At 36.2% G+C, this 288,358-nt stretch overlaps 1 long non-coding RNA gene across 1 annotated transcript; it reads right to left on the reverse strand.

Moving 5' to 3' along the window:
• Nucleotides 1-45,182: 45,182 nt before the first annotated feature.
• Nucleotides 45,183-223,298, reverse strand: LOC135968715 (uncharacterized). Its single transcript, XR_010583661.1, has 3 exons — nucleotides 223,214-223,298; nucleotides 56,944-57,058; nucleotides 45,183-45,353 (listed from the first exon to the last, which is right to left on the reverse strand). It is a non-coding gene; the product is annotated as an uncharacterized lncRNA (long non-coding RNA).
• Nucleotides 223,299-288,358: the final 65,060 nt, after the last annotated feature.

Consider the following 288,358-nt stretch of genomic DNA (forward strand, 5'->3'; position numbering starts at 1 on the left):
AGAGCATTTTTCAACAAATCAAATTACACTATTCCTCTACTTAGATTCTTTCTAAAACTTCTTGTTAGCTTCAAAATCAATCTGATACCTTATTACATTTTATTTTTTTCACTGAATGCCTCCTTATGTCTCTAGCCATACCTCTCATAGTTCTCCACATCTCACTCTTACCTCCTTTCAGCTCTAAAATTTGTATTCTGTCTGCTTTTAGACTTTACCCCATGCTGAACCTTCTGCCCAAGATACCTTTACTTTAGCTCATTCTACTCCAAGTATCAGCTTCAAAGGCATTTTCTTCAGGAAGCATTCCATGGTCCCCTATGTCTGGGTTAGGTGTCTTTTCTATGAGCTGTCAAAGTACACTTAACTACTGCGATGACATTTATTGATCATCCTCAATGACTAGACGCTCATCTATTTGATCCATTTAATTGTAAATTCCATAAGGACTGCATGAGACTTTTTATTAGCAGTCACATTCACAGTGCTTTAAATACAAAGAAGTCATTCAATGAGAATTTATGGAATGAGTGAATGAAATAATTAATGAATCAAGGAATTTGGGTAGCTAAACTTGAGTCTAATGCATTCCTCTTTAAAAGAATTGGAGATAAGGAGCGAGAGAAAACAGAACAGAGCATTCCTTCTCTGCCAGTACCATCAAAACATTTCTCTACTTTTTATCAGATGCCTGTTTATAAGAATATAAGCTTAACCATGAAGATAATTCCAACAGTTAATTTTGTTCCATGGATCAAAAAGACTTACAATTATCAAGGAGTTATTGATCATAAGCTTAAAGCAAGATTTTACAAAATACTCATCAGCAGTTGTCCTATATTTATGGGTTCACTAAAAGGAAATAGGCGTATGAGTTTGGGATAGGAACAATGTAGTCATAAAGATAAAACTGACATTTTTTCCGAGATTTTATTCATTTTTTCTCAACTACATAAAGTTTCCTAAAAATGACTATTGCTTTGTGAAGCAAACTTTTTATAATTTCTGGCAACATAGCATGATAACAGAATATCATCTTTCTTTTATGAGTATTATATTACAGGAGTTTAAACTGAATCTCATAATGAGTTATATATATATTGCTATACTGTATCTACTACTATTACTATAATATACATAAAAACATAAGATACGTTTCAAATTTATGTTTATATTACAAAATACTTTTACAATTATAAGAGAAATGCATTATACACCCTGGAGTGTTTGGCCTATCACATAATTGAAACCAAGAAACTTTATTCTGTCATAACCTATGTGACTTTGGACAGAATATTAGGTCTCTTGTACCCGGTGGTTTTGTTCATAGGTGAGGGAATTGAATCATACAACCTGTTAAGTTGCTTTATGTTGTATAATCCAAATGGTTTGAAATGAGAATTTACGTAAATTATTTGCTTCTCCATTATCATATATATTATTTGTTTCTGAAAAATATTCATCTCCTCGTCTATCTGCTGATTAATTTATTCATTCCTTTAACATTCACTATGTTGCTAGTATAGAGTTTTATAGATGTAGCATCATAACTAATACTACTATTATACTAGTAATACTAGCACTACTGCTACTATTCCTATTGCTACTACCAGTGCCAATAATGACCAACAATTATTGGGTAGGTACCGTGTAAGTACTGAGCTAAAATGATTTATATGTATTAACACATTTAGCAGGATTATTTTTTTGTCAACATCCAGTACTAGTGTTTCAATGAAGGTGTGAGTTTAGGCTGCCTAACAAGCCTTCCTTAGCTCTGTTATTAACAATTTTATTTTGGAGATCACAAAATATAAATTATATAACTTTTTGGAAGTTATAGTTTTGTTTGTTTGTTTTGTTTTTGAGAAGGAGTTTCGCTCTTGTTACCCAGGATGGAATGAAATGGTACGATCTCGGCTCACTGCAACCTCCACCTCCCGGGTTCAAGTGATTCTCCTGCCTCAGACTCCCAAGTAGTTGGGATTACAGGCGTGTGCCAACACACCCAGATAATTTTGTATTTTTTTAGTAGAGACGGGTTTTCACCATGTTGGTCAGGCTCATCTCGAACTTCTGACCTCAAGTGATCCACCCGCCTTGGTCTCCCAAAGTACTGGGATTACAGGCGTGAGCCACTGTGCCATGCTGAAAGTTATAGTATTATTCAATATTATTAAATGGCTGAGCTGAGATTTAAAACCAGCGTGGTACAGCTGTTAAGGTATTTTTAGTATCTGCTTTGATTTTATTATACATTTTTTTCTTTGACTAGGTTCAGATTTACAATATATGATCTTTACTGATACGTATATTTAAGAAATCTGACTGTGGGGTCCTTTGAGATCTAGGGTATGTTCTAGAATAGGAAGCATATTCCCAGAATATAAAGAGCATTCCCAAAACAAAATAAAAATTGATGCTTAGTATGTTCCTTAAGTCTAATGAAAAATAAATGAAGAACTAATAAAAAAAACAACAACAGTAAGGTCATCAAAAATATATTAGAAGCACGTCTTCTCCTAAGGTAGAAAAAAGTCAGTCATTGACAGACATTGGGGCATCATGGCAAATGGAGAAGAACCACTGATTGAAAGGCAAGTTGTACATCTTGGCTAAGCATGGAATGCATTTGGGAGAAAGGCCTGCATACCCAATGTAAAATAAAATAAAGTGTTTAAAGAAGAATACACAAGCCACGTTTGATAACAACAATTAATCATGCTTCTATAGTTTTAAACATTTTCTGGTATTCTTAGTTTTCATATGAAGTATGATTTAGCATTATTTGACAAGAGGAGATGTTAACTGAATAAGCCCTTGGTTTAGAGCACTAGGATGTGACTTGTATGCTGTATGCTTTTTGTCTTCCTTGCTACTCATTTTAATTATTCTATTAGTCATATCAAGAGTGTCCTCATAATTTTGTTTGCATTTACTTGTCATTTATGACATTGTTCCATGGGGGAAGCCCAATGCAAGTAAAACATTGTACACATATTTTAATCAATACATCTTCTTGATGCCTTGCATGCTCTTAATTAATAAAATCAACTTTTATTGGGATTTCAACAGTTCTAGTATTTGAAAAGCTAAATGGGGCATATGAGATCTGAGGGTATCATGTATAATTTTTAAGTATTATTTTTCTAGATACCTTATTAAAACTAAGCAGTATTTAATATCACTTAGAAAGTGATTTGCTTCTTTGAGAAATCTGAGTGACACATGCTTGGTTTATTACTTACAACATACTGGCATCATTAAAAATGTTATGTATTTGAGCAACCAAAAGTAAAATATAAAGGGAATGAAGTCAACTTTTTTTAAACCAAATAATAAGGAAATACTGTGGGATATTTGGGTTAGAAATAACTAACTAGCAAGACCAAAACCAAACCAATTTATTCTCAATTTTGCCTCTTTCTGGGTGGAAGAATTTGGACATAACTAACCTCTTAGTGCTTGAGGGATGTTTTTAAAAATGAAAAATGAGTATTCTTTATTATGTGTACATTATTTTATTCTAATTTCTTGATTATGATGTTTTAACACTTTATTTTTAAAATAACACATTTTTAGGCTTTCATAATTATACTTTGGCACAAACCTTCTGTAAATATAACAAAGATAATAAGCAACAAGATTTTGTAATGATTACACGATGAATTTGTATTTAGTATATTCAAAATAAAGCATTATGTGTGAAAGTGTTAAAAAGTGAAATAAAAGAAATGTGTTTGACTGAGTAGGAGTAATAATTCTTACATCCTCAATTGATCTGGACATCAAATGTATGCATTTATATAAATATGCATATGAAAAAAGTTTAAAATGCATAAAATACTCTGTAAATACAGGATATTTAAAAATTTTGTCTCATATCTGTCATAATGGAACAAAACATGGAATTCAAAATAAATAAATAAGACCCATTTATAATTTCATGTCATCACGTTCGGTAAAAGCTTCTCTCTCATTGAGCAGAATTCTTAATTGCACATTCTTTTTTTTTTTTTTTTTTTTTAGCAAATAAGTGGGAGCTAACGGGTTTTTAGATGAAACTATACATGCTGTTAGAGTATAATGAAATTGTACCTTTTTTTTTTTTTTTTTTTTTTGACAGAACTTTGCTCTTGTTACCCAGGCTGGAGTGCAACAGCATGATCTTGGCTCACTGCAACCTCTGCCTCCTGGCTTCAAGAAATTCTTCTGCCTCAGCCTCCTGAGTAGCTGGGATTACAGACACGCACCACCATGCTGGGCTAATTTTTGTATTTTTAGTAGGGATGGGGGTTTCACCATGTTGGCCAGGCTGTTCTCAAACTCCTGACCTCGTGATCTGCCCGCCTTGGTCTCTCAAAGTGCAGGAAAAGTACCTCATATATTGAATCAGTGTTGATCACTTAATTTCTTATTTTACACAAAATAAATGTGTTATTTCTTTCTTCCAAATCTGGATCATTTTCCTTATATCTTTTTGAAAAATATTTTTCATTTCATAAAGTAGCACTGCAAAAGATTATGATGCTGTATAAAATATACCTGAAAATTATAGAAAAAATATGAAAACTGGACTTGAATTTAAAACCTCTCATTGTTTTCTTCACTGGAGAAACATAAGGGGTGTACATTAAAATGGGTGGGAAATGTGGGTAAATACTTTTAAATAAATTTAAGGTGTTATCCTCATGCAATTTTAAAAATCCAATTCTTTGCAAAACTGAGTAAAAAAAAAATGATTCCTTCATCTCAAAAACAGATCTGTACTATTAAATCTTAAATCAATAGTAGGCTCTATTCTTTGCATCACCATACACGGGGGGGGTGTGTGTGTATGTGTGTGTGTGTGTGTGTGTGTGTGTGTGTGGTAGTGGTTGGGATGGGGGTGTGTGTTGTGGTTGGCTTCTAAAGGTTAGAATGCAAAAATCAAGTGATCCAATGCTTATAGAGAAAAGTTAATTTGTAAAAGTTCTTTGAAGTTTTTGCCCTGAAGACAATTTCTTTGTGTGTTAAATTTGCACTAATTCAGCAAGTGAAACATTGTTGGAGTCACTACGGTTCTCAAGGAGTTTATGGTTTTATAGGGGAAGTAAGAGGCGTATATTATGATCTTGAATTTCTGAAAATTCAGTTCTGCAATGTTATGTAAGCTCTTGGATATTCTGCTTAATATTTATGAATTTTAGATTCTTTCTCTGCAACATGCAATGAGAATAATATAAACATTCCTAATGGGGTTGCTGTGTCATGGTTTAACTGTAATTAGCAAAACAGATTCACGTGGTCTGGGATCCGCTACTCACATGCCTTTTTCTATCTTGAATGTCTTCGACAATTTAGGAGCCAAAAGCAGAGGAGGCATTTGAACCAAACATCATCATTTTTTTGTGAACAGATTTTAAATAAATTAATTTACAAATAGGAGTTTGGGCCTTAGACACACTAGTGAATGTGAGTGTTGAGACTTCAACAGGGCAGGAGCATTGTTTTCTCTGACATGAGCTTTATAGTTTTCTAAAAATTATTACTCAATTATAAAACTCAGACAAACTTTAAGGTAAACTGCTTTCTTCTGAGATCCCTGGGCATGGAAGTGATTAATTCTGCCACTGGCCAATGATAGGAATTCAATTTCTCATCACTTTAGCCTGTAAGATCTAGCAGTGATTTTATGAACACACAAACATATAGCACGCAAACACTTACATACATATATATTTATTATATTATATTTATATAATATTATATTACCGCTCTGCTTCAAATCTTCTCAATCAGAGGCATGCAAATTGCTGTGGGTAGACCCGCTCTGATCTGTGACCATCTTATTACTAGTCCACAATAAGAAAAATGTGAGTATGGAATGAATTTTATAAGAATTTCTCACTACTACTCTAGTTTTATTTTAATTTTATTGGGTTTTACAAGATTATCAGACTAACATTAAATTGGAAATTACAAAACAAAACAGAAAACCACTTATCATTTACCATGCATAGTTTCAGAAACACTGCTTTCACTTCTACCCAAAGGTCCAGCCTATCTTTTGCTCTCTCTCACTTTTTCTCTTCTAATCTCCTTCTTGTCCCCCAGCATGTTGTTAGCTGACCTCACTCTTTCTGTGTCTTGACCCTTCCAAGCCTATTTCAGCTCTTTGAGTCCTCTGTGTACTTTGTGTTGTGTGTGTGTGTGTGTGTGTTTCTGCCTGCCACGCTCTTCCTAGAGACTGCCATGTCTGGCCATCATTTGATTGTTGGTGACAATTCAGTCGAGAGTGCTTCCCACCTTCCCTCACCTTGAGCTCACTTTTAATCACATCATCAGAGTTTTTTTTTTTTTTTTTAATTTGTACTCATCAGACTATGAATCTTCTCTTTTAGTTATTTTTTTCCCTATTTATTTTCAAATTCTAAGATCTAGAGGAGAAGCTCCATGGTAGGAAGAATCTAGTATATTTTACTTGGTGTCTAATTTTAGAACCTAGAATAGTGTCTGTGAACATAATAGATACTCAACAAATAATGGATAGATGTTAAATATTGAATATCTATATAGTACTTAACAGTTAAAAAAAGTAATTGCACATACATTGAAGAGCTCCAAATTATTTAGTTTTATTTTAAATAAAATTTGTTTGATTGAATAAAAGATGAAGCAGAAATCATAATTACATGAAAAAAGACAGTGGGGTGGAGTCAACACAACCTGGATTGCCATTTATCGTTTGAGTTCCAACAAATCTGCTTGTTTATGTGAATTCCAAATCTTTCGTCTGTAAAAATGAGAGTTGTGTCCATATGTCTATCTTCTCAAGAGGATTCAAGGAAATCACATATCTCAAATTATCAAACACAGAGATTGGTACATAATATGCTTTCTTAGTTATTCTGTTAATCAGAGAGGATGATCCTTGGCATAACTAATAAATTAATACCCTACTTATTAAGAAACAAATTGTATAGCCAATGTTATTTATTTACAAAGTGAAACCTGTCTCCTTTTCAGCAATATCTATCTATCTATCTATCTATCTATCTATCTATCTATCTACATATGTATACACACACACAGATAGATACACATGTATCTATCTGTGTGTGTGTCTATATATATGTGTGTGTATATATATAATTTATACATATATAATATATAGAGATGTTAATAATAGTTTTCCGGAGACATACATATCTTCTAAAATCAGATTTTATTTTTATCACCAAACTCTAATTCTACCTGCTGAGAAAGCATTTCTCAACTTCAGGCAATTTTTACTTTGAAAAATTTTGCTCACTGTTAAGACCATAATAGTAAATCTAATTTTCCATCTAGTATTCTTAGGGATTTACTGACTGCTTAATTTGACAATTTGGAACCTATTCATAATTTTAATAAAAATACATGTTAGAACACATTTCTGAAGGACACAGTTATTTCATGACTTCCATTTTTATTGGCCAGAAACAACATTATTGTCAGCACTGAGAAAGGATCATAGACTTGCTTAATATTATACAAGAGAGAGAATGGAATGTACATGAAAGTTCTGCGTATCCACCCCGATACTTGTTTCACATTCCGAACTTTATGCATTTTCCAATCCATGTCTTTATTCATTTCAGTGATAATATAGTTTAAAACTAACTTAACAGCTATATTATCAAAATCTGCTTGTTTGAATTAAAATCAGAAAATTCGGAATGAATGTTTTATAGTAAAATATTTAAGCATTAGATAAATTTCAGAAATATTTCCCAGATGGGCAATTTTTATATGACTGTAATACATAAAAGTCTACAGAATTGATTCTCCTGACTCATATTTATTATATTAGATCACTGCAAAGGTAATTGCAGTTTTTGCCATTACTTTCAATGACAAAAACTGCAATTACCTTTGCAGTGACCTAATAAGAATCATCTTCATTTAAAAAATCAGTTATACATATTTTTTTCAGAAAAGCAATATATTTATTAATGTATACACTGAGCAAATATAAAATATTTTATATTTATTAGGGGAATACGGTTTAGCAAACTCTCTGCCTTACAAACAGATAATGATTAATCAGTTATGTAAATGTTTCCTGAGGGCCTATTGTTTTTATATGTAGACAAGATACAAGCTAATCTAACACAAGGCTGCTCTCTAAAGAGCACTCCTAGTTGCAGTAAGTGTCAATTGCATCAAAGTGGGGTTCATTATGGAAGCACATGAAACGGCACCTGACATGGTCATAGAAATTATTTTCATCCAGTAATGCTGACTCTTGGCACACAAATAGGATTTTGCCAAGCAAGAATAGCAGGAGGGGCTGGGCACAGTGATTCACACCTGTAATCCCAGCACTTTGGGAGGTCGAGGCGGGCAGATCACAAGGTCAGGAGATAGAGACCATCCTGGCCAACATGGTGAAACCCCGTCTCTACTAAAATACAAAAAATTAGCCAGGCATGGTGGTGCATGCCTGTAAACCCAGCTACTTGGGAGGCTGAAGCAGGGGAATCACTTGAACCTGGGAGGTGGAGGTTGCAGTGAGCCAAGAAGACACCACTGGACTCCAGCCTGGCAACAGAGTCAGACTGTGTCTCAAAAAGAAAAAAAAAGAAAAAGGATAGCAGGAGGGTGTGAGGGTGTTAGACATTGTACCAAAATGTGCAACCACAAACAGTTCAGGATTACTAGAAAATATTGCAAGGTAAGACTGGTCAGATGGAGTAGAAAGCAGGTGGACATGGAGTATTAGGGAAATTAGCTTTAAACTTTCTCATGAGATCAGTTTGGGAACGTAAGATAAGACTGTCCAAGCATGGATAAGAAAGTTCTGGAAAGGTCTCATATGCCTTGAGTAATAGTTTGGACTTTTATCCTGAAGGATTGAAGCAGGAACCCCGTATGGTTAATTTAGCATTTTGAACACTAATTCCAGCAGATTTATAATCCATGCATGCTATGTTTATTCTTTATTATGAAAGTAAAGCCTAGGAATTCTTCACTCTCTGTTATCTTCCCATATTTGACCTCTTTGATTGAAGGTAAAGATTGGTGTCACATAAAACCGGACATTTTCCTCTCTCATGGTCATCCCCGCTACTAGTCTCAACTTTACTATGAGTTTTTAACAACAGAAAAGAGATTGCATTCTTTTGAAGCCCTTCTTTGTCCCACCAAAAATCCCACTACTGCAGTACGGAATGCAGAGGGCATTCCCAACATTCAAAGGTGGCTCCATGGTGACATTTGCCCTTGTTGTACAACAGAAGGTGTCTCTTAGGATTATACTAAGTGGAAGGATACGGTAAAAGGAGGATATTGTGTCTATTACACTGTGCTGTCTCCCTTAAAAAATTACCCCTACTGGAGACTGTTTATATGTTCCCAAGAGCATATATATATATACACATATATGTGTATATACATATATACATATATATACATATATACATATATATACATATATGTGTGTGTATATCTATATCTTTGAAATATATATTTCAATGAAAGGTAAGAACTATTTGTCCTAACATAGCCAGATTGTACACAAATTCTGTAAGTTCCTCAAATCAGATCAAGCTCTGTAGATTCTTAAGAGTGATGTCTTCACATTTGTTTACTCCTAGTTTCAAAACTCTGAAATCTTTGAGATCGTAAAGCTACTAGAATCTCTGTTCTAATCAGAACACAAGTGAAGAATAACTATTGAAAAGTGGTTTCCATCGTTTTCCATTTCTGACCACTACCTTTGCCCTTAACTAATATATGTCCAGTCTCATTGGCATTTGAAATCCTATAGTCATTCCCTGTTCTCCAGCGTATAATTTTCCAAATCGTACTCTGAGAAATGCTAGCACATCAACAAATTGTGGTCCCAAATTAACTATATTTTGGAAGCACTGAAACAAAATATACCCTTCATAGTAAGTCACAAGTAAGATTGAACACCTTATATTTTCAAAATTGACATTTTTTACCATTTTACATAGAACTTTTCAAATTTATATGACAACAGAATCTTCCTCCTCCCACAATAGTTTACATATACTCTCTCTCTCCCTCACACACACACACACACACACACACACACACACAAACACCACCACCATCACCACCGCCACCACTAAGTGATATAATGGGAATCAATTTTTAGAAACACCCACCACTTTGGGAGGCTGAGGCAGGCGGATCACTTGAGCTCAGGAGTTTGAGACCAGCCTGGGCAACATGGCAAAACCCCGTCTCTACTAAAAATGCAAAAACTAGCCAGGCCTGGTGACAGGCACCTGTAATCCCAGCTGCTAGGGAGGCTGAGGCATGAGAATCACTTGAACCCGGGAGGCAGAGGTTGCAGTGACCCAGATCATGCCACCACACTCCATCCTGGGCAACAAAGCGACAGAGTGAGACTCCATCTCAAAAAAAAGAAAAAAGAAAAAGAAAAAAAAATTAGAACACTGACCTAGAAAATGCAATATTTGTAAATCTGTTAGTATGGCATTCAAAGACTTGCACAGTCTATTTTAATTGTTTTTCCCCTGAGACTTTAAAGTCTAACATAATATATTCTGCATTAGAACTTCTCTTGTTATTTAAATTATAGTTCAGCCTTCCACTCTCTCAGAGCCAGCCCCAAGCATCCCAATGCACAGTGACCTCTGCAGTCTTTAGAAATCTCATTGTTCTGTTATTTACTTGATGCTACACAAACACACCACTGCCTTCTTGCTCAGTGCTCAGGAAAAAAGATTAAGTAGAGCATGTGCTGATGCAGGAAGGTCATTTAAGAGGCTTTTGAAGGATAGCTATAGGCAATGTTGTGACTAAGTTTGACAATCTCAAAAAGCGTATGTGGTGGAGAGGCATATCCTTTCAATTACAGTTCAGAAATGACATGCTATGTACTATGATCTGAATGTTGGTGTTCCCCCAAAATTTATATGTTGGTACCTAATTCCCAATATGATACTATTAAGAGGTGGAGACATTAGAAAATGACTAAGTCATGAAGCATCCAGCCTCATGGATGGGTTTAGTGCTCTTAAAAATGATGTTGAAGGGAGCGTGCCCCTTTGACCTCTTCCAGCATGTGAGGAAACAGCAAGAATGTGCCATCCATGAGGAACAGGTGCTCACCAGACAGCAAATCTGCTGGAAACTTGATCTTGGACTTACAGAATTCACTGTAAGTGAATTTCTGATGTTTATAAATTACTCAGTATGAGGTTTTGTTGTTGTTGTTGTTTGTCCATTTGTTTGTTTTTATATAGCTGTCCAAATGTGCTAAAACAGAGCAAAAGAGAAAATGCATCTTAGACCTGGGTTGTAGTACTTGCCTTGCCACTTTCCACCTAAGTGATCACGGATGCCTTTCTTTTTGTGGATTCATCATGTTTACCATGAAATAACAAAGTCCTTCTCACATAATTCATTTGAAAGTCAAACAAAATACATGTGTGAATGGAAACATCTCAAGTTCTAAAAAAAGTGTATTATTTCAAACCAGAAAATTAACAACAACAATAATAATGATGTTGACTAGCATTTATTATGATTTATTATGTATGACTCAATGTACTACTCTAAAAGAATACGCAATACAATAGTTTATTAAATTCTACTAGTATTCATCCCTATTTCTTAAACAGAAATACTAAGTTTTAGAAGTTAATATATAACAAGTAAGAGATGGGATTAAGATGTCAATCTAATGTTATTAACTGGTAATCTTCATTGAATGTTTCTAGAGGTAGCCAAACTATTGTATACATTTGTGTATCCCCACCAAACTCAACACAGCACCAAACATGTCCTAGTTACCAAGCAACTAACAGATTTATTTATTTACAGACACGTAGTGCCTTAGTGTAAATCCTAGCCAACATAAGACACAACAATTGATATTATTTAGTCAGCTATTAGTTCTAATTAGCCAAAATCCAATACTAAATCCATTGTTTTCCATCACAGTTTATTAGTTTCTGGAGTAAAAAAGATCTGTTCTCATGGTACCCTTGAATTAGGGTCCATAATATATCTACTATCAACACATTTATTTGAATATATAAGGTACCAAAATTCATATACCTGTTTTATGTATTTAGTTTTAATGTTGAAATTGAAATTGGTTTTTTTTTTTTTTTCAGTCAGTATTTTGAAACTTGGAGGAACTTGTAAAATTACCTGTTTCTAGTTCAAATTAGATTTGGACTTCAGGGCAGAAAGAAAGGAAATTAGTTACCTAAATCTTAAGAAAATGTGAATGGCAGGGCTTGTACTCTGCCCTGTGTCTCAGCAATACTTGTGGGGAGAGTTTTGGTTTCTGGTCTTTGGAATGGCCTTTGGTGAAGATTTAAAAGTTTCAGTAAATTACTATTTCATGATGGATATAACTTCTAGCTCAGATGATATCATAAAAATTAACTGGAGGATGATTATGACTGAACTGGAGGATGATTAAGAATGAACTAGAATGTTGTTACTAGCATTTTGTACCATAATCTGTACAAGTTCTTTCTTAATTAGGGCTTTTTTGTTGTCATTGTTGTTATTGTTCTATTGTTGCTGCTATTGTTTTATCGAGCAATTAGGAAGCTGTTGAAACCTTGCCTGGCAGAAATTCTCCCTGCATTGGCCTTTCTTCAACTTAAATAGATACCAGTGTTTCAGGGAGAACTTACTGGAGTCAATACGAAAGGAAGCCGAGGCTGCAAGGAGATAAAAAATGGTTGAAGGGCACATAGAGTGAAAGAGATAAAGTGAACTCAGATTTTCCCCTGCCCATTCGCATCTGGTTTTTCCTTCTTTTTGCAAATGTTTGTAAAGAAGTGACTCTTTTCATTATATTATTATGATATAATATATTTAATTACTTTTATCTGTATAAAAGTACAATCCTAAGTACTTTTAGTTGTTATTTATTATGTTTATTATTTAATATTCACCACTAAACAGGGATGGAGAAATATTATAACCATTTTGTAAGTGATTTAGCTGAAGTTCAAAGAAGTTAAATATTTAAAACCTCCAGTCTCCCTGGATGCATCTTTGGCATGGATGGTGTATTTGGAGCCATCAAAGCCCAGAGAAGGACTCCCTGGAACTAGCACACCAGATGGAGGAAGTAATAGGGATTCAGAAGGTTTCTGTTGCTTAGCAAAAGACAAAAAGAGAGTGATTCAGCCAGAGATGACCATATTCAGAGTCAAGCACTAATTAAATAAGCCACCTACTAAATATCAGAGGCAGGAGGAACAGGAAGATCAGGTGCACAAGGAATGTTGCCCTACAGACCAGATGGAGTCAGTGGACTGGACAGCATGCCACTTAATTCTGTGGATGTCTTCATGAACCTTACTGATAAGAGGCATGGGATTCTTCTCTCACCCCAAAATCTTGAAAGTATTAGGTTGGTGCAAAAGTAATTGTGGTTTTGGCCACTAAATTGCAAAAACTGCAATTACTTTTGCACCAACCTAATAGTAAGACTAAGGTATAGTCCTCGTAGATCCTGAACAGTCATCCCTCAAAATCTAATTATTGCTTAACTATACCTCTTGTCTTGCTCTAGTGGTCACTGTTTGGAGGAACGTTTGGAGTGCTGCGTACGTTAAGAAGTCCATATTCCTAGCAGATAAGCTGTAGAAATTATACTTTATTTTTCTTTCAAAGTTGAACTCCGTGTTACATTGCATCCTCCTCCTTGGATACTTGTTCAGTAGCCAGTGTTGCTAGCCATTATACTATCACAGAGCACATTTTTCCAAAATAAATCACAGTCTATGGAAACTCATTATACATAATTATTACAATTTCAGAAACTCTGAGTTCTATTTTTTCTCTAATCTACCCATTTTAATTTTTAAAATAATATTGATATATTATTAATTATTGTGAACTATGGATAATCAAATATATATTATAATTACTAAACAATAATGGAATATACTTATTCACCAAGATACCTCTTGCAACCCCATATTTAAAGATGAGTTTATTTATTTATTAATTAAATATTTAAACCAAGTTTTTTAGTATTTCAACAGTAAAGGACCCATTATTAAGCCATAATATCTTAGACATTTAATTGATCATATCTGTACATATGTTGTATTCAGTTTCAGAAATTACATGAAAAATGTCTCCGTACAGTTCTAATTAACAGGATGTCTCTAAGAAGTTTTGAAATTATCCTTTTTATAGGTTAATGTTTTAGTCAATAAATGTGAAACAGGACTGATTGATCAGTAATTACCCATGAGCACTCACCTCAATCAGTGGTGGTGTGTTCTAGAAGGGGAAGACTCTTTGTCCAAAGACTGTTGCCCCTACATGCATTCCACTTTGCTTAACATTCCTTAGCTCTGTTTGCATTCTTTGATGCCCAAAACCAGATTCTGCCAGTCACTGCAACTTGTCTCCTGTCTAGTTACACATTGAATTAAATATCCATGCCCCTTATTTGGAAAACACTTTTTTCCTCATGTCCCTAAATCTGCATCCACCTAATAGGTAAGATTGAGGACAATGCATAAAATACATTGTCATTTTACAGAAATTACATACATTTGGTAAAAATTTTGAGAACCCATTCAGGGCCAAATAAAATAAAATAAAGTTTTGTCTTTATTTCTTAAATAAGGAATGGGAGTATAAACAGTGAAGTATTTAGACAGGGTCACAGACAGCCACTTTAAATGACAACTCACCTCATTTCCACTGAGGTTCACGAGGCCTGCCCAGGAGGCCAGAGTTCAGTCTGAATTCGTCTTGCTTCTAGCATAGACAATAGTGCATTTCCCCACATAGCTCCTTTAGCCACCACGCAGTGTTTCTCCTGGATCATACTGAAGAGACCATTGCCAGTTCTCATTCAGTCTACAAACATCACCTTTCACTAAGAATACTTTTGAGATCATTTGGAAGACTGAACAGGAGGATGTGCATGGAAACATAAGGTGATTGAAAATGAATCAAAAGCTGATGATTGCAAGGTATTCTTTATCATTGAAAAACAGAGATTTCTGATAAGTAATACCTTCTTCCAAATACTTTTTTACTTTAAAAAAATAGGTAAGTTGGATCACTTAATGGTACTTGAGGCAATCATAAATGTGATAAGCTTAATAAAGTGTCCTCTTCAGCTATTAATCAAACAATTTAAATTAAGTAATCTTCGGGTAACATTTCTTGAACACTTTCTGTCTTCTAGGCACTATTAAAGTACTTTAGATGTATTAATTCATATGATATTTCCCATATTTTCAAAAGGTAGATACTAGTTATATTCCCTTTTATAAAAAATAAAAATAAAACAAAGAAAATTTTACTGGAAGCAGCTCACTTTTGTCACTTGGATGGCCCTTCAGAAAAGTCCCAAACTGAGCCAGGAAGGTGGGTCTTGAACCCTAGCACTCAGATTGAGTTGCTTCCCATAAAAGTGAACTCTTAGGAATGAGTCACTTTATTCTGTTACAGGCAATTACAGGGGAAATCCTCGCCCATCAGCAGTCAGCAGACACTTTTAACTACTAGGAGAACTGGTGCCTTTCTCTTGGAGTTGGATTTCAGTCATGCACTAAAACATCCACTACCCAGTCCAATGGATAAACCCTAGATGTACGACGAAGCCATGGATATATGACTACATAAACTAATGAATTCTTTTTGGAATATATTTGTCTGATTTATCACCTGGAAAGAAGAGTTACTTAGTTCTCTTAGGTTAGAATCATGTTTAGCATATTCAGATTTTTGTCTTCCACTTGGAAAAGGAAGCACGGTCTGAATTATCATCAATAAATATTCACGCACTCCAAATAATGACTTTGCAACATGAGAGCCACTTAGTAAAACAGGAAGTAGTATGCATTTAGTGCAGATGATTGGCTGTCTGAGACAAATAGAAGAAAGTAGATTGTCTCAAAATATCACCACAAAGAGTAATAGCTCTAGAAATCATACTGAGGTTAGATTGCAACAAATCAGAACAATAGAGGAAGATGGAAATTACCACATCATCAGCTCTGTGCTAAGTCTTTTACATAGATTATCACACTTAGTCCTTAAAACTACCTACATATCAAAATGCCACAAGAAGATGAGAAAATAAAGGTTTAGAAAGGTAAAGTAAGTTGTCCAATGTGACACAGCTAAGTAATGAATCTTGTGGTTAAGCGCAGATATGTCTAGATCAAAATCCAGTTGTCTACAGAGGCCAACATTATGTATTTATGTAATAAGTATACACAATTAAAGGCTACACTCCTTTAATACATAAATGTATATGTCTCTAAATTTCCCAGGTTCATTATTAATCAGTCACAGTTGCAATATTGACATTAACACCCATTTTACAGTTTGCTATAAATGTTATATTCAGAATTTATTTTGTATTTGTTCTTTATAACTTGATGGAGAAACAAAGCAGACATGATAATCCTTAGTTTACAGATGAGAAAGTTTACACTTAAAAGAGGCATCTTTTTTCTTTCAATTCTCTGGCTGTGGCACCATTTCATCATCCATCTGACATGGTGAAATCCCACCCTCTTTTGTCAGCAGAGCTGATGCCATTCTGGATATTTTAGGCAGTTTGGGTCAGATTTTCACGGATTAAAGTGAGCAGTATATAGAGGAGGCACAGCATGCTGTGGCTTATTTGTTTTGTGATGCTTTCTCTCCAAAGTTCCACACAGAAAACTTTCAAAGAGGCTAAGTGATTTATCCAAAGCCACTCAGCTTGGACCTGACAGTCAACCAGAAAAGGAGGATGTCTGTTTCAAAATCATTTATCACGTTCTTGACACAATGGCTATAGCTCTTGATGTGCTGGAAAAGCAACTCTTTCTTATTTGTTCTGGGTTCTTACTTCTAAAATGCTTAACCTCTGCTGCTCCCACACTGATGACAAAAAGGTGGAGCCAAAGTCCGACGAGACCTAAGACAATTTTTTGTCCCAGATATTGACTATATTTGTCTCTCTATTCCTGGAATCTCACTGAGTGATACCAGACAGCATGTTTTTTCCTCTATGGAAATGTAGATCATTTCACTTGCCATGAGAGGAAAATTTTTAAAAAAGAAAAAAAAAAAACTTATGCTTGTTCTGTCTCTGCTGTATCTCTTGGATTATATGAAATTTTTTGAAGTCAGATGACCTTTGCTTTCATCACTTCCAATTGCATTGCACCCAACAATCTTTGTATTACTCATTTTTCTATGTCAAAGAATTTGTTTAATCTTCAACTTGTTCTGTTGGATAATTACTTTAGAGAAACTTTAACCTTGTATTAGTCAAGTAATTCACATGTTCTCTGGAATTCACTTTAATAACTCCATTATTCCTATTTTTGAAACAAAACTTTAAAGTCAGCTCTTTTTTTAAATTCCCCTTTCTCTTTCTCCATCAACAGTATATTTAGAGCTGCTTACTTATCTGTATAGGGATTGATTCAATGTAAGCCACTTATTTGTTTAATCATCTATTCATTTGAAATGTGTTGAGTACCTGCGTTAGGTATATATTATGAACAAGATATGGTAAAACGAAGAGATTAATTAATAATTTTTATTTCCCTCAAAAGGTTTATGTTCTAAATCAGTAAAAACAGAAGACAAATAATTTCAGCACTTTGTGGTAGGTCCAGTATGTGAAGATAGCAATTAGGGAAAATTTAATTGCGATAGTAGAATTCAAGGGAATATTCATATTACAGGGGACTCTTGAGATTGATTGTAAAGGAATGAGTAAGGAGGAGAACATAAGGGTAAGATGACCTGGAGACATGGCACTAAAGACTGGGAGAATGGTGATTTATAAGATTAAGAATAAAAGAACCCCCAATCTACATTAGTTTTCATTAGAATATTACAGACTGGGTAGCTTAAACAATAGAAATTTATTTTCTCATAATCTAGAGGCTAGAAGTCCAAAATCAAGGTGCCAGTAAGGTTTGTTTCTGCTGAAGTCTCTCTCATTGACTTGAAGATGCCACCTCCTCTTTGTGTGTGTGCGCGCGTGTGTGTGTGTTTGTGTATGTGCATGTGCATCCATGCTTTTTATAAGAATATCAGTATTGGATTAGGGCCCAACCCTTATAACCTCATTTAACCATAATTATCTCTTCCATGGTCTTATGCATCTAACTTTACAACTAGAGGAAATGTCTAGAAAAGGGAAGACATATGAGAATCTAACAACCAGGTGTATACATTGGTGGCATATGGAGAAGCCATCTGTACATTTTTCTTTAGCCTGGAGCAATAAAGCCATGTATCTTATGGGAAAATGCCATTCTCCTTACAAATCACAACTCTAATGTGCTAAAATTCCAGAAGTGGGATTTGGGACCTAAGCTTTCATACATTTGTCCTTCAATCCTTCCATCTATCCACCCATTTACTCATTTATTCCTTTAATATTCAGGAACAATTTAATTAATAGATTCTGTCAACAAGTAGATGATTGCATTTCCCTGATTTGGTCCCTACATGCATATACCTCCTTCACAATACATTGCTACGTCTTTTGACCATATTCTGACCACATATTCTAGCATGATGGCAAATGTGCTAGAAATAAGACATTTATCCAAACTTTAAATTTGCTTTTCTTTAGTATATTTTCTTCTAACTCATTTTTTATACATTTTACTTCATTCATTTTCTCTTTAGACACTTTTTCTAATTCCTAATACTCTAGAATGATCCACTGAAGTGAGCTGCAAAACTAATTTTTTGTTTTTTCTGACTATTGTTTGGTTTGTTGTACACAAGTCTCTAGGTAATCTCCATTTTTCTCTTATTAAATGTATGCATGGAGGGTGTCTTTGTTAAAGATGGGTTATTCCTCACCTGTTCAAATTAGGGAGCAAAACAGAGAGACAAACATTCATTGAATTTATCTGGACTTTTGTAGACACTAATCTACACAAAATACTAAACATTGTCACTGGAGAGAAATCTGAGGCTTTAAGAATTAACCTGTGTATGCGTCAGGAAGTTCATTTATGGTGAAGATGAGATTTATATCAGGCTTTTCTAAATATAGAGTCTTACTATAATATTTCTACAAGACCAATGCATGAGAGGGCTATTCACAGCTGAAGAAACCATTGGATATTTTCCTAAGATTGGAAGTCTCAGCTGGTTTCCTCTTCTTAGGCTTGACATTTATTAAGTTTATTTTTTCTCAGAGCCTTCCCTAGTGGCTTTTCTATCTCTCAACACACGGGGCCATTATGTCTCTGAATGACCTCCTCCTTCATTAAAGCAGTTGATACCTCCAAGCTTAACTGTGTCTGTGTAAGATATTAATATGCAGAGACTTTTCCCCTCTGCTGCTAACCTCCTCTTCACTCCAATTATCCAAGTGGTTGAGACCTACCATTGGAGTTGTTAGTTATATTAAATTGAGAAATAGTCACAGGTCATAAACCTCCTAAATAAATTGTGCTCAAATAAAATGTGCATAGAAATTAAAGTTCTAGATCACATTTGTTTCCAAGTTTTACTGTGTTCAAAGTGATTTTCTTTTGCACATGTAATGAATCCTTATTTGTTTAATGATAGTGATTAGGTTTCTTAAATTACCAGAAATCAAATCCATTTCCCTCAGCACTGGGCATACACATGAGAATTTTCAGTTGTATATTCTCCAGGCTCCTTTTTATAATGGCACTAAATACATATAAACAAGCATCTGTTCTGTAATTTAAATGTTGTCTTCATATGCACTGCATGTATATTAAATACGGAATGTGTTGTTTAACATATTAGTTATGTTCATAGATTAGTATCCTTATTTGTGAATAGCTAGCTTGTAAATACCACCAAGTAAATGTAGCAAAGTATATCTTTCTGACTCAAATAGGCACATCTTCCATTTGACGACACGTTTTATATTTATTATTCAAGATCATGTTTCAAAGTACTTAGAATTTACAGCTATAAGAGGTCACACCTCTCGTTGCTTTAGGTGATTTTCAACAAAATAACTACCTTTTCTTAAACTATCCAGAGATTCAAATATAATTTTGACACTTGCTGCCTTGAAATAATGGTGTTAATTAAAATTAAAATTGGAATAGAAATTTAAAATTAAAATGACAAAAAAGAAGACCTTGTAGTTCATAAATATATATGTAAAATAGAATCAAAGAAAGAGTAGTTGGAAAACAGTATGCTAAATTGACTTTTTAAATAAGATGTTGGCAAGTATAATGGAGACTTGTATATTCTATGTAGAATGAGGTGACTTTTAATCATACAATTTTCGGCGCAGTGACAACTGATGTTTAAGAAACTAGATGGAACATGAATTAAACTATTCAAAATAAGAAAAGTCAGTATATACACATTATAGGATATTTTTCATAATTTTGCTGCTTACAAATTCAAGTGGAATTGCAGAACAAAACCAATTTTACAAACGTGCCATTTGACCTAAGCCCCTTGAAAATAATAATATTAACCTTTACCACCAGGCTATAATAAAATGCTTTGCATTTAAAAAGTCTGTAAGTGTCTTTCCTATTCTTTTCCACTATGCGAATTTTTGCAGGTTTATATTAAACATCTATAGAACAGTATATCCTACATTGAAGAATAGCCTCAGGATGATGCTGTTTTATGAATAATTGATACGCCAATTCATTAATATCTAACCTTCAAATCACATGTGATTTTTTCCATATTCAGACATTCTGTTGTTAATTTATTTAGATAACTATTTTAAAGATTGTAGTAGTTGTCTATTGCTATGTAACAAATAACCACAATTTTAGTAGCTCAAAACACTACACATTTGTTGTCTCATAGTTCTTTAGGTATACTGTATCTCTAAGCATGGCACAGACATGTTCTTGGTTCAGTGCTTTGGAAAACTACAATCAAGCTGCCACTCACACCACAACTCACTTGAGTCTCTGGGTCCTACTCTAAACTCATTCAGATTGTTAGAAAAATTAAGTTCCTTGTGGTTGTAGTACTGAGGTCCCTATTTTCTTGCTAGCAATTAACAGGGACAAATCTCATTTTCCAACACTGCTCACAGTGCCTAGCCAGACAGCTTCCAACATCAGTTCACAACAAAGTCGTTTGCTTTCTGCCACACCAGCAGAAATACGACCGTTTAAAGTCTTTATCTAGGACTAGCTGAAAGTAATGCTCTGCTTTCAAAGGACTCACGTAATTAGGTCAACTTCACCCAGCATAATCTCCCTGTTTTGGGGGCAACTGATTTGAGACTTCCATTACATCAACAAAAATCCCTTCACAGGAGCACCTAGATTAGTGTTTGAATGCCTGGGATGAAGTGCTTATATCCCAGGTTCCTGGATCTTGAGTGACATCTCAGAATTCTCCCTCCCACAGAAGTTGTAAGTTAGGGCTTTTATGTAGCAAAGAGATTTTATAAGAGACATTTACTGCAAAATAACATGGCCTTGAAAGATCAAGGAAAGAAAAGTATGAGTTTAGATCACACTGCCTGGAGTTTACCTTTATGCTCCATCCCTCGAGAAAGGCTTTTTACCTTTATTTAAGAAAAGTAAAATTCTACATCTCTTATAGGTAGAATGCCTGTGTATCTTGATCTACCAAGGAAAATCCAGTTTACCTCTGTTTTTCTGGTGATATAACTAATAGTGCTGTTTACAGTACATTCTAAGATGTATTCTTGTTTGGACAATAAATTATATGGTCTACTTACATGGCTACTCTGAAGTTCTAATAAGAATATATATTATATATATTATATTTATTATATATTATATACATTATACATGTATTATATATAATACAAGTATTATATATGTGTGTGTGTATCTATATATAATCTTGCAGTATTTGGATCATAGAAGGCACTCAAGAGACATTAGTATAGACGCCCCCTTTTTTTTTTTTTTTTACCAGCCTGGATTTGTATCAATGCCATGGTGCAAAAGGTTTATGTACATATTGTCACATTCAATGACGAATACAAAAAATTAATAAAATAAGAAACTGAGATTAAAATTGCATAAACTACACTTAGGGATGTTAGAAAATTAGGTAATAAAAATTCAGAGCCAACAACTGCAAGTTAGTTTATTTTAAGAATATGAAATTTGAGTGAGTGTTTATATGGAGCAGTGTTAAATAAGGGTTCTTAGAAGAGAATCTAGAATAATTTTCAAAAGATGAATCACATTTATACAAGGTAAAAAGAAAGGAAAGATATTCATTTAAAAAAAAAAAAAAAAAAACTTAAATAGAACCCAATGGATGAACAGCAACTGAGTTAGAAGTTCCATGTGGATAGAGCACAAAATGATGACAGGATCCAGTGACAGACAGAGCCAACAAGGTGAAGTCTATTTCAAGCAGTAAAAGATTCTGACAGCTGGGCAAGGACTATATATGTTTTTAATAGGTGGCTGACACAATCACAGTCTGTCAAATGATTGTAAAGGTCAAGGATTGAAAGAGGAAACAAGGTCAGGAGAAACTTCCAATTATTTGAACAAAAATAATAGAGTCCTAAGTTAACACAGTAATGACATGAAAAACAAAGAGAAAAGAGAAGAAATATAAAGAATGGAAGTATATATACATGTGTGTTTATGTGCGTATATATAAGTGAATATACACACACAAAAAGAAAGCACATATATGTGTATATACAAGTGTAAATATATACACATATATATCCTTTCATTTCTTGTATATTTGTAAATATACATATGTGTGTGAATTTATATCTAGCTCAAAGTCATATATATTGAATATACAGATGTCAATCACTAAGGGATATATGAAGGGGCCTACTGAATAAAAATAGGAAAAGGCATCAAGGTTAAGTAGTGTAAATACTAAAAATAAGTTAGTATATTAACAACAACAAAAAAAACTCCACTCCAGTCAGACAGCCTTTAGTCAGGTATATGAATTATTATAGAAGCAAAGATTTTTTTTTTTTGAGATGGAGTCTTGCTCTGTTCCCAGGCTGGAGTGCAGTGGCACAATCTCGGCTCACTGCAACTTCCACCTCCTAGGTTCAAGCCATTCTCCTGCCTCAGCCTCCCGAGTAGCTGGGACTACAGGCATGCACCACCACACCCTGCTAATTTTTGTATTATTAGTAGGGACGGGGTGTCATCATATTGGGCAGGCTGGCCTGAAACTCCTGACCTCATAATCTGCCCTCCTGGGCCCCCCAAAGTGCTGGGATTACAGGCGTGAGCCACTGCGCCTGGCCGAAGCAAAGATATTTTTTTAAAAAGAGGAAAACAGAGCTAAACATAGCTTGTACTTTATAAAACTGAAGTGTTATTGTGATCAAGGTATAGTGAGAATCTGACCAGTTAGAGTTAAATGTTGTCTTCAAAGCAAGTATATGTTTTATCTGGGTGCTATATTTTTGTCAACAGGGCTGCTATTTTATGGTACAAGTATTATAATTAATTCCATCCTCAGAAAAGCTATGTGGAAATGTTTGGCAAGGAGGCAGGCTTCAAGGGTCCTTAAAAAGAAGGCTGTGACATCTTGAGCCTCCTTAAGATACATAAAAAATGTAAATATGTTATATATGATATATATTATGTATATAATATATAAACAGATCAGATGTTTAAATACATATACATATATGCATATATGTGTACATGTAATGTATATAGTATATACGTATGAGATATCTATATATTTGTAAAGATATATAGATATCCTTAGTGCCCCATCAATTCAACTAGCTCGCCATCGACATGAATGAAACTATTAGAAAATAGGAAAAATCAAAGACAAGATCCATATGGATGCTAACCTCAGTGTGTCATAACTTAGAAATATGTTGTTTGGAGTTTTTTTCTTACTATAGCCCTAGGTGTTTGGGCTTAGCCTTAATGGCAGGTGAATAAAGGGTAAACAATATGCAGATTCTCAGTCTGTGATAAGTATTCTATTTGACTTAACTATTTTTCACCCCATTACTTCCAGTGATCCAGGGAGAATACGGGTTTCTGTAGCATCCTTGACTGCCTTTCTATACTCCTAGGAAGTGTAATGGTCTCCCTCTGCATCTGGTAACTGATACCATTAATTAGACCTGACAAATTAATGATAGGCTATATTAACCACATTTGTCTAAGCATTTCACAGATATCTCCTGCTTCCAGTGAGAGTCATTTAGACTAAAATAAAATATTTCGAATCCTGAATTTCCCCATAAAGCCAGGTTCCCTAGTCCCAAAATTATATCTAATAGGATTTTTTTAAGTTATTGTGGTGATGGTTTACCAGTGTACACACATCAGATAATTATAATACTTATACCATAAAATAGCAACCCTGTTGACAAAAATATAGCAACCAGATGAAAAATATACTTGCTTTGAAGGCAACATTTAACTCTAACTGGTCAGGTCATATTTTTCAATGGGTCATGCTGAAATTCACTGCATAATTTTTATTCAAAAGTAGCAGAATTTACATTGACTAAAAAGTTTGAAACATCCTAAAATTTGGGATATTTCTAAGGATTAAAATTATCAGTATTTCCCTATTGCTAGCCAAATAAACATTGTTCTTCTCAGCCAGACAAAGAACTTCATGCTCTGCCTTTCCTAATGTGTATCTGTTTTCCTTCATATGAGCCATATTCTTATTAAGTTGAATTACTTGCTAATTCATGAATATGCCTTGAGGTGTAATATCCTTTTGAAACTGATTTTATTCAGATAAGCAAGATTTGGCTGTACCTGCTTAGTTCATCCTTACTTTATATTATGAGAGTACATGAGGCAAAGCAATGAATACATAACTCCATTCCTATGGTGTTCTGATAGGAGGTGGCAGTATGGGTAGAACAGCTGCAATTACTGGTCCTTCATTCATTCACTTAACAAACTACCTGTGAGGTACTATGCCAAGTCTTGTGTATCAAGGTCAACCAGCAAGAAATAAGGGAGAATAATCCAAGCATGCAGAGTCCCAGCTCTTTTGCTCAGGAATCACGTAGTGTGGAGAGTGGAAATTGAAAAGCTAGCGGGGATAGCATAGCCTCAGGCTTTGAGGAATCTTGCCTCTAGAAAAGATGAAGAGTTGGTATAGAATTGAATTATGATGAAGCATGACTATTTAGCAAAACCCATGTTACAATATAATATTTCTCCCCATTTTTACCCCAAGGCCAGAGCTAAATCAGCATGTCTTAGAATCTAGTCCTAGGTTCCTTAAGTGACTCCACAGCCAAACAGGAAATATCTCATGCATCAGTACATGGTCATCTTGTTTTACCTCTGCAAACATCTCAGACTGATAATTCTCCAGAAATAACAAAGCTGAGGAGTCTGGTGATGTTCCTCAACATTTAGCCACAGTAATCAAAATACGCCTCTAAATTTTTCACTTGTGTTGGGGGGAGTTGAAGTAAACAATAAAACAGAGGTATACATTGACCAGTAAGAGATTAGAAGCTATTCATTTCAATTATGCTCATGGACCAATAGCAAAGTTCTCAAAGAAGCTTCCATTCAAAAAATGTATTGTCTAAAAGGTAAATTAAAGCATGATTCAAAAACATACATGTTGGTTCATATGTATTCACTAAGAAAATTAATACGGATATATTGGAATTGTCATGATTATTAAATACTAACATAGGGAAGGGCATGGAAAACACTGTAAATAGCATAGTTCATAGACACCGGTCCACACAATTTGCCTGTAACTGTAATAATGTGTTTTCAACAGGCTGATAGCTTCCAAACTCAAGTGCCTGTCTATCTCTGCCTCTCTGTCCAAGGACGTTCTCCAATACTCCTGAGGGTCGCTAAATTGGAAGCAGTTCTTTATTTTTAGATATGATGAATTAACATCCACAGAGCAAGCCTCTGCCATTAAAGAATGAGAGTTGGAGTATAGATGGCCCAACTTCTGATCCTCTGATCCTGTAATTTGAGTATGCACTACACCATTTCTCAACAGCTCCTTACTATTTGAGTTTCATTTGCCCACAGAAATAAAACTAACACACCCTTTATTTATTTCCTTTCTTCCTTTCTTTCTCATTTTACCCACTCCCTCACTTGTAACTTCTGGGATCACCTCTCAATTGAAGTACCTGCCCTCAAGGCCTTAACTCAGTGTCATGTTTTTGGGAAAACTCAAACTAGCATAAGACTATTTTTTTTTCCTCTTGTCGCTTTATTACCACAATAATTTTATACCTATTCAAATATTTGTTATTTTGCTTTCTGTCTTACAGGCTTTTCTCTCCTACAAAAAAAGATAAACAGAAATATAAGAAAATGATTTTATTTCACATTCTAACTTTAACACCTATTACATCAGTAAATGGTTGTTGAGTGAATGAATGTCTGAATGGAAAAATGTGAAGATGTAAAACCATGAGTTGTTCTATGCATTATTGTGTACTGCTTTGATCAATGTGGCAATAATTCAGATAGCTATAGCAGATGGTAATTTCCATATTCTCTAAAGTTGTAAATCCCGACTCACCATAGTCCAGATTTCAAGGACCTGGGCCATTCTCTTTCCTGAAAAGGAAGCTAAAGTAGGTAATACTGATCCATTATAGTAGTAAAAACATTTGGCCACCCCAGCTATGTGCAAACAAGTGAGACATCATTTTAGACTAAGGATCTCAGGTGTATCTGGAAAAGTTTGGGAAAATTAGATAGATAAAGTTACTTTAGGTACTGATTTTTCTACTCTAGGAACTAACCTGCCAGTTGTAGGCACTTTTTTCCATATGAAATACTTGTTCAACAAGTTGAAACTGACAGTATACAAAATGTTTTACTGCCATGTGTCAAGTAGTTTGATGCATTTTATGCCTGAATAAATGCAAAATGAAATTTTAGCTGAAGGTGATGGTATAGCAAATGGCTTTTTATAAAGCAGGGAATAAGGTAAATGTCTCCCATGGAGAAACCCATGGTGACGAGGTATCTGATTCATGGTTTAATTGCCAGAATAAAATCAAATGTACATAAGTACAGGCATGCTAATGAATAAGAAACAGAATTGGCTTTTTCTCTGTCTATGGAATTGTCTAATGTTTTTTTGAGAGAAGCAAACAGCATTGTGGATCCAAATATTACTCCAAGGATTTATAAACTCTCTAACTTGCAGATTAACATTGAATGCTCTTTTGCAATGACACTCATTCTTCAGCAACATGATTTTTCCAAAAAGACATATGTTGAAATGGTTTGCTACAATTTTCTAATGAATTTCGTTAAATTGGGACATACTATAAAATACATCTGATGCCTGATCCATGTTTTAACAATCAGCTTGAATAATCATTGATTTCCTTTTTACCAAAATAACCTATTTTGCTATCCTCCCCTTTCCTTAGAAAGACGTTGATTACTATATTTTATTTGTATTGACAGTTAATACAAATATAACACATTATGTGAAATATCTTTATTTTGCATAAGAAGGTTACTTGTCTAGAATTAATCAGCATAACTTTTAGCTTAAAATCCTGGCCCACATTTAACGTTTTAGTTTGTCCATATGTTCTAGTTGTGAGAAAAATGCACAATCTTGAAATTTTAGCAACAAATCATAAGTTATTTTTGTAAAATTCTATAAATTAGAGAAATTTTTTTGGTTTATTGTTGCTTTAGAAGGGCAAATGTAAGTTACATTTTGGATGTATCATTCACTTACTCTATAAGGTAAATTCCACAAGTATTGATTCAACGTATCCTATGGAGGGTCCCTCAAATCTGATTATCGATATTCTTCTCCAAAGATACTTTCATGGGTTATGCAGGTTTAGGAGACTGACAGAGAAAAATGGAAGAGTATTGCCCTGTCTGTACACTCATATACCCACATTTAAGCTGGGATGTGGGAAATAAACAATAGCGAAGAGTTTACTTGGCTCTGAGACTATGACAGTGCGAACAGTATCATAGATGGGGAAGCAAAAAGTAATGCATAAGTTGAGGATGTGTGTTTTTACTCTTCAAGAACTTTATGTGTGTATGTATACTATGGTCAGGCAAAATACTAGACACCAAGGGATAATAATATGGTCCTTGTCCTCAAGATTCTTATAGTATTTATACCATAAGAAGGTGGTATGACATGACAAAAGAGAAATAAAACATAAATATGCATGAAAACGAAGATGATGGTAAATTGTATAAACATTTAACAATCTAATATTCTGAATGACTGGAATTTGGGGAGCTGCCAAGTGGGGGCCAGAGTATATACATAAGATACACATATATACTATTATTCTTTTGATACTATGTCATGAAACTAATACTTTGAGGTTGCAGTTAAGTTACATGAATGGAGGTTGAATCCATGGGGCCTGAGAAATTTCTAAAACAACTGAGCATGAAGAAAGAGAAAGGCCCTGGGCAGACAACTACAATGGTGGGAAGGAATGATTCTAGAAAATCAGGGAAGAATATTCCCAATTCTCTAAGAAGTATTTTTAAATGCACAGATTCTGATATTACTATTACCTTATTTAGGTAAACCAATTTTTTAAGTGAGCCATAAAAACCATCTAGAATGGGCAAACAAAAAATACTTGTCATGTCAGTAAGATTGATTTCATCTCATTTTAGTACTAGAATGTGAAATTAAGAGATTTTCTTTACTGCAAAACTCTCTGAAGCCAAAACAGGAAGAGAAGAAAACATGGAAAATGAAAGCATATATATGCTTCTTACAGATTCAGGGTTATAAACTGGAGAGCAATAGAGAAGGCCATCAAGAGCACAAATTATGTCCCTTGCATTTTGATGTCCAGTACGGTAAGCAAAAGACACAATAGCCAAAGAAGATTGCTTTCTGTTCCTTTGGTTTACAAACAATGAGATTGTAGAGAGAACATCCTCAGTTAAGTCATTGATTTTTTTTCTCCCTCACATATATTATATTTATTCTTACACCAGTAGTTTAATGTCAACAGCTATGGTTTTTCTTTTTTTTTTTTTTTTGGTATTTTTAACAGATTGAAAACAAAAATCTACCAAGCTACTGACATCACTCTTTGCGTTAGTGTCAGCCAGAGCAAAACAATGGACTGTATACTTTCAAATTTAGTGTTTGATAGTAGTACAGAGTAAAAAAGTAATAATCAGAGATTTAAGATATTAGAATATTTGCCAGTCGAGACTTGCAAAAAAGCAGACATTTAAAATGTGGTGCTGATTTTTTAAAATGAATTTTAAAATTAGCTTGCTTATTGCAGTATACCAAACATTCAGAAAATTTGAACAAATTAGTATACTGCTTGATGAATATCACAAAATGAACACAGCTGAGACTCACTATTCAGATCACGAAATAGGACATTACTAGTACCACAAAAGCCCTGTAATGCCTTCTGCAGTCACTAGGCTAAACCTCATCCCAAAATATTGACAACTAACTAGACTTCCAAATGTATATATTGATTTGCACCTACTTTAGTATTTCAATATCTTATTTGAGGAGTTTCACTTATAATGTTTCTAGCCCATCCTCGGGAACTAGGAAAATATTAAAGGCTAATATACCTCCTTGTGTTGCACTCATGTATCAAATGAAAAATAAAAGAAACATTTTATCTAAATAGTAATGAATTCAGACTAATTTTAAAGCACACTAGGTATAATACATGTTCAACATTTAATTCATGGGATGACAGAAAATATTTCTTACGCTAAGCGCCATCCTAAATACACACCTTTTTCTCTACTTGGCCTAAGGTATTAGTACTCATTTTTCAGGTGATTATAACGTGCAGCCATGTTCAAGAACTAGTGCTCCAAAAAGCAAGCAGGTACTTTGGTAATAGTCAAATGTCCCCTTCCTTAGAATGGCTTCAGCTTGTGTGTTCTTGTGAAGTAAATTTACTTATATTTACTTAAACAAATTAAGTAGTTAAAGGAACTGGCGAGCCTGCATTTCATCATGATTGACAGGTTGAAAAAGAACCATAGCTATGAGGTCGAATATCTACCATTTTAAGTGGAATCTGGCCTCGACTATCTCCTCTAAACCTTGCCTCTCTATTTCCTTCATTTTGTTTGCTTTGGTTTAGTTTGCTTTTCTTTTCTAGTATTCAATGTAGATGCTTAAGGTTACTGATTTGAGATATGTCTATTTTTTACTATAGGAGTTTAGAGTTACAAATTTCTGAGTACTTATTTTGCAGCACCTCATAAACTTTATGTTTTCTGTGTGTTCTTTCTCCATTTATCTTAAATAATTTTATAATTTTCTTACTAGTCCTTCTTTAACCAATTGGTTATTTATATTGTGTTTATTGTTTGTTTAATTTCTACCAATTTGTGAATTGCCCAAATTTTCTGTGGTTACTAATTTATATTTTCTTGAAAAACATTAAGTGTATACTTATACTTTTGCATGAGTGCTATATAGAAATATATTTGCTCCAGTTGCTTGTTATTGCTCTTAAAATCTATTTCCTTGCTTATTATCTGTCTAATCATTGAATGTATTATTGAAAGAAAAATGCTGAAGCCTCTATTATTAGAGAGGAATTGCCTATTGTTCCTTCTACTACATCAGTTTTTTGTTTTATGAATTTAGAATCTTTGCTGTTAGGTGCATACAGGTTTATAATTGTTAGATCTTCTTGATGGATTATTACTTTTATCATTATGAAATGTACTACTTTGTTTCCTGTAAAAAAATTTACCTTAAAGTTTATTTGTCTGACATTAGCATAGCTAACCTAATGCACCTTTGGTTACTGTCTATGTGGTATACTTATTTGCGTATTTTTACTTTAAATCAATTTGTTTCTTCGAATTTAAAGTGTCTGTAAAGGAATATAGTTATACTACCATGTTTTTAGATCTATTCTACCAACTCCATTTTTAGCTGGAAAATTTAATCCAGTTTCCTTTAAATTAATTAGTGATAAAGAAGCAATAACTGCTACCATTTTGCTCTTTGTTTTCTGTATATCTTATTTAGTTTTGTTGTCAATCCCTCCTTATTACCTTCTCCTGTGTAAAATCGGTATTTCTAAAATATTATTTAATTATTCTGTCTTTCTTTACAACCATTTTGAAATTTTCTCTTAGTGGACTTTCTAGGAATTATAATTAACATCTTAGTTGTTAGCAATCTTATTTGGATCAATACCAACTCAATTTCAATAGTGTACAATTCTACTGTGTAGATCCATTCATTCTCCCTGCCTCTTTTACTATTACTGTCACACAAATAACATATGTATATATTAAATAAAGATGTAGGAATTCCAATGGCATTTTCTTCACAAAAATAGAAAAAAATCCCAACATTCATAAGAAAACACAAAAGACCCTGAACAACCAATGTCATCTTGAACAAACGAACAAAAAAAGCTAAAGACATCATGCCTTCTGATATCAAAATGTATTAGAAAACTAAAGTAATGTGACCATCAATACAGACAAACAATTACTTATACAGTTGTCTTTTAAATCTGATATGATAAAATACAGTTACAACAAATGCATTCATGCTGGAGAGTGACACCAGCAAGATGGTGGAATATCAGCTTTCAGCTCTCATCCCCACACATAAACAACTATTTTAGTAATCAGCAATGAATAAGAATACTTTTATGGGAATCTTCTGGTCTAGTTGAGGTACCAGCACCCCTGTGGAACAAAAAATTTAGAAATGAAGTTTCACTTCATCTGCATTGCCCTGCCCCACCCATGTAGTTGACACAGCCAAGAAAGGAACTCAGCCCCTAATTTCTCTCATGAAGGAAAGTGGCAGAGAAGTAAGCACCTGCCTTTCCCAGCCTTGAAGGATGTTGTCAGGAGGCACACTTCTGTCTCACCCCATCCAGAACATTGAGGGGATTACAAAGTGGAATCATCTGAGGACAGCTAGAAGTAGGGAGAATAAAATGGAGCACACAAAAACCAATCTGTGATTCCAGATACCTAGCCATGGGTCCTGCTAACCTGCTTGCAGACTTTGCCAATATGCCAACCCATGAAACCTGCAGGATGATGAGCCTGAGGATTCCCTCAACAGCTGACACATTCTTCCAGCACCCCACAGGCTCTCTCTATGAACATTAAGCCCATTTCTTGATGTATAGCTCACATGAGTTCCATCTGAAAGCACCCATGTCTCACCAGCAGATGTGAATCTTAACAGGTGGCTCTATTCTCCTGGTGTGGGACAAAATGCATAATGTTGAGCACATCAAAGCAATTCTGTAGTGAAAATAACGGGAGGCTTTCGGCACCAGGGCTGGCTTTCCAAGATCAAGAGAATATACACAATTCTAAAACTTGTTCCCCTAAGAGGAAACAAGAGGAGTAGATCAAGCATAACCATAGTAAAGGATTGTGAAATCACCAGAATCTCAAACTGGACTTGTAGCAAAGCTTGTTTTACTTGAAAAAGACCTTCATGGCCAGGCATGGTGGCTCATACCTGTAATCTCAGCACTTTTGGATACTGAGGCAGGAGGATTGCTGGAGCTTATGAGTTTGAGACCAGCCGGGGCAATATGGTGAAATTCTGTCTCTACAAAGAATACAAAAACATAGTAGCTGGGTGTGCCGGTGCTGCTGGGAAGGCTGAGGTGGGAGGATCACTTTAGCCTGGGAGGTGGAGGCTGCAGTGAGTCATGATTGTGTCACTGTACTCCACCCTGGGTGACAGGAAGAGATCTGTCTCAAAAAAATAAAAAAAAGAGAAAAGAAAGAAAGAGAAGATCTTCACCATGATCACAGCTAGAAAAAAGACTGGAGAAGGTGACTGCTTCTTCAGATATAAATATGTCAATATAAGTCTTCAATAAACATAAAGAGTCAAGAGAATATGACACCACTAAACAAAGAACATAAAGTTCCAGTAGGTGACACCAAAGAAATGGTAGTCTGTAAATTCCTTGATAAAAATTTAAAATATTCATCTTAAAGAAGCTCAGTGAGCTAAAAGAGAAAACAGATTGTCAATTAAATTAAACCAGGAAAACAACACAAGGACAAATGAGAAGTTAAGAGATAACAACTATAGAAGAGAACCAAACATAAATTCTGGAGCTAAGGAATACAGAGTTTAAGCTGAAAGAATTAATAAAGAGCTTCAAAAAGCAGTCTCAATTACACAGAGAAAGGAATCTGTGAATTCAAATATAATTCATTTGAAATTACATATTTAGAGATACACAAAGAAAAAATAATATAAACGTATGAAGAAATCCCCCAATACTTATTGGATACCATCCCCCAAAACAATATATGAATTATGAAAATTCCAAAAAAAATATAATGAGAAAGAGGATGAGCTTATTTAAAAAAATAAGTGAAATTATTCAAATCTGGAGAGGAAAATAAATATTTAGACCCATAAAGGCCAAAGAAGTCTAAACAATTTGAGTATGGAGAGGTCTTCGCCAAGACACAATATATTCAATTTGTCAAAGTTATAGACAAAGCAAGAGAAAAGTGCTTGTCACACATAAAGGAACTATCATAAGGCTCCAGATGGATATCTCTGCAGAAAAACTTGTGGGCCATAAGAGATTGGAATTCAAGATGATATATTCAGAGTGAGTTATTCAAAGTGCTGAAAGAAAACACAAACAAATATTAAAAATCAAAAGAAATCTGCTGAGAATACTTAACCTAGAAAAGCTGTCCTCTAAAAGTGCAGGAGAGATAAAGTCTCTCCCAGAAAAGCAAAGGCAGACAAACTTCATCACCACTAGGCCTGCCTTAGAGAAAATGCTAACGGAAGTCCTTCAGGCTGAAATTAAAGGCTACTGATTAGTAACATAAAAACATATGAAAGTATAAAACTCACTGATAAAGTTAAACACATTATCAAATTCAGAAAACTCTAATGCTTCAATGTTGGTGCTGACTCATTTAATCTCTAGTATAATGGTTAATTTAATGCAATCCGTATCAAAATTTCAATGACATTTTTGGCCTAAATAGAAAAATAAATACTAAAATTCTTCTGGAACTACAAAATACCCTGTATAGCCAAAGTAATCTGGAGCAAAGAGAACAAGGCTGGGGACATCATGCTTTCTAATATCAAATTATTTTAGAAAGTTATAGTAATGAAAACAGTATGGTAATGGCATAAAACAGATAGATAGACCAATAAAATACCATATAGATCCCAGAAATAAACCCACATATATAAAGTCAAGTATATTTCAACAAGGGTGCCCAGAATACACAATAGAAAAAGGAAGATCTCTTTAATAACTGGCATTGGGAGAACTGAATATCCAAATGAAAAATAATAAAATTGGACACTTACATTACATAGTGCACAAAAATCAACACAAAGTGGATTAAAGATCTAAATGTAAGATCTAAAGTTGTAAAACTCCTAGAAGAAAACATTGAGAAAAAGTCTCCTTGTCCTTGGTCTTGGCAATACAGTGTTTTAAAATCAAAAGCACAGGCAACAAAAGCAAAAACTAACAAATGGGATTACATTAAACTAAAAAGCTTCTGTACAATAAAGGAAACAACCAACAAATTAAAAGGCAACCTATGGAATGGCAGGAAATATTTTCAAATTATATATCTGATAAGGGGTAACAACCACAATATACAAGAAACTCATACAGCTGAATATCAAACAAACAAACAAATCCAAATTATTCAAATAAAAACGGGCAAAGGACCTGAACAGACATTTTCCCAAAGAAGATACACTAATGTCCAACAGGTATATGAAAAGCTGCTCAACATCACTAATCATCAGGGAAATACAAGTCAAAGCCACAATGAATATCCACTCACACTTGTTAGGACGGCTATTATTTAAAAAATAATAAATTTAACAAGTGTTAGAAAGGATGTTGAGGGAAGGAAACGATTATACACTGATAGTGTAAATGTAAATTGATAGAGCCATTATGGAAAACTGTTTAAGGTCCCTCAAAAAATTCAAAATAGAACTTTCATGTGATGTAGGAATATGACTTCTGGGTGTATATCCAAGTAAATTGAAATCAATATATTGAAGAGACTTTGGAACTCCCTTATTTATTTAAACATTTTTTGCACTAGCCAGATATGTAAACAACCTAAGTCATACAATCCTAAATAAAAAAGATTTCCTTTTAAGACTAAATAATATTTCATATATAATTTATATAATGGAATTATTATATATAATGGAATATATATTATAATTATAATATATATAAATAGTATTTGATATCAAATATATTATATATAATATATTAATGTAAATTAAATATAATCCCATTATATATAATTATAATATAGGTTATAATATATAATTCAATTATATGTGTAATTCCAGTTATATAATTACAATTATATATGTAATTCCATGATATATCTATATCTATATATATCTATAGATATATAGATATAGATATATCTATATATCATGGAATATTATTTAGCCTTTAATAAAAAGGAAATTCTGCCATTGTGACAACATGGATGAACCTGGAAGGCATTGTTAACCGAAATGCTCCAGAGACAGAAAGACAAATACTATATGATATTACTCATATGTGGCAAGTAAAATAGTGAAACTCAGAGATGCAGAGAATAGAAGAGTGGTTGCCAGGAATGAGGGAAAGGGAAAAATTAGAAGTGACAGTTAAAAGACACATAGATTCTCTTATGCAAGATAAATAGCTTCTGGATACCTATTATAAAGTATAATGTCTATAGTTAACAATACTTCATTGTATACTTGAAATTTGCTAAGAGGGTATGTCTTATATAAACTGTGCCTACCAAAATAAAGACATACTTATAAAACCCCAATGATAATAATAAAGGAGGTGGGAAGAAATTTTGAGAGGAGACAGACACACCCTCTTTAGGTGTGGTGGTGGTTTCACAGAGGTATCCTTATCCCCAAACTCATCGAGAAGTATGTACTAAATAAGTTTAGCTATTTAAATGTCAGTCACACCCCAGTAAGGTGGTTTTTAAAATACATTTATATTTTCTGTCATATCTCCTGATGTCATTATTTCACTTAAGCCTGAAAGTTTCCCTTTAATATTTCTTACAGGGCAAGTGTACTAGCAACAATCTCAGTGTGTTGTTGATCTCTTTGAATTCATCTGACTTGAAGTTTATATTAAGTTTCATGAACGTACAGATTGTTTTCTTTCAAGTTCAGAAAGCTTTTTCCATTATTTCTACAAATATTAATTTTTTCCCATTCCCTATCTCTTCTCCTTCTAAAACTCCTATTATGCATATATTTTTTTGTCTGATGATGTCTTAGCTGAGCTCTTTGGTGTTAAGCTCTGTTCATTTTTCTTTCTTTTATTTTTCTGTGTTCATTTTTTTTTCCTGTTCTTCTGTTAAGTGGATAATCAACATATTTTTAGTTTACTAATTATTTCATCTGCCAGATCATATCTGCTATAGACCCCACTAGCAATTATTTTATTTCAGTTATTGTAATTTTGAACTCCACAATTTTTACTTGTTTTCAAATTTTATATCTCTTTGTTGATATTGACTGTTTCTAATATTTTACGTTTTATATTTAGACATGGTTATATTTAGTTCTTTAAACATATTTCAAATAACTTTTGAATACTTTTTATTAGCAATATTAATAAAATTTAAAATATTAACAACAATATTTTTACTTTGAATCTAGTATTTGGGCCTCCTGAGATGCAGTTTCTGTTGACTGCATTGTTTCTCTCTGTGAGTGGGACTTACTTACTTGTTTATTTGCGTATCTAATGACTTTTTCTTAAAAATTAGCTATTTAAAAATATGTAATGTGGCAACTTTGAAAATCATATTTTCCTCCCTTCCAAGCTTTTGGTTTGTTGTTATTTTATATTCCTGTTGGTATTGTTGTTTGCTTATTTAGTGAATTTCATGAATTAATTCTATAATGCCTGTATCCTTTGTTGTGTATATCCACTAAAGTTTCTGCTAAGTTAGCTTAGCAGTCAGCTAATAGTTGGACAGTAATGTCCTCAAAGGCCTTTGATCAAAAAGTCTTCCTGCATTTGCAAAAGGTTCTAGGTGTGTCTTGAGGCTTACTTTCAAGGCTCAGTCGGAAAATATAAAATTCTGTCTTATTCTTTACTTTCTACTTTCTCAAAGTAAACCAGAGCTGAGAGCCTTGGATATTCTCAGGTCTTTCTGTTTCATGCTAACACTCCTTGGTGTGCACACAACCCCATACCTGCATTTGAAACTTCATCCAAAGTCTGCTATGAACATTTCATTCCCAAGCTTTTTCTTTTAAGTATTTTGGTCAGCCTCTTTTTTTATTGCTGTTATCACTACCTCAGAAAGAGGTGGTGCAGAACCATTACCTCTTTTTGTATTCAACAGACTCTCCCCCAGGGTAATGACTGTTTGCCTTGACTGAGGACTAAGGTCAAATAACAACAAGAAATCCTCCCTGTGAGTGGGAATTCAGAATGATCAAATAATGACAATTCTCTGGGAGTGGAGCATTTGGGAAGCTTCAGTCCTGTTTTATCCCTGCCAATGTCTGCTATGCTGCTGGTGTTTATTGTGATCATGGGCCTACAAGTTTCCAAGGCTACAAAGGAGGTGATAGAGTGGGATGGAAATAAGACAGAATACTACAAAGCTCATTACCCCTACCAAGATTTAGCTGTTTTTTGTTTGTTTGTTTGTTTAATAAACACTGCTTGGATTGTCGCAAAAAAAAAAAAAAAAGTTAAAGAGTTCTAAAGAATTGATTTTGATCATTTTAATCTATGTTGTCTTTCCTTTGTGAAGTAACAGGTATTTGGAGATACCTACTCCATCATTCTCACTGACATGATTCTAATCTAGTATTTCTCTTTGGACTATGTATGGACAACTTTATAAAAAAGCAAATTGAGTTGCTAGATTTTTCTTAAAAAGTTTAATTATCACAAAATACATTCATACTAGGATAAATTTTAAAATAATTGATCATAGAGAAGTCAGTGAAACACTTTTATTTGGAAAAATGAGACAACTTAGTAAAGAATAACAAGATAAAAAAGGCAGTTTTAAGAGGATAACTGTATTTATATGATTGTCACTCTAAAATAGGTTTCTATTCAATTAATTGAATATAATTAATTGAATTATATATATATAATTGAATATAATTAATAGAATAGTCACATAGTCAAAAGTCAATAGTCACACAGTCAAAAGACAAAGCCCAAAATTAAGTAACTTCATTCACAACAGCCCAGGAAAAAAAAATATTTGATGGAACCCTTACATGTTGAGAAGAGGCCTTTTGTCTTTCCTCAAAATTTAACACACGCTCTCATTCACTCTCCATATTTCAGGGAGAAAATTAATATTATTAAAATTAAATACATACATATATATGAATACCTACAGTTACATATACACACCTAGGCTATATGATATAGTCTATCATTAGGCTATACATGTGTGCAGCATGTTACTTTACTAAATACTATAGGTAATTTTAACACAATTGTAAGTATTTGTATATCTGAACATATATAAATATAAAAAAGGTACAATAAAAATACTACATAAAAGATAAAAAGTGGCACACTTGTGTAGGGCACTTATGAATGAAGCTTGAAGGACTAGACGTGGCTCTGGGTGAGTCAGTGAGTGAGTGGTGAGTGAATATGAAGGTCATTCCTGTACTCTACCGTAGACCTCATAATTACTGCACACTTAGGCTACATCACATTCATTTTAAAAATATTTTCTTTCTTCAATAAGTTAACCTCATATTATTGCAAATTTTGTACTTTATAATTTCTTATTTTTTTAAGTTTCAAACTATTTTTATAATAACCTTTACACATAAAATACAAACACATTGGACAGCTGCACAAAATATTTTTTCTTTATGTTGTTATTCTGTAAGTTTTCTAATATTTTTAATTTTTAAATTTTATTTGTTAGCTTGTAAACTCTTGTTAAAAACTAAAAAAGAGTAACACAAACATTAGCCTAAGCCTACACAAGGTCAGGGTCCTCAGTATAACCGGCTTATCTCCACATCTTTCCAACAGGAAGGTTATCAGTGATAGAAACACACATGGAGCTCTTATTTCCTATGATAATAGTGCCTCCTTCTGAAATACATCCTGAAGGACATGCCTGAGGCTGTTTTCATTGTTAATGTTTATTTTTATAAGTAGAAGGAGGTCATTCTAAAATAACAATAAAAATCATACTGTAGGCCAGGTGCAGTGGCTCACGCCTGTAATCCCAACACTTTGGGAGGCCGAGGCAGGTGGATCACGAGGTCAGGAGATTGAGACCATCCTGGCTAACACGGAGAAACCCCGTCTCTACTAAAAATACAAAAAATTAGCCGGGTGTGGTGGCGGGCGCCTGTAGTCCCAGATACTCAGGAGGCTGAGGAAGGAGAATGGTGTGAACCTGGGAGGCGGAGCTTGCAGTGAGCCGCGATCACGCCACTGCACTCCAGCCTGGGAGAGAGAGCAAGACTCGGTCTCGAAATAAATAAATAAATAAATAAATAAAATCATACTATAGTAAATACATAAACCAGTTACAAAGTCATTTATTATCATGATCAAGTATTATGTACTATACATAGTTTTAAGTGTTAGACTTTTATATGACTGGCAACTGGCAGCGCGGTTAGTGTGCTTACATGAGCATCACCACAAACACGAGAGTAATGCATTGATTGTGCTATGCCATTACAACCACTCTGACGTCACTAAATGATAAGAATTTCTCAGCTCCGTTACAATCGTATGGGACCACCATTACATATAAAGTCGTTTGTTGACCAAAATATTCTTATGTGGGACATGACTATATAAACTTGATTCTCTCGATAACTTTTGTTGTGACTTTAGGAAAATTGTTTCTTTTATCTCCTCATGGTCTTTTTTTTCTCAATGTGTAAAATGGGAATAGTAATAGCTATACTGCCTTTCAAAAAATAAGAAAATGGTATATGTTTTTAAAAGATATTTGTTACAAGAAATTGTTTACATAGCTAATGAATGAAACAAGAAGTTAGTGAAGAGACATGAGACAACTCAGAATTTAGCAAACAAGGAGCCACTAACACTCCAAAGATGTGGAAGGAAAAGGAGGAAGGGTTTTCCTAGAGCTCAGAAGTAGATCTGTTTGAGAACGTCATAGAAGAGTTGGCTAGAGGAAATTCAGGCCTTATTTATATTTAATATCATCACAGAAAAATCTTTTCAAATAAAATATGGACCTCATTGAACCTAAACTAACCTGTTGTTTGATATCTCCTTAGGACAATAAAGTTTTCCAAACTTTGTGCCTGACCCATCACATCAGTGTGTTTGCTTCTGGGTATGGATGAGTGTTGTTATTCTTTGAGGAGTAAGATTCATTCAGATCTGAGAAATGGACTCAGTTGTCAAGCCATAGGTATTGTGGGATGAAAAACACAAAAGAGAGACAGAGGGAGAGAGAGAAACTGAGACTTTATTGTTTACTCCACTGTCTAGAAGCACTTGTGTCATAATGATAACTGTAGATGTGAACTTGAATTGTGCCTTTGCCACTGGGTTGACCTGTCTCATGAGTGAAATGAAGAACTTCTTTCAGCACCAAGTCTCTTACCTTTCAAATGTAGAGGCAATTATGCTTATTATATCTTGCCTGAGTGACAGGTTCTACTGTCTGTGAGGTTTCTTTTTTAAATGAAATTACATAGGATCATGCGTTTTAAGGCAAGAGCATAGCATTGTTAATAAATGATGCAAACTGCAACTAGTGAAAGCTTAAAAAGACCCTATATTCTGGTATGCCCACATTTGTAGTCCTTGACTTGTCTATCTCCTGAGCCCCAATTGTTATTAAGTTGTATGCAATTCTGAACTTGGCATCCTTCAAGACTCTGAGCTGCTGTACTCTGATATTTAAAATCTCCTCTCAATATCTTGGGAATTGTTTGGAACAATCTCAAGCAAAGTAGCAAACTGTAAGTAGTATGTAAAGGCTTTATCAAGATTTAAAGTTTTGTAAATAAAGTGGGTGTATAAGGAAGTACAGAACTTAGCATTCGGAGTAGCAATAGATAACAAATTATCTCAAAATCTATTGGCTAGAATGAACAAAAACTATTCTATCTCACGGATACTGTGTTAGAATAATTCAAGATAGACTTTGATTGGTAGTTCTGACTTTGCATCTTACATGTGATTATGTCAGATGGTGGCTGGAGCTAGAAGAGCAGGTGGGAGAGAGCTGGGCATCCATTTCTCTTAATGTAGTCTTAGAACCAATGTGGGTTTCCTTTTTTAATGTGGAATAATTTGAACTTCCTTGCAACATGATGAGCTCAGAACAGTCAGACAGCTTACATAACAGTTATGATCACTGAAGACAGACAGTACCTGAGAGAAAAATGAAAGCTGGATTGTGATTCTGACCTAAGGTACAATTGCTTGTATTACAGGTTCTTGATTGAAACAGCCTCAGAGACCGCATGGTTTCAAGGGGAAGGAGGTAAGAAGGATTCCATCTCTCACTAAGAGAAGTGCCAACATATTTGACTACTTCTTTTAAAATCACTACAAAAAGATTTGATTCTCTCCACTTTCATAAATCAATCCCTTTTCCCTTATCAGAAAAATTAACTTTAAAATGAGTTAATCAATCCAAAGTAAGTAACACAGAGACTAGTATATAATAAATTCTACAAAAAACCACAGCTACTAGTAACACTAACTTAATTAATAAATACAGATATTTTCTTTTCACTAAAAAGTCAAGGGCTTTTCAAGTGAAAAGGTATAAATAATTTTCTGATTAATATTATGTAATTATCTTTACCCACTTACTGGTGAATAGTGAGGGTTATTCCTAAGTTTTTTCAAGTGTCCATTAAGTTTTCTCATTTTTCTTTTAGTCTTTGCATAATGGACCAATAATTGACTGATTGAGAAAGAAATCCAGATACATTAGTACCTTAAATCCAATGTTTGAAATAAGAAAATGCCTAAAGGGATCTGAGAGATGAGAGAAAGAAAGAAAGAGAGAGAGAGAGAGAGAGAGAGAGAGAAAGTGAGCATGCAAATGGGTTTAAAGAAAGTCTGGCTTTTCTTTAATGTACTATGTCTGGCTTTAAGTCTTTCAATCATCTTTAGACAGTAATTAGTAGAGCAGATTCAAGTCTCTTCAAATGCCATTGGAGCTCAAGTCTATGGAAGAAAATGCAAATTGACAGCAGTAGAAATGTTCAACACTGTTAAAGTTCTACACTATAAATATTTCAATGAGGTCAAACAAGAGAGCAAAGACAGAATCCACAGACACGCCTGCTATGAAGCAACACGAAACACAACGCAAAATAAAATGAAAAACCAATGGAGAGGTTGGAGAGAAAATACTTGCAGACTGATTTTTTTTGTAGCCATGTTATTTTCCTTATACCACTATTAGATTTAGAGCTCCATAAAGACAGGTATCTTTTATAATAAAGATAAATAATTACATATATTAAAATTATGTATACATAAAAATAATATATATAATATACAAATAAATTATATGTGGAAATAATTTATTCATAAATTATAATGTATATTTTATCACATTTTAAATCAATTTAGCCATATTATAAATATAATAAATATATAAACATTTTATTTATAATAGTAATAGATACTATTATCTAAATAAATTTATTTAAATGAATAGTAAATACTGAATAGTAATTATAGATGAATAGAGGTATCCTAACTTAATTAAATAAAATTTACATATCATACAATTCGATCATTTAAGGAATACAATTCGGTGGGAGATTTTTTTAGTACATTTTCACAGTTGAGCAGACATTACTACATCCAATTTTAGAATATTTTTATTAATCTTAAAAGAAAACCTGTATACTTGGGCAGTCCCACTGCATAATTCCCTATATTTCCAGCCATCAGGAATCATTATTATACTTTCCATCTCCATAGACTGGTGTGGACATTTTACACAAAAGGTATTATACAATATGTGGTCTTTTGTGCTTCGCTTCTTAGCACAGTGTTTTCAAGGCACATCCATTTTGTAGCATATACTAGTATCTCAATTCTTTTGTTGCTGACTAATATTCCATCATTGGGATATGTCACATTTTATTCATCCATTCATCAATAGATTACCATTTAAATTATTTCTACTTTTTGGTTATTATAAATGATGTTGTTATAAATATTTATTATAAGTTTTAATGTTGACATATGTTTTTAATTCTTTAGCATAAATAGATAGGAGTGAAACTGCTGTGTCATATGGTAACTCTTTAGTGTTTGTGTTTTAAATCTAATAGGTTTCTCCAGTAGACAACATGAGCAGAATTTTATTTTTTTTTATCAAGGCTGACAATTTTTGTTTATTGAACGATTTATTCTATTAGCATTTAAGGTAATTATTGACATAGTTTATGTACTTACAGAGTTTATTAAATTATGCTTTTATTTACCATTTCTGTTTCTCTTCATCTATTCTTATATTTACTACCTGATGCCACATGCTTATAATTACACATCTTTGCTTCCACCCATCTTCTTTGTGCTGTTATTGTAAAATATATTTCTATGTAATGTATACCCCATATAATATTTTACAATTATTGTGTCCAACAAGAGATATTTAAATCAGTTAAGAAAAGAAAGAAGGGTAAATATTATGTGCATTACCTTTTACAGTTAAATAATTACCTTTACCAGTACTCTGGTGTTGTTTGGTTCATTTCCTAGTGTGAATTTAAATTACTGTCTTTTTTATTTGCTTTCATGCTGAAAAGCTTTAATTTTTTTTATAAGATAAGTCTGCTAGCAACACATTGCCTCAGTTTTTATTTACAATGAATTGCTCTTATTTCGTCTTGATTTCAAAATATGGTTTTGCTGGGTGTTGGCTGATGTTTTCCTTTTCTTTTAGCATTTTGAGTATGTCATGTAACTGTTTTTTACCTTTTATTTTGTCAGATGAGAAGTTGTTTCTTAATTTTATTGGAGTCCTTTTGTACATATGAATTGGTTTTCTTTTTCTAATTTCAAGAATTCTTCTTAGTTTTTGTGTTTTGTTATTTCTGCTATGATGTTTTTAGATGTAAATTTCTTTGTGTTTATCTTACTTAGAGTTCAATGGGGTTTTCAGATTTTCAGGTTTTTCCTAAAATTTGAAAAATTTTCAGACATTGTATCTTTGAGTATTTTTCTGCTCTTTTCTTTCTCTTCTGGTACTCTCATTGCACATATATTGGCACACTTAATGGTGTCCTAAATTTCTCTAAAGCCCTGATTATTATTCTTCAGTTTTTCCCCTTCATTGTCTTTTGGATTCCATAATCTGAATCAGTATGTCTCCACATTTCTGATTATTTATTCTTTCAATTCAGATATACTTTCAAGATCCTAGTATACTTTTTTATAGAAACTAACATAATTTTACATTACAGTACAGAAATGATGGTCTGCTATTTGTTGGCTAGAACCTCCATTATATGACTGTGGCATAGGTGTGAGAACAGAGCCCCTGATCTCTTGGGTTCACTCATCTGAAGCTTATTCTCTGCAACATGAAACTGAGGGGTGGGAATAGGAAACTCTGGTGACCTATTCCTCCTGCTGAGATGCTATAGTGCCTACTTGAGAGCTAAGAAGGAGGGAGCCTCATTTTTTTGCCCACATAACCTGGAGTTCCTATGTTACTATGGGGTAAAGATGAGTGAAGCAATGAGTCATGGGTCCCATTCCAATAACTCTTACTCTTCTCATTGGAATTTAGTAGGTTCTCTTGAATGAATGTTTCTTCATTTGCTGCAAGCCCCCAAGATAAATTTCATACACTCTATATGTACATTTTTAATAACTGTCAATAGTTATAGTTTTGCAGAGGACAAGATTCATGAAGATTATCCTACAACCATTCTAGAAGTTGTCTCAAAATAGTTATACTTTTGTGTTGTTCCTCACTTATGTATAGGTACACAAAACCTGGCACTTGTCAGATATTCACAGAATGCTTTTTGTAAAATAAAAGGGAAAAAAAGAAAAGAAAAAATAATAAGTGCACAAGGCTGAGGAATTCTAATGTATTGACAAGCATTAAATGCTAGTGAAGTTGACTGCCCCCACATAAATGCGCTCAACACTATAGAAATATAACTCAGGTTCTTTTATTTCTAATTTTGAAAACAGCATGTAAAGAATATGCTTGGTTTCAGTTCTAAACAGGATCTGTAGATCAGAACCTAAGTGTGCCAACGAAGTGGATTGGATCACGATGAAAACGAGATACCTCTGCCCTCCGCACCTTTTTCAACCAATAAGAATCTTTCAATATAGATTACTCTATGCCTTCTAGAGAAACTTGGTTCCTTGTCGATTCAAACTGGAAAAAAAAAATGCACAGAGGAGAATGAATACCTTCTCTGTTAACATGCTGAGGAAAACTTTACAACGAATCTTTACACAGTATTTCAATAAAAACAAAAATTTATTTTTATTTCTTTGATAAAAATGAATCTTCTGCCCTGTTAGGTGTCTGAATATTTCAAGTGTAATACTCACAAAAAATAAGAATTCCAGGCTGGGTGCGGTGGCTCACGCCTGCAATCCCAGCACTTTTGGGAGGCAGAGGCCGGCAGATCACCTGAGGTCAGAAGTTCAAGACCAGCCTGGCCAACATGGTGAAACCCTGTCCCTACTAAAAATACAAAATTAGCCAGGTGTGGTGGTGCACACCTGTAATCCCAAGTACTCGGGAGGCTGAGGCAGGAGAATCACTTCAACCTGGGAAGAGAAAGTTATAGTGAGCCAAGATCATGCCATTGCACTCTAGCCTGCCCAAAAAAGCGAAACTCCGTCTCAATCAATCAATCAATAAGATAATTCAGACTCTCATATAAGCTAATAAGTGAAGAATTCTAATAAGTGAAGCTAGTAAGTGAAGAAGTCGAAGTCAGGAATATCTGGAATCAATGCATTTCTTTTTCTTTTCCATAGTTACTGCATATCCTTTCAGTCATGGGAATAAAGTAAATCCACAGCATTTAAAATATATATTTAGTTCTTATCCTATGCTTCCGTTGCTAATCTATAAAAATTGGCTCTTTCAACCATGAGACTAAAACACCCTGGAACTTACTAAGCATTATTTAATAAACTCTTAGCTTTTTGCATTTCTTTTTGTTTTACTACGTATTTTTCACTTTTAGTTTATCTGAAATCTGGCATTTGGATAGCCAAAGAAAAGCATGATTTTCTTCCTTTTACATTGAAAAACAAACAATTGAAATGCATTTCTATTGTTGGTTCTGCTACAATAATGAAACAAAAGTGTTTTAAAAATAAAACAGTATAGCAGGAAATGGGCTTTTTACCAGATGTGCCTCACAAATTTCAGCTTTCCCATTCTTTAGTCAGAGGCCTTGGATAATTACTTTGTTGCAACATTATAATAATATCTTTATTATATTTTACAATAATTTAGCTTGGGATGTTTGTCTTTTCTGATACTTTATATGGGGAAACCTCTCTTCCTGAAAAAATTCTACATTGAAAGGGGGAAGTGGTCAGTATCACATGAAATATCTTTTTATATTAGAATTCTTTCTTGGTCACAACTGCAATCGTCATTTACATCAATCAGTTTATCGGGGACTGTGAAATTCTAGAATGTGGCAGTAATGCTTATCAAATAATCATCTCTCAAATAATAATCGATTGTCCGTGACCAGTTGAGTTTCTTACTCACTGTTAGTACAAAATAATGATGAGAGTTTCAAAGAAACCATAATCAAAACGATATCTCCAACATGTGAACTTGTGATTACTGTTTTTAAAAACGTTTTTATGGATTAGTAAATGAGGGAGAATTGTTTTTTCAAGACATGTTATAACACTCTTCCCTCAACTTTTCTTTAGTCCATTGAAATTCATTTCTAAATTCAAATAATGGTCATTTAATAGAATACCAAGACTATACCCTGACAGTCATCACAATTTGTATTTCTGAAGTCACAAAAGCAGACCTATACACTCTATAAATAACAAATACAATCTCTATTGAATGCATTTGTAAAATCACAGTCATAGTTTCTGTTGTTTATACTTTGTAAATCACTATATATTCCGTGTTACTCAATTATCTTGGTGCAAACAGAGCATGTCCAAAGGAAGGATATCAGGATGTGAGGAGATTTCGAAGCAAGCCCTGCAGGCAGTCATTGAAAGTACTTTTTCGGGCCCGGCGCGGTGGCTCAAGCCTGTAATCCCTGCACTTTGGGAGGCTGAGACGGGCGGATCACGAGGTCAGGAGATCGAGACCATCCTGGCTAACACGGTGAAACCCCGTCTCTACCAAAAAAAATACAAAAAACTAGCCGGGCGAGGTGGCGGCGTCTGTAGTCCCAGCTACTCGGGAGGCTGAGGCAGGAGAATGGCGGGAACCCGGGAGGCGGAGCTTGCAGTGAGCTGAGATCCGGCCACTGCACTCCAGCCTGGGCATACAGTGAGAGTCGTCTCAAAAAAAAAAAAAAAAGAAAAAGAAAGTACTTTTTCGTTTTGACTTTCCTAAGAAAAAGAAAACCCTTACTGAAGATCGTGATTTTCTTAAACCATCAGCAGTGTTTCATGGGAAAGAATAACATGCTATCTTTGTGACTCTAAAACAGAGTAAATGCCCTATGTATTCAGGAAAAGATACTGACACAATGGAAAGCAAACACTTGAAACAAACAGAAATGGAAAAAGACGTCTCAGTGGTTTGGGATGCCGCTTAAATACATGGGAATCTATGTATTCACAGACATTCAAGTGCCAGATTTCAGATAAACCTATCAGAACCTTTTAACCCTGAGGCCCTAGAATTAGCTAATTTATCCTTTGTCTTTCTGTTGTTGTTGTTTAATGTGATTTTCAGTGCATTGTTTTCTCCAGGCATCAATTTTGAGACCTAAGTATGTCCTCCAAATTTAGACTTAGATGAATCCATTTCAACTTTATATTGTCGTCCCTTCTTCCCCTAAAAATTTCATTTTTCTCTCTAGACTCTTTCCGGTTCGCCATAACATTTACCTTAAAGGATTCTCTTAAATAGGGTTCTCTTTCTTGTCTTTTTTTTTTTTTTTTTTTTTTTCTATCAGGAGCATTAAAACTTGTAAAACAGCACTGTTTTGCTCCCTGAAGCCTGGATTCAAAGTTTCTTAACATAACCTATCTACCTATTTTCAATGAAGTTTATACTCTCTATTATCAGACTATCTAAATTCTATGATTTGCCCTTTCCCACAGAGGAACCATTCAAAGACCCCCAGGGGATTCTGAAATAGTGGAGACCACTGAACCCAAGCACTGTGCTGTTGCGACAGTTGATCTGATAACCAAGAAGCCTCCTAAGTCTAATGTTCTGGGGGCCTCTACTGCGTGGATACAGTGGGCAAAGAGATGATTTGCATCCCAGGCAGGAAGGAGCAGGATGGCACAAGATTTCATCAGGCTACTTAGAAGGACGGGCAATTTAAACCTCAGGAATGGCTTATTTCTGGAATATTTCATTTAGTATTTTCAGACCATGGTTGACCACAGGTAACTAAAACTACAAGCAAAACCACGGATAAGGGCAGACTACTGTACTTCAGACATCACAGATATGTTTAAATATACAAAGAAGAAAGGATATCAAGCTTTATTTCACGTTCAGAATATCCACAGCCCTCTAATAAACAATTTATGACAATCGTGTTATTTAATTTGTATAACAACCATAACAATAGATATTCTTTTTTAGCAGAAGGTAATACCAGTGTTCAGCAGATTAAATAATTTTCCCATGTCACAGGTGTACTTTGACTCCTAATTGCATTCACGTTCCACAAGCATACCATATGATGTCAGCTCTGGTGGCCTGCAAGCTTGGTGTTGTAAAGAGCTGTGCACACATTCACTCACAGGTCTGGAAGTTGATTCTGGCTCTCCTTTTATGTCTCTTTAGAACTTAACTGGACCTGTCAACTGGGGCAGTAACGTCCTCTCCCGTGATCTGAGATTCCTTACAAAATGGTAGCCTATTTCCAAAGGCAAGAAGAAGAGAGGAAAGAGAGAATAAAAGGAAAAGGAGGGAGGCAGGGAGGGAGGTGGAGAGAGAGAGAGAAAGAGAGAGAGAGAGAGAGGGTGAGAGAGAGAGAGAGAGCGCACGCCATAAGAAACATATACTGGTTTTTTGTTGTTGTTGTTTTGTTATGTTTTGTTTCTTGAGACAGAGTCTTGCTCTGTCTCCCAGGCTGGAGTGCAGTGGTGCGATCCTGGCTCACTGCAAGCTCCGCCTCCCGGGTTCACGCCATTCTCCTGCCTCTGCCTCCCAAGTAGCTGAGACTACAGGGGCCCGCCACCACGCCCCGCTAATTTTTTGTATTTTCATTAGAGACGGGGTTTCACCGTGTTAGCCAGGATGGTCTCCATCTCCTGACCCTGTGATCCGCCCGCCTCGGCCTCCCAAAGGTATACTGTTTTAATAACCTAGCTATGAATCCTATACAAAGTCGTTTCTGTTACAATATATTGATTAAGGCAGTAACAAAAGAGAGGAGAAATAAATCTCCATTCTGTGATTAAGGCAGTAATGAAAGAGAGGAGAAATCAATCTCCATTCTGGCCGGATACCACAAGGGCATGTGGTAATGAAATATCATTCTGCATATTTTAGAAAACATATTCTTCTACATTACCTAACCAAGTGTACTTATAGTACAAAGCAGACTTTTTCTACTATTCTGAATAGTTTAATTGTTTTCCTTTTTCACTTGTTGATATGGACGTTAGAGTGTGAGCATGGATCAAAAGCGTTCCAGAGAGCAAATTGAGTCTCATTGGATCTCATTAAGTCCAATTGTTAGGTCTTTGACAGTTGCCTTAACAATTCTCACTGACCTTGGAATCAACCAGCAAAGTGCCACATTGATTTTCCAACTCTGGCTTTTAATATAACTGGATTTGCACCGAGTGCCCAAGAAAAACTAAAAATGCCGTTCACTCCTCTATAACACAATGTGATTGCATCACAGTAAAATATTTGATGCTTAATAACAACTGCAGCTACATTTCTGCCATTGTGTATTGCAGTACATACATAGAATGTGTTGTAATTCAGCATATCAACAACATGTTTCTCTCCAAGGGGTTAAATTATTATTTTATTGTTCCCCATTTTCTTTCTCCTTATTTTCTGTAACACCAATCCTGAAAATACTATGGTCCTATAATGCCTTTTGTTTTAACTGTAGGTGTTTTCAAAATAATCAATGTGTGATAATTAGAAGTATATGAAGTATCAGAACTGAAGTGATTAAGGAAAACTAAACAAGCAAACAAAGCCAAGGCTCACATTATGAAGTTTACGAAGCTATGGTTAACATTATCAAATAAAGCTACTCTTGGTTTGCAATCAATATAGCACATTTATAAACTAACATTTGGTCCTCAAAATGTTTGCTGTGTTTGGAATTCCTTCAAACATCCTATTTTTCTTCACTTTATGTATTCTAACACTGACCATCTTTCTTACTTTATCTCACAAGAGCTGCTAAAGGAGTCTAGACTTTTTGAAAAAGTGTGTTTTTGAGAATTTTCTTTCTCAAAACACAGAATAGATGAATAGATATACTTTGTTCTATTTCTTCTGCTAAGTACTGAAAACCTAGGGCATTATATATAAAACACACATCAAAACATTGTGAAGGAGAGAAGAAGAGAGGTGTGCTAGGGAACCCTGGGCCTAAGGAATGCCACAGTAGTGAATTCCTTGGGTTTCCTTTTCACCTTATTTATCCCAGACCCAGAGCTAAAGAAGCCATCATCCCAGAAATGCCGATGGCTACAGACAAAAATCCCCAATTAAAGTCTGTTATCTTTAGCTGAAAGGCCAGAAAAGAGAACTTCTAGCAAGAAAGAAACATTTTAGAAAATAATCTACTTTAGTCAAATACCACAACAAAACTGTGGCCCCACTCTCATTAACACTAGCACAGTTGGAGTGATAAATCTAGACTTCCACCTCGTTCACCAGGCTGGAATGATGTTTCCCAACACCTGCACCAGAGTAGCATCAGAGAAGTGAGCCAGAACTTTCATCTCTATCACATGGTAGCTTTCATCCTCACTTCCCACATGGTATTAGAAGACACATATGGGCAGCCCAGACTTCCAGCCCCCCCGCCCCATTCCAGCAGTAACAAGGCACCCCTCACCTCCCAGTTGGGGTGTTCTCAGAGGAAGCCTAGTAAAGGACTTTCACCACCTCCACGTAGTAATAAGGCCACAGGCACATCCCTAATGTGCCTAATGATGTTACATCTCATACAAAAAGCCAGAGACACCACAAATTGAATAGAAGACACAACCAAAAGATGTCAGCACTGAGATGACAGAATTATTAGAATGATCTTCCAAAGATTTTAAAGTGACATCATAAAAATGACTAAACCAATGATTAAGAAGACATTTGAACTTGATAAAGAGCATTTATGGAACTTGCAGCTTACATTTACTTAATAATAAAAGACTGAATGCATTCCTACTAAGGTTGAGAACAATGACAGATTATCTGTGTTCATCACTCTTTTACAACACAGTGCAATAAGGCTGGCAAAAAAATAAAAGACATGCAAATTATAAATAAAATGCCTTAGTATGCAGATAACATTAGTGTCTATATAGGCAATCCCAGGAAACCTATTAAGAAAATGTGTTCGATAAATAATAATGATTTCAATAAGTCTGCTTGACATAAGATAAACTTACACAAATCAAATGTATTCCTATTATTTAGCAATGAACACGTGGACACCAAAATTGAATAAGTAACAAAATAAAATACTTACATATAAATCTGAAAAACTCATGCAGGAGTAATATGCTGAAAACTACAAGATGATGATCAAAGAAATTAAAGATTTAAATAAATGAAGAAATTCAGGTTCATAGACTGGAAGATTCGACTTTGTAGTATATCAGTTATCCACAAATTGATATAAAAGTTTTATTCATTTGCTATCAAAATCTCAAGAATTTTTAGAAATATAGGCAAGATTATTCTAAAATACATAGGAAAAGGGAACTAATCTAGAATAGCTAAAACAATTTTGAAAAATAAGAGTAAAATGAGAGAGAAAAGGTCTACCTCATTCCAACACTTATTAAACTGCTATAGTAATCAAGACTCTGTGGTATTATTGGAGGAAAAGACATGTCGTTGAAGGGAACAGAATAGAGGGTCAAGAACTAACACCACACAAATATGTACGTATGATTTTTGGCAAAAATGTAAAAAACAATTAAATGCAGTAGAGATAACTTTTAAATCAATGGTGCTGGAGCAATTGAAACTCCATAGGCAATAATAAACCTCAATCTAAGTTTTACATCTTATATAAAAATTTTAAAAAATAGATTCTAGAGTTAATTTAAAAAACAATACAAAAAAATTATTCAAAAAAACCCAGAAGAAAATCTTTGCGATCAAGGGCTATGGAAGAGGTAAGGTTGGGGTTCATTGACTGGGTACCAAAACCACAATCCATATCATGAAAAATTGATAAATTCTACTTCAACAAAATCAGTACATTTTACTCTGTGAGGACTCTGGCAATAGGATGAAAAGACAAGCTACAGACTGGAAGAAAAATGTATAAACTATACCTCCATCAAAGAACTAGTCTCTAGGCTATCGAAATACCTCTCAAAACTCAACATTTTAAAAAATCCGGTTAGAAAATAGTCAAAGGATTTAAAGCACATTTCACCAAAGACGAATAATCACATAAAAAGAAGTTCTATATTATTACCCATAAGGGGAATGCAGATGAAAATCGCATGAGCCATAATCAAACATCTATTAAAATGGCGGTAAGATGAAGATAGATAGATAGATAGATAGACAGAAGATAGATAGATGATAGATAGAAGATAGATAGATGATAGAAGATAAAATGTTAGGTAGATAGATGATAGAAGAAAGATGATTGAGAGAAGATAGATAGATAGATAGATAGATAGATAGATAGATAGATAGATAGGCAAACAATAGACAGACAAACAGCAAATGCTGGTGGGGGTACACAGAAACTGATCCATTCATATTTTCCTATGGGAACTTAAAAGAACATGGAAACACTGGAAAATATATTTTTAAGATAATTTAAAATGCAACTACCACAAGACCAAACAATTGTACTCTTCACCCTTTACCCCAAATAAAGGAAAGCTTATGTTAACATGAAACTTTTGCATGGATGCTTATAGCACCTTTATTGGTAAGAGTCCCAAATTGGAAACAGCCCAGATATCCTTCAATGAATGAAAGCTGACATTAACTATTATACATCCATACCATTAAATGCTAGTCAGCAATTTTTTAAAGATCATACTATTGATATATGCAATAATCAAGATGGATCTCCAGAGTATTAGGCTTAGTGAAGAAGAGTTAATTCCAAAAGGCTATATACTGTATTATTTCATTCATGTAACATTGTGGCAATGACAAATTTACAGAGATGAAGAAGAGACCTAGTGGCTAGGGCTTAAAGAAGATACTGGGCAGGAGGGAAGGAGTTCAGTTTTAGAAAGGAAATATAGGGGATCTTTGCAGTGATGGAAATGCTCAGTATCCTGAGTGTACAAATAGCACTATATTGGTTGTGATATTATTGTATTACAGTTTTATAAGATTTTTATTGGGGGAAACTGTGTGAACCATATGTGAGATCTTTCTGTATTACTTCTTTAAAAAGCACACCAATCTACAACTACTTCAAAGTTAAAAGTGTAATTAAAAGTTACATTACATAATACTTTATTTACTGGGCAGGGCGCCAGTAAATGAGAGGCCAAGCCGGGCGGATCACGAGGTCAGGAAATAGAGACCATCCTGGCCAACATGGTGAAATCTGTCTCTACTGAAATACAAAAAAAAGTAGCCAGGTATGGTGGCACGTACCTGTAGTCCCAGCTACTCGGGAGGCTGAGGCTGGGGAACTGCTTGAACCCAGGAGGTGGAGGTTATAGTGAGCCGAGATTGCGCCACTGCACGCCAGCCTGGCGACAGAGCAAGTCTCCATCTCAAAAAATATATAAATAAATAAAATACTTTATTTAATATGCTTTACATGTCACCTCTAACATATCATACTGAAAGTGTCTTGAAGATAGGAAATATTATTTATTTTATTTAATTCATTTATGTATGTATTTATTTTAGAGACAGGTCTTGCTCCATCACCTAGGCTAGAGTGCAGTGGCACAATCCTAGCTCACGGCAGTCTAGAACTTCTAGTCTCAAGCAATCCTCCCACCTCAGCCTCTGAAGTCACTGGGACTACAGGCACACACCAGCATTTCTGGCTAATGTTTTTTTATTTTTAATTTTCTTGTAGAGACGGGTATTGCTATGTTTTTTGAGCTGTTTTTTAACTTGTAGGCTCAACCGATCTTCTCACCCCAGCCTCCCAAATCCCTGAGATTAGGAGAGTAAGGCACTCTGCCTGGCTGAGAAACATTATTTAGAGCTTTCAACTACTTTTTTCTGCACCTCCTTCTCTTGACAACGGCTAACGAATCTTAAAAACACCAGTTCCATTGTTTCCCATTTCAGCATATCTATACTTAAAACTTTTCCTTTGCTTTACACTGCTATTTAAAGATTAGCATAGACTTTGTGGCCCAGTACCAATCATGGCCTGTACACTTCTTCAGCAGTGTCTCATTCCTCATCGCCTCTCTTTTGGTGCTTCAGGCAAACTGAACAGTTCCTGATCATGTCCAGGTCCTTCCTACGTAGGGTTTCCTGGCTTGGATCCTATGAACACTGGTCTTTCTTTCTGGAATGCCCTTTGAAAGACTGCAGTCAGTAGAATACATTTAGTTACATACTATTTAAGGTTTTAAATTGTGGGCAGTGGGAACTTTGTTTGAAAATAAGTTTTGCTGGAAAGACAAGGAAGCTGTGAAGACAAAATTACCAGAAAGATAACATTTGAATCCAATCTTAAGGAGCTTGTCACATAGTAGGGCTCACCATAACGCTATACGATTAAGTGCTACCTAAGGATTTTGTTTGTTTGTTTTGTTTTTTGTTATTTTGAGGAGTCTCTCTGTGATGCCCAGGCTGGAGTGCAATGGTGCGATCTCGGCTTACAGCAAGCTCCACTTCCCGGGTTCATGACATTCTCCTGCCTCAGCCTCCCTAGTAGCTGGGATTACAGGTGCCCGCCACCATGCCCGGCTAATTTTTGTATTTTTAGTAGAGACGGGATTTCACCATATTGGCCAGACGGGTCTCGAACTCCTGACCTCAAGTGATCTGCCCGCTTCAGCCTCTCAAAGTGTTGGGATTACCGCTGTGAGTCACCGCGCCGGGCCCATAAGGATGTATTGGTTAATAACAAACGACGTACATGATGGTGGTCCCATAAGATTATACCACCATAATTTTACTGTACCTTTTCTATTTTTAGATATGTTTAGACACACAAATACTTACCATTGTGCTACAGTTGCCTACCGTATTCGATACAGTAACATACTTACAGATGTATAGCCTAGGAACAACAGATTATACCACATAGCCAAAGTGACCTAGGTTGTGTAAGTATACCTTGTGATATTCACACAAGAATGAAACTGTCTTAACGATGCATTTCTCCGAACGTAGCCCTATCATCAAATAGATAAAAATGAATGACAGATGTATTTCTCCTCTAGTGTGCTATAAAAGGGTAGCATTTTGGAAATTTTGTTCATGATTTTCTCAAATGTTAGAAACATATGAAAGTCTGTCATCTTCAGCAGTCCTTCAAAGAGATTAAAATGCCAGCAATACAGTTGCTTAAATTGGTAAGATTTTTAAAGGCACACATATTTAGTAGTGACTTCTTTCTAAACATGAAGCATAATTTTAACAATGAAGATCCTTAAGCCTATGAGGCATTAGCACTTCTTCCACCCTCCTCTTCTCTAATCAGTATGATATGTGCTCCATGAAAAGTGCCTTACCATTGCAGCACTTCTTTCCACATATTTTCTTACTTTAATGGCATCAGGAAAATCCCATAATCACTTCACCCCTGGGTCAGTTTGTCAGCTTTCACCAGAACATGGCTATGTGGTTTTGGAATTAAGGAGAGGCAGTAGAGGGAGCTCTGACAGCATCAATTCTAGGGCTGTAAATTTTTTCTCTTTCCGTGAGCCGCAATCTCACAGTCTCAATGAAGAACTAATGCCTTGTGAGATCCACTGTGATTTTCGAGAAGAATATTTGAGATAATGCACATAAGACCAAAAGCAGAAATTGTTTTAATATCTACATTGTGTCCCACTTTTATGGAGATCTTTAAAATCACTATTGATAAAAGACAATCATCTTAACCATATACCTCGGCGACATCCCCATCCCTTTTCCTATATCTTTTCTGTTATCTTAAATGTCAAGCATAGATTTCAAAATCAATACCTAAAAGTATTTGGTGCAACACTGTAAAATTTAATTTGTCTTTCTGATGGAAAAGGAGAACAAAATAACACTCCCCCTTCCCTATTCCTGGCCCCCACTTATTTGTCCTTCTGATCAATGGTGGTTTCGATTTCCTGGTCTTGAAGCCTAATTCTAATTTAACTCTACTGTGTTCCCCCAAGTCTACAGTTTACCATTCCGTTGACGTCCCACCTGCCTTATCTAATCACAGGCCAGTAGTTTGATGACAGAAAGAGCTAGTGACCTTCTCTGATATAGGTCCCTTAGAAAATTCTCTTCTGAGGTTAGTGCAAGTGACAAGACAAAATTCACAGCCATTGCTACTAATGACATCTAGCAGCAGCATTAAAAAAGGAAACCTCCTGGTACAACTCACAAAGGTCATCCAGCAAACACCAGTGCTAGCTTGCAGTGAACCCCAGAGTCGCTGCCCATTATAAACCCAATTACTCACGCCTGCTGTGTCTCGGGGCATCTGTAACTGCTCACCAGCAACCATCCTTGGGCTGTGGCCACCAATCATGCCATTGTCCTAAAGTCAGGAGACAGATTTCTTTCTGTGCATTGACCTAAAAGGCAAAAAAAAAAAAAAAATTAAAAAAAATACTGAACCTCACTTCTGCAATAAAACAAAACAGTTTTCGTTGCTCTGCCACATCTTGTCATTCAGACTTAGAATATCACACTGGCTGATGCTGAACCCTAGTTTTCTTAAATTTGTAAAACAAGGGTAATAATGCCCATAGCGAAAGGCTTTGTAAGCATCAGAGATGATGTATGCAGTGCATGACGCAATGATTGGCACAATGAGAGAGGTTTATTACGATTGTGCTATTATGTGTATTGTGATTTCTCATGTCTTTGTCTTACTGAATAATTTGGAAAAGTGTTAAGACATCCACTTAGTTGTTATTATGAATTGATGTGATTATTTTTACATGTGCTTTTGATGTGAGGTACTGAGTCCTAGTAAAAGGACTGTCATCACAAAATGTCTCCAGATGCAAACTGTCCATTTAAAATAAGTGGTCACCAATTATTCTCCATTCTTTACCTCAGCCAGCCAAGTACTGAAAACAGACTTGGTTAGAATTATAGAAGGAGTAGTAGAGTCAGTGGGAGAATAATGAGATCCATTTCAAACATTGATCTGGAAGAATCATGAGACTCATCCTGATAACTAAATTCAGAAGTCAGAAGCTACAGAAAGCTTTCATTTTACTTTAGGGTATAGATTTACAAAACCCTGGTTAGATTGCAAAACCATTTTAACTCATCTTTATATGATAATTTTATTGTTTGAAAATTGTCTCCGGCCGGGCGCGGTGGCTCAAGCCTGTAATCCCAGCACTTTGGGAGGCCGAGACGGGCGGATCACGAGGCCAGGAGATCGAGAGACGATCCCGGCTAACACGGTGAAACCCCGTCTCTACTAAAAAATACAAAAAAACTAGCCGGGCGAGGTGGCGGGCGCCTGTAGTCCCAGCTACTCGGGAGGCTGAGGCAGGAGAATGGCGGGAACCCGGGAGGCGGAGCTTGCAGTGAGCTGAGATCCGGCCACTGCACTCCAGCCTGGGTGACAGAGCGAGACTCCGTCTCAAAAAAAAAAAAAAAAAAAAAAAAAAAAAAAAAAAAAAAGAAAAGAAAATTGTCTCCTTGAGGTTATAGGCATTAACTATCTATAGAACATAAGTTAAATGTGGTATTTTCTTTAAGGGATTTTAAAAGTGGAAAACTTAGTGTTTGCTTTGAAACTCGTCTGCAACAAGTATAAACTTAGCATCTACTTCGTGTATTATGTTTGTCCTGGAATTATTACCATAGATAAGTTATAACCTCAGTTTTCAAAATGCTTATAATACAAAGGGAAGGCAGGCATTGAAACAAATTTTTGTTTAATAACACAATTATTATAGCAAGGTGTAATAGTCATGGTTAATAGTGATGACAAAAGGCTTCACAGATAATTAACATAGGCATACCTTAGATTGCAGGTTCAGTTCCAGATCACCACAATAAAGCATATATTATAGTAAAGCAAGTCACACAGATTTTTTTCTTTCTTGGTGTTTATAAATATCATAAGTCTATTAAATCTATATATAGTCTACTAAGTGTGCAATAGCAGTTTGTGTAAAACAGTGTACACACGTTAGTTAAAAAATACTTTATTTCTACAAAAGTTCTAACAATCACCTGAGCCTTTAGCATGTTGCATTTGTTTTGCTGGTAGAGGGTCTTGCCTCACTGTGGATGGCCACTGACTGATCAGGGTGGTCGTTGCTAAAGCTGGAGATGGTTGTGGCAATTTCTTGAAATAAGACAACAATAAAGTTTGCCACATCAGTTGATTCTTCCTTGTCACAAAAATTTTCCCTGTCGCATGTGATGCTGTTTGATAGCATTTTGCTCACTGTAGAACATCTTCCAAAACTAGTGTCAGTCCTCTCAAACTGTGCCACTGCTTTATCAACTAACACTATATAACCTTCTAAATCCTTTGCTTTCATTTCGACACTATTCACAGCAATTTCACCAGGAGCAGTTTCCATCTTAGACAATGTATCTGCTCATTCATGAGAAGCAACACCTCATCTATTAAAGTTTTACCATGAAATGGCACCAATTCAGTCATATCTTCAGGCTCCGTTTCTAATGCTAGCATTCTGTTTATTTCCAGTACATCTACAGTTACTTCTTCCAGCTGAAGACTTAAACTCCTCAAAGTGATGCATGAAGACTGGAATCACCTTCTTCCAAAGTTCTGTTAATGCTGATATTTTGATCTTCTTCCACGAATAATGAATATTCTTAATGGCATCTAGAATAATAAACTATTTCCAGAAAGTTTTCATTGTAGTTTGCTTAGATCCATCAAGAAAATTACTACCTATGGCAGCTATAGCTTTACAAAATGTATTTCTTAAATAATGAGACTTTAAAGTCAAAATTATTTCTGATAATTTTGCAGAATAGATTCTGTGTTATCAGACATAAAAACAAAATAAATATCCCTCTGCATCTCCATCAGAGCTCTTGGTGCATTATCAATTAGCAGTAATATTTTGAAAGGATTTTTTTTCTTTTTGAGCAGTAGATCTCAACAGTAGGACAAAATATTCAGGAAACCATGTGGCAAACAGATGTCCTGTCATCCAGGATTTGTTATTCCATTGATAGAGCACAGGCAGAGTGGAATTAGTATAATTCCTAGAGGCCTTAGGATTTTTGACATGGTAAATGCACATTGGCATTGACTTAAAATCGCCAGATGCATTAGCCCCTAACAAGAGAGTCAGTTAGTCATTTGAAGACAGGCATTGACCTCTCCTCTCTAGTTATAAAAGTCCTAGTTGGTATCTTTCTTTCAATAGAAGACTGTTTCATCAACATTGAAAATCTGCTATTTAGTGTAGCCACCTTAATCAATAATCTTAGCTAGATCTTCTGGATAACTTGTTGTTGCTTCTACATTAAGACTTGCTGCTTCACCCTGCACTTTTATGTTGTGTCGATAGCTTCTTTCTTTAAACCTCACGAATCAACCTCTGCTAGCTTCAAAATTTTCTTCTGCAACTTCCTGACCTCCTAGTCTTCATAGAATTGAAGACAACCAGGGCCTTGCTCTGGATTAGATTGTTTTGTTTTAAGGAATGCTTTGGCTGGTTTGATCTTTTATCCAGACCACTCAAACTTTCTCCATATCAGCAGCAAGGTTATTTTGCTTTCTTTCACTTGTACGTTCATTGGAGTAGCACTTTTAGTTTCCTTCAAGAGTTTTTCCTTTGCATTCACACCTTGGCCAACTGATTGGACCGGAAGGCCTAGTTTTTGTCCTGCATGGGTTTTTGAAATACCTTCCTTACTAAGCTTAATTGTTCCTAGCTTTTGATTAAGAATGAGATATGTGACTCTTCACTTTGAACACTTGGAGGACATTGTAGTGTCATTAATTGGCCTAATTTCATTACTGTTGTGTTTCAGGAAATAGGGAAGCCTCAGGTATGGGAGAGAAATGGAGGAACTGCCGATTGGTGGAGCAGTTAGAACATACACAACATTATTGATAAAGTTCACTTTTTTACATGAGCACAGTTTGTGATGCCCCCGCCAAATGATTACAATATTGACATCAAAAATCACTGATCACAGATCACCATAAACGTATAATGATAATGAAAAAGTTTGAAATACTAAAAGAAGTACAAGAATTGTACTCAAAGACACAAAGTGATGACAGGCTGTTGGAAAATTGGTGCTAATAGACTTGCTTGATGCAGAGCTGCCATAAACCTTCAATTTGTAAAGTAATGCAATATCTGTGAAACATGATAAAGTGAAAAACAATAAAATGAGGTATGCTTTTGTTTTGTAAGAAGGTTAAAAAGCGGATAGGATTTCACCAGCTTTACAATTTGGATGACAGATTGGGAGGTTTTAGATGTCTTATGTGGTGCAAAAAGAAAAAAAAGAAAAGAAGAAAAAGAAAAAAAATCTTTACGTTTTCTTTTCTTTTTCTTTTGGGAAACTACAAAGACTCTATATATCCAGGGTGGTAGTTAGGGAGGTAGCAAAGACGAGAACAGTAAGAGGCAGCTACCAGGACAGTCTGAGATTCTGACATCAGCAGAAAGGAAAAAAAAGAAAACCAAGTTACCAAGAAGGAACTGAGAAATAACCCATAGTGGGAAGTAGAATGGTCTATGGCTTTTTTTGTTCACTGTATTATTTCTTAACATCATAATCGTCTTATATATTCAGATCCATAGCGGTCTTTGACTTTTCCTAAAAAAGTTGATTTTGACAACATTTAAACAATGTTTTATAGTGACAACTCAGGGTCCTCTAGGAAAGACCATTATGTTATCTACATGAGCAGGTTTCTAAACAGGTAAATGAAAGGAATTCCTATCCTATGCCTCAGATAGTGCACTGCCTATGCTGGTAATTATATGCTATTCTCTCTTATTAGACTGAGACATTCAAGGGTAAGAGTACTATTTTATTTACTTTGAATGAACATCTTGGGGTGATCACTAAAATTGTTTTTAGTATCAATGCCTGCCTGGAGGCTGAGAATCCTGGAATAGGTGGCGATCTCTGAGACAAGGTGTTCATTTCAAAATGATAGGGGATATCATAGCTAAGGTTGCTACAGAAGGTAAGTCCAACATGGTACTCTAACAGGAGGGGTGGAAGGTATAGTCAGGGGAAATTTAGAATATCACACAATGGAAGACTCAGAAATATTTTCAAGAAGCACTACAAATCAGTTGTGGTAAACTAGGGCTCCAGCAAGTACCAGAAGGCTGAATCTATCAATCAATATCAGGTTAAGAACAATTATCATTGCTCCTAACAACAGTAACTACAATGTAAGGGGCCTGGGTTTAGACTTTGTAGCACATAATTCAAATCCTGGCTTTTTTATACTATGGTTTCATACCCGTGAACAGTTATTTAATATAACTAAGCTTTAGGTTCCTCAACTGTAAAAAAAAGAGAGACATATATTTATTCTTCAAAGTGATTGTAATGATTTGTTGGGATTATGTCTCACATAATATATGGATCTTATCCCTGCTCTTTCTTTCATGCTGAGATGGAGAACTACACATAGTTCCACATGTAGGTACCAGGACAGGTCTCTAGTAAGAGTTGAATTGAGCTTTAATACAGTGCATAGTTTGTGCTAGACATTTAATTAATATTTGATACAGCAAATGAAATGATATAATCACTTTTCATTTTTAGGAAGACTGATAATTTCATTAAAAACAAAAGCCATAGAAATAGATTACTACATTGCTCTCTTTTTATACAGAGGAAATAGGACAGAGATTAAGCATGTAGACAGAGCAAACGATTAGAGGCAAGGCTAAAAATTAAACTGTGGCACTAGATTTTTAATTGTTCTCTTTTTACATTTTTCCTTTAAGAGTTAGGTTAAGTTGAATAGATCATTCAAGAGGTCCTTAGGGTAATACTTATTCTCTGTTTGGCTCTAAATAATTGAATGACTGTTCTTTCAGATCTATGGTTTTCAAAATGTTTTATCCAATAAGCACACGACGTATCTCAGGGTAGTGTTTTGTTTGTGTGTGGTGTGTGCCTGTACACAAGAGTATTTTTTCCACATATATTCTCCATAGATGCAGATTTATTTGATTTGAAGTAGAATAAACACATGTGCATTTTCACATGGAACAAAGGGAATTGGGAGGCACTGTGTTTGTCTTCCTATTTGAGAAATACTATTTGCATTCATTCCTTGATTTATTTTTCAATAATTTATCCAGTAAAATTATTTTAAAGTAATAATATAATAAACATCTGAGTGCCACAGCCTGACTAAATAAAATGGTAAGATTTTGCCGATGGCTTCATGGTTATTAAAATGAGATTGTGATTTCCTTTGTAAATTCTCCCTGATTCTATTCCCATCTCCCTACTCAAATGCAATCACTCTCCTAATGTTTTTCTCTATTCCATTCCTACAAATGTTTATTATACTATTATTATTTATTTATGCAGCTATAATCTATGTTTGCAATTGCTTTTCATGTTCTCAAACTTTATATAATGTTATACAGCATGAATCATTCAGCATTTTCTTTTTTAAGTAAATATTATAATTTGGGGATATTGGTGCACATATTTCCAGTTCATTCACTTCAATTCCAGCACAGGATTCAGGTCCATGAATATCTCATACTTTATTTATCTGTATCCAATTGATGTGTATTTAGTTCCAATTTTTGCCTTAAAAACAATGCTACAATTAAACCCTCTGGTATATGTTTTTGTAAATATATTCCTAGAAGTCATAGATTTTCTGGATGTCACTCTTTAAAATTACTTGGAAAAATAGTGAGAATTTTGGGCAATTTACCTAATTTAACCTGGCTCAATTTCCTTGCCTAAAAGATGAGGGTAGTAAGTCCTATAAGGTTTAATTAAAAACTAAATGGTCATCTTTTGTGAAACATTAGCAAATTATGATAACAAATGGTTTCTCCCATTTTTTCTTTCTCATCCTAAATTGTATCTATAGACAGAGAACTGAACACACAGGGCTGCCACTGAGGCATTCAGCATTTCATGCGTTTATCTAAGTCAGAGAAGTCACCCATATAAATGAGAAACATCTGCATTCTGTCTGAGTTTGTCTGAGTAACTTTTACATTGATATTCAAAATCATCATCTATGAATTTCTGATTTTGTGACCCACATGTGTGGGTGGTGTGTCTGGATTTCTCCGATTTTCAAAAAGAAAAAGAAAACAATGCTACTGAATCTTATTTCTTATTCTGTTCCATTTCTCCTCCTCTATTTTATATTCATTTGCTTGTCCTTGCTGAGGCTTCTCAGGCTTTTCAACCAAATGCAAACATTAAATGAAGGTTTTCCTGCAATTTCAAAGCAAAGCAATTACCCTAAAGGGAGAGAAGGCAATTGTTGATTGTCTACAAACATAGTGAGGCCCAGCATGCACATTTGGAAGGAGAAAGGGAGGTCTGAGCTAAGAATAAGAGTGCAGGACAGTGGTGCTGCCTGATACAAGTTGTTAGGACAGGGCAGAGAGAAAATCAAAGAATAAAGATGATGTTCTTAATATGTATGTAGATAGCTCTGTCATGAGAACCTTGTCTCCTTCACAAGACAGAGCACAAACTGCCTATGTTTGGGGATTTCAAGGTTGTAGAGAAGGCTGGTGTCACTCTTCATGTACCTGTGCCTCAGATAATCTTACGTTCTGACTGTTGATCCTTGATCCCCTCCCCATCATGACAGAGCCTACGTTTTAGCCACCAAACTAAAAATTATATGCATAATTTTATAGAATGTGCATTTTTAGAAAATGCATACAGCACAAATATAATGTTTCCCTTTGGCCCAGAAATTCTACCTCCCTAAATATAAATATATAATAATACTGTAAAGTCAGGAGAAATATTTATATGAAAAGATATTAATTTCCACATTCTTTAGACCTGAAAAAAAAGTGGAAATCATTAAATGCATGATAACTAGGCAATAAGTCACTTAAGTAGCATATATCCATGTTAGAGGATATTATAGTGACTTTAAATTGAACTTTATAACAAATTTTGAATTTGTGAACATGGGGAAAAGCTTCTCACATCAAGAAAAGGAAGCAAAATATAATAACAATGCAAGAGGATTTCAATTGAGTAAACACTCAAACTACAAATAAAGAAAGTACGTAGGCGAGGTGCAGTGGCTCACACCTGTAATCGCAGCAGTTTGGGAGGCCAAGGCAGAAAGATTGCTTGAGCCCAGGAGCCTGATACTAGCCTGAACAATACAGTGAGTCGTCATCTCTACGAAAAAACTTGGAAGATTAGTCAGGAGTGGTGATGTGCCCCTGCAGCTCCAGCTACTTAGGAGGCTGAGGTAGGAGGACCACTTCAACCCCAGGAAGCAGAGGTTATCATGAGTCCGTGATCGCACCATTGCACTCCAAAAGAAAGACCCTGTCTCAGAAAACAAAACGTACCTAATATAAATGAGGGATGAAAATAAAAGTAAAAATGTAAATATTGTCTGTTTTACTTTTAGTACTAAATGCATTTTTCTTCATATTTTTGTGTATTTTTATTCTATTGCCACAATAGGTATGTGCTGATTTCAGACAGAAAAAAAGTCTAAGTTACTGTGAAAAGAAAGTATTGCCATTATGTATGGATAGTTTCATTGTGAGATGAGATAACTTGGACAGTATCAAAAAAAAGAAAAAACAAATATTTTTCTTCACATGTTGTCTGGCCACAAAGCCAGTCAAATGATTGGAATTTGACAGCCTCATTTATAACGTGAGGCTGTGTAACCAGATCTGCCCCTGGGTCTACCCTCACTAGACTCATGATCTACAGAGGTCCTAAGGCAAAAACGCACAGGTAAGGGTGAGGATGTTTTACAGACATTCATTATTAAACGATGATCCACACTGTGCCAAAGCAGTCTTACTTTCTTTTATATGTAGGGTAAAAGGGCATGTTTTATTGCTTCTAAAATTTCTCCCTGGCCTCAAGATGTTGAACAGATGCGGAGCAGAGGCAGTCTCCCTTGAGTGGGCTTCTCCAGCAAGTGGCGTAGAAAACAAGTGAGCTTTCGACTGAAACTGGTAATTTGAAAGAATGTCGGATGTCTCGTAATCGGCTTCCTAAAATTTTAAGTAAAATAAGCATCACTCTTCTTACAGGGTTGCTTTGAAGAATAATGTGGATGACATCTGTGAAATACCTTTAAAGCATGGTTTGCAACGGAATCAAAATTTTGCCAACTAGTGGCAAGCATTCTGCTCTTTCTGTTTCCACTGGAGGAAAGAATTAAGCAGGATGCAATTCGAGAATACAAATGAGCTAAAATAGTAAACAAGGAATTAGGGTGAAAGGTGGTAAGTCATATTAAGAAAAAACAAGTAAGCAAAAACAACAATAATAAAAACAGTCACTTCCAATGTCAACCACGCCTGATTACTGAGGCAAAGCAATTTCTAGTTAGCAATCATAATTTGATATAACTTGCTGTCAAAAGATTAGAAAGACCCCATAATAACTAACATAGTTTCCCTTTTGTTATGAACCCAATGTCGACAGAAAGCTTCTTGAGTACTATGAGGCAGGCACAAAGATATTCGTTTCAGAATTGTTTTAGTAGTGAAACTCTGGAAACTAAATGCCTGTCAAAAGAGGAATAGAAAAAATATAACTACTATATTACTGTATTGACAGCTACATGGTGGGCAAAAGCCACGGGTTAGGCCTCTAGAGCAAGGGGTAGATGTGAAACTATATGTCATATATGAACAAAAATATTCAGTATCTCCAGAAATTATGTTTACCTTAGAAACAACACGCATGAAAGAATTCAAGGGCTGTAAGACCTTTGCACTGTCTGGGAATTTGAAAGGTAGTAATTAATAATAATATATAATACATAAGAGATATAGCTAACATCATTACCACCAATCATGACAATAACAGTAACAATAATGATAATAAAATAATATATAACTAACAATCTAAGGAGTGTAAGAAAATAAAAGTAACAGGTAAATCTAAAGAAGGGCAAAAAAGAGAAAATAAATAAAAACAAAAAATATGTGGAATAAATAAAAACATATAATTGAAGTACTTTGAACATAAATACTATAAATCCAATCTTTTCCGGTGGGCGTGGTGGCTCACACCTGTAATCCCCGCACTTTGGGAGGTCAAAGCAGGTGAATCACGAGGTCATGAGTTCGAGACCAGCCTGGCCAGCATGGTGAAACCCCATCTCTACTAAAAATACAAAAATTAGCTGGGCGTGGTGGCACATGCCTGTAATCCCAGCTACTCAGGAGACTGAGGCAGGATAATTGCTTGAGCCCGGGAGGCAGAGGTTGCAGGGAGCCGAGATTGTGCCACTGTACTCCAGCCTGGCCGACAGAGTGAGACTGTGTCTCAAAAATAATAATAATAATTTAAAAAATAATAATAATAAATAAATCCAAGCTTTTCCAATCTGTGGCCCACAGGCCATATGCGGCCCAAGATGGCTTTGAATGTGGCCCACGACAAATTAATAAATTTTCTTAAAACATTATGAGGTTTTTTTTTGTAATTTCTTTTAGCTCATCAGCTACTGTTAATGTTAGTGTATTTTATGTGTGGCCCAAGATAATAATTCTTCCAGTGCGGCCCAGGGAAGTCAAAAGATTGGACACTCCTGAATTACACCAAATACTTGTAATCTATCCAGTTAAAAGACAATGAATGACAGTCTAATAAATAATGACATACTGTTTATAAGAAACAAAATTTAAGTATAATAACAAAATGTTTTTATATTTAGATATGCAATGCAGAGACTAACATAAAACTACATTAATGTGCTAATATTAGAAAGGTTATCCTTTAAAGCAACACATATTGCAGGATGTACAGAGAGGCATTTCATGATGTTAAAAGAACAAATCTATCAGACAGATATAATAATCTAAAGCTTCATTTGCTCGTAGTTTAAAATATAGGAAAGAAACCTTTGCTAATTTTCCTAAAAGAAAAAATAGAAAACCTCATACTCTTAGAAAAATAAGTTAACATATCTCTATAAATATTTGATAAATTAAAAAGACAAAAAAAATTTAAGATCAAAGAATAGTAGCACAATAATTAATGCAGTTTACATAACTGACATATATATTTTGTATTTTATTTATTTATTTTTAGAGGTGGTGTCTTACCCTGTTACCCAGGCTGGAGTGCAGTGGCACATTCATGGCTCACTGTAGTCTTGAACACCTGGGCTTAAGTGATTCTCCCCGCTTGGCCTCCTGATAGCTACGACTACAGGTGCTAGCCACCGTTCCCAGCTACACCTGATATATATAGAACATTGCAAAGAATAACTGCAAACACATATTCTTTTCTACTGTATTTAGAAATACTATGAAAATTGGCTGTATGCTAGACCATAAGCTAAGGCTGAACAAATTTTAAAAGTCTAAAATTATGCATAGTTTAATATCCTAACACAATATAGTTAATTTAAAATCAGTGATAGAAATATACCTAGAAAATTTCCCAATATTGAAGATTAAGCAAGAAAATTCTGAAGGACGCACAGATCACCAAAAAAAAAAAAAAAAAAAGTCACCATAAAAATTAGAATGACTGCTAGATATGTTAAGAGGAATGAAATAACAAAAATTAGAGCAGGAACAAATGAAGTAGAGACTATGTATCTAAAAGGAAAACTGCAAAAACAAAATTGGATGGCTATTGGTTGTGAAAGAAAGAAAAGACAAAAATTACCAGCCTCAGGAATGGGAACATCAATAAAATCCTAAAGACATTTAAAAGCTATAAAAATGTTTAATGGATAATATGACACTTTATTTGAGAAATATCAATGCCAAACTAACACAAGAAGCAAAAAATGTCAAGAGACTATATTTAGTAACCTAATATAATATTTAAGTCAGACTTTTCCTACTAATAAAATTCCAGATCCAGATGGCATTACTTATGAGTTACTCAAATAGTTAAAATATAAATAGCACCAGTCTTAAACAAAATTATACAGTGTGTAGCATATATAGTGTTGATTCAAATACCAGAGCCATTGGAAAAATAAAAATTTCCAAGTCAATGTCTCATATGCACATAATTGGAAATATCTTGATAAAACATTAAAAATGAATTCCACATTATCTAAACAAGATGATATACAATAAGGCAGTTGGGATTGTTTCCATTTGAATTTCAGTCAATGCAATTTACCACATACCAAAAATGTGCTTAGTTCAAACCATTTTAAGAAGCATTTCATGAAATTCACCACCCATTTATAAATAAGCTCCATATGAACTGAAAATAAGAGGAAAATTAATCTGATAAAGAGATGCTACAAGCACCAAACACTTTACAGATAACATTGTACTTAATGGCAAATTATTGAAAACTTTCCCAGAGATTGGGAATTAGATAAAGGACTCCATTACTGCTACTTTTTAAATAAAAATTTTATCAGATAATCTAACCAATATAATAAAACAAGAAAAAAGAAAAAATATATGTATATGTCTATTTCTATCTATCTCTATTGACAGATAAAAATAGATAGAGATGGGAAAGACAGAAATTAAGGACTCCATTATATACACAATTAGGTATTGCATTTCCATGCACTAGCAACAAGCTATCAGAATATGAAATGGAAAAAGAAAGGGTAACATTTGCAATAGTATCAACATAACATCAAACACTCAAGGAAAATGTAATTTTTAAGATATGCAATGCCTTTACAAAGTGAAAGAGAGAGACAGAGAATAAAGAAGACTAAAATAAAGTAATAAATATATAATAGGCTACAATAATCTATTTTTAAAAGATGTAATTCTCAACAAGGATTTTTATGTTTTGTTATTTTTGTTTGTTGTGCCTTCACTAGTTGTTTTACATTTTATATGCAAATGAAATGAGTAACAACCAAGATCCTTATAAAGCACTTTGCTGGATAACTTAAACTATCAAATATCAAGACAATATAAAGACATACTCATTGAGGCAGTAGTGTAACATGGTCTAAAGTTAAACATAGAGCGTAGACACATCAGAAGCACACCCACATGTGAACAGTAAAAATGATTCACAACAAATGTATCACTTCAGGGCATTAGAAATATGTATGTCCTTTCAATAAATAGTAAACATGCACTTGCATATTTGTACTAGACAAAATGAATTTATTAAATGTATATTCCTACATGTCGTAAGCAAAATAAATACCAGATGGTTTATAGATCTAAAAGTGAAAAGTGGAGCAATAAGGATTCTAGAAGGCAACATACAGAATAATTAACTCACTACTTGGGATGGGCAGAAACTGCTAACACACATAGTGAATTTTATGGTGCTAACCATACAAGGAAAGTGAACTACATTAAAAATAAAAAGTTCAGCTTGTATCAAAAGATGCCATTAAGGAATGAAAATGGAAGCCACCAAGTAAGAAAAGACATTTGCAAAGTGTATATTTGGCAAAGGGCTCCTGTCTAGAATATATATACTCATACATATATGAAACTCTCACCAATAAAAAACATAATTGCAAAGCAGTCGGAAAAGGACAAAGAAAAAGAAGGAGGGAGAAGGGAGGGAAGACATTGGTAAGTTCTCGAGTGGCATTTTACAAAACTGTATAACTACATGTTCAACAAATATGTGAAAAGTTTCTGAATATCATTGATCTACAGAGAAATTGAAATTAGAAACACAATAAATTAATATGACTAAACCACTTGCATGACTAAAATTAATATCATTCTAAGCATGTGAGGAAATGGAGCAATTTCAGCTTTCATCTTGGAATAATGACTTTAGAAATGTGTTTGAGATTATATTTTAAAATCAGACGTATGAAATCTAGCAACACTACTGACATACAGAAGCTAGAGAAATACTTATTTAAGTACCACAAAGGCATACACAAAAATATTTATAGAACAATATTCATAATGGTCCTAAATTTAACAAAAACCAAGTGTTTATTAAGAATATAAAATAGATAAATAAATGGTGAGGTATACATATAATGTATAGAGCTATGAGAATGCACAATCTAATTTTATATGCAATTATAAATATAAATCTCATGAACATAAGGTTGTGTGAAAGAGACTAAACACAAAAGAGCAAACCCTGTATCATGTGATTCAGGCAGGCTCCTTGAGTTTTGCTATGTTCATGGTTTTGGTAACATGTGTTTCTGTTTTTTGTTTTTCCTTTTTGTAATAAATTAGCAAACTGTATATTACGGCTTCTGTATTTTATTTTATGTGATACTTCAAATAGTTTACCTAAAAAGTGAAACCACATGTAGTACAAAATATTTGGATCGAATTTAAGGAGATGCATAAACAAAGGTTTAAAATGTTTGGAAGAGTCACATACCATTTAGGTCAAGAGTTGCCTCCAGTGATAATTTGGCTAGAAAATACATTAAGACTTTTGATGCTTTAAGTTGCAGTAATATGAACAGTGTGCATGCAATAGTTTGGGGTTGATACGTTAGCTGGGAGACTAAAATCCTAAGAATATAATCAATACATCTTGAATCTGTGATGAAGGTAGTCTACTTAATATTTTTTCGCAATTTTTTCGTTTATACAATATTCCTAATGTTTCAAAATTTATGGAGCTATAATCAGCAAAAGGAGAAGTTATGAGTTTAGGATCCTATATGTTAGGCAGCACTGGGATCATTACTGTTGCTCTCAATGAAAATTTGTTTCAAAGGTAACCTTGAGTTTTTTTTCCAAAACTGACATGTGGCATTTTGAATCTCTTTGACAATAGCCAGTCATCAAAAAAATATAAGAATGGCTTTTTTTTTTTTTTTTTTTTTTTTTAGTAATAGCTAAGGACAGTAAATTGTTGTGAACTGGTACTTGGACCACTATGTAATATATTTTAGTTACTCATTAATACGTTAATTAAATAATGAGTAAGACAAAACTAAAACAAAATGAGAATGTATTTCTGATTGTGGCTCTAACCTGACTCTGAATTCCAAGACATTTAATAATTTCTTGAAACCCAAGATGAATTCCAGAAAGTATTTGTGTCTCTTTGATTGACTATTTAGGATAGATATGTATTGGTATCTTCAGCATATTGTCGTCAAAGTACACTGGTATATAGTTTGGATATAGTATATTGTATCTGAAATTTCACACGTTTTGACATTAAATAATGACTGAATTGTCATTTCTTCCTTTTCTAGATTTGTGATTTCATTTAAATTCCTTAAATACTCTGAATGATTCTATTAACAAATAATTTGCAGAATTTGTGTAGGTCCATAAACTAATCTGTAGGTATATAAGGTAGAGATGGGTTTAACTTCAATTGCTGAGTGCAGTTATAACCTCAGGTTACTGAAATTGACAAAGTAATATTTTAATCCCTTCAATCATCATCATGTGATGAAAGATCTGCACCAAAATCATTCAATGAAACTTATATTATTATATTCTTATTTATATTTGGATATCCTTACATATTTTCTTATAAGTTATTGTTAGGTTGGTGCAGAAGTAATTGAGGTTTTTGTCATTACTTTTAATGGCAAAAACCTCAATTACTTTTTCATCAACCTATCTTTCAATGTACTTTTCAATGGTACAAAAAATTGGTCAGGCTAGCAAAATGGAGGATTATTAACAGCAACAACAACAAAAAATTACAACAACGGAGCCAAACATACTCTGGTTTATTTTTAATCTAAACTGCTCATCTTACAAATGACAAAACTGAGGCCTAATGCCACCCAATGATCAGGTTGGCAGAAGATTCAATTTGATGATGTTGAAGAGAAGTTGAGCCTTTTTTTTCTGTATCATTAATGAATTATAATAGGTGTGTAGTGATATCTAACTGGTGTTTTAATTTCAAAATCTCTAAAGATGTATGATGTTGAGCATCTTCGCACATGTTTATCTGCTACCTGTATATCTTCTATAGCAAGGTGTTTGTTCATCTATTTTGCCCATCTTAAAATCAGATTATTTTCTTATTGCTTAGTTTCAAGGGTCCTTTGTACATACATTTTGGATAATAGTTCTTTATGAGATAGGTCTTTTGCAAATATTTTTTCCCAGACTGTGGCATGTTCCTTTTCTTTTGACAGTGTCATTTGAAGAACAAAAATATTGTTTACTTTTAAAAAAATGTAATAACATTCAATTTATCAATTCTTTTTTCCATGGATAGTGCCTTTGGTGATATATCTAAAAACAAAACATTGACAAACAAATTTCATCTGGATCTTCTCCTACGTTGTCTTCTAGGTGTTTCATTGTTTCACATTTTACATTTAGTTCTATGATACATTTTGGGTGCTTTACTTATATTTTGGTCTGAGTTTTTTCAAAGGATGAGGCTTGATGTCAAAAACCTCCACCACTCTGTAAAGTTATTAGGAATATTCACCAGTGATGATTAGGGAGGAAGTAATTTCTTTCATTGATTGAATATCCAAATGGAATCTGGCAACATACTGAATCATATGGGAGAAGACTCAGAAAATCTTAGAATACATCATCTGGAAAGGGAGCTGGCAAACTGTTCCTCTTTGATGGAAATGCATTTAATGCATCATTAACAGGTATTATAGAAGGCAGATACAAATGAAAGATACAAATACAAAGACTTGTCAAATAAATTTTGAAAAAATGTTAACTAATATGCAACATATGCCTTTACCTTCAGGATTTCTAAACCCTTTAATTTATTAATGATTCTTGTAATTTTTCAAATGGGCAATACATGATCCAGAGTTTTCCAAACTCACTTTACTGAACAAATACTGTTTTTTCTTAATAGATTAGTGTTTTGAGTAGAAAACAACTTTATTTAACAGACAAGGAAATAAGCTCAAGATAAAAGGTTCAGCATTAAGCCCAAAGTCATCCAGCTAATTATGGGAACATCAGAGTTGGCACAAACTGGATGAGTAAAAGTCAGTGTTAATTTTATGTCTATATCTTTCTCCTTTAAAAAACAGACTAATTAAATAAGTGATCACAGAGTATATATTGGGATGTACTAGGAATGGAGGAATGACATCATATTGCCCATACCTTGAAATTGAGCCCTAATGTCCTAATGGAAATAATTTCTATCATAATATAAGTGATTGTATTATGACTGACTGAGTGGCTGTTCTAATTTTGGGGAGTTTGTGTTTTCATGCATACATTGCTAACTCTAGCCTTTTATAATTGGTACAGCATCAAGACAGTGTTGCCTATTTGTTTGGGGTCTTTCTTGACTTGACCCAGTGATCTCACTTACAATAACTATATTTAGACTGCTCTATTTTCCTGCTGACTTTGTTTTCAGATACTATTTTGTGATTATCAATTCTGCAGTTATAGAAAAATGTATTTATTGTGAGTTTATTTTCTACCTTAAAAATGTCATTAATTAAATTATTCTCCAATCTCATTTGACTCCTTCCAGAGTCAAATAAATGCAAAGCGTAGGGACATATATTCTTCACAGGATCCAAAAAGAGTTGACCTGGTAGCCCTTAGTGAGAATTCTGAGCAAGGATTAGCATTGTGAGAGAGCTTGTCCATCCATCAGAACAAAAGCTAAACTGAATTCAGCTTGAGGTTAACACATGCATTTTCAAAGCAAAGCATTCATTCAAAGTATCTATGTAACAGTACAGGTATTGCAGTGTTTATTATTAAATGCCACACCACCGAAAGAAAACACCTTAATACTTTGATGTCCTAGAGATTGATAACTGAACTTTAGTAATATGGCTCTGTCTAATAATCTCTCCAGATATAAAACAATAAACTGGTTATATTTATACAGTCTATTTGTGCAGTGTCCATCTGCGAAGGCTTTCTATGTGTACCACAAAACAGAATAAAGACATTTTGAAAATCTGCAGAAAATTTTCTTAGTAAAACCTTAATTCATTAAGTGAGCAAAGTCTTAAAGCATTCGATAAAACAAATTTTGAGCTTTTATAGCAAAAACAAGCAAACAAATTAACGAAAACTCTTGAACATCCCACTGGGCATGCTCACATGAAGGTGGACAACAACTTCATTCAAAAGGATGATGCCATCCTGATTAATATTGAGAAAAAACCAAGAGCTCACAAAGGCAGGTAGGTAATTGGTATGAATTTCAGTTGTTTTACTTACGAGTCATTTGGCCATGGGCAATGTAAGTGACTCATATCATCTCAGTTTCCACATTTGGCAAATTGTCACAATGACAATTATATTGCCCTGTGTATTAAAAAGTGAGTAATATAACATAACTAATACAGTACTTAGGATTCAATAGATGTACAGGAAATGATTTCCTCTTTTCATTTCACAGGAAAAGTACTCATTTACAAAATGCACAAGTTATTGTGCAGTTCGATGCTAGAGAAAGGATGGAAAGCCACTTGCCCTTATCTCACTAATTTCCTGAAACAAGGCTATATTGTGCAATAAAATAAGATATTGTGAATCACTGAAGTAAAGGAAATTGAACTAGATCCAGTTTATATTGCAATTCAATAGTTACAACACTTGTGGTTCCTTAAATAGTTCTTCTAAATGGCACCTAGGTGATATGTAAAATACTTGGCTTTTTAAATATAATTTAAATTTTATTTGGCAGTTTGTAATACTATTAAGGCCTTTTTACTGCTGAAAAGCATAGAGTGAAAATCTGACTTACACAATAGAAATGAGCAAATGGTTTGAGTAGAAACTTCACAGAAGAAATTGAAATGGTCAAAAAAGAAAGATGTTTACTATATTTAGCCATCAGAAAAAAATGTAAATTAACATCACAATAAGATTTAGCTATTGTGTTGTTATATATACTATTGTACTGTAGTCAAAAGAATACAATTTTAAAAATTCACAACACCAATTATTGGGAAAGATGTGTGGAAAAACTAGACCATAAATGCATTGCTGGTGGAATGCAAAATGATACAACAAATATCTAGACCTTTATCCACCAGAGTATATTCTTATCCTGTAACCCAGAATTTCACTTTTAGGTATTTATACAAGATAAATTAAGCTTGAGCATAACACATGCATTTTAAAAGCAAAGCATTCATTTAAAGTATCTATCTAACAGTACAGGTAGTGCAGTGTTTCTTATTAAATGCCACACCATGAAAAGAAAACATCTTAATATTTTGATGTCCTAGAGATTGATAATTGAACTTCAGTAATATGTCTCTGTCTAATAATCTATCCAGGTATAAAACAATAAATAGACTGTGCACAGTGGCTCATGCCTGTAATCCCAGCAATTTGGGAGGTCAAGGTGGGCAGATCACAAGGCCAGGAGATCAAGACCATCCTGGCTAACACGTTAAACCCCATCTCTACTAAAAATACAAAAAAAAAAAAACTTAGCCAGGCATGGTGGCAGGCACCTGTAGTCCCAGCTACTCAGGAGGATGAGGCAAGAGAATGGTGTGAACCTGGGAGGTGGAGCTTGAAGTGAGCTGAGATCACACCACTGCACTCCAGCCTGGGTGACAGAGTGAGACTCCTTCTCAAAATAAATAAATAAATAAATAAAATAAAATAAAATAAAATAAAATAAAATAAATAAATAAATAAACTGGTTATATTTACACAGTTTATTTGTGCAGTGTCCATCTGCGAAGGGTTTCTGTGTGTACCACAAAACAGAATAAAGACATTTTGAAAATATGTAGAAAATTTCCTTAGCAAAACCTTATATTCATTAAGTGAAACCTTAAATTAATTCATTAATTAAGTGAAAACCTTATATTCAATAATTAATTGTTTATACAAGATAAATAATTACATGTGTCCTCACAAACTTTTTCTGAGTGTTCACAGCAGAATGGAAATCAACAGGCGAGTGACTATGTGAACTGTGGTAAATCTTAACAATAGAATGCTACTCAAAAAGAAAAAGTAACAAACAACTAAAAGGGAATGTATTAGTCCATTCTCATTAGGCTATGAAGAAATTCCTGAGACTGGATAATATAAAGAAAGAGAGGTTTAATGAACTCATAGTTCTACAGGGCTAGGGAGGCCTCACAATCGTGGCAGAAGGTGAAGGAGGAGCAAAGGCACATCTTACACAGCAGCAGGCAAGAGAGCATGTGCACGGGAACTCCCATTTATAAAACCATCAGATCTTGTGACACTTAATCACTATCATGAAAACAGCATGGAAAGATCCACTCCATGATTCAATTACCTCCCACTGAGTCCCTTCCATTACATGTGGGGATGAAGGGAGCTACAATTCAAGATGAGATTTGGGTGGGGACACAGCCAAACCATATCAGATAGTTAGTGGAGAAAGCTGTATAAGTAGAAAAGACTTTTTACTCTATGGTCAATAATATACCTTTATTCTTGACTCAGGGGAAATCCGTGGAATGTTTTAAGTCCAAAAGTGACATAAAACTTTGCAGGGACCTGGATGAAGCTGGAAATCATCATTCTCAGCAAACTAACACAGGAACAGAAAACCAAACACTTCATGTTCTCACTCATAAATGGGAGTTGCACAATGAGAACATATGGGCACAGGGAGGGGAACATCACACATTGAGGCCTGCTGTCATGTGGGGGGCAAGGGGAGGGATAGCATTAAGAGAAATACCTAATGTAGGTGAAGATTTGATGGATGTAGCAAACCACCATGGTACATACCTATGTAACAAACCTGCACATTCTGCATATGTATCCCAGAACTTGAAGTATAATAAAAAGTTAAAAAATGAAAAAAAAAAGTATTTTCTTTAAAACAAGTAATTTTACTCTGGGTCAAAAATGGATTATTGAAGATACACTTGGAGGTCAAAAAAGTGAAGAAACAGTAAAGAACTTATTGCAGCTATTTTACTCAGAGAAAATGCATGTCTTTGATGGTAACATGTAGTGACATGAACAGATCTTGAACATATAAACACATTTTCATATATATGTATATCTATATTGAGGTAGACAGACATAGTTATTGCTATAGGTATAAATGTAGATATATAGAGATAGGTATGTGATGTGGATGTGAATGTTTATATGAATACAAATACAGATTTGTAGAACTGACAAACTTTTCTGATTGATTGAATGTAGAAAAAGAGAAGGTAAAATGAGATATGACTAACAGATTTCTGTCTTGAGGATTTGAAGAATGTGGTCCAACTTAAAAATTGTGTAACACTTGGAAAACAAAAGAAAAATTAAGAATTTTGTCATCTTAGGACTACAGCAACACTAAGCAAACAAGAAGAATATAATCCCAAAGCCCAAAGCCATCTCGGAGCAGTAACAAGAAAAAACTGAATCTATTGCAGGCGTCTCAGGAGTGGTAACCCCAACAATTTTTGTAAAGATGACAATGGATGCATGTGTAATTTGGGTCGCACTTACTGAAGTGCTATAACAATTGATAATTGATAACAATTGATAACAATTGATCAATTAAATTAAGTATATAGATGAGCAGTGTAAAATTTTTCTTTTATGTGCTATCAAGTGTCAAATTGGCCTGATACATAGCAAAAACAAATCCCTTTAAGACATAGACTTCTAGAAATACCAGTGCAATAGGACATTACTTCTCTACTAATCTGTGTAAAAACAAAACATACATAGCTATATACCTAGAAGAATATTTGCTCTACCACAATATAAAAATAAATTTAGACTTGTACACTTTTCTCTAACTGGAGAAATTCTAGATATCCATACAAATTTCTGGAATATCTGCATAGTCACAAGGCCAAACTGAGCAACATTAAGGAATATTTTTCATGGTTTTCAGTATTTATGTAAAGATGGAAACATTTACTCTCTGGTTACTTGATGAAAATTTCAAACCTATTCGAGAGGTATTGGAATTAGGTGTTTATGAAATCCCTGGTATAATTTTCCATGAGTTCAGTAAGTTAGGAACATCTTCCTTACAATTGAGGTACATGAAGATCTGGATGAAGGAACATTAGCAGAGAAGACAACAGAAGACGTTATGAAACACGGGCTCTGAAATCTAGATCTGGACTTTACAGCCACGTAACAAGTGCAAGTTGTTTCACAATCTTCTCCCTTATTTTCATCATTTATAAAATGAAAATAGCAAGCTTACACTCTGTGGGGTATTATAAACATTAAATATATTCTCAGTCTGAAAATTGCTTTGGATGTGAAAACAATGAATGATATTAGTTTATCTATTTATTAATTTATTCAACAAACACAGGTCAGTACTACATGAAAGCCATATTCTATGATGATGATGGAGATACAAGGGTCCCTATCCATGAAGATATTGTATTCAAATAGGAAAAAGAGTCAATCACCAGCAATTAATTAATTAATTAACGCAGCAAAAATATGATGGAGAAAGAAAAAGGATTGTGAACTAAGGACTTTTAAAAGTGAACGGGATAATTTAGATAAGCTGGTCAAGATTGTCCTCTGCAAACAAAACCTGAGTAAAATGAAGGGCTGAGCCATGCAAAGGTCCAGGGTGAAGAGAAGAGCTAAAGCAAAGTCTTGAAATAGAAACCATGCCAGTGACCTCAAGGACAGGTAGCCCTTTAGATAGATGTGTGAAAAGAGATTGTAGGTGATCAGAAGGACAGCAAGGAGATGTTCCTTTGTAATTGCAGTCATTGAGAGTAGACATGATGAAGGAAGTGAATCAGAGTTGATCAACAGAGATTTGGACTTAGACAAATTGCAAGTCATTTAATATTAGGAAGACTAGAAAGCTAAAAATCACAAAGCAATATTCAGGGTTAAATTCAGTAGCATTTAAAAACTTCTGGGAATTAAAACACTTAATATCCATTAAATACTCTTATATAAAAACTAAATGCATAATTCTCCACAGTGCTCTTTAATTTAAAACAATGGTTAATTAGATAATGAATATATGTTAATTATAAAATAACTAAAAGAAATATAAGAAAAAACAATTACAAGTCTACCTCTCAAATACAACCACTATTGATAGAGATAGGTAGATCGGTGGATTGATAGATAATCTGTAGATACAAATATACCTTAACACGTTCAGACATTTTCTTTGAGCAAAACAGAAATAGGCCCTAACACTCACAGGCATTTGCTGTGAGCACAACATTTTATAAATGTTTAAAAGTGGAATACTAATATCCACCCCATCAGTACATTCATTCATATATCCTCACCATTCACATTTCTAATTTAATGTATATGTTAATTAACAACATGACAATTTTTATTGTTAGTATATCCAAAGACAGAATTTTTGAAGAATCCAGATAAGTTAACACTTCATAACTCTCATAGTCTTCTTTCTTTAACATATGTGGAAATCAATAAGTGCTTTAAAGGACATGATGACCTTAATGAAGACATTGAGTAAGTGAAAAATAGAGACAACTTTCACTGTATTAGAAGGTTTGAAAAAATTTTCTCAGAGCCATTTTTTTTCTTGCTACCATTGACTTGATCTGAGAAATTCATTGTAACATGAAAATTTAAAAAACCCTCCAGACCTTGAGGGAGGAATTTCATCAAATGCTTCTGTTCAAGTAATAGCACATACAAATAGAATACATGCATCTGTAAAATATTAAATATCAGTGCAATGTATAGTTATTCCAAAGTCATTCATTTTATATAAGATGTTAGGTCTTGATTCTCCTTCCAATTTAACTTTGCTACTCTGCTCCTGATAGAATTTTTTATTTTCAAATAGCAGCTATGTATGTGGATATAACAGCAGTGCAGATTTTAGCTTCACACTGCATGCATTACTTAAGCCAGGCTCACAATAAGTTAGAAAGAGAACAATATATATACAATCAATTTTTGGTGTTTTAGTTAACTATTCATTTTCTGTATTTGTTATGTGTATGTGTGACTATTCCTGATAAAGAATGAGAGACAAAACCACAAGTTTTGGAAAGCCTAATTAAGGCAAAGTAAACAGAGCAGGAAGAGCCTGGGTTAACCAAACCCAGTTATCTGCTGTACAGTAAGGAATGAACGCTTACTCACTGGAGAGTTTTGAGGACTGGTTTTAAATCCTAGTTTCATTTTGTGACATTTGACAACTTACTTATACTCAGAAAATGAAAGTTTATCTACCTGTAACATGAAAACATGAAAGAAGCAATTAGCTCAAAGACTTTGATACACACACACACACACACACACACACACACACACACACACACACACACGATAAACAGTGCCAATTTACTTAGAGTGACATATTAGAGAAATGAAAGCATGAACAAATTCAAACAGAGGCAAGGCATCCTGAAGGAGGTGAAAGGAGCTATGACCTTATGGATGATTAGGAGTCAGCTTACTCAATACAAAGGTTGATTGGAGGAGGAGGCATTCTAGGACAGAACAAAGGAATGAAGATACCAGAGTCTAATAATGCATTATGATATGCCATTAGTTTAATAGTTATGCAGAGAGCTCAGGGTTCTAGAGAGATTGCAGTTGTAAGGAGATGCTTTGCTTAGAGTAGTGCCTGGCCCAGAATGAACACAAAATTAGATATATTAGGTTAATTAGACACGGTTATGCAGCTATGTCCTGTAAATGCCAAAACTGGATGATAGGATGATCTTATTTACCTTGAAATTTGCTTGCCTTTAATAATCATCTTTGGCCAGATATTAGAGTCCCAACATTTAAAAATTAATGGGACAAAATCTTTACACCATGTTTCTATTATTAATATGCTTAGAGTTCTTGGCAAGGTGTCTTAATGTCTATAGATTCTAAGTGATGAGTAACTCTAACCTTACATCACTTCTTTTGGTCAGACATATATCCCCCACTCTCTGTGAATTTAAATTACTCTCTGTAGGACTACATAAAACAGTTATTCCCAAGTTAAATTAAATCCCTCCAACAATTTTTTATTCATTTTTCTTATCTTTATCAAGATTTCTTTTTCTCTCATCTTCTTTTTAACAGTAACAAAGGCAAGAGTTTGAATGGAGAAACAGGGTCCCTTAACAGTATTTCCACTAAAGTTTGCTTATTTACAGAGATATGTTTCTGGTGCTATGTATTTACCCTGAAGCCAAGTTACTATGTGTTTGTTTGTTTTTCACTGAAAAAAATTCCAAAGAATTAATGAGCATAAAAAAACAATAAAATATAATAACGTTTGAATAATAACGTTAGAAGTTCTCATTTCCTAAATTGTTTCTTTCACTACATGATGGTGAAATTTCTCAGTAATGAAATGAAGCATATAATCAATAAGCCAATATTGTTGATTTTAAAGCCTTTAAAGAAGGAACTAGAAAGAGTAACAGATTGGATACTCTTGCCATTTTTAGTGACTTGAATGCCAGTTACAATTTATTCCACAAATATGAATGTATCGATGAATGCATTTGTAAAATTTACAAAGATTTAGCATACTGAAAATTGAGATACTTTCAGTCATTCATTCACTGACTTATTAAATGTTTCACGAGCAGTAAAAGATGAAGCAAGTCAACTAGACTTTGACAAAAAAGACATTTTCCATTACATGTTTAGATGTTTTGTATTACATGCTCACACTTTTTACTTTCTTGTAGATATTAAGACAAGGATGATGGAAGAACAAGAAAATGAGCCGGTCATTATTTTGTTTCTCAATCAGCCCACTCTGAAGAAGGATGGAGAGTGAACTAAGGGAACTAGAAGTTAGGATGGAGAATGAAACTGATAAAATGAAGATAGCTTAACAGATTATTAGATTTGCCTGAGGTGAAACAATGGAGTCTTCAAATAGGTTAGTGACAGACTGGTCAGAATTGAGTGGCTGTGTTCAACCCACTTACATGGTAGAATTTACATAATTTAGAGCTGCAAAAAGATACAGAAAGGGAGAGCAACAAAAGTGGTATTGTCTGTCTCCTTCAAATGCCATATGATATTATTTACAGACCTATGGAACTGTATGGTTTCTTTATTCTATGAAACTATTAGAAAGGATTTAGTTGCAGAATGAAATATCTTGATTATTAATGAAGAATGACTTAAAAATATTTAAATCTTAGGCTCTGGAAGACAAATATTTCACTTGCTTATGTAAAAATGAGTAAGTTGGGTGGATCAGGAGGCAATACCACTAATACCACTACACCTTTGACAAACTTTCTTCTTTAAACTGCAACATAACTTCATTGCAATGCTGGTTTGTAAATGCAATCACACTTGAATGTAGTTTGAATTTTAAGGAGTGTGTCACCTCGCCTGGTGGTATCAATTCTTCATGGAATACAAGATGGGATTTTTTTTTTTTTTTTTTTTTTTTTTTTTTTTAATAGACGGAGTTTCACTCTTGTTGCCCAGGCTGGAGAGCAATGGCGTGATCTCGGCTCACTGCAACCTCTGCCTCCCAGGTTCAAGCGATTCTCCTGCCTCAGCCTCCCGAGTAGCTGGGATTACAGGCATGCACCACCACACCTGGCTAATTTTGTATTTTTAGTAGAGATGGGGTTTCTCCATGTTGAGGCTGGTCTCAAACCCCTGACCTCAGATGATCTGCCCGCTTCGGCCTCCCAAAGGGCTGGGATTACAGGAGTGAGCCACCGTACCTGGCCCAAGATGAGAATCTTGATGCAAATTTATAAAACCTGAAAACTTTTAAGAAAGGATGGAGAAACCAAAAGAGAATGAAAATCAGAATAGGCCATGACTCTGTCCATTTCAAATGTATGCTTAATTCCCATTCCTTATTCTTGTGTTGATGGTCTCAGATTGTCAAAGAACAAGAATCTACTAGGTGATGGATAGTGTACACACACAGAGACACAGACACACACACCTGCTCCTCAACTTACTATGGGGCTATGGCCTGATAAATTTATCGTAAGTTGAAAATATCTTAAGTTTAAGATGCATTTAACATCCAACCTACCAAACATCATAGCTTAACCTATCCTACCTTAAACGTGCTCGGAACACTCACGTTAACCTGCAGTTGGGCAAAATAATCTAAAGCAAGCTTATTTTATAATAAAGTGTAGAATATTTCATGTAATTTATTGAATACTGTATTGAAAGTGAAAAACAGATGGATCATGTGGGTACTAGAAATACAGTTTCTACTGAATGTGTATTGCTTTTGCACCATTAGAAATTAGAAAATTTATAAGTCATTATAAGTAAATTAGAAAAATTATGTCAAACCATAAGCTGAATTGTAAATTAGGGACTATGTGTATATGTGTGTGTGTATATGCATGAACTACTAAACACATAAATATTATAAAATATATATTTTTTATTTATACATGTGCATGCACATGCACACACACATACATTCATACACACAAACATATATATTCATCATCTTCAAAGGAATGAGTAAGCCAGTTCCATATCCCCAGTGCAATCAATACAGCCAAGCCCAAAGAATTATAGACTAACACAAGGGCAACTGTATTCTGTTTCATTTCTAAGTGTTATGTTCCTCTGCAAAGCAGCACAACCACAGGGCCACACCATTGTCACTCTTGGTAAATAACAAGTAGTCTCATAACTTGTCTCAGCAGCGTCATTTCACAGTTCATTTTAGTATTACTAACAGAACATCTAGAAGTATAAATTACTCAGTGTGTGGAAAACATTCCATTTTAGCTTCCCATCCATACCCCACCCTCTCCCCAAGGACCAAAATGGCCCTATACTTCCATTCCCAGTCCAAATGTTTATATACCAGAATCCCATAGGTAGGCTCTTTTTTAAAATTTTCTTTGCGACTATTCTCTTTCACCCTGGAGGAAATAATTTTTAACATGTCAATATCACAAAGGCTTAAGAGTCCGTCCTTTCAGCTGATTTTTTTATTTTACAAAACTTTTCTTTATAAGATCTTTATATCAAGGTGTAAAAACTTCAACAGAAACGAAACTTCTTCCAACAATTGTGAAACCCGGATAATAGTTTTGAGCCTTTGCTGAGTTAAATTTGATAGCTTTGAGAAAGTTTGATAGAAAAATTTGTTAAAAATCTATGTAGGCCTCATCTCACTGAAACTTTATATCTACTCTGTGAGGCAGATGTTATTGTTATTGACGTTTTATAAATAAGGGATCTGAGGCTTATAAAGATTAACATAATGTTGTACGTTCACATGACTAATGTCTAGATTGCAAACCAGGGCTGGGTAGCTTCACAGCTCAAAATAAACCAGATACAGACTCAAGTAATACTGAAACAAAGAGCTTTAGAGAGAGGCACTGGCAGTGCAGAAAGTACATTAAGAGACCGAGAACAAATTTCATGGTAAACACCAAGGCCAGTTCCTAAATATGTAATCAACTATAGCCCAACTTTGAGAAAATGAGTACAATGTAAATGCCTTTTACTAATTTTGCATGCAAAGGGTGTAAAATCTATATGGAGCTGTCATCTGAACTGAAATTTTATATAAGGGTCATGTCATATATTAGGGATGAAATTAGCAAGTGTTTGGATGCCCAAATGAATTTGATCATTTGCTATGTAATTTTCAATATCATCTCTATCTTCAATACCCTATTTTACACTCTTGTAATTTGGGAGAGGGGAAATCAAGTAGTTTGAAAAGTGCACAGAATTTGTAGTTTAAAAAAAACAAAAACAAGTGTATATGCTATTCAACTTACTATATGGGAGTTTAGTCAATTTACTTAAATTATGTGATCTTTGTGTTTTTGGTCTGTAAACTGAAGATGATACCCTGTCTCTATACTGGCATTGTCCAAAGTGAAACTGCCACTTTGAAAACCATCAGCTCTCATGAGAACTCCCTTACTCTCAGGAGAATAGCATAGGGAAAGTCATCCCCATGATCCAGTCACTTCCCACCAGGCCCATACCCCAACACATGGGGATTAAAATTTGAGATGAGATTTGGGTGGGGACACAGAGCCAAACCATATTATTCTGCCCCAGTTCCCTCCAAAATCTCATACGCTCTTCATATTTAAAAAGCAATTATGCTTTTCCAACAGACCCCCAAAGTCTTAACTCATTTCAGCATTAATTCAAAAGTCCAAGTCCAAAGTCCCATCTGAGATAAGGTAAGTCCCTTCCACCTATGAGCTTGTAAAATCAAAAGCAAGTTAGTTACTGCCAATACACAATGCAGGTAGAGGCACTGGGCAAATGTTCCCATTCCAAATAGAAGAAATTTGCAAAAACAAAGAGACCACAGGTCCCATGCAGTGCAAAATCCAGCCAGTAAGTTATTAAATCTTAAAGCTCCAAAATCTCCTTGACTCCATGTCTCTCATCTAGGGCACACTGATGCAAGGTCAGACTCCCACAGCCTTGGGCAGCTCTGGATTGGAGGGCACAGCCCCTGTGGCTGGCTTTGCATGCTATCACTGCAGCTTTTCCAGGTGCATGTTGCAAGCTGTAGATGGAACTACCTTTCTGGGATCTGGAGGACAGTGGCCCTCTTCTCATCTAACAGCTCCACTAGGCAGTGCCCCTGTGGGTACTCTGTGTATGGGGCTCCAACCCTACATTTCCCCTCTGCATTGCCCTAGTAGAGGTTCTCCATGAGGGCTCTGCCTTTGCAACAGACTTCTGCCCAGACATCCAGGCATTTCCAAAAATCCTCTGAAATCTAGGCAGAGGTTCTCAAAGCTCAACTCTTGTCTTCTGTGCACCCATATGCACAACACCATGTGAAAGCTGCAAACACTTGGGAATTACACCCTCTGAAGCAATGGCCTGAGCCATACTTTGTCCCCTCTTAGCCACAGCTGGAACTGGAGTGGCTGGGATGCAGGGTACTATGTCTCAAAGCTGCACAGAGCAGCAGGGTCCTGGGCCTGGTCCACAAAATCATTTATTCCTCCTTTAGGCCTCTGGGCATGTGATGGGAGGAGCTGCCATGAAGGTCTCTGGCATGCACTGAGGACATTTTCCCCACTGTGTTGGCTATTAACATTTAGCTCATCTTTACTTATGCAAATTCCTGCAGCCTGCTTGAATTCCTCCCCAGAAAATGGGTTTTTCTTTTCTACCACATGACCAGGCTGCCAATTTTCCAAACCTTTATGCTCTGCTTCCCTTGTAAACACAAGGTCCAATTTCAAACCATCTCTTTGTGAATGTATTTAACTAAACGCTTTCAGAATAAGCCAAATTATCTCTTAAATGCTTTGTTGCTTTGAAATTTCTTCTGCCAGATACCCTAAATCACCTCTCTTATGTTCAAAGTTCCACAGATCTCTAGGACAGGGCAAAATGCTGCCAGTCTCTTTGCTGAAGCACAACATGAGTGACCTTTACTCCAGTTCCCAATAAGTTCCTTATCTTCATCTGAGACAACCTCAGTCTGTACTTCATTGTCCATATCACTATCAGCATTTTGGTCAAAACCATTCAACAAGTCTTTGGGAAGTTCCAAACTTTCCCACATATTCCTGTCTTCTTTTGGGCCCTCCAAACTGTTCCAGCCTCTGCCAGTTATCCAGTTCCAAAGTCACTTTCACATTTTCAGGTTATCTTTATAGCAGTAACTCACTCTGTTGGTTCAAGTTCTCTGTATTAGCCTGTTTTCACACTGCTATAAAGATACTACTTGAGACTGGGTAACTTATAAACAAAGATGTTTAATTGACTCACAGTCCTGCATGGCTAAGGAGGCCTCAGGAAACTTACAATTAAGGTGGAAGGTGAAGGGGAAGCAAGGCACGTCTTACATGGTGGCAAGAAAGAGAGAGAGATTGAGCACAGCGGAAACTGTCACTTTTAAAACGATCAGATATGGTGAGAACTCCCTCAATATAATGAGAACAGTGTGGGGGAACTACTCCCACAATCCAATCGCTTCCCTTCAGGTAACTCCCCCAACACATGGGGATTACAATTCAAGATGAGATTTGGGTGGGGACACACAGCCAATCTATATCAATAAGCATGTATGTATGTGTGTGGTAAGTGAAGGTATAGTATATGGAGAGCACTTTTAAAGTCAGCAGTAATAATGGACTTGACCATTATATATAAACATCTACCTACCTGTTATGGTTTGGATCTTTGACCTCACCAAATCTCATGTTAAAATGTATTCCCCAGTGCTGGGGCCTGATGGGAGGATCATGAAGGTGTTGGATCACCACAGTGGATCTCTCATGAATTGCTAGGCACTATCTTCTTGGTAATGAGTAATTTCACACAAGGTCCGATTGTTTGAAAGTGTGGGGTACCTCTGACTCTCTCTCTTGCTCCTGCTTTTGCCATGTGACCTGCCTGCTTCCACTTCACCTTCTGCCATGAGTAAAAGCTCCTTGGGGCCTCTCCAGAAGTAAAGCAGATGGTGGTGGTGTGCTTCCTGTACAGCTTCCAGAACCATGAGCCAATTAATTCTCCTTTCATTATAAATTACAGTCTTTTGTATTTCTTTATGGCAACACTAGAACAACCTGACATACTACCCCAATCAATACTATTATTTTAAAATGTAAATAGAAGTATTCAGGATTAAATACTTGTTTTAAGAGTATTTAAAAGTAGAAAATACATATGTAGAATTTCTCAGATATTATATTCTAACCAACAGAGGTCAATCACTATTGTGATTAACTGGTAATTATATTGGCTCAGAGTTGAAAATAAAAATTTCTGGCTGGATTATGTATGTTCTAAGGAAAAGGCCATTTTGAATCAAATGTATTCCAGTGCCTATACTGGTTAAATATTGCATGAGTATCATTCAAAGATGCTGGTTCAGCAGGAAGCCTGGGCAGAAGAAATGACTTTCTTAGGTGGAATGATGAGGTCATTTAATCTGCTTCCAAATCCTTGACAGGGATTAATATCCTGTTAAGAAGGCAATAAATGCCTTCAAAATAAACACAAGGCGGTGGGGGGGGGGGTGGGGGGGGTGGTATTTTCCATCATTTCAACACAGAGGCTTTCTTTTAATTTCAACTGTCATGTGTCTTCTATACACTCATAGTTATTTACAGTTTAATCAAAACTAAATCATATTATAATGAGTAATAAGAAATATCATTTGTTGAGTACAAATTATATGTTAGGCACCATGCTGAGTACCTTGCATGCCTAATCATATTTTTAAATAGACTATGTTTTAGATAGTATCAATATCCTAATTTAAGAGTTGACTAGCCAAAGTTCACAATAGCATGTGGCACTGTTGAAATTTGAACACCTTTATTTCATTCTAGAGATCATACTCTTAAGTAGGTAGCCATTTTTCTTACCTGCTGTCTTAGTCTGTTTAGACTGCTGTAACAGAATACACAGACTGGGTGGCTTATAAACAATAGAAATATATTGACACATTACTGGAATTCCAAGAACAAGATATCAGGAGATTTGATACCTGGTGAGAGTTGGCTTTCTAGTGTTTTTGGTGTGTTCTGACTTGGTGGAAAGGACAAGGGAGCTCACTGGGACTTCTTTTATAAGAGCTAATTCTAAGGTCATTAGGATAATGACCTCATCATTTCTCAAAGGCCCTGCCTCCATATGATATCATTCCAGGATTAGGTTTCAACATATAAATGGTGGGGAGGAGCAAATAAATATTCAGTCTGTAAGCACCTGCTTTATTTTTTGTGACACCAGGACATAAATGAAAACAACTCCAGAACAGAACTGAAACTTTTGGTTTGTATCCTGATTTCACCATTTTTAAACCCTACGCATTTGGTTACTCGCATTTTCAACCTAAGTCTTTGCTTCTAGAATGGTTCTATGGGAGATGGAAACTCTTGTATCTAGAATGTGCATATTTTAACATACTGTTCTGTAAGTAATAACACATCCATATGTTGTTAGGGAGATTACTTAATTTCTCTAACAATATTTTCTTGTTTGTAAAATAGGTAGATACATCTGTCCTGCTGTTGTGATAACATTTTTAGGTGAAGGAAATAAAAGTAATTAACATAGCACCTGACACATCTCTAACCAATAAAACATTAGATTACTCCCCATTTCCTCAAAATAATAGAGAAAAGATAATCTAATATCTATTCATGCATAAATTGAGGATCCAATAAACCATGGTTTCTTAACCTGAGATTAATGTAATGTGCTTTCTAGCAAGTAATGGAGACAAAATCACAGAGCATGTGGCCAGAATCAAGGTGTTCCCACTACTACACAGACCTGTGCCCTACAAGTAATGGAAACACAGTTTATAAAGGAAGAAAAGCTATGAGCAAACTTGCGTAAGTTAAAGTTCAATATGTTAGCTAGTATTCAAGCCAGAGTTATCAGCTAAAGACTTATTTTCCTGGGACCCTAAAGCTGCCAAGTATAGCAGGAGTCATTTGGATGTCAAGCAAGGCAGAACACATGGGAGAAACATTTCTGATAAAGCTCAATATGGATTAATGTTCTTGAATGATGTGGAAGGAAGGGGTCATAACAATGAAATCTACAAAGAAATAATTCACTTAGTTAATAAAAGCACTACACAACGATCAAGTTCCTCTAATCCCTGTACCTCAATACCACACACACACACACACACACACCCCACACATGGGTGTGCACACATGAACGTCTGTTTGCCCAGTATTAGGGAGACAACTACCTAGCAAACAGATTCTCAGAATGCTCAGTAGAAAAAGCAATTGCTTAACAAGTTCAAATTTCACCTTGTTTACTAGTTATACATTTCAGATAATCTCTCCTGTTAAATTTCAGTTTTGTTTTATAACTGTGGAAATTTAGGTGAAATCTATGAAAAAAAGCTATTAAAGTCTGAACAATGCACCATAGAATACATTTTCCCTTCTAGATCACTAGATGCAGCTTTTTCATATCCAGCCAAAATGTTGTAACAGATGAATATGGTTAGAAGACCTAATATATGGCAGAGTTTTAAAACAAATGTCTTCTCAGAGAGTAAAGAGATGGAGGGGAAGCCGAGTTAACCTGTGACTAAGTAGAACTAAGCCATAAAGACACAGTAGATATAATTTACTTGTAGTTCCTGGCAGTAAGTTAGAGTCAGTGAGAAGCCATAGGTTAGTGGGTCAGGAAACAGGGATCAAGCCATTCACTTCTGGACTAGGTAAATGAGCTAAAGAAATATGATATAATTGAAAGGTGATATCATGGTATGTATTAGGTAAAGTGTGTACCATGGTTATATCTGTTCAGTCCTGAGAAAGCCACAACAGTCATTACTGCCAGAGAAGAAGGAGCCAGTGAAAATGGTGGTTTCTCACTGGCTAGAGAATAACTCCTCTATGTTTAGGGAAGTGCTCCTTGATGTCAACCACAAACTAGGTTAGATCTTTGTGTTATGCTGCACAGAGCCCTGGAGCTCTGCTTCAAAGCTCCCATCAACCTACTAATTAAATCAGTTACCATTCTATTCACAGATTAATTAAACACATATTAATTGAATGCCTACTCTATGTCAGGCACAATGCTAAGCAAGTTGCTCTATTAAAACTCAACCTCCTTAAGTTTTGGTATTTTAATTTTTTATTTAATTTAACTAATTAATGACAGGGTCTCATTCCATTGCTCCGGCTGGAGTGCAGTGGTGCAATCTCGGCTCACTGCCATCTCCATCTCCTAGGTTCAAGCGATTCCCATGCCTCAACCTCCCAAGTGAATGGAGCAACAGGCGCGTGCAACCACTCCCAGCTAATTTTTGTATTTTTGGTAGAGACAGAGTTTTGACATGCTGCCCAGGTTTGTCTCAAACTCCTGAGCTCAAGTGATCTGCCCACCTCAGCCTCCCAAAGTGTTGGCATTATGGGTGTGGGTCACTGTGCCAGGTCAAAGTTTTTGGATATAAGGGAACCTTTAGTCCACGAGTTCCCTAAGGCCAGAGACTATTAATTTTTCATGTATAAGCCAAGACCATGATCTAATATATGGCAAATAATCTTTATAGTATGATAGAATTTAACTAAATGATCCCCCAGGACTGCTCAAACTCTACTATTCCAAAATAATGAGAATAATGACAACAATGATGATGCCAATTTGATAATAATAATTAGCACTTTTTAATGTTCACTAAATGCCAGGCTCTCTGCTAATTACTTCACATGAATTAAGTCACACGATACTCAGGCAAGTGTATTAATCAGTCATTATTATTGCTCATATTTTATATGTAAGGAAAGTGAGTCCTAGTTTAGTGAATGTGGACAAAATTTTTAGAACAAGAAACTGTAGAACTAGGGATCAAACCCAGGATGACTGATTCTAAAACCATCATGTGATAGTATCTTCTTTCTGCAGAAACATTTGCCAATGATAGATTAGTATTTCTGTGGGTAACATCAGTAGTAAACTACAAATACATTCTTTCCAAATATGAACTTTAGACACAAAATAAATGTCTGTTAAATACAATTTGGGATTTTTCTTCTATCCATCACACTCAATGCAGTTAAAAATTCGGGTAACTTTTTTTACAGCCTCCCTTGCCATTTAACCTGCCTCTCCATTGCTTTGGCAAAAGCATCACCATGGCAACCCTTCTCTTCCAATTGTGTTTACACTAATGTTTTTCCATTTTAACCACTGACTTTGAGAGTACTCTCTAACTCTGGCTCTACCGTAAGTTAGGATAACACAGTTGTAAATGGCAAAAATGTACAACCAAAGAAGGCTTTGAGCAGAGTCCCTGAGCTAGAATCATTCACAGAGAAACAACAGTAGTAGTGGTAGGAATGGTAATAAAACAGCTACTCTTTGCTAAATTTATGTGATATACCAGGACATCTAGGAAGTCTCCTGTGTATGATACTTAATTCCTCCAAATAGTCATGTGCGAAAGATATTACAGATAGGAAACTGAGACACAGTGAGGTTATGTAATTTTCTCAAGGTCTAATACTTAGTAGCTGATAAATATGTCTGATCAAATTTGTCACACTCTATAGACTGCTCTTTTTCTTAAATCATAATGGCCTTTGCAGTGTGAGTTTTAGGGACACCTACATCTACCTTTAAACGGTTAATCTCTGGTGCGTAATTTCCATGTCAGTTGATTTAAATGGATTTTCTAGAAGCAGAGTCTAAGACTGGGATTCTTGTGAAAGTGATTTATTGAAGGAATGCTCCAGGAAAAGGTATTTATGGGATGTTCCAAATTCATTTTCTTCTTCTCTTCTCCTCTCTCTGACACACACACATACACAAACACACGCTCACACACATCATCACCATCACCATCATCATCTATACACAAACCTTTGCTTCAAATCTAAGTTGTAGGAGAGAAAAAATCTGAATCACTCAATTTAAATCAGGTATGCAATTCTGGTTCCATTAAATCTGGCCAAGAGGACAGGATCATATAGTAAACACACTGACACCAATATAGCACTTCAGATAAGGGTCAGTTTCCAATAAAGTGGAGTAAACATGCATCCCCTCAAAACTATCCTTCACAGTTAGCCTCAAATAAGTATGTGTAATACATAGCTGATTATAGCCACTGGCACAATAGATAAATAAACTCATTCATAGCTTTAATACAGGTTGTATTATTTAACCACCAGAGTATCCCTGGAGGTAGATATTTTCTTCAATTTGCAAATAAGTAAAGAGCTCAGAGAACCAAATAATGTGTCTGGGGTCACTGATTGGCAGCAACAATCAAATTTGCTTTTCACCACACCATGGATCCTCACATCCCAGCTGTCTTAACAGATCCACTATTTCCAGGGGAACTGTTGTAGGAGTATGAGAGTGCATGTTCCTTTTATGATTCTCTCCATCCTTCCTCCTTCATTAAAACAGGGTCAAGAAGGCAAGCTCAGGTCTCAGCAGGCTCCTTTTAAGGAACAGCACCAGTGTTCCCTGGAAACCATTCATCTTCCCTCCCTTACTGGAAGATCATCCACAGCCTGCCAGTCTCACTGCTAGACTGTTTAGATAAATATCTCACAGATAATCTTTTTTCTCCCTTCTTTTCTACTTGAAACTCCCCCCATCTTTCTTTCCTCTGCAGTTTCCAAGGACTTAATCTTAGATAAGGGCAAGAATTTTCAAACTAGAAAGAATTTCTGTGGGTTCATTTGAAGTATAAACAACTCTCAGAAATTCAATTTCACCACTGCATAAGGAATGCCTGTGATGGGCCAAGTACCAGAGGAAGATTTGAAGATGAAACAGAAGTAAGGTGGCTAAATGCTGAGAAACATCAAATACGTAGCTTTAAAAATCAAACTTTGTGATTCAGAAAAATATGGTTTGTTTTTTAAATAGCTAGGATTACTGAGGGCATTCTATGTTGCTCGTACAGTATTCTCTGCTTTATAAATGTTTTCTTATCCAATCTATTTAATGACCCTTAGGTTTGCATTATCATCACTGGCTTACTGATGAAATATGGAAACTCATGAAAATATGGCTAACAGCAATCCCATGTGAAATTCAAATATGTATTTTGTTTATTCTTTTTAATACAGGGTAGTTTCCCCTTATCTATGGCTTCATTTTTCACAGTTTTATTTACCTAATGCCAACCATGATCTGAAAATATTACATAAAATATTTTGAGAGTGAGAAAGATCATATTCACATAACTTTTATTGCAGTATATTGTTACAACTCTTCTATTTTATTATTATTGTTTTTAGTCTCTTAGTATGCATAATCTATAAATTAAACTTTATTATACATTTATAAATATAGTAAAAATAGAACAGTGTATATAGGATTCAGTACTATCTGTGGTTTCGGAAATCCACTGGGGGTCTTGGAATGTATCCCCCACAGATAAGGGGGGGCTATAGTACCCTCTTTTATCTATTCTACCATTCAGTGAAATATAAGATATAAGATATAAGGGTATAATAAAACACACTAAAATGCCCACAAGATAAAGAGATATAGAAAATATCACATCCGAATGTGAAATTATGAATTCTGTCTTATACTCTAGTCCTCGTAATGTGATTGTCAGAGGTTAGTATCCTCAGGCAAGATTTCAGTAGTAGTCACAGGTCACATGCTTTAATTTATTTGCAGTAGCTTATAATTCTGTACTATGGGGAAGTGGAAAACAGGTGTTCAGAATCAAATTGGAAATTACTGGTGGGGGGATGTGTAGATAATGAAGTTTCCGGAAACGAGTCAGATAGATATGGATGATTAGTGTCATTATACTCATAGAGAACAGGAAATGAGAAAGGGGAATAAAGAAAAGGAGGTAGGCAGCTCAAGACATCACAGAAGGTGATATAGAAGACCAAGCCTAAACTCTGAGTTTTACTCACTCTGCATCTTGCTTCTTACGTGGTTTTATCTAAGTTATTTACCACTTACAGCTTCAATTCTCTCAGCTGTAATTTTATTGTGAGTGATCACATGTAAACACAGTGCCTACCATTAGATAAGTGTTCAACACATATTATCTGAAGTTCATAGAATAGGTCTGCAAATTCAGCTCATCCCTTGTCTCTATGTCACTTAGATTTGAGTCCTGCCTGCCTCCACCTGTTGAAAGACATCCTTGGTGTCTTGTAGGTGCCAGCAGCCCTGAAGAATGGAAGAGACAGGGAGCCCCATCTCTAGGAGTAGGAAGTAAGACACATATATCTCATATTTTGCATTAATTTCCCATTTTAATCTCACTAAAATGTGCACAGAGATAAATCAATCCATTCACTCGGGGAATTGGATCATTTGCCTTGACTTCCTCTTTTCAATAGCACTGTTGTCTTCATGCCAGATATCTGTACCTCCCGAGGATAGGAATCCTCGTTTTTCTGCAAGGACTTTAAAGGGATGGACGCTGTTACAGAGCTGTAAAGCGTGCTGCAGAGTAAGTTAGATCTCATCCAAACGGCCACAGATGGACGTTGATGGATTTGGCAATTATATCATCCCAGCATCTAATATGTAAAAGGAACATATTTCTGTCTCTCTTAAAGACTTCATGGGATGCTGACCATGGCTCTGTCTCGCCTCTCTCCCCGCAGCAGTAAATTTCAATGGAATTAATAGCTGAGCTTCTTTGAGCTGGCTTTCTGATAGGACTATATTAAAGGACAGCAGTAAATTGTATATTATAACTTTCATGTTGATAGCCTCATCTTCCCACATATTCTCCAGAGGTGGCTGATGAAGAATCTCTAGTGTGATGATGGAACTGTGGTCGTCTTCTTAAGGAAACCACATTGCCTAAGGTCAGGACCCTCAACGATATCTACTTTTGTTCTTCTGGGTACTCTGCGTACTAATGGAAAATGTGGAATAAAAGAATGGATAATTAAATAAGATTTTAAGGGAACTTTAGAGAAGAAATCTAATGTTGAGATTCCTTATTAGAGGTAAAGGAGATATTTTCACTATTTCAATGAGTATTACAAGAGCTTGAACTCTGACTCAGATCATGAACACAGTGGTTAAAATGTTAAATGACTGTTCCTTTGTGTGGAGTGTGTCGCCTCACCATGGACGCACTGGTTATCCCTTGCTGAATCAGCTCTGACAAGCACTGATGAATGTCTTTGATCAATAAAACATTGGGAATCAAATTAAATATTACTGAATACATGTAGTGTCTTTGGTAGACAAGATCTTTCAATATATGCAGCCTTTTCATGGGTGGAAAATAGTAACAGTTAATAATAAAAGTTAAATTTTACTGGGCACCTGTCATGTGATAGGCACTGTTATGAGTGCTTTACAAGTAATATCTTTTTAATTCTTAAAACAAGCCTGTAAGATAGGTTCAGTTTTTATTTTCACTTTACAGATGAGAAAAATGTAGCACTTTGGCCTGGAATTTCCAAGGTCTGGCTCAAGATATTGTTGTCTTATCCACTATAATATGCTTTAAAACTATTATAATAATGAGATGTTCAGTAGTGTAATAGGCTGAATAATGGCCACTCAAATATCAGCCCCTACCCAGTCTTAAGAACCCGAAAAATGTTTTAAATGAGGAGAGATTGTCCATGATTATCTAGAAGGGCCCTAAATGCATTGACCATTGACCTTGTCAGAGGGAGGCAGAAGGACATCGTACACACCAAAGTGGAGAAAGTGATGTGAAGACAGAGGCAGAGATTGGACCCATGTGGCCAAAGGCAAGGAAATATTATCAGCTACCAGAAGCTAGAAAAGGCAAGGAATGGATTTTTTTTTCTCAGAGCCTCCAGAGGGAGAATGGCCCTGACTTAACCTGGTACCTTAATTTCATGCTAGTGAAGTAGTTGTTGATCTTCTGGGCTCTGGAAATGTGAAAGAATACATTCCTGTTGCTTTCATCTACAATGTTTGTAGAAATTTGCTAAGGCAGCCACAGAAAACTAACACAGGTTGTGAAAGTAAGCTAACAAAAAAATTTATCAAACACTTTATTATATTCATAGAGGAGAGACTATATTTAGACTACAGCCAGTTAGTGATAACTCCGGGGAGTAGAAACCCAGTTTGCTGACCCCTAGCCTGACCTTTTTGGATCATAGGAAGCACCTCCTATATTCCAACCAGAATCTCCTCTTGAGTAATCACATCAAAGACTCCTCTTCCTCCAAGGAGCTCTTTCTGATTTAAAGCAGCCTTAAACGTGGATGGCAGTGCTTCTTCCTTGCTACATCTCAGTTGAAATCCTGACAAAGTACCTTGTTTTGACATCCATGCTGCTTTGGAAAGAAAATGGAATTTCAACCAGCTAGAAAGCAGTGTTTCCACGTTGAAAGATGTGTAACATTACTTATCTTCCATGGCTTTTGTATTAAAAGGTGTAATATATGTAAAAGGCCATCTCTAAGTAGCACTTGCTTTTTTTTTTTAAATTTTATTCACTTCTTTATCAAATTATCATTCTTCTTTGGGGAGATAAAACAACTACATTTTCTGAAAGATTTTAACTTCTCATTTATACCACTGCTTGTATTTAAATGCATCAGAGGCCAAGCACAGTGGATCTTCCCTGTAACCCCAGCACTTAGGGAGTCCAAGGCAGGCAGACCACAAGGTCAGGAGTTCGAGATCAGCCTGGCCAATATGGTGAAACCCTGTCTCTACTAAAAATACAAAAATAAACTGGGCATGGTGGTGGGCTCCTGTAGTCCCAGCTACTCATGAGGTTGAGGCAAGAGAATCACTTGAACCCAGGAGGCAGAGGTTGCAGTGAGCCAAGATCACTCCACTGCACTCTAGCCTGGGCGACAGAGCAAGACTCTGTCTCAAAAAAAGAAAAAGGAAATAAAAGAAAAGCATTAGAGATCCGTGGAAAGGTAGCATGTTGCGCGCGCACGCGCGCACACACACACACACACACACACACACACACCACCCAGAGGGTTTCAAATGGAAAATTCTGTTTTGAATCATGGGATATGAAGCTTGCAGAACATCAGACAAGGGCTTGTACTCCTTGATCCTTTTCTCTCTCTAGACTAGAGATAATTGTTCTTGCCTTACCTCCTCCAGGAAGGCTTGGGAGTGGGGGAAGAGGTTGGTGCCACAAATTGCAGGGGATCTGGCACTTTTTAAAACTGGATAATTCTATGTGCATATGAAGGATTAGAATTAAGATGACTTAATCCATAGTTTTAAGGGCACACCTTGTTTGTGCTAATCCTCCATGTATTGAAGCAGGAAGCATGAACTCTTTAAGCCATTTAAGAAGCATTTATGGATACTATGTCGGGGCTGTAAAATAGAATGTTTCAGATCTTAGAGATAAATCCACATTTTATAGCATCACTTTCTCACCTCTGATTTCATTTATTTATTTGTTTAAATATGTGATCTCTTCTTCATGACTTCATTTAATCATGCCCTCTTTGGGGAAAACTTCCCCAGCTGTTCAAGGTAGAGTCTCTTTTTATCCATGTCCCATGCTTATCTCATTTCCCTGAAACAGCACTTATAACTGGCCTGTAACAGATCTTTTCAAGTCTGTCTCTTCTGCTAATTCCCTGAAATGCACAGGTTATTTAAGCCAGTCTGCACCATCCTACTCCAAACTATGCAACTAGAATGTTAAGGTATACATGATACACCCCCTTCAATGGTGACACCCACAGATATCTGCAGGAGTTTGAGACCAACCTGGGTAACATAGGAAGACCCCATCTCCACAAATAATAAAAAAATGATTAGCAGGGCGTGGTGGTGCACACCTGTGGTCCCAGCTACTTGGAAGGTTAACGTGGAAGATCTCTTGAGCCCAGGAGTCCCAGGCTGCTGTGGGCTATAATTGCACCACTGCTCTCCAACCCCGAGTGACAGAGTGAGACCCTTTCTCAAAAAATTAAAACAATTAAAGTTAAAAAAAAAATAAAAGGAAGTGACTTATGAAGGAAGTGAGGTAAGTCAGGTAAAGGAGGAGAGAGAAAGCAATCCTCAATTCTCCTTCTCTCATCTCTCTTTACCTTCAAAATTCTTAAAAGCATATTGAACATCTTGTAGTGTTTGAAGCTATTTCCTTCTAATATCCTCATTTCCCTCCACTTTCTTCTAGGCTATTTATCTTCACTTTGTAAAACCCTCTCTGTAATTAGTCAGATATGATAAGTAATAAAGCAACTATATCTCAGTAATTCTGGTTATAAAATCAAACAGATTTTATAGCAGGCCTATCAGAAAAACTGTATGGGTTATTGTTGAAAGCCGTTTAAAGTATGATCTTTGGGTTTATACCACACCCCATGCACACAAGTTGGTTTTATTCAAAGGACACAATTGGGTGTTTCCTGTAATAATTGGGATCATAATTTTCAGTGACTACCAAAGCTCTGTTCCTTGGTATTTAAACCCACGTTCTAACGAATTTGTGACATTATATTTCAGGCTCTCCTCTTATGACTGGAGGTGGAGTGTTTTAAGAGGCTTATTAAAGGTTTGAAAATACAAGTCATGTTAGCACTGAGTAACAAAGGTATTTAAAATAACTAAGGGTTGTCACCCACAGAGACTGAAACAGGTCGAAAGGTCCAGAATAACTACTGAGTTCATTTATATGCAAATACTTTCTCAGACGTGTGAGTCTTCAGCTCTGATATTTAGCAAGGCCAGCTGGAGGAGATTCTAGTGCAAGGGGCATTACCCATTACAATCTATCTAAAAGGATATTGCGTAAACTTCAAACTAAGGGTTACATAAACAATAGTAAAAGCAAACTCTCACAATTTTGTCTAGGGCTTTACAGCATATGGAGTCTTAGGTTCCCTCTCCCCTGATGAATTTGATTGAGTCCTTTCCCATCACACAGATACTGATTTCTACAGGGCAGTCATTCTCCACCTTTTCATAACCGCATTTTTCTCCACTCTCTGACTTCTTTCTTGCTCTCAGAAGCTAAGCTTGGTAATGGCAGCATTTCCTTCTCTCCTGACCCCAAGGCAAAGCTGATCAGTCAACCTCTGCTTCTATTCCTCTGAACAGCTCTTGGCCACTGCAAGTGTCCAATGTAGGAGACAATAATCAAAATGACAGTAATCATGACTACCTCACTCATTTATGGTGTCTTAGGTGTGGCTTTAGCTCAGCTTTACCGGATGGACTTGTTAGTACTATTTCCATTTCCTAGATCAGGAAATCAAACATCTGAACGGAAGACACATAATTTGTTATTGGCTTAACTTGGATCCAAAATCAATTTTGTCCGACTGCAAATACCACACTCTCATACACAGGCAGAAGTTATTCTCTGAACTTCTGCTTATCCAGCCACATCATTAAAATCAAAATTCTGACTTCTTCTGTTATTACCAGAAATAAATGGATGAACACGGCAAAGCAAATGAAACACATTAAGTGTTCAATAAATAAAATTTTCTCTTCTTATTTTATTTTTCTACTAGAATCCTTGGTAACAAGTAATATAAATTTGATCATCTGATACAGTGACAGGTACATGGTAAGTGCTTAAGAAACATTTCCTGGGAAAAGAAATGAATGAGAAAATGAATAGATAAAAAACCAAAAAAAAAAAAAAAATAGATGGATGGATGGTTTGAAGTTTCCTAAAAGTCTTTTTATTTTCCTTTGAGTTTTTCTAGACTTGGAATTCCTTCAGTTTTTCTGAAAGCAGATGAGAAATTTGGAGGGAAGGGGCTACTAGATAGCTTTCCTCTATGTGAGTAAGGCATTGTAAAAGCACTTCTTAATTTTTCTATTATTTATCTTTGCTCATGTTCATAATTGATGCTGTTTCCCTGACTCCCTCCAGTTGTAACGTATATACTTAAAAGTGGTAGAGAGGTTTAATTCCATCACTACAAATATAAATTTATTATTAGGTTAACAGAAAAATTATCTGCCATAAATTAGTCATCAGGTATATATTGAGTCACAACCCATGTATCAGATGTTTCTTATAAATAAAAAGGATGGCCAGGCGTGGTGGCTCATGCCTGTAATCCTAGCACTTTGGAAGACCCAGGCAGGCAGATCACTTGAGGACAGGCGTTTGAGACCAGTCTGACCAACATGGTGAAAACCCATCTCTACTAAACATACAAAAAGTAGCTGGGCATGGTGGCTCATGCCTGTAATCCCAGCTACTTGGGAGGCTGAGTCAGGAGAATCACTTGAACCTGGGAGGCAGAGGTTGCAGTGAGCCGAAATCATGACATTGCACTGCAGCCTGGGGGACAAGAGTAAATCACCATCTCAAAAAAATAAAAATAAAAATAAATGGGATGTAAATACCCAGTTGAAACTGAACTTTTAAAAGAATACATTTCCCAGCATTTCTCTCATTGTAAAATTAAAAACCTCGATGTATATCAACAGGTGATGAATGAATATGTCACTAATTACTATATATTGATAAAGAGAATGATTGAGATTCTATATATTCTAATATAAATGCACTGAAAGCATGTTGATAAATGCGGGGAAAAGGAAATAAAATAATACACAAGGCACAACTTCATTAAGTTAAAAAAAAGTAAATCCAGACACAGACAGCAATACATTTCATACATTTTCATATGCAAATATACATACATAATAGCTGTTAAAGGTGGCTACCCCTAGAGAGTAGAAGACTTGGAGGGTTTAGGTGAGACTCTCATATTTTTGCTGCATATTACGCAGTTTGTGATTAAACAAACAAAACAGGGTTAGACCTTACTTCAAGATTTTACATTTTATGGGAATGATATGGGCGTAAAGTCTTACCACAGGTGTACATTCTCGGTGGAAAAATCCCTGTGTTCACATATATAACATACTCCTCTTCTTCATAACTTTTGTGCTTGTGGAATTAAAACAACTATAACAACAAGTGAATTAATTTGGAGCATTACTTGAATAGCAAATCTAGGTCTTTACCTTGCTAATGAAAATATCAAAAACAATCAAGTCCCTGTTCCTTCATATTACATGTGTGAAAACTTAGGTCAAGATAAGGAAGGTTACCAGGGGAAATTACACAGCAAACTCCCAGAAGTCAATGAATATACAAGTTGAAAGCCACGTTTGGATTGATTATTTGGGTCTTATTTTTATTCTGAAATCAAAGAGAGTAAATAGAGTTTGATCTAAATAGAATTCGAAGGATTTAGTTATCTTAGTGGTGTCAGTGTGTATTTATTCCACAATACAAAGTAAGCAGAGGTGATATTTAACAATTAGAAAACACTAAGGTATAATCATGCTTTGCTCTCAGCATTAGGCTGCTGAATACCACTCCTCTCGCTTTCCTTTGATCTCAGCCTTGCGATTTGAAAGCCAGAGGAATGATAAATGGCCATGAAATACAGACAAAGATTCCTTTTGTTTGTCCCACAGAATAGGAAGATGGCCAAATTGATCAGTCATCAAGCTATAATGATCTGAAATAAATACCAGCCTCTTTGATGTGGCTTAGGAATGCCAGCATCACGGAAGAGACCATTCTTCCGACTTTCACATAATTGAATGCTTATGTCTGTTTGTGAATGAGCTTCCTTAATTGCTAACTGGTAATTTGGCATCCTGACATGAGTGTGCGTGAACCGTGATCCCTCACCCTGCACAAGGGAAAAAAGATTGATCTGAGAAGAATGAATGGAGAGAGAGTTCTCCAAATTAGAAATAATCGAAGCAGAGAGCAGGTGATGAGAAAAAGGCACAAACATTACTCCACCTGCCCTCAAAGAAATGACACTGATTCATCTGAATGAGACTGCAGCCAGGATCTCTGACAGGTACATATTTGTTTATAGAAAACCCCAAGAAAATACGAGATTCAGTGGGATATTTCCATTTATAAGAAGAGCAACACCTGCAAAGGCTTAACCATCCTGATCTTGGGGAAGTGTAATATATACATATACATATACACATACACATACACATACACACACACACAAACACACACACACATATATGTATACAAAGCTAGCGGAGCTGGTAACTGGAAGGTATCTGAATAGATCAACAAATATAAGAAAAATGTTAAAAATGCACCTACTGAAATAATATAGATGTTGGAGCTAGCAAATATTGTTTAGGCGACATACCATTTTTATTTACTTACTGTGCTACATGAGCAAATTTGCTAACTTTCTGACATTTATTTCCTTCCTCTCTCTCAAAAAGAGGACAATGGAATCACAATTATCTTTTTGTGATGACTAAAAGAGGTTATGAAAGTTGTATTGTCCAGTAAAAAGTACTGAGCATCCGGTAGGAACTATCTTTACTTTCTTTTGCTTAACTTGGAATTCAACAAAGGCAGTGGTGTCAACATTTTACCAGACTTTAGAAGACAATTGGTAATTTCCATTTATTCATAAACACTTTTTTGAGGAATTTCTCCTTCTTCAAAATACAGTAAACTTCATTCATCATTAATTTATTTCTTGTATTTTAGGTATTTAAAACCTCAGTATCATGATTATTGTAGACTATTTACAGTTTTTTATGTACTACACTCTCAGGTTCTTATCTCTGCTCCCATCCGCTTCTCACTATTAATGGAAAACTTTTCAAATTTGGATATCTTATGGATAATTCATGTGCAAACTGATAATACATTTCTTATACCACCACTAACATTTTCTTTCAGAACATCTCTTATTCGGTTACTACATTCATTTCTAATTTGGACAGCTCAAAAAAATGTACTAGACTTCATTATGTGCCAAGAACTGGGCAAGGCACAAAACTGGTACCTTTCCCACTTTCATGAAACTTATTACCTCGAAAACTATAAGTACAGACATATTGAAATTACTGTAAAAAATTATGTTATGATCTGTGGAATAGGATACCCAGAGGCCATTGGGTAGGGAGAACTCCTCCAGTGGAAATTAGGGGCAATTTCCTAGAAGAAAGAATGTGTGATATGTAATGTAATGTGTATATATGTACAATGTGTGTATCTATTTAATGTATATGTGTATGTTATATATATGCATGGCGTGCCTGTTGATGATGATGATAATGATGAGCTTATCCCACACAGAAGGAAAAGTTTGTGCAAAAATTCTATATCTAGAAGCAATATGGCATATTTAAGTGAGAAATAGATCAACGTGGTTGGAAAGCAAACTGCTGAAGAAATCATGGTAGGAGATGGCTTGGAGACATGATTCATACCAACCTCTCTTCTCTGAGACCCATTTTCCAGCTCAAACCAAGGTACAATTTTGTCAGGGATAACCAACCACTTTCTCTGTCCTATTCCCTAAGCCCCGTTACCAAGATCGTGAACTTATGATGATCTTTTGGGATCTTCCTGCTTTCCCTCACCCACAGCATCACCTGGTTATTCCCTCACACTCTTACCATATATGTAACTTTAGCTGGTCCTCTTCTCTTCAACACCCCACCTGTTTTCATATGTACAAACAGTAGAGTCATTATCCTTAAAACACAAAACAAAATCCTATCATGCAGTTGCCTCAGACAAAATTCTCCATTACTTTAAAGTTAAGATTGCTAATTCTACACAAGCACACAGACCCCTTCTATAATCCTCCCCACATTTTCCAGCAAAATAACTAAATGCATGTGGAGTAGATGAATGAATAAATTGTCTAAACTACATTTTCCCTCTCTTATTTTCCAATTACCCACTGGCAATGGTTCTCAAATCATCATGTGCTTCAGAATATCCCTGGAAAGTGTCTTAACATTCAGATGTGCAAGCCCTGTGTCTTCTCATGTTTATCCATAAAGTCAGGTTCAGGTCAAGAGTAGGAATATTTAATACAGAGATTCTCTGTTTATAAACTAAAATTTGAGAAGTAATGTCTTCTGTGGGTTAACAAACCCTCTCCCCTTTCTAATGACAATAGGACCTTTGGTTAACTTTCTCTACTCCTCCGGTGAGTTGGTCAAGGTAGATTCTCTCAGCCACATGGCTTATGGCAAAAACAACCCTTGAGTATTAAATTGTGTCTGAATTGGAGTTTCTATGTATAGATCACACAAAAATTTGATTTAGAGCTCCAACTTTGGAATTCCATAAGTAGAGGACTTTAGCCGTATCTAACCATAATGTCCTATGTGGAAGTTCTGGAAGCTATGCTCTGGAGTGATTAATAGATACTGGCTCATGTTGGAGATAAGGTTTCTAAATTAGACTGGATTACACACCTTCAAGGTATGAGTTCTCTTTCATTACCTGCACTTTCACCTGGTAGAGGTGAGGGAATCTGGCAAAAAAATAGTTCCCGTCTAGCTGTGTGAACAGTGGACTTCTACAAGGGCATACTGACTGGCTAGGATGCTGTGTGCTTCCTGGACTAAATCCTTCTGAGTAGCTGCAGCTAGGCATAGTCTTGTAACAGTCTTGTAAATCTTAGTATTTATTTGGAGCTCAGAAGAAGAGTCCCTGGTGGGTATTGTCTCTAACATTAATATGTATGCTTCCTCAAACCCTATAATTTCATGCCTTCATATCTTTGCTCTCACTATCTTCCTCTTGGATGTAGCACCCCATCCTGCTCTAACAGATAAACTACAACCTATCCTCCAAGGCTTGCCTTAAGTGCTTCTTTAACCTTTCAGTTCTTCCTCAAGGAACAATAAATTGTTTCCTTCTGTGTGCTTGCATGGCACCATGTCCACATTCTTTTTTTTTTTTTTTTTTTTTTTTTTTTTTTTTTTTTTGAGACAGGGTTGTTTCACTCTTGTTACCCAGGCTGGAGTGCAATGATGTGATCTTGGCTCACTGCAACCTCTGCCTCTGGGTTCAAGCAATTCTGCCACAGCCTCCCAAGTAGCTGGGATAACAGGCCTGTACTACAATGCACGGCTAATTTTGTACTTTTTTTTCAGTAGAGACGGCGTTTCAGGCTGGTTTCAAACTCATGACCTCAGGTGACCCACCTGTCTCGGCCTCCTAAAGTGCTGGGATTATAGGCATGAGCCAACGCACCCGGCCCACGTTCTTTTTTTAGTACTTACTATCTGTCATTACAGTTATCATTAAAGTGTCTATCTCTCTTCTTGAGGGCACTGTGTGACTTTGCATATTGAAGTTCCAGTGTCTTGCACAATTCCAGGAACAGAAGAAATGAACGGCTGTTTGTGAATCTCCACTAAATCACTGAGATGATACTGGATGTCTTGAGATCAAGTTCAAATTATACAACTTCTTCAAGATTTAGGCAATAGCTACTTCCTTAAGAGATTCTTTTTCTAAAACTCTTTACATGTCTCATTCCTGGGATTTAGCCTCCTTCTTTTAATGATTCATATTACTTTCAATTGTTGTGTGGTTGTATTATCATCATGACCGTAAATAAATTACCATGTGCCTAATTTTGTCCCCTCAGAATATACCACTCTTGAGAGAAGGAGCCGTATCTTAATCTTTACATTGTTTAAAATGCCAAAATTGAGAAGTGAATGCAAAGGACATGCAATAAAAAGTTTTTAAAAATACATGAAACTGCAGTTTCAGGATTTGATGATTTAGATTATGGTTAAGAATCTGTTTATTAAGTTGTTAAAATGGGTCTGATTTTGCTAACTTAAAAAAAAGAGAACACATTGTGCCTTGTTCCATAATCATTATTTCCATTCAAATAGCAGTTGCTAGTTCACAAACTACTTTTACATTCATTATGTTATCTGATCCAGATAATAGTATTTTATAAATATGGAGAAGGCATGAAATCAAGGAAAGAGCACTGATTTAGAACCAAAGAGAACTAACTGTTCAACTCTGTCTCCAGGACTTGGAGAAGCCACATAAATTATTTCATGAAGTTTAACATAAAAAATAAAGACACTGTAACCTGCTATGACTGACAAAATTTTAAATTTCTGTTATTACTTTATTTTATGAAGTAAGCAAAAAATAGCATATTTCAGCCTAGTTCAAACTGCAATTACTTGGAAAAAAAAGGAAAAGTAATAATCAGCTACTACTGATTCCAGCATATACTGAGCACAAAAATGTTTGAGTCCCTAGAGTTAAACAATGTCACTATTCTGAGCAGCATCAAGGAGTTTTAACAAATAAACATTAGAATTCTGCATCTATTATGCAATTTTTAGTAGTTCCTAAGTACATAAAACAACAATATCATTTTTCAAGGTAATAAACTTGGAAGAGATTGAATAATGAAGAATGAATAATGAAGAATGAAGTCATTCTTCTATTAAGAATTGGAGTTCACATTATAGCAAGACCCAGTTCTAGGTTTTGGAAGGAACTGTTACTTCTGATGATAGTTTCAGATGTAGCTTGACCGTTTTCTTTTTCCTTCCACTGAAAATGGAAGCTGAGTACTCTATCTAGTACTCACTTCACCTGCAAAACTGAATTTTCTTAGAACATTGCCATGCCATGTCTAAAGACAAATAATAAGTAACTAGGAGGCCTAGGTGGTGGATGTCAGCTCTAGCTTCTATGTCCAAATCACTACAAACAAATGCCCCTTCTATTTCAAATTCAGAGTCTAGTGTGAACAATATGTAATTAGAGAAAATACCTAATTTGATTGCCTTTTGTGGGTAGCAAATGAGCAAATATAATGCCTTATTTTTGCCCTATACCTGAAAAACCTCTAGTTCAGGAAGATAGGTAGAAAAGTAGGCAGGCAGGTAGATAGATATCTATCTATGAATAGATAGATAGATAGATAGATAGACAGACAGACATAAATAGATAGATAGATAGATAGACAGACAGACATAAAGAAAAGGCTGGAGATAGTACAATGATGATTATCAGAGGCTGGGAAGAGTAGTGGGGGTAGAGGTAGGGCAGAGAGTGAGGATGGTTTATTGGTACAAAAATCCAGTCAGAATGAAAAGATCTAGTGGTTGCTAGCACAACAGTGTGACTACAGTGAACAATAATTTACTGTACATTTTAAAATAACTAAAAGAGTATAACTGGATTGTTTGTATGACAAAGAGAGATTAAGCGTTTGAGGTACCAGATACCCCATTTACCCTGATGTGATTATTATGCATTATATGCTTGTATCAAAACCTTACATAACCCATAAATATATATATATATACACACACACCCCTACTATGTGCCCACAAAAATTAAAAGGAAAAAAGCTGGAGGTATTTAACTTCCTATCTGATGACTTCAAAGTTACTCATTGCCATGGTTTGAGTGTTCTCACCAAAACTCATGCTGGGACATGAATCTCAGTGCAGAGATGTTGGGAGGTGAAACCACTGAGAGGAAGGCCCTAATGGTAGACACTGGGCCATGGGGCCTCCACCCTTTTGGACAGAGTCCTGCAGTCCTCCCTGTAGTGAGTCAATCCTCTCTCTCCAGAGACTACATTAGTTTTGATGGAATGGATCAGTTCCCAAGAGAGCGGGTTGTTGTAAATCAAGGTCTCTCCTCCTATTTGGCTCCTTTGGCTTTGTCTGCTTTCCCTTTGATCTTCCAGCATGTTATGAGACAGCAATGAAATCCTCAGGAGAAGCCAGACAGATGCAGGTGCCATTCTTGTTGGACTTCTCAGTTCCAGAGAATCCTGAGCCAAGAAACCTCTTTTCTTTAGAAATTACCCAGTCTTAGATATTCTGTTTTAGCAACAGAAAATAGACTAAGGCACTCATGTAATAGTAGACCTGGCCAGGCGCGGTGGCCCACGCCTTTAATCCCAGCACTTTGGGAGGCCAAGATGTGGATCACGAGGTCAGGAGATTGAGACCATTATGGCCAACATGGTGAAACCTCGTCTCTACCAAAAGTACAAAAATTAGCTGGGCATGGTGGTGTGTGCCTGTAGTCCCAGCTACTCGGGAGGCTGAGGCAGGAGAATCAGTTGAACCCAGGAGGTAGAGGTTGCGGTGAGCCAAGATCGTGCCACAGCACTCCAGCCTGGGTGACAGAGCAAGACTCCATCTCAGGAAAAAAAAAAAAAAAAAATAGTAGCCCCTACACTGACTCACACACACATACACACCACACAGCCGCAGCTTGCCTGAGCGGTCTCACTTATTGCTGTGGCCATCCATATGCTTCCTTCTTTAATGGATATGCCATTTTTTTAAACTCTGTTTGTTTATCTATAAATTTGAATACATTCTATATCAGTGTGTTAATAATTTAACAAATATTATGGATCAGGTAGGAGGGAAATGATTTTAGCCTGTTTTTCCTCCCACTGTCTTGAAACAACTATGCTATTATATTTCCATAGTCAATACATGTACAATGATTTAATGCAAAAGGTAACAACCTGTATCGCTCTTTGCAGGTTTCTCTGAGGACTTGTTTATTTTTATTGTTTAGTTTACTATTTTTGTTTTAATTACACATTTCGCTTTGCCATCCCCCCAAAATATGGAAGGTAAACTCTCCTGGTAGCCCTCCAGCTGAGAAGAACACAATAGCTTTAATAAACATTGAACTAATCAATTAGAGTTTAGGGCTCTCATTTTAATTTATATAGCTAGTTGTTTCAGATCTGAGTGAATCTAAAGATTAAGGTTTGATTAAAGGCATTAAACAAGTGGGTAAGATGTTTCTCTAGCTCTTTAGTGTTTAAAAAAAAAAGCGTGCTCCACAAAATGATACAGAAGCTATGTTAATGAGTGCCTTGTCTGTTCCTTGCATTAATTAAAGCTATTCTCTTTTCCTTTCTAACTTCAAAGCACTTTGTATCAATGATAATTAATTGGAAAGACCATTGCAATTCTTCTTGACAGAGACCTGGAAAGGAGATTTTATTTTAGTTTTAACTCGTTAGGCATTCAAGCCAACAATTTACATGTCTCATTTTACCTTATTGCTTTGGAAAATTGTGTCCAGTTTCAGTGTCTTGTATGTATTTAGAGTGTAATAATCCATTAGCCATATTGTAAATATTTGAAATGAGTTTCAACGGAAAAAAATGAAAGAAAAAATAAAGTTGAAATGCTCTGAACTTACAAATATTGACGGTGAAACAACTCTCAATGTTGCTTAATTCATGAAAGATGTTGGATTATCTGTGATATTTCTTAAGATCAGAATCTCTTTTAAAATGTTGCTCTCTTGATCCCAGGAGCTTGAGGTCACAGTGAACTATGATTTTCAATCACCTTTCTTTCGATTTTTTAATTTGTCCTTTATAATTAAATTAGTTAATTGACCAATGTTATATTTATTCAAAATACCCCAGGTAAATCTCATGTATCCTAGCATTTGCTAGCCAGTGTTAGTATCTACTGTTTATTACCTACACCATAAAATCTAATCTATTTAACCTGCCAGTTAATCTTTTCCATGACGTGAGGTTTTTTTTTTTTTTTTTTAAGTTTTTACTTTTTCTTTTGTTAACTTTTTAACTAACACTTGTGGTATTTCTAAACACACTTTTAAATTCTACCCGGCATGAGCCTAGGATTACAATGATATGTAAGAAATATTTGCTGCACTGATCAACTCACCGTGGCCACCTCGTCCTGGGGTCCCAGCCAGCTTATTCTTAAAGATAGTAGCTAGCTCTCAGAGCATTAGCACCTCAGTCATATTTCCCTATCTGAGATGTCTCTAGGAATTTGAGGACAGGGCCTGAAATCAATCAGTTGTTCTAATAATAAACTATTCTGAGCCTCTTGTAAAAGCCATGTGATAATATGAATGTGTTTTTCATAGTAGAAAAAGTTAAAGACAGTCTTCATTCCATGACGGTAACAGTGTTGGCAGTTTTTCATTCTTTTACCTTTAAAAGAAGATTTATATAAAGTGTAACAATACCTGGAAAATCGTAATCTCACAATAAATGTTAAAAAGCATTGTTTTTATTAATGAGATCATTGTAATTATAGTTTTTGATAGTTTGGGTTATTATTACTCTTTCTGCCCCTGATCTTAGGTTGATGAATTCTACTTTCCCTCTCAAGTGATGTGTCCTTGACTGTATGACTGGCTTTGACCAATAGGAGGCTGGCAAAAGTGATGTATGCACAATTCATATACAGTATGTACTTGTGCATCTTAACTTGGCTTTGGCACTTTAGTTATTCACCATAAGAAAACTATGCCCCAGGTATCTGTTGCTTATAGATTCTGGGTCCCAAAACAAAAATTCATGGAACAGTTCTAAATCCAACCCAGAGCCCAGAGGCACGTTCAACCGGATCTGCATCCTGACACAAAGCCGCCCAGCTGAGACCATCACAGGCTCAGCAAAATCACAGTTGACCAGTACCCCCTTCACTAAGTGTGAGAATAAATGCTTATTATTGTAAGCCACTCAGTTTGGGGATTTTTTGTTATATCGGTTGGGTGGTAGCTTAAAGGTATAGCACTGGTGCCCATGGCATTCATAATAACAGTAATAGGTTGTCAAATGCTTACCAAAGCTTTTCTCATTTGATCTGCCTACAACTATAGATGTTGTATTATCCTTAGATACATAAAATTTAAGTAACATATTGAGACAAAAATATAGTGTTGTAAACTTAGCATTAGAACCCAGCCTTTCTGAATTTAGTACCCATGTTCTTAGTGACCATAACATACAGTCTCACTAGACGTCCAAAATATGCCTCCCCAAGAAAATAAGACTATGTGTTTTAAGGTCTTTGCAAGCATATCAGATATTGTTTCCCTGTAAGTATGAATCTGGCCTAATCTGACAGGAAACGTACAAAATAAAGCAGGAATTCCTAATCCCGGTTATTCCTGGGAATTGCCCAGTGGTGGCAGTGAGGAGATCATGAGGATGTTCAGGGTTCAGCATGGATATTCTCAAACAGAAACTTCAGGACTAGGGACTATGGATATTCACTTAGAATAAGTTCTTTAGACAACCTTGAAGGAGCCAGAACTTCATATCTCCAAGGGACTCTTAGGGTAGGAATAGTGATCTTTATTAAGTAAAAGTCTGTTTATACTTTATTTTCTAAATGCCAAGTGACTTGGATCTCCATTTTTACTTAGAAAGAATGTCATGTCCAGTATACTGAGCTCAATATGGACTCATTAAGGGAAACTTTGTGTTTCTCATCTTAACTGTTTAAGGAGTACAGCATCATGAAAAGTTCATGATATTAGAAGCCAAAAAATCTCTGGTTCCAATTCCATCTCTGTCCTCCTACCTGTGTGACTTTAGACATGCCACTTAAACTCTCAAAATTTAACTTTAATTATTTTAAAAAGTACAGTATGATTGTCCTTATCAAGTAGGGTTTTGGGGAAGGATTTATGAAGATAATATATTTTAGAACATCCTGTTTAATGGCACAATTTGGTCTGTGTTCAGTACACATCAGGAATGATGATCCTTTCTTACATAAATTAAGTTGTACAGAAGGCTCGTGGAAATAATAAAACAAAGACTGTAAAACTCTCAATTTTTAAAAATCCTGTGAGCATACGATGCTGGATGAGTGCTTTTCCTTAAAAAACACAATCCAGGAGTCAGAGCCTAAGTAAATACGGAAATAGGCCTCAGGATACTCTTCTCTTCACAGTTTGTCTTTGTTGTCAAAAAAGAAACCAGACTTCTGATTGGCTGTGGCCCCAGAGCCTTTGCACCAGAATCCCAAATTTACAAAATAAGAAGTTGTCTCCAGGTAGTGAAACTGATTTGGAATTCTTCTTTATTTTCTAAATTCATGAAAAGATATAATAATATAACACATCCATAGCCATTCGTTTACATACTATCTATGCATGCTTGCCTAGCCCTAATTTAGAGCAATATTAACTTATTGATACTTAAAAGAGTGTTAGATTTTTTTCAAAATAAGTTCTAAGTATATAGTGGGCATTAAACAACAGACAGTATAATTGTTTCTATACAAAATAATATTCTTTCCCAGGTTGACCTATCCCGCCATTTTCCAGATAGGCAAAGCAAATTATCAGCCCTATATTCCTATTGGAAAATGGAACTTAAGATGTTAAGTGATATGTCCAAGAAACTACAGGAAATATAGGCAAGAAATATATATATTTTTTAAAGTACTGATACAGTGCTCATTTTACTAAAACTTGCTGAAACTTTGGGAAATTGTGTCCTGTTAGAAATCAGCATGCATATCAAGGTATGAAACTTCAATATCTCATTTATTTTCTAAGTTATTACCATGCCTCTCAATTACAGGAAGAATATTCAATTTCATTAATCTCAAGAGAGGGGATCAACTCTTATTTTTTGTTTGTTTGTTTGTTTTGTAAACACTGGTTTCAGTGTGTCCAAAAAAGAGGTCTCTATATTGCTGTGTAGATCTATGGCTAAACAGATACCTCAGATGATGAATTGCTATATAGACAAAGTATCCAGAAACAAACTCTTTGAAGCAGGAGTGAGTGAGAAGCCAAATCTGGTTACTGAGAGGTGAAATTTATGATGAACATAGTGTCAGAAGGAAAATCACAAATCAGAGAACTGAGTGGTGAGTTGAGTTCAGAAGAGTTCAAGACCATGTCAAGGTCTCATAGTGAGCAAGTGGCAGAGTTTGGAGCTACTCGATTGACTGCTATGATCAGATGTGCTCAACAGTTTTGATGGTGGGTAGAGACTTGGATGGATGGGTGCATGCCTGCATGAAAGTGAGAATACATTTTAACTCACAATCTAGAAAACAATCAACATTATCCAACATAATGGATGGCATGGCAACACATGGGAAAAAAGATATGTGTGTCTTAAAAGTACTTTGCTTTTGTTAAAAACATTATTTGGAAAAATAAATAAATAACATATTGCAATAGGGTGGTGTAAATTCTTACGCTGGGTTTCCAAATGTCCTTCCCTTAACAAATAGGTCAATTTAAATAGATGATACAAACAAGGAAGAACTCTTTCCTTAGAAAATATGCACAGAATGTCTTCACCTTATCTAATTTGGTACAAGGGTAGGTCTGCATGAGGCAGGGACTTGGTTTTGGCTGTGGCCATAAGATGGTGAGAAGTACTGAACACTCAGGATCTATTTTTTACGCTGTTTCTGCTGAGTTCCTCCTGTCTTTCCAAAAATTACTCACTGCCACCAAGTCTCGGACCCAGGTTTCCTCACTAGTAAAATAAAAAGGCTCATTTGGTGACTTCTGAAATTATAAGCTTAGTCTATCTAGGTTCTGTTCTTGCCCAGAAAAAAGCCAAGGGCCACATGAATGAATCTTCTATAAAATTATTGTTGCTTTGAGATGCCCATGACTTCAGCTCTGGCTTCAGAATGTTTCTATTGCTTCATATAATCACATTCAAAATCATTTTAATTTTTTTTTTTTTTGCATGCCTACTGCTCTGTGTTCTTTATTTTTCTCTGCACCTAATTTGATGGCAAAGTAAGGCCAGGAATATAAAGAAATTCATCCTCTAGCCATCGCATTAATTGATGTCTGGGAGTAAGGTAATGCTAACTAATGAGACTGAATCAAGTGATTGGTAGAAAATGCTGATTTTCGAATACATTTTATCTAACCATTTGATCTGCCTTGAAAATTGGCATAATTACACAGTCTGAGCCTCTAAGATATGGTAATTCTTGATTCAGATTTTTCATTTCACAGGAGAGGGAATGAGAAGGCAAGGTTTGATGTGAGTGGCTTCTGTACCTATTGACTGTAACAGAGTATACTTTTCAAACACACATAAAAAAATGTAAATGATTAAATTACCTCAAGTGATTCTGCATAAGTAGACCCACCCTAACATCTACTACAAATGAAGCTTCTCTTTTCTTAAAAAAGAAAAGCCCTTCATAATCAAAGGACTATGAATATTCAGAACAAAAATGGGATTAGAAAATTTATGATGCTTATACAATGAGAAAGAAATGAGATAGTTAATTCATTGGGTCATATCCATTCCAGATTCCGTGGTTTGACACTTCTTCCTCACTACAGAGGATCATCATGAAGTAAAAGCAACTGTAGAATACATTTTCCTGAATAATGGCAAGAAAATTGCCAAAAAATGACTGGGAGTTAAAAATGAAAATAATGCGTGCGTGTGTGTGTTCACAAGTGTGAGCACACATTTTGCAATATACATGTAAGAATTAGCATTGATGAGAGGCAGAGTAAATGCTGTGAACCCTATTTCCATAGAGTAAATCAAGTTGTATGACCGTGAACCCCAAATATCTGAGACAGATCTCAGTCAATTTAGGAAGTTTATTTTGCCAAAGTTAAGGACGCGCCTGTGACACAGCCTTAGGAAGTCCTGAGTACATGTACCTGTGGTGATCAGGGTACAGCCTGCTTTTATCCATTTTAGGGAGACATGAGACATCAATCAATATATGTGAGATGTACAATGGTTCAGTCTGGTAAGGCAAAACAACTGGAAGTGGGGCCTTCCAGGTTAGAAGTAGGTAAGAGACAAAAGGTTGCATTATTTTGAGTCCTTGATCAGCCTTCCACTGAACGCACAATTTAGTCTGGCTCATTGAGTTTGCATTTTTACATAAAAAATAGGGCAGAGGGGCTGGGTGCAGTGGCTCATGCCTGTAATCCCGGCACTTTGGGAGGCCAAGGCGGGGGGATCACCTGAGGTCGGGAGTTCGAGACAAGCCTGACCAACATGGAGAAACCCCGTCTCTATAAAAATTACAAAAATTAGCGGGCTATGGTGGCACACGCCTGTCATCTCAGCTACTCAGGAGGCTGAGGCTGGAAATCGCTTGAACTCTGGAGGTGGAGGTTGCGGTAAGCCAAGATTGTGTCATTGCACTACAGCCTGAGAAACAAGCTTCAAAAAAAAGATATATAAAAATATATATAAAATATATATATATAAAATATATATTAAAAATATATAAAAAATATATATATGTATATTTGTTTCAGGTGAGCCTCAGAAGGATGACTTTGAGTTCTGTCTTTTATCCACAGGAATTTCCTTGTGGGCCAATTGTGAGGGAGGTAGTTTTGCCCTAAGCAGTTCCCAGCATGACTTTTCCCTTTAGTTTAGTGATTTGTGGGAAGCAGGGGGGATGGTTCAAAATTTATTTTCCTTTCTCAACTCTATAAATTCAGTGAAAACATGTCCTCTTTCTTTCAAAAATGAAAATCATTATTGTCTGCCTATATTCCAGCAACTGGATAGTGCCATAAAATGCTATGAAGTTGAATACGTCAAGCTCTCTATTCAGAGGAATAGAATGATCAGATAGAAGAGACACACCTGTAAAATATCAGTTCAACATACGGTAGAAGATATTGTGATTACGTTTGCCTCATCTGGAATGTTTTAATGTACCCTGACAGTCTACTTAAAGTCTAAGTTCACCGCTTCCCAATCTGCTTCCATTTCACTGTTTTCTAAGCTGCCTTTTGTTGTTCTGCCAGAGCAACTGTTTTTCTAGAATGTGAAAAGCTGATTACATCATCTTCCCAACACTACTTTTGGAAAAACAAATTTAGTTATGGGATTTTCTGGAACTGTGTACACATTGATGATAAATCACAAACAAATTGTAATTTTGGAGATAAATAACTTTTCCCCTTGCTTTTCAATATTAGAAAATAGTTTTGTGTGAGATGTTTGACACACTGATATATGAACCAAGCCATTGAGTTTTATCTTCACAAACACTACAATATTTATGCGATAACATGAAGAGGAGGAAAGCTGATTGCTCATGAACAAAAAGGCCATAAAATCATGAAAAATGACTATGGGAGAAAATACTATTTTTTAATATTTTCAGTTCCTACCCCAAAAAGGTGGGTACACACACACACACACACACACACACACACACACACATACATATATATACACACACACGCATATATTTGTAACCCTATTTTTAGAGCTCCAAAGCAAAAACTGTATTAGATTCTCCAAAATAAGGCAATCTTTATTCACTGTTACATCAACAGGTATTCATTGTAAGAACTATATAAAAATATAGTGTTCAAAACAGAATAGAGCTCAAGGAAAAAAAAAAAAAAGATGACATATTGAATGAGCCAAGATTTCAAACCGTGCCTAGAACACTCTAAACTCAGCTACATCCCAGCTGGTTTGTGAATTACATGCTAATAGGTCTTACCCATAGTAATAATATATATGTGTCTTCTATTTGATTTATCATTAATCACCTACATTTAAGTGGAAATGAGAACCCAAAATATCTCTCTTTATATGCCTCATGAATCTTTTTTCTCTTTATTTCAATGATGTTGCTATCTTTTCATCCTGCACTGATGGGCTGTTCTTGTATCTGCTGATGTTCAAGTCACTGCAAAATGCCTCGCCATTTTTGAAATGCATTCAATTCAAATCAAAATTAAAAAGTTCCTAAATATCCCAGCAATCACCAAGGAAGAGTCTTTGTGGCTACTTCACTGAGAGCATGTGGAAGAAAAGGGGCTTATTTTATGCCTGTCACAAAAACTGAAATGGAACAAGAAGGGGATAAAGACAAGGCCCTTATTTTTTCCTCACGTCTCACTTATTTATATGATATTAAGGATCCGGACATCAACTATGACCTGTCTTACTTCTGACTTACATGATGTCAGAGAAGAAACAGTTTGCAAACATTCTGTTACCTTATGCCCTTTCTCTGTATTTTCTGTACTAAATACGGACAATATGAATTCATGTTGAAAGGCATTCTTACCATGATTCTGACTATAAACTCTCACAGCACAAACATGCAGTCATTAGTTTATGTTAAGCCACACAAAAAATTTAAGGATAATAGAATTTCTCTGTGACAAAAGGGTAAGAATGAGAGGAAAAGGTAAATGGATTGTAATTATTTTTCATGGATCGAAGATTATCGGGGTCATATAAGATTCATCCTCTATTCTAGTAAAGGTTATTATAGATAAATTCAAACAGGGGTGTATTTCATTCAGAACATCCACAATGAAATGAAGATACTTTTTCACGTGAACAGCTTAGTTTAGGCTTAAAAGCTAATATTCGGAGAGGTTTTATAATTTGAAATGAATATCCAGGAACGTTATGGGATTCATTGCTGTAGTGGCATCTGTATTATATAGGCTCCCATCATTCTTAATCAAGTTACATTACATTTTTCATTCATCCCTTCTTTAAACGTATATTTATTGAGCATCTACTATGAGCCAGGATGTGGCAAATAGACTAGTATTTATTTATTGATTTAGTCTTCACTGAATCACTCAATCACCTTTTCAAATATGTTCAATAAGCTCTTGTCTCCCATGTGGCAGTCATTATAGTAGGTAACAGGACACACAAAATCTGTATAAAAAACTAGAAGTTCTATATTTGATAAATTTAGATATTTATGAAAAAGACTAAACCTGTTTCAATACAGTATAATATGTAATAAAATAGGAATATGTCTATGGTGGTGCAAAGAATTAACTGTTAGAAGAATCATAGAAAACTTCACAGAAGCGAAGGCACATGAGTTGGATGGTGATGAATAAATAGAAATGTGGGTGGGTGTGGTGGTTTAAAACTCTAATCCCAGCATTTAGCAAGGCTGAAGCGGGTGGATCACTTGAGGCCTGAAGTTTGAGACCTGCACGGCCAACGTGGCGCAGCCCTGTCTCTACTAAAAATGCAAAAATTAGCTGGACATGGTGGCACACTCCTGAAATGCCAGCTACTCGGGAGGCTAAGGCACAAGAATCACTTGAGCCTGGGAGGTGGAGATTTCAGTGAGCTGAGATCACACCACTGCACTCCAGACTTGAGAGAGTGAGACTCTGTCTAAAAAAAAAAAAAAAAAAAAAAAAAAAAGTATTGGTAAGTAAGAAAACTCATGTGTAAATGGTTTTGTGTGTTTGAAGATCTATGTGTGTTCCACGAAACTCAGATCAGTAGTTCTCAGTCAGGTGCAATTTTGTGCCCATGGGACATTTGGTAATGTCTGGATGCACTTTTAATTGTAATGACTTGTGGAACAATACTATAGGAATTTAGTGAGTAGAGCCCAGGGATGAGTCTGATCATCCTACAATGCACAAGACAGCTCTTTCACCCACCAACAAAAATGGTTCAGCTCAAAATGTCAGTAGTGATTTAAAGAAAGCTGGTAGAAGGTCAGTAGGAAAAGAAGTTAGAAATGAAGTCAGCAAACCCAAATATGGAGCTTTAACATTTTCTTATGTGTGATGGATGGGAAGTGATATAATTTTAGCAGAATAATTACATTTTTATATTTATTTCCACGATAACTCTCTAAGCTGAAATAAAGAAGATACATTTGTTTTCACTCACACTGAACGCTATATAACTATAATTATTCTATTAGTCATAATAATTTACATGCAATAGCATGTAGTGGAGATAAAAGTTTAAGAAAGCTCACTACCTCACTCCGTGCAACATATATGAAAAGATTTACATTTGAGGCAAGATGTAAAGAAATATATGTACCTAGAGCAGTTATTATATCGATTCTTTCAGCTTGAATTTCCCTGTGATTTTTTTTTCTCCTTATCTTTTAAAATATTTTAACTTTTGAAGACTCTGAGTCCTTGACAATTTGTTGGATGAGATCATCACTGATGGTAGTAGAATTTAAGAACATTTGCTCACATTATAAATTTCAAACTAGGTTTGATTAATTTTATTAAGGAAGTTCTACCACAATTAAATGCCAAGTATTTGGAGTGTAACATATTCAGGTAGACACTTACATTTTATGGAGACAAAAATATGTACATAGGCTTCTCCTGTCAATTTTTAATATTGTGCATTTAAAAAATTTCTTTTAGTATGAAATTTGGAAACCCTCCCGTATTCTTTTGTGTATTTAAGCAAAATAAGTATCTGTGACTCTTCTGGAAGATGCTTTACAGATGGACAGGGCTCTGTTTTTGCATTAAATAGAAGCAAATGCCATGCTTCACTGGTACAGCAACCAGCATTTATGCAAATCTGAAGAGTAGGCAGGTGCAAGAGCAAATTTCTTAATGCCATTTGCTCTGAAAATTATATAAAGCCTCTAAAGCTATGCTTTTTATAGTAGTCAAAGGATTTTTGTTTGGTATTTTTTAAAAATAACACCTGCTCCAGGCAGAAAAGTAAGTGCCCAGTCAGCAGGAAGTGGGTTGTTTTTTGTGGGGAAGGAGTCCCTACTCTTGTCTCTAAGAAATAATAAGACAATAAATGGAATATATTTTGAAAATGCTGGGGAGGGAGGTGGAGGTAAAAGGAGGAGAGTGAGATGGGAGAGATTTTGCTTTTTGCACTGACAGATGCAGGCAAATGGCAGCAATTCAGCTCAGCCAAGGAGATGGAAGAACTCCACGGGACACCATCTGGGGCCTGTTTCTTTGGCCTGTGAAGCCTGGCAGAGCCTTTCCCTGGTAGGCCTATATTTCCCTTTGTCTTTCCACCCTGGCCTAAAATAAGAAGGACTTTGTGTACAATTATCTGATTAACTCTCAAGAGCTAATGACTCTCATTTATTTGTTTTTTTTTCCTTGATGAATTTTCCTTCATCCTTTCAACACGCTGCCGTAGACTCAACAGTGAGTAATTAAGATCAGAGATTTGTTTATTCTGATTCCTCTCATCAAAGCTGGATTCTCCCTGACAATATATTTTGGTAACCTCCTTATTTTCAAAGAGAGGTAGATTGCGTTTTAATGTTTTAATGACATGATGTCTCAAAACATTTGTCTGCTCTTGGAGACACTAGTAGTTCACTCATATATTTTTTATTCCTGTAAGGAAGTCTTACCATGTGTTATCAAGAACTGGTGGGGCTGGAAATGAAGAAACTCATTTTTCATCCTAGCTGTGTCATTAACTCCTTTCAGCCACTCAGTCATGTAACCTTTTTAAAAAAAATTTTCTGAATATAATGGCATTATGGATATGAACGCCATCTTCCCATTCATCTCCAAGATTAGTCACCTGTTCTGAGTTTCTGTACTGATGTTCCATTCTCTTAAACATCCCCACGTACATCCCCCTGAAAATTATCATACAAAGAGTAAAAAGTTTTTTAGAAAGAGGCAGGTTTACTCTTACTTGGCAAAAGATAAACAAGACATAAGCACCAGCTTTACATCCAGCGCTGTGCTAGGTGTTAGAAACACGATATGAGTAGCATTTAGCCCCTCTCGTTAGAAAGTTGAAAATCTTCCTAAGATTTAAATGTAGAAATATATCATGATTGTAAAACAGTATATATTTATTTAGTATATCAGATAATGGAATAGACACTCTTATGAGTGGTTTTAAGTGACATTACTACCTATTAACTCTATGGTGTTAAGCACATACCTATTCTCCGTGGTCATTTTCTCTTCATTTTTCCCTTCCAAATACACCCAACACCTTGCTCGCAGTCTCAATGTATTTACTTCCTAAGTTTCTCCCCTTCAGAGTACATTTGAACTGTTTCCCTCAGCTAACAGCCCTACCACTTCTCAGTGTGGTTTACCTACAGGCTTTTCTTCCATATACTTTCTTTACTCTCATTCCTTTGGGGTTATGGGTAGCAACCACCCTGTTGTTACTATCCCCACAGCTCAGGAAGGGACATCCCTGGTATTTCCCATGCATTCTATCTACATTTAAAAACATTTTTTCATTGGCTAGGCACAGTGGCTCAGACCTGTAATCTCAGCACTTTGCGAGGCCTAGGCAGGAGAATAGCTTGAGCCTAGGAGTGCCAGACCAGCCTGGGCAATATAGTGAGACCCCGTCTCTACAGAACATTTTAAAAATTAGCAAAGCATGGTGGCACATGCCTGTAGTCCCTGTAGTCCTAGCTACTCAGAAGGCTTAGATGGGAGGATTGCTGAGCCCAGGAGGTGGAGGCTGCAGTGAGCTGAGATAGCACCATTGCACTTCGGCCTAGGCAACAGAGTAAGACACTGTCTTAATAATAAAAATAATCAAACATTTCCATTAATAAACCTTCCTAAAAGTATAATAAATGAATATATCATTAATTCCTGCTAATTAATGTATAATTTAAGTTGAGAGGGGTGCAAAGCTGTCCTTAAAATGAGATTATCAGAAAAGGTGGCATTTCATAGTCACCAACATACAGGAAATCAGAGAACCTCAAGGGAATAATTAACAATTTGATGTCTCAAGTCTATTTCCTAGGATAGCAGGTTCATAGTTGGAGGTTTACATATTAAGAGAATTCTCAGGATCAACACCCGTATAGGAGCGAAGGCAGTAGGGTTGGTCTCACACGGGGGAATTCAATTGTGATTGAACTGCAGCAAAAGACTCACAATAGCTTGGGGAACACTGGTGATGTGTCGGCCTTGAGTTGTCCTGCCTTCAGATGAGGAAGCGAAGCTTCATCATGAAAGGAACATCTTGGATGAAGCAGCTGTCTTGGAAAAATTCCTCAAAGAAGACCAACTGAGAGCCTTCTGCTATTTATACTTTCAGCTGCCACTGGAGAAAGAGTGTCTTGGTCCAAAAGGGATGATCTGAGTAGCACGAACAGCACAGGACTCACTACATTTGGTATGGAAGGACGTCAGGCTGTGTTTGGGGGAGTATTAGAGGAAAAAGGGGAAACGTGTTATGAAAAGTCTTGCTAACAGAGCTAATGACATTTAACAAGTTATCTGTGCTTTCTGAGACTCATTGTGATGTTTAACAAGTTATCTACACTTTCTGAGACTCATTTGATCATAAAAAGCAAGATCTGGTTTTATCTCTGAGATTTTTCAGGCTTTAACTTTCCTTGAGTGTACCCGGATCCTGTTCTCATGAATGTTAACAAGAAATTAATAATTAGGAAGCCAAATAGGTTTGCCATATCCCCTGGTCTTTTTAATTTATTTTCTTATTTATTTTTAGAGACAGGGACTGTCTGTCACCCGGGTTGGAGTGCAGTGGCAGGATCCTAGCTCACTGCAGCCTCAAACTCCTGGGCTCAAGTGGTCCTTTTGTCTCAGTGTCCCAAAGTGTTGAGATTACAGGCAAGAGCCACTATGCCAGCCCAATACTAGTCTTCTGGAATGAGCCCTCAATTAACCTCTTCAATCAGAGAAAGCAAAAAATGACTTTTATTGAATGCCTACCCTACCCCAGTCACCGTGCTACTTTCGAACCTGCATAAGTAGGTTGTATCTGCATTTTGGAGTTATTTATGTCTTATATACATTATAATTAAAGGTGTACACATTTTCCAATCTGCTGCTCTGTCAAGGCAAGACCATTGATATTATACAAGCACTAACATGGAGTGAGATTCATATTCTGCTCCTTAGGAGTTATGGGACCTCTGACTAATTCATTAAATTAATTCAACCTCAGTTTCTTCATTGGCAAAAATGGAGATTCATTTCCTTTTTTTTCTAAAATCTATAACATATATTAAATGCCCTGTAGAGTGTATGGAAGATAACAGGTACTCAATATTTTATATTATCTCTCTCTGCTCTTGTCACACGTTTTCTTCTTACAGTTCCTTTTATGCTTTCTTTCTTCCCCGGGTTTCTCTTTTCTTCCTAGAGTGCTCCTTGAAAACAGAGTATGTGCATAACATATCTTAATTTTGCAATGGTTAAATAATGCCTTATGTTTTAACAAGGGCTTTTCTAAGCCCAGTCTCTGGGCCACCAATATCAGAATCACCAGATTTCTTTATAAAATATAGAATCATAGTCTGTAGTTCAAAATATTGAATTCAGACTATCTGAGGTTATACTCATTCATTTTATCAACATTCTCAAGTGAGTCTTATACATGTAGAAATCTGGGAATTAGTGATTCAAGAAATTCAGGAAAAATGTTTGCTAAAAACACATATGCGTGATGTGATTGTTCCCAACATTCTTCTCTTAAGAAAATGAGGATGGCCAGAAAAAAAAAAAGAAAGAAAAAGAAATATAAACATGCTTCTTTTAATCTACTAACCATTTTGTATTAATCGTTTAAGGATAAAATAATGAGAGGGCACACTGAAGTTAGATTGGGTTAACTATGTTCTAGGAGATGTTAAATTAGGAAAGATGCCGGGTCCAATTAGAGTCCCTAGAGATTCATGCCTCAGTGAGATAATTAGAGAATTAAGGAGTTTTTATTCAAAATGTGGTTATTATAAAGAAATAAGAGATAAAAGTTCCTAAGATCTTTAGCATTATTCTAAATGAACAAGGTTCTTCTGCTATAGAAAGATTCAACATAAATAAGACTCATGAACTAGAAACTAAAGAATCACAGACATCCATATAATGTAAAAACTTTGGTAATAGACTTTTCCATCATCTCCCTTAACCATTTATCTGTTTTGAGGATCAAGGAAAAATTATGTTAAAGTTTCTGAGTAATATTCCTAATGTGTAATTTTTCTAAACTCTTAATCCATTTTGCTATCTTCTGCTTTTTCAGCTTTGAGTCCAGAGGAGTTCCAATGAGCATAGTACAATTGCTTTGATACTTCTGTTGATTTCACTCTAAATGTTGATGTGTTATACCTTAGCTTTAATCAAAAACTGTTTTGTTTCTTAATTCTTACCATGGGACAGGTCTGGTTCTACCATATCATCGTTTGTATATGATCTCTAGAAATATGATTCTGCTGCCCTTATCCTCATGAAAAATAATACACGGACTCTGTTGCTAGTATTCTGTGAAACTTTTAAAGCCTGGAAATCCCTAGGAACTGAAATTGAGACCAATCTCTGCTAAACATTGGAAATAAACTATAGATGCTTCTTAGCAAAATGTGTAAACACCAAAAGAATAATGAAAATCAAATGAATTTTTGTTGCCAGAATCAGGAATCCTCTCTTTTAGGAAATGAGCTAATGGCTAATACTTATCTCTACTTTTCCAATGGTTTTGGATCATTTACAACAGTTGAATACACTTATACATACATATGTTTTCATCCAAATGTGGAAGCATTTTCTCCCTAAACTTATGCCTAACCTGGCTTAATTTTTACTTAATTAGGTGCATTTTATCTATATGATGCCCTAACTTGACATTCTACTGATTCTTATTTGTATCTTCACCAGCATACAATTTATCTTTCCTCTTTGTCTTATATAATTTCTAAGATTTTCTCTATTTACCAGACTTAATTCTATAGAAATCAACCCAAATCATAGTTAATTACCTAGCATTCAGCCAGAATTGGCCCAGCTCTGTCAATAAGAAGTACTGTAATACCGTGGCTAAATAATCTTCCTATTCATCTGCCAGTGTGTGAATTATATAGCAAGATGAACAACAACAACAACAACAAAAAACTTCACCTTTCGACATCATCTATTTTTCTATGCTGAGTACAAAACATGTCTCTGGATTCTGTTATCCTCAAACCTCACAATGGATTACGCCAAAATCTAGGCAATAATTTCAGTGTATGGATCATTAAGGTAAAAGGCAAGATTTACCTTTGGCATTCGGGAGGACTCTTGAGTGATCCAGATAATGCGAGCAACAAAGTTAATATAATAGAAAGTCATTACAGCGTGTTTGCAGAATGTCATTCTTGATAATTACGTTTCCCACAGTATTAGTTTGAGTCAAGGTAGATGTAGAGGTTGTGTATAGTTTATAAAAGAGGTCACAATTGCATTGAAAAACAAAACAAAAGCACTAGAAACAAAGAAAACATAATAGCATCTTTTAAACACATTTTCCTGTTTTTATAAAAGCACTCTTTAAAAATAAGTTATTTTATAAACCAAATATATGCTACATCTAGAATTAGCTATTTAAAACATTGTCTGAAGAAAACAGCACAGCACATAGTTTACTAAAAAACAGAAATGTAAGCAAATGGTGATGCTTCCATTTGGGGCACTCTTGGGGGAGCAGGGGTGAAAATGGGGATGGTAATGGAGACAGGGTTGAGGGTAGGGGAGTGGATGAGAGTGGGTGTGGAGATGGAGACGGAGGTGGGGATGGGGGTGAGAATAGGGTTGGAGGAAACGATGGGGTGGAGATGGGAATAGGCTGAGGATGGGGTTGAGGTTAGGATTGTGGAGGTGAGGATGCAGACGGAAGTGAGGTTGGGGAGGGGATGGTGTGGGGATAGGAGTATATATATAATATGCATATATTATATATAATATATATAAATATACATATATATATTTATAATATATAAATATATGTGTGAATATTATATATATGTGTGTGTGTGTGTGTGTGTGTGTGTGTCCACCCCATCCCCATCTCCAACCTCACCTCCGTCTGCATCCCCACCTCCACAATCCTAGCCTCACTTGCTACTTGTCTCACTTGCTACTTGGGGACACATGTATACATATATATACACTTACAGAACCAAAGCTGTGGTATGGGTTTTTATTTGCAATAGACAATCAGACTCATAAAACAAAAATGAGCTTTCATCTTACACTATGTTAGCTTAGTTTTATGAAAGTATGCAGGGTAATAAATGCACCAAGTACAGCACCTTCATCATTGAGACACCTGACAGCTTCTAGAGTGAGCACATAGCCTCTTTCATCTCCTCACCTATATGGGCCATGCATGGCTTCTATAAATAAGACCCAAGGTGTCTGCAAGTCACTTTGATACAGAAAAGAAGCCACCTCAGGTTTCCACCAATCTTTCATAATATTTGAGTCATATAGGTTTAAAATCGTCCTGACCACACAGCTCTACAAAACCAAGTGTGTTACCAAGTAGCAAGTGAAGCACGACTATATTCTTCATTTATCTTAACCCTAGAGTTCCTAAGGAAATATGACTGTGACATAAGAAATACAAAGTTCAAGGTCCCTCCAAGCTAAATCTGCAGAAACTGGGTCTAAGAAATCTGCTAATAACAACCATATAATAACCATAAAATTTGGCAAATGCTAACATATAGGTATGTGAATTTGTATGGAATAAAAATAGATTATTTAATCCTAAGTGGGATATGCAGAAAAGGCTTTATACAGGAGATTACATTTGTGTTTATTGAGGAAATAAAGAAGAATTTTAGTGGCTGGAAATAAAGCTTGGAACAATTTATGCAGAAGAAAGAGTAGGTAGAAAACCAGACTTTTAGATATTTGAGGTGGAGTATTGAGACTTCAAGATGTTGGAAATATCTTGAGGACAGAATTCAAGGGATATGAAACTAGAAGGAAGGCCGAGCCCAATTGATTGGACTCTTTTGAATTAAAAATATTAACACTGCTTTCTGCAATTATTTTGCACATTCACAAATGCCTTGATTTATGTTTACATTATAAAAATATCAACATGAGTCACTATTAATCGTGAGGCTATTCATAATTATGGAAAACAAAAATCACCTAAAATAGCAAAGGAAGATTTATCCCCCTCCACTTGAAGAAATATTGTATGTTTATTAACAAAGAATGCATATGTTGGATGTGTGTCAGGAAAGGTTATACCCCATAGTATATTAGGCATTTCTGAAATAAGGGAAATTGGAAGAAATTAGACCAGGGAGAGCAGAAGTAGCAAATTTTCCCAACTAAGAATGGGAAGTTCCCTGAAACACTGTCATCATAAATAACACAAATATTTTGTGATTTATTGTTTGCCGATATAGGATGTCTCAGAATAAAGTTTGGGGTTTTATGTAAGCTAGATATATCTACTCCTCCCCCCAAAAATTTATTTAAGCATTTTATTGTACTCATAGCAATATATTAACATCAAGCCAAGTTTCTATGATTTCTCTGACAATACTGAAATAAAAATATGTCACAGGGACAAAAAGACTCTGAGTTAAATCCCAGGGAATTAAAGTGATTTTCTTCTGAAATCTCCTGCATTGTCACATTAGTACTTGTATGTCTTTGAAAATTTATATTGAACTGATATGACTTCCTATAAAATGATTTAATTTAATACCAAAATCAGTGATTTAATTAAGCATAATTTAGAAGAAATTAGGATGCTACTGGTTACATTCTTTTTAACCAAGATTTTATGACTATTTTGGTTTTTATTACAAAATCGTGTATAGTAATTTTGGGAGTGTTTACTTCATTCTTTAACACTCATTCTTTAACATTTCACAGCCACAACCAGTTTAGTTATATGCTTAGAGCAAATTTACTCCCTTGAGTACATTTTTAAAAATTCTGTATTTAGAAGCTGTAATTTTTATTTTTCTTCACTTTAGAAATCAAAGTGGCTATTAAAAAAAAAAGATGCTGACAAGGTTGCAGAGAAAATAGAACATTTATACACTGTTGGTAAGGGTGTAAATTAGTTCAACCATTGTGGAAAGCAGTATGGCGATTCCTCGAAGAGCTGAAAGCAGAACTACCATTCAACTCGGCAATCTCATTACTGGGTATATACTCAGAAGAATATATGTCATTCTACCATAAAGATACGTGCAGGTGAATGTTCACTGCAGCACTATTCACAAAATCAAAGTCATGGAATCAACCTAAATGCCCATCGATAACAGATTGGATAAAGAAAATGTGGTACATATACACCATGGAATACTATGCAGCCATAAAAAGAATGAAATCATGCCTTTTGTGGGAACACGAATGGAGCTAGAGACTATTATCCTTAGCAAACGACATGCTGGTACAGAAAACCAAATACTGCATGTTCTCACTTATAAGTGGTAACTAAATGGTAAGTCCTCATGAATACAAAGAGGTGAACAGCAGACACTGGGATCTACTTGAAGGTGAAGGTTGAGAGGAGGGAGAGGAGCAGAAAAGATAACTATTGGATATTAGGCTTAATACCTGGCTGATGAAATAATCCGTACAACAAACCCTGTGACACAGGTTCACCCAGGTAACAAATCTTGGTATGTACCCTCAAACCTAAAATAAATGTATTAAAAAAACACAATTATGTGTATTTTTCCAACAATGGATTCTATGCTCATTTATTAACAATTTGGAAGTTCAAAAAATTTAAAGAAGTAAATAATACCACCCACACCCTCCACCTTGGGTGAAATCACACCCACAGTTGTTATGGTTTCTTCTAGAAATTTTCACATTTTAAAATATACATCCTGATTATTATTAGTTACTTTATAAAACTCCCTTTAGTGCTTACATGATACTTAAAGGATTGGTTGTATTGTCATTTATATTATGATTTTCAATCTGGGAGGATTTGTATGCAAGTTACTCTTTTGAGCTGGGGGTGGTGAACACATTTGCGAATATAGCTGGTTTTGGTTTAATGTTTTCTCATTGTGTGTTTAAAAAAGGTTTATCATTTATTTCTTCAAGTTATCCGAAAGAAGAAAGTCTATTTTTGCCTCTTAGAGGTAATCGGTAGGAAAACAATGGAAAGAAATTGCATTTTTCACTACAAGTGAACCCTTGTTAGAGGCCTCTCAATTTCAAAATGATTCATTATCCATCCATTTGCTCATCTGAGATACTTAAACATAACTGAGTGTATAAGTTTACTTTGTGGATAAACTTGTAAAGATCTCACATTGAACGCAATAGCATGGATCATTTATTTTAATATCCCAATTGATAAGGGAGGAAAGTCATCCTGAAAAAAATATGGATAGAAATAGAATTTTGCAAATATAATCACATTTTTTAAGCCCTAAACTCTCTTAGATTAGTTGACGTTCCAACAGGTAGAGGAAGAACATGGAACATTCAAACTTGGTAATTTACAATAAGTTTAATAAAGTTATTTGTCTAGATTTGAGCAGGGTTTAGGGCAATAGCACAGGATGGTGAAGCATCCCAGCACTAGTAATTCTGGGAGGATATTATCACTAGCAGGACTGAGGAAGCAAGAAGAGACAGTGGTTACTGGAATATGGAGACGTGAGTTCGGTGAACAGGTGACCTGAAGTGAACTATGGCTTTCGTTAAGGCACAGGATGGCCAGCAATGTGCTCTCACAGATGGGTTTGTGAGACATATACACTCACAGTTGAGTGTCCCTCCACCCTCTAACCGCATTTTAGTGTCTCCCACTAGCTAAGCTTATGTGGCCAGCAGAGAACAAAGCAGGTGCCTACAGGGATCAGTTTTTCTGCTTCACAGCAGGGTAGAAAAGGGTTGAGAGGGGATCTGAATTTACAAGTGAAAGCACACTCACTCTTAAAATGATTCTAAGACAGTTATTTGGGGTGGGGTCAGATACTGCTTTGTGAACAAATAATCACTTTGTGTATTCTTACTTTGTAAGTAGGGATAGAACTCTCTATTATAAAGAAAAATGAAAACAAAAAAAAAAAGAAACTCATCGGGAAGTCCCTTGATCCCGCTTGAACCTCAGCTCTGGGGGTAATAGAGTGGCTAATAATTATAGCTTTTATAATATATTTTTATTTATTTATTTATTTAGTTGTTAGTCAGTTAGTTAGTTAGCTGTTAGTTGATTCTTGCTATTGCCAGACACGGGGTTAGGTGCCAAGCGTGCTCTCACCTGATCTCCACAGTTATTCTAAGGCTTAAGCAGCGTGCCCACAGATGCACAGCTAAGTAGAAGCAGAACCAAAACTTCAGCATAAGCAATTTCTAGTGCTAGCACAATTAACTACTGCGTTCTATGTAAAGTGGGTATCATTCCTCTATTAGGGAAGATACCCTCACTATGTTTTATTAGAGCCCTTTCCATTCCTCTTTATCCTCAAAAAAAGCAATGATCATATTTTGTTTTTGTTTCTGTTGTCGTTGTTTAACTGTCTATATTTACCCCATTTCAGCCGACTCTTCCTTCTGGGCCTTTGTTTCGGGTATTATTCTCTGGAGGAAAGATTCTGAGATGGAGATAACCAGGCAGGATATTTTAGTAGGGAGAATTCTTAGGATAAGCATCTGAGAAAGGGAGGTGTTGGCCAGATGGAAAGCTGGATGCCTGTTCAGATTTGCGGACCGAGCCTTTGGACTCCCATGGTGCCCAGGAAAGAGACACGACCCCTGAATGATGTCATTTTCTACATTTGAGACAATCCATAGAGGGGGTTGACAACTGACAGTTAAGGGTCATCTTGGAAGCACTCCCTCAGATGGAAAAATGAGCCTTTAATTACTGAAGGGCAATCTGTGCAGTGCATCACAGGATACTCCATGGTAATTATAAAACTCTTCTTTAATTCATAAGTGAAATAATATAAATTACGCACATGTATGCATATACATATGTACTCTACTGTATGCATAAATATATTGTTATAAATATCAAATGAGGTTACAGCATAGTCAAAGACAGTTACTACAATAACACCTTATAAAATATTGAAGGCACATACTTACATGTGAAAAATATATATGTGCATTTCTATGTAATCTGTGCTATTCCCAGATATAAGAGACTCATTGAAAAAGCTAATGAATTCCTCAACTGCAGAAATAAATGTTTATGCATTAAATTTATTTTAGATCCTTGAATTAGCACAACTGATTGCTGTCCATTATAGGCACAATTTCTGAATTCCTGCATCTAGATGATTAATGGTAGTGTAAATTGTCCATGTTTACCATTATTAAAGAAAAATAAATAAAGCTTCCGAGTGGCTCTGATTGTAAGTTCACAGTTGGACAAATTGTTTATTTTCATACATAGGCCTACAAACTATAATTCACGAATTTGACTTCTTCGTTCGCCTTAAACTGTTTCTTCTGTAGCCTAGGAAAATGATACAGAGAATTCAAGCTGCTCCTCGGGGGAGAGTTCTGAGAGGCAGAACCAGAGCAGAGTCGACATTTCAGAGAAAAAGAAAGAGAAAAACAGCTGTACTCTCTATATTTTATTCCATTTAATCTTCACAATACACCCTAATCACAAGGCACTTCCAAATAAAACATTCACATTAAAGATTTTAGATTAACTTGTCCAAGATCACATATGAAATATTTTTGCAGCGCCAGGATGAAACCTAGTTCTATTGACCCAAAGGGCGGGTTTTAATCCTGTTTCACCTACTAGGAAAAATTTTCAAAGATATACTTGCATTTGAGGTAGCGAACTGGAAGCACCTATAAGATGAGAGCCCTGGTGTAACACCAGACACTTCCTTTTCCCACTTTTCCTATCTTGACATGGATTTGTGACCATTCCTCTTTGGGAGAGAATTAATAGAGACGCGTGAAAAAAAGAACTGAACTCTTAAAAATGTTACAATCTTAAAACAAATGACTCATTAAGGTATCCAGACAAAAGTCAAATAAAGCTCCTGGGATTCTATTTAGGATTTGGATTAAGCTTCTTCAATTCTTGGAGAAGTTTGCACCTGTCCACAGATTCTACTTTTCCTCCTTTAATAATTCAGCTACTGACAGTTGGAGCTTTGCTTTTGCTTCATTACTCTGCTCTTGGGAAACAGTATTTCCTCAAATTTTTGGTGACATTTTTATTTCTCATGTTTAAAGGATCCCTCTCCATCTCTTCCAGGGGTCACACATTTCTACCGTCTCAGACAGATGGACTTTCTCATTCTTATCCAAGCTGGCAGCATTCAAATTCAGGTGCTTATTTTGTCCTTTGATTTACCACTGCTCATTTACATTTCTGTCCATTAGACAGAAGGGTCAGTGCCTTTCCTTTTGCTGCCTCCAAATTCCAACTCACTGAACTTGCATTAGTAGATATATTTTGGATTTTCCTAAAAATATAAGGGCTTTTAAATTATCAAGGAAAAGCTGACTAAATGAAAAGTTGAATATAAAATGTTAATTCTTTAAAGATTGCAATAAGATGAGATCATGGCGTGTTTTAAAAATGTATAAATATTTTCAGGTTCTGAAGACAATCTATATATGTATTGATGGTCTTTTTCTGTGTCTATGGGTCTAATTTTGAATATTAAGGCCCTGCTTGAATGTCAGTGTATCCAAGTAGCCTTCGATGTTTTTCTCTCAAATCACCAAGCATATTAATGTTTTTCACATTGAATTATATTTTATCAACTCAAATATTGTAACAGATTAATATTTTTTCTGAGTTAGAATATTTGAAACTAGCAAGCTCCAGAAGAGAAGAAATTAATTTGGAGAAAAAAGAAAAAAAAAAGATTTAGAACCAGGCCTCTGGTTATTAATGATTGTGAGACATTGATTTGGTTACTTAATCTCTCTAAGCCTCATTTTTCTCAACTCTAAAATGGTGCTAATACCAATGCCTATGTTTTAGCATTGTTGTGAGGACCAAATACATTTTTATATGTAAAATTCTTAACTCAAAATGTCAACCGTGCTAACTTTTTGAAAATGCTTTACTATTGATATGAAGAGTTTTGGAGCTCCAGATATGTGGGTCTCCAATGGCAAGACGGTTATCCACACTGAGTTTTAGAGATTTCACCTCAGAAATGAGAAAAAGAAGAAAATAAACAAACAAACAAAAGCAAAAGCAAGGTCTCTCCTTGGCTTTTGAGAAGGCAGGTTTTGTTTGTTTGGCTTTGTTTATGTCACCATGATCAGCATGCCTATTTTAACTGTGTCCTTACATGACCAGCATCCCCATTGCCTAGTGCAGTGTTGGATTATGTTTTCTTAGCAGATTTATTGATATATAATTTTAGAATGGTTTCATCAACCCAAAGTAGTTCCTGTACTTTTTATGGGAACAGTTCCCCGACCTACTCACACACAATCTCCCTCCCTCCTCATCCAGGTTCAGGCAGCCTTAAATCTACTTTCTCTATATATCAACTTCACTATTCTGAACATTTCATGTGAATAAAATCATATAATACGTGATTATGTAGCTTATTGTGATTGTCTCCTTTAACATAACATAGTTTTCAAGGTTCACCCATGCCATAACTTATGTAAGTACTTTGTTTCAGTTTATTGTTGAATGTTACATTATGTTGATATACCACATATTTATCCACTGATCAATTGCCAGATATTTGGGTTGTATGCACCTTTTGGCTATCATGAATAATGCAGCTACAAACATTTGTGTACAAGTTTTTGTTTGTATATATGCTTTCATTTATATTTATTAATTGTTTTGGAGACAGGTCTCACTGTGTCCCCAGGCTGGACTGCAGTGACACAATCACAGCTCACTGCAACCTCTACCTCCCAAGTTCAAGATCCTCCTACCTCAGCCTCCCTAGTAGCTGGGACTAAAAGCAAGCACCACCATGTCCAGCTAAGTTTTAATTTTTTATAGAGATGGGGTTTTGCCATGTTGCCCAGGTTAGTCTTGAACCCCTGAGCTCAAGCAATCCCCCCACCTCAGCCTCCCAAAGTGTTGGGATTACAGGCGTAAGTCACCACAACTGGCCTGCTTTCATTTTTATTTGATGTATACCCAGAAGTGGAATTTCTGGATCAAATAACTCTATGTTTAATTTTTTGAGTCACTGGAAGACTGTTTGGTGAAACAATTGTACCTTTTTGTATTCCAACCAACAATGTATGAGAGTTTTTATATTTTCGCATACTTACTCAAATAGCTTTTACAGTAACCAAAACAGCATGGTTCTGGTACAAGAACAGACACATAGACCAGTGGAACAGAATAGAGAACCATCCTTTGCTTCTGATGAGAATATAGCTGTCATTGAGGTTTCCTTGTAAGTAATGAGCCATTTTTATCTTTCTGCTTTCAAGATTTTCCCTTTCTATCTGGCTTTCAATAATTTTATTATGATGTGTCTGTGGTGAATTTTCTGTATTTCTCCTATGTGGAGTTTTTATATGTATAGTGGGCCATATGTGTGTCTTCTTTTGAGAAGTGTCAGTTCATGTACTTTGCCCACTTTTTAATGAAGTTGTTTGTTTCTTTCTTGTAAACGTGTGTAAGTTCCTTATATATGCTGGATATTAGGATTTTGTCAGATGCATAGGTTGAAAAAATTTTCTCCCATTCTGTAGGTTGTCTGTTTACTCTGTTGATAGTTTCTTTTGCTGTGCAGAAGCTCTTTAATGAGGTTCCATTTGTCAATTTTTGCTTTTGTTGCTATTGCTTTTGGTGCTTTCGTCATGAAATATTTGCCTGTGCCTATGTCCTGAATGGTATCACCTAGGTTTTTTTTTCTAGGATTTTTATAGTTTTGGGTTTTACATTTAAGTCTTTAATCCGTCTTGTGTTGATTTTTGTGTATGGTGTATGGAAGGGGTCCAGTTTCATTTTTCTGCATATGGCTAGCCAGTTCTCCCAAAAACTTTTACTAAATAAGAAATCTTTTCCCTATTGTTTGTTTTTGTCAGATTTATCAAATATAAGATGGTTGTAGGTGTGCAGTCTTTTTTCTGAGTTCTCTATTCTGTTCCATTTGTCTATGTGACTGTTCTTATACCAGTACCATGCTGTTTTGATTACTATAGTCCTGTAGTATAGGTTGAAGTCAGGTAGCATGATGTCTCTAGCTTTGTTCGTTTTGCTTAGATTTGTTTGGACTATTCTTCACAGAAATAGAAAAGCTATTTTAAAATCCATATGGTTCTTACTAGTTTCAAATTCTTACCACAATACACTTTTTCTTTTACTCACCTTATTTGTGCTGTTATCTTCAAATATACTACATTTTTATATGTTAAAAGCCCCCAAAATACAAATGTATGTTATTTTATACCATTACTTCTTAAGTCAGTCAGAAGAAAGTAAAACAAATATATATTAATAAGGCCTTTTATATATACATAATTATCTTTACCAGTGTTCTTTGTTTTCCATGTGGATTTGAATTATTCTCTGGGTCCTTTGCTTTTACCCTGAAGAACTTCCTTTACAATTTCTTACAAGATACAGCCAGAAAAATATATAAATTCTCTAACATATTTGTCTTCTAACAACAAATTCGCACTTCCATTTACATTTTGGAATGTCTATTTCAACATCATGCTTGAAAGATGATTTTATTGGGACATGGTTGGCAGTACTATTCTTTTGAAAATGTTGAATATCTTTACTGCCTTCTAGCATCCTTTGCTTCTGACGAGAACATAGCTGTCATTGAGATCTCCTTGCAAGTAATAAGCCATTTTTATCTTTCTGCTTTCAAGATTTTCCCTTTCTATCTGGCTTTCAATATTTTTATTATGATGTGTCTGTGGTGAATCTTCTGTATTTATCCTATGTGAAGTTTTTATTTGTATAGATGGGTTTTTATCGAATTCAGAAAATTCAGCCATTATTTCTGCAAACACAGTGTTCTGCTCCTTCATGTCTCTCCTTTCTGGCATTCCTGTTATGTATCTGTTGGTTCATTTAATGGTGTCCCATTTCTCTGAGGCTTTCTTCATTTACTTTGCATTACTTTACCCTGTTGTTTGGATTGCATAATATCTATTAATCTGTCTCCATGTTTGCTAATTCTTTCTTCTAGTTCAAACCTATTGCTGAACACCTCTAGTGAACTTTTCATATCAGTTATTGTGTTTTACACCCCCCATTTTTATTTGCTTCTACTTTTATAATTTCTATTACTTTATTGATATTCTCTATTTGATGAGATTACCAATATACTTCCTTTACTTCTTCAAATATGGTTTTCTTCAGTTCTTTGAACATTTTTATAACGGCTACTTTGAAGTTACTGTCTGTCTGACCCAGGGTTGCTCTCACAGGCAGTTTTTAATGCCTGTACTTTCTCTTGAGTACTAGCCAGGCTTCCTTTCTCCTTTGCCTGACTCCCAATTTTTGGTTGTAACCAGGATGTTTTCTATGATATATTGTAGCAACTTTGAATTCTACTTACACCAAGCCCTCCAAGACTTATGTTTACTTGCTTGCATATTTGTTTAGTGACTCCTTGGGTTACTGTAGTCATTTCTCTTTCTCCTAAGTACAACGTCTCTGATGTTGCTCCACAGAGGGTGGAGCCTTGAGCACAATTATAGTCACTCTCAGATGGCAGTGGCTTCATCTGCATTCTTTTTCTCTGTCTTCCCCTCATGATGTAGCAGATAAGCTCCACTAATTGCCTGCTGTTTGCTCTTTGTTTGCAACAATGTCTTGGGGAATGCATTCTATACAGGCTGGTCAAATTCAATTTGGACCCCTACAGGATACGTTTTGAGGTTAGTATTCAATATATGTTCTGATCTCAGGAGGCTATTTTTACCAGTCTATTTTCCTGGTTTTCTCTGATAGACTAGTTAGCCTGCAACAAGTTACTTTGCAAGTTCATCTCTAATGAAGGTACCAGTCTACTCTTATTTACTTTTCACCATAATCTCCATTGTTTTTGAAAGAACCACTGAGCTTCACTTCGCCACATTCTGATGCAAAGTCAGTTCTTTGGGTACGTTTCATAGCACAGTTTTTTGTAACCTGTCTCTCCATCTGGGCAAAATCCCTGAGCCACTACTTTGTAGTTGGAAACAGACACAATGGCCCACTTCTTTCAGCATGACACCTCTGAATTAGAAACAGGTTACATGATAGAGGGAAGTCAGTAGCCTCTAGTCTTTTCATCTTACCTCTTCCAGCATGGGACATTCCACCTTACTAATGATCTGGTTCAAGGATAACCAGAATTCCAGTATTCATAGTGAACCATGCACAAGTGGACTCTCCATCTTACGAGTGGAGGTTGTGTGAAAAAATAATGCATCTCCTTCCTGAGCACACTCATCTGAAACTCAGTATTTTTAAAGTATCTAATGATGTCCTACCATTTATTGGAAAAGACTACAGACCTACACAGGCAGTTAGAGTTAGTAAAAGTCCTGTGTTCTTGACTGCACTCATCTAGAATGGAGTTTCTGTCACATTGGGAGTTGGGAGAGGACAAGGAAGAAAAGATTGGTTCAAATGCTACGCACTCTTTTCTCCCTGTGCTTTAGTAGACACTCTTGAATAAATGTTTCTTCATTTGTTGTATAATCTTAGGCTCATTTCCAGAGACTTCAAGTGCTTCTTTCTGTATAATTTTTATGAGTTTCACGAATGAGTCGGTCTATAGAACATCTCATCACTCTTCTGGAATTATACTGCATTCTCTAGTATGTTTCTATATTTATTATTTTCTGGCTGTTATGTTGAGATTTTCCATTTTTTATATATTACAAGTGTTTTTTATTTCAGTTCTATTATAATAGCTGTGTTAAAGTTTATTTTGCATTAATGTAAACATCTGAGTCATCTCAGGGTCTGTTTTATTGACTTGTTTACTTTTAGTATGACTCATGTCTTCCTATTTAACCTTGGTTTATATTTTACTTCACTGTTACTTGCTGGACTCTGGGAGTAATAAATTGTGGGGAATACTAGAGGCCATCTTCCCTTAAAGGATGTTGAGTTGTATTCTGTTGGTAACTGACTGATACCTCCTGGTCAACCATTCAGTCTTAGTTCTACTTTTTATTAGTTCTCTTTATCTTTTGGCCTAGCTTCTAAAATGCCACTCTAACTGTAGTGTTTGATTCTTACCTGCTTGGTCTTTCATGAGTTTCAACGAAATGCCTAAGATGTTCAATAAGGTCTCTTAACCTTGACTGGACCAGAATTTCTATGTCTGGAGGCCTACATAAACTCTGATATTTCTATTCAGTTCTCAGCTCTTTATTAACATTTCTGCCAGGCCTCCATGTGACTCAGCCTATGCAAAAACAACACACCCCTTAGCCTAGGATCTATAATAAATGCTCAAATTCTATCCCCTCTCTTTTCAGTTCCCTATTCTCTGGTAACTTACTCAAACATCATAGCTACTTAAGCAGCTCAGAGCACTGATCTGTCTCTTCTGGTTCCACATGTTCTGTCCAGGCTTTATCTCCCCCATCTGAAGCACGTTACAGGCCCCCAGCAGAAAGCCAGGAAACTTGCTGGACTCACCTAATCTGCTTGCTCTAAAATTTTACAAGCACGTGCTACTTGTTGCTCGTTGTCTGAACATAGAGAATTTATATATTTTTCTGGCTGTATAGCTTCTTTCAGTATGAAGACAAGTCTTCTAACAGTTATACTCTTGTGTGGCTGGAAGCAGATGGCTATATGTGTTTTTCTTAAGCTGATGGAAGTAATTATTTTCACCCACAGACTTTCTGGTACGTGTTTATTCCTAGGACCCATGGAAATATTTGGTGAGCAAGTCTCCAGGAAAGACTGGGGATCATGCCAAGATGAGTTAGTAGGAATACAAAGTCATTGCTATTTTATTAAAATAAAGAAATGTATTTTTATTATGTACTCCAACCTTAAAAGTACATTGGGTTATAACAACATGGTGTATCTTGTACATGAGGTTTCCATTCACTGAGATATGAGCTACAAATTATAAAGCTAGTTTTGAGAAAAAGGTCTTAAATTCAAGTTTAGGGGATATAGAATTTATACTGCTTGTTGTATAACAAAACTCTATATGCCTGCTAGTTATAGAAATGCTTTAGTAAGCTATTATAGTTGCCTTAATTTCACCTTTTCTTTTGTTTTCTTTCCTTTTTTTTTTTTTGAGACGGAGTCTCACTCTGTTGCCAGGCATGATCTCGGCTCACTGCAACCTCTGCCTCCTGGGTTCAAGCGATTCTCGTGTCTCAGCCTCCCCAATAGCTGGGACTACAGGTGCCCGTCACCCCGCCTGGCTAATTTTTGTAATTTTAGTAGAGATGGGGTTTCACCATGTTGGCCAGGATGGTCTCAATCTCCTGACCTCATGATCCACCAGCCTCGGCCTCCCCAAGTGCTGGTATTACTGGCGTGAGCCACCGTGCCCAGCCTCAACTTTTATTTTCAATTCAGGAGGTAAATGTGCAGGTTTGTGACAATGGTATATTGCATGATGCGCAGGTTTTGGGTACAATTAAACATGTTGCCCAGTTAGTAAGCATAGTATCCCATGAGTAGTTTTTCAACCCTTGCCCACCTCCTTTCCTCCCTTCTTTTGTAGTTCCCAGTGTCTATTATTCCCATCTTTATCTCCATATATATCCAATGTATGTTCTCACTTATAAGTGAGAATACCCGGAGTTTCATTTACTGTATCTGCATTAAGTTTGCTTAGGATAATGGCCTCCAGCTGCATCCATGTTGCAGCAAAGAACATAGTTTCATTCTTTTTTTAAGCCATTGTAGTTAACCAAGAGGAAGTCAAAGACCAAAGCTTCATCAGGTACCAATGGCTTCAACCAGGCTGTAAAACCTATGATCACAATATCATTTCTAGCCCTCACTAAATTGCAGAATAAATGTACAGTTTTTAATGTATTCTGGTTAGATTTATCTAATAAGTTGGACAGAGATAATGCTGAGGAGTCAGGGCACAGTGATATTGTCATGGGATCCTTGGGGTGTCACTTCGCCAGCTGGAAACCTTTGTGGCTGGCAGTGCCTTCTGCCTGAGTATTGCTTGTGCCCACTGAGCTTGTTCCACCCACTTGGTCCAGCAGGCTGTGCTTGGCTCGTGCTACCAGCCCAGATCCCACACCTGCCAAGGGCTAGTCAGGTGCAGGCAGAGTGGCGAGGGTTGTGTGGGTGAGTGAGCGTGGGGTTCGGCCACGGCACACAGCCAGGTACACTGGCTGCTGTGGCGGCTGGGCAGCTCCAGGCACTAGCACAGGTGCCAGCTCCAGGGGAGGCTATGGCTGGACCACAGGTACTACATGCAGCTTCTGCTGGTGGTACCTGCATCTGGACGAGGGGAATGCGGTGGCACTCAGAAGCTTGGAGATGCCAGGAACTGCAGAGCCCTGAAGAGGGTTTCACAGCCCTGGCTCAGGAAGCCCCTGGGACTATGCTCCCTGAAAGGCCACAGCTCTTCTCTACTTCTCATCACCTGCAATGTTGGGGGTGGGCGGGGAGGCGAGGAGGAGAGTGCGTGTTTTAGCCCTGTTTGTGTTACAGCGTCTTCAGTCCCATCATTCTGCAGGTCCCTAGTTCAGGCAGGTCATTCTGTCAAGTGTCCAGCTGTGAGCAAAGAGGAGATGCACAGTGTGTAGCTCCTTTACTCAGCTAGTATTCCAGATGTCTGTGCGCGGTTGAGTTCGGAGTTTTATGGGCTTCAGCAGAGAGGAAGTGCGTGTTGATTGGTCCATGGGTGGCCATGGGCGGGCATGGAAAAAGCACCTATAAATTCTCACTCCAGGACATGGACTCCACCCCAACTGACAGCCCAGCCGCCAGGCTTCAGGCTGTCCCTGGCTTGAAGTTGGGGCCTCACCATGTACCCACCCCTTTCTGCCCAGGAGCCTGTCTGCCTCCTGCCACCATCAATCATGTTGTCCACAGCGTCCAAGCTGTTTGATCCAAGGGACGCCTGCAGGCCTGCGCCAAGCCACCCTCAGCCTCACCGTAGCCTCCCACCCATGCTTGTTGGCACCCGAAATCTGGAGGGTGCGGAGGCAGGAGGCTGCCATGTCAGCGCCTCCCCAAGCATGTGCACACCTGAGCGGGTTGCAACAGTGGGGTCTCAGCCTAAACTTTGCTCTGAAACAGAGCAGGCACTGGGAGCAGAGAGAGGTCAAGCAGAGGGAGCAGGCACTTCCAAGCTTGCTGGGGCAGGGGGCTTCCTGGGCCTCTGAGAGCGACTGGGCGCCTGCAGCTGTGCCCGGGAGGGTGGGTCTTCCACCCTGCCAACTCGGAAGGGAACGGGGCTCTCTCCTGTTCCAGGCTCTCACCGCCTCCATGGAGGGCACATACCTGGCGGTGCCTTCCCTGCAGCAGCTGGTGTCTTCACAGATGGCCACCACTGCCATTAATATTGAATAAGATGAGGTACTCCATAAACCAGGGTCTGATATTCTCATTGAGTTTCTATTTAACTGGGCAATTGTCAAATTATTCAGTGGGGAATTTTGAGTTGTGGCTCCGTACAAATTGGTGATGCCACTGAATTTGGAGTCTCCTGTAAAATGGACTCCAAGTTAAATAACCATGTTCAGTGTTTGCTTGAGGAACAATATAACTATAGATACCTATGATTTTTATCTCCTGAGGGCAGATGTTTTTGATGAGCAGGCACTAATGCTTCCTTCCTTACGTACTTCTAAAAATATAAATTAATGTCTTAACATTGTGGCTTCTGTAGCAGTCTCTTGTGTGTTAAAATAGCATGAATCAATTCACCAAGGCTAGAGACTTCTCACATTGTAAACCAGGGAAATTAAGTTTGTGAATCTGAAAAGCTGAAAAATCACCCCTGGGACTAAAGAAAATGTGAGAATAAGACTGAGAAGCCACAATTCCCTATCCGTCTTCCTACACACTTTCATAGCCTTTGTCATCTGAGGGAAAAAGGAAGGTTTCCACCACGCCAGTTAAAGGCTGTGAACGTGACCTAGATAATTCTTGGGGAATTTAAGTTGAAACACTTCTTTTAATGTCCTTTGAAAGGAAAAGCTAAACCTTCATTTCTCAGAATGAAATTATGGTCAAAACAAGTGTACCCAAAGGGCTAGAGAGAGATGAAAAAAGATTGTACCTCCAGGTAAGCTGCTTGAATCTATCTGGTCATTCTCTAAAATAGTCTCATCATATTCAAATCATTAGAACCACTGTGTGTGTGTGTGTGTGTGTGTGTGTGTGTGTGTGTGTGTGTGTGTAATGGTTTAAATAATAACCAAACATTATTCCCCACCATAGAAATACACAGCTTCTCCACAGGAATAAGAAAAACTTAATATTCAAGAAGTATCTATTTTAGGATTATAATACTATAAATAGTTTTCTCGCTAAAAATATGACTGTTTAAAATTTTTTAATTTTTTTTATTTTGAGACAGTGTCTCACTCTACTGCCCAGGCTAGAGTGCGGTGGCGTGATCTCGGCTCACTGCAGCCTCTGCTGCCCGGGTTCAAGCGATTCTCCTGCCTCAGCCTCCTGAGTAGCTGGGATTACACGCGTCCTCCACCAAGCCCAGCTAATTTTTGCAGTTTTTAGTAGAGACGGGGTTTCACCATCTTGGCCAGGCTAGTCTTGGACTCCTGACCTGGTGATCCAACCGCCTCAGCCTTCCAAAGTGCTGGTATTACAGGTGTGAGCCACTGTGCCTGGCCTCCATATGATATTTTATCCCATAGTAGAGTTCTGTTTTGCTACTTACCTAAAGACAATAAATCATGTAGTAAAATTTAATAGTTTTAGCTTCCTACTTTAATTAGAATAAAAATAGAGGAGGATAAGCAGGATGATTACTCGGCTTGATTTTGAGACATTTTATAGATACCCAATAAAATTTCATTGAATGATTATAACAATTGACCTTGAGACAATTTCAGCGGTATTAAATTTGAAGAAATTTGAGCTGTTCATTGTATGAAGATAAAGTCTTGGCCAGGCATGGTGGCTCACACCTGTAATCCCAGTACTTTGGGAGGCCGAGACAGGTGGATCGTTTGAGGTCAGGAGTTAAAGACCAGCCTGGCCAACATGGTGAAACGCCATCTCTACTAAAAATACAGAAACTAGCCAGGCATGGTGTCATGCACCTGTAATCCCAGCTGCTTGGGAGGCTGAGGCAGGAGGATCACTTGAATCCAGGAGGCCCAGGAGGCAGATGTTGCAGTGAGCTGAAATTACACCACTGCACTCCAGCCTGGATGACATAGTGAGACTTTGTCTCAAACAAAGTAAAAATAAAAATAAATAAATAAACAAATATAAAGTATCCATGTCACCATTACAAATACCTGAAATTTAACAGAATTTAACAGGAAAGAGACATTGGGGATTATTTATCCTGCTCCCAAGGAGAGTACATTTAAAAGGAGGAAGAACTTGGATCACTCTAAAAGAAAAAGAAGAAAGAGAAGGATGCAATAGTAAGAACTATCCCACAGTAGTTTAATTTGCTGGCTGTGACTAAGTAGTGTGGTTCATTGACTAAAGGAAATGAGAAAGATACCATTTCTTCTTTGGAGACTAACTGAACTGGGTGCCCTAAAAGATTTTCTCCAGCATCAGGTCTATACAAATTTAAATATCTCAAGATTTAAATTAATATGTCCATTTACCCAATAATTTATTTACATTTAATCTTGAATCCTTAGTTTCTTCAATCAATCACGTTAGTTACCACTGATCAAAGTAGTGGAAGATGCACATTTATCTTACATTTCATAGCTTCAAATATGATAGTTCAGACAAGAATTAGACAATGTACACCATGTGATAACAACTGTAACTGAGAAAGTACAGGATCTATGGAAGTAGAAAACAAGGGTATTTCAACACTATTACTTTTCACAACAGTACAGAATGTCCAGGCACCACTGTGGAAATGCCACAATCCTCAAGACACTTATGTCAAATACTCTGTGACCAAAGTAAATTTTGAATCATCTTTGTGTTTAGAGAGTGGTAAGTAGCATAACAGAGAGCCCTTTTACCATCGAATTATTTTCTCTAGTGAAAGTAGTATTGTCACTAGGTTACCCCAGTATAGTGAAATGCTTTCTTCATAAATACTGCCCATCATTATTTTAATAAATTCCTGTGAAATAAATTGATCATGAAAAGTTTTGGATTTAGTCAAGCAAATATTTTATGGGATTCAACTGACTTAATTTTTGAGATTTGTCCATCATGATATACCAATGACAAGCTCCGAAGAACTAATAATATTACCTTTAGAGTCTTCCTGTTGGATGAAGAAAGTCCATTAACCACTTGCAACTATTTTCCTGACCAAAAAAAAGCTGCCCAATAGAATAGTTATTTCCACATAGTGCAATGGTAAAAGAGACTTTTCCCCAATAGCAACTAGAAGTAGCAAAGTAGAATGACCATAAATCTCTTTGTTCTGTGTACATTTTTCTATACTTTTATTTTATTATTTATGGCTTCATTTTGAAAAAAGGAGCTGTAATACACATTTTTATAAAGTATAACCACATAAGGCTCTATTTACTGCTATACATACATGTTTTGGTGTGGCCTATTATTCGCCTTTTTAAAGAAAATCTCAATTTCCTTTTGGATGTCTATTCATCCTCTACTCTTAATTCATGGAATTTGTATGAGTTAGACCTCACCAGTGATAATAATGATGGTGGAAATTTATTGAAGTCATCCCTACATGGGGTGTGCTAGCAATTTCTGTAAGTCAGTCACACACACGTTATTTAAAAATATGAGTTATATATTACTATTCACCCTTCGTATACATAAACTGGAAGCCAAAAAGATTAAGTAGCTTGTTCAAGACAATATAGTTATAATAAACAAGGGAACTTGGGCTCAAATCAGGCAACAGAATCCTAGAGAAGAAACCACAATATGACCAATCAGAAATTTTCTTCTATTTCTTTTATTTATTTATTTATTTATTGAGACAGGTTCTCACTGTGTCACTGAGGCTTGAGTGCAGTGGCACGATCATGGCTTACTGCAGCCTCTATCTCTAGGCTCAAGCAATCCTCCTATCTCAGCTTTCTGTGTAGCTAGGCCAGAAACGTTCTTTTTCTTAAAGGTAAGGAATGAGCTGATGTCCAAATAAAACCAATGGGATCAATAAATGTTGGGCTTTCTGGAAAAAAGTCAAACATGTTCAAGTCACATGGGCTTGAACCTCTGACTATGTAAGGGTTTTTGCTTCCTTCTAGCAACTATGTGGCTGAAAAAGTGAAGACTATGGAAAGGAAGGCAACCCAAGGTTGGACCTTGCTTGAGACTTGTTGCTACCATTTGGACCACGAATCAAACTGTGCTTAAATCCCTGAATAACCCAACAATTGAAAGGTACATAAGCCAGTATGTTTATGCCCCATTTTTCTGTTTCTTGAAAGAGCATCTTAACCAACATGGTCACCATGTTCACAGATTTCAAAGTTAATTGAGGTGTCTTTAAGCAAAATCTTAGTCAGTGAAAACTTTCACTGTCAGCGAAAACAAACAGTTCCAAAATAATATCTTGACAGCATGATCACTTTCCTCTTTGAGAAAAGAAAAATATTGTGTGTGCCTGTGTTTATACACAAACACAATTTAGCCATGAATTCTACATATGTCTTATCATCTTAGTAAAAACAATTGTGTGTGTGTGTGTGTGTGTGTGTGTGTGTTTATATACAAACTTACATTTTCTCCTATGGCCCTTGTTTGTTTTGTATCATATTGTGGGGGAGAAGGGTCAGGTTCATGCTATTGTTTGTGCACACCAGCACTTTTCCCATGCAGTTTGGAAATACATATTTTCTGAATGATGTACAAAATTAATGAGGCCCATTAATATAAGTTGAAAGACTGATGCTTTTAGTCTTACCATGCACAAGTGTTACATAAAATGTAGTTCATAATAAGAATGTTTTTGCTTATCTATTCAACACTAGTGAAACAGGACCAGCGAAGTTGGAATATATCCTGGAGTTATTTGTTTATCCCGTCATAGAACATTTAATTTAAAGCTCTCTATAACTCAGAGAGAGACTTCTTTGTTTGCTCTGTTTGACTTCTGATATGTCTCTCCCTAATCTTGACAACAGTAATAAGATTGTGGGCAGATAAAAATAAAATACACGCCATTCATCATGCCACTGGCCAGGAACCACAGAAACAAAGAAGTATCAGTTATGGTCTGATTCCCCCATCACAGCCACTGTCTAATAAGAACACAAAACGTATTTGCAACAGTACAACAAACTCTATAATAGAGACATGAGCAAGGTATTACTAATCTTTGCATACACCATAATGCCTCCCTCTGGGCCTTGTGAAAAGGAGAAGCTCACTAAATGCCACTTGAATTCATATTTTAAAAATGCATTGGGTTGCTTTGCAATCCAGGTAATAACCCATTATAATGGTAGATCTTTCTCTATGTCTACAGATTTCATGTAAGATAAGATCTATCTTTCAACATCTATATTTATTTATGTTAGTTTTGTTTTAAATTTTTTAAGTTCCAGGATACATGTGCAGGACGTGCAGGTTTGTTGCATAGGTAAATGTGTGCCACGGTGGTTTGCGGCACCTATCAACCCATCACCTAGCTATTAAGCCCAACATGCATTAGCTCATTTTCCTAATTCTCTAAATTTATATATCTTAACTTAGAAAGTTTATTTTTTAACTTGAAAAAATTTTGCAAAGTAATTGCCTTTTTTGATTACCTTTGTATCTCAATCAAAAATCTATAATGGAATCATCCCAGCAACTGTTCACTATTTACTTTTCCTCTAGCAGGTAAACTATCTTATGTAAAGGGAGGTGATCTCATCATTCCATTGTACTTACATTTCTGTATTTTACAGCCTCCTTAGATGCGCTTCCTTAGAGCAAGCAACAGGAAATTCTACCTGGCTTAACTTTTCTTCTGTTGTGTCAAAGAAAGTCTGATTATTTAACAGACACGGAATGATAATTCAGATACGCTTTACTATGATTCAGGTTGTTCCCCTGCTGGTCTCACCCAGAGATAGCACAGGTCTTCAGATACAAGTACCTCTATCTCTACCATTCTAGCAATTCATGAGGGTATTAATTACGCACTGGTGACACAGTACAAGAGACCTTTGACCATAGTTCAGCATCAGATATCAGCGTCACACAGAGAGAATCATCACTTGTTTGAAACACACTAGATTAGATGTCAGTTGATCTGGATTCTAGTTTTAGTTCTAATAGTGACCACAGTAGTGACTACATGCCAGTTCCTATGTCTACTAAGCAAAATACATCAGGCCAGTGGCCAGAAAATCTGCTGTATGAATGCTCCATTCATTCATAGAAGAAAATAATACCTTCAAAGATCCTTTTCCCACAATATTTTAAAATTTGAATTCCCAATCTCTTCAGTTGAAAATTTCTGATATTTTCTGTCACATTGGTTGTGCACAGATTTGTTTCACATTTGAAATGACAGATATAAAATTACTCTAAGAACTATAAAATGCAGGCTTTGTTTTTCTAATTATAAATTGACAGCAAAAATAATTGTTTGAAAGTGAATGAAGATATTATCATTTCTTTATGTCTCTGAATTGTGCGACAGGCAAAGATTTTCAAGATAACACTACAAATCGTTACCTATACAACACTTACTGTATTATACCAAGTTACTGAGTTAAGTGGAGCTCTGCCTGACTCTGCTTGTTTGTGCAATCAGGCTTAGGCTGATGTCTGTAGGAATTTCCACCCATATGTTAGGGAATGGCCTGGAGTAAAACATGCTTAGGATCAGGGTTCTTTGCCAGATTGTGCTGTTGTAATGCTTTCTAGAACAGCTGGAATATGTTTTCCAGTAGTACACAATAGCACCTAAAGAGCTGTCTTACCATGATTTAGAGATTTTAAACTCATCCCCATGTTTAATTCATCATAAGACTCCGTTCTGACATTTTCATAAGCAATTATTTAAATGATGCTTATTTCTTAAAAGTTGTCCTTTTTCAAATACATTTTTTTGATGGATCTCTAACAAAACCAATGTTTGGAATATTTTTAGAGGAGGAAAAGATAGCAATGTGGAGAAAATAGACAGCAGGGAGAGCTGGCCCCATAATAAGACATCAGTAGCCTGTGAGAGAAAAAGTATACTAGGATTTGAAAATCAGATTTGAAATCCAAGTTCCTCTAAACGGTTGAGCGCCTATGTATGTTGAGATAGAAAGCAATCGAATTTGTGACTAATTTCAGCTTAAATTAACAGAGGTTTATTGGTCATAACAAAACTGTAACTTCCAAGGATGTGACCCCAAGCTAGGTCAGAGGTTGAATAAGATCATCCAGGACCCAAGTTATTTCCACCTCCATGTTCCATCATCCTAGAAGTAATAGCTTTATATTGTATGATTATCCCTTCACAGTTTCATGACACTTGCTGAAGTTGATTGTTGCATATCTTAATATATCTTTACTCCATAGTAGAAAGAAACAAGTATGGTAAAAGCACAACAGTTTATTCTAGAAATAGGTTATAGTTTTATATCAGATGACAATCGCTTTCTAGCTAACTAATTTCTTGTTAGCCAGAATTGGGTAAAATGCACTTCCTTAGATCAAGCCTGGTCAAAAGAATAAAATTTCTAAAAATAGTACAAATTAATACTTATTTGAGAGAAGACCAGAAATCTGTGTTTGAATAAGTTCTCCAAGTGATTCTGATGCCTGCAAAATTTGTAAAACGAACCACACAACCAGTTTAGGTACTATGTATCTGTCCTGGGTCGGCTCATTACTTACAATCTAAATAAACCAGAAATGCTGCAACAAGAAATAAATTGAATGTGTTAGTGTAGGGGGTGGCTACTGCAAAACCAATTCCAAAATACTCTTAGGAATGCATCTGAACTCTTTAAGATTTTGTTGTCTCTTATTTATTAGAGGATTAATTTTGCCTATATGTTTCTCACATTAAAAGAACACATTGAAATAGTACAATGGAAGAATACTTAATATTAACATTCAATGATGAAACAGGAAACAACAAACAAACAAGCAAAAGAAAAAACATGATTTTTTCCTAGAATGGGGTAGTGAAAATGACATAGAGGAATTGAGGTGAGAAAGTAAGAGTGGTAGCAAGGTGTTTAAAAGTGTACCGGAAATGTAATTTTTGTTGTTGTTGAATAACAGGTGCATCCTTCAGCTTGGACAATATTCAGAGTATGACCCTGCTCTATAATAAAATATCAGAATAAATATTGAGAATCAATATCAAGAGGAAGCAATTAAATTATATAGAGAAATTTTTTTTCTGAATAAATAGCTAGAGTGAGGCATTTTGCTAAATTAATTGAAGGAGCAAACATCCACAGAAATGAGTTGGTTGAATATTACAACAAAAGGGGACATTTATAAATTGCAGTGGAGACCAAAAATACATTTCATACTAAAGGAGGATACTAAAGGATTTTGAAATCATACTAAAGGATTTTGAAAATGACCAGTAAAGACATAGAGGTGTAGAATAAGGCACTCATGGGACACAAAAAGATGACAGAAGAAAACAGACAAAAGTATTGAGACCACATTAAACCATTTTCAGTCACACTGTCCAAAAATTCCCATTAGTTCTTTAGAGAGGAGGAATTAACACTTAATATCAAAATAAGTTAGATGATAGTAAATTTTAAGTTTTTACAATTATGCAATATAAAGGACATAGTGAATTCTATCCGATTCTCATTCTGAAGTTTAACAAGACATTCTCAGTTTGAGAATTTGTTATCCTTATACCTTAAAATCCTTACAGACAGCACAGTTCCTAATAGTGAGAATAGCATATGTGGATACTAAGCAAAAACCCAGTTGTCCCGAAGGGTTAATCAAAGATGAGCACAGTCCCTCTACCCCCAGAAGAATGTTGCTTCAACAATAATTATATCTGACTGGATTTGCCTTATGGACAGAAGTACTTAGTGAATTTTTCAAAGGTACATAAGAAATAAATCATTAATATTATTTTAAAATGCCATGAAATGCTAGCATAAAGAGAAAAGGAAATGTATTTGTGATCTTTCATGACTTGTGTAATGTAAAAAAATCCTCATGGATAAGGGTCTAATTATTTTAGTCGGTAAAGATGGCTTACACCTCATCAGCTTGATACCTAGCAGGAAAAGAAATCCTCAAATACTGTGATACTGGGTATATTCTGTGCCTGACTAGACTAATTTGTCACAGACAATCAATTTGGTCACTGAAGAGAAAGAGGGCAGGTCTAAGAATAACTCAAAATATATTTGTGCTTCAGAGCTTATACCTGTCAAATGGGATATTCTTTGTAGTCAACCCATTGTTGCTCTGACTTAAATTCTTTCCACTGTGGAACAAAAGTGCAGTAATTTTGAAAATGGCATTTTAAGTGAAGCTATTTATTTATACTTTATACTATATTATTATGGTTCAAAACCAAAGAGAATCATGTGGTATAAAATGAAGTGTATTTCTGTGAAAAATGCACTGAATACAATACAATTTTATGGATAGAGAGGTATGGAATTCTCAATTGTATAAATATTGCAATTCATGAAGAAAGTTACAGTAGAAAAGCATCAACCTTCATAGAATTTCAAGGTCAAAATTACAGTATTATCTTGGTCATTGTCTTACACTATGACCTAGGGGAAATTAATTCTCCATTGTTAAATGAGAGGATTGGACCCCAAAAAATCTTTCTATCTCAATTTCTCTAGATTTGCGTTTGTAAGTTTCAATTTTGGAAATACATGTGAAAGTATATGTTTGTGTTTTTAAAGTAAATGTATTTTCTTATGAAAAGTTTTTATAAAGAATGAAACAAGAAGTTCTTTAAAATATGTATCTATATTAATATCCTAGCAAGAAGCAAATGAAACACAGAAATTACAATATTTTGAGGAAGGCCTTAAGACACTATTTCAAAATACACAGCAATGTTTCAGTTAAACCACAAAGGACGGTGGATTATCTTAAGTTTTTAGCCACCCCTAGGTCCAAAGTGGTAACTAAATAGAAGGGATTACAGAGACTTGAAAAGCAAGTATCCTATATTAAGTGCAACCTTGAAAAGAGCCTTTATTTAATTGAGTCACAAACATTCAGTGGTGATTCTTCAGAGAGGAAATAAATACTCTGATCTCACTTTCTTCCTCTCTCTCCCAATATTCTGTCATGAAACCCCATTGGCTAGAGCCAATGTGAAGACAGAGGAATAAGGGGTTGCGCTGATAAACTTCATAGCTGTCAATCTCTGTTAGGGGTACATTGAGTGGAGAGGAAGCATAAATCAGATTGGAAAAGAGTGAGAACTGGATCTGGGGAAGCAAAAGGAAGATACGTTGTTTCATTGGTTTTGTTTGCTTTTAAATGAAATCATTGGACTGTATCCCAACAAATCACTAATATACCAAATTACTATCTGCTTTTCTGCAAATCATCTTTTTGTGTAGAACAACTATCAGATATTGTTTTACTTTTAGAAAGAGGGATTTATTTATTCTATGCATTATTCCAAATCCAAACTTATGAGTTCCAAATAATTAAAAATGGCAATGATTGCATCAATAGAAACTACTCCAGAGCCTTCCATAGACCTAATACCTACACCATGCTTCAACACGCACACACACATCATATGTACATATCACACACTTGAAATACACATGCACTGGAAACAATCACTTTAAATTATGTAACTTTAATGAGTACTCATTTTTATAGATTCTCTGTAGAGAAATCTACATAGCAGATTGCCTAAGAACATAGGTTCTGGATTCAGATTACCTGGATCCAATCTCAGCCCTGCTATTTATAACCTGTGTATTCTTGATCGAGTTACTCAACATCTCCAAACCTCAGTTACCTTGTGTATAAACTGAGCATTTTTGGCAATCCGAATTGCTTTTTAATGGAAAGTGTATGATATAAAATAATAGACGCAAGGAGCTTAGCATGGTTTAGTTCAAGGGCTGTTAGATCAGTTAGCAGTAATAGCAGCAGTGCTTTTCCTCCTCACTCTTCTACTTCTACTGCTAATAATGCTTCTGCTGTATGTGGAAAAAAGAGTCAAAAGTTTTGGGCATGGGTGTTTACTTCTATCATTCTAAGCACTTATTTAAAAAGTCAGGTGAGACCATTGATGTCATTCTATTTAATTTTAGTGAAATCTGTCATGCAGTTAAAATAGAGTAATATAGGAATTTCATGTGCTGGTCTCCAGCTGAAAATGTAGCAGCTAAAACATGGAAAACCCCTACTAAAACAATTTCCTTTGTTTTAGGAAAGGATACCTAAAAAGTGAAGAAACAGGGTCTTTATGGGCCACACTGTACTTTCATTTGTCTGCTTCCTGTAATTCCCAACTGTGATCTAAACATAATTAATTAGGTAAAGCTGGGGTGAACACCTCTTTCACCAAGGAGGGTTTTATCTTAGTTGCTTATCCTAGAATGATAGAGAAGACCCGGAATGTTTGTGAGGTACAAAAGTTGAAAATTCCTATTTAGAAATGAAGCCAAATATAAACACCTATGACAAATTATGTATCATGTAATATGAGGAGGACATTGACTATCTAATTAGGGAGCAGAGAGGGATTTGAAGCCTGGATTTCTCTCCCAGTTCAATGAACTGGCAGTTTATGTTTAAGTGGAAACTGAGGCCATATGGACTCGGTATACATTGGAAATATCAAAATATCTTATTGAAACAGATTTTGGCATGATAAACCTAATACAACTAGGGAAAGAACCATTTTTTCTTTCCCCACTTGCTCTGCAAAATCTATCAGGGAACGGAACTAACAATTGAGTGTCTCATATATATCAAGCACAATACTAATGACTTTACATATGAAATTTTACTTGCAAGAATTTAAATGAATAAGTGAGGGAGCTACCCTATAGATGATAATGTGTAAGTGGGAGAAAATAATGAACAGTAATCAATTCAACTGGAGACATTTTCTGGAATCTAATAGATTTACTAGTTTAAGATGGTAAACAAAACAGTAATCAGTAATGCCCTTGGGAGATAGCATAGAAACTTAACCAAATCGCATACATATGTCTCATCTTGCCTGAAGTTGAGACCGAAATGAAAAAACTTGAAAATAAGAAAGATCTAAACTCTTTTGCTTTTCCAAAAGGAGGACTCTTAGTAAGTTATTTAGATAAATCACATCTTCATTTATAATTTGAACATTGACGCTTTTATTAGAAGGTCATGGAATGTGAGTCAGACACACATGGACTCAAATCCAAGTTCTACTACTTATTAGTTCTACAAACAAGTTTGAATAAATTAAACTCCATGTCTCAGTTTTCTCTTCTATGGGTAGTGATAAAACTACCTCAGAAGATATTTGAGAAATTAGACTAATAACAAGAAAAAAATTAACCATATTTATCATTACATATTACTTACATTTCAGAATATTTCTAAATGAAATTATCACAAGAGGTAAAGTCAGTTTCTAGATTCACTAAGATAGAGAAGACCTATCATCTCTCTTAGTAGGTTTTCCTTTTTGCAACTCAAGAACTGTGGGAATAACATAATAAAGAACCATAGTCTCTGAAAGGTGGGAAAAAGCCTGACTGCCTAAGAAGCTTAAGACTTGAATTATACTTCAGTGAATCCCTTAAGGTTTTTTTTATTGCTTTGCATTAACCCCACACAGAAAGTTGCAGAAGACTCCAACCCCTTACCATTAATGGGCAAAACCAAAGGAAGCTCCAAATAAAATATTTTTGCTCCTAGCCATAGAAAAGAGGGTGACCTAACCAAAATAAGGCATTCTTTTTTGACAATACATGCTCAACTACAAGCCACAGACCAACAGGAAACGTACACTTTACTGTGCTTTCAGTGGGGCCAAGAACAGAGTTATCTTCGGCCCTTCCTCCCGCCACCTTGCAGAAAAAGGCAGCAATGCTTTTGTTTCCCAGGAGCCGAGCTTATACCCTCACTCCGAAGTAATGAGATGGTTCAAGTCATTGGATCCAGTTTTATTGGGAAGGTGTCTGTGGGGCTGAAGGTCAGCTGAAATTCCACACCACCTATCTGTATTAAGGCACTGTGAATCAATGCCTCACTTTTGCTAGTGTGACGTGGAATGGGCCCAATGCAAAGCGGAACATAAACAACTATTCAGAGTTTCCACTCAATCTGAACAGAAGATGTTAAAGGTCATTATAAAAGATCTCTATACAGTTTTAAAATATTATTATATAGAATCCCAAGCTTCATATTACAAAATTTAAAATGTTGAAGACACAATTGAAAATCACCCAGTATTCCAAAAACCATGATAATCACAACATGAATGAGAAAATACCACTAATAGACGCCAACACTGAGATAAATTAGGATGTTGGAGTTATCTGACAAAAATTTCAATGCAAATATCATAAAAAATGGCTCAATAAGCAATTATGAATTCTCAAACAAATGAAAGCAGAAATATCAACAAAGATTCAGAAGTTATAAAAAATTAACTGGAATTATAAAATGATAATGCAGTAACTAAAATAAAAATTTTTCTGGACAAGCTAAATAGTATACTAGAGGTAAAAAGGAATAGAAGTGAAATTGAAATAGCCATAGGATTTACCCATTCTGAACGACAGAGAGAAATAACTAATTTAAAAAATGCAAGCCAAATATCAGGGACTTGTAGGATAATAAAAAGAAACCCTACTTTTACATTATTTGAGTTAAAGAGGAAGGGAAAGAGAGTGAGGCTAAAAGAACGTCAAAAGAATGATCAAAATCTTCCCGAAGTTTTAAAAGGATGTACACCACAGATTCAAAGAACGTAATATACACCAAGTTAAAACCAAACATAATAATATACGGCAAGTTAAAACCGAAGAATTGATGCTTCTGACTCTAATAAAACTTCTGAAAACTAAGTACAGATAAAATCCCCTGAAAGCAGCAAGAGAGAGACATTACTTATAGATAAACACCAATTTGAACATGAGGTCAAGAGAAGGAAACCATTCTGGTCAAAATGGTGAAATCCCATCTCTACTAAAAATACAAAAATTAGCTGGGCCTGGTGGTGCGCCTGTAGTCCCAGCTACTAGGGAGGCTGAGGAATGAGAATTGCTTGAACCCGGAGCTGAGATCGTGCCATTGTACTCCAGCCTGGGTGACAGAGCCAGACTCCCATCTCAGAAAAATAAATAAATAAATAAATGAAACCATAAAGATCAGAAAGAGATGCCACAATATTTTTGTGTACTGTAAGAAATGAGCTGTTAACTGCAAATTCTATATTCAGTTGAAATATTCTTCAAAATGAAGGAGAAATAAAGATAGTGTCAATTGAAGGAAAACCAAAAATTTGTTATCAAACTTAACTTTAAAGAATGACTAAAGGGAGTTTTTCTAAACAAACAAAAAAGAAGCAATAAAGAATAAGTCTTAACAATTTCAGATAGAAAGGAACATCACAATGGGTTAAAGAAAAAGTGGATAAATAGAATATGCTATTTCTAATGAGATTTTTAAACCATCTTTGGTGATTTAAGCAAAAATAACCACACCATCTGTAGTGATGCTCAATGTATACAAAATAAATACTTAAGACAATTATCTCTGAAGTCTGGGGCCATATATAACCTAAATAAAAGTAATGTTTCTACACTGCATCTAAAGTGGTAAGGCATCAATATTAGTAGGCTATATTTAGTTGCATATGCACCATGTAATTCCTGGAGCAACCATTAAGAAAAGTACATAAAGTGATATATTCAAAACCAGTGTAAATAAATCAAGTTAAAATAATTTAAAAAGTTTAAATAACCCAAAGAAAGGCAATAAAAGACAAAAAGAGGAAAGAGAAACACAGGACACAACCCAAAAACAAATAAAGTGGCACAGTTAAGCTTCACTATATCAATGATTACCTTAAGTATCAATGGTCTGTATGCACTACAAACAAACAGAACAAAGACAAGAAAGGAGGATAAAGAAATAAAAGAATAATCCAGTGATGTATTGTTTACAAAAAATCCGCCAAATACAACTACATAGGTAGATTAAATTTAAAAATAATATGGAAAAGACCATGAAACAATATTTTAAAAAAACCAAGAAGATATTGGTATCAGCTAAAATAGACATAAGAGCAAAGAAAATTATTAGGGATAAAGAGAGACATTATATAATGATAAAAGTATCTATCAGGAGATGTAACAATCATAAATATTTACATACTGAATAAAAGAACTTCAAAGTATATATAGCAAAAGCTGACAGATCTGAAAAAGAAAATATATACAGCCATGTACAATTATGGTAGGGAATTTTAGCACTCCATATTAGTAGCTCTAGAAGTACTGAACAAAAAAAGCAAGCAAGTTTAAACAAGATCTAGAAAGCAAAATAAACCAGTAGTGTCCATTTGACATATATAGGACATGTCACAACAACAATGGCAGCTTTATTTATCTATCTATCTATCTATCTATCTATTTATTTATTTATTTTTAAGACAGTCTCACTCTGTCACCCAGGCTGGAGTGCAGTGGTGCCATCTTGGCTCACTGCAACCTCTGCCTCTCAGGTTCAAGTGATTCTTGTGCCTCAACCATCCAAGTAGCTGGGACTACAAGTGTGCACCACCACACCTGGATAAATTTTGTATTTTTAGTGGAGACGGGGATTCACCTCATTGGCCAGGCTTGTCTTGAACTCCGGACCTCAAATGATCTGCTCACCTTGGCCTCCCAAAGTGCTGGAATTTCAGGAGTGAGTCACTGCACCTGGTTTTAGGACTCATAGAATATTCTCAAAGATAATCATTTTCTGGGCCATTAAAAAACGAGTTTAGATGAGTTGAAATCATAATGAATTTGTTCTCTGACTTCAATGAAATCAAACTAGAAATCAATTATAACAAAAAATCATTAAAATATTTAAAACTAAATGATGCTCTTCTAAATAATAAGTCAAATAGGAAATATTAGAGAAAATAAAAGTCTAGAACTAAATGACAATAAAATACATCAACATTTTTGGAAAAATGATAAAGCAGTAGTAAAAGAAATGTACAGCACTGTGTGTACACATTAAAAGAGAAGTTTTTTAATCAGTAATCTAAATTTCTACTTCAAGAAGCTAGAAGAAGAAGAGTATAATAGTTGGAAACCAAGAAGAAGGAAATAATAAAGATAACAGAAATGAATGTAAGAATTAAAGAAAGAGGAAAGAAACATGAAAAGTGGCTCGACAGTCAGAGACAGATTTATTTTAGAGAAAATATACCTGAGAGGAGCTTCTGGCCAAGTTATGTCAGAGGCACACTCTTTTACAGACTAAGAGTTTTTAAGGCCGGGCGCGGTGGCTCAAGCCTGTAATCCCAGCACTTTGGGAGGCCGAGACGGGCGGATCACGAGGTCGGGAGATGGAGACCATCCTGGCTAACCCGGTGAAACCCTGTCTCTACTAAAAAATACAAAAAACTAGCCGGGCGAGGCGGCAGGCGCCTGTAGTCCCAGCTACTCGGGAGGCTGAGGCAGGAGAATGGCGTAAACCCGGGAGGCGGAGCTTGCAGTGAGCTGAGATCCGTCCACTGCACTCCAGCCTGGGCGACAGAGTGAGACTCCGTCTCAAAAAAAGAAAGAAAAAAAAAAAAAAAAAAAAAAAAAAAAAAAAAAAAAAAAAGAGTTTTTAAAGATTTAGGGTGGGAGAGTTTATCAGAGTCTTGGACTGCTTCTGTGTCTCTTTGTTGTGTTTATCTGGGAGGGAGAGTTGTGTCCGTTCCCATACATCTTCCTGCAGCTGCAGGCACACCCATCCCGCACCCCACAAGTCTGCTTTTATCATTTTTTTTTTTTTTTTTTTTTTTTTTTAGATGGAGTTGCACTCTTTTGCCCAGGCTGGATTGCAATGGCACAGTCTCAGCTCACTGCAATCTCCACCTCCCAGGTTCAAGCGATTCTCCTGCCTCAGCCTCCTGAGTAGCTGGGATTACAGGTGCCCACCACCATGCTCGGCTAATTTTTTGTATTTTTAGTAGATATGGGTTTCACCATGTTGGCCAGGCTGGTCTTGAACTCCTGACCTCAGGCAATCCACCTGCCTTGGCCTCCCAAAGTGCTGGGATTACGGGCATGAGCCACCACACCCAGCCTCGAGTCTGCTTTTAGCTTCCCTATCTTAGTGCACCTGAAGGGAAAGGAATGTGCTTATTAAGTCCTACTGTTTTACTGAGGCCCGTTGTATGATGGTGAAGTCTGGCAGGTACCTAAGAGACTTTCCCCTCATCTCCCTCTGTGCCAGAGCTGTCCCATCTATGTTTTAGTGTCTGCTCTTTCTGGCTGCTTGTTGTTAGAAGAGAAGTGATTTCCTTGAAATGCATGAGGCTAGAAACTTAAGCTGGAACTTAAAGTGGCAGTGTTTGTGCGAGATGATGGTGCTCCTGCTCTGTCAATTAATGGAACTGAAATAGTAAACAAAAATCTAGTCCTTTGGGAAAAATCCATTAAAACTGATAAACATTATACAAGTATACATAAATAAAAAGAAAGAAAATACAGATGACCAATAGCTGAATAAACCAAAGGATTGTACTACAGTCTCTGCAACATTAAAAGAAAAATAAGGGGATATTGTAAGAGCTTTACTCATAAATTTGACAACTAAAAATTAATGGACCGACTGTTTAGAAACTGCAAATTACCAAAACTCAACCAAGATAAAACAGACAACATATACAGTTTAATAACGACTACTTATATTTAATTTGTGAAATATTTATGTTTTTGATTGCAATATTTTATTTTTTAATTGAGGTGAAATTCATATAACTTAAAATTAATCATTTTTAATTTTTTAAAGTTTTATTTCAATAGTTTCAGGTGGTTTCTGGTTACATGGATAAGTGATTTAGTGGTGATTTCTGAGACTTTGGTGTCCCCATGACCAAGTAGTGTACAGTGTACCTAATATATAGTCTTTTACCCCTCATCCCCTCCCACTCATCCTCCCAAGTCCCCAAAGTCCATTGTATCATTCTTATGCCTTTGCATCCTCATGGCTTAGCTCCCACTTTTAAGTGAGAACATACAACGTGTGGTTCTCCATTCCTGAGTTACCTCACTTAGAATAATGGCCTCCAACTCCATCCAAGTTACTGCAAAGGCCATTTTTGTCTTCTGTTTTATGCATAAGTAGTTTTCCATGGTGCATATATACTACATTTTCTTTATACACTCATTGGTTGATGGGCATATAGTTTGGTTCCATATTTTTGCAATTGCGAGCTGTGCTGCTATAAACATGCATGATCGGGTGTCTTTGTCATATAATGGCTTATTTTCCTTTGGGTAGATACCCAGTAGTGGGATTGCTAGATGGAATGGTAGTTCTACTTTTAGTTCTTTAAGGAATCTCTATACTGTTTTCCACAGTAGTTGCACTAGTTTACATTTCCACCAGCAGTGTAAGAGTCCCCTTTTCATTGCATTTATTATTTTTTAATTTTTAAATTGTGGCCACTCTTGCAGGAGTAATGTGGTCTCTCTTTGTGGTTTTAATTGCATTATCACTAATTATCAGGTTGCATTTCCCTGATAATTAGTGAGGTTAAGCATTTCTTTGGTATGCTTGCTGATTGTTTGTATATCTTCTTTTGAGAATTGTTGATTTTTGTCCTTTGCCCACATTTTGACGGGATTTTTTTTTCCTTGCTGATTTGATTTCCTTGTAGATTCTGGATATTAGTCCTTTGTCGAATGCATAGTTTGTGAATATTTTCAATAGGCCCAAGTGTTTTCACTGGAAAATTTTATAAAAGTTTTAAAATAGAATTAGCATCAAATTTATACAATCTCTCCCAGAATATAGAAGAGAAGGAATCAATCCCCAAGTCATTTTATGAGAGCAATAATACCACTGTTTAAAGGAAACTACAGATTATTATGTATTACATATTTTAAAATTCTCAAAATGAGGAAAGCAAATTGAATTATACAGCTTGACTGTATGAGATATATTCTAGATATACAAGGCCGGTTCAACAATTGAAAATAAATCAAACTAATTCAATACATCAACAAGATAGAGGAGAAAAACATATATGAGATATTATTAAGTGCTGCAGAAAATGCATTTGGCAACATCCAGTACCTATTCAGCAAACTATAATAGAGAATAACTTCTTCACACTAACAAAGTGATTCTGCAAGGAAACTATAGCTATCAGCACTCATATTCCACATATAAAAACTATAGCCACCAAATAAGTTAAAAATAAACAAAAGGTATATATATTAGAAAGGAAGAAATAAAATGAGCCTATATGCAGATGGCATGATTGTCTGCGTACAAAATGCCAATAAATCTATAAGGCAATGAGCCCCTAAAATTAACAATGTAGTTCAGAAACCTCACTGGATATAAATAATTGTACAAAAAATTGTTGAATTTCCATACACTAACAATGAATATCTGATAATCCAAATTAAACATGCAAAATAACTTCTGATAATTTCAAATGAAATAAAATATATATGCATAACATTAACAAATATGCATGCCCAACATTACAAAATTTTGACGAAAGAAATAACAGAACACCTAAATAAATAGATATGCCATGTTCTAGGATTGGAAGATTCAACAAGTTAAAGACAATGAATTAAAAAAATGGTAAATCAGTTGCCATCGAAATTTTTGCTGCAAAAGCTCATGTTAAGAGTATCATTTAAAACTAAAAAAAGGAAAAAAGATAATATTAAGAGTATCAAAATATGAGCCACAGAAAGGAAAATATATTTGCAAACTACACATTCTTCTAAGGACTAGTATCTAAATATATCAATAACTCTTAAATGCAACGAAAAATAATTAGTAAGTGGACAAAAGACATGAATAGTCATTTTACCAACGAAGATAATACAGATGGTAAGTAAGTCCGTGAAAATATATTCAATATTATTAGGGAAATGCAAGCACAAAGGGTTGTCAATACATACCTATCTATCAAAATGGCAAAAAAAAAAAAAAAAAAAAAGTGAACATCAAATGCTGGCAAGGATGTGAAGAAATGATCACTCATACCTTTCTGTTGGCAATGTAAAATGGTACAGCCACTCTGAAAACAAGTAAGTTATTATTTCAAACACTAAACATTCAGTATCAATCTATCAACTGCACTGCACTCTTGGGTATTCATCCAAGCTTATGTTCACACAAAAATGTGTAAATAAATGTTCACAGCATTTTAGTAGCCAAAAATAGGAAACAACCAAAATGCCCCTCAAAAGGTGAATGGTTAAACAAACTGTGGTTACATACGCATCATGAAAAACTACTCAATAATAAACAGGAATGAACTAATGATGCACACAACACATTGATGTGGTCTAGAGAATTCTAGAGACTTATGATGAGGTTACATTCTGTGTGATTTCATTAATTTAACAAGTTTAATGACAAACTCATAGGAATGAAGTTGAGAGCATAGTGGTTGTTAGTGATGGAGGTGGGGACATAGAGGGATATGAGAATGTCTATAAAAGAGTAAAATAAGGAAGCCTAGTAAAGAAATTGCTTGTGGCCAGGCGCAGTGGCTCACGCCTGTAATCCCAGCACTTTGGGAGGCTGAGGTGGGCGGATCATGAGGTCATGAGATGGAGACCATCCTGGCTAACACGGTGAAACCCTGTCTCTACTAAAAATATACATGTAAAAAAAATTAGCCAGGCGTGGTGGCGGGCGCCTCTAGTCCCAGATACTCGGGAGGCTAAGGCAGGAGAATGGCGTGAACCCGGGAGGCGGAGCTTGCAGTGAGCCGAGATCGCGTCACTGCACTCCAGCCTGGGCCACAGAGCGAGACTCCATCTCAAAAAAAAAAAAAAAAAAAAAAAAAAGAAAAAAAAAAAAAAAAGGAAAGAAAGAAATTGCTTGTATTTTGACTGCATCAGTGTCACAACTTTTGTTTGTGAATATTGTACTATAGTTTTGCAAGACTATTTCTCTGTATCCAAGGGAAACTGGATAAAGTAAACAAAAGGTCTCTTTATAATGTTTCTAACTATTGCCTGTGAGTCTACAGTTATGCCAACATAGAATTAATTTAAAAAATGATTTTGGTCATGAGATGCACAAAACTTGGTCAATGCTCTATTTTTTCCTTTGTTTCATGTTTTATGCTAATAATAAGTTTTACATAGCTCTAAAGTTTGATGGACAAATAAGATGTAGACCCGTTGGCAAGAAAATAATTTTCTTTTCTTTTTTTGAGACGGAGTCTCGCTCTCCCGCCCAGGCCGGATCTCGGCTCACTGCAAGCTCCACCTCCCGGGTTCACGCCATTCTCCTGCCTCAGCCTCCTGAGTAGCTGGGACTACAGGCGCCCGCCACCGCGCCCGGCGAATTTTTTGTATTTTTAGTAGAGACGGGGTTTCACCCTGTTAGCCAGGATGGTCTGGATCTCCTGACCTCGTGATCTGTCCATCTCAGCCTCCCAAAGTGCTGGGATTACAGGCGAGAGCCGCCGCGCCTGGCCGAAGAATTTTAAATAGAAGTGTTGCCTCTGATAAAACTATTTTAAAATACCACTTACATTAACCTCTGAGCTACTGCTTATGGGAGTAACTCCTAACTTGACCAATTCCATGGACTCTCGCTTTTTCTTTACATTTTCCCTTGTGATTTTTTTATTTTCCATTGTGATTCTCCACATCTGCCATTATCCTTAAAGATGTAGCTCTTTCCTATCACATCACTTTATCTCATACCACTTTTTTTTCTCTCCCTACATACCCACAGCACTGGCCACTAATTTGTTACTTGAAGGCAAAACATTCCACTTGTTGCTACATTGGGATTATTTCCTTGCCCCAACCAATTTCTTCCCACTCTCTTACTTTGCACATTTGTGGCAAAAAGTTTGAGTTTACAGTTTGTGATCGATGTGTATGTTGTGTGTGATTATAACTGCTTAAAGCCTGTGTTCCCCGCTAGATCATAACCTCCCTGAAAGCAAGAGGGCACGGGTTCATATTTTATCCCGTATACACCACAGTTTACAAATGCTTGCCAGATATTGGGAAACGGGGGAAGTAAAAGAGAGAAAGAGAGAAAGAAAGAAAGAAAGAGAGAGAGAGAGAGAGAGAAAGAAAGAGAGAGAGAGAGAGAAAGAGAGAGAGAGAGAAAACATGAAAAACGAGAGAGAGAAGGAGGGGAAAAAAGAGGAGAAAGTAAAGAGAAAAAAGGAGAAAGAAGATGAGAATATAGAAAGAAAGTGGAGTAATTGTTTATTTGGCAATTTGACGGATAATTTTAGCACTACTTTTAACTACTTATTGTGACTTCCGGTGGGCTCCGAAAAAGCAAAAACTCATCTTGGTCCAGGCTGTAGTATTAGTAGACTTATTGAACACCTATGGTGTACTGTTTGGAGGATTTGTTAATACAAATGGAAATGTTGCTGCTTATATGAAATTTAACATCTAGTTGGAAGTAATCACATGGGAAGTTACAAAATAATGTTATTTGCCTGTTGATATGTAACACAGAATCTTAATCCTCATGATATCCTGAAAAAAGTACAATAAATGTTAACTTTAGATCATTGGCGCATACACAGAATTATACAAAGGAGAACAGTCACATATGATATTCCCACCCTCTAATTATTACTGTTATTATTTTGTTTTCTCTAAAAACATAAATATGTAGCAGTGTAGTTTTACAATTGACCATGGCATATTTCCAATCCCTTCTGGAGATACTACAAAAATATTGCAAGTCAAAATTGTTTTTTAATCACAGATATTTAATCCAGTTTTTCAAAAGGGGACAAATCTCCAAATCAAATAATGGTAGAATAGTACTCTTCATTAACAAATATGGCTGCAGAAGTCAGAAGTCCTTTTACCAGGTCCCATGGACACTTGGGTCTGTATAAAAATTGAGATTTTCATATCTGTAATTTTTTTTTTTTTTTTTTTTTTTTTGAGACGGAGTCTCGCTCTGTCGCCCGGGCTAGAGTGCAGTGGCTGGATCTCAGCTCACTGCAAGCTCCACCTCCCGGGTTCACGCCATTCTCCTGCCTCAGCCTCCCGAGTAGCTGGGACTACAGGCGCTGCCACCTCGCCCGGCTAGTTTTTGTATTTTTTAGTAGAGACGGGGTTTCACCGTGTTAGCCAGGATGGTCTCGATCTCTTGACCTCGTGATCCGCCCATCTCGGCCTCCCAAAGTGCTGGGATTACAGGCTTGAGCCACCGTGCCCGGCCCATATCTGTAATTTTTAAACAACATTTTAAATTTCTGTTAGATATTAAAAGGCCTTTGGAACTTTGTCAAATGTATCACTCACTGTATCTAGATATAGACCAATATTGACTGGCTGTGATAAACACTAGTTGGTAATAGTTCAAAAAATATAGCATCCATTTGTTGACTGCTATCTTAGTATGTTTTGTGTTGCCATAACAGAATAACTGAGGCGGGGTAACTTTAAAAGAACAGAAATTTATTTCCTCACAGTTCTGGAGGTCATGAAGTCAAAGATGAGGACGTCATGACCTCCAGAGACATCTGGTGAGGGCGTTGTTGGTGTGTCATCACGTGATGAAAGAGCAAAGAGAGAGGAGGGCTTACCTTTCCCTTTTATAACAGCATCAGTTCTACCCATGGGGGCAGAGGCCTCTTGCCTCATCACTTATTAAAGGCCTCCCTTTTTAAGATCATTGCAATGTCAATTAAATTTCAACATGAGTTTTAGAGGCGGTCAAACATTCAGACCATGGCAAGCGCTCTCAGTTGTCTTTGAGGAATAAAAAAGGAGTACGTCACCATTTCCAGGACTGTTTTGAAAAATGAGCATTTGTCTAAGACTAAGATAATCCTTCAGTTTTTATATAATCCAAAATGGTTCAGTCCCATTTTGATAGAATTTGATCTGATATTAAGCAACTGTAGTGCTTTCATTCTCAAATCTCAATGCTGCCTGAGGCTTTGAACACCGAACCAAGGCAGATCTCCTAAAGACGTGTGAGATGCCATATACCACCATTTTTACATAATCAACTCTGAAGATTGTAATAGTGTCCAACAGTTTAATTTGACACTCTTGAGTTATTTAGCAAAACGTTAAAGCAGGTCTGGAGATATATATATTTTTTCAATTAGGTTCTTTCAGGAGATTCAGGAAATGAAATTATAGCATAGATGTTACGTCCACATAGAGAAATGCACTGTGTCTGGGAAGTGACATTAAAGTCTATGGGTAGAGGTGGTAGTGGAAGTGGAGAATATGGGTAAGGATTATATTTACCCAGTTCTTACCTACGCTTCCTCATTTTTAATTCGCTCATATATTTATCCATTCATTCATTCATTCATCAGTGTCTTTTTTAGAGCTATCCAGATTTTCCAACACCACATTTACAACATTTTAAAGAAAAAAACAAAGAAACCAGAAAATTTCTGACATTTCTATAGTTATTACATTCTTCTTTCCTACTTTTCTAACTTCTTTGCACTCTTATTTTCCTTCATTTTGTGTTGGTTCCATCCATTCAAATATTTTTTTCCAAATTTTTCTAAAATCTTACTATGTTCTGAGTTCTGCAGAATGTGGTGGCAATGAAAGAATAAGACATGATCCCTGAGCTCAAGATGCTACTTTCCAGTGGATTTTCATGTGTATAGTGCACTACATTCTGTGATGTGCACTATAAGAGATTTCAATGTATGGTTTGCGAGTCCAGAGGTATTATAGAAAAATATTGAGGGCCACACATACCCACGTTCATATCATGTCTTTATAACAGGGGCAGGTTACTTCAAGTTTTAGCCTTTGCATCTCACAGGGCTGTTATGAACAAACAATAATAGCATATGTTGAGCTTATTAACAGATATGAACACTTCCCCTTTCATACAGGGACAACATAGTGATCAGAGATACTTCACTTGGCCTTCTGATCTTAATATTAATTGCAAATACCGTATTCAGAAGAGAATTGTTTGTATACTGAATATGTGCAGACTTTTCTTCTAGTCATTATTTTCTAAACAATACAAGGTGATAACTATTTACATTGCATTTACACTGTACTGAGTATTATAAGTAATCTATAAATGTTTAAAGTATACCGGAGGATGTGCACAGGTTATATGCAAATACTACCTCATTTTATATCAGAGACTTATGTATCCACAGATTTTGATATTCTGGAGCAGTCCTAGAACGAATCCCCATGGATACAGAGAGACAACTGTACTTTCTTGCTTGGTATTAAAAATACTACTAATTGGTATACTGGGAACAGGTTATATTTTAAGCTGGATCATGGCTACCTATGATTACTTATATTAAATCATTCAGCTAGACACTAAAGTTTCATCATCTTTATTACCTGTTATTTTTTTTCTTTGGGTGGATGGTAATCTGAAGAAGAAAATGAGGGAGGAGGAGGAGGAAGAGAAAGTAAAAGCAAACTTGGTGAGAAATATGAGTAATGGCTTTGAAACGCAAATGATGATTTTAAAGAGAGACCAGATGTTGTCAGAGTTGGTTTGATGGGAAGTTAATATGGATTTTGATGTAGTTACAATCTTCACAATGTTTAGGCTACGTTTATATATCTTTAGATTTGCTTCCTAAGCGAAGCATAAAAATTAGACTTTTTAAACTGTCCTGTCTCATTTGATTCAATCTTCCTAAAAGTCAGGCACAAGAAAGATGAACATTTATCAGTTTAGCGATTCTCAGGGAGATAATTATAGAAGAAATAACAATAAGTAACAATACCTGAACTAGGGAATTATAATGTTAACCAAGGAAAGCAGAAAACATATCTCAAATATCATAGAAGAGACACATTCAGTTTGATCTTTCTACTTCTTTGGGTCTCCTTAAACATTTATGCTCCTTCACGTTCTATATTTTCTGAGCCTCCATTCAAGGAGAAATTGGAGGCCACCCTGAATTTTGCTCCTTTGCATTTCTCTGATTTAGTTTTTCAAAGATGCATGAGTGTTTGTAATACTGTTTCCATTATCCTAAAATACACAATTTTCATTAAGACATGTCTAAGTGGTTGATTTCATCAACATTCCTTTGTTAGGAAAAATGCCAAGGTCAAGCAACCTTGAAGAAAAGAGAGAATTGCAGGATCCAGCATCTCAGAGTTGGGCACTAGGTCCTGAAGGGACAAGGACTCTGATTTTTAGTCTTTCTGCTTAGCTCTACCTGCTTTTACCATGAAATGAGCTTTTCACATACAGCCACTAAAAAAACGTCATAGATCTATACTCAAACACCCCAGTCGTAGAACTTGCATTGAAAAATGGAGCTTCCTTATTGAATTTCTCTAGATCAACTCCATAAGAAAACATTTCCTCTACTTGGTTTTCAGCCTGAGCAATGTCAGGACCCTTGAATTAACAATCGAAACCATGGGAAAGTGATCTATGTTTTGCCGGACCCTGTGTCACAGGACCTTCTCTTCACAAAGCTAGATAGGTTGCTGAGATCCTCAGCTCAGTTAAGACCACATTGCATGGGATGTAGTTTTCTGAAAGATGGTGTACTATACAAATGGAGTAAACATGTCTACTAATGTGTCTAGGATGCAGATTTGGGGGACTAATTTGTTTACTAATCTTTGGTCTTTTGATTCAAATGCCCGATTATTTTTAATGTAAGAGATACATTTCTTTTTTTTTTTTTTTTTTTTAGGTTTTTTGACTTCTCATTTTTTTGGATCGCTCCTTTTGAAATACAAATTATCAGTGAATTGATTTTCCTGGATACATTCTCCATGTATTTTCTCCTTCTTAACTTATCTTGTTAAATAGCCCCATCGCTTTCCACTTTGACTTAATAACCCATGGAGGATTAATTCTGAAATCCTTTTTTCAGAATCGTTTTTCTGATTCTCGCTCATACAACACTCTCTAAAACCTTTTTTAAACCTTTTTTTTTTTTTTTTTTTTTTTGGAGACAGTATCTCGCTCTGTTGCCCAGGCTGGAGTGCAGTGGTGTGATCTTGACTCACTGCAACCTCTGTCTCCCAGGTTCAAGAGATTTTCCTGCCTCAGCCTCCCAAGTAGCTGGGACTACAGGTGCCCGCTACCATGCCCAGCTAATTTTTTGTATTTTTTAGTAGAGATGGGGTTTCACCCTGTTAGCCAGGATGGTCTTGACCTTGTGACCTCATGATCCTCTCTCCCAGCTTCTCTCTCCCAAATCTTTTTAGTTCATCTTTTAAAATACTAATTTTTTTTATAGCCACTCTTCATATCTTGGTATGGTGGAATTAATTCTTCTTCTCTCTTTTATTTCTCATCTCCTTTAATCGCGGAAACAAAGTAGGAGATGACTAGCACAAATTAATAGAAAGTAACAAGTGCAGGTGGTCAAATAGGCCTGAATTTAATACTCGTAATTTGCTAGCTGGATAACCTATAGAAATGCACTTAATTCCTCCTTTATAAAGTGGGGGAAAATAATTCTTATACCTCACTTTTTTAGGAAATAAGATAAGCAAAACATTAGTTGTTGCTTCAGTAATATCTCTACCTAAAACCAATGAAAGTTGTTTCACTAAGATGATCTACTCAAAGAAAAGTGTGTTTGTTACTCATCCTAACACTTTGGTAGGTCTCAGTGCAAATAGCAAATTCATAACCTCTTTGCATGACTTATAATGGTCTGCTCAACAAAATATCAACACACTTTTATATTCAAGACACCACTACATTTCTATCAATTTTTGTGTACTTTATCCTTTATGTATTTTTTGTTAAAAGGACTTTGTGTTTGGCTGAAGTGTTCTTTGCTTTCCTTCCACCCAAATTTTGGCTCTTTCTTCAACCAGAACATATGACGCTTATTCCATGAAATGTTTTCTAAATTCTTAAATCAGCTGCAAGTGTTGGTGCTGGAACACTGAACACTAACCTCTTAGCCTGTCTAATAAGTTGAATCATAGTTATATATGTCCATGTGTATCTCTCCCTCAGGTGGTTAGGACATTCAAGGACATAATATATTTTATTTATTGTTACCAGGTTTTCTTTATATGATTCTCTAATTTAGATTATGTGGATTTTTAACAGGTGTGGGTTCCATAGAGATAGGAATTAAGTATGTTTGCATAACATCTTACTTGTATTGTCCCATCCAGTCTTCAAAATAGAGTCATTTCTCAAAAGTGTCTTGCATGGCTAAATAAGCAGTTGAAAAGACAAATTGGTAGGTGGAAGAATGAATGATTAGGCAAATGCTTTCTGGGTTAAAATAGTTTTTGGTGTATGTATTCATTCACTAAGTATTTGTTACACTTATAATACAAAGTAAAACTGTTTTTCTGTTCTGATATAAATACACCCTGAGTGATTTATCATTCTAATTGCCTTGGAAAATAAATTCTTTTAAAACAGTTATTTCAGAGATTTTTTTCAAACTTAGTGTTCTTCCACCAAATTATCTATCATTAATTTGTGTTACACATTATGGTACAGACATATACAGGTTGTCTCTTTTGTGTTGCTTTCTGGAACGGTAACCCGCTGCCAGTGCTTGGCCTGTGGCCCCTTGATACTCTTTGTAGCATGCTCAGAATGCTGGGGAAGCAAAGTCTGGGCTTCTTTCTGGGTCCTCAGGGAATCTTTTGAGGCTACATTGCCCTGAGCAGTTTTACCCAAGCATGACATGTATCTGATTTCCTGTGAGGATGATATACACAGAGAATCAATGAATCTTAGCAAAAAAGGGAAGATTACTTTTAGAATCTTTTTTTAAAAGTGATAGCTTTCTTTTATCAATTGATTAATATAAGTATGTATAACCACATTACATCTAGCACGCATTCACAGGGAAGACTAATCAGATCTGAATAGAAATATAATAAAACCTTTTTTAAAATTTCAGAGAATTATTCATAACCCTTTAAAAATAAGCCTATTGAAAAGAATATTAAAAGATCATTTATATTTGTGACTCTTGGGCATTGTTTTCGCCAATAAAGACTCTGAAGAGTGGAGCAGAATACTGTTGATGATTCGAAGTTGGATCCTCAATTTTATACCTCTGTCACTGTAATGACATAGGCACATATATATCCTGAGTTGGATCCACACCAGCCCTCAGGCATCTTTATAACAACGTGGTTGCCAAGTAGATGAGACCATGATCCATTAGTTATTCATTAAATCAAACAATGATTGTTAATGCCTAATATATGCTGAGTACTATCTTAGGTAATTGATGCACAGTAATTAGAAAAACAAAGATCACTCCTGACTTCATAGAACATAGTGTCTATGAAGAAAGAATGTCAATTCACAGGTCAACCAATAAGCATGCAATTAGATAGTAAGAAAGAAATGCTAGAGTGTTGATAAACAAAATACGAGTCTGATGAAGATTAATTAAAGAAAGCTACTGGGATAGGTTTACTTTGAAAGACCTGAGGAAAAAAAGCAATAAAAGAAAATCAATGGAAGACTTTTGGAACACGAAGGAGTTAGTTATGGGGTTGAAATTCCAAGATAAACAGAGGGTATTCCTAACCTTTCTAAAACAAACAAACAAACAAGATGATTACTTTGGAAATTCACAGGAACAATAGAGAATTAGAACATAATGAAGAAAGGGGAGAATGGCTCAAAGTTTATATGGACAGTTTCAAACACTTTTTAATCTGATAAGGGGTTTTAATATTATTTTATATTCAACAAACATTGAGATTTTTATTATTTGAAGTAATGTATTTAAAGTAATGACATGCTTTAATTTATATTTTAAATATAATTCTGACTTATTGTAAAAAATAACTATAAAAGAGCAACAATAAAAATAGAAATGACTTGTGGTATTAATTGTATGTGTCAACTTAACTGGGCTAAAAGATGCCCATATCGCTGGTAGAACATTATTACTGAGTGTGTCTATGCGGGTGTTGCTGGAAGATATTAGCATTTGAATCTACAGACTGGATAAAGGAGATCACCCTTACCAATGTGAGTGGGCATCCCCCAATCTATTGAAGGCCTTAACAGAACAAAAAGGCAAAGGAAGTACAAATTTGCTCTCTGTTTGAGCTGGGATATCCACCTTCTCCTACCCTCAAACACTGGCAGTCCTGGTTCTCAAGACTTCAGACTCAGACTAAATTTCCTGTTTCTCCAGCTGTCAGACAGATCATGGGAGTCCTTGGCCTCCATAATTATGTGAGCCTATTCCTATTTTATATGTGTGTCTGTGTGTGTGTGTGTGTTTTACTGATTCCGTACTTATTCTGTTTACTCTAAATAGCACACAATAATCATATAAATGGAAATAATTGGGTCTGTCCCTGGAGATTTCAAAGTGAGAGAAAAGAGCCCAAAGACATGAATCAGAAGCCAATACATCTGAATCATTTTGACTGAAATGTAGTTTAGATAGAGAAGGACACAGGGGTGAGAAATTAACAAGATATTGATAGCCTGAAGCTTATATTTTTTTCTGTGATGTTCCCTGTCTAAATTAGGCTGAAATCAAGACATGCTTCATTCTTATTTGGTCTAAGAAAATTTTCTGAATTTCAGCAATCCCAAAGGGATCTGGACTCTTTCAGTTATTTTTGAAAATTTAGAGAGCACAGTCCCTGGATAGAAGAAAATAAACCTAAAAATACATGGTTATGTAAGGAAATAATCCATTTATGTTCCCACATACATTATTTTACTTATATTGATGAATACAAGTAACTTATTGTATATATACCATCTCCACAATATCATACAAATCATTAGAAACTGCAGATTTATTAGTTAAAAGAACACAGTCTTTCATTCCTACCATATTTTTTGAAGGACAACCTGGGACTTGAATGACATTCAATCTTGATAAATTCTGCTGTCTGTTATCAGTATAAACATCTATATTTGGAGCTTATTAGGATAATATATATGAGTGTGATTAACTAGCTTTATCTTCCTGAATAAAAAAATTTAATTGTTTTTTCTTTAGTTCCTTCTTCTCCCCAAAGAAAGATTCATACTGACAATATTCAAACTTTTATTTAGCTTTAGTTTTCTATGAGAAACATTTGAGAACAGCAAACGGATGGTTCCTCTTCTCTGCTTTACAGCTTGGAAATAGTTTTACATGAAACATTCTCCTGATCCATATTATTGTTGAGAAAAATCCAGTAGGTAGGATGAGAACATACTCTATACTTTTCAAAGTTCTAAAGAATGCCAGATTCCTTATTCAGTTTAACAAGTGTTCCTTTACCTTCTACTGTGTGTCATGTGTGAGGTTGGTAGGGATCCAAAATACAGTGTCTGTCTTCAAGTTGTTCCTGGTCCAGTGTATTAGCTCATTTTCATGCTGCTAATAAAAACACACCCGAAACTGGGAACAAAAAAAGGTTTAATTGGACTTACAGTTCCACATGGCTGGGCAGGCCTCAGAATCATCGTGGGAGGTGAAAGGCACGTCTTACATGGTGGCGGCAAGAGAAAATGAGCAAGAAGCAAAAGCAGAAACCCCCGATAAACCCATCAGATCTTGTGAGACTTATTCACTGTCACAAGAATAGCACAGGAAAGACTGGCCCCGAGGATTCAGTTACCTTCCCCTGGGTCCCTCCCATAACAGGTGGGAATTCTGGAAGATACAATTCAAATTGAGATTTGGTGGGGACACAGCCAAACCATATAATCCAGTAAAAAATAATTAGTGAGCAAATGACAATGAAAATCTAGGGAGAAAAGATAAATGATTGAGCTATTAATAACATTATGGTCGTGTAAAATTGGAACATGGATTTTATTTTCAGTTTCCAAATAAATACAGTTCTTCTGGAATCTATCCCAGACTAATTGCTTTTTTAGCAATTTCCCAACATGTCTGACAGCTCCTATATAATTAAACAAAACACTAGTTCAAGAAATATCTTTAGCCACTAAATTTGAAAGTAGTTTCGAGATCCTTTTCAGTAAGCTGATCAATACAGATTACGTGCCACATCGTCCACTCTGAATTTATTCCTATAGTTCATCTTAGCTTTGAGTGTAGCCACGGTTAATTGCTAATCCATATTCATCGAATATCACAAATGAGGGCATAGTCAGGGGATACTTCATGTACCATCTCATCTACTGTGGAAAGTTATAGGCTTAAATTTTCATCATCTTTTACAGTTGCTCGATTTCTCTACACCTCTTTAAAAAATGAAAAAAAAAATCATTGCAGATCATCACAAATTTTGCATGGTGGAGCTTAGCAGGTAATGTCTTATTAGAAATGGACATAATTTAAATTGTCATCATATACCAATTGAATTGGTTTAGTTGGACTATATGAGTTAAACGTATCTTTTCAGTTCTGAATTTATTTATATTTTCAAAGGCTCCAACTCTACTAACATTGAAAATGTAATTATTTGGAATGTTTTATGAATTCTACTTGAAATTACCTCTAAAGTAATGTGAGGCATAGAGTTGTAAACTAATGCTTACTACTTAAACTCCTAGATATTTCCAAATCAGGTTTATTATTTCACCGAGTCCAAAGATTGTTGAAATCTCTATGGTAGATGGGTCACTAAAATGATATGAACCAGGAAACAGAAAATTCAATTCTGATTCAGAATAGGCTAATTTTGTGGAGTTTTCCAACTCTGAAATATATTGTACTAAAATTTTTTTAATTGTTTTGATTGTCCAGCATGATATGCCAGCAAAAATTGAACTATGTAATCAACATTTTGATTTTTTATAAGCAATTATATATATATATATAAATATTAGGAGGTAGCAATTTTTCACATTAAAAAGTTCACGAAATGTAATCCCTATCTAGCCTTCAAATTTTTATAATTTTATCTCATGTTAATGATTCACCTACAATTTCCAGAACTTTTCAACATTGACTTCATAAGTCCCTAATTAATAAAAATACCATGCCCATTTCTGCTTTCAACCATGTTTCCAATTTCTCTATTGGTTGACTTACTGTAGTAAAAGAGAATTTTAAAACAGAGTATTAGAAATAAGATGAAAGCTGCCTTTGTCTATTTTCTGCTGCTGTAACAGAGTAACACAGACTGGCTAATTCATAATTTTAAAAAAATGTATTTGACTCATGGTCCTGAAAGTTGACAAGTCTAAGAGCATATTGCTGGAATTTGAGGAGGGCCATCTCATGGCAAAAGGCAGAAGGGCAGGGTTAACCATGCAAGACAGAGAGCAAAACGGGGGCAAAATTTATCTTTTTATCTGAAGCCCAGTCTTGTAATAACTAACCCACTCCCAGGATAACAGCATCAATTTCACCATGAGGGCGTAGCCTTTATAACTGAATCATTTCTTAAAGGTTTCACTCTTAATACTGTCAAAATGGTAATTAAGTTTTCAACACATGAACTTTGGGAGATATTTGCAACTCATGACAAAAGTCATTCCCATGACCTTGTATAAGAAACATCAACTTATTAATCTTCTCTTATTGCCTCTATGAAATTACACTGGCTAAAATTTAAGAACATAAAAACAATAAGTATTGGTCTTTAGCTTTCAGAATTTTATATATATATTATTTCCTCTCAATGACAAATTCAAGCATAGTATTTTTGAAGTCATACAACAGGAAATACACCCTTTGCTTAAGAATGTAGCTTCGTGTTGCTTTGTGGACAAGATATAAACTTATTTTCATGACTTTCCAAATCTTATGGTTTTATAGATGAGAAGACTGAGCTTTAGAAAGACTAATTTTAATAACTACCACTATTAACATGTGACCATGTATCTGAACTTGAGTCTAACTATAATGCTAACATTCTTCATTGTTACAATCTGCAGAGTATATAGGGTTTATCTTATCAAGAAAGTCTGTCCATCTATGTTGTAGCAGAAAACGATGGAAAACAAAAAAAGGTTTAACTAAAGAGAATGTAATTAGAAATTACATAGAGAGTTGTAGGCAGAGTTATGGAAATCAAAAGGAGTCACCTAAGCCTCCCAAAGTGCTCCCAAAGGCCAAGGTGGGCTGAACACTTGAGGTCAGGAGTTCGAGACCAGGCTGGCCGACATGGCGAAACCCGTCTCTACTAAAAATACAAAAATTAGCCTGGTGTGGTGGCACACCTGTAATCCCAGCTACTCGAGAGGCTGAGACAGGAGAATCACTTGAATCCAGGGGGCAGAGGTTTCAGTGAGCCGAGATCACACCACTGTATTCCAGCCTGGGTGACAGAGCAAGACTCCAACTCAAAAATAAAATAAAATAAAAAAGGAGATTATGAATTGCACACAGACTAATAATAGCTAGAAGCAGTTTTCACATCTAAATTAGATGGGACAAGGGAAATGACTGAGTTACCTAGAGATTCTGTTGAAATAGAGCTTGGGAGAAAGGCTACCCAACTGTATCCATAGAAAAAAATAAGTCATTTCCGGAGCCACAGAAAAGCAGGAAATAATACCAAACTTAATATTATTCAATGCCTTTTTTTTTTTTTTTTTGGAATCTTGCTCTCTTGCCCAGGCTAGAGTGCAGTGGGCACGATCTCAGCCCACAACCTCTGCCTCCCAGGTTCCAGCAATTCTCCTGCCTCAGCCTCGTGAGTAGCTGGGACTACAGGCACACGCCACCATACCCGGTTAATTTTTGTATTTTTAGTAGAGACGGGGTTTCACCATGTTGGCCAGGCTGGTCTTGAACTCCCAACCTCAAGTGATCCACTCACCTTGGCCTCTCAAGGTGCTGGAATTATATTCAATGTCTCTTATTGGACAAACTCAACAAAAGTTAGAAAGCATGGGAGCCAAGGCGATGTCATCCTTAGAGATCACAGAACAGGACAGGTCAGAAAATGGAGGAAAATAAATAAGAAGAGAAAATAAAAAATAAGCATAAAGACTTTCTTGATACACCCCCATGGCATTAGGAGTCCCTCCTGGTTGCCTCCTTTGCATTCTGTTTGTTTTTCATATAAATTTTTATCATACTGTATAAAAGTTACTTTTTAAATTGTCTTAATCTACTCCTATCTCCCAGCATATGAAATCTCTAAGAAAATGGACTGTATCTCTTTTTTTCCCCCACGATTTCATTTCTAATGTCTAAGATAATACCTGGAGCACATTTTATACAATGTGTATACTAACCGAACAAATGAGAATGAATAAATGTAAACAACAAAGAACCATTTTAAACTTCCAAATGTTCAAACTTCTAAACTTATGTAAGTGAACCAAATTATTTATTCCTTTATGGCAAAAATACTGTTGTGGTTGTATTTGTTTGTGTGCTTGTCTGCATGTGTAGTGTCTGTGTGTAGGTGTACAGCTTACATACAGCAAGAAGCACAAATGTTAAGGATACAGCTTTTCTAACATTTATATGTGAATACACTCACATGTTTAATACATGGATTGATTTCCAGGGATACTACTCAAAATCTAGGCAAAAAGTTTTGTTCTGATCAGTATCAGTAGCTCATTAAACTGAAAAACCCAAAATTTCCATATGGGGGGAACTTAGAGTTGCCAATATGTGTTCTAGAGACCTTTCCTGCAGGCTCCATTTTGCATAGCAAGTTTTCTGTTTTCACTTGTATTATTTGTTTATCTTGGGTGATCTGGGGGTCAGTACCTATGAAATTAAAGGCAGAGGGCTAAAACACATGGTGTAAATCTGTGAGGGGCCATTCATATTGTAATTTACACTCGTGGTACCATCTTGATAGTATGCTGGGGTTCCAGTGATTAGCTTAAGCTCTCCCAAACCACTCTTTGGCCACTATCCCTAGCACTATGGTGTTCATCATGTTCAAAGGAACTGCTGACAATGATTCTGTGTGTTTATTAAACAACTAAATGAGCTCATAGTTTGGTGTTGATTAACAAACACACTGAATTTAGATAACTTGATACACAGCCCACTGACCTTGTTACTTGTATTCCATTTTGAAACCTACTCAGTAGTTACACCTATATTATAAGGCCAATGATTGGCTTGATCCCAGTTTTCTCATGTCAAAAAGAGAAAAATTTTTAAATAAAGCCATCTGGGGTGGGTTTGGTGACAATAAAATTTTAAAAAATGTGTAAAGCAAATAGCCCAATGTCTAAAACTTAATGTAACTACAATAAAACCATTTTCTCTTCCAGGTCATTTATAAATTCTATAAAAAGAATAAAATTAAGGGCACATCTTTATTTTTCTATGAAGTATAGATTTAATTTAATACCCCCGTTTCTTCTGGTTTGAGGCTAACTTCTAAGATACCATACTATATCCCAGTACTTTTTCTTACCCAAGTCATTGGTGTACCTGCATCAGTTTTCTAGTAGTTTTGGCATGGAACATTCTCAAAGACATTTATAATTAGATGAGTAATATTTGTTTCAGATTATTCCTTTATCCCCTTTCTTTAATGGAACTGTGAATGTTTGTGATCTGTTTATATAGTTATATGTATAACCTTTAAAAATTTCCCTTTGTCTACTTACATGTTGAAGAATTAATGAACTTAGTTCTTTGTGAAAAAGGAATAAAGCAAGCAGATGTGGGAGAAGTCCACTTTACAACTTCAGTGAACTGGTTGTGTTCTGATTAAAGAATAATGCTTAGAATTTCATATTGTCAACACAAGGGAAATTAACATGTCCATATTTGAATTTAGTGCATAATTTGGCATGCAGTATAAGACCATAAATATGCTAGTACATGCCTACATAACAATTTGTGGCATGAATCACATGTAATATTTACTCTGAGTTGGTTTTAAAGCACATTTGGAAACCAGAATTAACCAGATGACACTTTATTATGTATTGGGACTGATATAATGTAAAATTTAATTACATAATATTTCACACACAGCTGTGACAAAACATATATGAGCTTCCAAGATTCGCCAGCTAAACTGACGTAAAGATCTTTTGGGAAGATGATCAAAGTGGGTTACCTTCTCTGGATAAATGAGAGTCTGTTTATATGTCCTGAGGCTCTTTTCTTAAATACTCAAATACCATTTGTACCAAGTTCCTTTGAGAGAACAGATATGCTCTTGAGAATCTGTTACAACAAAGCAAAACAAACAATACAAAACAGAACGGTTCATCCGCAGCACCTTGAAAAGGATCACATGTAGTTGGTGAGCTCGCCCTACTTTAATCCCCTTTGTGTTTACAAAGCTTCTGATTTTTGGTATCTAATTGCTAGCAAACAGTAGATAATAAAATGCACTCATCAAACCAAACAGGATTTGAGTTCATTTTGTGGCTACATTGTCTCTGTCTAAAAAAATTTTATCTGAAATGTGCTCAATGAAAAACCATTTTACACCTAGAGAGAGAAATTTAATTAGAATAAAGTGAATGAGCTACCAATACCATCAATTCAGTAAGCATTTATTGTGTCTTACTATTTACCCAGCACTGTGCAAGGAGACGAAGAGATATGGGAGACTGATTTTTTAAAGGTTTGTGTTTCCAGAACGTTCCATTTGAGGTTATGTGGTAGTGTGGGAAACAGTCTCAAAGGTTGTAGAAGAGACCCTTTGATACCCCCTCCCATTCTTCTGTTTCAAGAGCATCCTAACATTAGTCCAAGCTGAGCAAGGGAGATGCAAGGAGTCACTCAAAACTAAATCTGCATTTAAAACTATACTTTTGGTCAGATGCCTGTAATCCAGCACTCTGGGAGGCTGAGGCAGGTGGATCACCTGAGGTCAGGAGATCGACACCAGCCTGGCCAACATGGCAAAACCTTGTCCCTACTAATAATACAAAAAAATTAGTCGGTTTGTAGTGGTGGGTGGCTCTAATCCCAGCTACTGGGGAAACTGAGGCAGGAGAATCACTTGAACCCGGGAGGCAGAGGTTGCAGTGAGTCGAGATCATGCCACTGCACTCCAGCCTGAGCTGTGACAGAATGAATCCCTGTCTGAAATAAATAAATACACAAATACATAAATAAATAAAACAATACTTTGATGAGGCCCCTTCCCACATACGCTGTGATCTGCTTTTACTCTGTGGCCCTCTCTAGCACTAGGGCTTCCTACTAGTTCTCAGATCTTCCTTCAGATGTGTTTCAAGGAGGGGAGTTGGTGAAGAATGGAACTGTGAAAGTCTGGATCTTCATCACAGTCACCTTAAAAGGAAGCTCTTTTTCTAGCTTCAGGTTATCTTAACCTGCAATTCAAATACGCAAAGCTGGCCAGGATATGTGGTAAATATGTCAGTAAGGTTGACCCTTAGAACAATTCTGGGGTGAAATAACACACGAAGAGTTCCTGATTCATTAAAGGCAGCTAAATTCTGACAGCAAATCTGTAGCCATACAATTGAGGGCAGCTATAACAGACCTCAGTGTCAGTTTCTCCATAAAGGAGCATTTTATATTCTTTTACCCTGAAATTACTCTTGCAATTACACAGCTGACTTTAATATGCTTTGACCAATTGTGATGACGTTGTCCATGCCTTTATTCTTCTATCTATATTGCCCCTTCTCCCTACAATAGGCATCATCTATAGCTCAACTCATAGTTTTGAATACCACCCAGCATCACTTTTTTAAGGAAATTCTTCTCTGTAATTCAGGTCTCTCACTAATTCCACTATGAAAACATTTACAATTATGCATTGGGATTGTCTATTTTGTCTGCCTCCACCACCAGGTTGTAAACTTCTTAAGAAAGAGCACAGCCTCTTCCTGTGTGTCTCCAGGTTCAAACTCCAGGTTCAAGCACCATGCCCAGTACAATCTAAGTGCTGAACTAAAGAAGAAAAATCAGCTAAGAAATCCCCTTTACCGAATTCGTCTCATAAATTTGTGATTTATAGAACTCCAAGCTCCCAAAGAAAGATAGAGATCATTGCATTCTCAACCATTCTGGTCACATGATATTCTTCAACCGTTCTCTATCTTTCATTGCTCCCAAAGAAAGATAGAGATCATTGCACTGCAAAGACAGAGATCATTGCATTCTCAACCATTCTGGTCACATGACAAATGACAGTTACATTTGAAAGTGGTACTTCTGGGATATACTTATATTTTGGGGAAAAATGCAAGATTATAAATTAATACAATAATCTTTAATCACCATATTCAAGAACAAACTAATAATATCATTCTGTTCACTATGGTCCTGGGTCAATTAATTTTCAGACTTTTGCAATTTCAGAAATCTTAACTGTAGATTCACCCATCAAAATCTACATCACAATGGCCAGGAATTGCCTGTTTAATTTTTTGTTATTCAGATTATAAACTCTATGTAGGCAAGTCTGTGTACCAGAAAATTCAGTGACTTAACGGGTACCCTACATGATTCCCTCTGGTGAGATTTTGACTTAAGAGGCACAAACACTCTTTATTATAAGTCATGACTTGAATTCAAATTTCATGTAAAATAATATGTGAAGCCATATGTAAACTTATACAGCACAAGACACCAGAAAGAGCTCTGTCATAGCAAGAAGAGATACCATGAAATCATATTTCTGTTACATTGAACTCCTGATGATGTCAGGTGAAAGGCTAGTGATTTGACCCTCATCCATATTGAAATTCTCACAGAACAAAAGTCTGGGTCTTTTTCCCAGAGTCTGGTATCCAATCCTAGTAAGTCTTCGTGTGCTGTGAAAGCAGTGAGCAACAGGAGCCCACATGCCCTTGATCATCATTGTTCCTATGAGATTATCTCAATAAATACTGCTCTAAGAAGCCTGTGCATGTGTGCATCTTAATCATTTGGCCTTCTTTGCTTGACACTAAGCAATATTTTCCCCATGTTCTAACCCACAACATAATTAATTTTTCATTCCTCCTAGAGCCTTTTGTGTTAATGCTGAAATTTATATTGGTTGTTCTCTCCAAAATCCATAATCAAAATTTGAGGTTGCAGAATATCCTGGGAAATCCATTTGCCATCCTCTTGTTACACAGTCCTCTTTTCTATATGTATATATGTCTATATGAATTCATTTTAACTTATCCCATAATTCAATAAATGTACATTTTCCACCAAGAGATGTTTATACAATTTTTTAGCCCTTTTATGCTCTGCTCTTTCACTTGATTGATAATTTGTTTTGATATAGAAGCCTAGGATTCAAGTATTTTTTAATGAGAATTCTGATGGCATTGTTGTGATATATTTTAATATCCAATATTACTGTTGACAAGTCTTATTCTATACGCATTTACATTATTTTGCACATGACCTTTTAATCTAATTAGAAGGCAATGAAGATCATTATCTCTGATGTTCTAAAACTTCATGGTTGTATACCACGGGGTGTGTGTGTGTGTCTGTGTGTGTGAGTGTGCATTACTCTGTTTCCTTTAGGCACTTTTTGACCCTTTCAACTTTCTTCTTCTATGTTTTTACTGTTATCTCTGTCTAAAACTTGAATTAAATTTTGAGACTTCCACTTAAACTTTTAACAAAATTTGCATTTTCTACTTTTCATATTTTAGTTTTGCTTTTGGTTTACTCTTAATACCTTCTCTTGATGTTATCTCTTCAGCATTCTAATGATTAAGGAATACATGCACACATACATGCACACACATACATTTATATGAAATGTTCTTCATTAAAAACTAATTTTATTTGCTCGTTGAATTGTATGAGTTCCTATTGGCTTGATTGGTCTCTCTCATGTTAGAGTATTTCCTCAAGTATTTAGTAGTTCTTGGGTGTCCATTCAATAAAGCAACAAAACATGCATAGAGGAAGTATTAATGACTAGTTATCCTCGGGTTACAGTCTATATATTGTAGCCCAGCATTTTATTTGGGATATGTATGCGGAGGTGTTTGTTTGGGTCATTCGGTCTCTCCAAAGGAGAATCCTCTCATCTCTTGCTTGAGTGTGAATAAACCACACTTCCTAAATGTTGTGCAATGGATAAAGAAGAAATAGTCTTCATTATACTATGCAAATCATTACTTTTTCACTTTTCTTTAACTGTCCCATCCCCTGTCCACCTTACCTCCACATTCTGACTAGTATGGCTGAGTCCAGGTATTTGATTAAATTTCTCTAAATAATAAACCTAAATAAACTGGTTTCTCTAAATAATAATAGAGTCACTGGAGGAGGAAGGAGTAATTTCTAAAGTGTATGAGGTAAAAGAGAAGCAGGAGAGATACAAAAGAATATTTGTAAATATCCTGTGTTCACATCTTCATCAATCCACCTTCTAATTCTGAACCCCCTACCACCCACCAGGGGTTCTGCCAGGGCAAATCGTCTAATTTCTGTCTTTTCCCCCAGAAGGCACTTATGATTTAACTTTCTCTCTTCTGTGACAGTTGCAAATCCTCCTCCTCCACCTGTATTCTAGTTACCAAATTTGTTGAAAAAATTAGTCTGCTCTTTTCTTCTCATCTGTCTGTCATTTAAATAAATAGCACCTTTCCTCCTCTTTTCCTGCAGCACAGTGAGGGGTTAAAGGGAGGAAAATTAAACTGCATGTGGTCAATACCTTGCATTGTATTTATTAGATTGGTGCAAAAGCTATCACGGATTTTGCCATTGAAAGTTACAATTAAAAAAAGCAAAGAACATCTAAACATTGAAAGAAACAACAAATTGATCTCAGTGTCAAATTCTTAAATTTGACAGGAAAATGTTAAAACATGTAGTAACATGAAGTCACACATGTTTTTGCTTATGCAAACAAAACTTAACAACATATAAAACATAGATGTGAAAATTTAAATGGCTGACACAGAAAACCAGACTGACTACTCTAGGTCCGGAAAACAGGTATAAAAATGAGGTAAGCTTTTTCAACTCTAAATTATCTTCAGTGCTTGAAAGAGGAGGAAAAGTAGACAAACACATCCCTGTGGAAGAAAACGGATGCTACACTTGGAAAAAATAATATGGCAATATTAATGAGAATCATTTTTATGCTACCTATTTTATTCTGATTCTGGCACTCTAGCTTATAAAGTGGCAGGGAGAGGCAAATATTGTAATAATAAATAAATCATATATAATTGGTGAAAGAAGGAAAATAGAAAGAAAAAAAGACAAATGACAGGAAGAAAAAAAATCTGGATAAAAACTAGTAACCAAGGCATTTTATTACATAAAAATAATATATGCATATGACAGGCTGTATGAAATTGGTAAAATGGCTTCATTTGTTCGTTGGCTGCATAAATGTCTTCTTTTGAGAAGTATCTCTTCATACCGTTCAACCACTTTTTGCTGGCGTTGTTTTTTTCTTGTAAATTTGTTTAAGTTCTTTGTAGATTCTGGATATTAGCCACTTCTCGGATGGATAGATTGCAAAAATTTTCTCCCATTTTATAGGTTTCCTGTTCACTATGATGATATTTTCTTTTGCTGTGCAGAAGCTCTCTAGTTTAATTAGATCCCATTTGTCAATTTTGACTTTTGTTGCCACTGCTTTTGGTGTCTTAGTCATGAAGTTTTTGCCCATGCCTATGTCCTGAATGGTATTGTCTAGGTTTTCTTCTAGGGTTTTTTATGGTTTTAGGTCTTACATTTAAGTCTTTGAGCAATCCCATTCATTACTGGGTATATACCCAAAGGATTATAAATCATTCTACTATAAAGACACATGCACACGTATGTTTACTGTGGCACTATTCACAATAGCAAAGACTTGGAACCAACCCAAATGTCCATCAGTGATAGACTGGATAAAGAAAATATGGCACATATATACCATGGAATACTATGCAGCCATAAAAATGGATGAGTTCTTGTCCTTTCAGGGACATGGATGAACCCGGGAAACATCATTCTCAGCAAACTATCACAAGAACAGAAAAGCAAACACCGCATGTTCTCACTCATAAGCGGGAGCTGAACAATGAGAGACACATGGACACAAGGAGGGGAGCATCACACACCGGGGCCTGTTGTGGGGTTGGGGGCTAGGGTAGGGAGAGCATTAAGAGAAATACCTAATGTAGATGATGGGTTGATGGGTGCAGCAAACCACCATGGCACGTGTATACCTATAAAACAAACCTGCATGTTCTGCACATGTATCCCAGAACATAAAATATCATGAAAATAATAATAATAATAATAGCTTCACGGCCAGGCACGGTGGCTGATGCCTGTAATCCCAGCACTTTGGGAGGCCGGGGTGGGTGGATCACCTGAAGTCAGGAGTTCGAGACCAGTCTGGCCAACATGGCAAAACCCTGTCTCCACTGAAAATACAAAAATTAGCTGGGCGTGGTGGCGGGCACCTGTAATCCCAGCTACTCGGGAGACTGAGGCAGGAGAATTGATTGAACCTGGGAGGCGGAGGTTGCAGTGAGCCGAGACCACACTATTGCACTCTAGCCTGGGAGACAAGAGCAAAACTGCATCTCAGTAATAATAATAATAATAATAATAATAATAATAATAATAATAATGGCTTCACATATAAAAAATACTATCTAGTAATGATAGTTTTGAATGTTGGACACAAAATTATGTATGCAATGTGACCATTGCTCACTTGGACAGGTTTGAGTCATAATCCTGAAAAACACAATCCCAGTGCCATTATTCCAAATGTTGAAATCCTAAAAGATCAAAATTCCTAAATTATAAATCCCTAAAGTCTCAAATTCTTAACACCTAAAATCGTGAAAATCTCAATTCCAGGATAGTGGCAACATGTTAGGTGGAACCGTTACCTTGTTATTGTCTTTATTTACAAATTAAGTATGGTCTCAGGAGATGTATGTGGGTGCCAAGTGGACAAGGGACGGGCTTGCAAACTTAATTTTAGGTGTCAGTTTGACCGGATTATGGAATACCTACAAACCTGGTAAACACTATTTTGGGTATGTCTGTGAAGGTGTTTCACGAGGAGATTAGTGTGTGAGTCTGAGTGGATTCGGTGGAATGCTCATGTCAGTGTATATCGAATCATAGAAGAATTTCAAAGACGAGGGCATTGTGGAAAATAATGTGAAAGAATTATTTGAGGATAACTACATCCTAAAAAATAAAAAGCAGCTATTCATTGTGATGCAAGACTTCAAAATATGCTAATAATCGTGAAAATGGCCAGCTCTTACGGACTATTTTCGTGCAATTGCCTAACACCTATTCCCACAATACACTTTTCCATATGTCAAATTATCTTGTTAGGTTTTAGTATTTTTTCACTATTTTAAATTGTAAGCTGTATTTTTTTTTTTTTTTTGCAATGTGCTATGGCTACATATTTCATCTCTATTTCCAACAGTGTAGGTATAAATTGTTTAAAGACTTTTAGAGAGTTCTAATTTGTCGTAGGCATTTTTTGCAAACTTAATTCCACAGAAGTATATTACCACAACATTGACTTTGTGGGTAAGCATTATGTATGTACATAAAAACATTGAAACTTCCTCAATAAATGAAGAGATGTCCTTTTTCCCATCTGCATTTATGAAACATAAAATTTCTACAGATCTTGGCTCCTTGAGTAACTGCATATGCAAAGGTGAGACATCACCATTTTTTACTGATCTATCAAAAGATTGATTGTTCCTCACAATATTTCAGATGCTGGGTATACACAATTACCAACTATAATGATATCTGTTCATACATTTCCCTTTGACCTATTTCTTTGTAAATATGTTTTATCTGCTTATAACTATTATACTATTACACTCATGCAACTGTCTTTAGTGTACCTGAGTGCGTATGCTTGCAGCAATATCTATGTTACTATCACCTGTATTATTGTGTGTTTTATGATTCTCAAATGAATCCCCTTTTAAAAATATAAATAATCATCTTTTAAATAATTTTTAAATTGTTTTATTCAAAATTATATTGGCAGATAATTGATCTTTTGAGATTGTGATTTTTTTGACCCTAGGAATTTTGATCTTTCAGAACTTCAACATTTGGGATTTGACATTTAGGATTGTGTCTTTTGTGGGTATAATCGGCTTCCACTTGGACTGGCCCTTGAATTCAGAAGACTCTTGAAACTTAGCAACCATTTGTTCATCTGTCTTTGGTACATTCCAGCAAGTTCTACTTCAGTATACTTCCTATGTGTTCAGAATAAGCCCAAAAAACCACAGTTGCTAACTGTATGCAGTTGAACAGAATAGCCAACCAACATTTTTCTCTTCTTCCTTTAAACAAAGCAACATTTTCATAGGGAGGAGCTGAGGCATTGAAAGATGAAATTGGCACCTTTGTTATAAGAGAGACAACTGGAAACTGACTGGTTGATTCTTTGTTTAATGCTAGCAGTGTTATGTCTTATAAGAGTCTGTTAGTTACAGAAAGTGATAGAGGGCTAACTTCGGTGAGGACGCACATTATAATCTCTCATGACATCAGCTGTCTTTTCTAGTAAAAGTCTAAAGGGCAACATAGTTGGAATCTTGTTTACCTTGTTTTCACTGATGAGTTTTACCTCTGACAGGGTGGATTACCTGGCAGAATGAAATAGGTTTTATTTATTTATTTATTTTTATTGCATTTTTGAGACAGGATCTCACTCCGTCACCCAAGCTGGAGTGCAGCGGTGCGATCATGGCTCACTGCAGCCTTAACCTCCCAGGCTCAAGGAATCCTCCCACCTCTGCCTCCAGAGAAGCTGGGACTACCGGTGTGCACCATGATGTCTGTCTAATGTTTGTATTTTTTATAGATACAGGGTCTTGCCATGTTGCCCAGGCTGGTCTCAAACTTCTGGGCTCAAGTGATCCACCTGCTTCAGCCTCCCAAAGTGCTGGGATTACAGGTGTGAGCCACCACACCAACCTATGTTTTTATTAATACATGAATTTACCCATGTAGCCCCACCATTGCAGAATGCAATGAAGATTTTTGTGTGCTTCTCTCATGAAACTTATTACATTGTCCTTTTTTTTTTTTTTTTTTTTTTTGAGACAAAGTCTCACTCTGTTGTGCAGGCTGGATTGCAGTGGCAAGATCTTGTCTCACTGCAACCTCTGCCTCCCGGGTTCAAGCGATTCTCCTGCCTCAGCCTCCCGAGTAGAGGATTACAGGCATGTGTCGCCAGACCTGACTAATTTTTGTATTTTTAGTAGAGATTAGTTTCAGCATGTTGGTCAGGCTGCTCTCAAACTCCTGACCTCAATTGATGCACCCACCTCAGCCTCCCAAAGTGCTGGAATTACAGCATGAGCCACAGACTCAGTTCAATTTTATTTTTAAAAATTATTCATTGTAATATCCATTATTCTACAAGTGTCATTCTATGTAAATAGCAAGTGCCAGATATGGCAGTTTGGCAAGTCATGTGAAACACAGAAAACAACACATATACTTTTATCTCTGCCACTGCAGAGAAAAGCTGATTCCACCCTTCAATTGTGGCATCTTAGTTGCCTGGCTGAGTGCCAGACAAAATAAGAGGTATTTTCTAAGTTTATTTGTAAATAAATTGATGAATTCATACGTGAACTCAGGTGTTGGTGCCTTGTATTTTGTTCCTATTTTTAAAATATATTAAATATTAAATATATCTCTTGCATTCTCTCATTTTTCTCTCTCCTTCCCCTCTCCTCTCTCCCTGTTATTGGAAGCTTGAGGCAAACCAATCTTGCCCATCAATAAACATTACGTGAATGAATGAATGAATGGTGGTTCATGATCAAGGTCTCCAGATCACATCCCTGATATTCTTCTTTTCTCACGTTCTTTTCTTAGCACATTTTCCCTAGTCAATCTCAGCAACTCCAATCATTTTAGCCATTATGCCTATGCAGAAAACGTCCAAATAAATGTCTTCAAATCAGAATCCTTCTGACCTTCCGATTCATGAGTAGCCCCGCCAACTTGTTATCTACCAATATTACCCATTGGCTCCACAAACTGATTTTTTAAAAAATATTTTTATAACCCATCTTTTTGTGCTCTCCATCCATCATACTCTGCTTTCAAGAAGCTCATATTCTAGTCAGGAGGAATACATATAAAATAAGTATAAAATACATTATGAAGATTGTTATGTAATGGCATTTCAGACAATGGTCATTTGGCATCTTGACTCTAGCAATTGTCTTTTGCTTCTTATCTTTGCTTTCTTTAATCCATCCTCTTTGTACTGATCTTCTACCATACTGATGGGTTTAATAGAGAGAGATAAATGCAGTGAGTTCCTAGGATGAATGTCCTGGAAAACGGTGGGGTGTTCTGCTTTCCTCCAGGAAAAGTTGACATATAATGCCAGATGATGATACGTAAAAATATGTCTGAAGTAGTGCCAACATTTACATCAGAATATATACATTGTTGCCATCCAAATTCCAAACAATAAGGTTGAGATGATAATAGTCGCTGATTTACAGTGACAAAAGTATTGGCCAAGGGGAAATAAGAAATAAACACGAAAGTCAACTGAATAAATAAAAAGTTGGCAATCAGCAGGTGGTTTAGAAAAATTCTGAACTTAAGTTGTCAAAAACACAATTGTAAATTTTATGCCCATTTTTATCTGTGCCTATTTGTTGAGAAATATTTATATAGAGGGTCAGTTACACAGCAAAGAAATATTTCCATTACATAACCATCTTCATAATGCATTTTATAGTTCTTTTTTATGTATTTCTCCTGACTGCAATATAAGCTTCTTGAAAATAGAGATGGCATTTTATTTATCACATTAATTCTAGTACTTAGTTTAAGACCTGAACCAAACTAAGTGGCCATGAATGTTAATTAATGAATGAAAAATTATCATCAGGCAGCAACAAGAAAGTCACTTAAATAACTGAATACTGGTGTAATTATAATAAAACTGCCCAGAACTTTCTGCTGAAATATTTTCCTGATCTTGGTAAATTAAAATGATGCCAGCTTTTTTCCTCCAATCTCTGTCTCCACATCTCTTTGCCAGGTGTCACATCAGCAGTATTCTAAGGAGAACTCAGAAAACCTTTAATGACTTTGGAGATATCTTCTCAAATAAGTGATATTGTGAGAAGAATGATTTCATGCTGAATTCCATTCACTTCTGAGAGGGGCTTATACCATTCCTTGCAACAGCAGGCACTCCAAAACAGCAGCCAAGAAGGAAAGCAACGGTTGGGAGATTCCCCTCCCTGCTGTTGATGAAAGAGTTTTTAGAATGAAGCTTATTGATCCTTGGTAAGTGAATGGTGCAATTGTGAAGTCTCCCTCCATGATATTAAAGCAAAACCCATTCTAAAGGAAGTCCTGCCTCACCCACTAAGCTGACTCTATTGAACAAATTGATGAGGCCTCCCCATCTTTTAGTGATATATTCCTGGAAAGGCTTTTTCCCAGGATGTGAGTCCATTTCGAGTGAATCACATAGTTACCTGGCTCTCAGGGAAGTAGATCCATTAGGCAATAATCTTAGAGGAGGGAAAATGCCACGCTCTTACTTGCCAAAATGAATTGCTTGCTAATATTTCTGCTCTGCAAGCACTTAAGGTAACTTCTGTTTCGTAAAGTTAGTTATTAAGAGTCAAAAAGTTGAATATTGTTAGTTAAATTTTCTAACAGCAATCAGCAATGTGATTCAGAATCATGTTCTTCCACATTTCAGAGAAGCATCACAAATCACCTGGTATCACGGCATTACTTGAGTTTCTGCCCAGGTATTCCTTTGTAAGGCCTCTGTTGGAGTCTTACCCCCAGCAAGAGCTGCTGTTGCTGAGAGTTCCACAGCTGATGTGTGATTTTAGACAAACTTTCTTAATTGCTGCAGATCCACACAGATTTTGTAGGCACAGTGATTAGTCTCAGTGATGAGAGTGACTAGAATGTTCGCACCTCCTGTGCAAGCTATATCTGGTTGAGATTTTTTTTTTTTTTTTTTTTTTTTTCTGGAGACGGAGTCTCGCTCTGTCGCCCAGGCTGGAGTGCAGTGGCCGGATCTCGGCTCACTGCAAGCTCCGTCTCCCGGGTTCACGCCATTCTCCTGCCTCAGCCTTCCCGAGTAGCCTGTACTGTATTTATTGAATGCCTAATACATAGCAGGAACAGAGCTGATGCATTTCCACATGGTTGCATTTAACTTTCACAATAATTTTGTGAAGTTTCTAATATTGTCTCCATTTTACAAGTGATGAAATTTAAGTACAGACAACTTAAGTGTTTCTTCCTAAAATCATAAACATGAAGTAGGAAAGAAAAGATTAGAAGTCAGATTTCCTGATTCTAACTTAGAGCTCTTTCCTATACTCTCAACATGTGACCTGTCATCATTCTACATTGACTTTAAAGGATTTAATACCTCATGCTCAGATGGTGCCTGGCAATTCCTGTTCATTGTCTCTATTTTCCAAGCATCTTATTATCTAATTTTATAAAAACCTGAAATATGTATATTTTTTGGAAACCTTATATTACAAACATTATGTTCTTCTATTATTTAAACCAAGGTTCAGCAAATTACCATATGCTTTTGTAAATAAAACTTTATTGAAACATAGTCACACATTTGTCTATGTACTGTCTAGACAAATTTTTTTTTTTTTTCTGTGATGGTAGAGCTGAGAAGCAGCAACGCAAACTTTATTGCCTGCAAAGTCTAAAACATTTATAATTTGGCCTTTTACAGACTCCTGCCATAGAGAATTTGGAGTTCTGACTTTGAACATGGCCCTTATATTAGTGTAAATCCATGTATGTGGACAATTTGCTTTACAAATTATCCACATAGATAATGCTAATGTAATTATACATTTTAAATTATTGTCTAAAATGTTTGCTCATTCTTGGTTTAATCCATGAGAAACCATTCACAGATATTATTTGCATTTGTGTGTGAACACGTTGGAAGGTTCACATACGCACTTTAAAATGTCAGACAAATCCTTTCTTGAAAAAGGCTGGGTTTGCATATGAATGTTGTATCTACATATATATGTTTCTGCCACCTCTCATACCCCATCTTTCATTCCAGCTATTGCTGCAATGACAAGTTTTCCAGAAAAACATTTAGAATAGCTTGTCTCAGCTGAGCCACATTTCTCTCTCTTGCTGTCTTAGGGTTTCTCTGATGCCACAGGATGGGAGGTCTGGAGATACCTATTCCTGTGCAATACTAAACTGGACAAGCAAGGGATTTACATCCCATGGTCAATCCTTAACTCATAGGATTAAACAACAACACAAAACAGTAGATAACGCCTTTTTTTTTTTTCCCCCAAGCCTTGCTCTGTTGTCCAGGCTGCAGTGCAGTGGCACAATCTCGACTCACTGCAAGCTCTGCCTCCCGGGTTCACGCCATTCTCCTGCCTCAGCCTCCGGAGTTGCTGAAACTACAGGCGCCCACCATAACGTCTGGCTAATTTTTTGTATTTTTAGTAGAGATGGGGTTTCACTGTGTTAGCCAGGATGGTCTCGATCTCCTGACCTCGTTATCCACCCGTCTCGGCCTCCCAAAGTGCTGGGATTACAGGCGTGAGCCACCATGTCCAGCTGATGGCGCCTCTTAATTTTGTCCCCTGCTCACACAACTCAGAGATGCATTCTACATGGATCCTTAGATATTCTTAGAGATGTAGAAGCTCAGATGCCTATAATGATGACTAGTTGTTAATACACCCTTAGACTGGCTCTTTGTTCTTCCCTCTTTACCGTGTCTAATTCCTCACTCCTAATCCCTAGGATCACTTCCTGAAATAAAATAACCATACTTATACAACCACTCGAACCCACACAATATAGAAATATTTGTGTATTATTATATTAGAGTTGGCAAATGAGATGTTTACTTCTAGCAATTTCCCCCTACCGTGACCACAGCATCCCTTATTGTGCATATATGTTCCCATGAACAAGGAGCCTCTGAATCTTTTTCAATACAGCATGTTTGAAAATTGCTATTAAATATCCAAAGTCACCACTGGAAATAAAAATCTCTGTCATACCCAGTAACTCCAATACTATGTAAGCCTAAATGTAATGCGTGTGTGGCGAGAGATAGGAGAGGTTAAGTGCTCACAGGCATACACATATACTGTGGCACGGGACAAAATTTATTTTTAATTACGTTTTATTATTGAATACATTCAAAATATTTTATATTACATATGACATATTTTGTTACAGTGCATGTAATATAATTATCTGAAAACTGGCTATGTATATCCATGCATACATATATATATATATGTATACATAATGGTTGAGTTGGCATTCAACATCAGAGAAACCATACAACAGAGAAATTCAAAATAGAACAAAAATACTAATACAAAGCAGTGATATAATTTTGATGAAGCCTATGAAATTAGATTTAATTATTAAAATTCATCTTGTTTAATATTCGTTAAGTTCTCATATTTTAAAATTGTGAATGTTTTTCTTCATTTTTTTGGGACAGAAACGGGTAATGTGAAACAATGCAGTATGGGGTTGCTGTTTTGTGGTACTATTCAATTAGCACAATGTCTTCTCTCAGGAAACAGCAAGATAGTATTTATCGGTCAGGTCCTAATATAACTGGCATCATCAGGCTTAATAGACAATATATTCTACTATAAGTTTAAAGAAGATACAGACGTGTTCTCCAAAATGACGTCTCTTATACTCACCTTCCATAAAATCTGATGTCATAATATTATCTCTTTACTCTGTGAAGGTATTTTCCTGTCTGCTGAAGGAATTATGTCTTCTACTGCCATAAAATCTGTCCTTGAGCCACAAAAGAGAGGCTTCTAGAGAAAATATAGTCCCTCAATACAAGTTGGAGTGATGAAGAGATTATAGGGCCTACAGTAAGACTCTCATATGTCTAAGTCTGGGATGTGTGTATGTGTGTGTGTGTGTGTCCTTCTTTGACCCTCTGTCTCATTCTCAGTAGATTTTTACTGCTCCTGCAATGAATTACCCAAAACGTAGTGGTTTAAAACATCACAAATTTATTACAGTATGGTTCTTTAGGCCAGAAGTCAGACGCAGGTTTCACTGGACTAAAATCAACATGTTGGCAGAGCTGCATTTATTACTGGAGGCACTGGGAGATATTTCTTTTTCTTGTCCATTCTATCTTCTAAAGCGCATCTACACTTACTGTTCCTGTCTCCCTTGCTCTTTGAGGTTGATAACTGCATTTTCCTTATCATTATTTTATAGGTATATTGCTCTCTGACCATGGCTGAGAATGGTTCCTTTTATGGACCTGTGTAATTAGAAATCTCACTCAAAATAATCTGCTCATCACATAGTCTATGTATTAGTCCATTCTTGCACTGCTATAAGGATACTCCTGAGACTGGATAATTTATAAAGGAAAGAGGTTTAATTGGCTCACAGTTCTATACGCTGTATAGGAAGCATGACTGGGAGAGCCTCAGGAAACTTACAATCATGGTAGAAGACAAAGGGGAAGCAGGCACGTCTTACATAGCCAGAATAAAAGGAAAAGAAGAGGCAGGAGGTGCCAGACACTTTTAAACAACCAGATCTCATGAGAACTCTATCATAAGAACAGCACTAAAGGGGGAAATCCGCCTCCAAGATCCAATAACCTCCTACAAGGCCCCATCTCCAACAATGGGGATTATAATTCAACATGAGATTTGTGTGGAGACACACAGATCCAAACCATATCAGTCTACAGCCTTAATCACATCTGCAAAATTACTTTTTCCATGTAAGATAACATATTCATAGGGCCTGTGGATTAGTGTGTGGACATCTTTGGGGAAAGGACTTGAGCCTACCTATCATACTCAATACAGAAACTAAAAATATCTGTCTCATTAAACTACATGGTTGATTTAATCAGATGATACAGGTGAAGGGCCTACCATACTTTAGCCTACACTGGGTGATTTATAGGTGTCAGTAATTTTCCAATTTTCCTCATTTCCTTTTAGGTACTTAAACACTATGAAGTTTTTATGAGTGAGACATATAAGAATATTGGCGCATGTTGAAAACCATGTGTTATATTCCTGGGTGATGATACTAACCCGGAACAGACACAGATTAAGAAGTGAGAAAAAAAGATTTCTTTAGTCAAATAGAAACATTCATGTGCACAAAGTTTGTAAATTCACTAAGGAAGGACAATGTAAAAATATATTGATACTTTATACCCACATCATTCTTATGATCTGTTTGTTAATAATCTATTTTCATATATTTCAAAACTAGATACAGCCATTCTTGGGAAGCAGTAATTTTTTTCTTATTTATTATAGTATTTCTGTACCAAATGTTGTAAGTCGGCATGTGTGTACTTGTGCAATACTTTTATCATAATTTCTACAGATATATTTATATAACATACAGCATTTTATATAATGGTTCTTATAATGTATAAATGTATGTTAAGCAAGGTAGTGCAATATAAAAATACACACATGTATATGTATGTATATACTCTGTGTTTGATTTATTCATATATACCTGTGTTTGAGTTCTCCATCTGTTCATAAATAATTCAGTGTGTTAGAAAAACATTTTGCATACATTAAATTCACAATATTTAGCTGTTATAACTGTGTTTATATACATATACATATATATCTATATGAGTTTATAGACATACACTTTCTTTTTCACCTTTTAAGTGTCATGGCTTTTGTTCTTGCCAAACTCCCCAAATCATGAGATATTATAACATGGTTGTGGTTTCAAGCTGTTAACTATTGGCATCATTTATGTCATAGTGATTGATAATGATATAAGGTTGAAGTCAAGAATGGTTTTGAATTTGTAAGCAGTCAGTCCATAGGAGATGATGGAGTGAAAGATAATATTTCAGGCCATTGGTTAAAGACAAGTGGAGATTAGAAGAAAAAGACCACACATTCTCAAAATGGAAAAAATTGAACCCTACGTTTTAAATTCAGTTTTAAAGAAAACTGGCTATTTGAGACTTCAGCATAGTACAGATATATAAATGTGAAAGATAGGATGTGTGCTATATTTTCTATGTTTGGGTCTAAGTAGGTCCTTTAGAAAAGAAAAGAAAAGAAAAGAAAAGAAAGAAAGAAGAGGGAGAAAGGAAATAGAGAGAAATGAAAGTCACACAGGGCAGGTACAATGATTCACAGCCGTTTTCTCAGCACTTTGGGAGGCTGAAGTGGGAGGATCACTTGAGACCAGGAATTCGAGACCAGCCTGGGCAACATAGCAAGACTTTGTCTCTACTAAAAAAAAATTTTTTTTTTTTTTTTGAGATGGAGTCTTGCTCAGTCGCCCAGGCTGGAGTGTGGTGGCCGTGATCTCGGCTCACTGCAAGCTCCGCCTCCCGAGTTCACGCCATTCTCCTGCCTCAGGGGGCTACAGGCGCCCGCCACTATGCCCGGCTAATTTTTTTTTGTATTTTTAGTAGGGACAGGGTTTCACCGTGTTAGCCAGGATGGTCTCGATCTCCTGACCTTGTGATCCGCCCGTCTCAGCCTCCCAAAGTGCTGGGATTACAGGCGTGAGCCACCGCGCCTGGCCTACTAAATATATATATATATATATATATTTTTTTTTTTTTTTTTTTTTTTTTGAGACAGAGTCTCGCTCTGTCGCCCAGGCTGGAGTGCAGTGGCGCGATCTCGGCTCACTGCAAGCTCCGCCTCCCGGGTTCACGCCATTCTCCTGCCTCAGCCTCCTGAGTAGCTGGGACTACAGGCGCCTGCTACCGCGCCCGGCTAGTTTTTTCTATTTTCAGTACAGACGGGGTTTCACCGTGGTCTCGATCTCCTGACCTTGTGATCCGCCCGCCTCGGCCTCCCAAAGTGCTGGGATTACAGGCGTGAGCCACCGCGCACGGCTTACTAAATATATTTTAACAAAAAATTAGTTGGTCTTGTTGGTGCATTTCTGTAGTTTCAGCTACTCAGAAGCGGAAGCAGGAGAATCACTGAGCCCAGGAGTTCAAGGTTGGAGTGAGCTATGATCATGATTGCACCACTGCACTCCTCCAGCCTGGGCAATAGGGGAGACCCTGTCAAAAAAAGAAGAAAAAAAAAAAAGAAGAGAAATGGAAAAAAAAAAAGTGAGATGGAGGTTTTGAATGAGATGCAAATCAATACGTAGGTCAAATAAGCCAGGATCTAAGTAATCAGTTTTCCACCAACTTAAAGGGCCAGTTCTTGCAATCTGTTATAGATAGGATGCCATTTTCTTCTCTTTTTCTCTTTTGTACCTTTAAACCATCCAGATGCACATGATATAATTCAGGCTTTTTAGAAATTGTGGTTCCTCTTGAAACCACAAGGATGCCGCTTTCAAATAAGTAGCTACTTTCAGCGTATTTAGCTGTTTCTTGAATGTATCCATCAAAATGTAATGGTAATTTAACTCACAGTGCAGGATAGAACATGGTTTGGAAATACCACTATTTATGTTGAGGACTCTTTCACTTGCCGCATATGCTGCTCCCTTTCCTTAGAATCTTCTTTTTCTGGGCTGGGTGCGGTGGGGGTCATGCCTGTAATCCCAGCACTTTGGGAGGCTGAGGAGGGTGGATCGCCTGAGGTCAAGAGTTTGAGACCATCCTGGCCAACATAGTGAAACCCCATCTCTATTAAAATACAAAAAATTAGCTGGGTGTGGTAGCGGGCACCTGTAATCTCAGCTACTGAGGCAAGAGAATTGCTTCAACCTGGAAGGCAGAGGTTGCAGTGAGCCGAGATTGCACCATTACACTCCAGGCTGGGCAAGAAGAGTGAAACTCCTTCTCAAAAAAAAAAAAAAAAAAAAAATCTCTTTCCTTTTGTTTTTTTTCTTGTTTATAATGAATTCATCCTCTTGTTAAAAGTGAGTTTAGCATAGCCTACTGGACTCTGAGCTAGATTGCTCAGGCCCAAATTCTGCACCACTTACTAGCTGTGAGACCCTGGCAAAGTCATTTAATTTCTCTTCGCCTCTAATTTATATCTTAGTGGGCTAAAAATGGCATTGTTCATTCACTATGCATGTTTATTACAAGAAATGAAAGAGCTGCTGTACATAAAAATAGGTACCAGACTTATAGTATGAACTCAAAACATATAATACTATCAGACTCAAAATCAATGTTTCTTTGAAGAATTCTCAGAATCCTCAAGTAAGTTTCATTCCCCACCATAACACTTTTTTAAATCGCACAGAGCAGGATTAAAACAAATTTTGGCATCCAGCACTTGCTGTTTGACCTTGAAGAGCTTCTGCACAGCTAAAGAAACTACCATCAGAGTCAACAGGCAACCTACAGAATAGGAGAAAAATTTTGCAATCTACTTATCTGACAAAGGGCTACAGAGAACCTACAGAGAACCTATCCAGAACCTACAAAGAACTCAAACAAATTTACAAGAAAAAAGCAAACAATCCCATCAAAAAGTGAGCAAAGGATATGAAAGACACTTCTAAAAGAAATCATTTATGCAGCCAACAGACACATGAAAAAATCATCATCACTCGCCATCAGAGAAATGCAAATCAAAACCACAATGAGATACCATCTCACACCAGTTAGAATGGTGATCATTAAAAAGTCAGTATGGCGGGCGCCTGTAGTCCCAGCTACTTGGGAGGCTGAGGCAGGAGAATGGCGTGAACCCGGGAGGCGGAGCTTGCAGTGAGCTGAGATCCGGCCACTGCACTCCAGCCCGGGTGACAGAGCGAGACTCCGTCTCAAAAAAAAAAAAAAAAAAAAAGTCAGTAAACAACAGGTGCTGGAGAGGATGTGGAGAAATAGGAACACTTTTACACTGTTGGTGGGACTGTAAACTAGTTCAACCATTGTGGAAGACAGTGTGGCGATTCCTCAAGGATCTAGAACTAGAAATACCATTTGACTCAGCCATCCCATTACTGGGCATATACCCAAAGGATTATAAATCATGCTGCTATAAAGACACATGCACACGTATGTTTATTGCGGCACTATTCACAATTGCAAAGACTTGGAACCAACCCAAACGTCCATCAATGACAGACTGGATTAAGAAAATGTGGCACATATACATCATGAAACACTATGCAGCCATAAAAAAGGATGAGTTCATGTCCTTTGTAGGGACATGGATGCAGCTGGAAACCATCATTCTCAGCAAACTATCACAAGAACAGAAAACCAAACACCGCATGTTCTCACTCATATGTGGGAGTTGAACAATGAGATCACTTGGACACAGGAAAGGGAACATCATACACTGGGGCCTGTTGTGGGGTGGGGGGAGGGGGTGAGATAGCATTAGGAGATATACCTAATGTAAATGACGAGTTAATGGGTGCAGCACACCAACATGGCACATGTATACATATGTAACAAACCTGCACGTTGTGCATATGTACCCTAGAACATAAAGTATAATAAAAAAAGAAAAAAACAAAACAAGAAAAAAAGGAAATAATTTAACAAATTCGAGGGGTTTTTGTTGTTTTTTTTTTTTTCTACCCACATTGCATCAACATTGTAAGAACTTATATACAATATATATAGGACCTTAAACCTTGAAGTCACCTAGTGGTGGATAGCTATTATATTGGCATTGCCAAAGGTTATAAGGCTTGGCTATTCATAGAAGCACATTATGAAGTCTTAGGAATAAATAATCCTGCCTAGACAGAATCACATTGTTATTCTGGTTTTTAAACAAAAGTAATTTAACACCTTCCAGATAAGCTCAACTTTCATATGTTGTCACCTGAGGTCAGAGAGAATATCGGTAGGAAACCAACTAGTTTAAATAGATATGGTTATCTGCTCTCTAAGTGTCTTTGGGCCTGTGAAATGATGGCTCTACAGCCAGATTTCCCAAAGTTTGTAAGAGGATTTCTGTTCTGCTGAAGCTTTTACCTGTGCATTAAAAAAACTCAGAGTAGCTTCCTTCATATAAGAAGTCTTAAGTTGGCCTTTTTACTCAAAGAGATCAATACATCTAGCTCTTGATTTTATTCTAAGTATTCATTTGCCACTAATACAAAATTGAATGAAAAATCCTTTTTTTCTTACTCTCAAAGAAGAAATCATCATCAGAACAAAAGGTGCCACATATTTAGTGAAAACAAAGCCATGTTAAGTGTTTCATGTGCATTATTTCATTTAATTCATGCCAAGATCCTATGACTTAGATACTGTTATTATTTGCATCATATAATAGAAGAGGCTTTTGAAGCTTTTGTTTAAAAACCAGAAGAGTAAATTAATATTCACAGCAAGTAAGAGGTGGAAAAGAGATTTAAACTCAGTTCTTTCTTACTTCAAAACCCTGATTTTTCCATTAACTTACACTGTCTTTCAAAAATAATAGTTAATTAGCACATATTACTGAGAAATAGAGCTGAACTGGAGGTCAAATTATGTAAGTTAAATGCGCACACTTTATTTGTAAAGTGAAGAACCACTTGATAAGAGGATGACAGAAAAGGACAATTTGGTAAGAAGAACTTTATCTCAGTTCAATTCTTAGGGCTAAAAACTAAAATGTGTGGGTAGGACATGTATTCTTGTCCCACCTCCATGAATTATTACTATGTGAATTTAAGGTAGCTACTGATTTTCATAAGGTGTTTCCTCTGCAAGCGGACCTGTGACAAAATTTGTGAGCAAGTTTTTCTTTTCTTCTCCCTTTCTTCTTTTTTTTTAAATTTTCTTTTCTTTTCTTTCTTTCTCTCTCTCTCTTTTTTTTTTTTTTTTTCTGAATCAATCCTAGATGTCCTAGTAGGGAAATGGGAAGTCAATACTGGTCACAGTTGTGGGCAAACAGGGTTCGGTCCCACTTGAGATCTTTGGGAGTGTGCAAAGGACAATTAAAACCTCATGTCTCCCAGGAAGAGTGAAGAAGCTGGAGCATTTATCCACCAACTCCTGTCCATCACAGAGCAGGCAATGCTCTAGAAGCATTAATCCCTATCATTTCTGGGCTGTTCCATGGAGGTGAGCCTGCTCCAATCGCAAAACTCTCAGTCAAATGTCACACACAAGTTCTGGAAGCAGAAAACCATGGATGTATATAAAAATGGTAAATGCTAAGGACATACAGATAAGGTACTGACATTGCTTATACTCACAAAATCCAAAATGTTCTGTCTATAAAACAGGAAAAATGACTCATGGTCTGTCTGTCCAGTGCAAATATTTTTCAGGCATAAATAAGATGAATACTAAAATGGTTTGAAGGAAAAATTTTAACCAAATGCTATTTGTTATTTTTGGTTAAATCATTAATGCTATTGTGGTAGCAAAACCTTATTAAATTACATTAAGTTGTTCCTTCCTGTGATGACAAATATAGCATTTCCCATTTCATCTCTTTGCTAAGCTGATGAGAGATATACGTACATGATTGTCTTCCTTTTTTTTTTTTTTTTGAGACAGAGTCTCACTCTGTTGCCCAGGCTGGAGTGCAGTGGCACGAGATTGGCTCACTGCAACAACCTCTGCCTCCCGGGTTCAAGTGATTCTCCTGCCTTAACCTCCTGAGTAGCTGGGACTACAGGCATGCACCACCACACTCGGCTAATTTTTTGTAATTTTAGTAGAGACAGAGTTTCACCGTGTTAGCCAGGGTGGTCTCGACCTCCTGACCTTGTGATCTGCCTGCCTCAAGTTCCCAAAGTGCTGGGATTACAGGCGTGAGCCACTGCTCCCGCCCATAAGTGATTGTCTTTCAAGGAATTTACTTTTGGACTTTTCAATTTAGGAGAAGAGTTTTTTCTTAGGGTATGTTCAGGAAACAATTTCAAAAGACATTCTTGGGGAAGAATGCCTCAGTCATCTTTGGGTATCCCTGGTAAGTACTATATAATATTAAAGGTGATTGATAAATATTTGATAGATATATGAATGAAATGTACAAAGTTTTATATGCTAAAGACTTTAAAAGTGTGTACTTCTAAGTTTATTATTATTATTATTATTTTGAGACAGGGTCTCACTGTCCCCCAGGCTGGAGTTCAGTGGTGCGATCACAGTTCACTGCAGCTTCGACCTCCTGGGCTCAAGTGATCCTTCTACCTCAATCTCCTGGGTAGCTAGGACTACCGGCATGCATCAACATGTCTGACTAATTTTTAAATTATTTGTAGAGATGGGACCCCACCACGTTGCCCAGGCTGGTCTTGAGCTCCTGCGCTAAAGCGATCATTTCACCTCAGCCTCCCAAAGTGCTGGGATTGACAGGTGTGAGCCACTGTGCCCAGCCAAGCTTATTATTTTTAAAATACTTGATCAGTATTTTTTTCTGACCTCTAATTTAGTGCTAGTATTTTATAAGAACATTTTTAAAATGCCTTTTCTTATACTTGATTGATTACGATCAAAAGAACAGGCATGCTCCCCATCCTGAACAAAGGAGAACTTGCCATTATTTGTTTATCTGAAAGATACTGTTGACATTTGATTGTGTGCTGCTTAAAAGATTTAAAAGATTATTTTCCCACACCTGGGGAGATTCCTAAATCTCTTGTTAACTCAGTTGTTGTATGTGCTCACAGTAGCCTATTGTCAGATATGGGATAAACATATCTAAGTGATGTCAGAAACATTTTGGGATCATAATAAATTTCCAAGGTATTAATTATGGTGTGGTGTCAAATAACAAAATGTGTGTTGGAATGGATGGAGCCTAGTAGCATCATGGTCTTTGTAAGCAATTTAAAATTTCAGGCACGAAATGGAGATTAAAAGAGGCTAAAGAATAGAGTCAAGGAATCAAACATCAAGGCCCTTAAAAAACAAAAACCTGCCGAGCTGTTTATGATACATAAAATTTAAGGAATTTTTAGCTTGGACATAATACATTTAAAATAATACTATGAAATAATATATATATAAAATTATATTATATGTTTCAGGTAGTAAAATTTTCCAGGCTAGCTATCAACTGCACCATTAAAACTAAAACTGGAAAAGATATATGACGTACTTCAGGCTCTGGCAATATGCAGTGCATCATGAGATCGCTAAGAGAAGGGGCGCTCACAGGTGAGACCCACTGCTTAGATATCTGTCTACAGGAAATTTCTCATCACATAGGGATAAGGTCTGAGCAGGACACTGCTGTCTTCTGAGCTGAGAACGTGGAGATCAGAGATGGGGCAACTGAGTCTGAGAGGTATATGTTACAGACTGAACATCTGTGTCCTCCCGTATTAGTCTGTTTCTGCTGCTATAACATAAATACTTTAGACTGGCTGGCTTATAAACAATAGAAATTTATTTCTCATATTTCTGGAGGTTAGGAAATTCGAAGATCAAGGCACCATAAAGTTTGGTGTTGGCGAGGGCCTGTTTCTCATTGATGACACACTCTATGTGGGCTTACACAGCAGAAGGGGCAATGAAGCTCCCTTCAACCTCTTTTATAAGGGCACTTAATCCCTTTCCACAAGGTTTCTTCTCTTAATCTTAGCACTTTGAGCATTGTGTTTCAACATTTGAATTTTGGGTGACAACAACATTCAGATCATAACATTCTCCCCCAAAACTGATATGTTGAAATCCTAACTCCCAAGGTGATGATATTAGGAGTTCTGGCCTTTGGGAGATAATTAACTTATTAAGGTAAAGACCTCATGAATGGGATTGGTGTCCTTATATAAGAGATCTCAGAGAGCCTCTGACCATTTCTTTCCCCCTGCCATGTCAGGATACAAAGAAAAGTCCGCAGTCTACGATCTGGAAAAGAGTCTTCAATAAACACATAATCTGTCAGTACCTTGATCTTGAACTTCCCAGCCTTCAAAACTGTGAGACATAAATTTCTGATGTTTATAAGCCAACCAGTCTATGACATTTTAATTTTTTATAGCAGCCCAAACTAAAACAGTGATGAATCAAAGAGCGCCCCAGAAATCCATATGGGGTCTCCCACAAGTTTGTGGCTGAGGGCTATATTATATATGTACAGAAAGGATTATCTGAGCCTTACCAGAGTAAAATTCTGTAGATTTGAAAGCAGGGGAGATGTTAGTCATCAGGCAGTGCTTAGAGATGGGTAATAGGAAAGGACATGGGATCCTCTCCCTGGCAGAGTGGAGAGCTTCCTGTATTACCTTATCTCCAATATGGCACTATTTAGGATACAATAAAGACTGTGACTTCAGAGTAAAGATCACACAGACAAGTAAGATGTATTCCCCCCATAAAGAAAGCCTAAAATTAAGACTTGGTAAGATTTTTAACTTAGATAAAGTGCCATTCACTCCTTCAGAAGTTAAATACCGTGTGCTTTCTATAGATGCCCACTACCAAAATATAAAAACAAACCTACACAAGATAATCAGACCATAATTGAACGTATAATTTCAACATATACTTTTGCCATAAGGTAAAAACAACCCATATTTCAGTCGACAGATGAATGCATAAGGATATCATGGTATTTCCATATAATGAAATACTACTCAGCAATATAAAGGAAAGAAATACTGAATCCCAAGACAAAACAGGTAAACCTCAGAAACATCATGCAGAGTGAAGGAAGCAAAACACAAAGCATAAACACTGTATGATTCACTTACATGGATTCTCAAGAAGACAAAGTAATATAGGAACCCAAAGCAGACAAGTGGTTTACTAGTTTAGTTTTGTCTCATTTATTTTTTGTGACGGTGAGTATGTTGAAAGTGAAGAGCCACACAATTTGTTTTCATGGTTAAAGAAATGTTACATATCTTGACTACAGTGGTGAAAACATGGGTTTTATGAACTGAATTGTGTACCCCCGGAACTCATAAGTTGAAGCTCTAACCCAAAACATTACTGTATTTGGAAACCTGGCCTCTGAGGAAGTAATTAAAGCTAAATGAAATTATAAGGATGTGGCCTTCATCCTATAGGATTAGTCTACTTATAAAGAGACACCAGATTCTTATTTCTCTATCTGACTCTGTCTCTGTCTCTCTCTCTCCCTCATAAGCACACAGAGAGAAGGTGGCTGTCTGTAAATGAGGAAGAAAGCCCTCACTGAAAACTGAATCGATCTTAGATTTCTAGCCTCCAGAGCTGTGTGAAAATAAATATTTGTCATTTAAGCCACCCAGCCTATGATACTTTTGCTATGGAGCCCACGGTGGTGGCTACAATGGGCATGCACATTTATTAAGACACATTAAACACTGTTTTTCATGTGTGTGAATTTTATTATGTATTAATTATACTTCAATAAAACTGATTAAAAGATGCTCTAAGGACAGCACACTGCTAGCAATGTGATTGAATGAGAAATAAAGCCGGAGATGACTGCATAATGCCTAGTTATTGTCTGTATAGAAGTTCAATAGAAAGGATCGAACAACAACAACAATAAAACTAATCTGAAATTTTGGCAGAAGGAGGGAAACAGGCACAAAACGCCTACAATATCCAGAAGTTATCATCAATATATTTTACAGTTTGATAGGCTGTGTTGTGATGAAGAAGATGAATGGGTTTTGAGTGGTATCCAAGCTTCAGGATTAAATGACTAAGTGAATGATAATTACATTATTTTAAATACGGGGGACCACGTAACTTGCAGGTAAAGAGGAAGGTGCATTTATTTTGGGTCTAATGGATTTGAGTGGCCTTGGGGATGTTCAAAAAGAGATGCTTCTGTGGCACTGACTATAGAGCTTTAAATTTCAGGAAAAAAACATTGTACCTGCCTATAAATTAGAAAGTCATTAGCATAAAGCTGAGAATTATAATCATAAGAGTGAATGAGATCACCCAGTTGGAGATGCTAGAAAAAAGGAAAGAAATTAGCTGTGAACACATAAAAATATGAATATTTAGGAGACAGGCAGAGGAAGTCAAGTTCATGAAGGAAGCAAAGACAGATAAAAGAGTGAATTTAAAAAAAGGTGGTGTCACAGAAGTTAAGAGAATAGAGAACTTTGAGGAGGACAACATCAATAATGTCAAAAGCAGCTGAAAAACCTACTAAAAGAGTCCATTTAGATCTAAAACACATTTATTGGATTTGGCACTAAGAACTGGGAATGGCCAAGGACAAAAGAAAGAAATCCTGGGCTAAGACCTAAGTGATCTGTATTCACATCCTGACTCTAAGTAATTGCTGTGCAGTACAGAACAAATTCCTTTGCCCCCATGAACTTGAACACCCTCTTCTTCAAAATGAGATGATGAAAAATGGTTGTAGGAAGGATGAAATGCAATAGTGATCATGGGAACATTTTCTTACTTCTGATGTTTTACCCATATAAACTATTTAAGGACTGCTCTACTTAGTGAGAAAGGAATAATACATGAGAAATATATTCATTTTAAGTTCATCAATCAGGGGAACCTACACTATGCTGCAGTAACTAAATATCAAAATTCTTCATAGCTTAACACAAGTAAACTTTATTTTAAACTATATTAAGCTATATATTTTCAACACAAGTTGGCAGTAGGTTTGTGTCCACACATCACCCTATGCCATTTTATGATGCAATCACACACATGTGCCTTCAGGTTCACTGTGACACAGAAAGAGAAAGTTGAAAAATCAAATATTGTCAATTAAATGCTTTGGCCTGGTGAAACAGGTAAATTCCCTGATCCCCCTCACAGGATGGGTGGCAGGGGTGTGGCCTGCCTATTTGGTCACTGCTGCTGCTGCTCAAACCCCTGACGAGAAGGGGAACATAGAGAGCAACAGGTGCAGGAGCCCAAGCAAGCATGTGTTACAGTGTGCCTGCAGTCCATGGATGGCTGGAGTGTTAACCAGTTCAGTGGACGCTCTGCCTTTCCATAAGGGCAGAGGGCCAGTGTGACAGCTTTCTGTATCCTGAGCTCTTGTCCAGCGTCTTGGAGGAATTTAGTCACACACAGACTGAAAGGATGGATACACGGGTTTTACTGAGTAGTGGAGGTGGCTCTCAGCAGGATGGATGGAGAGTGGAAATCGTGATGGAGTGGGGAGATGATCTTCTTCTGGAGCCTGGCCATCCAACAGCCAAGCTCCTCTCCAACTGCCCCCAGCTGAATTCCTCCCAGCATTCAGATGTTCCTCCTCCTCTCTCTTTCTCTGTCACATCATTCTGCCCTTTACCTGTATGTCTCCTTGTCTCTTTGTCTGCTCATCTGCCTCTGGAACCTGGGGTTCAGGGTTTATGTGGGTATAGGACAGGGGGCATAGCAGGCCAAAAGACAACTTTGGGGCATAAAAACAGAAACTCCTGTCCCTATTTAGGGCCATGGGTCTTCAGGCTTGAGGGTGGGTCCCTTCTCGGGGGACTACCGTCTTCTATCCAGTGTTTCCCTGTCTCCTGTCCATATCAATGGAAGTGACAGGCCACTTCTCATAAATTCTATTGACAAAATATTAGATATTTAATCATTCCAATTTTAGGAAATTAGGAAATTTTAATTTTCCCATGCACTTTCAAGAAGACAAGAACCATAATTTTTATGGATACCTAGAACTCCTACTATAATACTCTAAAATAGTATTATAATTTATGGTGACTAGAAAGACATTAAAAAGAGATATACATACTTATGGCCTCATTCAATGCAGGACAACATTCAATGTCCTTAATGTTGTTCCTTACAATATTTAACAATGTCCTTCGACTTTTCAGAAAAGCTTAATCTTTCCACTTACATATGAGTTGACTGGTCATACAGAAAGATGTTATAGTACAGTGGAAAGAACATGGATGTTGGGTAAAATATGCATGCATGTGAATTCTAGATACATGTTGTAACTATAGGCAAAATATTCCAACTCTCCAAAATTTGTCATTTTATTTGCATAATAAAGATAATATATAAACTTCAGAATTTTTTGCCTGAAAATGAAAAGAGTCAAATAAAATTACTGAGTACAATACCTTACACAGAATTGGTAAAGTACTTCCTCCATTTACTGTTTTTTTTTCTCCCCTGCCACTCCTAATCTAATCAGACCCATTGGGTTTAGAGATGATTGAGAACCTTGTTTAGTACCTTTATCATCCACCTACAGAATGAGTTCATTTCACCTTCCTTGAAGAGTTGATTGAAAGTCGCATTAAATAAATGTATTTTGAATTTTAAGAGAGTTATACCATTGGGCCATGTTCCACCTTTCTGTAGCTCCAAAGGATGTACTTCATAAGCAAGAAGGACAGATTGTTATCTCTGAGATAGCGAGTTTCTGATTTAGAAGAACTTACACATGCATGCTCTTTGGCTTACTGTTCTGTGCCTTTGGTGGAACTGGTGAGAGTCAGACTACGAAGCCCTAAGGCAATGCTATCCCAGATCTTAGGCATCATCTACCTAGTCCACCAGGCACACTTTACTCATACTATTCCACATGCAGGCACTAGAAGCAGGGATGTGGACTGCATTTGAAAAATGTTTTATTACAGTTTGTGTGCTGCTTTACTTTAATTCCAATTTTCCCTGAAACCATATCAATGTCAACATTTCAATCAAAATTTTAGGTCAAGCACTTTAATTGTTAATAATCAGGTTGTTATCCAATCAGTTATTTTTTGTGTTACTGAATTACTGAAATCATGGAAAGGAACACTTATCTTTTTGTTGCAAAAGGAAATCGGCTTGCTTCCCATAGCTACTTCAGGTTCTCGTATAACTTGTTCCACTGCCTTATCTCAGCAGTGACTGTTGATAAAATGGCAAGCATCTTCTTAAGACCTAAGAAGCATGGTTGGCAAATGATGCTGCTTTAGTGGGACATAGATGCCCTCTCTTGATATTTGGCCATTTGACACACTTCTGACATCTGGGCTTTGACTGGTTTAACACATAATTATATATCTAAAGTTAGGAAGGAGATACTCAAAAGTAAGTCTTGCTCCTGTTTCCAAACACTCAGAATCAAGAATCAAGGATCAGGCATGTGCCAACAGACTGTCAATGATCTACATCAACAGTGATTCAAGCTCCCTGGAGGGAAATCACTTCTTTGTGTGTTTTTTTGAAAATCAATAATTTATATTATTACTCTAAAAATATAGTTGAAGTATAAAAATGCAGTTATCCCTTTTCATAGCAATAATTTATCAAAGTAACATATCACAAACTAAATAACACAGAGATTATTAAAAGATGTCCAATGCTTAAAAATTTAACCAATTTACATTAACAATTTTATGACAATATCACTTTCAATTTTGAAGGTGCAACTGTAAATAGAAACCACCATGAACACAAAGTCCAGATTCATTTTCACAAATATTTTTCTCGATTATTTTTTAAAAAGAGAAAAAGTAACCCACTCATATTCAAATTAAACTGGTTTTAAATTAATTGAAAGCTGAAGGGTTGATTAATAAGAAGTATGGACTAATCCATCTAATCCTTAAGCAGATTATCTAGAAATAGATTTCTGATGGTCATAGACTGCATCACAAAAATACTGGAGTGCCTATTTTTAAAAACATAACTGTGCTTTAAAAAATAAACAAAAACCAAACAACCCCACAGTATTTGTTAAAATATAATAATTCAAATGTAATTCATAAACTACATGCTTTATTGTAGTATTATGTTAAATGATAGAAGTTGATCATTACCATCTCTGGAATTGTTTCTAGAGTTGTTCTTTATTACTGAGCTATATTAGTCAGGGTTATCTGGAGAAACAGAACCAACAGGTTGTATGAGGGTGGGCTGGAGAGACAGGGAGGGAGACAGTAGAGATGAGAGAGACAGAGAGAAAGAGAGATTAAAGAGAGACCCAGAGACTTTAAATAATTGGCTCACACAACTGTGGGTGCCGGCAAGTCCAAAATTTGCAGGGCGGATCAGTAGACTAGGGACTCAGAAAACAGCTGATGTTGCAATCTTGAGTCTGCAAGTAGTCTGGAAATAGAATGCTTTCTTCTTCAGGGAACCTCAGTCTTTTTTTTTTTTAAGACCTTCAACTGTGGGGACTACTCACATTATAGAGGGTAATCTGCTTTATTCAATGTCTACTGAGGTAAATGTTAATCACATCAAAAATACCTTCACAGCAACATCCATACCAGTTGTCTGACCAAATACCTGGACTCCATAGTATATCCAGGTTGACAGACATAAATAGCCATTACATGGACATATCATCTTGTGTTTGTTGGTTAGGATGGTTTGCTATTTTCATTATTAATTTTTCAAGTTTCTTATAGGCTTTTTGGACTGTGTCAAAGCCTCTCCAAAAAATAAATGCCTAATTCTTGATCACATCCATGATAAAGATGAATCAGTTTTCTTCAGTGTGAAATTAATTAACATGGAGTCCATAAGGAATGTAGGCTAATCAGCTCTATAGTCGCAGTTTCATAATTGCTATGTGGTTACCTGGGTTCAGAAATTTCAACAATGCACAACAAAGCAGACTATAAAACAACAAACAGGAAACTCTGATATTGTAGATTTTTAATTATTTTCCTAAATTAAAAAAAAAATAAGAGTGATATCAAGATAGCAGAAGAGGGGATCCCAGCCTTTGTCACCATCAAGGGAAAGACCTTCATGTGAGTGCTATGGGCCTTTTTGTTGATAAAAGTCAACAATTAGACATCTATCCATCAATGAAACTATCCCTAGTGAATTCAGGAGTCCATTTAAGAAGCTATAACAACATAGTGGGACAAACATGTGAGAATAACAGCACAAAACAAATAGGAAGAAATAAGTTTCATTTTCCCTGCATTATCTCATCCCCCAGGTCTACACAGCACTGAGTGGGAATGCCCAATCCATGAGTTCCCTTCACAGGGAAAAGGAGAGAAAGATGAGTAACCAATTTCCCTGGCTTTTTAAAATATATTCCAAAGGATGCACTTTGATTATACTCTATTCAGATTGCAAGGGAAATTAACATAGCTGAGACATCTGAAGACAGCTAAGAACAAAGATGAAAGGCGAGGATTATCAGTTTCAGCTACATAGCAGGTCCCCTGACTATCTCCAGTGGTCTACTCTATGGAGAATCCCAACAGCATTTGCCACTGACGGCCTCAGAAGCCCTTACAGCTGATGTGCATCCTCTGCAGTTTTCACTGCTGAGGAACCCCCAGGGTTCACCATCATGGACTACAAAGCATTGCACCGCAGAGGAAACCAAGAATTTTCACTGCTAAGGAAACCAACAGCCAGCACAGCCTCTGTGGACTACTCACTCTTTACCACGGAGGGCCCTGCAGTTTTTCTGCCTTCTCAGACTTCTACTGTCTGAGCCATGCCTCTCCCTCCAGGCTCTCTGGAGCTGCTCCAGCTGGTGTTGCCAAGTGTGCTTTGGCCCCAGAATGCAGTAAGGTCACTGCATTTGTGTCTGCAAATGGCCTAGACATTTACTTGTGGTCCCAGCTCCCACTTCTGTATGGGTGTATGAAGCTGTCTCCTATGGCCACATGAATGCCTATCACCAGCCCCAATTCCTGCAGCACTGTGTGTGCACACGGCCAATCTAACCACTGTCAACAATCCCCACCACCGTGTGCTAGTTCATAGCTGTCCCTTACAGCTGCACACGTGCATATTTCTGGCATCAGCCCAAGGAGCTACTTTATGTACATAATGGGCCTAACCCCTGTTGCCAGCCCTCCCAATCACATGCGTTCCTGCAAATGGCCCCTGCAGTCATGTACTTGCTTGCCACTAGCCCCAGTCCCTGTAACAGCCTATGCAAGCCACAGGACCCTGCTGCTAGCTATGCATGTGCTCACAAGTGACCCCTGTTGCTATGTACATGCCTATAGCTAGCCAGCCCCTACAACAGAGACTGTATACACTACTGGCCCCAGTCTCCACAACCAGTAGCTCTAACCCCTCATTACTGAACCCAGAGATGCTGCCGAAGACCCCAAAAGACCTTACAGACACTGCAGACCCCTGAAGCCCTCACTGACAAAATCTTGCAGATTAATGAAACACTGTGATGCCATGGATCTAGAGCCTCTACATGCCTCCACACTTTGTGCCTGGTGACACAGCACACTCCAGCCAGGCTCCCACCACACAGGTAAATGTCTTTGCTTACCAAAGCAGTCTAAGAGGTCTATAAGAGGTTACTATTTATTTGAATGTGTAGACATCTATGCAAGGCTTCAAGAGTTGTAAAAAAATCAGAAAAACATGACATTACCAAAGGAACAAAGTAAAATTCTAATAATCAAACCCAAAGACATAGAGATACACAAATTCCCTAAGAATGATTCAAATAATTGGTTTTAAGAAGCTCATTAAATATGAGATACATATAAACAATAAAATCTGGAAAATAATACAAGAAAAAATAACAATTTCAAGAGATAGAAAACATTAAAAATAATCGAAGAGAAATGTTGGAACTAAAAGATACAGTAACCAAAATTAAAAATGCAATATATTCTCACTTACAAGTGGGAACTGAACGACGGGAACATATGAACACAGGTGGCGAACAACGCAAACTGGATCCTGTTGGGAGATGCTAGAGAAGGGAAAGCATCAGAAAGAATAGCTAATGCATGCTGGGCTTAATATCTAGGTGATGGGTTGATGTGTGCAGCAAACCACCATAGCACATGTTTACCCATGTAACAAACCTGCACATCCTGTGCTAGCACCCTGGAACTTTAAATAAAAGTTGAAGAAAAAAAAAAAACCTTAAAAAAATAACAAAAAAAAAAATGCAATAGAGAGCTTCAAGCAGAAGGATCAGCAAATATAAAGACAGATCATTTGAACCTGTGTAATCATAGAAGAAAATGGAAAAAAAATGAAAAGGGATTTTAAAACATCTATGAGATTTTATGGAACACCATTAATAGAGTTAATATTCACATTATAGAAATTATAGTGGAAGACCAAATGAGGACAATAAACTTGGTTTAAAAATATTGGGCTGGGCGTGGTGGCTCACACCTGCAATCCCAGCACTTTGGGAGGCCGAGGCAGGCAGATTACCTGAGGTCAGGAGTTCGAGACCAGTCTGACTAACATGGTTAAACCCTGTCCATACTAAAAATACAAAAATTAGCCAGCCATAGTGGCAGGTGCCTGTAATCCCAGCTACTCGGGAGGCTGAGGCAGGAGAATCCCTTGAACCTGGGAGGTATAGGTTGCAGTGAGCCAAGACTGCACCATTGCACTCCAGCCTGGGCAACAGAGTGAGACTCTGTCTCAAATGATAATAACAGTAATAATAATAATGGCTGGAGACTTGCCAAATCTGGGGAGAGATATGGATATCTAGGTACATGAAGCTAAAAATTCTCCAATCAAGTTCAACTAAAGGTAGACTTCACCACGACATATTATAATAACACTGTCAACATCAAAGACAGAGAGTTTTGAAAAAAAGCAGGAGAAGAGAGTTTCATCACAAGGGAAATCTTACCAGGCTTTTAGTAGATATCAATAGAAACTTAACAGGCCAGTGAGAGAGAGAGATAATATATTCAAAGTTTTTACAGAAAATAATAGCCAACCAACAATAATATACTCAACAAAGCTATCCTTTAGAAATGAGGGAGAGATATAGATCATCCTGTGAAACAAAATCAGAGGGAATTAATCACCACTAGACCTGCCTTTAAAGAAACGCTGAAAGGAGATCTTTAAGATGAAACCAAAGAATGCTACTTAGTAATATAAAAACATACGGAAGTATAAAATGCATTGGTAACAATAAATAAATAGTATCAGAATATCCTAATACTGTAATGTTGGTATATAAATCACATATAACTGCAGTATAAAGGTTAAAATACAAAGTCATAAAAATAACAATAGCTACAATAATTTGTTAATGGACATATTATATACACAGTTGTAATTGTGACATCAAAAACAAATAATATGTGGTGAGGAGTAAAAGCATGTGGCTTTTGTATATGATCAATGTTGTTATCAGCATATATACTGTTTTAACTATAAGATGTTTTATGTGAGCCTCATGATATCTACACAGCAGAAACCTATAGCAGATAAATGTAAGATAAAGATAAAGGGATCAAAGAATCCCATGACAGAAAATCATCAAATCACAAGGAAACATAGTAATGAAGGAAAAAACTAAAAAAGCAAAGAATCAACAAAGCAGACAAAAAGCGATTAGCAAAATGGGAGTAGTAAGTCCTTACCTCTCAATAATTATGTTGAATTTAAAATGAATTAAATTCTCTAATCACAACACATAGAAGGGATGGATAAAACCAATACTCAACTATATACTGCTTAAAGTGAGTCACTTTAGCTTTAACTATACACATAGACTAAAAGTGGAGGTATGGAAAGAGATATTTCATTCTGATGTAAACCAAAAGAAAGCAAATAATGCTATTCTTATAGTAGTCAAAATAGACTTTGTCAAAATCTTTTACAAAAGACAAAGATGGTCATTATGTATTGATAAAGGGAATAACTCCTCAAAATGATATAATAATTATAGATATTAATATATATGTATCCAATGCTACAGCACATAAATACATAAAGCAAATACTAACAGATGTGAAGGGAGAAATAGACAGCAATACAATAATAGTACAGGACTGCATTATCCCACTTTCAACAATTGATTGATCATCCAGACAAAAAATCTATAAGGAATCATTGGACTTGAACCAAACTTTAGACCAAACGGACCTGCAGACATTTATAGAACATTCTGTTCCACAACAACAGAATACGTATCCTTCTCAAGTGCACAAAGAACATTCTCTAGGACAGAATATACATTAGGCTACAAAATAAATCTTAACACATTTAAGAATTATGAAATTATATTAAACATCTATTGCAGCCAGAATTGTATGAAACTAGTAATCAAGAACACGAGGAAAATTGGAAAATTGACAAATACGTACAAATACACTTTTGAATAATCATTGAATCAAAGAACAAACCAAAACAGACAATTTTTTAAAAGTATGGATACAAATAAAAATTGAAATCACAATATACTAAAACTTATTAGATGCAGGAAAAGCATCTCATGCATTCTAAGAGACAAATTTATAGTGATAAAGGCCTACATTAGGAAAATAAGATCTCCAGTAAACAACCTGAGTTAATACCTCAAGGAACTAGAAAAAGAAAGAAAAACTAAACACAAAGTCCTCAGAATCAAGGATATAAAAAAATCAAAAAATAAATAGGGACTAGAAAAACAATACAAAAGTTCAGTAAAACTAACACTTGGTTTCTTGAAATGACAAAATTGACAAACTTTGGCTACATTAAGAAAAAAAAGAGACATGTCTCAAATATACCAAAAGAAATCAAAAGTGAAAGAGGAGACATTATGACCATCACACAGAAATATAAAGGAACATAGGAGACTGCTTTGAACTATTATATGACAACAAATTGGATAACCTAGAATTAATGGATACATTCTAAGAAAGCTACAACCTAACAAGAGTGAGATGAAGAAAGAGAAAATCTGAACAGACCAATAATGAGTAAGGAGATTGAATCAGTAATCAAAAATCTTTCATCAAAGAAAAGTCCAGGACCAGTTGGCTTCACTGGTAAATTCTAGAAAACATAAAAATAAAAATAAATAAAAAAAAACTAATGCCGAGTCTCCCTAGACTCTTTCAAAAATTAAATAGAACATGAAACAGTCAAACCCATTTTATAAGGCTAGCATTGCCCAGATACTAAAGCCAAACAAGAAAACTAAAAGAACACTGTAGATCAATATCCCTGATTCACATAAATGCAAAAATTTTCAACAAAATACTAACAAACCAAATTCAACAATACATTAAAAGTATCATTCACCTTGATTAAATTGCCTTTATCTCTAGGATCCAAAGGTGGTTTGATATATACAATTCAATAAATGTGGTACTCCATTAACAAAATGGAGGATGAATGATATAATCATCTCAGTAGATGCAGAAAAAGCATTTGAAAAATTTCCACATTCTCTCAGCAAAAACTCTAAAAATACTGATGTAGAAGGAATTTACCTCAACATAATAAGGCAATATATGTCATACACACAGCTAATGTCATACTCAGCAGTGAAAATCTGAAAGCATTTCCTCTAAGACAATGAACAAGGTAAGATAAGTGTCCTCCCATCCGCCTCTACTCAACATTGTCCTAGAAGTTCTAAGGAGAGCAATTAGGCAAGAAAAAGAAATAAAAGTCATCAAAACAGGAAAGAAAAAAGTAAAACTGTCTCTTTGCAAATGAGATGAATCTACACATCAAAAAATCTTTAGGTTATCTTTGACACCATCAAAAAAAAAAAAAAAAAGGCAGGGGAGAAAGAAAAACTGTTATCAGTGATAAATAAATAAGCTCAATAAAGTTTTAGGATACAAAATCAATATCCAAAATTCAGTTGTGTTTCTATACACTAATAATAAACTATCTGAAAAATAAATTAAGAAAGTCATCTTGTTTATTGTGGCATCAAAACAAATAAAATACTTAGGAATAAATTTAACAAGGAGGTCGATGAGCTGTACACTGAAAACTATAAGAAACTGATTTTAAAAACTGAAGAAGCACAAATAATTGAAAAAGTATCTTGTGTTCATTGATTGGAATAATTATTATTAAAATGTATATGCTACCTAAAGCAATCTACAGATTGAAAGCAATCCCTATTAAAATTTCAATAATATTATTCACAGAAAAATGAAAACAGTTCTAAAATTTACACAGAGCCACAAAAAACTCCAAATGGCTAAAGTAATCTCAAGGAAAAATAACAAAGCTGCTGGCATAATACTCCCTAATTTCAAATTATATTACAAAGCTATAGCAATTAAAATGGTGTGGCACTAAAATAAAAACAGGTACACAGACCAATGGAAGAGAATGAAAAGTCCACATATAAACTCATGTATAGAGAGAGAGTCAAGGAATTTTTGACAAAGGTTCCAAAATACACAATGGGGAAAGGATAGTTTCTTCAATAAATGGTGTATGGAAAACTTGAGAACCACCTACAAAAGAATGTAATTTGATTTTTAAACTTTACACAAAGTCAGCTGAAAATTGATTAATGAGTAACATGTAAAACCCGAAACCATAAAATTCCCAGAAGAAAACATAGGGCAAAAGCTCCTGAATTTCAGTTTTGGCTATGTTTTGGGGGTTTATACCAAAGCATAGATAACAAAACCAAAGATAAACATGTAGGACTAGACGAAACTAAAAAGCTTCCAGCAAAGTATAATAGCCTGAGACAGGAATATACATGGACTTATAGGGGCTAGCAAATAGCCAACCTAATTGGTCACAATCTAGAAGGAAAAAGATTGGAAGATTATGGGCAAAGAGATTCAGTCAATAAGCATGCAAATGGACATATGAGAATGGGCACAGAATATGGTATCTTTACATTACGTGATAACACCCACCAGACAGCACCTACAATGTAAAAAACACTTAACAAACAAGTAAGTTTATTTAGTTTGGTGTAGCCTTATTTATTTATTTTTGCTTTTGTTGTCTGTGCTTTTGGTATACCCCTCAACCCACCTCCTAAAATATGGCCAAGTCCAGTATCCAGGAGCTTTCCCCCTATGTTTTCTTCTAGAAATGTTATGGTTTCAGGTCCTTCATTTTAGTCATTAATCAATTTTCAGTTGACTTTTGTGTAAGGTTAAGAGCCCAATTACATTATTTTATAGGTGAATATCCAGTTTTCCCTACACTATTTATTGAATAAACTATCATTTCCCCATTGTGTATTTTTGGCACCTTTGTCAAAAATTCTTTAACTCTACACATGTGAGTTTTCTTCTGGGCTTTCCACTGTCTTTCATTGGTCTATGTATCTGTTTTTATTCCACTACCATACTATTTAGATCGCTATAGCTTTGTAATATAATTTGAAATTAGGGTGTATGATGCCTCCAGCTTTGATATTTTTCCTCAAAATGTTTCTTATTACCAACTGAAAGAGGAAAAAATGGGATGAGTGTGGTTCTTACAAGGACAGGCTCAGTATGTGAATCAGAGATAAAATTTGACTGCTTTACTGCATGCTCATATGAGTGGTCATGGAACCACATAGAGAAAAAACCAAACAATTGGCAGATATCTGGGTGGTATACACGGTCATCCAACATGGATGAAGAGAATAGTGGCAACCTATAGAATGGGACAAAATATTTGCTGACCATGTATTCAACTAATGGTCAAATTCAAAAATATATATGAAACTCATACAGTTTAACAGCAAAGAAAAAAAGGAAAACAAATAATCTGACTTAAAACTCAGCACGTGATCTGAATAGACACTTTCTCCCAAAAAGATATTCAGATGGTCAAATAAATATATATACACATATATATACACATATACACACATATATATACACATACACATATACACATATATGCATATATGTACACATAAAACAAATGTTCAACATCACTAATTATCAGTGAAAAGTATATCAAAATGACAATGAGACATCACCTCACACCTATTAGGATGGCCATCATAAAAAAGTCAAAAGATGACAAGTATTGTTGAGGATATGGAGACAAGAGTATTCTATACTGCTGGGAGGAATGTAGATTGGTACAACCATTAAGGAAAGTAGTGTGAAAGTTCCTCAAACAGTTTAAAATAAAACTACCATATTATCCAGCAATACCACTTCTGGGTATATATCCAAAAGAAAAAATATATATTGCCAAGAAATATCTCCACTCCTATGTTCATTGCAGCATTATTCACAACAGCTAAGATATGGAAACAGCCTAAGTGTCTATCAACTGAAGAATGGATAAAGAAATGTATGTATATCTGTGTGCATGCATGTGTGGTGTGTGTAAAATAAATTGAAAGAGATTTATTATACCACATGATTTCACTTATATATGAACTCTAAAGAAAAATCAAACTCATATTAAAAAAAGGAGAATGGTGTTTACCAGGAGCTGAGAGGTGGAGAAAAAGGGGTATTATTAGTGAAAACTTACAAACATTCAGTTATAAGATGAATAAGTTCTGGAGACTGAACATCCAGCATAGAGACTTTAGTTAATAATAATGTATTATATATTTATAATTTTCTACCAGAGTGTATCTCAAGTGTTGTCAACACACACATAAACACACATGATGTTTATGCTTGATTTTGGTAATCATTTTATCATCTATTATCCTCTATATAAACCTCAAAATATCATGTACACCATGAATATGTACTTTTTAAGCTTAAATATTATAAAATATATACTATGAAATACAAAAATATATAACTTTTGTTCATAACTCATACCTCAATAAAGCTGGAAAAATGAAGTTTAAAAATTAGAATAAGGTCCTGCTTGTAATCCCAGCACTTTGGGAGGCCATGGCAGGCAGAGCTCAGGAGTTCAAGACCAGCCTGGGTAACATGGCGAAAACCCATCTCTACCAAAAAAAAAAAAAAAAAAAAAAAACCATAAATGAGCTGGGCATGGTGGCATGTGCCTGTACTCCCAGCTACTTGGGAGGCTGAGGTAGAAGGAGGGCTTGAGCCTGGGAGGCAGAGGTCGCAGTGCACGAAGATCGTGCCACTGCACTCCAGCCTGGATGACAGAGCCTATCTCAAAAAGTAAAAATTAAAATTAACTAACTATATGAAAATAAAAATTAGAAATAAACAAAATTTAAAACTACACATTTCTCGATGCCTTATGTAGACTGGGAAAAACAGACATTAATGTTGACTCATTAAAATATAATTTCTTCTTTTCTTCTAAGGATTTATAGTTATCCTAACAATCCTCTTTTGTGTATAACAACAATTCTACATTTTTTTTTGTTTTCAGCTTCTATGTCTATTGGTCTTGGCAGTTTGCCTTATGGACTTCCCCATATTTTTGTGCTTGATATGTCTGGACCCTAGTCATCTTCCTTTCTTTTTGGCTATGGCTGTGTTACCTTTCCATTTACCATTAAAACTGGGCATGGAAGCACTTACATACCCCATTGAATCACCTGAGAGAAAAAACATTCCTCCATTTTCTCATTGTGTAGCATTATCCTGGTGGTTTCCAAATCCATGGATACCACCTGCTGAGTACACAATATGGCTTTGGATTTAGGATGTATGCTGTATCTGGAGGTTAGTGTTCCTTCTTTGCCAGAAAATGTCTCCTTTTCTAATTTAAAAAGCTGCTTGATGGATCTGAGAGGCATCTTTCTGAGGTCATTACACCACAGTATCATATATCATACCAATAATTTTGAAATATGTGGTATGCAGTAAGAACAGTAATCCATCATTGTGTACTATTATTGTAGTTCCTCTTCTGTAAAGTGAGTAATACATGGTACCTCATGTAGAATTCACTATACTGGTTCTGGCCAATGCCCATAGGGCAGGATAAATAAATCTCTACTTATAATATGTGTCTATTCCTTGTAAACTGAATAACTGGCTCTTTCAAACTGAAAGTCCAATGTAGTCAACTTGCCACCAAGTAGCTAATTGGTTTACTTGGTCAGTGGGGCCATATTGGAGGTTCAGCATTGGTCTCTACTTTTAGCATATTGGGAACTCAGCAGTGAAAGACCTAGATCAGCCTTAACGAATGGGAACTTATGCCATTACCCCATATAGCCTCTGTTCCACCACCGTGGCTATTGTGTTCATGCATCACAGTGCATCTCCTTAAAATGGTCAATGATAGAGGCCAACTGAGGTTGGTTGGCTAGATTGTGCTGTCTACTTGTCCAGTGTTTTTCCCATAGTATAATAGATGCTGTCTGGTGGGTGTAAACACATAATATAAAGATATCATATTCTGTGCCCACTCTCATATGTTCATCTGCATGCTTGTTGGCTAGATCTCTTTGGCCATAATCTTCCAATATTTTTCCTTCTAGATTTTGACCAATTAGGTTGGCTATTTGCTAGCGCCTATAAGTCCATGTATATTCTTGTCCCAGGCCACTATACTTTTGATACATATTGGATGACAATGTACACCACCAAGAGATCTTCCCATTGATTTTGCTTTCTATGTTGCCCTTCACGACCACTCATTAATTGGCATGTAGTAAAACAGTCAAATTTTATCTGTGATCCACATACTGAGCCAGTACTTGTAAGAACCACACCATCCCATTTCCTCTTCCATCACTTGGTGAAAAGAAACATCCACCTCCCCATATAAACACAGGTATAAGCAGAGGGTGAGGCACAAGCACAGCAGTAGTAGGTAGTTCCAAACTGCCTGCTTTTGCAGCTTACCTGGGCTTTTTTGTTCTTTTTATTATTAGATCCTGGCTGTTCTGCTTCCAATTTATGTTGATTCCACCTGACCTTATCACTTGATGGGTCTAATGGAGCTCAGCTCATAAAGAATATTTTTACTTGTTCTAAATTTAAATAAAAGAAATGGCCCTCTGTTCCCCGTCAGCCAATACATGACTATGGGCCACCCCTGGGAGAAGGTACAGGGCGGTTTCCTGCAGCTGAGTGAACGGAATAATAAAAGACACAACTGTGGGCCATCAACAGCAGATATTCCCAGCAGCTGTGTGTAGTTTTTCTTGCCCATGAAGAGAGGATCTTGGTGCAACACTACAGAATCCACTACAAAGAATATCTATTACATGTTTTGACCACCAGATTAAAGAGGATGGTAAAAATATCACAGTTTAACTAGTTGAGCAAACCTCAAATCTAAAGGAATTTGCATTTTTACTTAATTTTGAACTATTAACGGGAGCATATGGTGGGAGAGATGAAATTATATAAAGAAGTCAGCATTTGTAATGCATAGAGTCTTATATAAAGGGTGATGCATACTTCAATAACAGTAAAACTGCCATGCTCTTCTGCTTGTCAAGAATTTGTTTCAAAGAGAAAGCTCTTATTTTTTTCTAACAACCTAGCTTATATATATCTTCATACTTAATGCTTTCCCTGAACATGTGTTCTAGTATAACTTAAATGCCTTTGTCTCTCATTTCCTGAGATTTCCTCTACTTAAGTTCTAACATTCAGTCAGAAGTTAGCACTCTGGGCTGCATGCAGTGGCTCAGGCCTGTAATCCCAGCACTTTGGGAGACTGAGGCAAGCAGATCCCCTGAGGTCAGGAGTTTGAGACCAGCCTGGCCAACATGGCGAAACTCCATCTCTACTAAATATACAAAAATCAGCTGGGCGTGGTGGCAGGTGCCTGTCATCCCAGCTACTCGCGTGGCTGAGACATGAGAGTCGCTTGCACCTGGGAGGTGGAGATTACAGCGATCTGAGATCATGCCAATGCACTCCAGCCTGGGGATAGAGCCAGACTCCGTCTCAAAAAAAATAAAAGAAAAAAAAAGTAAAAAAGAAGTTAGCACTCTGCAAGAATACTATGATCCCATTGAGGATGGAGAATATTTTTATTTATCTATATCTACTCAGTGTCTATAGTAGTCTACTGTCTATAGTAGGTGCCATGGATTTTTTTTTTTTTATGATTGAATAAATGCATGTAGCCTTCTTGGCAGAAATGCAGACAGACACCATGTAGATTAACTGAAATACAGTAAGACATGTATATTACTTTCTGTATATTACTTTGGGACTATGAAGTGTTAGCAATGAGTAATCAGAAGCTATAAAGGAGGAAGAGCCAAAGCTGGATTAAAGCAAGAAAGATGGTTAGTTTGTCTTAACATTCATGACATATACCCTACTGACTGCTTTCACTTGTGTCTAGGTTTTACTTTAATTCTCATTTTTTAAAAAGTGTCGGCCGGACACAGTGGCTCACACCTGTAATCCCAGCAATTTGGGAGGCCAAGGTGGATGGATCACAAGGTCAGGAGTTTGAGATCAGCCTGGCCAGCATGGTGAAACCTGGTCTTAAACAAAACAAAAAAAATTAGCTGGGCATGGTGCCGTGCGCCTGTCGTCCCACCTACTCAGGAGGCTGAGGCAGGAGAATGGCTTGAACCTGGCAGGTGGAGGTTGCAGTGAGCCAAGATTGCACCACTGCACTCCAGCCTGGGTGACAGAGTGAGACTCCATCTCAAAAATAAAAATAAAAATAAAAAATAACAAAAAGTGTATTTTTCTTGTGAGAAAAAGAAAAGATAAAGGTGAAAAATATAGGAAATAGATGACAAAAACTAGAATATATACTCTATATAATGTCTGAATCTGACATAATATCCTAGAAGTTCTTATTTTAAACTTGAATAGCAGTTTAATAGTTCATGTATTCCACAGTTTGGATGGAGAAAACTCAGTATTTATTTCACATGTTTAACTTTCACCCCTCGTAGCTTTCATTGCAGTGTTCACATTTGGCATTTGGAATACATACTTCCCTTGCTAGGATATTCAGATTGACTGCAGCTCATTGGTTGTTTACACCTAGATTGCTAGTTTTGTTAGCTGATTAGTGCTAGCATTATGACATTTCACTCTCATGTTTTTGTTGTTTTGTTTGTTTGTTTGTTTAGACAGAGTCTCACTCTGTTGCCCAGGCTGTAGTACAGTGGAGCAATCAGAGCTCACTGCAGCCTCAACCTCTCAGGCTCAAGTGATCTTCCCACCTCACCCTTCCAAGTAGCTGGGGCTCCAGGGGTGCACCACCATACCTGGCTAATTTCTTATTTTATCTTTAGTGGAGATGGGGTCTTGCTATTTTGCCCAGACTGGTCTCAAACTCGTAGCCCCACGTGATCTTCCTGCCTCAGCCTCCCAAAGTATTCAGATTACAGGTGTGAACCACTATGCCTGGCCTAGCCTCCTTTTCTCTAACAGTTCTTCTCTTTCATTGCATCCTCTGTTATCTTAACCATTGTCAATTTTTACCTTAGTAACATACATACACAATGTATTGATTGCCAAATATTTTTCGGGATAATACTAGTTGTACACTTTTCAAGTATTTAAACTTTTTACTAAAACACCCCCAAATGTTTAAATCATGTACAATTGTTAAATTTGTTAAATAAAAAGACAAAGTACTTTGTAAGGATTTTTACAAAATCCTTATAAACAATCTTCAAATACTCTTAAAATGTTGTGAAGTTGCACATGATGGGAATTTTAGGATTTTTTTAAAAAAATGAAATAAATACTTAGCATGGAAAACGTTTCTAATCAGTAGTCATTGCCTAGCTGGTGACTATCACTGTCCATAAATTTTCATAAATCTATGAGTTTGATTTTCCACTATGTGTGCATGAGTTATGTGGAGGTGTAATCATGTGATAACCACACCCAGATGAGCTAATCATTGTGTATACCTACGAATGATTTAGAAAGAATTCAAGCTAGAATGTAGTGAAGATATAATGAAATGAGAGTCTAAACAGAAGGGGATAGACTGAAAATGAAGTTCAAGAAAAATATAACTTTGCAGCTGTACAGCTCAAGTTAAATTCACACATTGGATAATTTCTAAGCTATACTTAGTATTATACTAACACTACTTACTGTGTTCCAGGGATATATGGCAACACAGTCAGGCACAAACGATAATATGGAAACTGTCCCCAAGATGTTTACGATCCTTTGGGAAAGAAAACATGTTGAGATAAATCAGGATATGCTGCTTCTTCTGTTATAAAATTCTATAAGCAAATAAATATCAGACTCATTGTTCAGTGAGACTGGTTTTGATTGAAGAACCTAATAGGACTTCCCAAATAAGTTGATCATTAGAATGGGTTATGATTTATGAATAGTCTTTCTACAGATGGCACGGTCTAGAGAGCCAATTCCAGGCAGAAAAAAGGATAACCAGTGACATAGGGATGCAATCTTCACAAAATTTAGAAACTATTTTGAAGACAAAAATTAACAGATGTTGGCAAATATGTGGAGAAAAGGAAATGCTTGTAAACTGTTGGTAGGAATGTAAATTAGTGTAACCCCTATGGAAAACAGTATGGAGATTTCTCAAATAATTAAAAATAGAATTACCATTCAACCCAGAAATTCCACTAAGGGGCTTCCACCAAAGGAAAAGAAATCACTCTATCAAAATGGTACTTACACTCATGGCTTATCACTGCACTATTCACAATAGTAAAGTAATAGAATCAACCTAGGTACCCACAATGGTGGGTTATATAAAGAAAATGTGGCATATATACACAAGAGAATACTATGCAGCCATAAAAAAATTGAAATTATGTCCTTTTCAGCAACATGGATGCATGAAGACTATTATCCTAAGTGAATTCATCCTGAAATAGAAAATCAAATACTGTGAATTGTGGGAGCTAAACACTAAGTATGCATGGACATGAAGAGAGAAACAATAGACACTAGGGACTCCAAGTGTTTCCAAGTGGGAGGAGGGAGGGGGAGCACTAGGGTTGAAAAACTACCTATTGGGTACGATGGTCACTATTTTGGTGACAGGTTCAGTAGAAGCCTAAACTCTAGCATTATACAACACACCCATATAACAAATCTACACCTGTACCCCTGAATCTAAAATAATAATATGCATTTTCATAATTCAATTGTATTTTTTTATGTTAATCACTGTTGTCCACAATATGTGGGAACAGAAAGAGTCCAGATAGATAGATTTTCATCAAATTTTGAAGTGTTCTACAATGTATCCTATAGGCTAAGGAGAGCCATCAAGAGGTTGGAAGGGAAAATCATTGCTGTGGTCTGTATACGAGGTCAGCCTGGCAGCACTGTGGATGAAGGAGCAAAGAAGTGAGCAAATACAATATGTAACGTTTGAAAAGGGAATATATGACTGAAAAAATGTTCAGAGGAATAAGCAGTGGAGGTATTAGAATAGGTTAGATGATCTGCTTACGTTGTGGAAGGAATTCTGGTGAAAGATAGGGGTGACGGATTTATGGATGATTCCATCCTTTTCAGCCCTAAAATTATAAGATTTCATAAGCTTCCAAAACATAGTGGAATACGCATAGGTTTCAGGTCAGAGGGCTTTGGATTAAAACCCCACCTCTGCCAATCTTTTTTAACATGAATCTGGGAATGTCTTTAACCTTTTGGAGTCTGTTTTCTCATCCGTAAAATGAGGGTGAGCATTGAACTTCGTTGTAAGGACTATTCTTAGCTCAGTGCCCAGTAGACAGTAAATGCTCAGTGAAGTGAATCAAGCAGTCACTTAAGAGGAGAGATAAACCAGTCTTCTGGCTTTTGCTTTGTGGCATTTTGCTTTAAGAGGTCAGCCTCCATCTCATACCTTTATTGCAAAGCCACATGCATAGCCTCCTGTTGAACAGATGCCTCTCTTACCCACACACTCTTATCACCTGTGACCAGGTGTGTATTTGTACCCTGTCTTTATTTTAGCAGTGAACTCTTAGAAATGTTCCCAGGGTCCATCTGGCATTAATCCTAGGAAATGACAGATACTTAGACCAAATTACACAAGATTGAAAGCACCATTTGTTCAGCTATTAAACCAATGAAAGGACACTTTCGTCAAGAAAAACTGTTCAGTAAGGCAAAAATCTGTGTAAGATAAACATCTTTCCTTTTTGTCCTGGGAGAGTAAAAATAGTAGCTTTATGTCATCAATATTTGAAGATGCTTTGAAATGTGTTTAAGTTAGAAACACACAGGAGATCAGAAGTAGTATTTCTTCTCCAATTTATGTCTGTAATTCTCCTTAAAATTGTTATTTCCCAACAGCTGTTAAAACAAAAACAACAGTGTTTGCTTTGACTCTGAATATACTTAAGTGATATATTCCTAATTCTCCTCCCGGTTTCAAAATTAACGTAAGGTTCACCAAGCTAATAAACTACACTGAATAACATGCTAAATTATGGGGACAAGGTAAGCCAAGAAGGTTTTAGGTGGTGTCCTAATATTATTTAACATTTTTAAAATGTACTATCCTATTCTTATTTAAAATTCCTGAAGGCCAAATTGAAAAACAGGCTTGCCATTATGTGTCCTTTACCTACAGCTGAGAGGGCAGGTAACACCTATTTCAGATCTGTTTCAGAGTATGATATTTGGGTGTATCTTGAAGATATTGTGTTTTGATGAAAATTCTAGGAGATATTTCCCAATGAAGGATATGCTTAGGGTAAAATTGATCTTTGATCTTTGTCTGACTTCTGCCTTTTTGTGTTTTGGTTCTTTTGAGACGGAATCTCACTCTGTCGCCCAGGCTGGAGTGCAGTGGCACCATCTCGGCTGACTGCAACCTATGCCTCCCAGGTTGAAGCAATTCTCCTACCTTAACTTCCCAAGGAGCTGGGACTACAGGTGTGTGCCTGGCTAATTTTTGTATTTTTAGTAGAGACGGGGTTTTGCCATGTTGGCCAGGCTGCTCTTGAACTCCTGACCTCAAGTGATCCACCTGCCACGACCTCCCAAAGTACTAGGATTACAAGCATGAGCCACTGCGTCTGACCTCTGTCTGACTTCTGCCTTTGACTCTCCCAGTTGTCTCAACATAAGGCTCACGGAGGAAACATAGGAGAGGGAAGAGAGATTACAATTCTTATTCATTCTTCTGGTGTTAGCCCTCACATTAGTTAGTATTCAGTAAGAACTGGAGAGACCTGGGCTGGAGGACAATGAGAGAAGCAAGGTACAGATATGATTTGAATCACCCATTCTCTTGGAACCAGGTCCAATTCTCTGAATCTTCCCTCTTTTCCTTCTTGTGGAAAGAAATGTTCAGCAGTACTAATTGTACAGGGAATTCTAACACAGCAGACAGAGCTGAGTTCACCCTGAACTCAAGCTGGGGTCTTCCTCCACTCTGATTATCCCATCTGTCATTTTGCATTAAAACCATGTCCTGCCATTCTGTCTCCTCATATAAAGGGTACGAACAGTGCTTGTCATCACTGTATCCTTTGGGCACAGAACGAGGTCAGGCATGTGGTGGGTATCCATTTGTCAAACATCTGAATAGGTGAATGTATCCATCCATGCATGGAAGGATTAATGAATGGTATCATTTAGAAGATAAAAGTACTTATTATTAAGTATTGAATGCAGTCAAATTGTATTAGACTTTATATGTTAATAGGTGTCCCGGGGGAAAAAAAATGCCACAATAATAGCTTTCTGCCATTTTCCTTTTGTATTGCTATCACCCCTGATTGTGATAGTTAGCCTTGGAACCTAACGATACCAGGTATCAGGTACTACAGAGTTTATAATCAAGATGAAATATGTCCCATGAGTCCATCCTATTTGAAATATTTGTATAGAAACAGATTACTAAAAATTAGAAGTGTGAGTGCTTTCTTATTGCATAAATTCTCTCCTTTGCCAGAAGCACTGAGGTTTTGGCCTCTGGAATATCTTTTTGCTAATGATGACTATTGTCAACAATCAATAAAGGTGAATGAATACCCCGAAGCATTGGAGGAGAAAATTGCAAACTCAATATCCAAACACACAGCTAGAAAAATTATTATCTAATTACCGGTCAGGTCAGTTTTGTGCAGACTGTTTTTAATTATTTGTATTTTTTCCAGGGACAGCAAATAAAATTCTGCTACAATGGAAATCACTGTGTGGTGATAACATGCTTGCATTTTCCATGTAGCTTTTTTAATCTGTTAAACTGCAAGACTACTGCCATAACGTTTAATGTAGCCTCCCAAGTAGCTGGGATTACAGGCACCTGACACCATGCCCGTCTAATTTTTGTATTTTTAGTACAGACAGGGTTTCACCATGTTGACCAGGCTGGTCTCGAACTCCTGACTTCAGGTGATTCGCCCGCCTTGGCCTCCAAAAGTGCTGGGATTACAGGCATGAGCCACAGCACCCGACCACATTACATGTTATTTTAAGGTAGATGTAGATTGAGCTTATTCACAATTCCGTCCTTTCTTCCACTAAATAAACTGTCTCCATTTTCAGATAAATGAATATTTATATTGTTATTGCTGTATGTATATAAGTAGTATTTATTACTAAACCAAGAAATAAACTGTGGCTTCATTCCTCATTTTGAACAAGTGTTAGTTTTTGATTTGTTTATACATAATATTGTCACATTTTTATTCTCTCAATAGTCTTTGAAAATCTAAGTGTTTCTATACTTCCAAGGGATCCCTAAAATGCCTTTTTAAAATAACTTGTGGTACTGTCAAAAATTCCGATAATTTATTACCTCTTTTTTTAATTATGGTATTTATTTATTTATTTATATTTATTTATTTATTTATTTTGAGGCGGAGTCTCGCTCCCTCGCCCAGGCTGGAGTGCAGGGGCGCGATCTCGGCTCACTGCAACCTCCATCTCCCAAGTTCAAGCGATTCTTCCTCCTCAGCCTACCAGTAGCTGGGAATACAGGCGTGTGCCATCACGCCCGGCTACTTCTTAAAAATGTGTTTGTTTTTACCTCAAAGACCTCCATCTAGACTCTCACAGCTCCTTGTTCCAGAAAACACGGGTTGCTTCCCAGGTATGGCGGGCAGCTGCCATTTTGGAATTCACCTCACTTCTTTCTAATATTGATTTTTTCATCAGACGCTTCCTTGCTGTTTTATTTTTCCTCAGTAAACTTCCTGATTTTGAAGCAGTAGGTTTTTCAATAAGTTCTTGACAGGCGCACACACCATGTGAAAGGCATGTGTTTTCAGAAGTTTTAACGAAGGTCATTGAGAAGCCACACCTCTGGGAGGATACGGGGGAAGCCCATAAGGTATTGTGCCATGGCAAGCGCTTCCTCAACTTGAAGAAACGAAAAAGGCTTCTATAGACATTCAGTCCACACTTCTCATTTGATCACAAAAGAGGAATGGAGAAAACGGGAGTTAGCAGCAAAGCCGGAATTAAACCCTTATCCTCTGATTAACCAGACAGTGTCTTTCCTCTAGGTTGCACCATCTGGCAGGGGATGTTCATGGTAGCTTTTGTATCTGATTCAATATGAAGTGATTCCAATTATACTATGCTATATACCTTACTACAATTATTGTCATTTTACTGGTAAGGAAATAGGGGAAAGAGTTACAGAAATTGATTAAACACAGTACAAGTGGCAAGTTGAAACTTAAAAACAAACAAAACAAACAAACAAACAAAAAACCCACTCATAAACAGGCATGAGCAAGAGAGAGGTATCTATGTTTGAATATTCCTGTTCTTAAAATCCTATTTCTATTCATGAACTTAAAAATAATAATTGTTAAGTAACTAAGACCATCTTTTTAAATAGTTCATGAGTTTTCCTTTGTTCAAAATTAGTAATGGCAGTAGCAACACTTTGTGTTATTACTGCAGAGCTCCAAAACTCAGCTTTTTCTAAAGGTTAGCTAGAAATTTTCAGAACGGCAAAGCTGATTCTATATGCCTGTAGGGTGGACCTGTACAGGAGAATTTTAGAGGTAACTTTCTTTTTTTTTCTCTTCTCAAATGAAGCAATATTCAAGGTACTTCAAATCCTTAATCTATATTCATTTTACTGGTAAGGAAATAGGGGAAAGAGTTGCAGAAATTGATTAAACAGTACAACTAGTAAGTGGCAAGTTGAAACTTAAAAACAAACAAAAAAACAAACAACAACAACAAAAAAAAAACCCACTCATAAACAGGCATGAGCAAGAGAGAGGTATCTATGTTTGAATATTCCTGTTCTTAAAATCCTATTTCTATTCATGAACTTAAAAATAATAATTGTTAAGTAACTAAGACCATCTTTTTAAATATTTCATGAGGTTTTCTTTGTTCAAAATTAGTAATGGTAGTAGCAACACTTTGTGTTATTACTGCAGAGCTCCAAAACTCAGCTTTTTCTAAAGGTTAGCTAGAAATTTTCAGAAAGGCAAAGCTGATTCTATATGCCTGCAGGGTGGGCCTGTACAGGAGAATTTTAGAGGTAACTTTCTATTTTTTTTTTCTCAAATGAAGCAATATTCAAGGTACTTCAAATCCTTAATCTATATTTTTTAAGCCACATTGAGTTCAACCAAATTTTCTCCACAATTTAAGGTGAAAAGCATTGTCCCTAAAAGCTGAAACAGTGACATAATAGTTACTGGAATTTTCTGAGATAGTTGATACAGTATGAACATTACCCATTGAAATAAAAACATATTAATGAGTAGAAACTAACCCACTTTCATTTATTTAACAACTGTGTCCTGAATGTCCCCATAACTGCTACCCTTGTTGGCACTCCATATACATAGATGAGGAAGTTATCTCCTGTCTTCAAAGAAGGAAATTGTCCAAGTACAAAGCAAATGTCTAAGCTAGTAACGTGAATGCTTTTTAAGAGTTAGGATAATTGGTTAATATAGTATTATATGATATAGAGCAATCTCCAATATGTACAACTAAGAAATACAAAATTATCATAAAAATAATTTATGGAATATAAGAAATTAAAGAATAGTAACATATGCATTGCTTTGATTATTTATCTTAGGGTTACATAAGCAATTATTGAGAGAGACTGCGTTTGTCATAGGGATTGAGGTTTTTTAGAAATCCAAGAAGCTTTTGTAGAAGATGTCACTGGACTTGCTTTTTTCTTTTTTTTGAGACAGGGTCTCACTCTGTCACCCAGGTTGGTGCGCAGTCGCACCATGCAGCATTGACTTCCCTGGGCTCAAATGATCCTCCCACATCAGTCTCCCGAGTAGCTGGGACTACAGGTGTGTGCTACCACGTCCGGCTAATTTTTTGCATTTTGAGTAACAACAAAGTATCTCTGTGTTGCCCAGGCTGGTTTTGAACTACTGGGCTCTAGCAATCTGCCCTCATCAGCCCCCCAAAGTGCTGGATTACCAGCGTCAGTTATTTTACCCAACCGTATGTTATAATATGAGGAAGAACAGCAAGATTTTCAAGATAAAGAGAATAATGAGGCAGAAATGTGAGAAGTGGGAAGTGTTAGCTGCACTGTATTACCAGAGGATGAAGCAAGTCCAGGTGAGCGAGGCAGGAGCTATAGCCAGGGCAGCATTGACAAACTTTTTGGCACTCTGTTAATACCTTGGGTATGTGTTGCAGAATTGAAAATTGTATGCCTAGGAATGGGTACTATCTGCCAGGAAAGAATTTCATTGATTTGAAAGAGTAACAGATTTTCTAGGAAATTCACTTTATAAGAAGTTCTGTACATGATCATTTCTTTTTGGGATTTAGTTAAAAATATTATTGTGTTTATTAGTAGAAACAGAATAATTTGACATCATTTTCAATAATACAGTGGACCAGATTCCTGAAAAATTAACATTATGGAACCCCTTGAATATTGAATAAAAATAATAAAAATGCTTTCTATTACCTAGTTGAACTTAGAAGAAATTAAAGAACATCCTCAAGGTTCAAACCATCAGTGGAAGCTGAAAACAAGAGTGGAACAAGGGCATGAACACTTCCGCTATCCAGCGGGCATTAGTCAATTCTGACCAAATGAGCTGATATTTGTACTGCCTCGAGGGAGAAATAGACAAACCATTGAGTTACTAAAGAGCTAAAGTTGGTGAAAAATAAACAAAAATATATGGGTGTGTTTTGTGAGTGTTGGACTCAGGGTTATGGGAATAAAACAACAAAACTGTCCCCTAAGAGCAGACTTCAACCTTTCCATCAATACCTACCTGTGGGGCAGACATTTATACTGCATGCTACAGAATGTCCTGGAAAATAGTAGCCTTTCATTATCCACCTGATACAGTAATGAACACCTTAATTAAACCACATGTTCATGATGCCATGTTTTCTTTATTGTTCTAACTTATTTCATCGCCACATGGAAGAAAATCTCAGAATAAAAGAAAGGGAAAGAGGAATCAATCAGAGACCATTGAGGCCTGGGGATTGGGTGAGATGTCTCAGCCTTGTTCCTACCAGTTGAGTCAATAAGCATAGGGTACATGACAGCCAACTGTATTTTAACAAATGACCTGCCTATGACCAAGATAAAAATGAGAACCACCAGCAAATATAGTGGTTTAGAAACAAGTTGTGTTTTTATTGCCAGTTCCAATAAAATCTCCTCGCTAGAGTCTGTAAGTTTGTAAATTTTCAGTCACCCCATCAACACATCTTCAATAAATGTACCTTAATGCTTTCTAGGACTTTTTGAGAAATATAAATGTCCTCTGAGATTTGAATTTTTCATATATCAGTATATGACTGCAGACAAATTGAAATGTGGGAGGAGAAAGAGTAGGGATACCTGATTTTTCTTTTAAGTAAATAGGGAAAGAACATACATAACATTGTGGATGGTGCATATCAATATTCTGTTTCCAGAGAAAGGACAGACTATTTTTTTTCTTGTATGCCTTCTATGAAATTAAATAATTCAAACTTAAAAGCATTGGAACCTAAATTATTTGAGCCTTGAAAGGAATGTGACTAAGTAGCCTGAGTCATATAGCATGCAGCTGCAGCTTCTGCTTCTCTGATTATAGATTAACTACCTCCCTTACTCCTGTACTGTAGGAAGAGATGTGTGCCTGCCCACTTCTGCAGACAGAATCAAGGTGTCCTGAAGGCCCCCATAGAGGGTGCCCCAGACTCCCTCCAAAAGCAGGTGCCTCCTGGCTTGTGGCAGCTCCACTCTGATTTCACACAGGTTCCCCTGTGCGCAGGAAGCCTGAGATGTTAAATCCACATCCACATTTGGTCAAGATTCCATCAATTCATTTCAGCAAGTTGTAGGAAGCAGAAATATGTGGAGAATGGGTGGATGGCAAGAGTTGATTTAGCAAGGCATATACAGATCCCCAGGAAAAGGTGACTCAGCCTTTGAGAGACTACGGGTCCTGCCCTTTGACAGGCGGCACTGATGCTGCAGCAGCTGTGGTCACGAGGCCAGCAGGTCATCATCTACTATGAGGACCAGAGCTCTGTGGGACGGCACCACGAGCTGTAGCCAGGAATCTCCTACTGGTGGGAGAACAAGGTGAAGACCGATGCGCTCATCTGCTGCTACCTGGAGACCATGAGGAGCTGTGGCCGCTCAAACACAGATCCTGGAAAGACCTCATTTTCTACATGTCACTTGTTAGAGCCAGTGGTTCAAGTTCTCAGTCAGATAATGGATGCCAGCTGCCATTTTTATTCCACTTTCCCCTGGGGTGGGGTCTGGGAAGTCTTGCATTTCTTCTGTTGTGTAACAGCAGATGTCAGCATTTCTCAGGATGGTCTTCAAGATGATTATTTACTCCATGTTGGAATAGGTTCTCTTTGGGACCAAATTACTCATTTTCCAAAATAAAATCTGGGTACGTGGTTGCCATGGTGAACAAAATCCAGAAAGACACACTCATCGGCCATACCCACTGGCTACCTCAGCCCCACGACATTGCTGGATTAGGGCTCAAGAAGGCCCCATGGCAATAGAGGAAGAAATCATGGAACAGCCCTGATTTCCATAGATGCTGAAACCCTGGAGTCTGTGTCAGGAGCTCTTCAACGTCATCACCGAATCCATACAGATCATTTAAATAAAGGAAGATCATTAAAGTAAAAAAATAAAAATAAAAAAAGTATTTAGGTCTGAAGACCTAAAGGCTCAAGAGATAAGACCAACCACCACCCCAAATCTATGACCTCTCCTTATGGAATATTAAAGCAATCTATCTTCCTTGGAACGTAGTAAAATGTCACCATCACATTGCTGTAACTTATGTATTGTTTTACATGGAAAATATGGCAACTCTGTTAAAGTTCTCTATCTCTTCCTATTCTCTATCTCTTCCTATATAAGTGAAATACTAACTTCCCCTTGGGAGCACTGACTCTATTCTATTGGAGTTAACCTGAGTGCCTATCCTCAAGCTTTGTACTTGGATAAACTCTAAACTTAATCATATTTTCTGAATCTCATTATTCAAGGCTGACATTTTAGTTGTCAAAAAGGGAATCAGAGTGAACTTCCAATCATCCCCATCATTTCACTGACAACCAGAGCCTTGGTACCATGATGAGTAACATGAGACCTTGTTGGAGTCACCGAGGTTCTCTGGTAAGGCCCCTCTTTAGTCTGAATCTCCGGGCTTGGTTGAGATTCAGACTTTATTCAAGCAGTACAAGTTCCTAATTTGACGGGGTTGGAATAGAAGCACTACCTGCAAGGTAGAAGTTTCATTTGCTATTCTCTCAATACTTTTGCTCATTGTAGATTTATGATTTTCACTACTTTGTGAGGCCAATTTTTTGTTTGTTTGTTTCAGTTACTCAGAATTTTTACAACCTTTTCTCTCATTTAAAATTTTGATCAGGGAGGAAATGGTTTTTCTTTAAAAAGAGAAAGACCTATCTTTGTGACTTAAGTGAAAAATATGTAATCTTTTAAACCGGCCAGATTCTGAAGCTAGGTTCAACTGACAAATCTGTAGTTTTATGTTTGAGTGACCAAAATCATAAATATTCTTTATGAGGACAAACTACATCCTGAAGATGAGACATTGTTCCTCCTGGCTAAAAGACACTATAGCTGACAGAGGTGTTACAGGGGTATTGGAGTTCATAGCTCACGACGCGAAATGGTCTAATCGGAAATCCCTTAAGCAGAACATACAGAGAACTATGCTTAATCTGAGGGGCACATGTAAATGCTGATCAGCTAGCTCCTTAAGAACTCAAGTCCTGGCCAGGTGTGGTGGCTCGTGCCGGTAATCCCAGCACTTTGGGATGCTGAGGTGGGTGGATCACCTGAGGTCAGGAGTTCTAGAACAGCCTGGCCAAAATGGTTAAACCACATTTCTAATGAAAATACAAAAATTAGCTGGGTGTGGTGGCAGGTGCCTTTAATCCCAGCTACTTGGGAGGTTGAGGCAGAAGAATCACTTGAACCCAGGAGAAGGAGGAGGTTGCAGTGAGCTGGGATCATGGCTCTGCACCCGTGCCTGGGTGACAGAGCGAGATTCTGTCTCAAAAAAACAAAACAAAACAGAACCTACCTTAGCAGTGATAAATCCCACCTTATTACAAGGTCTCATTCTTCAGAATCACAAAACAATAAAAACGGTGAAATTAACAAATATTCCTATAAAAGCATGTAAACCTCAACCTACAATTTTCAGTCTGATCCCCTAGGGGAACACATATTTTACTATTGGTTCCCTCAGTCCCTACCCATTTGATAAAAAGACCTTTTCAGAATTATACAATACCACATCTCTTTTTCTCAGAAAGGGAAAATGTATATAGAATTAGAAAACAAAATAGAATCATTTGGTAAATTTTTTCTTTGAACTCAGATCTTTTTAATTCACAGATTGCTATTTATATTGTCATGGAAGTAACTAAAATGTTAAATCATGAAAAATTATAAGAACTGTTAAAAATACTACCTGATCATCAGTACCTGATGGAGTTAAAATCCTCCATCAATATTGGGAAAATTATCTCAGCTGTGCCAATTAAAATTCAAAGAGATCTAACAGAATCTCTTCTGAACCTTAAAAAATACCCTCTAAGATCAGAGGCCTTGAAAGGGAAAAGACTCATAATGTTGAAATATATACTAAGAGACTTGATTATATCTCACACAAGCCCACGTAACACTCCAATCCTCCCTATAAGAAAACCGAAGAGTAGAGGATGAAGAATTTTACAGGATCTGAGAGCAATGAATGCTATTGCTATTCCTCAGCATCTATGAGTACCAGACTCCCATACATTGTTGACTGTCATCCCAACTGTTACTGCAATAGACCTATGTAGTTCATTCTTTAGCATTCCCATGGGTAAAGATAGTCAATTTCTATTCTCTTTCACCTGGGAAGACAGACAATACACATGGACAGTCACGCCTCAGGGATGTATGAAGAGCCCAACTTATTTTTCATAAATATTAAAGGCAGACTTTTTTGATGTGGCCTTCCCTAAAAAATCCACCTTGATACAGTACATAGATTATTTACTCTCTGCTCAGGGAATAAGCAAGCCTCCATAGGTAATAATTTTTATTAGAATAATTAGCTTCAAAGGGACACAAAGTCTCAGAAGAAAAACTTTAGTTCTATCAAAAACAGGTGAGGTATTTAGGTCATCTAGTATTGAAGGAAGTTCTTTTTATCAATCTGTATAGAATAAAAGGAATATTAGCCTTCCCTAATCCAAAACTGTTAAACAACTGAGAGGACTTTCAGGGTTGATAGGATACTACAGAAATTGGATTCCAAATTTCACCTTGAAAGCTCAATATTTATATACTCTTTTAAAATGAGATAAGCCAGACCCCCTGGAATGGACAGAGAAAAATCAGTTAACACTAGAAAACATTAAAAGGAGTTTTATAGATGTCCCAGCATTAGGATATCCAAATTATAATATTCAGTTTTCATTGTTTACTCATGAAAATCAGGGAAACACCCTAGCCAATCTGACTCAAAAACGTGAAAATCAAAATAGATGTGTAGGATACTGCAGTCAACAACTGGACCTTATGGCTAAAGGATTTCCAACTTGCATGAAAGTAATAGCTGCTACTGCCCTGTTAATCAAAGCACAGAGAAATCAAAGAAATAGTGATGAGATGTCCCTTTAGGGTCTTTGTTCCTCATTCTGTGTAAGTGCTTCTAAACTTGTACCACACTCAATGCTATTCACTGAGTAGGATAACTTCTTGTAAAGTTCTTCTTCTTTCTTTTCCCCATATTACAATCTCCAGATGTAATAATCCAAACCCTGCCACTCTTCTACTCCTGCCATCAGAAGAAATGCCACATGATTACATAATTTCTCTTTCCTAGGGCAGACCTGCAACCCCTGTTCCCCATAAACACTAACGTTGTTTGGGTGACAGATGAATCTTACTTGAAGTATAATGCAGAATTTATCACGCAGGTTATGCTATAGTATGTTCATTTGAGGAAATAGAAAGTGCCTGTCTTCCAGAAGCAATCTTGACTCAACAAGCAGAGTTAATAGCAATAATTAGAGCTTGTCAATTGTCAAAAGTAATAACTGCTAATATTTATACAGACAGCAAATATGCTTTTGCAGTAGTTCATGACTTTAGAATACTATGAAACAAAGAGGATTTTTTGACCTCTTTCAGTCAGTCCATAGAAAAGTGGACACCTTGTTTTAAAATTATTGGAAGTCAAATTATTGCCAAAATCATTACGATTATCAAGATTCCAGGCCATACAAAGTCAAATACTGCAGAAAGCAAGGGAAATCAATTAGTAGATTACATGGTCTAAAGAACTGCTCTAAATATATCTAAACAGGAAAATCAAACCATTTTAGCTTTTAAGAAAGCATTTGATTCTAATATAAAATTAGCTCAATCCAAAGCTCCAAAAGCACAACAAGAAAATTGGGAAAGACAGGGGGAGCATCCTCTTCTGAGACTGACTGTGGTATGGACCAAATGGTCTATCCATAGTTCTAACAAAATTACAGTCATCTTTCTTAGTATATTTTCCAACTCATTGAAACATAACTCAGGGAAGCGTTCATAGTTTTCAAGGTCCTTTTTCTTTACAGAAGGGCTTTTCAAAGTATGGCAATTGTATTTTATTCACCTGCCACTACTACAAGGATGCAAGTATTTTGTAATGATGGTTTGTATGTTTTCTCATTGAGTGGAAGTATTTTCAAGCAGAAAAGCAATAGCCTTAGCAGCAAGTAAAATTATCTTAGATAAAAAAGTATTCCAACCTAAGGAGTTCCCCTAGAACTTTATACTGACAGAGGTGCTCATTTCACTAGGCAAATAACTCAGTCAGTATGAAAAATACCTATCACTGCCAGTCATCTGAATTAATGGAACGCACAAGCAAAATAATTAAAACTCAATTGGCCACCTGTAATCTCAGCACTTTGTGAGGCTGAGGCAAGAGGACAGACTAAGGCCAGAAGCTTGAAACCACCCTGGGCAACATAGAAATACCTTGTCTCTAAAAAAAACTTTTAAAACTTAGCCAGGCATGATGACACATGTCTATAGTCCTAGCTCCTTGTGAAGCTGAAATGGGAGGATTTCTTGAGTCCAGGAAATTAAGGCTTCAGTGAACCTTGATCATACCGGTGCACTCCAGCCTGGGCAACAGAGCAAGAACTTGTCTCAAAAATAAATAGGCCAGGTGCAGAGGCTCATGCCTATAAACCCAGCACTTTGGGAGGCCAAGGTGGGTGGATCACTTGAGGCCAGAAGTTCAGGATCAGCCTGGCCAACATAGCGATACCTCATCTCTACTAAAAATGCAAAAAATTGGCTGGGCATGGTGGCACATGCATATAATCCCAGCTACTCTGGAGGCTGAGGCTTGAACCAGGAAGGTGGAGGTTACAGTGAGCCAAGATAATGCCACTACACTCCAGACTGGGAGACAAAGTGAGACTCTTAAATAAGAATGAAAACCTCAAATGGCAAAATTAACTGAGGTTTTTAAAATTTCTTGGCCAAAATCTTTTCCATTAGTTTTGCTTAGCCTAAGATTAACTCCCTTCGCTAAGCACCAACTGTCTCTACTTGGAACTGTAACAGGTAGATCTTTGAAAATGTCTCTAGGAAAATTTTGAATCAATGATATTAAAAGAGAATGTGTTCTATTATTGCAGTGGTCTTAAAAACAGCTAACTGAAAACTGTAATTTAGAACAAGACTCTTTCCACAGTGAGCTCCTGGACCTCAAGGACCTTGGGATTCAACCAGTCTTTGTCTATTTGAAACAGAAGCTTTTAAAAGACTCCCTCCAACCAAGTTAGAAAGGACCTTATCAGGTGCTTTCAAACTAACCTTTGTGCTGCTAAGCTAAAAGTAATTGATTTTTTTTTTAATTATACTTTTAAGTTCTAGGGTACATGTACACAACGTGCAGGTTTGTTACATATGTATACATGTGCCATGTTGGTGTGCTGCACCCACTAACTCGTCATTTACATTAAGTAGATCTTCTGATGCTATCCCTCACCCCTCCGCACTCCCCACAATAGGCCCTGGTGTGTGATGTTCCCCTTCCTGTGTCCAAGTGATCTCATTGTTCAATTCACACCTATGAGTGAGAACATGCAGTATTTGGTTTTCTGTTCTTGTGATAGTTTGCTGAGAATGATGGTTTCCAGCTGCATCCACATCCCTACAAATGACAGGAACTCGCTCTTTTTTATGGCTGCATAGTATTCCATGGTGTACATGTGCCATGTTTTCTTAATCCAGTCTGTCACTGATGGACATTTGGGTTGATTCCCAGTCTTTGCTATTGTGAATAGTGCCACAATAAACATACGTGTACATGTGTCTTTATAGCCGCATGATGTATAATTCTTTGTGTATATCCCCAGTAATGGGATGGCTGGGTCAAATGGTATTTCTAGTTTTAGATCCTTGAGGAATTGCCACACTGTTTTCCACAATGGTTGAACTAGTTTACAGTCCCACCAACAGTGTAAAAGTGTTCCTATTTCTCCACATCCTCTCCAGCACCTGTTGTTTCTTGACTTTTTAATGATGGCCATTCTAATTGGTGTGAGATGGTATCTCATCGTGGTTTTGATTTGCATTTCTCTGATGGCGAGTGATGATGAGCATTTTTTCATGTGTCTGTTGGCTGTATGAATGTCTTCTTTTGAGAAGTGTCTGTTCGTATCCTTAGCCCACTTTTTGATGGGGTTGTTTGTTTTTTTCTTGTAAATTTGTTTGAGTTCTTTGTGGGTTCTGGATATTAGCCCTTTGTCAGATGAGTAGATTGCAAAAATTTTCTCCCATTCTGTAGGTTGCCTGTTCACTCTGATGGTAGTTTCTTTTGCTGTGCAGAAGCTCTTGTAACCAAAACAGCATGGTACTGGTACCAAAAGAGATATAGACCAATGGAACAGAACAGAGCCCTCAGAAATAATACCACATGTCTACAGCCATCTGATCTTTGACAAACATGAGAAAAACAAGAAATGGGGAAAGGATTCCCTATTTAATAAATGGTGCTGGGAAAACTTGCTAGCTGTAAGTAGAAAGCTGAAACTGGATCCTTTCCTTACTCCTTATACGAAAATTAATTCAAGATGGATTAGAGACTTAAATGTTAGATCTAAAACCATAAAAATCCTAGAAGAAAACCTAGGTAACACCAATCAGGACATTGGCACGGGCAAGGACTTCATGTCTAAAACACCAAAAGCAACGGCAAAAAAAGCCAAAATTGACAAATGGGATCTAATTAAACTAAAGAGCTTCTGCACAGCAAAAGTAATTGATTTCTAAATACACATCACCCATTTAAAGAAAGTTACTTTGCCAATTTGTACTTCATCTCAAACCTGTGATCTTCAATGGAAATTCCCCATAACTAGTAAAGATGAGAAAAAGATATCTGAGGTAGACAGCTTTTCCAAGACACCAGACTGTTATGTTTCATTGCTACTATCATCAGCTGTTGCCAATGAAGCAAACCTCTTTTTGCAATGGGCCCAAGACTAATGGATTACAGAAAACCACTTGTTGGATATACAGCCTCATGCCTCTTTCCAGTGAGTCTGGCCTACTATGGTGGGTATCTCCTTTCCAAGGGCAAGATAGGGTAGAACACCAGAAATATATCTGTTTCTCAAGAATAATCATTGGTGCTTAACACTGGTATGACGAAGGATGTTATACATCACTGGCTTAATTATAGTACTTTACAAAGTAAAGGCTATAGGGAAAGATTTTTGGTAAATGAAACCAATTATTTAGCTTTAATGATAGCACTGATCAAACCGAGCAATAAGGCAACTCAATTTGAGGGGGATAGAACACAAATTTGAGATGGTCTTATTTGGTTTACCCTGTCTTTTGGTCTGCTTACTGAGCTTGCTCCTTCAGGTTGGGAACAAAAGAATCACATCAAAGACACATGGCTCAATAGCACTAGAATTATGGGAAGGATACCCAAGGGAACAGTGTTCCACACCATTATATTAAAAGTACTGATTGATGTGCCACTGCCTGGGAAGAATGACTGGGTGTTTAATCACTAGCTCCAAATGAAGCCTATTGACTGTGCAGCACCAATCTATGGTCATGGCCACCAGGAGGATATTTAGGACTCTATTTTGCAGGTTATACCTAGGTACAAGTTCAAATATTTCATACTCTTTTAAAGCACAAACATTTTCCTTATCTACAACATTCTTGTCGGGTTCATTCTGTATTCTACTGGTATGATCATTTAGCTTCTATCTTTCTGCCACAACTGGTATTGCAGATGGCATTTGGCATGTAGATGCCCTGATCAATGATAGGAAAAAAAGCACGAAACAATACCTCATGGATATCTTGTTATTCAACAATAAAGTTCATCTTATGAGAAAGCTGCATTACAGACCCATATGGCATTAGACATACTCGCTGGAGCCTAAGTGAGAAGCTGGTCTGTCATAAAAACCGGGTGTTGTGTGTACATCCCAAATGAATAAGATAACATCACTAAATTAGTGGCTGATATTAAAACCCAAATAACCAGTCCTTTCTAAACAATTGGCTAAGCAGCTTGTTCGGATTTGGAGGACCCTGGTAGCAGAAGCTGTTACCTATTCTAGGAATTATAATCATTTGTTGTGCTTTGTTCTGTTTTTGCCTTTACTGCTGCTGTGGTATTTGTTTGCAGTAGACCCAGTGCAAAACTAATTATAATGAAATAATGATCAGGCAAAGAATTGCATTAATTGAAGAGATACAGCTGTGTAGTCTGAGTCAGGTCACACAAGCACCTCCTTCACATTGCTCTAAATCAGTCTTATACCCCACCAGCTTTATAACCTGACAAATTCCTTCTGCTGTGGGATATGACTTTCTAGGAATGAGCCTTCCTAGCAATGTGGGATTAAGCTTCTGAACATAAAAGGAGCCAAAACAGCTTGAATTCATCTATGATGTTTTCCTTGAAAGATCTTGATGAAAAGGAAGAAATTTAAAATTAAAAAATTTAAACATAAAGCTGTTGAAACTTTAAATTATTTGAGCCTTGAGAGGAATGTGGCTATGAAGCCTGAATCACATAGAATGCAGCTGCAAATTCTGCTTCTCTCATTATAGATTAATTTCCACCCTTATTCCTGTACTATGGATGATTAGGAAAGACTAAAAGGTGAAAGAGATAAGACCCCCCCCTTGAGTCCATTAACCCTCCTTAGGGAACATTAAAGCAATTTTCCTTGGAATGCAGCAAACTGTAACCAATCATGTTGCTGCAACTTATGTATTGGCCTTGGAATGGAAAATGTTGCAACTCCTAAATTTCTCCATCTCTCCCTACATAAGCGAAATCTTTACTTCTCCACTTGCAAGCACTCACTCCATTCTTCTGCAGTCAGTGTTATCCAGGTGGCTGTCCTCAAGTTTTGCACTTGAATAAACTCTATACTTAATCACACCTCCTGATTCTATTAAGGTTGACGCTTCCTTTATGCTTTTATTAATTTATTTCATTATATTTATTTATTTGGGACTTAATGTTTTTCTGAATACTACAGCTCACATTATGTGACTTTATATTCTCCCTCAGTCATTATCATTGATTATTCCTGCTTTTTCATTAAACAACTTTGCACTTCGTATTAAATAGCAATTGCCTCATGTAGGTAATCCTCTACCACAATAAACAATACACTCTTTTTTTTTTTTTTTTTTTTGTTGAGACGGAGTCTCACTCTGTCGCCCAGGCTGGAGTGCAGTGGCCGAATCTCAGCTCACTGCAAGCTCCGCCTCCTGGGTTTACGCCATTCTCCTGCCTCAGCCTCCCGAGTAGCTGGGACTACAGGCGCCCCCCACCTCGCCCGGCAAGTTTTTTTGTATTTTTTTTTAGTAGAGACGGGGTTTCACTGTGTTAGCCAGGATGGTCTCGATCTCCTAACCTCGTGATCTGCCCGTCTCGGCCTCCCAAAGTGCTGGGATTACAGGCTTGAGCCACTGCACCCGGCCGTAACAATGCACTCTTCTTAAGATAATGAAGAAGTTTCTGTAGACCTGAGGACACCTTATTGAATTAGAATGTACCAAATGCAGGGGCATTAAATATCCTGGATTTCTGCTTTACAAGGCGTCACACTTGTTACTCCAAATCATGTGTGTTTTCTGTAATGAGGAAAGCAAAATGAAAAATATCTTGTGCAAATATTATGTGTCTGACAATTCATATACATTTTCTTTAACAAATCATTCAGCTATGTTCATTTTATACATAATCCAAGCCTCTCCAATATCCAATATTTTGGTCATGCCATCATAAGAAACAAAAAATCAGATTCTAGACCTATTTATATGATACCCTAGGTATTTTTCTTTTATTCTGATATTTTAAGTCAGGAACGTCAAAAGCTGAGTAGTCACATGTCAATTCCCTGATCTCTTTCTTCTTATTTGGCATTTTTGAATTAGGAAAAGTGAGAACTAACATTTAATCAATATCTACTTATGTCATGCAGTATGGTGAGTGATTGGCCCACATTTTTATTTTTTCCCCCCAAAATGTTATATCACACTATTTTCTTTTTAGAGTTGAAAGAATGGAACATTACTTAAAACTGATGATGATCTAGTATAACACAGCTGGTGAAGGGGTAAATAACTGATAGAATAAATCAGTTTTAAAGATCCAAAATCCAACTCTCCACTAGAAAGTCTTAACAAGAAACTGATGGCCTAAAATAAGCAGAAATTGGTATCCACACCCAGAGTTCCACAATAAGTAACCAGAGCTGGGCGCGGTGGCTCAAGCCTGTAATCCCAGCACTTTGGGAGGCCGAGACGGGCGGATCACAAGGTCAGGAGATCGAGACCATCCTGGCTAACACGGTGAAACCCCGTCTCTACTAAAAATACAAAAAAATTAGCCGGGCGTGGTGGCGGCGCCTGTAGTCCCAGCTACTCGGAGGCTGAGGCGGGAGAATGGCGTGAACCCGGGAGGCGGAGCTTGCAGTGAACCGAGATCGCACCACTGCACTCCAGCCTGGGAGACACAGCGAGACTCCGTCTCAAAAAAAAAAAAAAAAAAGAAAAGAAAAGAAAAGAAAAGAAAAAACAATGTGAAGAACAAATAGTAAATATTGAATATTTGCTAGAGAAAGTAACCACCCTTCTTTTCTTATTTACTTTAGGGGGAAAAAAAAAGGGGAAATCCCTTTCCAAATCTAGATCTGGCAAATCAAATGAAATTCCCAGGTATGAAACATCAGCATCGGATGAATTAAAGAGGTAGAGTTAGGTACCATGCTAAAGGTGACAAACAACAGAGATACGGCCTCTGCTGGATATACCCAAGTTTTGAAGTAGAAGCTGTGGGAAGCCTGTGAAATTGATACAAGAGCTTAAAAAAATTATTTACGCAGATAGGGTAAGAGAGTCCTTTGTGAAATTTCCTTTTAATGAAAAGCAACCCCAAGGTAATTTCTTTTCTAACAAAAAGCAGCCTGAAAAATCAAGCTGCAGACATAGATAAGCAAGCAGGAAGCTTGCATACGTAAATGCTAGCAGCTGTGCCAATAGAAAAGAGATACCTGGAAGCCAGGTATGTTCAACATGGAGGCTCATTCTTCCATTTGTTGCCACGTGTGCAGTAAAGAAGCAGGCAACGTGGCGCCGGCCAGGTAAAGAACCATCTACATAATAAAAGACTAACTACGGTAGAGTGGCCAGCTTCCTCATGCACTATGTAAATGACACACCTAGTCCAACCAATCCCTTGTGCCCTATGTAAATCCGACACTGCCTCTTGGAGCTCATCTATAAAATCAACTACATCTCCCCACGAACGGGGAGATCTGCTCAGAACCACCCCCCCCCCCTTTGCACGAGGGAGCTTTCCTCTTTTGCCTGTTAAACTTCCACTCTTAAGCTCACGTCTTGTGTGCCTGTGTTCTTGATTTCCTTGGTGTGAGGCAACGAACCTTGGGTATTATCCCAGAGGATCAAAGACACTTCAAAATTACCTAATTCCTGGACCTAATCCCATGTATACAGGGTGACTATTTAGTTTATCATCCAAATCTGGACCCTTCTTGAAGTGTGTGAGGACCCTAATAATAGTCATATTTTGAGAGAAGTAATAAACTAGGATGATTCCAAAAAATTCCAGTATGTGTTGATCCTGCATATGTAACACCAGGCCACTCCTCAGATGGCACTTGAGCATGTCCTCATGCCAATTAATGCCTCTCCACGTTTTTCTTTTTCTTTTTCTTTTTTTGAGATGGAGTCTCGCTCTGTCGCCCAGGCTGGAGTGCAGTGGGGGCGATCTCGGCTAACCACAAGCTCCGCCTCCTGGGTTCATGCCATTCTCCTGCCTCAGCCTCCCGAGTAGCTGGGACTACAGGTGCCGCCACCACGCCCGGCTAATTTTTTGTATTTTTAGTAGAGACAGCGTTTCACCGTCTTAGCCAGGATGGTCTTGATCTCCTGACCTCATGATCCGCCTGCCTCGGCCTCCCAAAGTGCCACCGCGCCCTGCCCTGCCTCTCCACGTTATTCTAGTTTATCAGGTTCTATTTGTTCCTCAAATAGTGTCCTGCAATGCCCAAGATTCACTTTCTAAATTTGCTTTCCCAAAGACCAACATTTCTACATGCTCTACATTATTTTCTATCAAAAGGAAAATAGGCTCTTTTGCCAAGTAACTCATTTTCCACCACTGGGGGGAAAATGAGAAATTTTGGAAATGGAATATTTTATCTCATCCATAAAGTCAACAAATTAGTTCCAAAAGCGTAAGAGAAACTCATGCAGAGCTCCTGTAATCTCAGAGACCACCCACAGGAAACTTCAGAGGAAAGAACGACAAAAGAGCCCCGAGATTCCCAGTTATGTTTTTGCCTATCACAAATTAACATTTCATAATAATAACGCCTCATGAATCTGCTAAGGAAATATTCTTACAGGTGCTTCTTTGAGGCTATAAAATGAAAACTGTTTTTTTTCTCACCCAAACATGATGAGAAGGAAACAGGTAAAAGAGCTGGAATGATCGTCATTCATCATATGGCACTGAAAATCTGAGCCTGTCTCTTGGGCATCTCTTCAGTTATGTGTGGTTCCTTTTTGGTCTATGTGTGATAAACTTTTGTCTGCAAAATAAATCACCTGAAGACAGCCGTAATGTTTCAATTTTTATGAATACAAAATATATAATCACTAATCAGAGCTATCAACAATGCAAAATTACTACAATGAGTCATATTTTCAGACATAAAATGGGACTCTGATGTTGCAATACCTGCTGTAGCATTTTCATCAGAAAATGTAGAACTCCTTTTAGAGTCCTGAAATGACACATGTGGTTTTCATATCTGTAGCTCTAATTTGCAGTCTTTTAGAAAGCAGGGAACCCCTAATTTTAATAGCACCTTGAGACCAATGCTTTGAGAGAGAAAAGAAGTTAAGTTCTAAGCAGAGAAAGTAGTATTCTCACGCAGTGTTACACTGCTAGTGAGGACCACAGTAAGAACTGGAGCCTGGATGGAGCTGAGTCCCTGGCTAATTGCACTGTTTTCTTTCAGCTTTATTTAGGTATGATTGATAAAAATACATTTAAAGTGTAAAAATGTGTTGTTTTGTTATGTATATTCATTGTGAAATGGCTACCACAATCAAGCTAACATATCCATCACCTCACTTACCATCTGTATGTGTTCACATACGTGTGTGTTTATGCAGTGAGAACATGAGATCTACTCTCTTAACAATTTCAAGAGTAATTATTATTAATTACAGTCACCATGCTGTATATTATGTCTACAGAACTTAACTGAAAATTTGTACCTTTACCAATATTTCCATTTTTCTTTCTCTCCCTCAGCTCCTGATAACCACTATTCCACTTTCTGTTACTATGAGTTTGAATTTTAATTTTTTTGAGTCCGCATATAAGTGTGATCATGCAGTATTTGTATTTCTGTGTTTAGCTAATTCCGTTTAGCATAATGCCCTCCAGGTTCATCCATGTTGTTGCATTTGTATCAACATCTTTGCCCTCATGACCATCTTTGTCCTCTGATACCTACCAGTGCTCTTAATTTTAATATTACTGTTTTTCCTTTATATATGCCATCCTATAATCTCTATTTAAGTCTCATATGGTAATATTGACCTTCTCTTGGCCTCCTTACACCCTGGCTTTAGCCTTTCTTTGTGTATTACCTTGGTCTCTCTTTATCCTTTATTTATGAATGCACTTATATAGCTTAACCTTTGATAACATGCATATTAAATAGAATAGGCTTTAAAAAGTCTCTGATCCTTTTTTGTCTCTTTGCATTCTCCTACATTTATAAACTTGGAATAAAAAGCTATTAAATGCATTAAAAATAAAAGAAACAAAATAGTATGAGAGGGATACATTTTTTTTTTTTTAATTTTTTTTTTTTTTTTTTTGAGACGGAGTCTCGCTCTGTCGCCCAGGCTGGAGTGCAGTGGCGCAATCTCGGCTCACTGCAAGCTCCGCCTCCCGGGTTCACGCCATTCTCCTGCCTCAGCCTCCCGAGTAGCTGGGACTACAGGCGCCCGCCCCTGCGCCCGGCTAATTTTTTCTATTTTTAGTAGAGACGGGGTTTCACCATGGTCTCGATCTCCTGACCTTGTGATCCGCCCACCTCGGCCTCTCAAAGTGCTGGGATTACAGGCGTGAGCCACCACGCCCGGCCGAGAGGGATACATTTTTAAGGCTGATTGTGATACTAAATATTGTCAGGTCTATATTTTAAGGAAAACAAAACTGGTAGTCTTAAAGGAGGCACTTTAGAAATACTCCCTAGACTTTGGCAACAGTCTTCTAGCTGGTGTCTTGGCTAGCAGCCACCTTCTCCTCCATTTCATTTCCATCCAACTGCTGAACTGATCTTCCTAAAATGCAAAATGCATCATTTCATTTAGCAGTCTAAATGCCTTCTGTGACTTCCTATTGCTTAGAGAAGAGAAGATACATTCATTAACTTTGAGGTTTTGCCATAATCTGCCCTACTTTCACCTTTCTACTTGTGTGACCTTGTCTCTGGCTCCTGATCAAGACAAGTGGGAGGCTTCCCCCCTTAACAACAACAACAACAACAACAAAAACACTCTAATATATCATAACTTGTTTTATGCCTCAGTGACTCAGTGTATATCTTTTTTTTTCTGCTTCCTTTTTACCTCTCTCTTTTTGAATAGGAAACCATTTTCACCCTGCAAGATCAAATTTAAATTTTAGAATTTCTATAGTCTCCTAACTTATGCATTCATCCTTTCTCAATCCATCCACTCATTCAAAAAATATTTGAGGGTGTTTTCTAGGTCTTTGGCTGTCTTTGAGATGTCAGGGAGAAAAATGCTAAAAAACAAAAAAGACAGAAAAAAAAGCTTTTTTTTCTTCCATAGCACTTATATCTTAAAGGATATAAAAATTAAAAATAAGCATGTTTTTAAAAATAATATTGAGTACAACAATAAAACCAAGGTTATAGTGTAAAAATGCCAGGGAAAAGGGATGAGTGTCATAAACGTGGTTGTTAGGGAAGCGACTTTTTTTTTGTTTTTTGAGATGGAGTCTCAGTCTGTCACCCTAGCTGGAGTGCAGTTGTGTGATCTCGGCCCACTGCAACCTCTGCCTCTTAGGTCCAAGCAATTATCCTGCCTCAGCCTCCTGAGTAGCTGGGATTACAGGCATGCACCAGCTAATTTTTTGTATTTTTAGTAGAGACGGGGTTTCACCATGTTGATCAGGTTGGTCTCGAACTCCTGACCTTGTGATCTGCCCACCTCAGCCTCCCAAAGTGCTGGGATTACAGGCGTGAGCCACCGCGCCCAGCCTAGAGAGGCAACTTTTAGGAACCTTTACTTGAACCGAATGAGTGAAGGGAGCTAGAGTGGGAGAGACAGAGATTTCAAAAACATGATATAGGAATACTAAAGATCTAAATGGAACCAAATTTGTTCTGTTTGAAAGAAAAATAACAACAGAAGAATGGTTTTATTGGAATGTGATAAACAAATGGAAATTGGTAGAAATGACATATACCTTGCTCCCTGGGGGGTGAGGGGTGCAAATATCTATACATATTCCTACTTCACTGTTCTTATATCTATTTATTTTCATATTTATTTTGCTTTGTATGCTCACATATCTGAGCCTCTATTAGCTTGTGAGATACTTCCACGAAAATACAGTTTACACATTTTGTCATATTTTTCTGTGCCTAGAATGGCCTGAGAAAACACAAAGGGTGTGTAGACTCATATGTTCATTCACTTATTTATTTATTTATTTCAAATGTCTTTACTGAGGGCCCAATAAAGAACAGGTACTATGTATAGACACTGGTGATAAACCGATAAGCTAAGATTGTTGTATCCTCTGCCTTTATTATAGAATATGTAGGTGATTCACCAAATGACTGCATTGATTAGTGTAGAATTAAAATTTAATAAGTAATACAAAGAAGAGATACGTGTGCTATGTTTAGGAATCAGGGAAGATGTTCAGGTAGATTCTAAGCCACAATCTGAAGAATAAACAGCAGTTTATTTCCTGAATATTTTGGCTGAAAGAAGAGCTTAAGGAAAGGCCCTAGTTGTGGAGGGCAAGATTCACAGCATTGAAAGAAAGCTACTCTCGCAAATCATATAAAGGATTTTGGCTTTTACCCTAAGAACAATGGGAAGTCCATCCTTTCATCTTAAGGAGCCACCCAAGTATTATTAATAATTAACTATGCTTGGCAAACATTGTGAGTTCCTACCTCATGGCTAATCAATCTTGTCTCTACCTCTACTGCTGCCATAAAATACAATAAAATAGCCAGATGACTTTCCTGACAAAAACATGACATAAAATAACCTTCCTGCATTCTTTCCAGGATCATGCTTCCACTGTTTTCATCCATATACCTGTTCTCATGCCATTCGTGTAATGTTTATTGCCCTAAAAATGCAGTGTTATCACTTGTCTTTGTGACTTTGAACCTCTCTTCATTTGTGCCGCCACGCATGAATGAATTCTCGTGGGAGGAGCAATAACCTGACTTACAATGACAGATCAGGCATCTCTTCATGGGTCACGTGCACAGGATTTGTAATCTGGGGTTATCCATGACAATTTGATATCTGTCTCACGTAATCAGAAATTGTTCTTTGTCTAGATGTGGAATATGAGAATTTGTGATACATGTTAAGGGTTGTTTTTCATTTTAATTTTTTACTTTTGATGAAATTAGCCTACAAAGGAAATTAATGACCCTGCCAATCAGAATCAAAAGTTGTAATTCTGCTAGTGTCTTTAGGAATAGAATTCAAGATCGAGAAGACTGCCTTTCTCTACCCCAAACCAGCCTATATTTTGATTTAGTTTATGGAGGCAGACATACAGAAAGTCTCTAAGAAATAATTTAAGTATCTTCCAAGAGAAAAGATGCAGGGGAAAATGAATCAGGAATAATGTCACCATGCTGGGCACAATGTTCCAGTTTTATTATGACAGTAGTCACAGCTTCTGCATAAGATGTGGCTGCTTTATTGGACCCTGCTGACCAGTAACCATGACAAAACTGAAGAATAGCCCACCAAAAAAATATGAGCAAACAAAAGAGACAAAGGAAAGAAAATAACAAAATGTATACCTCTACTTTACTTTCTCTCCCTCTGTTTCTCTCTCTCTCTCTGCATACATACATTTTTCATTTGTTAGAAGCTGTACACATATAAGGAATAGAATCTTGCATATCTGCTTTGTTTATTCATTGCAACTGGATTTCTCAACCTCTGCACTATTGATATTTAGGGCTGAATAATTTGTTGCATGGGGCTGTCCTGTGCATTGTAGCATTTTTAGCAGCATGTTTAACCTCTACCCACTAGATGCCACTAGCACCCTTCTGCCCCTGTCTGTGATACAAAAATATCTCCATACATTGGCAAATGTTTCTTGGGGGCAACAGTGAGAACCATAGTATTACACAATGAATTAAGGGTCTAATAAGATCAAGAAAATGTTGATAATTTGCCTTTCCACGTGCTCTATGCCTTCGTCTATATATCTATATACGAAGCCCATTAAGTCGTGTATATCCTGTAGGGATGAGTCTTACATTATCTCATTTAATTCTCACAAATATTCTTGAACCAGATATTTTTATTACCTTCAACTCATGTTGAAACTAAGGTTCAGAGAAGTTAAGTAACTAGCTTAAAAATCTATAAACAATAATTGGTAGTGAAATCCAAAAACAATAAGAGGTACAACCAGGATAGGAACCTAAGTGCTCTCATATAAACCACTGACAGACTGGGAACATTTTGATTAATTATGATCTAATTTGATATCTAAGTTTTACAAATAACATTTTGAAATTCACTACCTTATTACTTTCACTATATTTCAAATATACACACGATAAAAATCTCTCATGCATGTAAAAAAAAAAAAAGCATATTTTCAAAGACCATTCATGTCCTATTTCTGTTATAGCTCTCATAACAACCCCATGAAGGCAGCATCGCAGGAGTTATTACGCTCGTTTTATAGCTGTAGTAACTGGATCAGGGAAGTTAAATGGCTCACACAAGTACTTATAGTCTATTACAACAGAACTTGAATTTATCTAATATATACATATGCATATACACACACAAATGTACACACCTATGTAAATGTCTCTTTTTGATTTCTAAAAACAAAAACAGGATACATGTGCAGAACGTGCAGGTTTATTACATAGATATACACGTGCCAAGGTGGTTTGCTGCATCTATTGACCCATCCATTAAGTGACCTCCCCTCAACTCCCACCCCACAACAGGCCCTGGTGTGTGTTGTTCCCCTCTCTGTGACCATGTGTTCTCAATGGTCAACTTCCACTTATGAGTGAGAACATGCAGTGTTTGCTTTTCTGTTCCTGTGTTAGTTTGCTGAGGAGGATGGCTTCCAGCTTTATCCAAGTCCCTGCAAAGGACATAATCTTGTCCTTTTCTATGTCTCCATAGTATTCCATGGTGTATATGTGCCACATTTTCTTTATCCTGCCTATCATTGATGGGCATTTGACTTGGTTCCATGACTTTGCTATTATAAATAGTGCTGCAATAAACATATGTGTGCATGTGTCTTTATGATTTATATTCCTCTGGGTATATACCCAGTAATGGGATTGCTGGGTCAAATGATATTTCTGCTTGTAGATCCTTGAGGAATCGTTGAACTGTCTTCCACAATGGTTGAACTAATTTACATTCTCACCAACAGTGTGAAAGTGTTCTTATTTCTCCACAGCCTCAACAGCATCTATTGTTTCTAGACTTTATAATAATCGCTATTCTGACTGGCGTGAGATGGTATCTCATTGTGGTTTTGATTTGCATTTCTCTAAGGATCAGTGATGTTGAACTTTCTTTCATATGTTTGTTGGCCACATAAATGTGATCTTTTGAGAAGTGTCTGTTGATATCCTTTGCCCACTTTTGATAAGGTTTTTCTTTCTTGTAAATATGTTTAACTTCCTTGTAAATTCTGGATATTAGACTTTTGTCAGATGGGTATTGCAAAAATGTTCTCTCATTCTGTAGGTTGCCTGCTCACTCTGATGATTCTTTTGCTATGCAGAAGCTCTATAGTTTAATTAGATCCCATTTATTAATTTTGGCTTTTGTTGCTATTGCTTTTGGTGTTTTTGTCATGAAGTCTTTGCCCATGCCTATGTCCTTAATGGTATTTTTCTAGAGTTTTTATGGTTTGGGGTTTTACATTTAAATCTTTAATACATCTTGAGTTAATTTTTGTACAAGGTGTAAGGAATGGGTCCAGTTTCAGTTTTCTGCATATGGCTAGCAATTTTTCCCAGCACCGTTTACTGAATAGGAGTTTCTTTCCCCATTGCTTATTTCTGTCAGTTTTTGTCAAAGATCAGAAGGATGTAGATGTGTGGTGTTATTTCTGAGGGCTCTGTTTTGCTACATTGGTCTATACGTCTGTTTTGGTACCAGTATAGTGCTGTTTTGGTTACTATAGCCTTGTAGTACAGTTTGAAGTCAGGTAGTGTGACGCCTCCAGCTTTGTTCTTTTTGCTTAGGATTTTCTTGGCTATATGGGGTCTTCTTTGATTCCACAAGAAATTTAAAATAGTTTTTTTCTAATTCTGTGAAGAATGTCAATGGTAGTTTGATGGTGATAGCACTGAATCTATAAATTACTTTGGACAGTGTGGCCATTTTCAAGATACTGATTTTTCCTATCCATGAGAATGGAATGTTTTTCCATTTGTTTGTGTTCTCTCTTATTCCCTTCAGCAGTGGTTTGCAGTTTTCCTTGAAGAGGTCCTTCACATGCCTCGTTAGCTGTATTCCTAGGTTAACATACTAATTTTAAATAATTGATCTCACTTTACAGCATTCTCAAATCCCAGACAAGAAGTATTCAAACTTCTTATTTATTTTTCTTTTCTACTTAATAAGCTTTTGAACTATATTTACTCACACACTTTTCCCTTGAAATCAGATTTCTTATCTACTGGTCATGGGAAATGGAATCTGATTATTTTGCTTCAATATAAATCATGTTGAACGGACTTAAATGTACACAGATCCTATTCTGGAATTGAAGATTTCATGGAGGTGATGAGAAGAGGAGTGTGTAAAGAAGAATCAGGGAAAAGGTCTTGGTGCTCAAGGATTAACATAATTTACTTAGAATATGGCGGAATCTGGTAGGACCAGAGGAGTAATGTTGGAAGTCCATGAGGAATATAGGCAGACCCTTGAGTAATGTAGATGAATGGAACTTCAAGCACTTGGCTCCAGAACAAACATCTTCAGTGTATGCTGAAGGAGAACTGAAAAACCAAAGACATTAGAAGATAACCTTTGGAGAGAGATGCAAAAGAAGGATTCAAGTGAGAACAGTCCAGAGAGTTCAAGTAAGAGACTACTTCAGGAGTACAGGCATGTAAATGTTAACACAGGAAGAGGCTTGACTAACTCAAAATTGTATTTTTTTTTTTTTGGTCTTCATTAGGTATTTTGTCTTGGAGTTTGTTAGGTACCACCCCTTCATGTTTTAGAAAAGATTGTTCCATAAATGCCATTTAGATCAAGGCAAATAATAGTGTTGTCTAAATCTTGATTCTTACAGATATTCCATGTATTTTTCTTATCAATTACTGAGAGATATATACACTGAAATATCTGACTGTGTGTTTGTCTATTTCTCTTTGCAGTTTTATTGGTTTGTGATTTGTGCATTTTAAATCTCTGTTATTAGGTGCATAAATGTTTAAGGTAGTTATAGTCTCTTGAAGACCTGTCTCCTTTATAATTATGAAATGATCATCTTTGTCCATAGTATTCTTCATATTTGCTCCAAAATCTACTGTCAAATATTACTATTATATAATATTATATCCAACTTTATTTTGATAAATATTAGCATGGTATATCTCTTCAATTCTTTTAGTTGTAAACTACTTTTGTCTTATTAAAGATAATTTCTTTCAGCTGGCATGTAGTTGGGTCTTGTAGGTTTTTAAAAAAAATCTAATGGGATATTTATTATTTGCATGTATTTGTATGATTAGTTTTAGGTCTATCATTTTATTTCTAGCTTTGTATTTGTCCCATGGTTTCTTTAATCTTTACCTGCCTTCTTTGAATGATTTCAAATTTTTATGACTCTATTTTATCTCCTTTTTTGGTTTATCAGCTACAATTTCTTGTTTGATTAACTTAGTGGTTGCTTTAGGGTTTATGGCCTCCATCATAACCTTTCAAAATGTATCTTAGAGTAATATAATATCACTTCATGCATAATATAAGAAACTTACCATAGTATATTTGGGGGTCTTCAGAACATTCATGAAAAGAACATATTATACAAATCTATGCATGGATTTAAAATTTTTTGTACCAACATAATCCTATACTTCCTTGTTATAATGTGTCTACACAAGATCTAACTCGAGGTCATAAGTAGAAGACACTAGTGTACAAAGAACTCCTACCTAAGCAAGGTGAATTCCACTAAAATTGAAGCAAAAACAAACATCAATTTTATAGTGAAACTTGAGATGAAAAATGGTGAAATTACTGATGCTTTATTAAAATTTTATATTGGAACAATGCTCCATAGAAATGGATAACTCATTTTAAGAAGGGATGAAACAATGTTGAAAATGCAGTCTACAGTAGCAGACAATCCCCATTCATTTTCAAAGAAAAAGTTCAATTTAGTCATGCCCTAATTGAAGAAGACTGAAGGTTAATAGCACAAACAATAGCCCACACCATAGATATCTCAATTAGTTCAGTTTAGACAATTTTGACTGGAAAATTATAGTTGAGCAAACTTTCTACCCAATGGGTGCCAAAACCATTGCACCTAGATGAGCCACAGACAAAAGGAGAGCTTTCAATGGACATTTTAAATAAATACGATCAAGATCCTGAAGAATTCATTCAAAGAATTATAACAAGAGATGAAATATACCTTTACTAGTACAATCATGAAGACAAATTACAGTCAAAGCAATGGAAACCAAGATGTGGAAGTGGTCCAGTCAAAGCAAAAGTGACATGATCAAGAGTAAAGATAATGGCAACAATTTTTTGGGATGCTCAACATATGTCGCTTGTTGAATTTCTGGAGGATCAAAGAACAGTAACATCTGCTTGTTATGAGAGTGTTTTGAGAAAGGTGGTCAAACCTTTAGCAGAAAAGCGCCTGAGAAAACTTTACTAGAGACCCCCTCTCCATTGCAACAATACTCCTGGCTCATCAAAGGGGCAGTTTTGTGAGAGTTTCAAAGCAAAACCATTAGGCATTCACCTCGCAGTCCTGCTTTGGCTCCTGCTGACATCTTTTTGTTTCCTAATCTTATAAAATTATTTAAAGGCCACCCACTGGTTTTCAGTTTATAAAATAAAAAATACTACATTGACATGGTTAAATTCCTAGTACCCTCAGTTCTCTAGGGATGGACTAAATGGCTAGTATTGTCACTTACAAAAGTGTCTTGACCATGATAGAGCTTGTATTGAGAAATAAAGTTCATGTATTTTATCTTCTCTTTTCATTTAATTTTTCACAAACTTGACCAAGTCCCCTTTCATTTCTCCCTCCTGAAATTTGTGCTGTTACTGTCACTGAATTTGCTGTTATATATGTTAATAAGCATCCCCACTAAATTATTTTTGTAAAAACACTCAATTGTCTTTTAAAGAGATTAAAATAATAGAAAATATCTTATATGTTTACTTTTGTAGTTACTCTTCATTCTTCTGTGTAAATGTAGGTTTTTAGATTAAATGATTTTTTTCCTCTGTCTGAAGGATAACTTTTTAACCTTTCTTGAAATGTGGGTCTGTTAGTGATTAATTTTTTTTTAGTATGTCAGAACAAGTATTTATTTCATCTCTATTTTCATAGATATGATTTCTGGGAAAAGAATTCTAAGTTGATAGTTTTATTCTTTTAGCATCTTAAATATATTGCTTCACTATCTTCTTGCTTATGTTATTTCCAACAAAGTTTCTGTTGTCATTTTTACCTTTCTTTTTCTTTTTTTTTTTTTTCCTTGAGACAGAGTCCTGCTCTGTCACCCATGCAGTAGTGTGAACTTGGCTCACTGCAACCTCCGCCTCCCAGGTTCAAGCAATTCTCCTGCCTCAGCCTCCCCGATAGCTGGGATTACAGGTGCCCAACACCATGCCTGGTTAATTTTTGTATTTTTAGGAGAGATGGGGTTTCACCATGTTGACCATTCTGGTCTCAAACTCCTTACCTCAAGTGATCTGCCCGTCTCGGCCTCACAAAGCACTGGGATTACAGGTGTGAACCACCACACTGGCCCATAATGTGTACTTTTAAGTATTTTGTTTTATCACTGGTTTTGAGCAATTCAATTATGACGGGGCTTAGTGCTTGGGGCTGATTGAGATTTCAGGATCTATTTTTATTGTAAACTAATTTCAAAATTATTCAGCCATCATGTTTTTGAAAACACATCTCTCGTCTGTCTGCACTTTAAGAATTGTAACTACATGTATATTAGGTCATTTGAACCTATCTCACAACTCACAGATGATCTTTTCTTTCATTTTAATTTTATATCTGTTTCATTTTTGATGATTGTTATTGCTACACCTTCAAATTAACTATTTGTATTACTGCAATATTGTATCTTTCACAACTCCCATTCAGTGCATATTTCTTCAAAGAAATTATAATTTTAATCTCTAGAAATTTGACTTCTTTTTTATACCTTCCTTGTTGCCACTTATTTTTTGGCACATATAAAATAGTTATGAAAATCATCTTAATGTTCTTTTCTACTAATTCTAACACCTGTGTCCCTTCTGGGTCAGTGTCAGTTACTTTACTTACCTTCTCATTATAGTCATATTTTCTACTTATTTGCATGTCTAATAACCTTTTATTGTATGTCAGACATTGTAAGTTTTACTATGTATGTGCTGGCTATTTCTATATTCTTGTAAATATTGTTAAATCTTGTTCTGGGACACAGTTATTGAACGTGGAAATAGTTACATAAGTCCTTCCAGGTCTTACTTTTACCATTTCTTATGTGGGAATTTATCAGTGCTCAGTCTAGGGCTATTCCCCTGTGTTTTGTACTCAATGTTCCATGAATCGTAAAGTTTTCCAGTATGGCTATTGGGAAAAAGCACTATTTCCAGCTCTCTATAAGTGCCACCACTATTACCTTTTAAATTTCTGGGTAGTTCTTTCCCTGGTGTCAGGTTGTTGCATCTCGTAGATGCTCTGATACTTAAGGAGGATCCTTTACAGACACATATAATTTTCTCTGAGTGCAGCCATCTCTTCTGTTCCTTGGTTCTGGGAACTCAATCAATGGATCTCACATTCTTGGCCTTGTCTCCCCAATTCAGGGGGATAGCTGCATGCAGCCTGGATTTTATTATGTACATTGCTGCCAGGAAACTTTCAAAAGGCAATAAGGTAGGCTCATAGTAGAACTTGCTGAGTTTGCTTGTCATCTCTCAGGGCTGATGTTTTTGATGCTGTTGTTACCTGATGTCCCAGGTCTTGAAAAACCGTTGCTTTATCTATTTTGCTTTTTATGATTTTTGTTGTTATTCTAGGTCAAAGGTAAATGTAGTCCTTGTTATTTCATTTTTATCACAGCAGAAATATGTTATTTTTCAGGGCTGAGCTCAAATTTCACTTCATCAAAGAGGTCTGCTATGAACTTTCTTCTTACCTTTTCCTCCTGTCATTAGATATTACATCCTCTATGTATTTCCTTGATATCAACTCTTCCAATTTATAATAATTTTTAATTATTGGCATAGTTGTCTTTCTTCTCCTAACTAGACAGTTTTTGTCATCATAGCATAGACCAAAATTCCAGCAATTATGTGTATGGTATAAAATAATTGCTTATTAAATATTAGCTGAGTTGGTGAATAAATCTCAATCATGTTATTCTCTCTTCTACTTATATTTGCCTCTCTTCTTAATCAAAATTTAACATTCACTGTTTATCAAAGAACTTTGTTAACCAGAATATTGGGTTAAGCAAAGAGACAAATTGCATTTCCCTGGGCCTCATTTTTGCAATGGAGTCACTCAGCTGGATGAATTATACTCAAAAGCAGGATACAAAGCTGAATATTTGCCCACGGAAAACATTTCACATGCACAATTGTTTGAAAACCACCCGTGCTGCCTTCTTTCTTCCTGTAGAACTGCTCCCTGAATTTTATCCTTGAAACAAGTTTATTTGAGTGGGAATTGGAAAATAAGTAGGAGCTTGTCAAGAGGTAAACAAGGCAAAGTAAACTCTCCTAGTAATGACACAGGAGGTGACATATGTCTCATGATACATATGACCTTTCTGTCCCTCCAGCAACACGTATTACCCTGAGAAATGAACACAGTTAAAAGGAGAGAAAATTGAGCCATCAACCTGAGACACTGTTTACTAACAACTAGCTTGTTTACAGCTTTTCTCTAACATAAAATGCTGTTCAACTTTTTGAATTACTTCTCTCACCTTTAAGCAGAATACTCCAAAGCTAGATATAATCTACAGATAATATTACTTTCCAATTATCTACATTCATTGAACACATAGTAGTCCTCTCTTACGCATGGGTGATACCTTCTAACACCCCCACTGGATGCCTGCAACAAAGAATAGTACCAAATTCTACATATACTATTTTTTTCCTATATATATGCACCATGATAAAGTTTAATTTATAAATTAGACATAAGAGATAAATAGCAATAAAATTTTAAAAATTATAATAATATACTGTAATAAAAATTATGAAAATGTGGTCTTTCAAAATATTTTAGTCCTATTTTCTTTTCCTCTTCTTGTGATGGTGTGAGATACAGTGCCTATGATGATAAGATGAACTGAGGTGAATGATATAGGCATTGTGACATAATATTAGGCTACTATTGACCTTCCGGGGATACATTCAAAGGAGGATCCTTTGCTTCAGATGATCCTGGATCATCGAGCCATGAAGATGTTGATACTTGGATATCAGGAACAGATGATGTCAATCACTAATGGATAAGTCATATCTACCTCATGGAAACACTAGACAAAGAGATTATTCACATCCCAGGCAGGATGGAGCTCGATGGTGTAAGATTCCATCAAGCTACACAGAATGACGTGCACTTTAAAACTTATAAATTGTTTATTTCTGATACTTTTTACATAATGTTTTCAAAGTTGACCAGGGAAAACTAAAATCATGGAAAACAAAACCATGGATCAGGGTGTACTACTGTATACAGCTGGCCTTCCATATCCATGCACTCTGCATCAGTGGATTCAATCAGCCATAGATAAAAAATGTTTGAAAAAGTTTAAAAGAATGGTTGCTTCTGTACTGAACAGGTAAACACATTTTCCTTGTCATTGTCCCCTAAACAATATAGTATGACAACTATTTACATAGCATTTACATTACATTAATATAAGTAATCTTGTGATGATTTAAAGTATACAGAAGAATATGTGTAGGTTATATGCAATTACTACTCCATTTTATAGAAGGATCTCTAGCATCTGCATAATATAGTATCCATGGAGTGTGCTGAAATCAAACCCTCATGGATACCAAGGGACAACTATATTATATTTACATGGACTAAGAAGGAGAAGAATCAATAATTATTAAGGAATGACTAATTTCCAGAGGTCCTTTAATTTAGGGAAATGGATATGTAAAAAACAGACACTGGATTTATGTAGGTCATGATCTGATAAATAGACTACTAGCTACAGAAATTCAATGGGTATTTGTGTAGGATAAAGTATTAGGGGATGAGAACAGACATGTTAGGGACTCTGAGGGCAGAGAATATAACACTTTTGGAAATTTAGAAAAAGATTTTACGTAAATCTTTTTGCAATAAAAATTGTATATGTGCCAACACATGCTAATACAATAGAAATACCAGGGATTATATATAGAGTCAGAAAATATTCAGTGACGTTAAGTGTGTTATCTAAGATCACATGGCTAATAAGTATAAGAGCACAGATTTAAAGCCAGGTCTCTCAGACATAAAAGGTGAGGCTCTTTGTTCTGCCAGATTACCTAAAAATAGCAATATTTGTGTTCTTAAAATAAGAATCTCCTCTTTTAGTGGTACAGGTTAGGTGTTCAAGCTGTGTTAAATCACATCCCTGATGTTTATGTGGTCAGGATATGTGCCCTTGAGTGACTTAAAACTCAACACGTAGAAGTGAGTGGACCTTTCTACCTTGCTTTGTATGCTAAAACTTCCATCAACGAGTGATTTTCTTGCTTTAAATTTAATGCTGACTCCATTCAAGCAGAAAATAGATTTGAAGACAATGAAAAATGTACCACTTTATTTCCCTAAGGCCTTCTCTGCACAGTAGGCCTTGAACAAAAGTAATTTCATAAGGAGAGACAAACAACCAAGTTAATCTTCAAATACAAAAATGTATTGTTTATTTTTTGCTAAATTATTTTACAAAGTATTGATTTTCTGATTCTTATTATCCATCTTCAAATCACAAGGCTTAGGGTAGAATTTGCTTACACTGTGATAACAAAATTCATAATCAAATGGGAAGAGGAAATAATCCTACCGTGGTGCATGTCATTTTTCTGTCCAAGGGAACCTCGTAAGTTGCTGATAAGAATAATTTGCAGTGAATGAGAAAATCATGAGAAGTCAAAAATTAAAGGATCCTTAGCGATAACCTGGCACAGTGATTATTTTTTCCCTTCCAAGGGGAGGAACATTTTATTTTTTGAATTGGAACATTTTTATTGCTGTTTTTCTACATGGTCACCATGTTTTTAGAATATCTTCTAATGTAGTAACATTGTACTTATTGAGAAATAATGGCTAATATTGAATTTGTTCAATTTAAAAATGGGAAAATGTGCAGAGTTTATGATCATAAACAGCAGTGGTAACAATAGCAAGCAAAACAACTCTCTGAAATCCAAATAATTCCTGACCTTCAAGAAAACCTAGCAGGTCTGAGGAGGTGATTGTCATAGTTGATTCCAGTGGGGTCTATGATAGCATATCCCCTCAAACAAAGTTGAAAGAGAAAGGGACAGTTGATTCCTTTGTGGAGTAAAGACCATAGAGTAAGATCAAACTGAGAGGCCAGATTGTGCCTTCAAGAGCATGGAGAGAAATCTGAGAAATACATGACAATGGATTTGACAAGCGAGCATATGGAGGTGGAAGGAATTAGTAAGTTTAAAATGGAAGAAAGTTGAGATTTAGCAAGATACCTTTGCAAAATTCCTGGATTGTCCATTTCTGCTGTCCCTTCACTTGCTGGTGCCTCATAAGTACAATAGCTTAAATGTCTAGAGAGAAGGAGGCTATGTGGGAGCCTTTAAGTTATATACAACCTCTAGGTGGCTTTGTTGGGCCCACAGAGTGCTTATAGCTTCTATTTGCTGTGTCTCTAGAACACTTTGCAAGAAGTGAGACTTGTGTTACTGTATGGTTCCAGTTTTCAATACTCACGTGGTAGCTTCACCCTTCAGCACAGTAGGGATGCTTTCCAATTTGAAGACTCCAGTATTCTCTGTTGTCTGACAGTCAACTTAATTCATTTAAATAATTTGGCCTCTGATGCATTTGAATTTGTCATCTGATACAAATTGCTATGATATTTGAATTTTAAGGCAAAGTTTCCAGGTTTTAATGAGCATCTAAGATCTTCCTGAAATGCAGGTTATAATTCTCTAGGTCCAGGATACTCCTTAAGGCTTATCTCTCTAACAGACTCCTGGGTGATGCCAATACTGATGTTACACAGACCATACTTCAAGGAACAGAGACTTAAAGCAAGTGTCTTCTTCCGGGGTCTGAGAAAAAATGTTTATGGAAGGTGATTTATTTGGTAATATGATACCAGGGAATAGGAATATAGGGCAGGTCAGTGGCACAGAGAAGGAATAAAAGCCAATACAAGGATAAATGATCAAGTTGGCCACTAGTATGAATAACCAGTGACCAGTCCCACTGGGAATTTTTGAAGAGCTTTATGAAACATATGTCAAAATTTGCTGCCTGGGGAATAATAAGGGGAAAATTTCTATCAGATTTTGTTCCCATCGGCCAAGGGTGGATCCATGAGCCTGCACTTCCAGGTTGCACATGAATGCTTGAAGAGACTTTTTCTATGACAGTCCCATCTTTACACACATCAAATGAAACCCGAGTATGAAACAAAAATATTTACAACATAGAACCAAGACAATGTGCTGTTCATGTTGCTCCTCCACGAAACTAGTCAAGGCCTACTTAAATCAGTTGTCACAGAAACTATGAATGACTAAGAAGATTTTGAAGTGATGCATGAGAAACTCTAACATGCTTTAGTATGACTATTTGATGCCCTGAGCTGGAGCACTTGGCCACAAAACTCATGTTTCTTGGAGGCAAAAGCCAAATGGCCCTTCCAGCACTATGCAACATTGCTTTTCCCAAAGCAAAGTCATGATTTTGCCACGCTAATGGTAAAATCATAGGCACATTGTTGGACAATGTTTCTAGGAAGAAAAGAAGCATTGCATTTTCTTTTTCTTTTTCTTTTTAAGATTAGTAGATGGCCTTTAATGGACCGGTAAAAGTTAGTGTAGCCTCTTCTCCTAGACTTTCTGTGGCCCCTTTCGTGCCTTCCAGTTCATGAAATGGTCACTAGTTGGCAGACAATCAGACTCAAACCTTCTTTCTACTCTCTAAAATGGAAGCCATATTCTGTAGTGGAATGATTATGCGCTAATAGTACGTGATACATGTGCACACACAGATGTATAAGAAATCTCTCTCCTTTGAAGGACTATTCCTTTTAGCATTGCTGATAATGCTACTGAACCAAACTATGCCTGTATTCCCTAAAGGAGTCCAACAGATTATCACTACTACCATAACAATGGCTAGAGAAACAGCACCCGTGGGTTGTAGGTAGTTCACCCTTTCACTTTTTAAATTATGTATCTAAAACCAGAGTGGAATGATAGCTTATTAGAGCAATGTGACATTCTTTATGTAATTAGAATGTGTCCAAACATTTATTCTGTGCAATAGATGTTTAAACCAGAATTCACTGTTTTTTTTTTTTTTCCAGGTTGGGATAGATATGTTCCCTGCTTAACTGTTGTGATTGCATTACTCTGCCCTCAGGATGAAAAAGGGTTATTGAAACCTAGGGGATTTTGAATGTGTCAGTAGCACATAGACAATCTTACACATGAGTTTCTAGCTGTTTTGGACTGTAAGAAACTGACATATTAAAAAACCGATGGGATTAAATGGAGCATCAAATGACCTACATTTGGCGAGAAGCCATGTTGTATAGGGAAAGGAGCTTTGGCACAAGCGTGAAAATAAATTCTCTGTATTTTTGAATTGGATTCCAGCTCATCTCTAACACAAAATTTGTGACTGCATATATTTATTTTCTAGATTCTAAAACCCTGGTTTCCACTTTTTTTTTTTTTGAGACCGAGTCTCACTCTGTAGGCAGGCTGGAGTTTAGTGGTGAGATCTCAGCTCACTACAACCTCCGCCTCCCAGGTTCAAGCCTTTCTCCTGCCTCACCTCCTGAGTAGCTGGGACTACAGGCACCCACCACCACATCTGGCTAATTTTTTGTATGTTTTGTAGAGATGGGGTTTCACCATGTTAGCCAGGATGGTCTCCATCTTGTGACATCGTGATCCACCTGCCCCTGCCTTCCAAAGTGCTGGGATGACAGGCATGAGACACTGTGCCCAGCCTCCACATTTTTAAAATAAGCAAAAATTATTCTTGTTCATAGCTCAGGATTGTCAAGGAAAACAAATATTTTAGTTTTGCCTCATACCACACACTGGGTGAAAAAATAACAGATCAAGAGATGGTAAGGTGGTTATAACCAAAAAAGGACCACATGGGGGTTGTTCTGCATTTTGGCAAACCACGAAGGAGGTAATATATGTTTTTAATTCATTAATTATGTCCTACAATTTACACCACCTTTCAATGCCCCTTTTACTACTTCCTAGTCACTCTACTGTTTTCAAAATCTGCTTCATTTCGCTGTTTCATGAGAAATCAATGACCAAAAAAATAATGACAATGTTGACAAAGGTAAAAATATTTTGTGTGTGAATATTACAATTTTAAAACTATGTTAGTATCTATTGCTCCTACAAATGGCCAGGTAAACAAGTCTTCATTTTTCATATTGTCCATGAAGTTCTGAAAGAATAAGTGCCTTGATCTCACTTGCAGAATTAATAAGGTATAGCTCCAGAACTTGAACTAGGTGTGTCTGGCTCCAAGGCCATGGTTGTTTTCAATGTCACCACAATGACTGCACAAGCACTGCTTCAGTCCAGCATTATTTATTCTTTCAAAAACCAGGCAGGAACTTCATCCCTCTTAAAGGCACAAAAATTTCCAGAACATCTGAAGACTGCACAAGCTCATCAAGATAACTATATTCCCCCATACTGAAGAGTGCCCATGAGTCATTCACTAGAATTACATGGAAAGAAATAGAAATCTTCATAAAATGGTATGTGCAGAGTAGCTAGAGATTGGACTTGAACTTTATGTCCACAGTAGACAGGAATAAGACACAAATATATAATTCAATAATAAATTAGGCTCATTATAAGGAAATTATTCTCAAATTTAAAGTTACTTAATACTAGCATGAGTTCTTTACTAATTTTTTTTAGGAGGCCCATATATGGCTACTTGTAACTGCCAAGCACTCATATTAGAAATAGTATTGGCTGTCTTAGGAGACAGCAAACTCCCTTATGATAGAAGTGTAAAATCACCAAATTAGGTTAGTGTTAGGCAACTTCAAACTGCTTGGAGAACTGGATTAATTAACCTTTAATTTATTTTTTGCTTTTGATAATAAGTGATTCTCACAAAATCCATTTTCTGGGAATCTCAGACCTTCTGGGCTGACAGTAGTAGATGGCTTTGGAGAAAACCATGGATAATAATATTCTTAAGCAAAGAATCAGCTCACCTGTTCATGCTGATAGTTAGCACTGAACAAGGTATGCAAGCTATGGTGGCATATCCTCCATCATCTCAGGATATGAATGAACAAATCACTTTTATGTCTCTTTCATCTTCTATTAGTGTAAGAAATCTGTCTATGTAATTAAGTAGATTTACTTATTTAACTGAAAGAATAGGCATTTATTATCACTTAGTATGCAAGCACTAAGCCAGTTTTAGAGATTTGGAAAGAATAAACTTATCTTAGAATCAAGTTCATCAAGCTTTTTGTTTGTTTGTTTTTGTTTTTTGTTTTTTTTGTTTTGTTTTGTTTTTTGACAGAGTCTCATGCTTGTCGCCCAGGCTGGAGAGTGCAGTGGCACAATCTCCGCTCACTGCAACCTCCGCTTCCTGGGTTCAAGGGATTTTCCTGCCTCAGTCTCCGGAGTAGCTGTGATTACAGACGCCCACCACCACACCCGGCTAATTTTTGTACTTTTAGTACAGGCAGGGTTTCACCATGTTGGCCAGGCTAGTATGGAGCTCCTGACTTCAGGTGACCCACCACTTTGGCCTCCCAAAGTGCTGGGATTACAGGCATGAGCCACTGCGCCTGGCAAAGTTCATATTTTTATGGAGGCAAATGTAGGCATCTAACCTAAGAGGTAACAGATAGGAGAGTGTTTCTTTTATTAGTGGTAACAAATATGTGAATCAGTTAAGAAAACTGCAGCCTCTCCACATACATATTTAAACCTTCCCAGTTACTGCCCTCCTACGTACGATAAAAATGCAATCACCTTATTTCCAAGTCCCTATTTTATCTTCGTCCAGTACGCTCTGAAAATCTCATCTTATATACCATGCTTTACTGCATTTGCTATGTTCTAGCAACTCACATGGGGATTTTTTCTTCTTTTTAAATACATCGGGCTCATTCTTATCCTCTGCTTGGAATGTTTTTCCTCGATTCTTCAAATGATTGGATTCTTCTAAAGAATTTTATTTCAGCGCAAAGTCATCTCCTCGCAATGATATTCTTGAATGATTACACATTATAAAGAACTCTTGCACAAGACTCTCTCAGTAACAAACCAACATGGTACAATTTCTTCCTAACGTATATTATTTTCTGACATTAGCTTGCATTCATATGGTTATCATTTTTTGTCTTTATGTCTTCCAACTCTAATACACAATGCTCATGTGTGTGCATGCGCATACGCAGAGAGAGAGAGAGAGAAAAAAATAAATTATATCAGAGTGAGATGTGCGTAGATCATGTTCTCCATACCCTTAGTATGGAGTACACTGGCATAATAGGTGTGTGACATATATGTAAAAAAGAGCTACATTAAAGCGAAAAATTGAATATACAGTGTAAACAAAGAACCAGGAATAAGAAGTAACAGTAGGCATTCAGAGAGATGAAAAGTATAATAAAGTTTCAAAGAAAAGCTAAAAATCAGAACAAAACATGGAAATGAGAACTTTCATAGATTTATCAGTAGAATGCATATGACTGAGAGATGAATGAGAGAGCTTGAGATAATCCAATAGAAACCTTCCAACATGCAATTTAAAAAAGAGCAGATTTCCAAGCACAGTGGGATGATTTCAAAATGTCTAACAGACATGCAAGTGGAATAGTAGAAGCAGGAAACCAAAGAGCACAGCGGAAGAAATGTTTGAAGTAATAATGACTGAATTTTTCGAAATGAATGACAAACACCAAACTACAGATTCAGTAAGCTCAGAAAACACCAAGAAGGATTTTTAAAAAAGAGTCGTATCATATGCAAACTATAGAAACCCGAGACAAAGAAATATTGTGACAGAAGGCAGGGAATAAACCATTTACTTACCAATAGAGTTAGAGGAAAAACCATTACACTGAATGCGTTTTCAGAAGTTATGCCAGCAAGAAAAGAGTAGAATTAAATATTTAAAGTTTGGGGATAAAAACAACCCTCCTACCTAGAATGCTATATACCAATAAAATTATCCTTCCAAAGTGAACGGACAATAAAGCCTTTCTATGACAAACAAAAACTGAGGGAACGCCATGCCAGTAGAACGGTCCTGCAAAAAATTTCCAAAAACTTCTTTAAGGAAGATTTAAATAAAAAATATCTGGAACTTAAATCTACATAAATAAAGAAGAAACATCTGAAAATAATAGATGAAAGAATAGAATATATTTTTTCATGTGAAGAGTTACAGTTTCATAGGAAGATAGGCTTAGTTAAAAATGTATATTGCAAGCTCCAGGGTAATGACTAAAAATAAAAATATCTTGGTATGCTAAGAAATTAGATTAAATAGAATCATATAAAATGATTAATCAGAAGCAGAGATGACATTAAAAGTTGAGGGTTGGAAAGAAACAAAGAAGTGTAACAAATAAATAGTCAAAAATATAATATATATTAATCCAAATATGCCAATAATCACTTATTATATAGATAATATGAAATAATAATTAAAAGACAGTCAAGGTGGATGAGAATAGCCAACTATATGGTATTTTCAAGAAATTAACTTAAATTCAAATATTAGGATACATTAAGTGTAAGGGAATCAAGAAAGATATTCCATACTAACACTGATCTAATAGAGCTGGAGTATCTGTATTAGTTGCACACAAAGCAAATCTCAGGATATGAAAAATTGCCAGGGATAAGTATGGCATTAATATAATAATTCAATTCTCCAAAAAGTTCAGTTCTCCAAAAATGCATTATAATCCTAAAGGTGTATGTACCTAACAACCCTAAAGGTATATGCACCTAACAATCCTAAAGGTGTATGCACCTAACAACAGAGTATTAAAATATGTGAGATGAAAACTGATAGAATTGTGATAAAATATGTGAAATGAAAACTGATGGAATTGTGAGGATAAATAGAAAAATACAGTATTATAGTTGAAGACTTTACCACGCCTCTTTCAGGAATTGATATAATAGGAAGGCAGAAAATCATTAAGGGAATAGTTGGTTTCTCCAGCACTATCAATCAACTTAATCTAATTAACATTTCTTGGAATATTCCATTCAGCAATAACACAATCAACATTTCTCCCAAGCTTCTCAGGTAATATTCAGCATCATAGAATGTATTATGGCAAATAAAATACACATTAACAAACTTATAAGAAAGAAGCTATAAAGTATGTTCTTGGACTGCAATGGAATTAAACTAAAAATAAAAAAGAGAAAGATATATGGAAATTTCCTAAATATTTGGAGATTAAAAAAAAACCTTCTAAAAAACATATACATAACAGAAAAGAATTAAGATATGTTAATATGTTCTATACAATTTTCACATTATGTATAATGTACTAGATATAATATATAAGAATATATATTGAACTAAGTGAAAATGAATTTACAACTTATCAAAATTTGTGAGATATAACAAAATTAGAGACTAGAGGGAAATTTATTGCATCCAATGCATGTATTACAGAAGAATAAAGATCTCAAACAAAAAATGTAAAAGTTTTCACTTTAGAAAACTAGCAAAACTCGACCTAAACCATGCAGAAAGCAATAAAAGAGCAGAAATAAAAGACATTAATGAACAGAAAACAGTAAAAGAAATAGATAAACCCAAAAGTTGATTCTTTAAACAAATAAATAAAATTGATAAATGTAAACTTGGCTAACCAAGAATAAAAAAGAGAAGATACAAGTTATAAATACCAGAACTGAGAGGGGGATAGATCATTAATGGCCCTATGGATATTAAATGAATAACAATGGAATGTTACAAAAAACTCCATGACTTTAAATTTTATTATTTAAATACAATTGATCGGGCCGGGCGCGGTGGCTCACGCCTGTAATCCCAGCACTTTGGGAGGCCGAGATGGGCGGATCACAAGGTCAGGAGATCGAGACCATCCTGGCTGACACGGTGAAACCCCGTCTCTACTAAAAGTACAAAAAACCAGCCGGGCGAGGTGGCGGGCGCCTGTAGTCCCAGCTACTCGGGAGGCTGAGGCAGGAGAATGGCGTAAACCCAGGAGGCGGAGCTTGTAGTGAGCCGAGTTGGCACCACTGCACTCCAGCCTGGGCGACAGAGCAAAGACTCCCTCTCAAAAAATAAATAAATAAATAAATAAATAAATAAATAAATACAATTGATCAATTTCTTAAAAGACATAAAATGCCAAAACTTGAATGTGGTTAAATATATAATCTGAATAGGCCTGTGTCTTTTTATAAAATTCAATGAATAATTTATAACCTTCCAAAAAAATAAAGCCCCCTACTCAGATCGTTTCACTGGTGAATTCTACCAAACATTTATTGAAGAAATAATCCCAATTCTCCACAATATTGTCCAGAAAACAGAAACAGAGAGACAACTTCTTAAATCAATGTATGAGACCAGCAGTATCCTAATACTGAAGCAAGACAAAGGCATTATAAGAAAGGAAATATACATATCTATATCTCCCATGAACATGGATGCAAAAATTGTCAGTGAAATATAAGCAAATCAAATCACAGAAAACATAAAAATAATTATATACCTCCAACAAGTGGGATTTATTCCAGGTATGCAAGGCCAGTTGAGAATTCATAAATTAATCATTGCAATGAGCTATGTGAACAGGATAAGGGAGGAAAATGTATATGATTATGTCAGTTATTTTTAAAAATTGACAATAATTTATTTTTAAAAGTCTCAGCAAATTAATAATGAAGGCAAACATTCCTGATTTAACAAAGAACATTTACCGAGAAACAAACAAATGAACAAAAATTAAACAAAACTGACATCATACTAAATGGTAAGAGATTGAACAGGAACAGGGAAAAGGCAAGAAAGTCATCTCACCAATTCAGTTCAGTATTGTACTGAACATTTCAGATGGTTCAAATACAAAAGAAGGGAAGGAAAAAGTAAACAGAATCAAAAGTAAGACTTAGAAAACTGCAGATGAGTTATCAAAATGACTCCTGTAAACAATAAGCAAGTATGGCAAGGCCACTGAATCTAAGGTTAATATAGAAAAAATTAGTCTTTTGTATCAGCACAGAAATAGGAATTTGAAGTAAAAATAATAAAAACTTAGTCTTTTGTATCAGCACAGAAATAGGAATTTGAAGTAAAAATAATGATAATACCATTTACAATAACACCAGATTTTTAAAAACTGGCATAAAACTAACAAATTGTGTGCATTATTTATATGCAGAAAACCACATAGGTCTGATTAAAGAAACCAAAGAAGTTATAAATAAATGTAGAAATATTTCATTTTTATGTATTGGAAGACTTAATATTATTAAGATGTCAATTGAATGAAATTTGATTTATAGATTTAATGCCATCCCAATCAAAAACCCAATATACTATTTTGTATGTACTAACAACTGATTCTAAAGTGTATGTGGAATATCAGAAGGCCTAGGATAAGCAACACAATACTTCAGAAAGAGTTGGAGAACTAACACTTCCTGGCTTGAAGACCAAATATAAAGCAAAAATAATGAATATGATGGTATTGACAAATGGAGACATCAATCAATGTAATAAAATAGAGTCCAGAAATAGAACTGCACAAATATAGTTGACTCATCTTTGACAGAGGAGCAAAGCCAATTTTATGAAGAAAGGATAGTTTTGTTTTTTTAAATCAATCATGTTGGAACAATTAGACATCCATATTCAAAAAAAATAAATCTAGACACTGACCTTATACCTTTCACAAAAAGCAATCTGAAATGAATAATAGACTTAACCATTAAACATAAAACTTCTAGAATAAAAGACAGGAGAATATCTAGGTGACTTGGGATATAATAGTGACTTTTTAGACACAACACTCAAAGTATAATCAATGAAAGAGGGAAAAAACTGATGCTACACTTCATTAAAATGAAAACTTCTGCTGTAAGAAAACTTAAAAATAAGCCACAAACTGAGAGAAAAATCTTTGCAAAACATGTTTTTAATAAAGGACGGGTATGCAAAATATGCACCACCCTCCTTAAAAAAGATCCCTTAAAATAAACAAAAAGGAAACAAACTAACTAAAAGTGGTTAAAAGATATGAACACCTCATAAAAGAAACAGGATATGGACATGATAAATAATCAAATGAAAAGATGTTCAACATCATATGTTTTAGGGGCTTGTAAATTAAAATAATAAATTGATACAACTATATACTTATTAGAACGGTTTTTAAAAATTGATGTTAAGATGATGACAATATCAAGACAACAACAACAACCACAGCAAAAATCTTGATCATCCAAATACACTAGCCATACTAATTTCTGATGAGAATGCTGTACAACAAAGTCTCTTATTCATTGCTGGTGGGAATGCAAAAATGATATTACCAATTTGAAAGCCTGTATGGCCGTTTCTTACAAAAGTAAACATAGTCTTAACATATGATTCAGCAATATCCTTCCTATTTACCAAAAAAAAAAAAAAAATTAAAAACTATGTGCACACCAATACCTACAAATGAATGTCTATATCAGTTTACCCATAATTGCCAAAAAGTTTGTAAGAAGTAATAAGCAACCAAGATAAACTTCAGTAGTTAAATGGGTGAACTAACTATGGTGCATCTATGCAATAGCAGCGTATTCAGCAATAAGCTGAGATGAGCTATCTAACCACAAAAGACAAGGATGAAGCTTAAATGTCCATTGCTAGTTCAAAGAAGCAAGCCTGAAAAGACTGCATAGTGCATGACTCTATGAAATGACATTCTATAAAAAGCAATAAACAAGCAACAAACAGATCAGTAAGAGGAGAAGACTGAAGAGTTGAATCACAGAGCAATTTTCAGGATGATGAAGCTATTTTCTCTGATACTGAAATTGTGGACAAAAAGTATTAGGCATTTGTTAAAATAGAGAGCATGGTATAGCACAAAGAATGAACCCTAATTTAGGAAAATTACAAATAAATAATCTAGAAGGTCTGGAGAATCCTATGTGGTAAGGAGACAATGGCAAAACAGTGTACTGCTTTTCAAATATATGGAACAACCTCACTGAAAAGGCCAGAGAAAAATGTGACCTAGGAAACTTTGGAAATGAGTGGAATCTATAAAACTAAAACAACAACTATGAAAACAAAAACTATACAAAAGTACTGTATTCTAGCTGATACAGTCATTTCTCATAGAGGTAGGTTTAACAATTCAGATAATTAAATAGAAGAAGTACGTAATGGAACACTTAAGTACATAAATAACAGATACCAGTAGCCAGGCTTCCCATCACTGGAGTTGGAGTTTAGAGATCAGTAAGTGGAAGTGTCTACAATGATTATAACAATTATATAGGGATTAGAGTTGAGGACATTAGGATGAAATGTTTGGGTCAAAATAAATTCAGAAGATTTTATGTATAAATATATACATGTGTATATACACATCTATTTTCTTGTTCTTTCAACTGAGTCCAGAAGCAACAACTCAGTAGCCATGAATTCGTCCAGCACCCTGATCTTGGTTTCTAATACCACTATTAAACAAAAGGAACAACCAAGGCCTCCTTAGAAAAATTGCTGAGCTTTTTGGGAGCCAAGATGACCAACGAGACACAGCAGGAGGAACATCTGCTGCTGAGAGACTGGGACATCAGGAAGACTGGCATACTCCAAGCAGTTCTTTGGAGGGAAGACATTGAGAATGGGTGGAGGGAAGACACAGATGCTAGGCTAAAGGGGAAAGAAACTGGGAACACCGCATGGGACTAAGAAGCACCAGTACTCTTTCGTGGCCCCCAGTGACTACTGGGTAAGGGGTAAATAGAACACGTAAGGAGTGACTCACTCTTGCCACAGACCTCCAGAATGCTGGCAGCAGGAGATCCCATGACCCCCATGGACACTTGGGCTTACAAGGAGAGCTGCTTAGAGAGGTGACAAGGACAGGACTTCAGTCTGTATAGAGCCTAGAGAGTTTGGTGTAGGAATGTGTGTTGTGAAGCACAACCTGGAATACCAGGTACCCAACGCTCACCATGCTCCTCTAGAAGACTTTAGCCTTAGCGTGAATGTCAAACCTGGACAGAGCAGAGCAGTCTTGCCCATGAGATGGGGCAAGTCCAGTCAGAGTGCCTCCCAGTCTGCTGGCTTCTCCTAGGGCCCTAGCCTAGTTATGCCTGCTAGTAGCACAGCCTCAGATGGCCAAACAGGGTGCTTCCCAGGGACCTTCATCACAGCTGTTTTGCCAGCAGACCACACTTGACCACTGGAGAGCTGCAGTAGAGGGAACCCCACCAAAGCGCACCAGCCCACCCACATCCTCCCACCACCTCAGCCTCCCCCACACCCTGCTTGCTGGCATGAACTTGACCACAGCCATAACCCATCATGTTACTGGTGGATGGCACAGGCTGACCTAGCTTCCCTTTCCCCTCCAGTGTATGTGTGCACATGCACTGCATTGGGCCACTGCTTGCTGCTGGCATAAGCACAACAAACCATCTCTTCTCTCCCCACTGACACACAGGCACAAGACCACACCTCAACTGCAGGCGCCAATATGTGCACAGACTCTGGCAATCCCACCACCTCCCCTTCCCCACACAGGCACAGCTACCAGGGTGAATGCGTGTAAGGATGCCAGTGACCCCAACCTCCCTGCACTGCCACTAGTGCAAATGCACTCATGGAGGCTGGTAGTCTCACACCCACCAGTGCCCTGAATCTGCTGCTGCTGCTGCGGCTGGTACAAGTGCAACCACGAATGCCAGCCACCTCACTCCTGCCAGTGCTCTGCCTCTGCTCATGTGAACAAGTGCAGGAATGCCACAGCCCTGCTACTAATGGTATCCAACCCATGACAACACATGTGAACACTGACACACTGCTGCGACTGCTGGCATGTGCAAGCGAGCACAAATCCTGCTACCACTGCCCCAACAAAGTGAGCCATCAACATCATTCAGAGTGTTGTGGCCAGCTGACTGGGAACATCTCAGCCCCTTCAGTGCACCAGGTTCCTAAGTTCAAGGGGCCAGAGGACAAAACCAGGAGCTCAATACAAACCCCCAGAGTTACAGCATGCAGCCCAGAAGTGCTGAGTTGAGTCTTATCCCTCTACAGTCTTCCAGAAATGAAGCCAGTCAACTGAACACACCTTATACCACAATCAAATACCCAAGGGCATCAAAGAACATAAAAGCAAAAAAGCCTATCCAAGTACAGCAGCTTCAAAGATTAAAGGAACATCAGCCCATACAGCTGAGAAAGAACCATTGCAAGAACTCTGACAACTCAAAAAGCCAGAGTTTCTTCTCATCTCCAAATGATCACACTAGTTCCAAATCAATAGTTCTTAACCAGGCTCAAATGGCTGAAATGACACAAATAGAATTTAGAATACGGATAGGATTGAGAATCAGGAAAAAGTACAAATCCAATCCAAGTAATCTAAGTAATCTAGTAAAATGATACAGGAGATGAAAGATTGGCCATTTTAAGAAAGAACCAAACTGATCTGATAGAGCTAACAACCTCATTTCAGTAATTTCATAATACAATCACAAGTATTAGCTGCAGAATCAACCAAGCTGATGAAAGAATTTTAGAGCTCAACACTTGGTTTTCTGAAATAACTCAGTCAGACAGAAATAAAGAATTCAGAATAAGGCAAAATGAACAAAGTCTCTGAGAAAAATGAGATTATGTAAAGAGACCAAACCTAGACTCATTGGCATCTGAGAGAGAAAAGAGAGCGCGAGAGAGCAAACTACTTGAAAAATATATTTGAGGATATTGTCCATGAAAATTTCCCCAACCTTGTTAGAGAGACCAACATTCATATTCAGTAAATGGAGAGAATCCCTACCAGATACTTATAGCACACAACCATCCCCAAAATACATAGTCATCGGATTCTCCAATGCGGACATGAAAGAACAAATATGAAAGGCAGTTAGAGAGAAGGGACAAGATTGGTTAAAACATATTCCCACCAGGCTCCACAGAAACCCTATAAGCCAGAAGAAACTGAGGGTGTGTATTCAGGATTCTTAAAGAAACTCCAACCAAGAATTTCATATCCAGACAAACTAAGCTATATAACCAAAGGGAAAAAATATACTTTTCAGACAAGCAAATACTTGTCTACCAAACCTGCCTTATAAAAGGTCCTGAAGGGAGTGCTAAATATGGAAAGACCTTTACCAGCTACCACAAAAACACACTTAAGTACATAGACCATTGACACTATAAAGCAACCACATAATAGTTAACTACCTATAAAAAAAATTACTAATTCTGGGGCTGGAAAAGGAAATATACAAGATGAGCCTATAGCATTTTGTAGTGACAAATGTAAAGAAGTACTAAAAACACAACAAAAAGCAAAACACGAGGTAGGAGGTATAACAAAGTCACTTAAGATTCAAATGAAAAAGCATTCGATGGCCAAAGCTGGAACAATTTAGGCAATAAAACAAAGACAGTAGGATAGAATAATAGCCCAAAGTAGTAAAGCAATATTTATGAACCCATATATACAGATAAGTGATGAATAATAATTCATTATAAATAAATGGGGCAAAAAAGACAAATATCACATGCAGAATATAGATAATTTATATAATCTGCCCTAAAGGGGATAGAGCGTAATTCCCCACTCATGTTTGTGCTATTCAGAGTGTCTTCTTTTACAAGAATGCAGTGTGGAAAGAGAGAGAAAGTAGTAACTTTATAAAGGAGAAATCTGACAGACATTATCTCAGCCATGTGAGCAAGTTTAACATCAGTGGTGATAACGAAGGTTGTTAGTATGCATCGTCAACATGATGTCATGAAATGACAGCCTCCGTTGTCTTCCTCTCAATAACCCATAATCGCAATCTAATCGTAGCAAAAGCATCAGACAAATCCAATTTAATGAACATTCCATAAAATAAGCTGGCCAGTACTCCCTAAAATTAAGATCATCAAAAACAAGGAAAGGCTAATAAACTGTTACAGTGTAGATGAGCCTAAGGAGAGATGATTACTAAATACGGTGTGATATCCTAGATGGAATTTTGGAACACATAAAGGACAACAGGAAAAAACTGAGAAAATTTAGATAAAGGGTAGGTTTTGTTTAATAACAATGTATCAGTATTGATTTATTAATAGTGAGAAGTATACCATAATAATTGAAGATCTCAGTGATAGGGTAAACTGGATTTAGAGTTTTGGGAACTTCCTTTACTATCTTCACAATTTTTCTGTACATCTAAACTTTTTCTAAAAAGTAAGGTTTATTAGCATTTTTAAAAAATGTAGTTACATGGGAGCCAGAGAAACAGGAAACAAAGTATAAATATATATGTCTGTCTATCACTTATTCATTCCTTTGACAAACTTGTAAAGAATAGTGCTGATCTACAAGTTACTCACAGTCTAATGGAATAAAAAGTAAAAAATCTTTTTTGCAAAGACTATAGTTAGCCAAATTTAATCTGCATGTCTACTTTCTAAATCTTCCCATTTTTAAGAGTTCAGGTGGATCAAGAAAGCCAGAGTGATAGCAGCTACCATCCCAGGTTATCATGAAATAGTTTTTTCAATGCAGATTATGTAGAATGGTTAATAAAGTATCTATTTCTTGATAAAAGTTATAATGCTGACTATAAAATTCTTTTATTATTCATGAGTGACTAGTTGAGAGATATTTAAATTTTTTTCTATTAATTTTACTACCGAGTCTATTTTCAAAATTAAAAATAAAAAGCAATAGGGCAGTGGCAAGGAATGAGAAAAAATATAATCACTAGAGTGTAAATTATGTGGTTTGGTAAATTGTTAAATTTTAAAGAAAAATAAAGTAAATATTTTTGACTCTTATTTCAGGGAAATGTGTAATAAAATACTTGACTTGGAATATTTAATCAGGAAAGCAGAATGAATAAAGGAAACTCACATTTGATAACCTATTGTGTTCTAGGCCTTGTGCTAAATATTATTAGTAATTGTGTATTATTTATTTGTCATCTTAGTTCAGGTTGCCATATCAAACTACCATAGACTGGATGGCTTAAACAACAGACGTTTGTTTCTCAGTTGTAGAGTCTGGGAAGTTAGGAGTCTAAGATTAAGGTACTGGCTGATTTGACTCCTGGTGAGCATTCTCTTCCTGGCTTTCGGACGGCTGCCTTCTTCCTGTGTTCTCATATGGTGGAGAAAAAAGGAAGATCTGGCCTCTCTTCTTCTTCTTATATGTCCAATAATGCCATCATCAGTGAGTCATCTTCATGTAAACTTTTTCCCAAAAGCCCTTCTTCCAAATACCATGGAGTAGAGGGGATGGTAGGTTAAAGTGACACAAACCTTCAGTCCATAACATCACCATAAGCTGAAAGAGTAAATGTTCTCTCTCTTTATGTCTTCTTATTTTTCAGCTAATGAAGCTAAGGTTCAGCCAAGTTCAGTGAGTTGTGCAGGGTCTGTCTACCAGCAACTTCAGGTCTAGCTCCAGACTACTGGCCGAGTTGTGCTCAGCTATATAATTCACAAAGGTAACTTTTGGTAGCAAACCTAAAAGCTCAGTGCCATAATACTGGAGAAGTTTATTTCTCTTCTACTTTCAGGGTGCAATTCAAGTCAGCAAGGAGCCCTACATCTTCTGTCTGGTAAATCTGACATCACCAAGAGATTTGGGGTCCTCCAATAGCTCCCCTGCATTAGGCCAGCAGAGTGAGAGAAAGATCATGAAGGATCATGGAATGTGTTGTTGCTGCTGTTGTTGTGCTGTTGTTGAAGAGACATTTTTTGCCTATATCCGACTGGCCAGAATTCAGTTACAACATTACAACTCACTGCAAGGAGAGCACAAAAATATAGTCTTGCAGCATGACTAGGTAGAAAATGGAAAAGAACAGAAAGGGTATAATAAAACAATCAAACAGTCTCAGCATCAGTAGTAGAAAAGTTCCTCTGGAGCTTCAGTTTCAGAGAGACGGTCCTCTGTTATGAAGGAAGCCGAGTACAGCAACTCAAGCACAGGTTGGGGTTTATAGGCATGATATCACTTACATATGGGCAAAGAGGAGAAGGAAAGACTTTTATTGAAAAAAAAAGTATCTCGCCAAAAGACAAATCAAAATGAGCCAAACTGTATGTGAAAAAGGCAAGGGGTATGGAAAATGTATAAGGATGGGAAATGAGCAGTACAGAAGCTCTGATTAGTCAGTATGAGGAACACTTCGAATAAAGCCAAGAGGTAATTAAAACTTAGGAAGGAAACCATATTGACTGTGATGGGAAGCAATAAACTTCAACTTTTAGCAACACTTCTTGGGGTATAGTCAGACTATTTCTGACAGTTTGTAATTCTTCTGATTGCAAAAAGTAGTGTAAGCTGGAGCCAAGACTTCAGGAATGTATACCATTGCAGGAAAGTAGCTTTCCTGTTGGGAAGCTTTATGGCTAAATATCAGCATCATCCCATTAAATCAATTGCATGCAGGTATTCGAATTTTCCATAACATGTAGGGGTTGCAGGCAAAAGCTTATCTCATCTAAAGAAAAGGCATCTGCACATGTTACCAGTGGTGAATTCCCATGGGTCAACCCAATTCTTGCCTCCTTGGCGACAACCTCAATTCTTGCCTCCTTGGACGAAAGAATTTGATCAAGGGAACATAAGGCAGAGTGAGAGAGCAAAGCAAGTGGTAGAGCAGGAGTGAAAGTTTATTCAAATGTCTTAGGGCAGTTACAAAAGGAAGTCAAGCACACTTGGAAGAGGGCCAAGTGTGTGACTTGAGAGACTCTCATATGCAGTTTGACATTTGACTTGGAGTTGTCTATGTTGGTATTCTTCCGGGGTCTGCATCTCTCCTGGCCTGAATCTTCCTTTGGGGTAAGTTGTCTGCATGCACAGTGGCTTTCCAGCACTTGAGAGAGGCCACATGTGCAGCGTGTTTACTAGAGTTGTACGCATGCTCACTTGAGGCATTCTTCCCTTACCAGCCAAATGTTCCCAGAAGGTCATATACCGGTTAAACTCCACCATTTTTCCTCTTAGTGCACATGCTTGAGCCCACTCACCTAATTCCTGAGATCTTATCGGGAAGCTGCTAATCACCAGTTTCTGTTTTTTTGTAGCTATTGGGAGATGGCTTTTCCCTGACGCTGTTTGTGACCAGTTATTATTTTAGACAGACAGTATAACAACTGCCTATCACCAGATGGTTGCCCGCATTCCTGATTGCGGGGCTGAGGCTTCAGCCTTCCTCACATCAGACTAGCAATCTACTGTAACACACATAGTTCTTAAGATAGCCCAACAAGGATGCTAGGTAGACAGATGACAAAATTTGAAATTCTATTGTATTTTCTCATTCTCATCTTGTCAAACCCTGATTTTTACTTCCTACAGTTATGTATAAATTGAGTCTTTAAAACCCTAATGTCTTCTACACTGATGCATCTTACACCTGGCTTCCAGTCATTTCTCATACCAAAACGGCAATTCTAACCTGTCCTTTTAACTATTCCATCTTCACGCATTGTGTTTACTACCTTGTTTCTTTGCTCCTGCATTTAATTCTTCCTAAATATAGGACTTTCTTATTATGTACACGAAAATACCTACTTCATGATTGCTAGAATTTGGACATTTGACCCTCCAAACCTCATGTTGAAATTTGATTCTCAATGTTGCAGGTGGGCCTTAATGAGAGGTGGTTTGGGCAAGGCGGTGAATCCCTCATGAATTTCTTAGTACCATCCCCATAGCATCCTCGTAGTTTCTGTGAAAGCTGGTTGTTTAAAGGAGCCTGGCACTTCCCTCCTCTCTCTCTCTTGTTTCCTGTCTTGCCATATGATCTCTGCACATGCCAGCTCCCCTTTCCTTTCCACCATGAGTGGAAGCACCTTGAGGCCCTCACCAGATACAAGCACCATGCTTCCTGTACAACCTGCAGAACCATGAGCCAAATAAACCTCTTTTCTTTATAAATTACCCACTCTCAGGCCTTCCTTTATGGCAACACAAATCGACTAAGAAGCACGCTATTATATAATTTGCAGTACAAATTTCTGCCTAAGTAATTATTACTTTGATAGTATTATCTAATCACTGGAATGACATTTTGTCTTTGATAAATAACCCCCAAATAATTAAAGGTCATAGCAAGACTATTTTACACATTATTACTTGAGAAATCAAGGCAATACTTAATATTTTCTAGAGGACTTTTTTTTTCTTTAAAATCAGGCTAATTCCATTAAAAATAAGCTGACTAGAAATTTCTAATCAGACATTTTACATGCTCAGATAAATAAAATAGTTTACTTCTGAAGATTTGATTAAAATCATTATTCCATTTCATTTTTGAAAACATAAATTTTCCATTGTTTCATCAAATATTTAGGTATGGCACATTAAGTTGCTAATGTGACCATATTTCTTCTTCATAGAGAAGTTGGAAGATAGAATAATTCAGTTGAAAAATAGCCATACACTGCTGAATTTCAATAGCAACTCTAATAACTAGCATTCTTATAACTATACAAATATTAATTAATCTTTGCTAAATTCAATACTATCTTGAATAAAATAAAATTTTGGGTGACTGTGTAAAGCTAATATGTTTAGAGTAATGATTCTAGGGCCAACTTAACAATGTTTATAATGGAAGATGCTTAAATGGGAACTAGCATGAAATCAGAGGTGGGCTTGCAATTTTGATACTCATAATCTAAGAGGTTCCCAGAATTTATAAAGAAGCCTAAAAGATAATTAAATATTTTCCCTTTGGTGAAGGATTTGTCAGTTTGCAACTTGATGAAAGTCTTTCTTCCTGACAAATGAAAAAAGACATATAGGAAATAATACTGCCAATACTGAGACAGACAAAACTGCTGGTTAAAGGGAGATAGCTCAGGAGTTTTCTAGGCTCCTGTCACCTTTGCTCATTTGCGGAATCCCTCTTTTTAGGCAATCTTACAGAGAGTCATACTCTTTCCTTGAGAAAAACCCGCAGGAGAGATGGCCAATTTCTAGGCTAGTCTAACTGGATGCTACTCTCCCATTGTCAGTGCAGAGTGTAGAATACACAGAGTAACTGCAAGAATATATTTGCGGATTTGTTGGTGGTGACCATTAATTGGAAGTGTCACGTGCGTCCAAGTGAAGAGACCACCAAACAAGCTTCGTGTGAGCAACAGGGCTGTTTATTTCACCTGGGTGCAGGTGGGCTAAGTCCGAAAAAGGAGTCAGCAAAGGGTGGTGGGATTATCATTAGTTCTTACAGGTTTTGGGATAGGCTGTGGAGTTAGGAGCAATGTTTTGTGGGCAGGGGGTGGATCTCACAGAGTACATTCTCAAGGGTGGGGAGAATTATAAAGAACCTTCTTAAGGGTGGAGGAGATTACAAAATACATTGATCAGCAAGGGTGGGGCAGAAACAAATCACAGTGGTGGAATGTCATCAGTTAAGGCTATTTTCGCTTCTTTTGTGGGTCTTCAGTTGCTCCAGGCCATCTGGATGTATACATGCACGTCACAGGGGATATGATGGCTTCGCTTGGGCTCAGAGGCCTAACAGAAAGAGGTAGCTACATCCTGGTAGAATAGAAGTGGTTTCCTCGAGGAACATGCCTGATACAAAAAACACTAAGTGTATTGCTCTCTGACTTTCAGAAATGTCTTTGTTTCTGCCATATTCCAAACTTGGGTCTCAACCTACATTGATTCCAAAAATGCCTAATATCTTTCAAAATTTACTTTTCCTTTTAATCTTATCAGAGTTGCTTTTTATAGATTGCACATGAGAACACCACTGGTTTTCAAGTCTCACTTTCCTTTATGAAACCCTAACAGTTTAGCTTTACATTGCCTTCCCTGTCAGTATATAAGCCAAAAAATTAACCTATCCTTATACCCAAGTTAATCTAAGTTATTTCTGACACTCTCAACTCCAGAAGTTTTGATTAATTCAGGTGTAAGAATATTTGTTGCAGACAACAGTTGTAGAAACAAAACAAAGTAGCATATGCAAAATACCTAATGGTGTTGAGAATATGAAATGTGATGAGTAAAAATATTCCTGTCTTTGGAATCCTAGTACTAATTTCACAAAAGAAGTAGAAAAAAATGGTCTCATTAAAATTAGCCACGTAGAAAATTGTGGTAGTTATCATCTGCTTTTACTTACACAGTGTACAAAATTGTTTGAAACTTAAAATTAAGTTTTGACTTTTTGATATTTAGCTTGTTACATTCATAACTTCTCTTAGGCGGAATGTTGCAGTATTCACTTTGCTTAACTTATTTCACTTGACAGAAAACAACTAAAGTGGGTCAAATAAAGCTCATAATACCTTTGTAATGGATACTAAAGAAGTTGAAAGACCAGGAAAGAAAAGTCTTGCTCCAAAGTTCTCATACATAATTCATTTATTTCACAGAAAGTAATGTGCCAGTCTGCTTAGCTCAACAACCAACTGCTCTATGAAGTGGAAATTATCAATTACACATAAGCCTATTTACTTAATTTTAGGTAGGTAAACAAGCAGAATTACTTAGAAATGTATAAAGGACCGCTGGTTCCAAAATGATGATACAGATACAAGCAGGTTTCACTCCATCACAGGAAACCAAGTATATATATATATTTGAGATTATCACCAGCAACATCCCAGAACTCTAATATGATGAGTCAGTTTCTGGAGCCACAGAGAAGTGAAAACATCTTTGACCACATGGTAAGAGAATTAAATTTTCATATCCACAATGCCCCTCCCCTAATACGTCTGGTACCAGGCAAGCAAAAATTCCCCCAACTCAGTTTCTACACTGGAAAAATGTCAGGTTCAGGTGTTCAACTAGCTTTCCCATCTTCAGTTCTTTGGGAGGACACCTACCCAGGCCTCAGACCACCGGAAGCATCAAAAATGCATGAAAGGAGACACAGTTTTGAGGACACCAAGAGACAAAGAGAGGAGGCGGGACTGACTGTCCTCACTCTGCTTTGCAACTGGGAAAAAGGGGAGACACCGAATCGGAGTGGTTATTTAGTAGCACCATGCTGTAGGATGTACCTTTCACATTTCCCTGAGCATGAATCCTTAGCCAGCCTTTCCACACTGCCTGAATGTCCCCTTAAGGGCATTTCTCATTCTGGAACCATAGGGCTCTAGTCATTTGCTGTAGCCAAGGCAAACCTGGTTTATAGGCACCATCTATTGCCAAAAAGGAGGCAATGACCTAGTGGGAAAAAATATAAAATATTTAATATGTAAATTATAAACAATCTCAAAGCAAACATACCCAAATAAAGACTAATGCAGTAAAAAAATCAGAGCTCACAGATGCTCCTGTGATTTGTGTATTTTTGCCCAGGCACATCCTCAACCTTGGCTAAATAAACCTCTGATCAATTGAGACACCTCCCTCAGTCACTTTTTGGTTTACGTTTTGGTAACTACAAAGGGATACTCTGAGTGGCGTTGGTCTGTGGCCTGCAACAACTCTCCTATTGGGGTTCTGGTATCAGGTAGAGCTCTTTATGACTCTGATCAATTGGACAATTTGCGGGGGTCTGGGAGCTTCTCCCTCCAGAGATCTGGATCTCCCAAAAATTTTGGTTGAGATGTGAGGTTTATTGTGCTATGGAACTTCTTTTTCTGAGAGTTTTTATTGATTTCCAATAAGGAAGGCAAGTTTCCAACATCTGATAGAGAAGTTTTCAGCTTGGACCCTATCTTCAGGTAAGGAGCTGGTTTGGTGTTTCATTTTGGGATTTGGTAGCAGAAGGTGAAGGTTTATTGCAAGTGGCTATAACTTCTCCTTATACTCCGAGATCATCTTGCCTATATATAAATTTACTGTTTTCCCCAACTTTTTATATCCATATGGTTTTACCTATCTTTTTTTTATTCCTTTAGTTCTTTTTTTTTTTTTTTAAACTCTAGGCAAATTTACTATACTTGAGCAAAAACCATATTCCCATGCTGCCTTACTATTTTTCTCTTTTTAACAAAAAACACATCCTACTTTCCTTATGGATTTTGCATGAATAATTTTGTATCTTATACATAGTTGTTTTAATTACATACATTTGTTTTAATGTTAACTTATATTTAGTGAAAAAACTAGGAAGTAAGCAATTTTAATTATGAATCAGATGCAGAGTCTAGGACAAAGGGCAGAGCTGCAGATGAGGCCTGAACCTTCCCGGCATAGCCAGGAGGCAGAGTTGGGCCCAGGGGAGCTCCACATGTCACTAGGCCTTATCATGGCCATTTGTTTTACAGCCTAGAAATTAATGGCTCTAATACAGACACCTTAAACAATTATCAAAAATATCACAGAAGTAGTTTATAACCTTAAACCATCCAGCAGACAAAATCTGACCTGCCTAATTCAGACCAAATGTCTAAATTAAATTTTGAAGCCTTTTAAAATTTCTTACCAATAATTCTAAAACTGTCTCATTAACCAAAGATTACTAAAATTCTGTGAACTAAAAGGCATTTGAGCTAGCTTTTATATTTTTGATAAAATATTTGGTTTGAGTGCTTCGTTTAAGTTTTAAGCCAATAATTACAGCTCTTATATCTTTTGGTATGCAATATCACATACATGAGACACATATAAATATATAGATAGACATAGATACATAGAGAAGCAGATCTTACAAATGTATAAGATTCTTCATTTGCTAGTTTTCAGTTTCTCTCCTATACCTTAGACTCCCTATCTCTTGATTTTCTGTTTTCCGTACCAAATAATTGCTACCTAGGTAAGCCTGAATTTGAATTTCTAAAGGGACAACTCATAAGTGATACAAGGTAGAAAATTTGTGTCTCAAAGCACAGAACCAAAATATTAGGCCTAAATATTGTACCGTCATTTGCTCAAACCAAGAAGAAACAGTGGTATAAGTAAAAGTTCAGTTGAGATGTCCAGGAAAAGTACCTTAAACAAAGGTATTACTTACAAATCTAAAACAGTGCTATGAGTTTCTAACATACACAGGCAGACACCCTTCCAAGTGGAAACCTTTATAAAGATGTAAATTTTTTGTATAAAAGTGTTTGAGGGGAGTCAGCTAAATGATAGAAATTTCTATTTTGGCTCTCAAACTTAGTTTGTTTCTTAATTAGAATACCAGCTTCTTGATGGAGCCCTGTGGTGAATATGGGAAGGAAACATGTAGATTTTAGGGCCTAATATTCAAATACGTGAGAAGCAAGCACAGCTGGAAGGCAGAACACAGATCCCCCAAAAATCAAGGGTCCTATTTTTACATCAAATCTTGGGTTCCTCCAAAGAGGAAAATGCTACAAGATAAAATGCTTTCACAGTGTACCTGATTGTAAGGACATCCCCCGGAGGCTGGTTGCAGCGCAATGCAAAAGAAACTGAAGATGGCAGAAAGGAGGAATAAGGTGGAATAAAAATAAATAGAACAATTTTAAGAAAGGAAGTAAACAGTGGTGCCAACTACGTAAATGTTTTAAAATGTCTTAGCCGCCGAACTTGGTGTAATCCCAGCACTTTGGGAGGCCAAGGCGGGTGGATTACGAGATCAGGAGCTCGAGACCATCCTGGCGAACATGGTGAAACCCTGTCTTTACTAAAAACACAAAAAATTAGCCGGGCGTGGTGGCGGGCGCCTGTAGTCCCAGCTACTCAGGAGGCTGAGGCAGGAGAATGGCATGAACCTGGGAAGTGGAGCTTGCAGTGAGCCGAGATCGCACTACTGCACTCCAACCTGGGCCCCGGAGCGAGACTCCATCTCAAAAAAAAAAAAAAAAGAAAAATGTTTTAGCCAACTAAAAAAAAAAAATTAGCCAAAACAGGATCCCAAAAGAGAAGAAGCATAAAGACTATATGTGTATGTGTATACACACACACACACACACACACACACACACACATATTTCTTCTGCAATATTTTCTCTGAAAGATTTTGAAGAATGGGGGAAAATTAGAAAAAAGAAATAGAAACTTGGGACATGAAACTCACTATGCCAAAGGGAAAGTTAAGCTTGGAAACTGAGTCATCAAAGCTGTCTTCTTTTTGTTCAATCACATGTCATAGCCTCATCTCCTTTACTTCTTCTTTACATTTTCTTTTCAAATGTTTACTTTATCTTATATAAAATGTAGATACACTAAGTGTGAAACAGTGCATAATTGATTTTTTTCTCTACTCTCTTTTCACATGTAAAATGTAGATTTACATATGCTAATTAGAGCTTCATGAGAATGTAACCACTTGACTCACTGCCTACACTTCCTATCTTTTTTTCCCCTCCTGCTTGCTCTTTCCCATTTAAATATTGAAGTTCACAAAATCCCCTTGGAAAAAGCATAGATTACAAGTGTTACTGTAATTTGTGTGTTTTTCTTTCCAGGTGCATCTTCAATGTTAGCTAAATACATTTCTAATCTATTGAAGGAAAAAAAATCAAACCAGACAGAGAGAACTGGAATATATAACTAGTTCTTCAATGCAAAGACACAGACCTACATCATGAGAAACAACAGCCAGCTAGGAACCATAACCTTCCCTCCACCCCCATCCCAAGAAAAAAAGAAAAAACAGTCACTGACCATAGCAAGATGGCAATATGTGTGTTGTCTGACCAAGAATTTAAGAATACACAGTGAATAGCAATTCAGAAATTTATCAAAGTAATTTAATAAATTGAAATGATTTTTAAAATCAAATAGAAATCTTAGAAATCAAAAATGAATTTGGTAAACTGAAAAACTCATTGGAGGCTCTGAACAGAAGAATGGAATAAGCAAAGTAAAGAATCAGTGAGCTTAAACACAGACTATTTGATATTACGCTGTTAGAGGAAAAAAAAAAGAATGAGAAGAAATGATAATCTCCTACAAGATACAGAAAATTATCTCAAAAAAATCTAAGAACTATTGATGTTCAGTAGGGAGTTGAACAAGAGCAAGAGGTGGAAAACTTAAAGAAATAATAACAGAAAATTCCCAAACCTGAGAAAGATATAGATATACAGTTACAGGAAAATTAGAGAATGCCAAACATATTTGATGCAAATGACTACTCCAAGATATATAATAATCAAACTCTCAAAGGTCAAAGACAAATTTAGGATCCTAAAAGCACAAAAGAACAGTTGCAAATAACATACAGAGGAGCCTTAATTCCTCTGCCAACAGACTTCTAAATGAAAATCCTATAGGCCAGGAGGGAGTAAAACATTTTTAAAGTGCCGAAAGAAAAAACTGCCATCTGAGAATAGAACAAAACTATCCTTCAAATATGAAGGAGATATGAAGTCTTTTCTAGACAAACAAGAACAGTGACAATTCACAACCACCAGACCCATCTTATAAAAAAATATTTAAAAAGTCTTCAATATGAACATTTAAATAAACAAATAAATAATAATATGCAAAAAGAAAGCATTTGAAGGTATAAAACTCACTGGTAATATTAAGTACAAAAGCAACCCCAGAATACTCTATTACTGTAATTGTGGTGTGCAATCCAATTGTAACACTAATTTAAGCCTAAAAGACAAATCTATTAAAAACAATCTTTTAAAAGATAGCCAATATTAAAAAATGTAAATGGAGACAACCAAAAGTCAAAATGTTTGGTATGGAGTTAAAATTGAGATTTTTGGTTTGAGTTGGTTTGTTTTTACACTTATTTCATGATCAAGTTGTCAACTCTTTAAAATAACGTGCTATATCTATTAGTTGGTTTTTGTAAGCCTCACGGAAACCACAATGCAAAAATGCATAACTGGTACACTAAAAAAAATTCAACAAGTTAAAATGTAGCAGAACAACCACAGACAAAACCCCTCAGACATCCAGTTATAGAAGGAAGGACTTTATTCAGCTGGGAGCATTGGCAGACTCACATCTCCAAAAACCGAGCTCCCCAAATGAGAAATTCCTGTCCCTCTTAAGGGCTTACAACTCTAAGGAGGTCTGCATGAGAGGGTCGTGATCGATTGAGCAAGCAGGGGGTACGTGACTGGGGGCTGCATGCACCGGTAATTAGAACGGAACAGAACAGGACAGGGATTTTCACAGAGCTTTTCTATACAATATCTGTAATCTACAGATAACATAACCGATTAGGTCAGGGGTCGATCTTTAACTACCAGGCCCAGGGTGTGGCACTGGGCTGTCTGCCTGTAGATTTCATTTCTGCCTTTTAGTTTTTAAGTCTTCTTTCTTTGGAGGCAAAAATTGGTCATAAGACAGTATAAGGGG

Source organism: Macaca fascicularis, chromosome 20 (genome assembly GCF_037993035.2).
Source record: "Macaca fascicularis isolate 582-1 chromosome 20, T2T-MFA8v1.1".
NCBI classification, from domain to species: domain Eukaryota; kingdom Metazoa; phylum Chordata; class Mammalia; order Primates; family Cercopithecidae; genus Macaca; species Macaca fascicularis.